Genomic DNA, 262500 nt, shown 5'->3' on the forward strand with positions numbered 1-262500 from the left:
AAGGAAGAAAAGAGAAGAAAAGAAAAAAGAAAAGAAAAGAAGAAAAGGAGGTTTTGGGGAGCACCTCAGATGGAGCCATTGTGCCCTCTCTGCTCACTCCAGATGAAACCCCAGTGGCCAGGAGCTTACAGAAGAAAAACCAGGTACACAGGTTTAGGGACTAAGACTCCAGGCCACATGGCAGCAGCGGAGACAGGCCATCTCTTCCCATCTACCTGTCCACTTGGGGTCCTGGCTGTCACGCCCACAGTCTGCCTCCGGGCTCCATCTCAGCAAATCAACCACCTTGAACTAGAGAATCATAAATGAATCTCAAAATGGATTAGCTCCCTACAGAGATGTCTCTGGACTCCAACCATTTACAATTTTAGAATTCCAGGAGGACCTCTCATGATATTCATAGTAAGCAACAGAAAATCAATTATCTAGCATCTTCCCCTGGCAGGCAAACTGGAATGGTGTTGGAAAATTCGAAATAATGGTGGTGGGAAGATGTAATGGTGTGGGGTTGGTTTTGAAATATTGAGATGTAATCAATTCATGTGAGCAACCTATGAAAACAAAATTTTAAAAAAATAAAGAAAAGAAAAGGTGGGGTGATGTGTGGGTGTTTAAAAGGTGGGAGACTCTCTTTTCATACAATCACTAGTAACTTGGGAAACAGGAGAAACTGTGGAGGTCTTCTGCATCAAACAAGGAAGCCTGGGATAAAAGATCTTCCTGTCCCCTCTGCTTCAACTTTCTGTGTTGCTTATCTGTCACCCATGCTACAGTGAACAGGAGAGCCATCATCAGATCAAAACCAACTCAGAATTTCTGAAGCTCCTGGGATGGGGGCCTGCACCCAGTAGGGCCTCATTAGTGCTTTGCTCATAAATGAATTCATCATCTTGCCTTTTTTATATGCTTCCCTCCCATTCCTTCTGAATCTAACCAGAATCACATGCTGCCACTGATGGCTCAGCATTCCATTAAAATTTCCCTATTTTATGTTTTCATTTTCTGCTGTAGACACAGAGATCTTGACTCCTTCCCAGAGCTAATGATTTATTTGAGGCAGCTTAGTTCATTGGTTCATTCAGTATTTGCAAAACACCTAATATTACTTCTACACGATGCTGATCGGGACACCAGAACCTTTATCATATTACTGATGAAAAAAAAGACACACAAGTTCATATAAAATCACGCCTATGTGATTAAGGGCAAGCAGAAGGAGCTGTAAGACATAGGATTAGCTCATCTGGTCTGAAGTCTTCAGGGAATGCTTCCCCCGAAGAAATAATAAGCTTACAGTTTAATAGGTGCCTACAAGGTAGAAATGGGAAGGAAGGCAGACAGCTTGACTGCAGTGAGATCTACAGGTGCTGAGTTGGTGTTTATTTAAAGAGCAATGAATTGCCCTGAGAAGAGTTGGAACAGAGAAGTAATAAGATTGTCCTTTGGTTTTGTTTTGGGGGAGGGCAAAACCCAGTGGTGCTCAGAGTTTACTCCTGACTCTGCACTCAGGCATCACTCTCAGCAGGGCTCAGGGGACTATATGGAGTACGGAGATCAAATCCAGGTTGGCCGTGTGCAAGGCAAGCGCCCTCCCCTCTGTACTATCTCTCCAGCCCCTAAACTGTGTTTCTCTCTGGTTGCAGTTAGAAAATTGAAAACGGATGAGACCAGAGACTAGAAGATGTACTGCGAGACTTTGGAGCAGCAGTGAAGTAGAGAGAAGCAGCAACATGAAGAGAATTGAATGGGTTCTGGGAAAGCCAGAGATAAGTACAAGAGTGAGTGTAGGCGGGTGATGAAGCAATGAAGTCAAGGCACATGATTGCTTGGAGAAAGTGAGAAGGTGGTTGTGTCATTTAGAGATAAAACGCTTCCTAAGGCCAAGGAAGGTGTGATCTAGTGGAAGAAGAAATGCTTTGCAAGTGTAGGGCCCTGGGTTCTAGTCCCCTGCCACAAATGCTGCCCCTCAGCACCACTGTTGTGGAAGGAAGGAAGGAAGGAAGGAAGGAAGGAAGGAAGGAAGGAAGGAAGGAAGGAAGGAAGGAAGGAAGGAAGGGAGGGAGGGAGGGAGGGAGGGAGGGAGGGAGGGAGGGAGGGAGGGAGGGAGGGGGGGAGGGAGGGAGGGAGGGGGGGAGGGAGGGAGGGAGGGAGGGAGGGAGGGAGGGAGGGAGGGAGGGAGGGGAGGAGGGAGGGTAAGTGAAGAAAGGCAAAGGGAAAAGAGGGCAAAAGAAAGTAGAAGTGAGGTGGGAGGGGAGGAGGAAAGAAGACCTTTTCAGAGAACCATATTTTGAAAGGGGAGGGACTCAGATATGCTCCACTGGGCAGTCAAGGTATAGTAAGATGAGATACCCAATAGTCAGTTGATTATATGAATCTATATCTCAGAAGATAATTTGGGGTTGAAATTACAGACTATATCATTAGTCTGGGCTGGAGTGATAGCACAGCGGGGAGGGCATTTGCCTTGCACACAGCCAACCCTGGTTTGATTCCTCCGTCCCTCTTGGAGAGACCAGCAAGCTACCAAGAGTATCCCACCCACACGGCAGAGCCTGGTAAGCTCCCCGTGGCATATTCGATATGCCAAAAAACATAACAATGAGTATCACAATGGAGATGTTACTGGTGCCCACTCGAACAAATCGATGAACAATGGGATGACAGTGCTACAGTGCTACAATCTATTCATAAATATAAAGATAGAAACTGAAATTGTTAAAATAAGTGTCCTAGAAATGAGAAGAGGCTGAAGAATGCTTGTAAAATGCCTGTTTTTAAGAGTGATTTGGTGCTTCATTGATTATGTCACCTTCAGTCTTCATTGCTGAGAGCCAGATTCACTCTAGGTCCTAACGGGTCTGACAAAGTGCTTTTCACTGTGATGTTAGACCAGCAAAGGGTGAAGGACAAAGCCAGGCCAAAGACGTTCACATAAACTGCCAGTCACTGGAGTGTAAGAATTTGCAAATATTGTTGGTCAAATGGCTGTGGAGTATAGGAAACACTCTGGAGGATAGAAAAGCCTGTAGGAGTTAAGGTATGTTTCTAAGCTTAACGTAAGAATGCGAGGCCAGGGGCTGGAGTGGTAGCACAGCAGATAGGGCATTTGCCTTGCACACGGCCAACTCGAGTTTGATTCCCAGCATCCCATATGGTCCCCCGAGCACCGCCAAGGAGTAATTTCTGAGTGAGCTAGGAGCAACCCCTGTGCATCGCCGGGTGTGACCTAAAAAGGAAAAAAAGAAAGAATTCGAGGCCAGAGAGATAGTACAGTGAGTAAGGCCTTTGCCTTGCATGTAGCCAATCTGGGTTCATCCCTGGCATTCCTATGGTTCCCTGAGCACCACTAGGAGTGATTCCTAAGTGCAGAGCCAGGATTAAACACTGAGCATGGCCAGATATGACCCCCTCCCCCAAAAAACCACCAAAATGTTTTTTTATAGAACCTAGGAAGATGACTTCAAATGCTGTATGTGTGGGGGGGGGAGGGGGTTAGTGGGAGGGGGTTACAAGGGGTGCATGCTTTACATATGGGAGTCCCAGGCTCAATCCTGGATCCACATGGCCCCCTAAAAACTATCTGGAGTGACCCCTGGGAGTTGCCCCTGAGCACTGCCAAGTGTGGCCCAAAAGTAGAACCAAATCAAACACAAAGAATATTTTTCTACTTTATATGACAGATGGTGGAAGATTATAAAAGTTGATACAGACTAAAGCCTGTTTATGTTTGTTACTAAACTGTTGGGTGACAGCGAGGTGGACAGCAGAGGGAGAAGGGCCAAGACAGCTCGATTCTAGGTTTCACCAGCTTCTCAAATCTTAGACTCAATTTAAGAGCAGAGAGAGAAGATGGTAGCCGTGATGGTCAGCAGGAGTAGTGGCTGAGCAGAACTAACCAAAAGGGCATTTAGTTCCCAGATGAACTGAAGTCAAGAGCTTCCAGATAATACTTGAGTCATCCATGTATGATGTCTCAGCAGTTATAAATGCTGCTGTCAGAAGTATTTCTGGAAACAGGGTTAAGCAGAAATCCATAACTGAGCAAATAATAGAGCCTGTTATAATTATACAAAACCCTGGGAAGATTGTAGACATCTTCTATTTTGGCTTATTTTGTGTCACATAATCTAAAGTATCCCATCTGTTGAAAACTCCCAAGCTTTTTGTCTCCCTAGAATAAATATTTTGATTTACTGAGGGGTTTAGATCAGATAAAAAAGGTTCTGGAGGATGTAGAATGCTCCAAAAATTGTTATCTTAAGAGATTTTGTTATTTTCTCCATCATGCATCTGTTATAAACGTCATGTTTGTAAAAGCTAACTTTCTGCTGGCATTTCAGTTCTGAGGAGATAATGAATCCCTAAGATTAGATACCTCGGTAAAAATAGACATGTGTATTAGAAGCAGATAACAGAGTACCCAAAATAGAATCATATATCCTGTTTTAAATTTTCTCAAAGGTTTGAATTATTTGAGCTTTGGCAGGAATCTGGATAGTATAGATTAGTCAAAGATAGCTTTATAAATAAAAATCCATCACTTTTAACTTCCATTGCCTGGGAGTGTTCTAAAACAAGGCTCTCTATTTCTTTATTGAAAAGTGAGTGTATTTTGACCACACTACATTTACCAGTTCCTGCTACTCCCAAAACAACCCTAAAAGCAGACACATTGTGGGTAGAACATTAGTACGGTGGGTAGGGTATTGGTATAGGGTATTTGCAGGAAGGCTATTTGCAGGGAGACTTTTTGCCTTGCACGCAGCTGATCCTAGTTTGATCCCCGGCACCCCATATGGTCTCAGAGCACTTCCAGGAATGATCCCTGAGTGCAGAGCCAGGAGTAAGCCCTGACCATCACTGGGGTGCTCATCCACACCCTCTCCCTGCAAAACAACAAACAAAATAAACAGAAACTTACCAACCCTGGTTTCCAGATGAAGATTAGAAAGAGCTAGGCCCATAACTTTAAAAAAATATTTATTATTATTGAATCACCGTGAGATACAGTTACAAAGCTTTCATTTTTGAGTTTCAATCATACAACGATTGAACACCCATCCCTCCACCAGTGCACATTTTCCACCACCAATGTTCCCAGTGTAGCCCTCCCCCTCCGTCCCAAACCTCCCCCTACCTCCATGGCAGATAATTTCCCCCATACTCTCTCTCTACTTTTGGACATGATGGTTTTCAATATAGATACTGAGAGGCTACCACGTTCGATCCTTTCTTTACTTTAAGTACACACCGCTTATCCCAGACGATCCCTCCAACCATCATCGTCCTAGTGATCCCTTCTCTATTCCAGCTACCTTCTCCCCCAGCTCATAAGGCAGGCTACCAACCATGGAGCAATATTACTAGTCCTTGTGTATTGTACTTGTAGACCCATCAACTTAAAAGAAATGGTATTCAGAATCTGCCGCCAGCTTCCACATGCTAAGTAATTACTATCCTCTAGACAAAAATTCTCCAGGATGGGCCACAGGCCAAAGCATCAATAGCATTTGAGAGCGTATTCAAAGTCTCTGTGCCTGGAGAAAACTGTTCTTCATGTTCCATCTCCCATGCAGATCTCTCTCCCCTTCATCTTCTGCAGCCTATGGAGGTCATGTGCAATTCTGTCTCAAACTGATGAGTTATCAGAACTGTATTTAAAGCTGATTTTTAAATGCAAGCACAACTCAAGAGACAAAGGGAGGCTAAGGTGCAAGGAAGGGACTGTGAGATAATGGTGGAGGGATTGCTGGAGCAATGCTGCAACTATAAAGCAGGACTTCAATACTTTGGTTGCAGAGCCATGTCCCTAGACTGTGAACTAAGCCGTAGCCCCACGCCAGCCGAGGAGGGGAAATATCCTTCTTCCTTGGTTTTATTCCCCTTTTCGGGGAGGCGGCGTGGCATCCGCCATAGTATGAGGACTACTAAACTACTAAGCAGGTATGAACTTAGTGGCACGGGAAAAAGGAAAAAAAGATGTGTTATGAACTTGAAACAGCGGGACACTTGGGCAGTCTCAGGCCAGGATCAATACCGGCTCGAGCTCCGCCAAGATTCGACCTGGGTGGCAGCACTTTTGTGCAGCCGCTTTGCTGCTGATCAACCAAGATCCGGAGGCCAGCTAGACTACTTTTGGTCCCAGCAAGTGTTTGCAGCCATGTCTCTAGACTGTGAACTAAGCCATTGCCCCATGCTGCCCCAGGAAGTGAAATGATGCAATTTCTAACATAAATCTCCCTAGACTTAATTACTAAAATATTAAAATACAGAAATCCTAAACTGCATGGCCTCGGTAGCGCGGTAATGACCGCACGACTGCATATCTCTTCATTCTCAGCAATGGAAAACTAATTATCAAATGCTTCCTTCTCAGTAGGGCTGTTTTTTGGGGGGAAACTCCAACAACAATAGTGAGTTTTGTGTTAAAATATGGAATGTAATCAAGGTAAAGAGAAAATGAAGTGAAATTTATCAGTTACGCAGGCGGGGGTGGGGAGTGGGAGGTATACTGGGGTTTTTGGTGGTGGAATATGGGCACTGGTGAAGTGACGGGTATTTGAGCATTGTATAACTAAAACATAAGCCTGAGAACTTTGTAACTTTCCACATGGTGATTCAATAAAATAAAAAATTAAAAAAAAATACTTTGGTTGCAAAATCTTATTTTTAAAAGGTTACCTAAAATTGGGGCTGGAGTGATAGTACAGCGGATAGGGCATTTGCCTTGCACGTGGCCGACCTGGGTTGGATTCCCAGCATTCCTTATGGTTCCCCAAGCACTGCCAGGAATGATTCCTGAGTGCAGAGCCAGGAGTCAGCCTTGAGCATCACCGATGTGACTCAAAAAGAAAAAAAAAAAAAGTTACCTAAAGTCAATGGAACTGAATCTATTTCACAAAGTCAAGAAATAAAGAACTATCTAGGTAGTAATGGAGTAGCTAATGTAACTGGTTTTGGAATAATATCAGAAAAGTAAAATATAGATACTGAATATGAATTTTTTATACTTTGATAGTTAGAATATTGGAAAGAGTCTAAATTTCCCCCAGTCCTTGTTTTGTTTTTTCTTTTGTCAGTTACTTGTTTTTTTGTCCAATTCAGGTGTGTTCAGGGATTACTCATGGCAGGGCTTGAGAAATCATATAGGGTTCCAGGGATCCAACCTGTAGTATTGGCTGTGTGAAAACAAGTACCTTACCTGCTCTATTATCTCTCCAGCCACAAGTTGTTCCCATTTTTCACACAAGTTGTTTTGAGATATAGGGGGTAGGGGTAGAGATACTGTCATACTGTCATCCCGTTGTTCATCAATTTGTTCGAGCGGGCACCAGTAACGTCTCTCATTGAGAGACTTATTGTTACTGTTTTTGGCATATCCAATACGCACAGGGAGCTTGCCAGGCTCTGCTGCGCGGGCTCGATACTCTCTGTAGCTTGCCAGGCTCTCCGAGAGGTGCGGAGGAATCAAACTCAGGTCGGCAGCGTGAAAGGCGAATGCCCAACCGCTATGCTATCTCTCCAGCCCGGGGGGGCGGGGGTGGGAGGGTAGAGATAATATAGTAAAAATCTAGTCTAGATGATGGAATATAATATCTAAATTACCCTTAATCCTTCTTTCACAGCCTATGGATGGAAAATGGTATTATTAGTTTTGGGTTTGGCTTACCAGATTTCCTTTGAAAAATATTGCAAATTGCAAATACATCTGTATTAAATAATATTTTAGACAATTTCAAAATGCCTTCATAGGTCGACAAATATAGGAAAATATGCTCACTGTCACTGCTCATTAGATAAATGGATGCTGGAACCACACTCAGATATGACCTCATGTCTGTTAGAATGAAAGTTATCAAAAAGACAAGAGATGACAATGTGTTGGCAGGGTTCTAGAGAGAAGGCAAACTCTGGGGATCCAGATTGGTATCACCACTATGAAACCAGGAGAAAAGATCCTCAAAAAGTAAAACACAGGAGGCTGGAGTGGGTAGGGCATTTGCCTTGCACGCGGCCAACCCGGGTTCAAATCCTAGCATCCCATATGGTACCCCCAGCACCACCAGCAGTAATTTCTGAGTAATTTCTGGCATCGTCGGAGTAACTTCTTTCAGAATTTTCTTGTTCTTTTTTTATTTTTTCTTTTCCCTTTGGGTTTTTGGGCCACACCTAGTGGTGCTTGCGAGATCTTATTTGCAAGACTGAAGGTGGGCTGGCTGCATGCAAAGCAAGTGAGTGTCTTGTAACCCCTGTGCATCGTCGGGTGTGACCCAAAAAGAAAAAAAAAAGTAAAACATAAACTTCCATGCTCAACACCCCTTTATCAACAGGCCCGGCTCCACATCTCCTGTACCCCTGCCATATCTCTCAGGTGAGATTACTCTTCCAGCTGACGTCCAGGAGGCCTTTTTGTTTGTTTTATTGAATCACCGTGACATACACAGTCACAAGCTGTTCATGGTTGGGTTTCAGTCTGACAAGGCTCCAACTCTCATTCCTTCACCAGTGTGCATTTCCCACCACCAATGTCCCCAGTTTCCCTCCTTTTAGCCTCCTCAACCCCTGTCTTTACAGCAGACACCTCTCTCACCTCTCCCTCTGTCTCTGTCTGTCTGTCTCTGTCTGTCTGTCTCTGTCTGTCTGTCTGTCTCTGTCTCTGTCTGTCTCTGTCTCTGTCTCTGTCTCTCTGTCTCAGTCTCTCTGTCTCTGTCTGTCTCTGTCTCTGTCTCTGTCTCTGTCTCTGTCTCTGTCTCTGTCTCTCTCTCTCTCTCTCTCTCTCTCTCTCTCTCTCTCTCTCTCTCTCTCTCTCTCTCTCTCTCCCCTCTTCAGCATCTCTCCTTTTCAGAACCTTATGTTTCACAGAACAGGTATGGGAAGATAATCATGTTGGTCTTTGGTCTTGTCCCTTTACCTCCTTTCAGCACTCAATTCTCGTCCAGATTATCATTTTCAACTATCATTTTCACAGTGGTCCCTTCTCTGTCCTAACTGCCTTCCCCATCCCTACTTTTGGCAAGCTTCCAACCATGGACCGGTCCTCCTGGTTGTTGTTTCTACTGTCTTTGGGTATTAGGGTTCTTATGAGACCCTTTTGGAATGGAAGTAGAATCCTCCCTCCCGCTAGGCCCTCCCTCACCCTGCTCACAGTTATATCTCCTGTCACTGGGTTAAAGACAGACAGGGAATGAAAAGAGCAACCCCAGCCTAATCCCACAGAGACTCCCAGGCATCTGCTCCCCATGAAGACTCCCTGCAAAGATGCCCCCTCCACACAGCAAGCACACCAGTAGCCTACCAGGTTCAATGAGTGAAAACAGTAACACAAAAGGTTCAACCAACAACAACAGCTCTATGAATATTCAGAGAGTATCTTTAGTGACACCAAGTTGTGGATGTTTAATGAGCTCCAGAAAATGATGGACAGTTATAATCAGCAGAGCACCAAAAAGTATGAAAGCCAAAATGAGAAAATTGCAATCAGAAATGACAGGGGGCAGAGCAAGAGTACAGTGGGTAGGGCGTTTGCCTTGCATGAGGCTAACCCGACTTCGATTCCTGGCATCCTATATAGCCCCCAACCATGGCTAGGTGTAATTCCTGTGTGCAGAGCCAGAAGTAACCCCTGAGAATCGCCAGGTATGACCCAAAAAGCAAAAAGAAAAAGGAAAAGAAAAAAAGGAATTTTAAAAAAAGAGTATGGCTGACCTCGGTTCAATCCATGACATCCCATATGGACCCCCAAGCAGGACCAGGAGTAATTCCTGAGTGCAGAGTAACCTCTGAACATCACTGGGTGTGGCTCAAAATTAAAAACCAAACCAAAAAAGAAATGCCAAAAATCAAAACAAAACAAAGAAACCTGAAGATGTCTGAGTAGTAGAATAATAGCAGCTAAGGAAAAGATCAAGGAGCTCCAGATGAGATGCAGGAAATCTCTAGAAAACAAGAGAAGATAGAAAAAAAAGTCTAAAAACAAATTAAATTCCGTGACCTGCAAGGCATACGTCGTTGAGCAGAGTTAAGCGCCTTCCCATGTCCCTCTAGTTCTTTAAGAAAGTAAACACGCACCGTATTGTATCTTCTTTGTAACTTATATACTACTTTCTCATCAATTACATTTTTTAAAAAAGTTAATTGCCATAGGACACATTGATTCCATTTACTAATATTTATCCAACTGTTAACAAAAATACTTACTCGCTAGGTCCAGAGAGAGAGTGGAGGACGTAAGACACTCACTTGCTTTGCATGCAGCCGGCCCAGCTTCAATCTTGCAAATCAGATCTCACAAGCACCTCTAGGCGTAGTCCAAAAACCCAAGGGGGTGAAAAAAAAAGAAAAATAAGAACAAGAAAATTCTGAAAGAAGGGTAATTCTGGGCATCTCAGTTTTTTCCCTTTTCTTTCTTTCTCTCCCTGTTCCTTTCCCTCTCCCTCTCTCTTTCTCTCTCTCCCTTTACCCTTCCCTCTTTCCCTTTCTCTTTCTCCCTTTTCTTTCTGTTTTTCTCCCTTCATTTCTTTTTTTAACTTTTCCCCTTCTTCCTTCCTTCCACCCTTCCTTCCTTATATTTGTCCATCCTTCCATCCTTATATCTGTCCATTGTTCCTTCCTCAGAGAATCTGGGGCCTCTCCCACTGATATTTAACCAACTGAGGGCCACCAGGGTGACACAGGCAATCTAGCAGTGCTGGGGTAAGGGGATGTGTGTTGCAGAAGACGAAACTCAGGTCCTTGAACATGCAAGGTAGGCACCCCTAATCAAAGACTCTCAAATTTAGTCAAGTGGGGATATTGAAAGCTCAGTGGCAAAGCACATACTTGCTCTGTGCATGAGACCTGAGTTCAAGAAACAGCACTGCAAAAATAAAAGGTTTTCCAAGCATTGTCATTGGTTTCAGTGTGACTAATTCTTTCTGATATTATATACCTTCCATGAACCTAAATGAGGGGATCATTAGTTAAGAAAATGAAAATCAGGACAGGGAAGTGTACGAAAAACGACAAAATTGCCTTGTGTAGTAACACGAACAATTAGCAAAAGTTGGGAGGGAAAGCTGTAAGAAGAGAGATAAGTGTGATTGTGTGTGTGTGTGTGTGTGTGTGTGTGTGTGTGTGTGTGTGTGTGTGTGTGTGTGTGTGTGTGTGTATAAGAATCTATCTTTGGCGCATGTCTTAGTTCACTTCCTGGAAGGAAGGTGGGTCTGAATGTGATTTTTCCCAAATTAACCACAAGGTGGCAGCATCCACCCAAGCTAGCCCTGCTCTTCTACAGAAGGAAAGGACCCATAGACTGCAGATTTTTCCTGTAAAAAATAAATAAATAAAAGAAAGAAAATTAGACTTCATTTTCTGCAAGTAGATTGGAGCAATAGCACAGCGGGTAGGGCTTTTGCCTTGCACACGGCCGACCCAGGTTCGATTCCTCCGTCCCTCCTGGAGAGCCCAGCAAGCTATGGAGAGTATCCCGCCCACATGGGCAGAGCCTGGCAAGCTACAGGTGGCGTATTTGATAAGCCAAAACCAGTAACAACAAGTCTCACAATGGAGACGTTACTGGTGTCTACTCGAGCAAATTGATGAACAATGGGACGACAGTGCTACAGATTTAGATTCACAACAAAATCAAGTGGAACCTAGAGAAAATTTTCATATGTTTTCTACCTCCCATACAGGCAGCGCTGCCCCATTACCAGCACACACTACAAGAGCAGTACATTCATTAAACGTGTCAATCTTGGGGCCAGGAAGATGGTTCAAAAGACCAGTGCCCACGCTTTACATACGGGAACCGTAGGTTTGATCCCTAGTACTTCCGGGTCTCCCCTGAGCACAGCCAGGGATGACCCAAAACAAAAGCAAAAGCAAAATGGCACCTTCTTGATGTTCATCTTCTAATTGATAAAACTAAACCACCTTCCTTAACTCTCCATGAGGTTTCACCCTACTGAACACACATCGAAGTTGAGGTGTCCATCAGCGGGCACCAAACAGGGCAGCTGATTGCCCTAGAGAGTCTCCGTGCCCCGCCTCTACATCCTTTCTTCCTCTCCAAGCCATGACAACCCTTTTTTTGTTTTGGTTTGTTTTGGTTGTCCCCTTCTCTTCGCTCTGCTATGGTGATAGTGGTGGTTTCCAGGAGTCCCACACTGGGCTGCAGTGCTCACACACACACCTTTTTTGTGGTACCAGGGACTGCACACAGTAACATGAAAAGACCAGGACCAAACTTAACGGACTCATGCACACAGGGCTGGTGTTTTACCACCGAGTCACAGCCCAGCCCTTATCATTTTATCGTCTCCCAAGTTTTGCCTTTTCCAAATGCAGAGAGTTGCAATGTTCAGAGTATGTGGCCTTTTCTTCATGTCTTTGTTCACTTATAAATATGCACTTTAGTGTACGGAGAAAATAAAGTTAAAATTTTCTTTAAAAAAGAAAAGAAATATGAACTTTGCCTTCCTGGCTATTCTGTCATACATACAATATACTTGATCAAGTCTTCATCTCTACAGGGTAGCACAGGTGAGTCTGTGAAAAAGGAAAGCTCCTAGGGGTGGAGTGATAGTCCAGAAGGTGAAGGCACCTGCCTTGCATGTGGCTGACCCAGGTTCAATCCCTGTAACTATAGGATACCCTAAGCACCAGCAGGAGTGATCCTTGAAAAAAGCCAGGATTCTGCAATATCACTTCTGGGAATATATCTTGAATGTGCAAAAAGTCACAGTAAAAATGACATCTGTACCTATAAGTTCATTGCAGCACTGTTCACAATAGCCAGAATCTGGGAACAACCCGAGTGTTCGAGAACAGATGACTGGTTAAAGAAACTTTGGTACATCTACATAATGGAATACTATGCAGCTGTTAGGAGAGATGAAGTCATGAAATTTGCTTAGAAGTGGATGGACATGGAGAGTATCATGCTAAGTGAAATGAGTCAGAAACAGGAGGGACAGACAAAGAAGGACTGCATTCATTTGTGGAATATAAAATAACATAATATAAGACAGACACCCAAGGACAGTAGAGACAAGGGGCAGGAATAGTGCCCATAATTGGAAGCCTGTCTCATGAGCTGGAGGATAAGGCAGCTGGAATAAAGAAGAGATCATTAAGTCAATGATGGCTGGAGGATTTGTTTGGAGTGGGAGATGTGTACTGAAAATAGATAAAGGACCAGACATGATAATCTCTCAGTATCTGTATTGCAAACCATAATGCCCAAAAGTAGAGAGAAAGTATGGGGGAAAAAAAGTATGGGGGAAATTGTCTGCAATGGAGGCAGAGAGAGGAGTGGAAAGGGGGGTGTTGTACTGGGGACATTGGTGGTGGAGAATGTGTATTGGTGGAGGGATGGGTGTTTGATCATTGCATGATTGAAACTCAAACATGAAAGGTTGTAACTGTATCTCACAGTGATTCAATAATAAAAAAGAAAAAAAAAGGCCAGGATTACTAAGCACCACTGGGATGGCCAAAAAACTAATACAGAAATAAAAATAAACCATATAATAAATGAAAACATATATAAATTAAAGTCAGAAGCTGAATCAATTTTCCTCTCACTAAATCTTTCAGTTGGAGAATTTCCTGACGTTAAATGGATTTACTGACCAGAGAGACGGTACAAGGGTACCAGCGCTGCCTTGCACACACAGAGCTGATCTGTTAAGTCCCCAGCACTACATTGTCCAAGAGCACAGAGCCAGGAATATGCCCTAAACACTGCCATGTATGATCCTAAAACCAAGAAAATAAAAAAGTGAAAAAAAGTGCGTTTGTTTCCCGAAATGAGAAGTGGTAAATCATGAGGCCTTTAAGCCATACAACCTATTTAAACTGCAATTTCACTTATCTGCACTTCAGAACTTATCTCATTTTAAACAGTTTGGATGGGCAAGAGGATTTTTTTAAATTTATTTAAGTGAGTTTTATTGATTGAGATTCTCTAATTTTAATTCCACCTTACTAAGCCAAGAGAGTATCTTCTCGCCCTCTCTCTCCCCTAGGTAGCGGGGACTAAGCCAAGAGAGTATCTTCTCGCCCTCTCTCTCCCCTAGGTAGCGGGGACTAAGCCAAGAGAGTATCTTCTCGCCCTCTCTCTCCCCTAGGTAGCGGGGACTAAGCCAAGAGAGTATCTTCTCGCCCTCTCTCTCCCCTAGGTAGCGGGGACGTTTTCAGCTGGAAGTCATGTTGCAAGGATAAGAGGGTTGCTTTGATCTTCTTCTTTTTATTTATTTTTTTTTTTTTTGCTTTTTGGGTCCCACCCGGCGATGCTCAGGGGTTACTCCTGGCTCTGCACTCAGGAATCACTCCTGGCGGTGCTCAGGGGACCATATGGGATGCTGGGAATCGAACCCGGGTTGGCTGCATGCAAGGCAAACGCCCTACCCGCTGTGTTATCACTCCAGCCCCCACTTTGATCTTCTTATCCCATAAGGCCATGGCTGACACTAACAAGGGCTTTTCCATGAAGATCATGGCCCTTCCAGTGTCCTGTACATCCAAAAATGTTTGTAAACTCCTTAAAGACATATTACCCTTTTTAAGGTTTCCAAGGAGGTTTTTTTGTCACATTAGTTTTGGTTAAATTGTTACTTATAACAAGAAGCAGAAAGGGGGGAAGGAAGGTGAACCACTGATGAACAGGTGGCCAGTTCCAAACAATCCTACAGTCATCTCACTAACAGTTGCCCCTGGCATTCATCGAAGTGCCAATGAACTCAGCTTTGAACCTGCCCCTCTAGTCCACGGTGTAGCAAGCAAGCTTTGTCTGAGAGCAGTGCCCAGCTTCTGTTATTCAAGAGCTTCACGCACCATCCTTGCCTTCCTTTTTCCCACCTCCATGTTATATTTACAGTTCCAGAACCAGAGGGATGGCCCAGCAGACTGAGTACATGCAAAGAAGCAGCCGACCCCACTTTGATATCCAGAATGTCATGGTCCCTTGAACACCACTGGGAACAACCCTCAAACTTCAGAGTAACTCCTCCAAACACTACCAGGAATGACTAAAACAAAACAAAACAGAACAGAACAGTAGGGCTGGAACAATAGCGCAGTGGTAGGGCATTTGCCTTGCACGAGGCACCCGTGTTTGATTCCCAGCATTCCATATGGTCCCCTGAACACTGCCAGGAGTAATTCCTGAGTTCAGAGCCAGGAGTAACTCCTGTGCATCGCCAGGTGTGACCCAAAAAGAAAAAAAAATCACCAAAGATAATACAGAGGGTAGGGTGCTTGCCTTGCATGCTGTGGACTTGGGTTTGATTCCTGTCACTTCATATGGTATCCAGAGCTCCACTATGAGTGAATTCCTGAGCACAAAGTCAGGAGTAAGCCCTGAGCACTGAGCACTTCCAGGTGTGGCCTCAAAACCACACATACACACAAAAATAATAATAAATCTCTTCAAATCACATGTCATCCATTTGATTTTCTTTAGTTTAAAAAAAATCATGTATACATCAAGTCAGATGTTGTCAGTGCCCTGAGAATCTGTCCAGCTGCCGGCATTAGGATCCCTTTGCCTGAGGACTTTATCCAGCCAAGTGAACCCTGCTACCCACCCCACCCCACCCCCTGACCCAGGGGATTAACTCCTCCAGGGAGAAGCACATGGTGCTTTCCGGAAAACTGGCACATGGTGCTAGAGCAGAAGGATGCTTGCCAAGCATGTGGTCCACCCTGGCTCAATTCTCAGTACCCGATATAATCCCCAAACACTGGCAGGAGTGATTCAGGAGCATAGAGCTAGGAGTAAACCCTGAGCATAGCTGGGTGTGGCCCCCAAACAAAACATCAACAACAGAAAAAGGGCCCATGGCAACTAATAGAGCAATATTCTATTTCCTTCACTTTACCAGAAAGTTAGCACTGAGGTTTAGGATCTACTGGGTCCCAGATAGATTAAATTTCTGTTGTTCGTGGTGGTAACTGATTTCATAACACAGAATTAAGGATATGTCACTTGTATCACTTGTCATCCCATTGATCTTTGATTTGCTCAAGCGGGCGCCAGGAACACCTCCATTTGTCCCTGTTGCATGCTAGTGTAGCCCAATGATATCTGCTAGCTCCAGGAACAGGAAGAGCCTCAAATCATTCATCCAGAGTCTTGACGAAAAAGTCTGACCATCTCGTTAGTGGGCGGCCACTCGGTCTTTTGACATCTCGTGGAATCCAGTCAGTAACAGCTCTAGTACAGCGGTCATCTCTGAATCGAATTATGTGTCCGGCCCATCCGATTTTTGACGCCTTGGCAAGTGAGACAACGTACCTGATTCTTGACTGTCGACAGAGGTCGGAACTCAGGATTCCTTTCCTCACTTGAGTGAAAGGTGATACTCCTAGCATGGCTCTTTCGATTCATCTTTGGGATATCCGAATAGTGTTCTCATCCTGTTTTCATAGGGCCCAGGTCTCGGAGGCATATGTTAGTGCAGGAAGAACGGTGGAGTCCAAAAGATGTGCCCGGAGCCCGAGGTTCTTCGTCCTCATAACCACTTTTTCGACGCTCTTGAAGGTGTTCCACGCTGCTCTCTTCCTCCTGCACAGTTCTGACGCCAAGTCGTTCCTCATGTTGAGTTCTTGACCCAGGTACACATCGCTGCTGCATTTGGAGACTTTCATTCCATTGAGAGCAAATGGAGCGTCAGAGACTAGTTCGTTTTTCATGAACATAACAATATATAAAGAGGTAACTAGAGAGAGAGCACTACAGGTCTTAAGACACTTACCTTGCATTTCTACCCTTGACTATTATGTATAATGCCATAAAAGGATATCACTTAGATATCCTATTTGTGCTCTTGATGTATACATCAAGTCAGATGTTGTCAGTGCCCTGAAAATCTGTCCAGCTGCCAGCACTAGGATCCCTTTGCCTAAGGACTTTATCAGGCCAAGTGAACCCTGCTACCCCCTGACCCAGGGGATTAACTCCTACAGGGAGAAGCACATGGTGCTTTCTAATTTTCTTTAGTTCTTTAACGCGTCCCTTTGTGGATGCTGGGGGACAAGGATAAAGGCGATTGACATTTGGGGGTAGACACAGCAAACTGGAATTGCTGATAATTCTATGCTTAATGTTTTGAGAAACTATAATATTCTTTTCCACATTGATGTCACCATTTTATATTCCCACTAGCTATGCACAGGATTCTGATTTTTCCTCCTCCCTGCCAACACTCTTGCACATTTCTAATAACCATTCCAGTGGGTGTGATAGTTTAATATAGATTTGAGAGTTGTGTATCTTTAATGATTAGTGATTTTGAGCATTTTTTCAAGTGCCTATTAAAATATTTGTATATTGGGACCAGAGAGATAGTATAGCAGGGAAGGCACTTGCCTGCTTGTGGCCCTGGTTCAATCCCCAGCATCACATCTGGTTCCCTGACACTGCTGGAAGTCAATTCTAAGCACAGAGCCATAAATAGCCCCTGAGTATCTCCCAGTGTGCCCCCCAAACCCCAAAATTGTAGAGGAAAGAGGGATATTTATATATCTTCTTTGGAGAAATTTCAATTCAAGCCCTTTGTCCACTTTTTTTAACCAGGTAATTTGTCTTGCTGTGGTTGTTGAGTTATAGGTATGAATTTCTTATCCTGGGTCTGAGATGTTGATTAGATATATGGATTATAAAGTTCTCTCTCTCTCTCTCTCTCTTTTTAGGGTTGCCTTCTTATTATCCTAGTAAAGCTCTATCACGCACAAAAAATGTTTGTTTTCATAAAGTTTAGGTTCAGAGAGGAGGGATTAAGGTGCTTGCCTTGCATGCAACTGATCCTAAATTAATCTCTGACACTGCATATGGTCCCCAGAGCACTGTCAGAAGTGACTCGAGTAAAGGGCCAAGAGCAAACTTGGAGCACTGCCAAGTATGGAGCCAATAAATAAAGTTCAATTTATTTTTTCTTTTGTTGTTGATACTTTTGGTATCATACCCAAGAAATCAACTCCAATGCCTTGACACTTCCTTCCTCTATTTTCTTCTCAGAGTTTTACAGTGCAGGGTCTTAGTTTAGTTCTTTAATGCAAATTGAGGTTATATTTTGTATATGGGGTCTGGAGAAATAGCTCAGCAGGTAGAGCACTGGCCTTGAACATGGCAGAAGCTACTTCAGTCTCCAGTACCCAAGATGGTTCACTGAGCCATATGCCAGGATGCCAGGAGTGACCCCTAAATACAAAGCTAGGAGAAAGCCCTGGGCATTACCAGGTGTGGGGAAAAAAAAAATCTCCCCCCATGGATGTCTCGTGGAATCCAGTCGGTAATAGCTCTAGTCCAGCGGTTGCCTCTGAATTGCATTACGTGTCTGGCCCATCTGATTTTTGATGCCTTGGCAAATGAAACAGCGTCCCTGATTCTTGACCATCGACAGAGGTTGAAAATCCAAATTTCTTCTCTCACTTGAGTGAAAACGTGATACGCCAAGCATAGCTCTTTCAATTCCTCTTTGGGATATCCAAATAGCGTTCTCATCCTGTTTGCGTAGGGCCCAGGTCTCTGAGGCATATATGTTAGTGCAGGAAGAACGGTGGAGTCCAAAAGATGTGCCTGGAGCCCGAGGTTCTTCATCCTCTTAACCACTTCTTCGACGCTCTTGAAGACGTTCCACGCTGCTCTCTTCCTCCTGTGCAGTTCTGGTGCCAAGTCGTTCCTCATGTTGAGTTCTCGACCCAGGTACACATAGCTGCTGCATTCGGAGATGTTCGTTCTGTTGAGAGCAAAATGTCAGGGACTAGTTAATTTTTCATGAAAATTGTTTAGGGAATGTTGTTCCACGGGATGTCAAAAGACCGCATGGCCGCCAACCTACGAGATGGTCAGACTTCTTCATCAAAACCCTGAATGAACGGTTTGAGTCTCTTCCTGTTCCTGGAGCGAGCAGATACCATTGGGCTACACTAGCACTCGACAGACACGAATGGAGACGTTACTGGCACCAGCTTGAGCAAATCGAAGATCAACGGGATGACAAGTGACAAGTGACAACCTCTCCGCCAAAATTTTTGGATATAAAGTAAGGATCCATTCTTATTCTTACAGCAAGTAATGTAATAATAAGTTTTTGTTTTGTGGGTCCTGCTTCCTGTGGTACTCAGGGGATCATGCAGTGTTAGGAACTGAACTCAGGCCCTGGGCTCTGGTTGGCTGAGCTATTTCCCAGCCAACGAAGAAAACTATAAATAAATAAAATATCTATTGTTATTGTACAAATAGTTTGGTAACAGCAATAGGGAATAGCTTAGCACTAATGATTCTCTCAAATTCTTATTTCCATTGTAGATTTTGGTCAATTACTCAAGTCATTATTTAAAAGTAAATTCAGTGGCAGGTAAAAAAAAGGGGTATTTCTAAAATCTGTGTCAACTGAAAAACATGGTTTGACTAGTACCTAAATGAGTGCTCTTAATATCAGCACCTCCTTGCTGGCTTCGGATGGGAAAATTATATTTCAGAGATAAGAATATCCATCATTCACTTAAGATAGAGAAGGATCCACTATGACAACACTAGTTAGAAATGTTCGCTCTGGACAAAAACCAATTCTGGAAAGCAGGTAAAAGAATATACATGATAACCTTTCAACATTTGTATCACAAACCAGAATGCCAAATGAGAAAGAGAAAGAGAAAGAGAGAGAGAGAGAGAGAGTGTGTGTGTGTGTGTGTGAGAGAGAGAGAGAGAGAGAGAGAGAGGGAGAGAGAGAGAGAGAGAGAGAGGGAGGGAGGAAGGGAGGGAGAGGAGAGAGAGACAGAGAGAGAGAGAGAGGGAGAGAGGAGAGGTGCCTGCCATAGAGGCAGGCAAGGGTGGGGGATGGCTTGAAGGGGTGGGAGGTAAACAGGGGGTTACTGGTGCTGGGAAATTACACTGGTGGGGTGATGGGTATTGGAACATTGTATGACTAAAATGTAATCATGAAAAAAATTGTAATGCTCTATCTCACAGTGATTCAATAAAAAAATTTAATAAAGAATATTCATCATGATGCGTGCTGAAAGTAGACTACAGACCAATCGATGGCCACTCAATACCTCTGATGCAAACAACAACACCCATAAGGAGAGAGAGAGCAAAAGGGAATGCCCTGCCACAGAGGTGGGGTGGGGGTGGTGGGAGGAATACCGGGATCATTGGTGGTGGAGAATGGGCACTGGTGGAGGGATGGGTACTGGATCATTGTATGACTGAAATGTAAGTATGAAAGTTTGTAAGTCTGTAACTGTACCCCATGGTGATTCATTAAAAAATAAATAATTAATTATTTTTTAAAAAATATACCATGAAAGGATATAATGAAGAAGCTACAAATTAGATGACATTCATTCTCAGTTGCAAGTGACTTTAACAGAGGCTGAAGATCAATTTTTAAGTAAAATAAAAATCTATAGACAGAATGTGTTTTGTCCCATCACATGCAAAAATGTACCAAATACATTCCCCAAGAACTCTAGCTACTACCAAGTCATTTTCAAATACCCAAGTATCTACACCAAATAAGCAAGAAAAAAACAAAAAAGATGTTGGCGTCAGAGCAGCAGCACAGCTGGGATGGGCCCTTGCCTTGCACCCAGCTGGCTATCTGGATTCAGGGTTCAGTAAGTCAGCATTCCATACGGTCCACCGAGCACCACCAGGAGGAATTTCTAAGCACAGGGCCAGGAGTAACCCCTGAGTATTTTGTCTCTCTGCCTCCACCAATGTCCCCAGTTCCCTCCCATCCCCCTACCTGCCTCCATGGCAGGCACAAAAATATCTTTCATACTGTTACTCCAACAAAACATAAAGGAATTTGGGGCCAGAGTGACAGCACAGCAAAATCAGCATTTGTCTTTCCCGTGGCTGACCCAGGTTCAATTCCTGGCTTCCCCTACAGTCCCCTGAGAACCACCAGAAAGTATTCCTGAGCTCAGAGCCAGGAGTAACCCTGAGCCATGCCAGATAAAACCAAAACCTGAAAACAAACAAACAAACAAGCTTAAAGGAATTCGAACCATCTTCTTTTTAAACTTCAAGTCATTCCTCGGCTTGGGGAGAGGGTATTGACTTCCAAAGGGACCAGAGAGCTAGTACAGAGATTTAGTACCGCCTAGACTCTGGGGCATTATTAGGTGTGTGCGTGTTCAGGCATGACCCCAGAGCTCTTGAGCACCACTGGTACTGGCCAAAGAACCCCAGGCAGTTCCTTGACTGCAAGCCCTGAGCATCCCCTCAGTCTCGGGCTCTGCAGGCCCTGTGTGAAACCATCGGCGTGCAGAGGTGAGAATATTTCTGGGGGACCCCCAAGTCCCCTGAACACTGCTTGGGAGACCTCCAAAATTAAGATAGAACAAAACCTAAAAAATGCATTTAATGTTTTCTATTCAGAGAAAGACTTTTATTTTTATTTATTTATTTCTTGATTGCTTTGTTTGTGTTTTTGCTTTTTGGGTCATAGCCGGTGATGCACAGGGGTTACTCATGGCTTTGCACTCAGGAATTACTCTTGGCGGTGCTCAGGGGACCATATGGGATGCTGGGAATTGAACCCAGTTTGGCCGAGTGCAAAGCAAACGCCCTACCCGCTGTGCTATCGCTCTAGCTCCAATTGCTTTATTTTTAGGCCATACCTGGCAATCTCAGAGGTTACTCCTGGCTCTGCACTCAGGAATAACTATGGGCAGCCCACAGGGGACCATACGGGACACCAGGGATCGAACCTAGATCAGCTGCATGCAAGGCAAGCACCTTCCCCACTATACCATCTCTCTGGCCTGGAAAAGGAGTTTTCAAAAATTAATTAAAGTTGGGGTGGTGGGAGGGAAACTGGGGACATTGGGGGTGGGGAATGTACACTGGTGGAGGGATGGGTGTTGGAACATTGTATGACTGAAACCCAATCACGAACAGCTTTGTCGTGTTCTATCTTACAGTGATTCCATTTTTTAAAATAGTTGCTTAAAGTTTTAAAATCTGAGAGACAAAAACAAAGAATTGAGAAAATTGACTTTCAGCTTTAATCAGAAATACTAGAATATATTTTTGTTTTATTCTGTTTTGTTTTTCTTTTTCTTTTTTTTCAGTGAATCACCGTGAGGTACAGTTACAGACTTACAAACTTTCGTGCTTGCCTTTCAGACATACAATGATCGAGTACCCATTCCTCCACCAGTGCCCATTCTCCACCACCAATGATCCCAGTATCCCTCCCACCACCCCCACCCCACCTCTGTGGCAGGGCATTCCCTTTTGCTCTCTCTTTCCTTTTGGGTGTTGTAGTTTGCACTAGAAGCATTGAGTGTCCATTGTGTTCTATCTATAGTCTATGTTCGGCTTGCATCTCTCAACCCGAGTTGGTCCTCCAAATACCCTTTACTTGGTGTTCCCTTCTCTATCTGAGCTGCCTTTTCCCCCAGCATTTGAGGCAGGCTTCCAAGCCATGGAGTACACCTCCTGGTCCTTATCTCTACTATAGAATTATGTTTTTAAGCCTGAGGTTGCCTTACAAAGAATTAGTCATACAATGAGTCATTAAAAGAGAGATAACATGCTAGAATGGAACCCAGGGCCTCATGTAGATGAGCCCACACTCGCCAGATATCAGTTCTAGGACTGGGAGGCGGAGGAGCCCCAAGTGCTGCTGAGGTCCCCAGAGGTGGGCTGAAGGAAGAACCACGTGGTAGTAGGTGTGAGCTGCAGACTTTTGTGTACCAACTCTGCAGGCCCGTTCTCTGGGCCATCTCTTCCTGCCCAGTTGTTTTGGTTTAGTTTGGGGTCCACACTTGGCTGTGCCCAGGAATCTGATACTAATGACCAGAACTTGGGCTTCTGGCAGGCGAAGCAGCGCCTAGGCAATTGATGTTCCCTCTAGACCCCAACTTTTTTTTTTTAATAACAATCAGATACTGAGAGTATCTCGCCCGCACGTGAGAGCCTGACAAGCTACTGGTGGCACATTTGATATGCTAAAAACAGTAACAAGAAGTCTCACAATGGAGACGGCACTGGTGCCCGCTTGAGCAAATCGATGAACAATGGGACGGGACGACAGTGCTACAAAGCAGCACTGTACATCCAGTAAAGAAGAGGAATTTGCCCCAGTCATCAGGCTTCTTGGCTGTGGTTCTAACTGCTTCTCATCTGGCAATGCTTCAGGTCTAAATTAGCTTGGCAAACCCTTTCTTCCCTCCCCTACCCCACACCATGGATAATCATTGACCAGCATGGCAAATCCCAGACACTTAGAGTTAACTTCCTTCACAGAACAAAAGCAAGAGGCAGCCAAAGCAGGAGACAAGTTAAAAGCAAACAATTTCCTTTTGATGTCAGTGGGCCCCATGGGTTACTTATGTGAAGCAGGACCCAAGGTTACTGGGTTCTTGTCTCACCTCACAGAAAGGAATTTCAGGAGTAGACAAGCAGTGAAGTAAATAGATTTTATTTGGAGGTTTTTTTTACGGAGAGAGAGAGAGAGTGACACACTCAAGAGAGACACCAGCTTCTCCAAGGGCGGCGAGAGCCCCTACACACATCCCAGCACTAGACACGAAAGCATGAAAGTCCACATCTCAAGAGGGGAGATGGGGGGGGGCGGGGGGCACATGTGCTCAGGCGCCACGTGTGCTCGGCCACATGGGCGCAAGCAGCACATGAGCTCTGGCAGCATATACGTGCCCTTCCTTTGTTCAAGGTGGCTTTTACAGGCTCTTCGTGGGTTGTCTTGATCCAGATGTTCTGGAGTCTTTTCGGGCTGGATCACATTTTAATCAGATTAAGGGAGAGGTCCGAGGGTTTAAGGAGCTTCATAGGGAGGGTCCAACCTTCTCAGGGTCGGCTGAAGGTCTTATCAGGTGTGTTTTCAGTATCCACAGGGTGAATCAGTCTTAGGATTTTCCTCCCAGAAGTTGTTGACCTTCTGGGAGGTTGACCTTCTGAGAAGTTTCGTTGTTGCCGAGGGCCTTTCCCTATCTACCTGCCTACACCACTTTGATTTTCTAAAACTGGATTTTAACTTTCCTTCCAATACCCCACTCCAACAAACAACCCAAACAATATACAATGATGTGGCACATTATTAATTTACTACATGATTTTTAAACAATATTAGTTGTAAGTCTTGGTCCCAAATTAATAGTTAATTGATTAAAATAGGATAAAAAAAAAAGCAAAAGTTAGCCAAGACATATTTATTAGATACATTGCCTGTGGCGGGAGAGTTAGGACAGGACAAAAGGCATTAATTTGCCTTGCATGTGGCCACAATGCGGCCGAGCCAGGTTCAATTCCTCTGCCCCTCTCAGAGAGCCTAGCAAGCTACTAAGAATATCTCGCCTGCACTGCAGAGCCTGGCAAGCTACCTGTGGTATATTCAATATGCCAAAAACAGTACAACGAGTCTCACAATGGATATGTTACTGGTGCCTGCTCGAGCAAATTGATGAGCAACGGGATTACAGTGACAGTGACAGTGGCCACATCTCACTGACCCTGGTTGGAATCCTTGGTAACATATGGTACCCTGAATCCCATCAGAAGCGAGCCACGAGTAAGCCCTGAGAACCACTGGGTGTGCCCCCAAACAAAAATAAACCAAAAAATAGTTGCAGTGCCTAGTAGCTGCCTAGTAATGATGTCTCAGTTTATACTGCCTCAGCTGAACTTGGCTCAAAGTCCCTCCAATAGAACTACACCTCTGTGTCTCCAGCTTACGATGCTGGTAACTACTTTGTCAACACACTAGAAAATAAACAGCATCTTCTGCCCCCGGTTCTGGTCTTTCTCATTGGCATGGTGCAGGGTCATCCTCTGAGTAGGTCAGTAAGATTCTTTTGCGAGGAACGGAGGCAGGCCACGCCTGGCAATACCCAGGGGCTCTGGGATTTGAACCAGCATTGTAGCAGCCTTAGGGCAAGTGCTTTAACCTTTGTACTCTTTCTCCAACCCTGGGGAGGTAAGTTTATTGCTGCTTCCTTTCCTGTGCCACAGTCCAGAGCAGACGCCCAATTAATCCTGGCATTGGGATTAAAATCCGGAGGTTTGCCCTGAAAACAGCTGTGGGTGGCTGGAGAACTAACTTTCACGATTCTGAGTCATCTCCCTGGAATGGAATATAGAGTAAATAAGTTCACACCCACCCAATTTATCTAGATCTCTGGAAATTACCTTGAACAAAGTAGGCATTTTGCAGCATTGGCCCTCAGGCTTGACTTCCTGGAAACGAACCTCTCTCTGGCAAAAAGAATGAGGTTTATTTACTAAACTCTCTGAACTGCTAGGGAATTTGCTTCTCAGATTCTCAGGTCTCTGGTTCTATAGCCCACCAATTTCCTTAGACAGAAAGCAGAGCTAGCTCTAATGTCACTTTTCTTCACTTCACTTGACTGGCAGTCTGGTTAAATGCAAGAATTGTTTGCTAGTAAGCAATCTGTTATTTCTGTTTGGGGGCTGCACCAATTGATGCTGGAGTGCTCCCAGCTAGGTGCTAAGAGTCATTTCCTCTGCAGTTTCAGGACCTATGAGGTGCCAGGAGCTGAACCCATCTCTAGCATGCGGAAGCATGCCCTCAACTCTTTGATCTAGCTCCTCAGCTCTTAGTAAGACTACTCCATTAAATTCTTAGTGGGTTTATTCTGTTGGAGGGTGGTAGGGAGAACACCTGGTGATACTGAGGGGTTGCTCCTGGCTCTGTGCTCAGGAATCACTACTGATGGTACTCAGGAGACCAGAGAGGTTGCCGAGGATCGAACCCAGGTCTGCCACATGCAAGGCAGGCAACTTATGTACTGGACTATCACTCTGTCCCCTGCAGGGAACTTTAGAACTGGAGCCAACATGATAATTAAAATTCCACTGTAGGGCGAGAAAGACAGGCCAGAGTGTGCAGGGCATTTGCCTTGCATGCAGCAGACCTGGATTTGATCTTTAGCATCATATGATCCCCTGAGCCTGCCAGGAATGATCCCTGAGTGCACTGTAGCACTGTCGATTTGCTTGAGCTGGCACCAGTAAGATCTCCATTGTGAGACTTATTGTTACTGTTTTTGGCATATCAAATATGCCACAGGTAGCTTGCCAAGCTCTGCCCATGTGGGCGGGATATTCTTGGTTGCTTGCCAGGCTCTCCGAGAGGAATGGAGGAATCAAACCTGGGTCGGCTGTGTGCAAGGCAAATGCCCTACCTGCTGTGCTATCACTCCATCCCCAAGAGATTTTTTTTTTTATTGAGTCACCGTGAGCTACATTTACAAAGCTTTCATGTTTGAGTTTCAGTCATACAATGATCTAACACCCATCCCTCCACCAGTGCACATTTTCCACCACCAATGTCCACAGTATTCATACCTCCCTCCTGTCACACCCCTCCCCCTGTCTCTATGGCAGACAATTTACCTGTAGAGTTTTTTTAAAACAGTATTTGCTCCCAATGAGATTTCTCTTTCAGAAGAATTTATTTCCCATGTTCTAATCTCACCAAGTATAGATGTATTACACACACACACACACACACACACACACACACACACACACATATAATGGGATAGATAATTTCTTGTGAAATAAAACAGGAACCCAGACCAAGACATCAATGTCTTTGGAAGGGGGGTTCTGAAATAGTCTAGGTTCCTTTTTCATTTACGATAAGGTTCTAAATTCAATATTAAATGTTATATTTTCATAACATCTAATACACAGAACAGATGATGATTCTTTCTGAATTTAGTGACTTGAGATGCAGGGCTGGCTGTTATTTTTATTTCTTGTAAAATGAAAATGCAGGAATTACATGCCAGCATGAGTCAGTTCATAATGTTTACTGAGTGAAAAATAGCGACAGTTTTCAAAAGCAGGAGTAGGAGGAAATAGAATTAAAATAAAGGACACATTCCTTCTGGGCAGTTTTCAGTCTCATAGGAAAAAATAGATATAAATACTTCTTTCTGCTGGATCTAAACAGAAATTCACAGAGGAAACAAGAAAGTCACTAAGCCTCACCACTATACAAAATTTAAATTATGTAGTTGTGCATGGTTAGACAAGTAACTGAGATCCACTGGGGAGAGAAAAATATTTTTGATCAGGGTAAGTTTTAAAGTGAGGGGTGAGTGGCTGGAGAGGTAAGGTGTTTGCCTCGCACATAGCTTAATGAGGTGCAACCCCTAGAACTGCTGAGAGTGACCCCTAAGCACAGAGCAAGGAGGAAGCCCTGAACACCTGTAAGTGTGGCCCCTGAACAAGTAGAGTGAGAGGTGAACTGGAGAGGTAGGGCAGGAGGTGAGGTACTTGCCTCGCACAGCCAACCCATGTCCACATCTTCGACACCATCTATGGTCCCAGGAGTACTCCCAGGAGTAACTCCTGAGCACAGAGCCAGAATAAGTCCTGAACACCATTAGGTGTGCCGAGATAGATAGATAGATGTTAGACTTGGAGGAAGATGGGAGTGTGCATAGTTAATTCCTCCATTGAGAAGAAAGTAAACTGTTTTCACTGTTTGACGTTTTATTGACTCATTATTTATACGGTAAGTGCTGAGGGCCCACTTGTGACATTTACCATGCCACATATTCACTGTCACTGTCATCCTGTTGTTCATCAATTTGCTGGAGCGGGCACCAGTAATGTCTCCATCGTGAGACTTCTTACTGTTTTTGGCATATCGAATATGCCACGGGGAGCTTGCCAGGCTCTGCCGTGCGGGCATGGTACTCTCAGTAGCTTGCCGGGCTCTCCGAGAGGGGTGGAGGAATCAAACCCGGGTCTGCCCCATGCAAGGCAAATGCCCTACTGCTGTGCTATCGCTCCAGGCCATGCCACATATATTGAAGTCACTGAAGTCACTGTCATCCCGTTGCTCATCAATTTGTTCGAGCGGGCACCAGTAATGTCTCTCATTGTGAGACTTATTGTTACTCTTTTTGGCATATCCAATACGCCACGGGTAGCTTGCCAGGCTCTGCCATGCGGGCGCGATACTCTCGGTAGCTTGCCGGGCTCTCCGAAAGGGGCGGAGGAATCGAACTCGGGTCGGCCAAGTGAAAGGCGAATGCCCTACCACTGTGCTATCACTCCAGCCTGCCACATATATTATTATAAATATTACTATGGTGATGAATTACAAATAATTCTGCCCCTTTGCAACTTCAGTCTAGTCAACTCTTTCCCACACAAAGATAGACTTTGGTTACTGGGGAAGTAAGTCTTCCTTAAATTCAGTTCGCCCTGCTGTGATCTACACTGAATCCCAGAGAAAGACCAACTAGCACTTAAGATCTGTGACTACTGAAGTACACTCCAAATTGATCTTTTTGCCTCCGCTTCTCACGCTTCAACCCAACAAGCAGATCAATACACTTAGATAGCTTCCTGAAACATTACAGACAAGTCCCCCATCCACCTATAAAAAATGATCAACTTATGTGAAATCATTTATATAAAATAACATACATTAAACACTTTATTTCATTTTATTTTATTTTTATTATTATTTTTTAATTGAATCACCATGTGGAAAATTGCAAAGTTTTCAGACTTAAGTCTCAGTTATACAATGCTCAAACAACCATCCCTTCACCAGTGCACATATAGCACCACCAAATAAACCCCAGTATACCTCCCACCCCCCACCCCCCGCCCCCGCCTGTGTAACTGATAAATTTCACTTTACTTTCTCTTTACTTTGGTTACATTCAATATTTCAACAAAAAACTCACTATTATTGTTTGGAGTTTCCCCCCTAGAATCAGACCTGCTGAAAAGGAAGCATTTGATAATTTGTTTTCTATTGCTGAGAATGAAGTGATATGAGGTCGCGGTTTTGGATTTCTGCATTTTAGTAACTAAGTCCAGGGAAATTCCTGCCAGAAATTGAATCATTGCAAGCTTGTACCTCTCATTTGTAGTCCTCATAAGATGGTGGTCGCCACACCCTTCTGCCCCCTTCCCGCAGTAAGGAAAAGGCGAGAGAAAAACCTTTCCCCTCCTGGGCAGGCATGGGGCTGCGGCTTAGTTCACAATCTAGAGACATTTCTGCAAGAAGCTGCCAATACCAAAAGTAGTTTAGCTGGCCTCTGGAATTATGCTCGTGCAGCTGCGGAGAGGCCGCACACAAGTGGCCACCGGGATTACATCTCGCCATACCACTTTATTTTATTTTAAACCTGAAAAACCATTTAAAAAAAAATTATCTGCTAGACGTTTTTTGTTGATGGGCCACACCCAGCAGTGGTCAGGGCTTCCTCCTGGCTCTCTTTTCAGGGATCACTCCTGGAAGGCTCAGGGGATTATACGGGGTATAGGGGATCTAACCTTGGTCTCCTGTGAGCAAGGCAAGTACTCTACCCTCTGTACTATCTCTTCAGATTCTCATATGCTAGACTTTTATTATTAAACACTCAAGTCCTTTTAATCGAAAGAAAAAAGAAACCCTAATAATGGGGGGATTTTGAACTGTCTTTCTAGTCTAATATCCCCATGATGGACCGTCTGTAGCTTCTGAGATAGGCTCATTATAAAGCACTGTATACAGTTTTTTTTTTAATTTTATTTTATTATACTGAATCACCGTGAAAAAAAAAATACAACGCTTTCAGGTATAAGTCTCAGTCATATAATGATTGAAACCCCATCCCTTCACCAGTGCACATGTTCCAGCACCAAGAACCCCAATATACCCCCCTCCCACCCAGCCCCCACCTAAGTAGCTAATTATCTTTATTTTAATCTCTATACTTTGAATACATTCAATATTTCAATAGAGAACTCACTATTATTGTTTGGAATTTTCCCCGAACAATCAGGCCTACTGAAAAGGCATCATTTAATAACTTTTTTTCATTGCTGAGAATGAAGATTCTATGAGCTCATATGGTTTTGGATTTCTGATATTTTAGTTCAGTTCACAGTCTAGATGCATTTCTGTAAGAAGCCACTCTGGGTGCCAAAATGGGTTAGGAGACCTCTTGGATCATAGTCTTTAGGAGCAGAGGATTTGTTTCTCAAGCAGCAGCTCCGGATCTTATCTGGGCTGAGGGCATGCTGGTACCGCCCCTTCCCATGATCGCCTATGGGCCACAACATTGCAAAGTTCCTACCTCTGGGTGGAAGTCTTAGGGGGTGGCTTTCGGCCCGTGGATGATGCCGCCGCTGCCATTTTCCGTGCAGAAAAACAGGGTGGGGAGGGAAAATCCCTCCCCGGGCGGCACATAGTCATAGTACAGCTCACAGTCTAGATGCATTTGGGTAAGAAGCTGCTCTGGGTGCCAAAATGGGTTAGAAGACCTCTTGGATCATAGTCTTTAGGAGAAGAGGCTCACGAGCAGTGTATACAGTTGAGGAGCTGGAGAGACATCTCAATGAACTGAGATATTTTTTCTGGCACAGATGGTCCTGTGAATGCCAACTGAATTCCAAAAACTAGTTTAGGAAAATACACACATATGGAGCAATAGCACATTGGGTAGGGCATTTGCCTTGCACGTGGCCGACATGGGTTTGATTCCTCTGTCCCTCTCAGAGAGCCCGGCAAGCTACTGAGACTATCTCGCCCACATGGGCAGAGCCTGGCAAGCTACCCCTGGCGTATTCAATATGCCAAAACCAGTAACAAGTCTCACAATGGAGACATTATTGGTGCCCGCTCGAGCAAATCGATGAACAATGGGAGGACAGTGCTACAGTGCTACATACATATGTGTGCGTGTGAGACACAAGTGCAATATCCACCTAGATTTTAGTAATTTCCCCATAATCTTTTATTGTTGTTTGCACATTTGATAAGACATTTATTAACTACCTCTGGTTCTTCCCAGTCCAGGAAACTAGAAAGTACGGAGATGGAAACTAAGAGAGAAGAGCCAAGGGAATTATCCCAAAAAGCCATTATTAATCCCATACCCACTCGCAAAACAGCACACACATTGATTGAAAAAAACTGGTATTATGCAAATGATCCAAATAGCACTGCAAGGACTTTGAAAATTGAACTCATGTTAGAACTAAACCAGTGAAGAAAGGGGAGCAGAGAGATTGTACAGAGGGTTAGGTCTTTGCCATGCCATGCTCCTGAGCCAAGTTCGATACCCAGCATCTCCTATGGTCCTCTGAGCCCTGCCAGGAGTGACCCCCTGAGCACAGAACAAGAGTAAGCCCTGAGTACAACCAGGGATGGCCCCCAAACAAACAAAAAATTATAGTGAATTGGAAATGGTGATCTGGACCTAAACATGTTTCCTACCAGCTACAGCAAAAATGGAAATACTTTCCATTGGACTTAAACAGAACCTAGAGCGAATGCTGCTCAGGAAACCCCCTCCCGTGTGCCAGGTGTCCTGACCTTTGCCCTTCCCTTCTTAGTTTTAAATTTTTTAATAAAATATTTTCTAAATTTGGAAAAAAATAAACAAACAAAGCCCAGAGACTCATGATATGATATTGAAAATGTTCAGGATGGGAGATAAAGAGAGAGTGCAACAGGCTTAGGTCATGCCTGGTATATGGGAGGTATTGCATCGTTCCCCAGAACTGCTAGCAGTGACCAGTGAGTAGAGAACCACTTTTATTTTGTCACAACAAAAACCAAAAGAAAGTCTGGGGAAAAAGTGTCTAGGACACAGTTCAAAATTGTTTAGTACCAAAGAACCAGGAAAAAGCTCCAATTTTAATAGGAAAAGATAACTAATAGATGACATAGATGAGATAATATAGATGATATAGATAACATAGATGTTAGAGTGAACTCATTTATTTATATATGATTTAGATTTGAGGGCCACACCCAGTGGTTCTCATGGGTTACTCCCACTAGTATCAGACAGGGGAATGCCTTTGAGTTATCTCCTTGTCTGCCTGATAGACCTTTTAGTAGCTATTATGTCATATTCCAATAAGCCATTTCAATTGGAACCAAATAGAAAATTAGGAAATCTTTGCAAAGAAAAAAAAAGAAGCAATGCACATTTTCAATCTAAATATATATGACATTATAAATTTACATAGTGGTATTATGTATATCACTGTCACTGTCACTGTCATCCCATTGCTCATCGATTTGTTCGAGCAGGCACCAGTAACATCTCCATCGTGAGACTTGTTGTTACTGTTTTTGGCATATCGAATACACCACGGGTAGCTTGCCAGGCTCTGCCGTGTGGGTGCGATACTCTCAGTAACTTGCTGAGCTCTCTGAGAGGGGTGGAGGAATTGAACGGGTCAGCCGAGTGAAAGGCGAACGCCTTATCACTGTGCTATCGCTCCACTTATATAATTATATAATCAATATATTTTAATATATTGTATAATATTGTGGTGTATAATATGTAATATTTATATAATTTATATATTAGTTATATTATTAATTACATTTTAATTATATGTTAATATATAATATACTGTAAAATATATAAATAAAACAGAAGTGAATAAACTCACGCGAATCAATGTACAATGACATCATTGAGCAAAGAATCAATAAATTTGAAAAAGGATCATTAGAAATGATCCAATTTGAACATTGGAATGGGGAAAAAGATAAACTGATCCTTGAACCTCTGTGTCATAATAACAAAAACTTTAATCTTTAACTCATTGGAATCCCAGAAAGGACATTGTGTGGTGCTAAATACATATTTCAGGAAATAATGGTTGGCACTGAGCCAAAATGAAAGAACAGATACAGAATGATGCTTCTCAAATCTGGGACTTAAAGATACACAGATACACAACAAGGTAGCAACAAGGTTCCAAAGACAACATAATGGGGGAACTGATCCACACAATTGATTTTAGAGGCAGTGAGAGGGATGGGGGGAGGTGGGAAGGTAAGGGTTCTGCGGGGAAGAGACAGGTACACCAGTGATGGATGTGGTGTTGTAGTTATGCCCATTTTGTTTACATTATTGTAAACAAAAATTTGCAATTTAATATAAAGAACAAAAATATCCATAGATGGCAAATAAATGCATGAATATTCTATGTCTTTAGCCCTTAATAAAAGGTAGTGAAACCATACAGGATAACATCTCAAATACACTAAAATATTTTTTAAAAGAAAAACAACAGGACCAATTGCTAATAAGAACACATTACAACTGTAATTCTCAAATATTTCTGATGGGAATAGAAAATAGGTCACTTCAAAAAATAATTGGACAGTTTCTATAAGCAACACATCTGTGACAGAAAAATTCGGATGTATTCACTCTTTTGGGGGGGGGAGTTTACTTGTTATGTTTTTGTTTGGAGGCCACAATCAACAATACTCGGGGGTTGCTCCTGGCCCTGTGCTCAGGAATTACTCCTGGTGGTGCTCAGGAGACCTTATGGGATGCCAGAGATCAAACCGAGGCTGACTATATGCAAGGCAAATGCCCTACCCCAGGTACTATTTCCCCAATACTGATGTATTAATTCTTGAAAACCAGAAGTTATGGATACATCAAAATCTATCCATGGGGGACCAGAGAGATAGTACAGAGAATTTAGGCGTTTACTTGCTCTACATATACATGGCCAGCCCTGAGTCAAATCCCCAGCACTACATATGGTCCCCCCAGGATAGCCAGGAGTAATTCCTCATCATAGAGCCAGTTTTTGGCCACTGAGTGTGGCCCCAAAACAAAACAAACAAAAACAAATGAACAAATTTTTAAAATCTGTCCAGGATGTTTATAATCACTCAGTTCATTATAGTCACAAACTAGAAAAAGCCAAGCTGTCTTCAGTGGGTAAATGGCTAAACAAGCTGCGGCACATCTACACAATAAAGTCGAGGCAGCAGTAGTTTATAAAGGCATAAATTCCTGAAACATGCAACCATTTGGCTGAATCTCAACAACATTATGGTAAATAGAAGAGGTCAGTTTCAAAGTTTATATACTATATAAGTTTATAGAAGTCAGCCATAGGAGACAAAAGATAGGGCTTTTTCTATAGTTTGAGGGGCCAGAGAGAGAGAGAATGATAGGTCAGGCACCAGCCTTGCTTGCATGCAGCTGATCTGGGTCTGATCCTTACTTAGCATAGCGTATGATTCACTGAGCGTGCCGGAATGATTTCTGAGCACAGAGCTAGGCGCAAGCCCTGAACACTTCCAAGTATGACCCATTCCCATTCCCCATCCCACCCAGAGAAAAATCCTGTTGGGACTAGAGCGATAGCCCAGTGGGTAGAGCATTTTTCTTGCACCCAGTTGACCAAGGTTCAACCCCTTATACCCCATGTGTTCTTCTGTCAGAAACAATCGCTGAGCACAGAATCAGGAGTAAACCTAAGCTCTGCCAGATGTGACTCCAAAATAAAACAAAAGCAAAAAAAAAAAGGGGGATACTCTGTCTACATGTTCTAATATGAATTTAAAATTCAGACCATCAGGGGCCCGAGCGATAGCACAGCGGGTAGGGCGTTTGCCTTGCACTCGGGTGACCCGGGTTCGATCCCCGGCACCCCATACGGTCCCCCAAGCACCGCCAGGAGTAATTCCTGAGTGCAAAGCCAGGAGTAACCCCTGAGCATCGCTGGGTGTGACCCAAAAAAGCAAAAAAAAAAAATTCAGACCATCAGGGCTGGAGCGATAGCACAGTGGGTAGGGCGTTTGCCTTCCACGCAGCCGACCCGGGTTCGAATCCCAGCATCCCATATGGTCCCCTGAGCGCTACCAGGAGTAATTCCTGAGTGCAGAGCCAGGAGTAATCTCTGTGCACTGCCGAGTGTGACCCAAAAAGCAAAAAAAAAAAAAAAAATTCAGACCATCAATTGCAAATTGACAGGTAATTTAATCACTTTAAGACTCTCAATTTCATATATAGCATGATAATGCCAATAGCATATTGGTTGTTACATGGGATAATTAAAGTAAGGTACACAAAATATTTAATATACTATTAGAATGCAGTAAACCCTTTATAAATAGTTTCCATTATCGTAATTATTTTGTAAGCAACATAGTTAGATTCAGAGCCATAGTTTCTTTCAGTAATCTTTCCTAAATTTGCTCCTTATTTTAGAATAAATGTTTACCATTAGATTAAAATCAAAACAGAATGTCTGGAATTTAATTACGAGTGGTATTTTGCCTAATATGGCTTTAATTACATTTCCCTTTGATTCCTTTTGTTGATATATTTTTCTAAATATGTCACTGTTATTTTTCTCTTTGGCTGCTAAATGATGTTCTGTAAATGTACCTTTCACTATCTGACACACAGTCCAATTAGATGGTAAACCAATATGTGTAGATGCAATAACTTTAGGCTTATGCAATTTGAGTTCTATAATGTTACAAAACAAACTGTATTCCTTGAATATATTTCATATATGTGTGTATGTATCTATATATATATATACATATATATGAGATACATATTCTAGCTATTAGCATCACAGCTGGATATTTATCTGTTTATGTGCAAGGGATCCAACCCCAGGTCTCCTAGGTGAGGCATGTGCCCTCTCACTGAGCTATATGCCCAGCCACCCTGGTAATTACCTACGCTAATATCACATTGGGCTGGAGCGAAAGCACAGCGGTAGGGCGTTCGCTGCCTTTCATGCAGACAACCTGTGTTCGATTCCTCCGCCCCTCTCGGAGAGTCCTGCAAGCTACCAGGAGTATCGCGCCCACCCGGCAGAGCCTGGCAAGCTACCCGTTGCGTATTGGATATGCCAAAAACAGTAACAATAAGTCTCACAATGAGAGATGCTACTGGTGCCCGCTCAAGCAAATCGATGAGCAACGGGATGACAGTGACAGTAACAATATCACATCATCTCTTCTCATGTAGAATCCAATTTTAGTCCATCACTCTACAACGATTCTGTTCTAATTTCTGCCTCTTTGTTACTTTTCCCAAACCTATCTAAGCATTCTTCCTTAGGAAAGGTAGTATTTCCAAGTGCCATAAATATGCTCAAGAAGAATGGGAAGAGATGGGACATCCAACATGCTTGGGACCACCCAGAATGTTTTAGCACTCTCCCCATGTTTGGGGAAATAGCCCATAGCACACTTAGCCTGTTTAAGTCAAGGTTTGGGAGATTCAGCCGAGACTCTGGGGAAATAGTTCAAAGGGCTGCAGTGCATGCCTTGCTTGCTCAGGGGCCTAAGTTCAACCCTCAGCCCTGAATGCCTGGTGCCTTCCAGCACTGAACCATCCAGCCCAGTGGATTCACCAAAAGAGACTCCCAGTCCCTCTAAGGACTGTTGGGGTGCACACCCCACCCCTCCCCTCAAAAAAGAACTAATACAATTTTGGAGCCTACTTTAAGGGGCAAAAAGCACATTATGAACTCTAAGTTAGGTTGAAACGTTTTTTTTTCCCAAATGAAACAATAATCAAAATAACTTTAAGAAAAGATCAAATTATAAAACCTGACCACAAACCACAAGAATACCACAAACAACACAAAATGAAGAGGACAATAAATATTTTAAATTAATTCACTAATGAGCTTTCATTTTATTTTTTTTAATGTTTTAATTTTTTAAATTTATTTTTATTGAAATACTGTGAGAGCAGTTACAAAGTTTTCGATTTAAGTCTCAGTCATACAATGTTGAAACACCCGACCTTTCACCAGTGCACATTTTACACCACCAAAAATCCAGTCTCCCCCACATCCCACACCCTCCCCTTACTTGTGTGGCAGACAATTTCCACATTACTCTCTCTCTACTTAGATTACAACTAATGAGCTTTTAAAGGTGTTGCTGTTTTATTTATATGTTTATTTGTTTTTTTGTTTTTTGGGGGGGGACATATCTGACTGGACTCAGGGCTTATTCTGGGCTCTGTGCTCAGGGATTCCTCCTTAGTGGGGCTTGAGGGACCGTAAGTGGTGCTGGGGGTTAAACCTGGGTTAGTCACATTCAAGGCAAGTGCCTTACCTGCTATACACTCTCTCCTGTTCAACATTTTGTTATTTTAAATATTTTGATTTTTTTCAACTCAGTACTTTCTTAACATGATAATAATTCTGTAATAATATTTCATAAAAATAATAGAAAAATGCTTCAGCTCTGTTTTTTAGCAAGATTGGCCAATGTCTATTACTATTTCCTTATTACGGCAGAGCCTGGCAAACTAACTACCTATGGTGTATTCAATATGCCAAAAACAGTTACAAGTCCCACAATGGAGATGTTACTGGTGCCTGCTCGAGCAAATCGATGAACAACGGAATGGCAGTGCTACAATGCTACTTGGGAAAGTTGCTTTGGGAGGATGCAAAATATAATATAACAGGGATAGGGCACTTGCCTTGTAGGCGGCCATCTGAATCTCAATCCCTGGCACTGCATTTGCTCCCGAGTTTCACTAGGGGATGATCTCTTAACAGAGAGTCATGAGTAACTCCTGAACACTTTCCAGCTGGAGATAGTCCAGAAAGCAGAGAAAAGAAAAAAAGAATAGTTCTTTAGGTTTCACATTTCTAGGTTGAATAATTGTGACTGATTGAGTACAAATATAACAGGAAGGAAGGTTAAGCTGTAATTAATATCCTTCTAATGCAAATTTCCTCCAAACTAAAGGACTCTCCCAGGGCATAGGGAGTATTCTGTGCAAATGAGGGGCTGGAAGCCTTAATTTTCTGAGTCCCCTGGTTTGTACACATTTAGACTCCCCCCCACCACACATAATCATAAATATTCCACGTCAGCGGCCAGAGAGATAGTTCAGCAGATAGGGCACTTGCCTTGCATGTGGCTGGCCGCAGTTCCATCCCCAGTACTGCATATGGCCCTCCCTAAGCACCACCAGGAGTGACCCCTGACCTGGAGTGACCTGGGATTAAGACCCGAGCACTGCTGAGTGTGGCCCTGAAACAAAACCGAAAGCCAAAATTCTACTCAAGAGTGAACCAGGAAGCAGGAGCCCTTTCAATCTCCCGTTTCACAAGAACGTTGTCACAGAAGAGCAGAGGCTCTCTCTCCAGGGCATCTTCCATGGGACTTCTGCCGGGTGGCCCAGCACTGGCACCGCCAAGGGGCTTGTGCCCAGCACCAATGTCACGCCACTCAAGCTGCTCTCATAGCACCATGTGGGCACAGATTCTGCCTGCAGCACCGCTGAGCTGAGCTTCCAGCCTGCTCGGGGTTTCGATCCCTTTTTTCTCTTTTTTTTAGTGTATTACAGTAATATTGGTTTACAGTTAAGTGTTATGTTTCAGGGTGATAGTGCAGCAGATAGAGCGCTAAGCAATAGTACAACAAATAGGGTGTTTGCCTTGCACACAGCTGACTGGGTTTGATTCCTTCTATATAGTCCCCTGAGCCTTCCAGGAGTGATTCATGAGTGCAGAACTGGGGAGAAAACCCCGAGTACAGCCTGGTGTGGCCCCCAAACAAACAGAAAGTGTCAAGAGTACAGTATCACTCAGTATTTCATGCTCTTTTTTTATATGTTTGTTGTTTGGGGCCACATCTGGCAATACCACATCCGGCAATGCAGGGCCACATCCTGGCTTTACCCTCAGAGAAATCACTCCTGGTAGGCTTGCGGGACCATATGAGGTGCCAGGGATCAAACCCCAGTCAACTTTCTGCATGGCAAATGCCCTACCTGCTGGACTATTGCCTGGGCCTCTCGTGCTCTTTTGAAAACCAAATTAGTTTCCATCCATTACCACCCCCAACTGTTGATTCCCTTAATCTGATTTGCCCACTTTCTATTTTAGCAAAATCCTTTCTTAACCCCAAATGATTTTTTTTTTTTTTTTTTTTTTTTGCGTAAGCTAGCTAAATTGATTTCTGCTTGCTTGCAGTGGCGAATGCTGACGGAGACACATAGGAATCTTCTACAGGACTAATGTCAGTGTTCAGATACCATGAAACATCCTTTGTGATGGATAATGCAAGAAAAGAAAAGAAAATCAAAGCAGAGTGCCCAGGAGGATACTAGAGTCCAAATATCAAAAAAGGATGAACATTAAATGCACGGGATCAGAAAAATAGCTCAATGGGCCAAGTGAATGTTTTATATTTGGGAGACCCTGGTTAGATCCCTAATACCACATGGTCTTCCAAGCACTGTTGGGAGCAACTAATAAGCAGAGAGCAAGCAGAAACCTCTGAGCTTGTTTAAAAACTGTCACTGTCACTGTCATCCCATTGTTCATTGATTTACTCGAGCGGGCACCAGTAACGTATCCATTGTGAGAATTGTTGTTACTGTTTTTGGCATATCAAATATGCCACGGGGAGCTTGCCAGGCTCTGCTGTGCGGGTGAGATACTCTTAGTAGCTTTCCAGGCTCTCCAAGAGGGACGGAGGAATCAAACCCGGGTCGGCCATGTGTAAGGCAAATGCCCTACCTGCTGTGCTATCACAGTGGCCTTCAATGGAAAGTCTAAGTTAGGGTGCTAAAAACCTTAATTCGTAGAAAGAAGTTGAGAAAACGAGACTGAGCAAAGGCTGGTGTGTGTGATCTTCAGCTCCCGGCTGTGATCCCCAGAGTACCACGGTGATCCCTGTGAGCGCTGTGCAAGCAGTGGAATCTAAAGCATTTGCCATCCCAGGTGCATCTTGGTCGAGTGTATGGTAGCACCACCACCAGATATGCAACCTCTGGGAAGCACATCTCTAAAATGACCAAGGATCACAGTTGGGAGTGGCATTGGGTGCACCAATGGGTGCACAACCTTAGTGGGTGCACCACCTCAGCTCCATGGAGCACCATCTAAGACCACTGGGAGTGGTACAGCACCTGGGCAATCCAAACACACAATCATAGGGGGAAGAAGGAAAAGTAATAGAAGAAAGCTACTCAAGACAGTTGCCTAAACATTCAGGGGTGAATGCCTGTGGGATAAGACAGAGTTCCCATGTCATGAAAAATTCACATCATACATTATAGTAGGTTTTGGCCTCTATGATCCTGTATTTTCCCACTGGGGAATTCAACAAACTCAGTCACAGTTCTATGATTATGAACTCAGGAACTGAAAAAACTCCACTGAAAGCAGACCAGGGTAGTTCAAACCTGTGTTGCTCAAGGTCAATCAGCTAATTACTTAGGCTCTGGTTAGCTTGCACTTGGAACACACAGCCTTTCAATCTCTTCCCACCTTGTTTTCTGCTCTGCAGTCAGTTCTTTACAAGAAAAACCATTTAAGGCCAATGTCATTGCCCTCCTTTTTGCAAAAATCAATTTTTCCCATTGCCTAAGTAACATCAAAGAACTCTCGAGTCTGGTATTTCTGACCCTCCTTGTAAAGGTCAAGCCATCTCCCCAGCATACTCCCATTAGCCTTCTCATACTTTAGAATCACACAAGCTTGCTGGCCTTTCCTAGTTCTGCATTTCACTTCTCCACACATTCTGGCAACTGTGTCTTCTGAAAGTCCCACGTTTTCTGTGAGGCCACACTGTTGAGTAATTAAGGGAAAGAGAAGTAGAAAGATCTATACAGGCAGGACTATGCCTTTTTAAAAAATCTTAGCAGGTCTGCTTGTTGGGGAAAAATTCCAAATAATCATAACGAGTTTTCTGTTGAAATATTGAATGTAACCAGAGTAAAGTGAAAATCATCAGCCACACAGGCGGGGGGTGGGGGTAGGAAGGAAGGTATACTGGGGTTCTTAGTGGTGGAACATGTGCACTGGTGAAGGGATGGGTGTTTGATCATTGTATGACTGAGACTTAAACCTGAAAGTTTTGTAACTTTTCTCATGGTGATTCAATTTTAAAAAATTTTTTAAATAAAAAAATAAAATAAAAATCTAAGCTATATTTTTTGGGTGAGGGGTTTCTCCAAGTGGTTCAGGAGGTCCGATATCCACTCCCAGCTATTCTTGGCCAACTGATCCAGACAGTTCAATGCTAGAGTCTGAGTCTGAGAATAAGTTGACCACCTTGTCACTTTAGCAGTGCTGGGGCAGGGGGGAGGGGCAGGGGGGCTAGGGGAGCTTTAGGACTGCACCTGGCAATGATAGAAGACTGTGCAGTTCCAGGCATCAAACCAGGATCAGGCTTAAGAAGGCATGTACCTTCACCCATGCACTATTTCTCTGGCCTTCACTATTATTTTTATTGTAGTTCACATAACATGATTATAATTGTGTTCACATTTATTACTTTGATATAAAGTTACTGCACCTTTATCACCACAAAAGTGCCCAAGACCCTCCACCACTGCCCTAATTTTTTTAATTGATTAAGCATGATCAAAATCCCCCTTTTTTCATATTTGGTAGTTTATAGTTTTCTCTCAATCGGCTATTTTTGGTGTTGTCCCTGTTTTAATTATACAAACCTTCAGTTGTTTGGGGTTTTCTCTGCTTGTTACCTTAAAGGAAAGTTTAACCTCATGTATAAATGCATGATCATTTGACTATAATGATAACACTTTGTCATTTCCACCCTTCCTACACTGGAGATGGTCTGCCCAGTGCATCTTGGTACCTCCAAGCCTGTCTGCCAAACCCAGCCCAAACGCACATTTGTTTTCTCCAGCAGACATATTTCCTCCCCTGGAGAATATTTGTTGTATTTCTCATATTATATTTTCCCTTCCCATTTTGCATTATAGTGATATAAAGCACATATTTTTATATCCTCTTAAAAAAAGCCCATTTGAGGTAAAACTGTTGGCACAATGCCTCCTTTTTTATCGGTGCCCAAAAGATTATGGAACAGAGAGGGAAATGAAGCAATTCTGGAAATATTATGTTCTATAATACCAAAAGCAGAATCGTCCAGTGAAAAATGCAGACTTTGATGGGGGTCAAGGATGTGAAAGGCAATATGACTGAGACATCTGTCAGCTCATTGATCGTTGCTGTGGATCAGGCAAGATGAGTCATGCTCCTGCAGAGACTAAGAGTGTATCAGCTGATCATTTATTAACTACAAGGGGCCACTGGTCTTTGGAGGCAATAAGCACACAACTATTTTGAAACTTTAACTAGGTACTACAAAATCCAGAAGAGACGCTAACTGAATGTTATTATTTTTTCCCTTTTACTTTTCTTCAGCCTTTTCTTCAACCTTAACACATCTAATTCCCAGCCAGAGAGATAGCATAGAAGATAAAGTCCTTGCCTTGCTTGCAGTGACCCCCAGTTCAATTCCTGGCAAGGCATATATTGTCAAGCACCACATGTAGTAGACCTTCCCCCAATAAAACAAACAAACAAACAAACAAAAAACCTTGGGGCCAGAACCATAGTACAATGGGTGGACACTTGCCTCGCACGTGGCCAACCCGGGTTTGATCCCCAGCATCCATATGGTCTCCAGAGCACCACCAAGAGTTAATAATTCCTGGAGCCAGGAATAACCTTTGAGCATTGCCAGGTATGACCTGAAACACTCCCCTCCCCCCCCCCCCCCGCTGAAAAAAACCCCTTTAATTCCATACATTGTTTCTCACTAATGAGTTTCCTCTTGGGGAAGAATTGGTGAACTCCCAAGTGATGTTCAGGGACTTGGGAGTCATCCCAGGGATACTGAGTAAGGCAGGCCAAGTTTAATGCTCAAAACAGCAATGCTAGGGACCAGAGCAATAGCACTGCAAGTAGGGCACTTGCCTTGCATGCAGCCCACCAGGGTTCGTTACCCGGTGCCCCATAAATGATAACTCAAGACTGTCTTCTTACACTTACTTAATTGCAAAATAAACACCTCTCACGGTGATCTGCAATGCAGGTCAGCATTTGTGTATGTGTAGAGGAAAAATAGATGACTTTTGCACTTTACCTCTGCCAATTATTTCCACAGACTTCAAAAAGGTTAATAACAGGATTATATTGTCAGAGAATGTCTTAAAAAAATTTTTTTAAAGATGAAATCCTTTTAATTTCTCAAATAGAGTTTTCCTGGGCCAAAAAGATAGTATAAAGGTTAAGGAGTTTACCTTGCACACAGCTGACCCAGATTCCATCCTCAACATCACCTAAGGTCCCTGGAGCTCTGATGGGATTAAGCCCTGAGCACTTCTGGGTGGCCCCCAACAAATAAACAAATAAACAACAGCACCAAAAAGTTTGCAAAAGTTCTTCTGTTCCTTTAGTTGGACATTGCATGTAACTACTAATAGCACTATCTAAAAACATTATTTAGCAAGTAATTCTCTGGCTTATTGTTAAAATCTAAGAAATTTAAATTTCTCAGATTCTGTGCATATAAAATTGTTTTTCTTTGAGAACCTGTAAAAGAAAGTGGAAAATTTTATTGAGTTTCTTTTCAATAACTTCTACATAAATAAGTTCTAAGTGATGTTTTCCATATTAGAAATTTATGAGAAATATTCTTAGGAGCCTTCCTATTTCCCTTAACAATGAAAATTCTCTGTGTGTCAGAGAATTTTAAATAATAAATATTAAATAATAATGAGAGTTTCTTCAACACAAATTTATAGTTAAAATCCAATTAAAGAAAATTCTGATGAGAAAATACTTTTTAATCTTTACCCATACTTGAAGAAAGACTAAAGTCTAAACCAAAAGTATATTATTATTATTATAATTATAAGAAATTTATAAGAAGCTCTTAGTGACTTTTTTTTAGCAAAGCTTATCTAGGATAAGTAACATAGATCTTTTAAAGTAATTTTTTTTTTTTTGCTTTTTGGGTCACACCTGGTGGCGATGCACAGGGGTTACTCCTGGCTCTGCACTCAGGAATTACTCTTGGTAGTGCTCAGGGGACCATATGGGATGCTGGGAATCGAACCCGGGTCGGCCACGTGCAAGGCAAACGTCCTACCCGCTGTGCTATTGCTCCAGCTCCAGATCTTTAAAGTACTTTAAGAAAAAAATTTTAATCTGTGGTTCAAATAAAACAAGTGAACCATCTACATCTTTAATTTTCAGTACAAATAAAATTTAAAGATGGGGAAGGTGGAGGATAGAGTTAGGGAAGAAAATAATGTTTTTATTATTTATATGAAACCCAAGAAAATGATTTTTCCCATTTATAATTACAAACTTAGCAACTTCTTTTAAATAGAAAAAAATGAAACCTTTAAAATGTCATAATTTTTGTTAAATTGTTTGAATGCTTTTAGATATTATGTATTCTCCAGATATAGAAAACAAACCACATGAAATATAATTTCTGCTGGTCAAGATTATTATTATCATCATTTTATATTGGATCATAAGTGAAGTCTATGGGAACTATCAGGCTAACAGTGAATTTGTCTTCTGAGATATTCTTTCTTTCGAAAGTCCTTTGTATATATTTGGCATGAGAGGCTACTGAGAATTAACCCATTCAAAGTATGTACTCTATGACAGAGGTACATCAGTCCTTTATTTTTGCTGCTTTGTTTCAGAACACATATTTTTGAAGTCTAATGGGAAATATCTTTATTGGGTTAAAATACTAGATTGCTCACTTTTATTTATTTATTTATTTATTTTTGTTCTTGGGGTCACACCTGATTGCACTCAGGGTTTACTCCTGGGCTCTGTGTTCAAGGATCCCTTCTAGCAAGGCTCAGGGGACTATCTGTGGAGTCAGGGATAGAACCCAGGTGGCCACATGCAAGGCAAATACATAACACTGTACTCTCTATTTGGTGGAGTGGGGGCCACACTCAGCATTGTTCAGGAGCTACTCCCAGTTCTGTGCTCAGAGATCACTCCTGGCAGTGCTGGGTGTGGGAGTAGGACCATATGTGGTGGCAGGATTGGAACCAAAGTCAGTTGTATATAAATATGTGCCTTACCCCTGTCTTATTATCAGGGAGAAGCCTTAATCATGTTTAACTTAAAAACCACACACTTCTGGTTTGACCTAACTAAAGATTGAGTCTAAAGCAAAACGGAGGCTGGAATGATAGCATAGCAGGTAGGGCGTTTGCCTTGCACGTGGCCGACCCGGGTTCAATTCCCAGCATCCCATATGGTCCCCTGAGCACTGCCAGGGGTAATTCCTGAGTGCAGAGCCAAGGAGTGACCCCTGTGCATTGCCAGGTGTGACCCATAAAACAAACAAACAAACAAACAAAAAGATAGTGTGGCCTCTTTCTCTTCTTACAGACATACTCTAGAGCTGTTTTATTTTGCAGTTGCACTATTAAGAGATAGCAGAGTCAGACTGCTAGGAGAATGGTATCCCACCCTATTGGCTCCTCAGGCAATAATATATAAATACACAAATTTAATAAATATATATTCAATAAACATATTTATATTTATCCCCTCTTTCTGATTTACTACTATCAAAGGTCTAACTCTCAATCAGTGGGGACAGAATTCAGCCCATAAGACCCCTTCCAATGGCAAGGACCTGGCTGAGCAGATTGGCTTTGGCTGAAATTCAGAGCTGATGACATCATCCCCACTGATCATTCAAGCCCTTTGTCATGAAACTGTATTTGAAGATAGCAGTTTTATAGAAGTATTCAAGTTGAAATCAGGTCGTCAGGGTGGGCCCTACACAAATCTGTCTGATACTTATAGAAGGAAAATTTGGGGCCAGAGAGAGAAAATATAGGGTTAAGTCTCTTTTCTTTCAAATGGCCCAGTTCAATCCCTGGCACCACATACGGTTTCCCGAGCACTGTCAGTAGTGATCCTTGGGCACAGAGTCAGGAGTAAACTGAGCAATGCTGAATATGGCCCCCCCAAAAAGTAAGAAACCAAAGACCCAACTTAGGGGCTGGAGCGATATCACAGCGGGTAGGGCATTTGCCTTGCACGTGGCCGACCCAGGTTCGATTCCCAGCATCCCATATGGTCCCCTGAGCACCACCAGGAGTGATTCCTGAGTGCAGAGCCAGGAGTAACCCCTAAGGATCTGGGTGTGACCCAAAAAGCAAAAAACAAACAAACAAACCAAAGAGCCAACCTACTGACACCTTCACTCTCACCTCTGGCCTCCAACACTATAAGAAAATATATTTCTGAGTCCAGAGAGATGGTACAGCAGGTATGGCTTTTGCTTTCCACATGCCTGACCCCAGTTTAATTGGAAAACACCACCAGGAGGGATTCCGCACCCATAGAGGCAGAAGTAAGCAGTAACCACCGGTGGGTATGACGCAAGCACCCCCCTCTCCCCACCCCAGAAACAAAAAAGAAAATTTAGCACAGCAGGTAGGGCGTTTGCCTTGCATGCGGCCAACCGAGTTCGATTCATTCTTCCCTCTCGGACAGCCCAGCAAGCTACCGAGAGTATCTCGCCCGCACGGCAGAGCCTGGCAAGCTACCCGTGCCATATTCAACATGCCAAAAACAGTAACAACAAGTCTCACAATGGAGATGTTACTGGTGCCCGCTCGAGCAAGTCGATGAGCAATGGGATGACAGTAATGCAGTGATACATACAGTGATTATTTAAGCCACTCCACTTGTGACATTTTTCTATGGCTGACCTAGAAAACTGATATTTTGGACTGAAAGTATCTAAAAGTAAAAAATTGGGTTTTGCATGCAGAAAGGAGATCTGAATTGGATGCCTACCACTGCATGGTCCTCTGAGTACTGCTGGGAGCAATTCCCACCTCCCAGCTCAGAACAGGAAGTAGCTCCCAAGCACCTCTGGGTGTGTTCCCACCCCCAAAAAATACATAAATAGGGGCTAGAACAGTAATACAGATGCCCAGACACAGACATGAGTTCAATCCCTGGAATCCTATATGGTCCCCTGAGCATCCCAGGAGTAATTCCAGAGTGCAGAGCCAGGAGTAACCCCTGAGCATTGCTGGGTGTGGCCTCAACAGATAAATAAATAAATAAATAAATAGAGCCTGGCATTTGATCAGGCACAATTTGAGTCAACTAAGAGAGGAGTTTTGTGTTTTGATTTTCAAACTCTAGGGAAAGAGCATTCCTTCTTGAAAAATACTCTTTTTCCTCAACATCGTGTGACAGATGTGAAGCTTGTAAATCCTCTACCCTGTTTATCAAGAATGAGCCAATACTAAATGTTGAGCATAACCAGGAGAATTGCGAAAATAGGAGCTGGGTCACTTAATTAAACCAACCTCAAAGCCTGCTTAATCCCTGGGTTTCCAGTTATGTGAGCCTATAAATCCCCTCAGTTATTTCAGTACGGCCAGGTTTTAAGTCATTTTTTACAGCCTCTGCTGTATTTGATCTCTAACCCACTGCTTCATTTATAGAGGCTGAGGTTTTGCCAAATTTCAGTGACTTGGCAGAGAGATAGCATCAGGGTTAATGTGCTTGCTTAGCACACAGCTAATCTCCATTTGACCCCCAGCACCACTGCTAGATTGACTAAAGATGAGACTTACGGTCCTGCACACCTGGGTTCCTCTGCGGGTTCCTTCATGCTTGAGGCTCATCCGAACGTGTGGAGAGGGGCCTTGAGCATAGCTGTGGTTGGGTTACGGAGGTCTTTGGCTGTGGGGGCTCTGCTCAGGGCAGGGAGGGAAACTCAACCTACCCCCTCCGAGGGGCCCCAGTGAAGACAGCCAGGCGCGGGGGCAAGAGACTCTACCATTAACAGTTATATACAAATAAATAGGGCAGCATAGAAGAAATGGATGAAATTACTGAAACATAAAATCTGCACACACACCTCAATTTATATGACATATATATATATCATATACATCTCTATATATGTGGGGCTGGAGCTATAGTGCAGCAGGTAGGACATTTGCCTTGCATGTGGCTGACCCAGGTTCGATTCCTCTGCCCCTCTCAGAGAGCCCGGCAAGCTACCAAGAGTATCCCGCCCGCACGGCAGAGCCTGGCAAGCTACCTGTGGCATATTAGATATGCCAAAAAACAATAACAAGTCTCACAATGGAGATGTTACTGGTGCCCGCTCGAGCAAATCGATGAGCAACGGGATGACAGTGACAGCGACAGTTGTACAAGTTAAAAAAAAATGGACAGGGAGGCACACCCAGCATTGCTCATGGCTTACTCCAGGCTCTACCCTCAGAGATCACTCCTGGTGGGCCCTGGGGACCATATGGGATATCAGGGATCAAACTCAGGTCTGCTGCATACAAGGTAGGTGCCTTATCTGCTGTATCAGCACTCTGGCCCCTCAAGTTGAAAAATATTATTTAAAGAATACATCTTAGGTCAGTTAAAGATAAGTTTTTCTAAATTTGAAACCAATATGAATGATGGTAAATGACAAATACTATCAATCAGTGTGCGGAGCATGGAATGCTATCATTTGAGATTGCCAGGTGACAGAGTTGAACAGATATCAGGAGAAGCCTTTTGTAACTATGACAATCCAATACTGAAAGGGATTCTTTTCTTTTTTTTTTATTTTTTATTGTGGAAAGTTACAAAGTTACAAAGTTTTCAGGTTTAAATCTCAGTTATACAATGCTCGAATACCCATCCCTTCATCAGTGCTCATATTCCACCACCAAGAATCCCAGTATAGCTCCACCCCGCCCCCTCACACCCCAAACACCCCCACGCCCCTAGCCCCCCCACCCTAAGCCCCCCCCCCGCCTGTGTAACTAACAAATTTCACTTTACTTTCACTTTGATTGCATACAATATTTCAACAAAACTCACTATTATTGTTTGGAGAGTCTCTCCCCTAAAGTCAGACCTGCTGAAAAGGAAGCATTAGATAATTTGTTTTCCATTGCTGAGGATGAAGAAGTATGAGGTCGAGTGACCACACTTAGCGGCCTCTCAGTTTTGGGTTTCTGTAATTTAGTATTTTAGTAACTAAGTCCAGAGAGATATCTGCCAGAAGTTGCATCGTTGCCAACTTGTACTTCTCAGTTACATTATATTCCACATATGAGTGCAATCTTTCTATGTCTGTCTCTTTCTTTCTGACTCATTTCACTCAACATGATACTTTCCATGTTGATCCACTTGTATGTAAATTTCATGACTTCATGTTTCCTGACAGCTACATAGTATTCCATTGTGTAAATATACCAGAGTTTCTTTAGCCAATCATCTGTTTTCGGGCACTCTGGTTTTTTCCATATTGTGGCTATTGTGAACAGAGCGGCAATGAACATGGAAATGCAGATGTCATCTCTACTATACCTTTTTGCCTCTCCGGGATATATTCCCAGGAGTGGTATTGCTGGGTCAAATGGGAGCTCAATTTCTAACTTTTTGAGAATCGTCCATATTGTTTTCCAAAAGGGCTGAACCAGTCGGCATTCCCACCAGCAGTGAAGGAGAGTCCTTTTCTCCCCACATCCACGCCAACACCGGTTGCTTTTGTTTTTGGGGATGTGGGCCAGTCTCTGTGGTGTGAGATGATATCTCATTGTTGTTTTGATCTGCATCTCCCTGATGTTTAGTGATGTTGAACATTTTCTCATGTGCCTCTTAGCCATTCGGATTTCTTCTTTGGAAAAGTTTCTGTTCATTTCATCAGCCCATTTTTTGATCGGGTTGGCAGTTTTCTTCTTGTGGAGTTCAACCAGTGCATTGTATATCCTTGTTATCAACCCTTTATCGGATGGGTACTGAGTAAATATCCTTTCCCATTCTGTAGACTGTCTTTGTATTTTGGTCACTGTTTCTTTTGAGTTGCAGAAGCTTCTTAGTTTGAGATAGTCCCATTTATTTATCTTTGTTTTCACTAGCTTAGCCAGTGGCGTGTCAGCTTTGAAGATACCTTTGGCTTCAATGTCGTGGAGGGTTTTGCCGACCTTATCTTCAATGTACCTTAGGGATTCTGGTCTGATGTTGAGGTCTTTAATCCAGTTTGATCTGATTTTTGTACATGGTGATAGATGGAGGTCTAAGCCCATTTTTTTGCATGTAGCTGTCCAGTTTTGCCAGCACAATTTGTTAAACATGCTTTCCTTGCTCCACTTCACATTTCTTGCTCCCTTATCAAAGACTAGATGATCATATATTTGGGGGTGTATGTCAGAGTATTCAACCCTGTTCCATTGGTCTGCCGCTCTGCCTTTGTTCCAGTACCATGCTGTTTTGATGACTACCGCTTTGTAGTAGAGTTGGAGGTTGGGGAGGTTGATTCCTCCCATTTTCTTTTTCCCAAGGATTGCTTTAGCTATTCGTGGGGGCTTTTTGTTCCATATGAATTTCAGGAGCGCTTGCTCCATTTCTTTGAAGAATGTCAAGGGTATCCCTATAGGGATCGCATTGAATTTGTATAATGCTTTGGGGAGAATTGCCATTTTGACAATATTAATTCTTCCAATCCGTGAGCAGGGGATGTCTTTCCATTTCCTCGTGTCCTCTTTTATTTCCTGAAGTAGTGTTTTATAGTTTTCATTATACAAGTCCTTTACCTGCTTTGTTAAGCTGATTCCGAGGTATTTGATTTTTTGAGGCGCAATTGTGAATGGGATTGCTTTTCTCAGGTCACTTTCTTCTCTCTCATTATTTGCATATAGGAAAGCCATGGACTTTTGGGTATTGATTCTATAGCCTGCAACTTTACAGTACGAGTCTATTGTTTCTAGGAGTTTCTTGGTAGAGGTTTTAGGGTTCTCTAAGTATAGTATCATATCATCTGCGAATAGTGAGAGCTTGATTTCTTCCTTTCCTACCTGAATGCCCTTAATGTCTTTTTCTTGCCTAATCGCTATTGGAAGTACTTCCAGTACTATATTGAACAGAAGTGGAGAGAGTGGGCATCCTTGTCTTGTCCCTGTTCTCAGAGGGAAGGCTCTTAGTTTTTCCCCATTGAGGACAATGCTTGCCATAGGCTTGTGATAAATGGCTTTGACTATATTGAGGAAGGTCCCTTCTATACCCATTTTGGCAAGTGTTTTCATCATAAACGGATGCTGGATCTTGTCAAATGCTTTCTCTGCATCTATTGATATGATTATATGATTTTTATCTTTTCTTTTGTTGATATGGTGGATTATGTTGATTGATTTCCGGATGTTAAACCATCCTTGCATCCCCGGGATGAATCCCACTTGGTCGTGGTGTATGATCTTTTTGATGAGTTGTTGAATTCTATTTGCTAATAATTTGTTGAGAATTTTTGCATCTGTGTTCATCGGGGATATTGGCCTGTAGTTTTCTTTTTTTGTGGTGTCTTTGTTTGCTTTTGGTATTAGGGAGATATGCGCCTCATAGAAACTGTTAGGGAGGGTTTCTGTTTCTTCAATTTCCTGGAAGAGCTTGAGAAGGACTGGCAAAAGGTCCTCTTTAAATGTTTGGAAGAACTCACTAGTGAATCCGTCTGGACCTGGGCTTTTGTTTTTGGGGAGACTTTTGATTACCATTTCAATTTCCTTGATGTTAATTGGACTATTCAGGTACTCCAGGTCTTCTTGGTTCAGCCTTGGGAGATTATAGGAGTCGAGGAATTTATCCATTTCTTCTAGATTCTCTTGTTTCGTGGCATAGAGATTTTCAAAGTAGTCTCTGATGATCTTTTGAATTTCATTGGTTTCTGTTGTGATGTCCCCCTTTTCATTTCTGATTCAGCTTATAAGGGTTCTCTCTCTCTTTCTTTGTGAGTCTTGCTAGTGGTTTATCAATCTTGTTTATTTTCTCGAAGAACCAGCTCTTGGTTTCATTGATCTTCCGGATTGTCTTTTGGGTTTCCATGTCATTAATTTCTGCTCTAAGTTTTATTATCTCTTTCCTTCTGCTTGGTTTTGGCTCCTTTTGTTGGTCCTTTTCTAAGGTCTTGAGCTGTGAAGTCAAGTTATTTATGTGGGCCCTTTCTTCCTTCCTGAGATATGCTTGCAGAGCTATAAATTTTCCCCTTAAAACGGCTTTAGCTGCGTCCCACAGGTTCTGGTAGCTCGTGTCTTCATTCTCATTTGTTTCTAGGTACCTTTTGATTTCTTCCTTGATTTCCTTCCTGACCCACTCATTGTTCAATATCGAGCTATTCAATTTCCAGGTGTTTGATTTGGTTTTCTGCATCTGTCCACAGTTAAGTTTTATCTTCAGTGCATCATGGTCTGAAAAGATAGCTGGTACAATGTCTATCTTGTTGATTCTGTTGAGGTATGTTGTGTGGCCCAGCGCATGGTCTATTCTGGAAAATGTTCCATGTGCACTGGAAAAGAATGTGTATTCCTTTTCTTGGGGATATAAAGCCCTGTATAGATCTATTAGCCCTCTCTCTTCTATTTCTTCCTTCAAAGCCAGTATTTCATTGGTGAGTTTTAATCTTCTAGATCTGTCCAGAGGAGACAGTGCGGTGTTGAAGTCTCCAACTACTATTGTGTTGCTCGAGATGTCCTTCTCGAGGTCTCTTAGCAGCTGTTGTAGGTATTTAGCTGGTCCCTCATTGGGTGCATAGACATTTAGGAGTGTGATTTCTTCCTGATGTACACATCCCTTGATTAATAAAAAGTGGCCTTCACTATCCCTTCTAATCTTTTTCAACCTGAATTCTATGTTGTCCGATACTAGTAAAGCCACCCCGGCTTTCTTGAGGGAGTTGTTTGCTTGCAGGATTGTTTTCCATCCTTTGACTTTGAGTCTGTGTTTGTTCTGGCTATTCAGATGTGTTTCTTGCAGGCAACAGAATGTTGGGTTGAGTCTCTGAATCCATTTTGCCAGTCTGTGTCTCTTAATTGGGGAATTCAGACCATTGACATTAAGGGAGATTATTGTTATGGGATTTTGTGCCGTCTTTGTGCAAGGGTTTGTTGTGCTTGTAGGGGTTGTTCTTGTCTTACAATAGCCCCTTTAGTGCTTCTTTTAGGTTTGGTTTTGAGTCTATGAAGTTCCTGAGCTGTTGTTTATCCCCAAAGTAGTGTATGATTCCTTCTAGTTTGAATGAGAGTTTAGCCGGATAAAGTATTCTTGGTGAAGCGTTGATTTCATTGAGTTTTTTCACTATATCCCACCATTGCCTTCGAGCTTGGAGGGTTTCCTCTGATAGATCTGCTGTGAGCCTAAGGGGTGCTCCTTTGTATGCAATTTCCTTCTTGGACCTTGCTGTTTGGAGTATTGTGTCTCTCTGGAAGATGTCCATCATTGTAACTATGATATGTCTTGGGGTTTTTCTGTTAGGATCTCTTTTAGCTGGCACTCTTCGGGCGCCTTGAATCTGGATGCCTGCATTGTCTAGCTGTGGGAAGTTTTCCGCAATGATTTGTTTGACTGTGTCTTTTTCGTTGGGGTTGGTTCCCTGTGGTTCTGGTAGTCCAATGATTCTAATGTTGTTCCTCTTGAATTCATCCCCTAGGACTCTGATTCTGGCTAGAGCTATTTTGAGGTCTCTTGCCATGGTTTGATGTTACCTGTAGGCCTCTCGCAGCTCATCTTCAAGCATACTGATTCTGTCTTCGGCTGCAGTCATCCTATTGTTGAGGGAAGCCAGAGAGTTTTTGATTTCATGTGCGGAATCCTTCATTTCTTTTTGAAGGTTTTTTATTTCTGCTCTCATTTCTTCCCGTATTTTGTCGGCTGTCTGTTGTATTGTTTCCGCCAGGTCTTCCTTGAAGTTGTCCATCTTTGCATTGAGTTCATTGAACATGTTGAGGATTTCAAGTCTGAATTCTTTCTCAGAGAGGTCAAGTTTGTAGGAAGCACCCATTGAGGTTTCCGGACTCCTTTGATCGTCCTCTCGTTGCAATGGGGATTTTCGCTGTTTCTTCATGTTGTTTGTGGTGATATGAAAGAGGGCCCTTGATGATGAGTGTCCCTGTTTCCTTTTGTTGCGAAAAAGGATTGTGGATAGGCTCAGTTAATAGTGGTTGGCTTTTTACTTGCCGGTTGTAGAACCTGGTCTCCTACTGAGATGTTTCCTTCAGTTCTTATGTGAAGTCTTGTGTTTTATTGTCCTACTGCTTGCGAATAGCTAGGATGTTAGTCTTGGATAGGATGTGGAGGAAACTACTTGCCGCCGCGTGAGCTTTGGCCGCTGGCAATGAGGCCACGCCCACTTTTCTTAGGCCACGCCCCCTGGTGATTAGGCCACGCCCCTTTCCCACAACCCGACAACGGTCAACGTGCTGGGGGTGGCGTGCCGGCCACTCGGCCGGCAGTCCGGAGGGGAGGGAAGCCCGGGGTGCTCGGGATTCTTTTCTTCTGGAATCAGGAGAAACAATAAGTATTCCAGTTCATCAAAATTTCTATCTGGTCTTCCTTCATGTAGGCATCTCACTTTCTTGTCACCATTCTGTATGCTGTGGGTCAAATAATCCTCAAACCAATCTGTGTTGGCGTATCCCTACTTTGTCTTCTGAAGTTTCCAGAGTTTACTGTGGGAGATACTGTTGATTAGTAAAACAAAAGTTAAAAAACCTGCACAAGAGTGGGAGCTATAGCATAGCAGATAGGGTGCTGCCTTGCACGAGGCCAGTTGGGTTCAACCCCTGGCACCACATATGGTACCCTGACCCCTGCCAAAAGAGTGATCCTACATCTACACAATGGAATACTATGCAGCTGTTAGAAGAGATGAAATCATGAAATTCGCATATAAGTGGATGGACATGGAGAGTACCATGCTATGTGAAATTAGTCAGAAGGAGAAGGACAGACATAGAATAGACTGCACTCATTTGTGGAATATAAAGTAGCATAATATGAGACTAACAATTATGAACATTAGAGATAAGGGCCAGAAGGATCATTCCATGATTTAGAAGCCGGCCCCACGTGCTGAGGGAAAAGGCAGTTGGGACGGAGAAGGAACCACTAAGTAAGTGATGGGTGGAGGCATCACCCAGGTTGGGAGATGTGTGCTGAAAAGAGATCAAGAACCAAACACCATGACCTCTTAGTATCTGCATTGCAAATCATAATGCCCTAAATTAGAAAAAGTAAGAAGGACTGTACCTGCCACAGAGGCAGAGAGTTGGGTGGGGTGGGAGTGGCGGGTAGGACACGGGGAACAATGGTGGTAGAAAATGTGCACTGGTGGAGGGATGGGTGCTTGAGAGTTGTTTGACTGAAACATAATTATGCAAGTTTGTAACTGTATCTCATGGCGATCCAATATAACTTCTTAAAAATCAAAACAAAAGAGTGATCCCTGAGCACAGAGCTAGGAGTAACCCTTGAGTACTGCTGGGTATGGCCCCCTCACTCAAAAAAAAAAAAAAAGAAAATGAAAAAGAAAAACCTGTACAATTATGTGCTAGGAAAACCTAAGATGGGGTTGGAGTGATAGCACAGGAGGTAGGGTGTTTGCTTTGCACGCAGCTGGCCCGGGTTCGATTCCCAGCATCGCATATGGTCCCCTGAGCATCACCAGGAGCAATTCCTGAGTGCATGAGCCAGGAGTAACCCCTGTGCATCGCCAGGTGTGACACAAAAATCAAAATAATAAAAAGAAAAGAAAAAAAGAAAAACCTAAGAAAGTTTGTTTGCTTTTAAGTGAAACTAGAATAATCAAAATATTACTGGTTATTTTTATCTCAAGATTAGTTACTGTTGTTTTTGTTTTCATTGTTTATTTTTTCAGGCTTAAATTATTTTTGTTGTTTTTTTAAATTATATAAAACTGTTTGCAGTTTAATTTGCTTACTTTCTTAAAGGATAATTGGCATTGTATCTCAATGTTGTAATTCCTCATTATAGTCAGGAACTTGAAATGGGAAACTAATCATTTTGTTAGTGTGCCCACACTTTTCTAGGAATTGATGCCTAACAATTGGAATGAATATTTTAGAAAATGCACCAGAATTTCAGGGTTTATGTTTATTATGTTTATGTGGGGCCACCACACCCTGCCATGTTCGCTGCTTACTGCTTACTGCTGGCTCTGCACTCAGGGATCACTCCAGGCAGGCCCCAGGGACCATATGTGGTTCTGGGGATAGAACCCAGGTCAGTTGCTTGCAAGCAAGCGTCTTTCCTGTGACCCTGGAATTTCAGTAATGTTTAAAAGCAAACTATTTATTTAATAATTAGTGTGCCATTTGTGTGGGGTGAAGCTTCCCCACACAAAATGTGTTCTATTGAGAGTTTCATGCTGAGTGAAATGAGTTAAAGGGAGAAGAACAGACATAGAATGATTGCACTCATTTTCAGGACATGAAAAAACATAGTATGAGACTAATATCCAAAGACAGTAGAAAAAAGGACGAGGAGGATTGGTCCATGGTTGGCAGCTTGCCACAAGTGGGGGCAAGGAGGGGGGGCTGTTAGGACAGAGAAGGCACCACTATTACAATGATAGTTGGAAATGACCACTCTGGACAAGAACTGAATGCTGGAAGAAGGTAAAGGGTATATGCATGATACCCTTTGAGTAACTATATTGCAAACTTGCAAACCACAACACTGGAGAGAGAGAGAGAGAGAGAGAGAGAGAGAGAGAGAGAGAGAAAGAGAGAGAGAGAGAGAGAGAGAGAGAGAGAGAGAGGTGTCTGCCATAGAGGCAGGCTGGTGGTGGGGTGGCAGGTGGGAAACTGGAGACACTGATGGTGGGAAATGTGCAAAGGTAAAGGGATGGATGTTTGGAACATTGTATGTCTGAAACCCAATCACAAACCACGCTGTAGCTGTATCTCACAGTGACTCAGTAAAAAAAAAAAGGGGGGGGGATGCAAAGATGAGTCTATCACTAAGCTTACATCCTCAGCCCAAAGAATTTTTCATTTCTTCCCACCCGCCCCAACAGGACTACATAACATTATCATCAAAGAAATTTTTAATGATGTGATAGCACAGCGGATAGGGTGGTTGCCTTGCACGTGGCCGACCCGGGTTCAATTCCTCCGTCCCCTCAGAGAGCTTGACAAACTACTGACAATATCCTGCCCCCATGGCAGAGCCTGGCAAGCTACCCGTGTCATATTCTATATGCCAAAAACAGTAACAAGTCTCACAATGGAGACATTCCTGGTGCCCGCTTGAGCAAATCGATGAATGACTGGATGACAGTGCTACAGTGCTACCACTTAAATTGGAAAACCAAGTCATAAACAAAACATTAAAACCAAAATTCCAGGGTCTGGAGCACAGTGAGCAGGGCCTTTGCCTGCACGCGGCCAACCTGGGTTTGATTCCCAGCATCCCATATGGTCCCCTGAGCACTGCCAGGCATAATTCCTGAGTGCATGAGCCAGGAGTAACTCCTGTGCAATGCTGGGTGTGACCCCAAAAGCAAAATCAAACAAAACCAAAAAAAAAACATCAAAATTCCAACACAACATCTACCCTGAACCTAAAAATTACTGAAGGCAATTTTTTGGGCTTTTTTGTGGGGGTCACACACAGTGATGATCAGTGTTTACTACTGGCTCTGCACTCAGGAATTACTCCTGGCGGTGCTTGGGGGGTGAGGTTGGGGGAACAATATGGGATGCCAGGGATCTAACCTGGGTCAGCCACATCAAGGCAAACATCCAACCTGCTCTACTTCTTCTCCCATCCCTTGAAGGTTCTTTTTATGTTATGCAAACTGTCTTTGCAATGTCTTCTCAATATAAAATCCCAAATACCCAGAACCCTGACTGGGAAACTTGAAAAGAGTAGGTTGATTTTATATTTCAACATGTTTCATCTTCTCTGTCCTCATATCAGAAACAAAAGAATTTGTTTTAAAAGATGCTGACAACTTGATCAAAGACAAAAAGGGAACTTTATTTTGATCTCATTCAACAGGTTTCTCTGTCCCTGACTTAATTTTCTTTCCCTATTTTGTGTGTCAAACATCTTCACATAAATCATGCACAGATATTTAAAGACAAGGATGATTTTTAAACAATGTGTCTTGCTTTTCACATGTAGTTAGCTGGGACCAATGAGTGTGCCATTCAGCAGTTGATCTGTCATGTTTTCTTTCCCTCATACTTAGTGTTCACATAACAACGAGGCAAACTTATTCAGGAAGCCACATTTATTAATCACAAATATGAAGGGAGAAAACTACCTGAACTTTGCTGTACTAAGAATGATAGTCATTGGATCACTTCCGTATTTAATTACAAGATAAACCACGCTCAGTTTCAGGCTCTCAAGACTTTGACAGGGTGCCATGTCTGCATATTTCTATTTGTTTTGCAAGTCAAAGGTCAAAGGTTTCCTGTTCACCACTCTCTGTTCCAATCACTGAGAGCTAAGAAGTTCAAGATTAGAACAGTGTCAAACGGCAACTTGGCACCCAAATAGAGACCATTAAAATCCTTCAAAGTGCACATAAACTTTCCCATAGATCCTACAAAATTGTCCTCCAAGTGCAATTTCCATTCAGGTTTATTTAAAAGACAAAACCAAACAAAAGTTCTTCATCTTGGCTTCCCTGCAGGCTGCAGATCAGGGGGTGTGGTGACTGTCAGATGCAGTCTTCTGACTCACAGACCCATGACACTTCCTCCTGGTGCACAGACAGGTGGATACAAACGGGCTCTGTTCCCCGGCTAGAGCTTCCCACTCCTCGGAGGAAAATGACTATTTGCATTTTCTCCACCAAGGCTTGTTGATTTGGGGTTATTTTGAAAGAGAAAAGAGGGCAAACATTAAGATCAAATAATTTGTGTAGAGCTGGGAGTAACCTCGGAGCATAGCCAGGTGTGACTCAAAAAAAACCAACCAAACAAATAATAATAAATTAATTAATTTTTTTAAAAAGTTATGTGATATCAACTGCCAAGTGAATGAGATGCCTTTACCTGAGGTTTAGATCTGAGTTCTCACCCTCCCTGTAAGGATAGGTTCTGGAAATCCATCTCTAGAGGTTCTGCATCATTGATCCAACAATCCATTTTTAGTGGAATGTAGAAGTGATTTTATTTTTTTTTGTGGGGGGGTCACACCCAGCGATGCACAGGGGTTACTCCTGGCTCTGCACTCAGGAATTACTCCTGGTGGTGCTCAGAGGACCATATGAGATGCTGGGAATCGAACCGGGGTTAGCTGCATGCAAGGCAAACGCCCTAGCCACTGTGCTATCGCTCTAGCCCCTTACTTTTTGTTTTGTAACTTTATATACTGTTTGTGTATGTGTGTGTATGTGTGTGTGTGTGTGTGTGTGTGTGTATTTGGGGACTACATCATATAGTAATTGGGATCACTCCAGGGGCTATGTGATATTGAGGATGGAACCAGGGCCTCCTGCATGCAAAGCATGTGCTCAGCCCATTTAAATGTCTCTCTCTCTCTCTCTCTCTCTCTCTCTCTCTCTCTCTCTCTCCTCCCCGCCCCCCATTGTTTAATTTTCCCCCCATATGCATTGCTTTATTTAGGTTTTGTCTAGTCCTGGAGGTGCACAGGGATTGTTTCTGGTCTTGCACTCAGGGGTCATTCATGGCAAGGCTCAAGGGCCCATATGTGGTGTTGGGGAACAATCCAGCTCAGTCGCATGCAAGGCAAACACCACCTATTGCACTATAAAGCTCAGGCTCCATAGTGTCATTAATTTTCAAAATTAATTTTAAAATAATTTGTCTGAAGGACCAGACAGATACTACAGAGGTTAAGGCACGTGCCTTACAGCCCATTGACCCCATTTCAAATCCCTGACACCACAGATGGTCCATCACAGACACCACTGAGCACTGCCAGGGGCCACCCCTGAGCACAGATCCAGAAAGAGCCCCTAAGCACCACCAAGTGCCGAGTGAGGCTCAAAAACAAAAAAGAAAAAAGAAGGTTGGTCTTCATGTAGTGTTTCCTATACATAGCTGCTTGCTTGTGAGGATCATTTTTCTAGGTACCCAAAATATCCACCTAGGAGGGAAGTGGACACTGGTGAAGGGATTGGCACTGGAACATTGTATACCTGAAATTCAATTGTGAATACTTCATAATTCATGGTGATTCAATAAATTTTAAGAACAACAACCAAAAATAGTCCATTTAATATCAAACAGACATTTAGTTATCTTTTTCAATAATAGGACTGATATTCTAAACCCCCTGATTAAAAAATAATTTAAAAGTCTGGCTTTACTGTGGTACAAATTTAAGCAAGTCCTAAGCCTTTTCAAGCCTTGGGTTCATCAACCATGATGTCTTCAATACAATACTTATTTCTTGAGGTTAAGTGAAAACTAGATGATGTGATCTAAGTAAGCCATTTTTATATCCCCTGTGTTCAGTGATGGTTTGAAATTATTATCCACTCTAACTCTCATTCCCATCCTGAAATAGGGAATAATCTATGGTACATTGAATTCCTTTCTTTATGCCATCTGTTCATGTAAACACGAGGTTCTTTTATTCTACAAATGTAGAAATATTAATATAGTTCCTGAGCAGAATAATACACTTTATTTTTGTGTTGTTTATATTTTAGGGACATACCAGGCAGTGCTCAGGGGCTACTCCTGGCTCAGTGTTTGGGGATTGTACCTGGAGGTTCTTGAGTTGATGCTGGGGGTTGAATGCAGGCCTCCAGCAAGCACACTTAGCCCTTGAGTTATCTCTCAGTTCCCAGAATATTTCATTCTGTTCTTGTTTTGACTACTCCTGGCAGTGTGAGGGGCCAGGGGACATGCATTGCTGGAATAAAACCTGGGTGTTCTGCATTCGAGTCACATACTTTTAGCTTGTTAAGCTGTTTCTTTGGCCCCAAAACATCCCACTTTGACCAAAAGGCAAATAAGGAGTTTTAATACAGGTTTCTTTGTCGGCAGTGAACGTTCTCTGATTCTTTTATTTTGTTTTTACTCATCACCTACCATTTGAATACCCATCTTTCTACTTTGGCCTTTATTTATATATAACCACAACTTTCATGGTTTCACAAATCTCAAATAACTTTTCTGTGAGTGCTAATTTTAGACAGGACACAAATGAATTTGAGGTAAGCATGAGTGATGTTACTGACGGGAGTTTTTCATTCCTGCTGGCTACATAGACAATCTAGAGGCTGAAATGAAACAACAAAAAAACAGTTTATACCATCATCATATGAGGCTTGTGCTTAGGGTTCAATAGTTTTATGATATGCTTTACCTCATTGAACAAGGTTATTACAATTCTTTAGCATTTTCCTGTCAGTGCTAGAGAGTCTTAGCGTGTCTTGTTCGTGGACCAGAAACATTAGCACTGCCTGCAAACTTGTTAGAAATCTAAATTGTCAGTTTCTTCCTCCCCAACTGATAAATCTGAATTTGAATACCATCATCATGTGGTTTGAGTACACAGTACAGTTTGAGAATCTTTGACCTATGCAACATATAAGTATTTAACATGCCAGTTGACTATAGGATTACAGGATGTCTTTTAGTTTGTGATTAAAAGACCACAGCATTCAGACACTGTCTTTTTTATATGTATATAAAGACACTCATATATAGATATAATTTTAAAGTACCTATATATTGTTAATAATAGTAATATATATTGCAATCCAGGGCCTCACACATTCAAGGTATGCACTAGATTTACAGGAAAATAAGCAACAATTAAGTTTTTACTTCATCATACTTATTTCAAGATATTTTGAAGTCTTTATTCCTCTTTGAGCATCTTAATCATGTGCAAAAGCTATAAAATGTTCCCCAGATAGACAAGATATCAAGTTTTTAAAGGAAGTGAAGGGATCAACTTTGCTCCTACTTCTTAAAAGATGACAAAGAGAGTAGTTAATGGGATGCTCTTTGTCATTCTGTTTATCACTCATCTGAGACCTACAGGCAACTGTGAAATTTTTGCTCAATATATAAAGCTTCTTATCATTTTATTAAGATATTATTATATTTGTACCTATGATAGGGCTGGAGCGATAGCACAGTGGTATGGTGTTTGCCTTGCACGCAGCTGACCTGGGTTCGATTCCTCCGCCCCTCTCGCAGAGCCTGGCAAGCTACCGAGAGTATCTCCCCCACACGGCAGAGCCTGACAAGGTCCCCGTGGCGTATTCAATATGCCAAAAACAGTAACAAGTCTCACAATGACGACGTTACTGGTGCCCACTCAAAGCAAATCAATGAGCAACAGGATGACAGTGATAGTGACAGTACCTATGATGGACTGCTACTTAATAACTCATCACTGTATCACTGTATCACTGTCATCCCATTGTTCATTGATTTGCTCTAGCGGGCACCAGTAATGTCTCCATTGTGAGACTTGTTACTGTTTTTGGCATATCGAATATGCCACAGGTAGCTTGCCCGGCTCTGCCATGCGGGTGAGATACTCCTGGTAGCTTACCCGGCTCTCCAAGAGGGATGGAAGAATTGAACCCCGAGTCGGCCACTTGCAGGCAAACGCCCTACCTACTGTGCTATCACTTTGACAGTGCTACACCATTAAATACCATGACAAAATTTCTCAAATTTGTGTCTTTCATATTTCTTTCCTTTTTTTTTTTTTCGGTGTGGGGCAGGGCAGACTCAGTCTGTTCATGTGATCTCTGGCTGTACTCAAGGAACCTTGGATATGGTGCCAAGGATTGAACTGTGGTCTGCTTCATGCAAAGCAGGTGCCTTACCTGCTGTAGTACTTTTCCAACCTCATTTTTATTTCTTAAAGAGTCTACAGGGGGAGCTGGAGTGATAGCTCAGTGGGTAGGGTGTTTGCCTTGTGCACAGCCGACCAGGGTTCGATTCCCAGCAGCCTATGTGGTCCCCCAAGTACCGCCAGGACTAATTACTGAGTGCATGAGCCAGGAGTAACCCCTTAGCATTGCCAGGTGTGACCTAAAAGGAAAAAAAAAGTCTACAGGATTCAGACAGATTAGTTCATTATCCTTGTTCTGTTTGATTGACACCGGCTACCCTGACTGAAATTTTGTATTATATCACAAAATATATATATGTATATACATATTAAATTCTCAAGAGTTTAGGTTATCCTGTATTACAGTGAAAAGTAGTTAAGTGAAATTTGCTAGGGTATTTCTGATCCTTTTTTAGCTACTCCTACTTCTCAGATGCCCAGAGCTATCTCCATTTTACTCCCTCTGAAAATATGCTGTCAAAAAATTTGCTGATAAATTCACACTCCCACAAGGCTGACAAATTTTGTGGTATTAAATCATTGAATAATGCTCATTGAATAAGAGAAACAAATCTCAGACACTTTGGGCAGCCAAAGTATTGAGAGTAAATTAAGTTGCATTTTAATAGGCTGGGAAAACGATGCTACATTTCGAATTGCAAGTCTGATTCACCTACTCGTAAGTCCAGTCTAACTGCAAACGTTTCCAATATTTCTTAAGGTGACTAAGCATATCAACAGTGTCGATGTCAGCATGGAAGAAGATACTGGAAAACTGTACTCTCTTTGTCTTCAACTCTCCCGGAAACTTTATGTGGTGGTTTGTTTTGTTTTGTTTTGTTTTGCAGTGCTAAGGCTTGAACGCAGGGCCTGACACATGCAAGCCAGGTACTTTGCTGCTGAGTTCCACCCCTCTCCTGGAAACTTTTACATTAATGAAGAATTATTTCTCAGATTTCTAGGTGAAGTGAAACTAATTGACAATAGTAGGCTAGCTGACAATAAATTATAATCTAGGGGCTGGAGAGATAGCATAGAGATAAAACACAGGGTTTAAGGCACTTGCAAGGACTGGAACGATAGCACAGCAGGTAGGGCATTTGCTTTGCACGAGGCTGACCCGGGTTCGATTCCTCCGTCCCTCTCAGAAAGCCCCGAAAGTTACCAAGAGTATCTCGTCCGCACGGCAGAGCCTGGCAAGCTACCCATGGAGTATTTGATATGCCAAAAACAGTAACAACAAAGTCTCACAATGGAAACGTGCCTAGTACCCGTTTGAGCAAATCGATGAACAATGGGATGACAGTGCGACAGTGCTACAGTGCCCTTCATACTGGCCAATCACAGTTGGCCCCACACTGCATATGGTCCCCCAGCAACACCAAGAGTGACATCTGAGCATAGAGCCGTGAGTATAGCCAGGTGTTCCCCAAAACCTATATCTTTTCACAAAAACAAAGTTGAATTTAACTTTAAATAGGAACTCACACTAGAGACCCTGAGACCCTCTACATCACAGGAAAAAACCGGGGTGAGAAACAATTATCAGAGGTGGTTGTTCTTCTGGGGCTGGAAGGATAGTACAGTGGGTAGGGCACTGGCCTTGAGCATGGCCAACCTGGGTTCGATTCCCAGCACCCCATATGGTCCCTGATCATCACCATGAGTAATTCCTGAGTGAAGACCATGGCTGGGGGTGATTAAAACAAAACAAACAAACAAACATAAAACAGTGGTTATTCTTCAGAAAAGTAGAGATTGTTTCCACAGGTCAGAGCAACTGACATGTTTTAAAGGTTTCTCAGAAAATCTAGAATTGAGACTATCAATCAGGAGTGGGAAGGTTCATAAAACAAGAACTGAAAGAGGCATTTAGGTGTTATTAGAAAGGGGGAAAGGAGATTTCTTTTGACTTTTTTGCCATTGCTTGTGTGGGGGACTTTGTGCTCAAGGGCCATTCCATTATTTATTTATTTATTTATTTATTTGCTTTTTGCGTCACACCCAGCGATGCACCGGGGTTACTCCTGGCTCATGCACTCAGCAATTACTCCTGGTGGTGCTCAGGGAACCATATGGGACGCTGGGAATCGAGCCCAGGTCAGCTGTGTGCAAGGCAAATGCTCTACCCACTGTGCTATCACTCTAGCCCTGCCCTTCCATTTTTGGGTTGGGAGATGCCCTGGTGGTGCTGGGGTCCACCTTGGCCTCCCACTGCAAAGCACATCGGGCCATCTCTCTAGGTCTACCTTAAATATTCTCATTTGTTTGGTTTTGTTGTTGTTGTTGTGCCACACCAGGCAGAGCTCACAACTTACTCCTGGCTCTGAGCGGTCACTTTTGGCAGGACTGAGGGGACCATATATGGTGCTGTGAATCAAACTCAAGGCAGCTGCATGCAAGGCAAGTACCCGACCTGCTATACTAGCTGTCCGGCCTACTATCTTCACATTTTTAAAGAGACTAATGAGAAAGGAGGATTTGATTTATTCTATCAGATATGATGAGGGCAGAGTGCCACCTGGTAAGATAAGGAACTCTGTAAATTATGTACTTTCATTTTTATTTTTTAGGGGAAGGGGTCCACACCAAGTCGTGTTCAGGGATTGCTCCCAATTCAGGGCTCAGGGCATCATAGACAATGCTGGGGATTGAACTCAGGCCTCCTGCATTCAGAGAATGTACTCCAGCACCTCTCCATCCTGACTTCTATATTTCTATCATGGAATGATAAGAATGATGTACCTTAAATAAATCAAAGTAATTAGAACTTACAGAGACTGGAGCAATATACGGTGAAATAGGGCCTTTGCCTTGCACATGGCCATTCCAGGTTCAATCCCCCATATCCAATATGGTCCCCTGTTACACTGCCAGTAGTAATTAATGAATGCAGAGCCAGGAGTAATGCCCAAGCACCTCCAGGTGTGGCCCAATGACCAGAGGGAAAAAAAGTAATCAGATTTTATAGATTTGCATAGCATTCTCAAGTGGTAGGGTATTTGCCTTGCACACGGCCAATCCGGGTTCAATTCCTCCACCCTTCTTGGAGAGCCTGGCAAGCTACCAAGAGTATCTCGCCTGCATGGCAGAGCCTGGCAAGCTACCTGTGGAGTATTCAATATGCCAAAAACAGTATCAAGTCTCATGATAGAGTTCTTCCTGGTGCCTGTTCAAGCAAATAGATGAGCAAGGGGATGACAGTGACACTGACAGTGACAGCATTCTCAAGTGTCTCATCTGTTACATAATTTCCTTTTCTAGCATATCTGGATCAAATTTTTCTTCACATTGGCAAATTAAAAACACGTTTATTAATTCTTTCACTGGGATCATTTTGGTTACGAATTATTTGTTTTAATACTCCATATGCAAATTTTTGAAAAAATTTTCCTTAAAATTTCCTCGTACATGGGGCCAGGGAGGGGCCACAGGGTTGGAGATTATGTATGTGGGAGCCCTGGATGCAAGGTCCAGCACCATATGATCCCCCAGGCACTGCTGGGAGCAAGCACCAAACACCAGGTGAGAGTAGTCCCTGAGCATCACTGCATGTTATCCCAAAAGAAAAGCAAAGATTCTCATACATACATATGTGTGTGTATATATACATATGTATCACTGTATCACTGTCACCCCATTGTTAATCCATTTGCTAGAGCAGATGCCAGTAACATCTCCATTCATCCCTGTTGCATGCTAGCATAGTGTAGCCCGATGGCATATTGGGGGCTCTTTCAGGGTCAGGGAGATGAGGACCGTCATTTGTTACTTTTTTTTTGGCATATCGTATATGCCACGGATAGCTTGCCAGGCTCTGCTGTGCATGCAGTATACTGTCTGAGAGGGACATGGAAAATACTGTGTACATATGTATATGTGTATATATATAATACATATATGTATGTATATGTGTGTCTGTTTATATACTTTATAGTCATAGTCTTTTTGTCAGATGATTTTTATTTTTTTTACTTAGTATGGATGACAGTACAAACTAACTTTTATCACATTATCTGTGAGTAAAAGAAAATTACATGCTATTGCCATAACTGATTTAGTTATGTTTAACTGATTTAGTGTATATAACCTCTAAAATAGAGATACCTTCACTACTCTGGACACTGAATCAAATGGTGACTGTTCCCTTTTGTAGTCTTACTCTGTGTCAGGCAGTGTCCTACAACTCAAAGACTATCAATTCATTTGATCACCCCGATCACACTGTTGGATATGTAATGTCACAAATGAGGAAACTGAGCTATGTCCAAGATCACATGTAATAAGTAACTTAAGTATCACAGAGAGTGCCAATAAGTCTCTCCCCTGATTCCCTGTCTTTTGTCTCCTCTAACAAAGAGTAATGCCCAAACCCCTCCTGAATCACTTCATTATATCTACTCTATCTCATAATGCCACACACTTCTAAAATAATTCTATTGTTGTTTTTGACATGAGTGTCAAACCCAAGGCCTCACACATGCAAAACATATGCTTTACCTGTGGGTTACATTCCCAACTCCAACTCATTTCATTTTCCATCTATTTATTAAAGTTAACATTCTCCAATGCTATGTCCTGGAGCAATAGCACGGCGGGTAGGGCGTTTGCCTTGCATGCGGCCGACCCAGGTTCCATTCCTCTGTCCCTCCCGGAGAGCCCAGCAAGCTACTGAGAATATCCCGCCCACACGACAGAGCCTGGTAAGCTATCCATGGCATATTCAATAGGCCAAAACCAGTTATAACAAGTCTCACAATGGAGAAGTTACTGGTGCCCGCTCGAGCAAATCAATGAACAATGGGACGAAACTGCTACAGTGCTAACGTTCTCTGGTACATTTATTTAGACCAGTTATTTGGAAAAACAGAAATATGATTTAAACTAGTTCAGACCAAAGGGTATTAAATCAAGTATGAATTTTGGATTAATGTAGTCATTGTTTCATGAGCTTTCACATTTTAAGCAATATTTTGCTTTTGTTGTTCTTCTGCTTCTTGGGCCACACCTGGCAGTGCTCAGAGGCTACTCCCAGTTCAGTGCTTGGTAGGGTGGGGGGTGGGGTCACTTTCATAGGTGCTGTAGGTTTGGGCATGGTGGCACAAGCAGGTAGTGGGGATCGAACTTAGGTCTTCCACATGCAGAACTCATGCTCAGCCTGTCGAGGTATCTTTCTGGCCAGATTTTGCTATTTAAAAAACAAAACAGAACATTATTTTTAATCTAGGGAGCAAGATTTATAATACTGCTAATAAGAAAGTTTCAGGCATATTATACACCCCCCAGATAAAAGGCAGCTGAGATAGAGAAGGGAACACCAAGTAAAGTGTGGTGGGAGGACCCGCTTGAGATGGGAGAGGCGGGCTGAAAGGAGACTATAGATTGAACATGATGGCCACTCAGTACCTCTATTGCACACCACAACACCCAAAATGAGAGAGAGAGAGAACAAAAGGGAATGTCCTGCCACAGAGGCATGATGGGGTGGGGAGGGATGGGGAGGGGGGAGGGGCGGGGTGGGGAGGTGGGTGGGATACTGGGATCATCAATGGGGGAGAATGGGCACTGGTGGAGGGATGGGTTCTCGAGCATCGTATGACCGAAATACAGCATGAAAGTTTATGTCTGTAACTGTACCTCATGGTGATTCACTAATAAAAAATTTAAAAATACAAAGTAAAAACAAAAAAAAAATATGCCCCCCCCGCCCCCTGCAGTAGTAATGTCTCAATGTCCCCTTCCCTGGCAGACTCAGTCCTATAATTCAACTCTCAGGTTCTGTTACCACTGACCTACTGTGACTCCACTATGTTTCTTTATAGTGTGAAGGATTTTTGTTTTTTTTTTTTTTTTTTTTTTGCTTTTTGGGTCACACCCAGCGATGCTCAGGGGTTACTCCTGGCTCTGCACTCAGGAATTACTCCTGGCGGTACTCGGGGGACCATATGGGATGCCGGGGACCGAACCCGGGTCGGGCGCGTGCAAGGCAAACGCCCTACCCGCTGTGCTATCGCTCCGGCCCCAGTGTGAAGGATTTTTGATACTGAGATTTTTATATTGTGTGAGAGATTATTCATTTTATGTAGTCCATTTATTTTTTTGCAATTTTTTTCCCCTTGCCAATGGAGTTGAATCTCTAACCACATGGCTGATAATGAGGCACTGGAGCTTGTCACCGGTACATTCTTCTCTTTATGTTATAACTTCAGGTCTACTATAGATATATTTAATTCACTTTTGAGTTCATTTTTGTGCATAATGGTCAGTGATTCTCTCTCTCTCTCTTTCTCTCTCTCTGTTCAGTTTTCCAAACATCATTTCTTTTGTTTGTTTTTCTGCGTACCACCCTGCGGTGCTCAGGAGTTTCCAGGGCTTTCTCCCAACTCTACACTCAGGAATCACTTCTGGAGGGCTCAGAGGACCATATGGGATGCTGGGAATTGAACCCCGGTCAGCTGCATGCATGGCAAGCACTTTACCCGCTTTGCTATCACTCTGGCCCTCCCACCATTATATGTTGATGATTTTCACCATTTTCCCAACACCGTTTCCTCTATCCATGCTACAGTTCCTTGATTTCTTCCCTAGTTTTGGTTCCTTTGTTTAAACTAGATGTTCATATAAGTGTAGATTTATTTCTGGGCTCCCTTCTATTCCACTGCTCTCTGACTGTTTTTGTTCCAATACTAGATTGTCTTAATTGCTATTGATTTGTAATGTAGATTGAAGTCAGGGAACTTGATGCTCCATTTTTCTTCCTTTCTCCCAGAATTGCTTTGGTACTATAAATATTTTAGAATTGTTTGTTCAATTTCCTGGGGAAATGCCACTGGTAATTTGACAGGACTGGAGTTGACTCCATAGATTATTTTAGGTAAGATCGACATTTTAATATTTTTCTAATTCCTGAAAGCAGGAGGGCTTCCCACTGATTTGTCTTCTTCTATTTCTTTTAGTTTTCAGGTCCTTCACTTACTTTGCTGGGGGGATTCACAGGCTTTTTTGATTTTCAGTTGAAATTATAAGTGGACCGTTTTAATTCTCTCCATTTTTTAACATGGATTTTTGAATCTCTTCAGATGTGATAGGTCTCTGATTTTTGTTTTATGGGGGGAGGGAGCATCACCCTTGGTGGTACTTGGAAGTTACCCCCAGTTTGGTGCTCAGAGATCATTCCCAGTAGTGCTTGGGGGACCAGTGAGAAGAAGGCTCATTCCAGTGTCTCCTACACGTAGCCCTTAGATTGCTCCCTGGGCACTGTCCTGAAGTTTTGTATTCTTCTACTCATTGTTTCTAGTATTTGGGGGGGGGTCTTCAATGTATACTATTATTTTACCCCCAAATAATAACAAACGAATGAACGGTTTGAGGCTTTTCATGTTCCTGGAATGAGCAGACACCATTGGGCTACACTAGCAGCGACAGGGACAAATGGAGACATTACTGGCGCACCCTCGAGCAAATCGATGAACAACGCGGGATGACAAGTGATACAAATGATACCCCCAAATAGCATTAATTTTACTTCTCCCTTCTCCGACTTGGATTTCTTTAAAAAAATTTTTTTTTCTAGTCTACTTGCCCCATTTCTCTTCCAAAGTCTTTAAGCAGCAGGGGTGAGGGGGGACTTGCTTGCCTTATTTCCAGATCTTACTGAAAAAGCTTTGAGTTTCCTGTCATGGAATATGATGTTAACTTAAGTTTTGTTTGCCATGACCTTTATTATGTTGAAATATGTTCCTTCTAAGCTACGTTCCAACTCGTGAAATGCTCTGCTGAGGATTTTGCATCTATGTTCACCAGTGTCATCAGCCAGTAGTTTTTTTGGTGGGGGGGTGGGTTTGGTTCAATTTTTTTTTTTTTGTATAACTACTTCCTGGTTTAGGATGTAAGTGAGTTGGGTCCCACAGAATGTGCTTAAGACTGTACCATTCCAGGGGGTCAGAGCAGTGGATAGAGCACTTGTCTTGCCTGCGGTTGACTCAGCTTTGATCCTCCGCACCATATGAGGTCCCCTGAGCCAGGAATGGTTCCTGAGCACAGAGCCAGGAATAGGCCCGGAGCATCACTGGGGTGTGGCCCCAAAACAAACCAAAACAAAACTGCTCCATTCCTCAAACTTTGCTTTTTCTCTCTCTCTCTTTTATGGGGGGTGGTGGGGGAGAGATTGGGCCTAACATGACCTACTCCTGGCTCTGTAATCAGGGCTTTCCCCTGGTTCTCAGGAGACCCCTGAGAAGTTTGGTATCCTTCTACTCATTTTTATGTTATAGCTTCAGGTCTACTATAGATGTATTTAATCCACTTTTGAGCTAATGAGTTAATTTGAGTTAGAGTTAATTTTGTGCATAATGGTTAGTGATTCTCTCTCTCTCTCTCTCTCTCTCTCTCTGGGTGCAAATCTAAGGTGGCTGCATACAAGGCAAGCTCTTTACCTGCTGCACTCTCTCCAGTCCTTACCTTTAGTATTTTTAAGGGAGTAAGTCACAATTATAATTTTTTAGGTTTCAATTTTTGTTGTTGTTTTTTTTAGGTCACACGCCACAGTGCTCAGGGCTGACTCCTGGCACTTTTCTCAGGGATCACTCCTGGTGTAGTTAGGAAACCACATACAGTGCCAGGGATCGAACCCTAGTCAGCCGCACACAAGGCAAGAGGCTTACCCCCCCCCACACACACACCCTCACCCTCCCCCCCACCCGTGTTTAGTTTCCAACTGTTAAGAGGTTGGGGCTGGAGCAATAGCACAGAGGGTAGGGAGTTTGCATTGTACTTGGCCAACCCGAGTTCGATTCCCAGAATCCCATATGGTCCCCTAGCATGGCCAGGAGTAATTTCTGAGCACAAAGCTACAAGTAAGCCCTGTGCATCACCAGGTGTGACCCCAAAAAAGCAGGGAAAAAAAAAAGAGAGAGAGACAAAGTGTTAAGAGGTTTAGCTTTTCAGATTTCACCGGTAGGGACCTAATTAGCATCACAAAAGCTGTCATACTACAACAGGGTCAGATATAAAATTTAGTTTTGGAAAATAAGGGAGATCTCACAGTCTAAAATCAGAATAAATCAAACTATTGCTGGAATAAACTTTTTGTTTCATTTTGTTCTATTTTTTGGTGTTCAGGATGCCCTACTAGCTCTGCACGTAGGGATCACTCCTGGTAGGGCTCAGGGCACCTTATATGGTATTGGGGACTGAACCAGGTCGGGTACATGCAAGGTAAGCACCTACCTGCTCTACTATCTCTCCAGCCCTGAGCATGAATTTTCTAATTTATCTTCCCCTCCCCTGTCCACCCCTCACATTCATTTACTCCCCCACTCCCTGATAAGGACATCTGAGAGGCTCAAAGTACAAAGCTATATTCGATATTCATTATATTCTACATTCACTATATTCTATATTCACTCTTACATTCAAAAAACTTCAAAATCAGGTCGAGCAAGTAAATCTGAGGTGAGGCTTTGAGCTTCTCCTACAAATCACAACGCAGAGGTGAACCTCCCGGAAACATTATCATTCTATTTCATATTTGATGCCAACCACTACATTTTCCCGCAAAGTGGCCTCAAAAAAGACTTTACTGACAAAGCAAAACTTTTGCCTCGGGCATTTCAGGCACAGAAAAGCCACCAGGCACTGCCCCGCCCAGTCCCACAGAGGAGTCCCTCCCCCTGCCTTTAGAAGAGTCCCAAGGGGCCCTGATACAGCTCAAGTGGCAGGATACGTGCCTAGCATGTTCCAGGGCCTGGGTTCCAACCCCCACTTCGCACACCCCCTACTCCCTGGCATGGCCGGCCGCTGTCCTGGTGGTTCCTGAGCACCACATAGCTGAGTTGGAGCGCCACGCTGACAGATGAGCACTGCTGGGCTGAACGGTTCAGGGAGTGGCCTCAGGGTCCTCCTAAGCACAGCTTGGTGCAGTTCCTTATCATGAAATTTGCTTATATGTGGATGAACATGGAGAGTCTCATGCTGAGTAAAATGAGTCAGAGGGAAGAGGGACAGACACAGAATGATTGCACTCATTTGCAGGATCTGAAAAAACAGGCTGAGAGAAATACCCAGACTGTAGAAACGAGGGTCAGTGGGTAGAACGCTTGCCTTGCACACGGCCAACCAGGCTCTATTTCCAGCATCTCATATGGTCCCTGAGCACCGCCAGGAGTAATTCCTGAGTGCAAAGCCAGGAGTAAGCCCTGTGCTTTACCAGATGTGACCCCAAAAGGAAAAAAAAAAAGGCTGTAGAAATGAGGGCCAGAAGAACTGGTCTATGGTTGGAAGCTGCCACAAGTGGTGGTGGAGGTGGTGAGGGCAGTTAGACAGAGAAGGGACCACTATGACAGATCGTTGGAAATGGTCCCTCTGGACAAGAACTGAGTGCTGAAAGGAGGTAAGGGGACAAACATGGTAACCTTTTAGTACCTATATTGTGAACCATAATGCCCAAAAGGAGAGAGAGAAAGTGGGGGTAGGGTAAGGAGGGAGAGAAGTTTTGGCCAGAAGCAGGTTGGGAGGAGGGGACTGTGGCAAGAGGGAAACTGGGACACTGGTGGTGGGAAATCCACACTGGTGAAGGAATGGGTGTTGGAACATTGTATGGCTGAAATCCAGTCATGAACAATTTTGTAACACTGTCTCAGGGTGATTCAACTAAAAAAAATAGTAAATGGAAAAGAACTGAGTCATGTGGAGGCCTGGATTGCTCCCGTCCAGGTAGGCTCTATTCCTGCTTACGACTTCCCTCTAAACGGCGGAGATCACATCTGACTGAGTGTCTGTCCCTTGGTGAAGTCAGGTTTCTGGTCACGGGTCAGATCACTGCTTGTAGTCATACTTCCTCCACACACAGAGAATTTTCCAGGGCCTCCTGGGATCCCACAGATTTCTACAGGCACGTGACTGGGAGAAATCAGAGAGCTGAGAATTGTCTTCCGGGTGCTAGTCATTAATTAACTTTTGAAGGAAACTTTTACAGTGCGCGTGTGTGTGTGTGTGTGTGTGTGTGTGTGTGTGTGTGTGTATGTGTGTGTGTGTGACAGAGAGAGAGAGAGAGAGAGAGAGAGAGAGAGAGAGAGAGAGAACCTGTTTTAAGCTTTTCCACTCAAATTTTTGCACCCCTTTTCCTGATCAATGGCCCAGTTCCAGAGGGGAGTGACTATCAGTCAGTCACTACATGAACCTAGACAGCCTATCTGCTGTACAACAGGTGTCCGCAGTTAACTAAACATTGCTGAGAAGTCATATCTCGTGTTATCTTTAGATGAAAGGGTGGGGGGAGCAGTGGGCAGAAGGAAACCTTTAGACGTGATGGTATAATTTCTTATTTGAATTGTGGTGAAAGTAACACAAGTGCTCCTTATGTCCAGATGCGCCAAATTGGAAAAGGTCAGAAGGTTTCTTTCTTTTGTTTGCAAATTCTATCTCCACTGCTGCAGTAGGGTGAGAAGAGAAAAGCTTACTCAGAAATCTTTCCACAGCCACTGGATCAGCTTACCTGCTCCAGGGGGTCGCAGGGGCTGAATGAAGGGTCTCCAATGACTCCTTTAGCCTCTGGGAACCCTGAGGCCAGTTCAGTGACATAAGCCCAGAAAGAGTAACAACTCGACTGCTGAGGGTGCGGTATTCCACATTTCTCACAAAGCCTCATAAGGTCACCATTTCTGGTAAAATCATGAAGATTGATGCTCTTTATATCACTATGATTGACCTTCAGATCACTAGGTCATTGGTAGATGGTTTAAGCCGTCTCAGGGAGAGCAGGTTTAGGTGTGTTTGATGACTGTTAAGTGCAAGGTCCAGTTGACCCGTGCTCTCCGAAACTTCAGTTCCTCTAGTCAGAAATGTCACTCAAGTGGTAGAGCACTAGCCTAGTCAGCCTGAGCCCGAATTAAGGTCACAGTACAGGCTGGACACGCTCCTTCCCAACCCAGCACCACGACTCATGCCCTGGGGATCCTCTCCCCAGTACCTCTAGGCTTAAGAGCCAGGCCCCCACCGGGGCTCAGTGAACATCGCTGAGTGAACATCAGAATCACGAATCACTGAGGATAGCCACGATTAAAAAAAAAAAAATTTAGTTCCTCATTTCAGCAATTTGCTCAATCTCTACTATTTGAAAGATCTTCAACTATTTACTGAAATGTTGCATAAATTATCTCCTCGCCTTCTATAGCCAAAATACCACTTCCTTTGGTTTCCCCATTTCTGTCCCTTTTTCTTTAAATAACTCCTTTTTATATTGCCAGACTGGCTATGATGTTTAATTAACTTCTCGCACATCCCCCTTTTTCCCCAGTTCAGTGGATTTCATTTGTGCAAAACTATGCTGTGGACTATTTCCTTTTGGAAACACGTCTGTAGTTCTTGCAAGTGTCAACAGTGGATTTATGATTTTCTGTTTAGAGGGTGTGGTCTAAAAGACTAGTTTCACCCAAGTAACAAACAGAGATTTATTACAAAATTCAATCCTTGTGTTTTTATTAGCTAACAAGTCAAACTAAGAATGGACAGTATCAAATGAGAACAAAATATGAGGAAAAATAGATAGATCTATATCTATCAATCAATCAACTGATTGATCAATCTAAGGGCTGGAGCTACAGTAGGGCAGATATGGTACTTGCCTTACATGTGGCTAACCTGGGTTCCATCCTGGGCATCTCATATGGTCCCCCAAAACTGCCAGGAGTGATTCCTGAGTGCAGAGCAAGGAGTAACTTCTAAACATTGCTGGCTGTGGTAGCCCCATCAAAAAAAGTAAAAAAAATAAAGAAAAAGAAAAAAATAGGAGCGATAGCACATCGATCAGGTAGGGTGTTTGCCTTGCATGTGGCCAACCCAGGTTCGATTCCTCCATCCCTCTCGGAGAGTCCAGCAAGTACAGAGAGTTTCTCGTCCACACAGCAGAGCCTGGCAAGCTACCTGTGACGTATATACTATGCCAAAAACAGTAACAACAAGTCTCACGATGGAGACGTTACTGGTGCCCACTTGAGCAAATTGATGAGCAATGGGATGACAGTGATATATATGTATATGATATATATGTATACATATATATTGACTGGGGAGATAGTACAGTGGATGGGGTGTTTGCCTTAGATGTGGCCAAGCTAGGTTTGACCCCTGGCACCCCATTTGGTCCCTGATGACTAGCAGGAATGATCACTGAAACCAGAGCCGGGGCAGAAGTAATCCCTGAGCACCAGTGGACAAGGCTCAAAAATGAACAAACAAAAATATATACATGTAACAATAAAGATTGTTTTGCCCATAAGTGCTAATAAATAATACAAAGAATATGAAATTAAATTCAGGGGCATGGTGATGACTGAGTGGCTGAAAGTTCTAGCATGAAGCCATGAGCTGGCTCAGGAGTACTGCTCACACATGCCAAGAGCACTTCCTGAAGTCTCTGCTGTCTGGAACCCCCCACAACACAAGAATGTGTGACAGCCAGAACACAGGTAGGAATGTGCCAGCGTCAAAACGGAAGTGTGTGTGTCCCCTAGCAAGCAACACAACTAGATGATGCAGAGCACTCCAGCCGGAAGTGAGACCCTTCCCGTGCATATGCTCCCCGAAACACCCCGTGGTGAGCATCACAAGTGTTTGTGACCCTCAGGTTATGGCAACCGTAAAGGAAAGGGAAAGTAAATATTAAAATGATTGATACAGTGAAATATTGCAGTAAAATAATTAAATTCTACTAATTATCAATTACTTTACTTAACTGTATCTTGCCTCAACTGGATCAGAGAGAAAACCTTTACTTCATTAGGGATTAATTTACGGGTTAGCCTGGTCTGGGGGTCAGCTAGCTACTGTATTAGAATCACTGGAGATTTTTCTGATTTTCTTTTCATTTACTTAGCTTTGTCTTGCCCTATATGACTTTTAAAATTACTTAATTGTAAACAATGAACCCATATACAAAGTGCCCATTTTAGTAGTGACAAAAGATATCCAATGAAAATTGAGTCCCTTCCATTCACTTCCCCAACCACTCAATTCTCTTTCCCAGCTGCACCCATTACACAAATTTCTTGTGATTTCCTTTGAGAAATATTATGTATGTTTCTAGTAGATATCTTGGTTAATTGTTTATATCCATTCTCAAGCTCCTTCTAGTATTTTCTTATTCTCTGTGTTGCAGAAGCTAGAAGCTAAAAATATCTTCCAGTTTCTATTATAACCAAATTTCCTGATGTGTCTTAGGTTCCTCTATTCAGACACACTCGTATGACTCGTATGATTTTGAAAGTGAGCTAAGTGAGAAGAGAAGCATCTGTTTGCTGAAATAGGTCGTGGCAAATGCTTCTGAACAGTGTTGTGCTGAATTTCCAATTTAGCAGAGACAGCTTTCTCATTGTAGTAGATGTAAAGCGACTTCTGCAGACAATAGCGTTACCCAACACAGTCTAGATTCCATAGATATATACCTGATTATATCAGCATTGTTAGCTTTCTGGCCTGCATTGTTTTCTTTGAGGGTTTTTTTTTTTTTGCAGGAGGAAGGGGAGGTGGGATGTAGGTAACATTAATTTGTCCTTTCTGCCTTGCCACAGGGAGCTTAGGTTTATTGGGTTACTCCCATCACAGTGCTCCCATCACTCTGTGTTTATTTGTAACCTCTTTCTTTGTACTCTGTTAACTTGTAAGTATTGCTTTTCTCTTCTCCTTAAGGCCTTTGCATAGTTAATTCAGAGAAATGTCCTTTTTTGTATAGACACAGGAAGATAGCTAATGTTATGCTTTTGTACTTTGGGAGTTAATTGACTTCGAATGATATTCACTCCCAAGCTTCAGTTCTCTCAACTTAATCTTCAGTTGCCTTACTTCCTAGCACCCCAAAATCAAGGTCCCGATGAGGGATTGGATGGACCCAGGGCAAGCTGTGAGCTACCCTGGCATCGAAATGGGCCAGGCCAAAGTGTCATAATAGCACTGCTGTTGCACTGTTGTTCCATTCTTCATCAATTCGCTTGAGTGGGCACCAGTAAAGTCTTCATTGTGAGCCTTGTTGTTACTGTTTTTGGCATATTGAATACACCCCGAGTAGCTTGACAGGCTCTGCCATGCAGGCAGGATACTCTCAGTAGCTTGCCAGGCTCTCCGAGAGGTACGGAGGAATCGAACCTGGGTCGGCCATGTGCAAGGCAAATGCCCTACATGCTGTGCTATTGCTCCAGCCCAACATCACAAGGTGTTTCCCAAAAACATAAACAAAAAGAGTGTTATACACTCTTGTGTTTATCTCAGCATTTTTCACAATAGCCGAGCTAAGGCCTGGAAACAATGCCTGTCCACAGATGTGTGTGGATAAAGAAGTTGGGATATTTTTATATAAGAAAATACTATTCAGGTATTAAAAATTGGTAGCATACTGCCATTGGCAACAATATGAATGAACTCAAAGGATGTTATGCAAAGTGAAATAAGTCAGATAGAAAAATACAAATACCAATTAATTCCACTTATCTGTAGCACATAAAAAATGAATGGACTTAATTGTTTAGATTATAAAACAATATTAGTGGTAACCAGAAGGGGAGAGGGAAAAGGGTGGGTAAATCGGGTGAAAGATGTCAAATGTATAGTGAAGAATAAAGTTAGACTTTTAGTAAACATATTGTAATATATAAAGATTCCAATTTATAATGATGCACAAAATAAATCTGTTTATTGTAAACCAATATTATTTCATTCAAAATTTTTAAAGAATGTTTAATAATTCCATGCAGTCTCAAATTTATGGAGACATTAATTAGCCAATTCTGTAAAAGGAAAGAGGCTTGAATTTTTTTTAAATTTTTTATTAGAGAATTACTGTGATATACAGTTACAAACTTATGAACTTTTGTGTTTGCATTTCACTCATACAGTGATCATTTACCCATCCCTCCACCAGTACCCATTCACCTCCACCAATGATCCCAGTATCCCTCTCACCACCCCACCCCATGCCCCACCACCCCACCCTGCCTCTGTGGCACGGTATTCCCGTTTGTTCTCTCTCCTTTTGGGTGTTGTAGTTTGCAATAGAGGTATTGGGTGGCCATCATGTTCGGTCTATAGTCCACTTTCAGCACGCATCTTCCAACCTGGATGGGTCCTCCCAATTTCCTCTACTTGGTGTTCCCTTCTCTATCTGAGCTGAGGCTTGAAAATTTGATGGCAATATTACGACAGCATCCAATTTGGGCAAGGGCAGTGTAATACATTGTTGTCAACTCACTGACTACTGACAAATACATGATTTACCATCACTAAATAGGCATAAAATGAATGCATGAGAAATTATAACGCCAAACTTTAAATCAACTTAAGTTAATTCAGAAGAGTAGTCTTTAATAGAAAGTTCTGTTTTATTTGTTTATGCCAAAATTGCGATCTATAGTAGTGGTGTCCAGCTCTGATGATTAGTTCTGGCAAAGATTGATTTTAATACTCATACAACTGGAATTTAGTTAAAAATATGTGCTTTGTGTACTTTTAGTGTTCAGTGAGGCTTGGGAACCACCTAGTGAATATGTTACAGGTCCTGGCTAAACTGGCATTAGAAAGATAAATATCTACAAAGAGTTACACAAGAGAATTTATTAACTTTGTTACCTGGCCTAGAGCTTTTTTTTGATATTGACTCATTCTTTCTTGCAGGGGCAAGGCCTTTTTGTAATTCTAAACATTTAAAGCTATTTATATTCTGAGGGTGAGTAATTAGTGTGAAGGGAAGGAATTTAAAACATTATGAAATAGTGATCTACAAATAGGAATAAAAGATTAGAGGTTCAGAAATTGATCACGTGTATGCAGAATTAAGTATATTACAAAGCTACCATTTCAAAGTTGTAGAAGAAATATGGATTTCTTGTTCTCAAACTAGTTACTGAAGAAAAACCTCTTAAATTTCAGTCTAGTTTATCCATGCCAAATTCAGAAAAATGGAAAACAAACTTGAATTTCAGTATACCCCCTTTCCCCAAATTAAATTACCTTAAATGTAAAGAAGAAAAAAATTACAGCATGATAAAAGTTTGTGAAAATTAGCAGTCTATACACTTATGACTCTATACTTTTGTGATTATGTATGTAGGAATAAAAATTTATTTTATTTTATTTTTAGTTTTGGGGCCATACCTGGTAGTACTCAGGGCTTGCTCCTGGCTCAGGAATCACTTCTGTGGGTTTGGATCACTTCTGGGGTCTCAGGAATTGAACTCGGATCAGCTATATGCAAGGTAAGCACCCTACCCATTGCACTATTGTTTTGGCCCTGTATATAATTTTTTTGAATTAGGTAAAATTAAATATTGCTTTTTCTAACATAATTTTTGAGAAGAAAAGGACTTTCAACTGTAACATTAAACCTAAAAGTCACTACAGAAGAGATAGTTAAGTTAAACTTCATGCAACTTTAAGGCTTCTGGATGGCATCTCAAAAAACAAAGAAACAAACAAAAAAAGGGTGATGTAACTCAGTGGTAGAATACTTCCCTTGCATGTGTGGAAATAAGTTTGATCTCTAACATGAAAAAAAAGATAAATAAATAAATTAAGAATAAATAATTTTAAACAGTGAAAGATTGACATCAACTTGAAAAAATATGCTTGTAAAGCTTTAGAAAATATCTATCTCTCTAAATATCAGACAGAGGAGCTGGAGAGACAAGGTGTTTTCCTTGGGGCTGGAGAGATAGTACAATGGGTAGGGCACCGCCTTTCACGCAGCTGATCCCAGTTTAATCTCCAGCACCCTATGTGGTCCTCTGAGCCTGCCAGGAGTGATCCCTCAGCATAGAGCTAGAAGTAATTCTGAGCACCACTAGGTATGGCTCCAAAATATAAATAAATAAATAAATAAATAAATAAATAAATAAATAAATAAATAAATATGCTTGCCTTGAATCGATAAGCCAAAAACAGTAACAAGTCTCACAATGGTGCCCGCTCAAGTAAGTCAATGAACAACGGGACAACAGTGCTTGCCTTGAATGTAGCTGACTGGGATTTAATCACGGCATCATGTATGGTCCATTGAGCACCACCAGGAGTGATCCCCAAACACAGTCAGAAGTTAGTCAGTCCCTTAACCCAGCAGGATGTGGCCTCCTCCATCAAAAAATAAACAAACAACAAAACATAACAGATGGAGGAAGAATCTAACATAGAAATGGTTTCATTGGTGATGGAAATGAGAAAATAGAGACTGGTGAGAACTCCAGTCATTTATCAAAAGTAAGTGGCATCTTAGCTCCTAAACTGCCGGGGTGCAGGGTGGAGTTAGCTGGTGGATGTAGGGAATATGTAGAATTCCCTAAGTTCAGGATCAACTAGCTGAAATCAAAACCTGACAGGTTTTGATTGTAGTAGAGGCAGAAGCTAGAGGCAGGTGGTAGATACTGGAGATGCTGCTAGAGTGAGAGGATAAGGATGGGGTTGGGCATGTCCAACTTATCTCTTCCCTTTGTACTGGTTTCCAGTGCTGTTGTAATGAATTCCCTGGCTTAAAACTGTACAAATCTATAATTTTACCATTTGTTTGTTCAGAAGTCTGAATCAGGCCTCACTGGGAGAAGATGTCAGCAGGATCACATTTCTTTCTGGAGCTCTGGAAGAGAACTTGTTTTCCCCAGCCTCTACTAACTTCTGTGTCTCCTTACTTTACATTGCTTTACCATGTCTCCTTACTGCTTCAAAGTCAGCAATGTTGCTCATTTCTTCCCCAATGCAGCCTTTACTTCCCCAATATCTGACTCCTTCTCCTACTTTTATTCTTTTGTTTTTGGGAGCACTTCTGGCAGTGCTCAGGGAACAATTTCAGGTTATATGTTCAAAAGCCTGGCTAAGCCTGGCAAGTTACATTTGGCATACTCGATATGCCAAAAACAGTAACAACGATGGTCCTCATTTTTCTGACCCTGAAAGAGCCCCCAATACGCCATCGGGCTACACTAGCATACGACAGGGACAAATGGAGACGTTACTGGTGCCTGCTCGAGTAAATCGATGAACAACGGGATGACAGTGATACAGAGATACAGTGATGTTCAGAAGCCATATCTGGCGGTGACCTGGCCATACTTGGCACCAGGATTTAAACCATTGTCAAGGCCGCAGCTGTACATAAGGCCAGTTCCTGACATTGGTACTATTACTCCAGCACCTACCCCCACTTTTAATAACCCTTGTGGAGAGCTAGAGCAATAGAAAGACAACACATGCATTTACAAGGACAAATGTATCTGGAGAGAGAGGTGGGACTCTTGAAACCCAGCTTTTACCTGGCTGCTCAGATGTAGATTTTATTTTTCTTTTTGGGTCACACCCGGCGATGGCTCTGCATTCAGGAATTACTCCTGGTGGTGCTCAGGGGACCATATGGGATGCTGGGATTCAAACCCAGATTGGCCATGTGTGAGGCAAATGCTCTACCTGCTGTGCTATCACTCTAACCCCTCAGATGTAGATTTTTAAGTAGTTACAGCTGTTCCACGTTTCTCTCATACTATCAGCATTCCACCAGTTATCCCTTCTCACACCACAATTCACAGGAAAATCGATGCCCTTCTAATATATTTAAAAGTATTCTGAATAGTGCCATGTCATGAATAAGGACACTTGGTTACTGCCAGATTGCAAAATAAGCACAAAATATGACAATAGTCCCAATAGGCTCTACAATTATATGTCTCATTATATCTAGACATGTAGTACTACATCATCTAGGTTTGTGTAATTATAATGAATCTGTGATGTTCACACAATGACAAAATCACCTAATGCACTTCTCATTGCAAACACCTGTTATATCACTGTTCTGCCGGATTATTCTTACTATTTAAGATATTTCTCAGAAAAATTTGATATGCAAAAATTTAAAGTCATTACTCAGGGATTTAACAGGGATTGTCATAGCTAAGAAAGCAAAGGGACCACTTGGTCAGCATATATCCTAGGCAAACACATCTTGGCTAATCATCTCCAGGAAGAGTTTGCCATGAAGTGTGGTGAGTCACTCATTTATCAGACAGTGCTCATAAGAAGAATCTGAACTAATCCTTCATTTAGCAGACTGAAGACACAAAGAAATAATTGTGTAGTATCTTTGTACTGGTAAATTTAGTGCTTTATTATTGTGAACCTCCAACAGATTAATAGCTGCCAACTATGCAAAGGTAAATAAGACACAATCGAAGTCTTCACTGTCATTCACGCTCATAATGGGAAATAAAAGCTGTCTTCTATTAGCTATGCTACCAAAGAAAATATAACGAATGTCCAGGGAAAAGTTATACACATAGTACTTATGAGGAAGGAGGGCACCACGAAAGAGATGAGTCATGTTGGTGATGGCATGTGAAAAGTAGCACTGCAGCACTGTTGTCCCGTTGTTCATCGATTTGCTCTAGCAGGTACCAGTAATGTCTCCATTGTGAGATTTGTTACTGTTTTTGACATATCGAATACGCCAGAGGTATCTTGCCAGGCTCTGCCGTGCGGGCAGGATACTCTCAGTAGCTTGCTGGGCTTTCCAAGAGGGACGGAGGAATCGAACCCGGGTCGACTGTGTGCAAGGCAAACACCCTACCTGCTGTGCTATCGCTTCAGCCCATGTGAAAAGTAAGAGTGATAATTTATACTGTGTACTTGCAAAGTGTGACTTTGTCCTTTGTTCTATGAGGTTAGGAATTGCGTCTTCATCGCTTCTCTATACCCATCTGTACAGCTGTCTTGTACAGCACCTGGCACAAGAGTAGGTCTTCAGGAATACTTGAGGAATGGAAAGAAAATAGGATGAAGTACTCACTGTGTGCCAGGCCCTTTCCTAGTTGATCTGTATAACAAACTACTGAAAGAAGATGATTATAAAGCTCTGTTTCCTGGTTCCAGAACCATAGTACAGCAGGACATGACTATGCACATGACTAACTCAGTTTCAATCCCCGGCATTCCAATGATCTCCTGAGTCCCATCAGGAGTGATCCCTGAGCACAGAGTCAAAAGTAAGCAAACAGATGTGAACCAAAAATGCAATAAATAAATAAAGATATGTCCTCTCACCTCTCCTTTATTTCTATTTTGTTTGGCTTACAAATTGCTTTTTTCAAATTGAGGTATCAATTTTCTCTTTAGAAAAAAAAAAGAAATCATGTTTAAGGAGCAAAGTGACTTGAGGTATGTGGGACAATCAGCTATGGAGCTAGCTGAGTTCACACATGGGCTCTGCCACTTAGTTACATAATCCCTGGTGAGTTAATTATTGGTCTCAGTTTTCTGTTCTTTAAAACGGGAATGACAATATTATTACTCATAGCATTTTAATGAGTTTCAAATCAGATGAGTTCTAGGAAGTGTGCAGGTCAGTACCCGAACTTAAAGTGGTGAGATTCTGTTATGTACTGTTGATGTTTTCAAATAATATCAAACAGAAAATATTTCATATTATTTTAAGAAGTACATAGAAACTATGTGGTGTTTTGGAGGTGTGAGTGAGGTTTGGGTCACATCCAGCTGTGCTCAGTGGCTATTCCTGACTCAGTGCTCAGTTCCCCTGGAGGTGCTCTACACACTACATACAGTGCCAGGGACAGAACAAATTGGCAGCAAGTTAGGCCAGTGGCAAGCTAAGCAGCAACAGAAGTACCACATAGAGTTACTATTTCTCTAGTTCTTTGTGATACTTTTGCTGTTTGGGGGGCTACTCCCAGAGCTACTTGGGAGTTTCTCCCAGCTCTGTGTTCAGGGCTCACTCTATGGCATTTCTAGGGAAACGATGTAGTGCTGAGAACTGAACTCAAAGCTCCTGCATACAAAGCATGTGTTTCAGCCCATTGAGCTCTTTCCGGGTCCCCAACAGAAATACTAGGAATGTGTGAAAAACTTTATTATCTTAAAATAGTCCCAGGTCATTTCCTGAAAAAAAACTTTGGTAGAGAGGAAGTTTTGGAGATCACAGAAGCTCTATACATAGGATCTGGTAGATTTGCAAACTGGATTGAGAATCAGAGGAGAATAGTAAAAGTTAGGAGGGATAGAGTATAAGATAGAGAAAAAGGGTCGGGAAGAATGAAAAACATATGAAGGGTCTAGCTTGAGAAATAAAGGGTGAAGAAAAGAAAGTCCACATATAAAATGAGTCACATTCAGAGATACGATTTTTTAAAATTTTTATTTATTTGCAAGCACAATGTTACTCTGCCATTTACATTTCAACATATTATATGAAGTTTTAAAAATGGAAAAACTTGGGGAAAAAGTAAGGTGACATTTAAGACTGTCAATTAAAAATACTTTTGATCAAAAGAAAATCTTTAATCAATTTTCACAAGATTTTCATTTTATTTTAAAATGGAAAACCAAAAAGGTTAGAATAGACAGACAACATGTAGACTTTTAGTAAAGTTACTTTTTAAGGGTCTATCTCAGTAATTCAATAAAAAATTATATGTATAAAAATTACAAATACACACACACACACACACGCACTCACACACACGGAAGAGCCTGGCAAGCTCTCCGTGGTATATTCAACATGCTAAATACAGTAACAATAACAGGTCTCAGTCCCCTAAACCTGAAAAGAGCCTCCAGTCATTGGGAAAAACGAGTAAGGAGAGGCTACTAAAATCTCAGGGCTGGGATGAATGGAGACATTATTGGTGCCCACTCGAGTAAATCGATAAACAACGGGATGACAGTGACTGTGACAGTGACAGTGATGAAGAAAAATCAATGTGCACCACCTATTCATACTGAATATGCTATTTTGATTTTTTTAGAAAATAAATTGTTATCTTACCAAAATGGAGGAAGGTAGGATAAATTCCTGACACTTAAGAAGGGAAACATGGCAAACAGGATAGGAAACAAAATCTGGAAAGAAAAGTCAAGGATAGGAATGTCGAGGAAAAAGACTAAAACAAAAAATTATTTTACAAAGCAGGAAAAAGGAACAGTTATAGAGTGAATAATTACTATTTCAATATATTTAGCATATACCTATTGAAGTATACCTAAGCTTACAAAGATGTGCATCAAATTTTATTTTATTTTATTTTATTTATTTATTTTTTTTTTTGCTTTTTGGGTCACACCCAGCAATGCACAGGGGTCACTCCTGGCTCATGCACTCAGGAATCACCCCTGGCGGTGCTCAGGGGACCATATGGGATGCTGGGATTTGAACCCGGGTCGGCCGCGTGCAAGGCAAACGCTCTACCCGCTGTGCTATCACTCCAGCCCCGTGCATCAAATTTTAGATTCCCCTGTCTTTCAAGAAAGCTATGTAGTGAAATTAAAATGAGTTAAGACAAAACCGTTGTCACTACTCATGAATATCAAGCACCTTTTTTGATGTTTTGGTGCTACAATTTATTTTTTAATTTTAGCAGAGTAATAAATTTATCAACAAAACACTTAAAATTAAACTGTCTTAGGGCTGGAGCGATAGCACAGTGGGGAGGGCATTTGCCTTGCAACTGGCCGACCCGGGTTTGATTCCCAGCATCCCATATGGTTCCCCGAGCACTGCCAGGAGAAATTCTGAGTTCAGAGCCAGGAGAAACCCCTGTGCATCGCTGGGTGTGACCCAAAAAGCAAAAAAAAAAAAAAAAATTAAACTGTCTTGTAGATGAATTTTTTTTTTTTTTTTGCTTTTTGGGTCACACCCGGCAATGCACAGGGGTCACTCCTGGCTCTGCACTCATGAATCACCCCTGGCGGTGCTCAGGGGACCATATGGGATGGTGGGATTCGAACCCGGGTCGGCCGCGTGCAAGGCAAACGCCCTACCCGCTGTGCTATCGCTCCAGCCCCCTTGTAGATGAAATTTTTGGCTTCAACATGTAACAGTAATGATAATAACATAACCCTATTTCTATGTTATAAAATATATGGCTATTATGTGAACTGTAAATGGCAGAGTGTCATTGTGCTTGCAAGTGTTAAGTGATTATCATGCCTTTGATTCCATGTTATAGTATAAATCCATTGTTATTCCAGAAGTGTTTAAATATATCATGAGACCAAAATGTGCACTATTTCATTTTACTAACTCGATGGCTTAGATGGAGAACCTGAGAGAGTTTGAAAATAGTAAAATTATTTGCCTTGTGTTGTAATCCAAAACTAGACAGACAGAAGGCACTTTTATAAGAGCATGCCTCATCATTTTATAAAATTATACCTTAGCTTGCTTTCAGTTTATTTTGATCTCTTGCTATGTTTTTGTGTTTGCTTTTTTTTTTATTTTGCAAGTTGCTTAAATATGCATTTGAAAATAATCTCTCTAGGCCAATATGATTGAATTGTACTAATTAGAATTTTTGTAGGGGAGAGGAATGAGGTAGCACATACTCTGAGCAGTGTTTGACCCATCAGTTTACAGCATATATTTCAGCATCTTTGTTTTATTTATGTTTACAAACAAAATGAGATTTGTGTGTTTAAAATCAAGGTTTTTCATGTTATAGAACGAACATTAGAACCATCGTATTATTATGGTTTATCATATTTTATGAAAAAAATTTTTAAATGGGACTCAATGGAACTCGGAAGCAGAGATCCTCTGCTTGCTATCTGTGACCCAGGGATCACACTTATAAGCCAAATCCTGCCACACCCTGCCTCCTCATTGTCCGCCCTCCAGATCTCAATGGCTGCTCCTCCCGATGGGAGGGAGTATAAAATGAGGCCCCCATAGTCATGCCACCAGACTCTGAGCCAGGCTATTTTTACTCAGGGCACCCCAGAGGGGGACAGGTAAGAACCCTCCCCACCCCAAGGGACTCAGCCCCCGCAGCTGACCTCCACTACCCAACTCTACTCCACGGTCCAGGCTGCTTTCACATTATAAAGACACTTAATAGCCATTTTCCATAATTACCACACCATATTTGATGGAGTTAAGACAGTAGGCAACAAATCATAGACAGTAATATATATATATGTTACTGTTACCTCTCAGAAAGCCCAGCAAGCTACCAAGAGTATCCCGCCCACATGGGCAGAGCCTGGCAAGCTACATACCACACACATACCTCTCAGAGAGCCCAGCAAGCTACCAAGAGTATCCTGCCCACATGGGCAGAGCCTGGCAAGTTACCCGTGGCATATTCAATATGCCAAAAACAGTAACAATAGGTCTCATTCCCCTGACCCTGAAGAGCCTCCAATCGTTGGGAAAGATGAGTAAGGAGAGGCTGCTAAAATCTCAGGGCTGGGAGGAACAGAGACGTTTACTGGTGCCCGCTTGAGTAAACTGATGAACATCAAGATGACAGTGACAGTGATTTTCTTTATCTATCTATCTATCTATCTATCTATCTATCTATCTATCTATCTATCTATCTATCTATCTATCTATCTATCTATCTATCTATCTATCTGTCTGTCTGTCTGTCTGTCTGTCTGTCTATCTATCTATCTATCTGTCTGTCTGTCTGTCTGTCTGTCTATCTATCTATCTATCTATCTATCTATCTATCTATCTATCTATCTATCTATCTATCTATCTATTGTTTTCCGGTCACACACGGTGATGTTCAGGGGTTACTTCTGACTCTGCACACAGGAATTACTCCTGGCAGTGCTCAGGGGACTATATGGGATGCTGGGAATCGAACCCAGGTCAGCTGCGTGCAAGACAAATGCCCTACCTGCTGTGCTGTTGCTTTAGCCCCCAGCGATATGATTGTTGAAAGAGGAGAATGAAGTCTACACTGAACAATCAATTCTGCAAAAAATAATGCAGGTGATCGAAAATGACTCTGTCTCCCTAGTTTTATTTTTGTTTTTGCCGCACCCAGTGTGGCACAGGACTAAGTCCTGGCTCTGCACTCAGGGGACCTTATGCAGTGCTAGAGATCAAATCCAGGTCAGCCAAGTGCAAGGCAAATACCCTACCAACTATCCTGTCACTCTAGCCCCGTGGTTTCCCAGGTTTTAAACTAGAGGTATTATAACTCTCAGGAATAAGACCTTTGAAGTGACCTATTTTACTTGAGTTTACCTTTGGATATTTTCAAAGCTAAGAGAAAAGGCAACTGCTGGGTAGGAAAGGAAATACGGGCTATGAGATCATTTGTTTATGAGTCACACAGAACAGGGCTGTTGTGGGAGCGGTGAGATGTAGCCTGGAAACTTGGTAGAATGGAAAGTAAATTCTCAAGCATATATAGGAACGACTGTGAGCTGCTTTCACTTTTGCAGGTATTTAATTCTAGGCATCCAAGTATCTGAGCAGGTAGCAGCAAGAGGTCCATGTCAGGGTGGGATAGAACCCACATTGTGGTTAGTGCAGTGAAGCAGGGATCTTAAAAGAACATTTTTTTACTTGCTTCAGAAGCAATTTAGACTTCCTGATGAGAAGCGTAGGAAATAACTATTTGATGAGTGCCTTGTAATGCGTAGTCAGGCAGACGAAGGCACAGTAATGTTCACAGGAATATGATATAGATGAAACCCGTTGAGAATTAGGTCCTCGGGGATTAACTCTGATTCCTTTTGATTTTCCCCTCCAAAGGCTTTCAACTATATACCTGCCTGTCTTGTTAGCTGTCTGAATACTTGATGGGCAACTGCACTGTTCCAGCCCCCCCAATTCCTCTTAAATGCCTGTTTTTCTGTCTCTATAGCTGATAGGTGTCAATCTATAATTGGTAATCAGTGAATATTTGTGGAGTTGAGTGAATAGGCACTTTTGAGAGGAAATTCTTTATATAACACTGTGTATATAATTGGGTGGCAAAATACTTGAAAAAAGCAGATGCATTATTTGGGATTACTTGAAATGTGTTGATCCTTCAAAAAAGACTAGCTTTAACAGTTTGAAAACAGTGTTTCTTGAAAGAGACCTTTATTGGTTTGTATTTTGGAGCCACACCTGGCAGTACTCAGGACCTACTCCTGGCTCTGTGCTCAGGGATCACTCTTGGCAGTATTCAGGGGACCATGTGCAGGGGATTATATATGGTGCCAGGGATCAAAACCACAGATGTCAGTCACATGCAAGAAAAAAGTTCTTCCTGTAAGACTCAAGACTTTCTGAGGGCTTGAGACGTCCACATATCCAGTTCTTTAACACAACTATGTGAATAAAGTGAAAATAATACTGTTCAAAAGGATTTTTTCCCCTTATGGGCCACATTCGTGGTGTTCAGGGTTTACCCCTGGCCCTGTGCTCAGGCATCACTCCTGGTGGTGCAGGGATGGGCGTATATGGGGTGCAGGGATCTAACCCGGGTTTGCTGTGTGCAAGACAAGCACCCTACTCTCTGTATTCTATTACTTCTCCTGACCCAAAACAAGGTATTTTCTGTTTGCACAGTGGTGAGTCATTTGGACAGACTTGTCTTTTTTAAAACATTAAAATTGTAGGACTGGAGTGATAGTATAGCGGGTAGGGAGTTTGCCTTGCACACGGCTGAACCGGGTTTGATCCCAGCATCTCATATGATCCCCTGAGCACCTCCAGGGGTAATTCCTGAGTGCAGAGCCAGGAGTGACCACTGTGCATCACTGGGTGTGACCCAAAAAGCAAAATACAAAACAAAACAAAAAACCAACCCCCCCAAAACAAAACAAAAAAAAGATTCTAATGTGCAATAATGAAAAGTGTTTAGCGGGCACTATGTTTGAGCATCTCCCCCAAATTGTTAGCAGAACAGAAGGATTCTGCTATAAGTTACTGGGTCACCGATTTAAGCAGAAAGATTTTTCAGCTTCAATGACCTCATAGTATAGGCACTATGACTGAGATTATGATTTCCTGCAACTGTTTGGGAAAGAATGATTTTTAAGCTTCAGGTTATCTATTGATGTAATTTGTGCTTCAGAACAGATAGCCAAGTCAAAATAAGATAAGAAGAAAATTCAAAACAAGATAACAAGGAAAGTGGCAGGAAGTCTAGCATCATGGACTAAAAATAAAGAAACAAAAGGAAATTCATTGCTCAAAAGAAGTGAGCAACAGAAATGTTTTAAAAATAACATAATTTTCAATATTTTGTTTTTCTTAAGCAAAACTTAATTTTTTGATTATTATTTAGTTTTTTAAATTTATTATTATTCAGATTATTCTAATCTGAATTATTTCTAGTAATCCAGATTTTAAAAATTTCAATATTTAGTTTTTCTTAAGCAAAACTAAATTTTTTAATTATTATTCAGTTTTCTTAATTTATTATTATTCAGATTATTCTAATCTGGATTAGAAATAATTTTTACTAAAGAACTTAGTGATTTCAATATAGATATTTTCTGATGGACTGTTTAGCATGAATTGTATTGCTCTGAAAATGATGTATTTCTTTCAAAGATTGTCCCCTACTTTGAATTCAGCAAAAAAATGGGGGTCGGTGGTCAGAGTGTAATTAGACATTTTGTAGGGATTACAAAGAAATGTGAAGATAGATGGATAGAAAAGAAACTATATTAACAAAAGTATGAAAGGCAAAAAAGAATTTCTTCTTAACAGAAATTGAGTCTTTATCTAAATACACAATAAATAATAGGTTATCTTCTGTGTGTGTTTGGGTGGGGGAGACTGGGTATGTGGAAGTGGGGGTGTGATAGGGGTTTGGGCCAAACCCAGAGATGCTCAGGGTTTAACTCCTGGTTTGGCACTAGGAAATTATTCCTGGTGCTCTGGGGAATATATGAAATGTTGGGGATGGAATCTAGGTTGGCTGTGTGCAAAGCAAGTGCTCTACCCACTATACTATCTTTCTGACCCCTATCTTCTCTAAAAAATTATACTCCAACTAATATTTGTTCTTGAGGAATGCAATTTTTTAAAAAAAAATTTATTGAATCACCGTGAGATAGATACAAGCTTTCATGTTTGGGTTACAATCACACAATGATCAAACACCCATCCCTCCACCAGTGCACATTCCTCACCACCATTATCCCCGATATAGCCCCCCTTTGCCACTCTCCGCCTGCCTCCAATATTCCCCATACTCTCTCTCTACTTGTGGGCATTATGGCTTGAAACACAGACACTGAGAGGTGATCATGTTTGGTTCATTATCTACTTTCGGCATGCATCTCCCATCCCAACTCGTTCCTCTAGCCATCATTTTCTTAGTGATCCCGTCTCTATTCCATCTGCCTTCTCCCTTCCACCCATGAAGCAGTCTTCCAGCTATGGGGCAATCCTCCTGGCCCTTGTATATACTGTCCTTGGGTGTCAGCCTCAAGTGATGTTATTCTATACTCCACAAATGAGTGCAGTCCTCCTATATCTGTCCCTCACTTTCTGACTCATTTCACTTAGCATGATACTTTCCAGTCTATCCATTTATAAGCAAATTTCATGACTTTATCTCTCCGAACAGCTGCATAGTATTCCATTGTGTAGATGTACCAAAGTTTCCTTAACCGGTCATCTGTTCTAGGGCACTTGGGTTGTTTCCAGACTTTGGCTATTGTGAACAGTGCTACAATGAACATATAGGTATAGATGTCATTTCTACTGTGCTTTTTTTTGCATCCTCAGGATATATTCCCAGAAGTGGTATTGTGGGGTCATATGGAAAGTCAATTTCTAGTTTTTGGAGGACTGTCCATATTGTTTTCCACAAAGGCTGGACCAGTCGGAGGAATGTAATGTTTTGAACTAAGTGTCAGCAAAATATAGTTCCATATTTTGAAGATCTCTATACTTGAGGAGACTTATAAAACTGTTCCATGGAGAAATTTCATTTGCTTTAGTAATCAATCTGAAGCTCAAAACATAATTCTGTACACAATTTTCTAGGCTCAGAAACAGTTTCTAGATTTCATTGCATGGGACTTCCTTTGCAGTTGCCTTTGAAACGCAACATTAATTTTAGAATTGTGTTGGTTAGTTTTCTCAACTTTTCTTATGATTCTATTTCCTGATCCTTACATTTTCTTTTATAATTCAACATTATCTCAATGGCCTATTGTCCTCTAAACATGCAAAATAGTTTTGCTCATTTTAATTTTTCCCCCCCCCGCTCATTTTAATTTTTAAACTTCAGTAAGACATGGTCACTGTCATCCCGTTGCTCATCGATTGGTTTGAGCGGGTACCAGTAACGTCTCTCATTGTGAGACTTATTGTTACTGTTTCTGGCATATCCAATGCACCACGGGTAGCTTGCCAGGCTCTGCTGTGCGGGCACGATACTCTCGGTAGCTTGCCGGGCTCTCCGAGAGGGGCGGAGGAATTGAACTTGGGTCAGCCACGTGAAAGGCAAACGCCCTACCTCTGTGCTATCGCTCCAGCCCAAGGCATGGTGTATTATAGAAATAATATAACTCCTAGGACTTTAGGGTAGAACTGATTGCAAATATTTTATCTTGTTAGATAATGTGATTTAACTTTTTTTTTCTTGTTGGGTCACACATGGCGATGCACAGAGGTTCCTCCTGGCTTTGCACTCAGAAATTACTTCTGGTGGTGCTCAGGGGACCATATAGGATGCTTGGAATTGAGCTCGTGTCAGCCTCGTGCAAGGCAAACATCGTACCCGCTGTACTATCACTCCAGTCCCGTGATTTATCTTTTGGATTTAAAAACTACTTGTGGTTTCTACTTCCTTATTCATTTATCTATTGAAACCTTGACTTAACTTTTGTTACATATCTTTTAAATACCTTCTATATATATATATATATATATAATACTGAAACTACGCTCTCAATGGTAATCCAGGTATCTTTTTCCCATTCTCTTGTTTTCTTTAATGTCTCTTTACTTTTAATCTAAAGAGAGTGACCTTTCTTCCTTAAATGTCTAGGGTCCTAGAGACCTAGGACTGCATTCTCTTCCAACATATTGTACTTTCATCTTCTTCCCTGAATCCTTTTCTGCTTCCCATCAGCTTCATCATTCCAAATTTTAAATCTTTTTTTAGGGGCTGCAAGGACCACAGAGATTTCTTCAAGGCTCAGGGATGGTTAGTTTGAATAGATACCTTGACTTCTTGTACTCTCCCTGACTGCAATTATTGCTTTCCTTCACATTCGTTTAGTTTATACCTTCTCTCTGAAACTTGCCACACCCATAGTAAGTTATTTCTTTTAAAACAACTTACTTAAGCATTTGACCTTTACTGTCTTTAATAAACTGTATGTTCATGTCTCATTTTCCCATAGACAGCAAATATGAGAGGTCTCTACTTCAACTCTCTTCCCCACCCCCTTTTTTGTTCATAGGGCATAATTTTCAGTGTTTGCTGACTGAAAAAAAGAGCAATGCATTTGCAAAGCTTCAGTACAACATAACAGGTTCATCTTGTATAGACCCGCACATTAAAAGTTCTCTTTTTCTCTATTTTTAGCATGATTATGACCAACCACGACTTATGAAAGTACCAAGCCCAGCTTTTTAGAAGTAATAAAAGGACTAAAAGAGGACAAAAGAGGCCAATAGAGGGTCGCAGGAATGTATATTTAAGATTGCTATTATTGCCATATAGTGAGCTTTGCAAAGAAAGATTTCTTCCTTTTTTCAGTTTCTTCCTCAAAAAGTTGAAATTCAGCCAGATTAGTTTATCCAAAGCCCCACAGAAATTAAGTGGCTGTGCTGACGACTTTCACATATCCAGGTGGAACTAGATCCAAAGGGCAAGGCAGTTTTGGTGTTGGATAATTTGAGAATCAAATGACATAATTTTTCTAAAAAGCACAGACACAGTAGCTGTCATTCAACACGTATTATTTCTACACAATCCGTCCAGGAATTGGGTCTACAGGAGGAGAGTTAGCTGAATTAACTTGACTTGTTTTGAACTTGAAGAAGGGCTCACGTCCGATTCCGAAGCTATGCCTCACCCCCATTTGTTTTTCCAGATTGAGGCTAGAAAAATATCCCTGGTAATATTTCAAATAAGGATTATTTCTGAGTGAATTAAAGGGATTTATACGCCTATGATTTATAAAGTTTTTAGCCGACCGATTAAAGGAGCCAAATCGTGCATTACTGCAAAGTAAAATTTATTTTGTGTCCCCCCTCCACCCCCATAAAAGAAGAAATGCTTCTGATTCATAAGGAACTTTTGCAAGGAGCTGCGGGCTGAGATTCGCTCTCCCTCTCGTGTCCTTTTCTATCAGGCGCCCCCAGAGTTTGCAGTTTTGCAGAGATCAACCAGGCAGCACGGCCGCAGAAAGTAGGGCAACCGCAGCTCACACCGCCGCCAATCGCAAAAACCCTTTGTGTCCGTCGGAGGCCACCAAGCTGCCAACAAGGCCCAGCCCAGCTGTGCTGAACCGCGGCGGCGAGGACTAGCCGCATCCGTCCCCGGCACCTGGACTGGGGCAGGCTGGGTAACACCCCCCGGCTGTGACGTCACCGCACCTGGCACTATGGGGGGGATGGGGCGGCGGGTGTGTGTGTTGGGGGGGAGGTCGGGTAGCCGGAGGCGGGGACGGGGCGGGGCAAAAGAAGGGCTCTCGCGAGATTTGCCTCCAAACCCGACGCTGCTCCCCGCACCTTCCCAGCCCGCGTCCGAGTCTCCATCGCTGCCTGGGGCGTCGCGTTCTAGAAGGCGGGCGCCGGGGGAGAGACGAGGGGCGGGCTCCGGGGCTCGGCCGGCGCTCCCGATTGGAGCCAGCGCCCGCGACCTAAGCCGCAGGCCCCGCCCCTCTGCTGGGCTGACGGGGACTGAGACGAAGCCGCCGGGTGGGCGGGCGCGAGCAGCCGCCGCCGCCTCTTCTTCGGCGACCGCGCCGCCGGCACTGACCCGGGATCGCCGCGGGCGGATGGAGGCGCCCAGTCGCCCCGCCTGAGCTCAGGAGGGGCCGGAGCGGCAGCGCGAGGAGTAGCAGCTGCAGGAGCAGCAGCAGCGGCAGCGGCGGGACGAGGACGGGCGGCTGGTGTCGGGCTTCCCTCGCCGCGGGAGCCCCCAGCATGGGTGAGCGACTCGGGGGCGCTTCCCGCCGTCCGCGCCCACGCCGGGGAGGCGTTGCCTCTCGGCGGCCTTTCGCGCCGCGCCCCCTCGCCCTGCCGTTCCCCCTGGCGGCCTGCCGCGCGGAGGGGTGGGTGGGCTCCAGCCCGCGCCCTCCTACCTGCCGCGCCTGCCTGCCGGCGGGGCAGATGCGGGGTGGGGGTGGGGGCCCGGGATTTTCCCTCGATCCCCAGCCTACCCCCTCCCCCCCGCGGCGTGGGGACGCCAAACTCGCGCGAACTCAACAAAGTAGCGTTTTCCCAAACTTTTTTTTTTTTTTTTTAATCTGGCAGCGCGCTCTGCGGGGTTCGGAGCCCCCCGCGCCCCGCCGAAAGTGTGCCGGGAGCTCGGCGGTGGACTCGTGTGCACCGGGGCGGGCGGTGGGGAAGCTTTGGGCGAGGAAATCTCTCCCCGACGGCGGGGAACAGTTTCCTGTTTAGGGCTAGACTTCCTTACTCCGGGAGAACAGTCCCAGGCCTCTCCGTGCGTGTGTTGGGGACTGCGTGCCCCCGAGTTTTCGTGTGGGGCTCCGCGAGGCAGAATGAGTTCGCAGCCTGGCTTGAAAGGGAGTTTTGTTGAGTACTGCAACAGTTCTTCTGATAATCAAGTTCGGTGTGGTCTAGGCATTGTCGCCCTAAATCATCTTAAAATAAAAAAAAGTACTCGGAGAGAGTCCTGTCGCCAGAAAAAATTAGACAAGTGAAAAAAAAAGAGGTGGTTGGGGGTCGGAGGGGGGCTGGGGGGGCGGGCCACCGTTAGGCGTAAGCATGTTCTCTAGGGTAGTCGCAGTTTGGGCTTTGTAGAGTAAATCGGGAGGGAACTGATACTGCTTGATAGCAACATGCTACTAGCCGGACTTAATAATTTATGAAAACTAACATGATTTGGAAGCAGGACAAATACACAGCTCTGCTGATGTGGCACCGTCAGCCCACTTGCTGCATTGTGGGGAGTGTGCTTCAGCCGCCCTTGTGTATTTTCTTCAGTTTTCCTACTTTGATGTTTTCCCGATCTCCCATTTGCTTTCAAGTAACTTCTGTGCAACGTCTACGCACAACTCATAAGTAGGAAAGTGTTCTCTGGAACTCTAGAATGAGTTCATTTCTGATTGGTTAACTGGTAATCGAAGGCTTATAGCTTTAAGCACCAGGTTGCAAAACTGCCATGACTGCTTTGGATGAAAATCATAGTAAAACAAAACACCGTCTTTTTCCTGTTAGGTAGCATCAGAATTTGGACACCTGTGGTTTGGATCATCATGAGGTGTACACCTGTGTACACTTTCTGATGATCCATTGTCATTATTTCTAACCGTTTATCGCTCTAATGTCATGAACATCTGTTGGGTTGTATGTAAACCTGCTGTTGATCAGTTTCCTTTGTGTTTTGAAGTTGTCTAAATAAGTGCTTTCCCTCACGGCTTTGTCGTTGGTTGTGATTGTCTCTGTGTTCAGTGCCGCACTTTACCTTTCCTCTCCAAGAGGGTGGAAATCGTTTACATTTGTACATCTTAAGTGAGATCCGCTTGAGAAAAATAAGTATCAATCCTTGGGATGTGAGACTGTCTACTTGAATTCCCAGAGGCCTTGTACCTTGCTATGCTCAGACCAGGTGATTTGCCAGATTACTTTTGTGGAATGTTTTTTCACACTCAAGTTGAAATCACAGGGTTGAAGATCTGTTACTTGGGGGCAGATTGTAGTTGACTTTTGGAAAGTATTTGCCAGACACTTAAGCAGGAACGTATACTTTAAATTTATTGGTTAGGCGATAATTCAGGCCAGAGGTTTTGGATGGGAGTTTACTCCTTGTATACAACTCCTCCGCTTAGTTTTATTACTAGAAGTCTTAGATTTGTAACCACAACTTAAAATATTTACCTAATACTTCGTCTAGTTTGTGACCAAAAAAAAAGTGTCTTTATTTTTTTTCCTTTGAAATAACTTTGGATACCTAGTTAATAATGGTTTGGACATTTAGGTGGTACAGTTTAGAAGTTCAGATCCTGGATTTTCTCCCTATCAGCTATGTGACTAAGTTATTTAAGTTCTCTGTACTTTGTCTTTTTTCTTTGTAAATGGGATTTAAAGTCAACCCCAGTGATTGTTAGGATTGAAGAATAAGTTTATACTTGTAAAATGTTTAGAACAATGCCCAGCTGATTGCAGTTTTCCAATGGTTGTTTTCAAAAGATTTCCAAATTCTTGCACTAACTTGAGAACAATTCTCAATGTTTTGACTTTTGTTAAAAGCAGGATATTGTATTGAAGTGCAGTGGAATGAAGTAATTTTTTTTAACTAATGTAGAAATAAAATTTTATATATAATATTCTCACAAAAATTGTGTGGGAAGAAACTTTCATTGTTGGGTTTACTATGAGAGAGTCTAGCAATAGGATATTTATGTAGTTCAGGAAAAACTTTAAGAGGAATGAGTACTAGAGAGCTATTTAAATTTTATGGTAAAAACCTTTTTTTAGTTTCAACATTTGTTATATATGGAGGAATGCTTGTTACAGATTTGAGGTATTTTCTGTGAAAAGTGTGTGTGGAGAACTTTGAGAGAAAGGCAATGCATTTTTACAGTAGAAATTGAGCAAATGGCACAAAACCCTTACTCTAAGTGAATTTTTATTTTGAGAAAGTGAATTTTGAAGTGGTTTAAGTGGTGTTTAGGAGTCACTGGTAGTATTGGGGATCAAACCTGAGCCTTCTGAATGCCAACATGCAAAGCATGCACTCATCTTTTTGAGCCATATCTTTGGTCTAAAGTAAGTGAGTTTTAAGGACTAAATTCTCTTAACTGGAGATAAATTATAAAACTTTTACTCTGTATAAACACATACTGAGATGGTCTTAATGGACAGAAATATGCACTTGGTTTTGGTTTAGAGATAATGTGACTTCATTTAAGTGATTTTTAAAAGTTATTTTGTAGCTCAATTTATAGAAAAATCTGAATTTAGGTTGTAGGTGCAATAGAAATTTCCTCCTAATGGTTCACTTCTCAATCTCAGGAATTATTTCACTTGAACTAATCCAGAGCATGAAGAAATAATATAAAATTTTGTTTCAAAGTTGGATGACTAACATGTAATAACCACTTGTATTTCTTAACTATAAGTATTTACGACCAGATTTCTCTAAGCGTTTCAAACTTTGAAGAGTGATAATTCATAAAATCACATTACCAGTGAAATTTACACTCATTATTTCATATTTTCTTGTGGAAACCAGCTGTTTGCCATCTCTTTCTAAATGAGGGGCTTGCAATATAAGCGTCACAATAAAAATATCTAAATTTTATGGTGTTTAGAATAAAAATCTTGAAGTCCTTTTAGATTTATCTGTATTTTTTCTTTTTGGGTCACACCTGGCAATGCACAGGGGTTACCTCCTGGTTTTGCACTCAGGAATTACTCCTGGCAATGCTCAGGGGACCATATGGGATGCTGGGAATCGAACCTACGTCAGCCGCATGCAAGGCAAACACCCTACCCGTTGTGCTATTGCTCCAGCCCCTGTGTCTGTCTTTTTGGATGCTTTTCACCCACTATGAAATATCAGTAAATGTATTTTAAGTGTAGTAAGTGATGATTTTCTAATGAATGTAAATAAGTGGTATCTTGTCCTTGTCAAGCTCTCCAGGACAGGCAGAGATAAAGGTGCGATCATTCTTGATTTGGTTGAGGGTTGAACAGCTACAAATCTGCTTTCTAGGTAAACTGGTGATGCAGGTTGTGAAAGATCTGAACATTTGCAGTATGTGTTCAGGAAAAAAGATAAGTTTGAAACAATATATGATTGAAATTTAGACAAATGGGATAGTTATGACTGAACCATGACTTTTGTATGGTTGTAGAATTTGATAGCTAACTACTATGCAGATGTACCTCAACTAGCACAGGGGCTAGACTATGACACTCTTCTATAGAGGAAATTCGATTGGAGGCTCACTACTGTCAGCACGGGGCACCTGTGTACCAGAAATTTGTGTAGACTAATGGAGCAGAATGTCTTGGCTAAGGGAGGAAAGATGTTTGCTAAAGTTCAGACTGATACTTTTGGTGGATAGGGACGTAAATGGATCTGGTATGTATTGGAAAACCTGACCTTAGGGGAAAATCAGATAGGACTGATTTTTTACGAGATATTCAGGATAGGATTTGTTCTGAACAGAACTGAGCTTGGTTATTGGAATTATTTAGGATGAGGAAATAGCAATATTGACAGAATGTGGAATTTCTAAGCTATAACATTCATGTATTTTTTGCCTTGGAGATTCTATTAGTAGTCTACACTAGTAACTGGACATGTGTGATTAATACCAGTGGTCCTGGATAACTGGGGTAAAAGGAGATCCCCTACCTAAATGCTCCCTTGCCATATCCTAGGACCCTTTCACTTTATTTTGTTAGGGGGTTTGATGTGCTTTCTTTCACAGAAAATACTGAATATATTACAAAAGTTTCAGCATATTGTTGTTTCAGAAATCAGCACAGTCCCTATGAATGTTAAATACATAATTCTCTCTCTGTTACAGAGTGGTAGTGGGATATGTTCCAAAAGTCCTATGAACTGCATAGTACTGAATTGTAAATGTTCTGGGTATTTTTTCCTCTCTATACATTCATCCCTTTGTTGCAGTTTAATTTATAGTGGCTGTGATGTAGTTTATTGGTAGAGTACATGCCATGCATGTATGAAACTCTGGTTTGATCTCCAGCACCACACTAAAAAAAATTCATACTGAGACAGAATGAAAGATTGACAGTGAAACAGGACAATCATAATAATATGTAGCATTGCACTGCACTGTCATCCAGTTGTTCATCGATTTGCTCGAGTGGGCATCAGTAATGTCTCCGTTGTGAGACTTGTTACTGTTTTTGGAATATCAAATACGCCACAGGTAGCTTGCCAGGCTCTGCTGTTCGAGCAGTATAATCTTGGTAGCTTGCCGGGCTCTCCGAGAGGGACGGAGGAATCGAACCCAGGTTGGCCATGTGCAAGGCAAATGTCTACCTGGTCTCTTCAAATAAAGGGCCTGGTGGAACAGTGTAATGACTTAGAGCACCTGCCTTGCAAGTATATGGCTTGGTTTCAAAATCTTGTCCCTGGGCACTTAGGGTAATTCAGGAAGGTCTGCCGTTTCAGCCTGGCAGCTTTGTTGTCTGTGATCTCTGGTGCACCGTAGCCAGGTGTGTATAAGCACCTCCAAAAGGGATGTGACTGCTTGCAAGCACTGTGCAAAACTCAGGGTGAGGAAGTGTGACCTCTAACAAGCGTGACATGAGCATCACAGTGACTCCTGGCAAGCACTAGGAGCAGTAAAAATTAAGGGAAGAGGATGTTGCCGGAGTGGGGATAACAGAGAGCATGATTTCTTTAAAGAAAACATCTTAGGTACTGAAGCCATAGTACAGAAGGTAGGATGTTTGCTTTGCATGCTGCCAACCTAGGTCTGATTCCCCCACACCCCATATTACCTCCAAGCCTGCCAGGAGTGGTCCCTGAGTGCAGAGCCAGGAGTAAGCCCTCAGTGCAGCTGTGTGAAACACAAAACAAGAAGAAAACACTTCGATACTAATATTTTCAGGCTATGGCTAACCATAGATAATAATGACCTTCTATCACAGTTAAAACTGCCAGTATAAGAATAAAATGAGCTAATAAGGCACAAGAAAATGGAAAATATATGGAAACTTGGACAACTTTGCTTAGAAATTCACTTAGATGCACATTATTACAAACAGGGTTCTACATTTAGAGGTTATACCAGCCATGAATGCCATTTAGTTGAATCCTTGTACGTGCAATCCTTACACAGTGAGGACTTTGGATTAGAGTTGACTCCCCAACATAGGTCAGTGATCTGCTGTATTTGTTTCACTGAAATGGTGTTAGACTAGCTATTAGGAGAACTTTTTTTTTTTTGGACATTGTACCTGCCCCCAGTGTTTTTTTGGTTTATTAAATTAGATCGATGTTATCTGTACTTCTATACTTTTTTACTTATAACCTTGTTTCTATCCCCAGTTCAGATCTGCATTTTCCTGTAGGTTCTTAAATGTTTTCCTTGTTGGACTAGTTAAAAACATTGATTTATTATAGGCTTCTAATGGGGACTTAAGGGGGCTTAGTGTCATATCTCAGTGTGCATAATACAAAAGTACTATAATCACTACCAAAGTTTGGGTGCGGTCCTACTTACCAAAAAGAAAAAAAATAAGGAAAACCATTCCTTTTTTTTTTTTTGCTGGATCACACCCGGCGATGCTCAGGGGTTACTCCTGGCTCTGCACTCAGGAATCACCCCTGGCGGTGCTCAGGGGACCATATGGGATGCTGGGATTCGAACCCGGGTCGGCCGCGTGCAAGGCAAACACCCTACCTGCTGTGCTATTCCTCCAGCCCCAGGAAAACCATTCTTACTCCCTTTTTGTTCTGGTCAAAATCCTATTGACACTTAAGGACTAGTTTTGTTTTTTGATCTAATTTTTTTTAGTGGTAGAGTAGTATTCCATTGAATATATATACCACAGGATCTTTATCTGTCATTTATTGATGGGTGTTGGGGGTTGCGATTGATTCCTAGTTTTGACTTGTAAATAATACTGTTATGAACATACTGGTGCCAAGTATTCTTTCAAATTAAGTCTGTTCATGTCTTTTGAATATATGCTGGGAGTCATATTTGCAGAGTTATTTTGAGTTTACGTTTTGGAGGAGGTGGAGTTTGGCCCATATCTGAGAGTGCTCAGGAAGCTACTCCTAGCTTGATGTTTGGAGGTTGTTCCCAGTGGTGCTTTGGCAGACATTTTGAATTTGGGGATTGAAACAGGCTCTCCTGCATGCAAAGTATGTGCTACAGCCCAGTGAATTCTCTAGTCTTTCATCATTTTTTTGGTTTGTTGTTGGACCAGTAATGATGTTTAGTGCTTACTTCTAGTATTGTGTTCAGGATCACTTCTGTAGGTGATCAGGAGAACTTACGGGATTCCAGGCCAGGGACCTGGCCAGGTTGTATGTGTGCAGGGCAAATGCCCTACCTGCTATCTCCGTCTAATTTTCAAAAAGGAATGTCCATACTCTTTTCCATATACACTGAATAAATTAAAATTCCAGCATTGTATCAGAGTTTCTTTTCTCTACATTTTTTGCTAACAACTTGTTTCCAGTATTTTTTTGATAGTCATTCTCAGTAGTATGAGGTGGTCTTAGTGAGATTTTGATTTGTATTTTCATAATAATAATTGATGCTGAATTTTTTTTCATTTGTTTGTGGGCCATCTCTGTCTTTGTTGGAAAACTCTCTTTAGTGTTTTGCACCATTCTTCTTGTACTAACGTCTGCCTCAGAGACCTGGGCCCCATGAAAACAGGATGAGAATCTATTAGGGTCTCCCAAAGAGGAATGGAAAGAGCTGTGATTGGAGTATCATGTTTCACTCAAGTGAGAGAAGGAATCCTTCCATCCTCCATCTAGGATTGGTGCCTCCTTTGCCAAGACCTTGAAAATCAGGTGGGCTGGACACATAATGCAATTTGGAGACTACCGTTGGACTAGAGCCATTACCGAGTGGATTCTACGGGATGTCAAAAGAATGCCTGGCCGACCACCTACGAGATGGTCAGACTTCTGTCAAGACCCTGAACGAACGGCTTGAACGAACGGTTTGACGCTCTTTGTGTTCCTGGAGCGAGCAGACACCATTGGGCTACACTAGCACTCGACAGGGATGAATGGAGACGTTACTAGTGCCCGCTTGAGCAAATCGAGCAGTGGGATGACAAGTGATACAAGTGTTTGGATTGTTCTTTTTGTTGAATTGTGTGGGTATATAATTAATATATAATTTGGATATTAACTCCCTTTGCAGGTGTATGATGTACAGATAGCATATTTCTTCTAATTGCTGTGCTGCCATTTATTGGTGGTTTGGTAGTTACTTCTTTTACTGTGCAGAAATTTAAATCTCATGTAATTCTATTTGGTTGGGTGTGGTGGTGGTGGTGCTACACCACCCATTAGTGCTTAAGTCTCTATGCTTAAGGCTCATTGCTCTGTGCTCAGGATTGATGCCTGGTGGTGCTAGTGGACCATATATCTTGCCAGGGGTCAGCCCCATGTAAGACAAGTGCTGCAATCCTTGTTCCCCCGTTCTGTCTCTGTTCCCCCCTCTTCCTCCCTTCCCATCTTGTTTTGTTTCCGTTGCCACTGGAGTTGAGATGTCAAGTATATCCTCAGTGCCTTGAGGCTGAACTCTTTAGAGAACACTATTATAGCTTGAATTTCTTTCGCTGTGCAGAAACTTCCTTAATTTGAATAGTTGCATTTGTTTATTTTGTTTTTTCCCCCATTACTGTATTTCAATATATTTTGGTTTCAGGGCTAATTTCCAAGTCTTTATTTTTAACTTTTTTAATTGATTGAGATTATGTGATTTACAATACTGTTAATGATGGTTTAAAGTGTACACAAGTCCAGTACCCCACCCATCACCAGTGTTCCAGCCTCCTTTCTCCAAGGTCCCTAGTGCACTTCCTTCTCCCCCAGAAACAAAAAACCAAAACAAAAACCAAACAACTCTGAGTTATGGATCAGTTCTCTCATTGTGTTGTCTTTGGCCCTTTGTTGCTACTTGTGGGGTATTTAAGTCCCGCATATGAGAGTGGTCATTTTTTTACATAAATCTTTCTTTCTAACTGAGTTTGCTCAGCTTGAGATCCTTCAGGTTTATTCATGTTGTGACACATTGCTTCATTTTGTTCTTCCTTAGAGCTGCATAGTATTCTGTAATGTATATTTGGGTTATTTTCGTATCTTGGCTATTGATTGGCTGCAGTGATTATAGGTGTGCACATCTTTTGAATTCATGTTTTTGACTTTGGGGGGGTGTTGATGCCAAGAAGGGATTATAACGGAGGTCTCTTTGTACTATTCTTTTTGGGGGGGGGTGCCACACCAGGCGATGGTTAGGGTTAACTCCTCACTTTGCGCTCAGGAATTACTTCTGGTAGTGCTTTGGGGTACTGGAGATTGAACCTGGCTTGCTATGTGCAAAACAAGCATGCTACCCGCTATACTATCTCTTTATTCCTCTGTCCCTTCTTTGTTTGAGAGCTCCATATTGCTTGTCATAGAGGCTGAACCAGAAGACATTCCCACCAGCATTGCAGAAGGATGTCTTTCCACCACTACTCTGCCATTTACAGACTTTGATATTTGCCATTCTCAGTGATATGATGGGTTTCTCATTGTTTTGATTGGCATTTCCCTTATATGTGAGCACTGTTTTTTATGTTTATTGGTCAACCGTATGTTTTCTTTGGAAAAGTATTCATCTCCTCTCTCTGTTTTTGGATGGGGTCACTGGATTTTTTCCTTGTTCTTTTTAGTGAGTGCTTCATAGATATTGCCCTTTATCTGATGTGTTGTGTGCAGATAGTATCTCACATGCAGTAGGCTGTCTGTTATAGCTTGAATTTCTTTTTCTATGTAGAAACTTCTTAATTTGAATAATTCCATTTGTTTATTTTGTTTTTGTGGTCATTGCATATGTTGTCATATCCTTGAAGACACCTCTGGTCAGTTTATTGGAGAGATCTGATGTTTTCTGCAGGTTTATTCTATTGATCCTGGTCTAATCTTGAGGTCTTTAATGAATGAATCTTTGGATTCATTTTGAGTTTACTCTTGTGAATAGTGTAAAGTATGGTTCTAATTTTGTTTTCTTAACGTGTCTCTAGCTAGGTTTTCCAACACCTTTTGTTGACGAGATTTTCTTTGCTCCACTTCATATATTAGCTCCTTTGTTGTAGATTAACTGTTCATAAATTAAGCTTAATTCAAACTCAGTTCAGGTGCTGGAGCGTAGTACAATGGGTAGGGCACTTGCCTTGCATGTAGCTGCACCCCCATATGTTCCCTCAAGCCTGCCAGGACTGATTCCTGAGCACCGCTAGGTGTGGCTCCAAAACAAAATAAACAAAGTAAAAGATTCTCAATTATCATCCATTGTTCTGTAGATCTATATTTAGTCCAGTATCATGCAGTTTTCATTATTATAGCATTGTATAGTTTGAAGTTGGGAAATGCAGTGCCTCCCATCTTTATTTTTAGGAAAAAAAGGATTGCTCTGGCTAATCAGGAAGTTTCATAGTTCCATACACATTTTAGTAGAGTTTGTTCCAAGACTTTGAAAAACATCATTGGAATTTAAATGGATATTGCTTTGAATCAATATTTCACTTGTATAATATTTTGGGTAGAGTGGTCATTTTGACAATATTGATTCTTCATTTCATGAATAGCATCTTTTCATTTATTATTATTTATTTTTATTTTTTTATTTTTTTGCTTTTTGGGTCACACCCAGCGATGCTCAGGGATTACCCCTGGCTTTGCACTCAGGAATTACTCCTGGCGGTGCTTGGGGGACCATATGGGATGGCGAGGATCGAACCTGGGTCGGCCGCGTGCAAGGCAAACGCCCTACCTGCTGTGCTATCGCTCCGGCCCCCATTTATATTTTTTTACCCAGTGATTTATAGTTTTCACTGTATAAGTCTTTCACCTCTGTTAATTCCTAGTATTTGATGTTTTAGGGTATTATTTTGGAAGGGATAGTCTTTTATTTTTTCTAATTTGTTATTTACATGCAGAAATGCCATAGATTTTGTATTAATTTTGTAACCTACGTTACTATACTGGTTTATTATTTCTAAGAGTGTTTTGGTGGAGTCTAGGGTTTTCACAGTATAGTATCATGTCCTCTGCAAATAATGATAATTTAACTAATTTGTTTCCAGTTTGGATATCTTTGATATTAATTAATGCTCATAGTTTCAGTCCATTCTGACTTTTGTGTATTTAATGATCTAGGGTTTGTTTTTTTTAAATTTTTTTTTTTTTGGCATGTGTCAGTCCAGTGTCTCCATTATCACATTTTGAAGAGGTTTTTCTTTCTCCATATGATCTTGGAGTGTTTCTCCTAGGTATTTATTACTTCTAGCCTTCGCATTAGTCAGTGCACTTGTTTTTTGTTCTGTTACTCTGCCTTAATTACTTCTTATGATAACATTTAAAGTGGGGACATTTAAAGTCTTCTTTTTTTTTTATATATGTTTGGGATCTTGGCATCTTTGGACTAAATATGGCATTATTTCTCTTGGTTTTGTTCTGGAAATCTCAAATACCTGTGTTTTTTACAGTTACTGTTTTTTAGTCAACAAAGCATATTTTACTAATTGCACTTAAAAGTTTCTAAATGGAGAAGAAACTAATATATATATATATATATGTGTGTGTATTCTCCTTTTCCCATTTTTATACTTTTTACCTTAAAAACTCAAGGAGTACGGAAAAGGCTTAGGCATTTTTATTTGAGATTGAAAAATCACAATTGTGATTTGTAAATTTCAGGTAGAAAATCTAAAGTGTTTTCCCTCTCTTCCCTGGGAGACACAGGAGTGTAAAGGTTGGTGATTATCTGTGGGCCACACCCACCAGGTAAAAGCCAGGTTCTTTATGGGAAGAAAAGAGGAAGTTGGTTAGTGTTTGCAGCATTTCTGGATAACCTCAAACAATTGTTTGCCTGGTGTTTTTTTTTTTTTTTTTTTAAACAATTGGTTTTGTCCAGCTCAAAGACCTTTGGGCCAGTTTAAGCAGACAGGTAATTTCTCCATAATGGCTTTTAGAGTCAGTTTTTCTCATTATAAAGAGTGCAGATAAATAACTAAATACCTAGAACAGCTTCTGAGTGGGTCCTTAGCAATAACATGTATATATTCTTGAAGTTCTGGGGTAAGCCACCATTAGAGGCACGTGATTGTGTTGATAACATCCTAGCTACTCCACTCCTTCCAGTTAGGTATTTTTTTTTAATTTTAATTTTTTAACTTAATAGAATTATTAATCCTTGTGAAAACCTACACTCAACACAATATTGCCTTTGTGTTTACCCCTCACTTTTTATTTAATGTATTCCTTTTTAAATTTTCTTCAGTTTTTTTTTCTTTTTTTTCTTTTCACACAGTCTGTCTTGCCAGCCTTTGGTTGCATATTTCCTTGTAATCCAAGGAATTGTCCCATCATGGCAGTGCCATGCTCTTGCCACCATCAAAATGGATTCTGAATCTAAACACAAAGACGACATCTTTGATGGTCTTAAACATTTTGTCAAGATTTTCTCGAATTTCTGTCTTAGGTACTGCTGCCTTCTCCATGGTAAAGGACATTGGATACCATTTTTTCCCACTGAAGTAGTGGGTTGATCGTGAAGTACTTTTAATAGTGCAGTCAGGTTCTCAGCCAGATTGAAAGGAGATAACACAGAATGGCCAAATTCAGGCTTTATTTAAGAGAAGGGAAAAGGACGGAGGCAAAGGACAGGAGGCTTTCCTTGAAGGTGGGTGTGTGTTTCTCCAAAGTACGATTCTTTGATAAGAAATTGCTTTCAAAAACTTACTCTGCGTTGATAAGATTCTGATCTAGTGTTAGATTCTGTCCTAGATACCTTTTCCCCTAACGCCTTTTTAACTTTTTGGTTTCTTGGTTTTTGGACAACACCTGGGCTTACTCCTGCCTGTGTGCTAAGGGCTTCCTCCTGGCTCTATGTTCAAGGCTTTCTTCTGGCTCTGTGCTCAGAGCTTCCTCCTGCCTCTGTGCACAGGGATTATTGTTTCTGGTACTGCTCTGAGACCATGTTGTTTGGAATCCAACCTGGGTCAGCTATGTGCAAGGCAGGTTCCCTCCACAGCTGTACTATCTTTCTGGGTACTGTAACTGGAGGCATTGTAACAGAGTCCCACCAGGTATGAGCCTTGAGGGTAGAGCAGAGTAGCCCTGAGCACAGCTGGGTGTGGTCCCAAACCAACTAACAAAACAAAAATTCTAGAACTATGATTTACAAAGTTATTAATAGTTGAGTTTTAGACATATAATGTTTTAACACCAATTGATCAGTGTCACCTTTACCAGTTACCTCAGTTCCTGCTTTCCTCCCCTCCCCTACCCCTCCCTTTCTTTGACAGGCACATTACAAAGTTCAGTGGTTGCAATTTGAATCTCATGTTTTCAGTATTGCTGTGTCTGTGCTTTGGATTTATAGTTTACCACTTCCCTACATTATCAGCATATTATTAATATATGCCTTTATTGCTGTGAATTTCTTGCTCACTACAGCTTTTGCTGTGCCCCATAGGTTCTGGTAACTTGTATTTTCATTCTCGTGGTTTCAAAGAATCTTTTTATTTCATTCTTGAGCATTGTTTTGTTCCGTTTCCAGGTTTTAGAAATTTCCCCCTTCTTTTTGTGATTAACTTCTACTTTGATGGCTTTGTGGTTTGAGAGATACTTTGTATGATTTCTATATTTGTAAATGTACATTTGAGTTATATCTAGTAATATCTATCCTGAAGAGTGTTCCATGTCCATTAGAGATGAATGTGTATTCAGATTTTGGGGGATGGAGAGCTCTATAGTAAGCCCAATTCTTCTAGCTTCTTGTTAAGCACTCTTGTCTCTTCTCTTTACTGATACTCCATCTGGTTGATCTGTTTATTGGTGAAAGTGGAGTGCTGAAGTCTCCCACTACTTTTGTTTCCATCCATGTGTTTCTTTAGGTTTGTGAGCAGAGAAACTATGACCTTTGCTGACCCTTCATTTGGTGCATAAATGTTGATCATAGTGCTGCTTGACCTATTGTTTCCATAATCAATAGTGTCTACCACTGCATCTACTTTATTTCCTTGAATGTTATTTGGTGTGATATAAGGATGCCTTCCAACTATTTTTTTTTTGATCTGCCATTGGCGTGTATGATTGTTTTCTATTCGTTCACTTTGAATCTTTATCTTACTTGTAGGTGTGTTTCCTATAGGCAGCAGATAGATGAATTTTCTTCTTTGATCCCTCCAGTTACTCCAGACCTAACAGTTTAGTCCATTGACATCCAGAGAGATTATTGGTATAATGATCACAGTTGCTATTTTTGTGTTTATGCGTATGGAAAATGAATTTTCCCCCCTGATCCATCCATTTACTCTGTTTAGTTTCTGGACCACACTGTGGTGCTCACGTCTTTCTCCTGGCGCTGTGCTCAGGGGGTACTTCACTTCTAGAGGTCCTCAGGGACCATATGGGATGCTGGTTGATTGAACCTGAATCTGCTATGTGCAAGACATGCGTCTTACCCACTGTACACTCTCTCTAGCCTTTTAAAATTTTTATTTTTTAGTTTGAGTTTTGGATCACATCCACCGTGCCCAGGGCTTCTGTAATCCTGGCTCTACAGTCAGGGGTAAGTAAGTTCTGGCAGACGTGGGGGATCATCTGTGGTGCCAGGGATCAACTCTGTCTTGGCAAATGCCTACGTTCTCTACTATTGCTCCGGCCCCCTCTATGTCCTTTTTATTTAAATAATGTAGGAGTACTGCTTGTTTGTTCAGCCATTGATTAAGCTGGTTGAATTGGGCATGGAATCCACATTACTTTTTTTTTTTTAATTGTATCACTGTGAGATAGAGTTACAAAGCTTTCATGTTTGAGATTCAGCCATACAATGATGGAATACCCATCCTTCACCAGTGCACATTTTTCACCAACCACATCCCAGTCCTTACCTGCCTCTATGGCAGACAATTTTGCCCATACTCTCCAATTTTGGGCATTATGTTTTGCTCGCAGTTTCCCACCATCGTTCAAGCTGAACTGCCAGGGGCAGACGCTCAATAATTTATTTTCCATAGCTCATTTTGAGTATCATGAGAGCTTGCACAACCACAATTATAAATGTAAATTTCTAGGTTGTAAGTGATTGGGTTCCAGAGACATCTTTGTATGACACTAACACATTTTGGGATTCAATTGGGATTCCATCTGGAGTAGGTGGGGAGACTGCACCTGCTCCATCTGGGATGCCCCAGTGAAATTGTATGGTATGGGGCCCGGAGAGATCTCCGGTGCTATGGTGTCTTCTGGGACTTGCTGCTATGAATCTGGGCCAGAACTGTTGGTGTGTTAAGATGGTGCCCGGAGGCACATTGTGGGCATGACAGCCAGTCTGCTGGGTTGGCTGGGACCGGGGAAGGGATAGCCCGGGTCCTCTGCCGCCATGCGGCCTGGAGAGTCAATCCTAGAGCCCGCGTAACTGGGCCTTGCTTGTGGAAGCTCTTGGTCACCAGGATTCCATCTGGAGTATGCGGGAAGACTGCACCTGCTCCATCTGGGGTGCCCAGTGAAATTGGCTCGGTATGGCGCCCAGAGAGATCTGTGGCGCTGTGGTGTCTTCCAGGACTTGCTGTTGTGTCTCTGGGTCAGGGCTGTTGATGTGCTAAGATCCACATTACAAAATTTCTAGCAGATTATATCTTGGTGAGGTCCGTCCTGAGATGGTGCAGTCAGGCGGGGGATATGGTGGTGATTTGTGATTTTGGATTGTGGAAGCAAGCGGCTGCTCGGGGCTCGGCTTGGGCCGGCACAGGCCAACCCGCCCCCCCTCTGATTTACCCCAGTCTGTTCAGCTATGTGCGAGTCTGATATTAACTGTGGCTTTGGATCTCTTTAGAGATTTATCTATGGGTCTCTGAAATAAGGCCAATCAAATGAGCTTGTGTAGCTGAGCCAGAGGTGGTTTGTGGGTGTGGCTTCCACATACCTAACTTTTGTCCATTTAATTTCTTGGTAAACTTGGTCCCAAGTTGTTGGGGGTCTGACCATAGGCACAGCGGCAGTTTGTGCTGTGGCACCATCAGGCTGCTGATGCACTCGCCCCGCAGGTACAGGTTGACCTGCTGGCGGCACCATAATCCTCTCTGTTGTTTTATAGGAGAGTTTAGTCTATTGATATTCAGAGAGATTATTGATGTAAAGGACTTTGCTGCTATTTTTGTGCAGTACTGTAGCACTGTCATCCCTTTGTTCATCGATTTCCTCTGGCAGGCACCAGTAACGTCTCCATTGTGAGACTTGTTACTGTTTTTGGCATATCGAATACACCACTGGTAGCCTTTCAGGTTCTGCCATGCAGGCAGGATACTCTCAATAGCTTGCCGGTCTCTCCGAGAGGGGCAGAGGAATTAAACCTGGGCCCGCCGTGTGCAGAGCAAACACCGTACCCACTGTGCTTCAGACCATTTTTGTGTAAGTAGAATCAAATTATTTTTGCAAGTATATATTTGCTTTAGATAGGTGACCTTTCAGTAATTCTTGTAGACTTGGTTTAGTTGTTGTAAATACTGCCAGCTCTCTTTGTATTTTTATTTTTTTTTTTAGCTTCCCTTAAGACTAAGTGAAAGCTTTACAGGGTAGTGGGCTGGAGATTGGAAGTTTTTTTTAATTTGATACTTTGAATATGTTACTCCACTCTTTTCTTGCTTGTATATCATAAGGAAGGTCTCTTGTGATTTTTACGCTGTTTCCTTATATTTGAGGTTTTTCTTCTAATTGCTGTAAGTAGTCCGTTATACTCTTCTGTTTTTATCATTTTGATTACTTTGTGTCTTGGTGTTGTTTTGAGTCTATCTTGTTTGGTACTCTTTGGGCCTCTTGATTCTGCAGAAGCCTCTTTTTAGAGACCAGGAAAGTTCTCAGTTATTGTTTCTTCCACCAGTTGTTGTTCTTCTTTTCTCTCCCTTTTGGCATTTCTATAATTTGGAGATTATTTCTCTTGCTAATAATAAGAATTTCACATTCTCTCCTATTTATTTACTATTTTTTTCTTTTTCCACTTCATGTTGGCTATTATTTTGTCTTTAGTACCACTAGTACGGTTCTTTGCATACTGAATTCTATTGCTGTGGCTTGCTGTTGTATTCAACTCCTTCCATTCTATTTGAATGAACTCTTTGATACTTGAATCAGTTCATTCTTAAGCTGGTTGAATTTTTCTTCCAGAGATCGCTTTATATTCATTGCTGTTGCATGGAATGTTGCTTTTAGTTCCTCTTTGATAAGCTTTACACTTTTCAGGTTTTGATTTACTTGCACTTGTGCTAGAGAAGGTGAATTTCTTTGTTTCCACGTTCTTCTTTTTTTTTTTTTCCATTTTGGGTCACACTGGCGACACACAGGGATTACTCCTGGCTTTGCACTCAGGAATTACTCCTGATGGTGCTCAGGGGACACTATGGGATGCTGGGGATCAAATCTGGATTGGTCAAATCCCCTACCTGTACTAATGCTCCAGCCCCATTTCTGCGTTATTCTTTTTTTTTTTTTTTTTTGCTTTTTGGGTCACACCCGGCGATGCTCAGGGGTTACTCCTGGCTCTGCACTCAGGAATTGCTCCTGCCAGTGCTTGGGGGACCATATGGGATGCTGGGGATCGAACCCGGGTCGGCCGCGTGCAAGGCAAACGCCCTCCCCGCTGTGCTATCACTCCGGCCCCTGTTATTCTTAAAAGATTTGTGGGAGCTGTGATTTGAGCTTCAGATTGCTAATAATCTTAGACCTGGTCTGATTATTTTTCGGTAAGAGGTTACTACTTATAATCTATGATTCTACCAATTTTCTGGGTCCCTAACATGCTAATTTGGTCATCCTACAGGTGAGTATCCAGTTATTCCTATTTGTATACCAGGATTATTGAGGTATTCAAGGACAGATATCAGAACCTCTGAGCCCTTAGAGTTAGTGGGCTTGAAGGAGTCCAATGGCTTGGCTTTGCACAGTTTCTTGGTCCTCGAACTGGGGAAGAGGCACTTTTTCTAACTACCCGGCATGATTTTGTCATCTAGTTTACTAAAACAGCTGACTGACTAAATTTCAGTACCTATTCTAAATTTCAATACCTGTTCTATTAATTTTGGTCTTTGGGCCACACCCAGTAATGCTTAGGGCTTACTCCTGACTCTGCTCAGGGATCACTCCTGGTGGAACTTGGGGAACCATGTTGGAGGCCGGGGATTGGGTCCAGATCAGCCACATGCAGGGCAAGTCCCCTAGCTGCTGTTATGTCTCTACAGCCCCTCAGTACCTGTTTTAGTGCTGCTTAGCTTAGGTTTTATTCAATGGTTCATTGTCCAGGTAATTGCAAGAAGAGTGTGTGGCATGTAATCACTGGATGTTTCTAGCAGAAAATAGTTCAAAATTGACAAATTACAATTCACAACCAACATTAAGAAAACAGTTTGTCATAAGGCCACATCAAGGAAAGAAATTTCAGTTGAGAGATTAAGAAGTATTTTCCACAACAGGAGGAATGTTATTAATGCCATGCCAGGGACTAGGAATTCAAATAAATACAAGTTTTAGTGCTCCAGGTAGTTGGGCATACTATCAAAGTCATGTGGATTAAAGAACATTGTCATAATCTCATGAAATTTGAACGCTCCTGCTTCTCATGTCTCCCTCAAGTGGTTGATTGTTGTCATGAATGTGTTTGGATTGTGTATTGTTGTGGGAGGAATAAGATTAGATACAATAGTAATAAAAATTAACGTGAATTCAATAGAAATTCAAACAAGGGCTGGAGAAATAGTATGTACAAGTTTACATGCTTGCCTTTTATGTGACTGACCTGGTTCAATCCCTAGTAATGCATATGGTAAACCAGCACTATCAGGAGTGATCCCTGAGCACAGAACCAGTAGTACGTCCTGAGCAACTCTGGGTATGGCATCCCTCTCCCCCCTCTACCACCCTCTTCTCTAAATCCAAACACGAGAGGGAATATAGTACATTTAAGAATGTTCTGATGTTAGGAATGTGCAATGTAATAAAAGCAATAAATATTAGGATATAAATTAATTATTTAAAGGCATAAGGCAAATAGGATTGGAATTTTTTCTTAGTTTGACCTATGACACACCCCATTTTACTCCATAATAGTTGCAGATTTTATGCCATATATTTTCACAGTAGAGTGGGGTATAACCATTATGTGAAGATCAAAAATATTGTGCTGGCATTACTTAAAAAGTAGGTGCTACGATTAAATGATGGTGCATTTTTTTGTGTGTGTGTGTGAGATACTGTAGGGAGTTGTTCAGATATCCAGAATACCTTTTTTTTTTTTTAATTTGCTTTACTTTTGGCACCCTCTGCCCCTCTCAGAGAGCCCGGCAAGCTACCGAGAGTATCGAGACCGCACGGCAGAGCCTGGCAAGCTACCCGTGAGTATTGGATATGCCAAAAACAGTAACAATAAGTCTCTCAATGAGAGATGTTACTGGTGCCCGCTCGAACAAATTGATGAGCAGTGACAGTGACAGTGACTTTTGGCACCAGGGCTGGAGCGATAGCACAGCGGTAGGGTGTTCGCCTTTCACGTGGGTGACCTGTGTTCGATTCTTCCGCCCCTCTCGGAGAGCCCAGCAAGCTACCGAGAGTATCAAGCCTGCCCGGCAGAGCCTGGCAAGCTACTCGTGTGTATTGAATATACCAAAAACAGTAACAGTAGGTCTCACAATGAGAGACGTTACTGGTGCCCGCTCGAACAAATCGATGAGCAACGGGATGACAGTGACAGTGACAGTGACAGTGACTTTTGGCACCAAGTCGTTAGAGTGAAGACTTTATTTGAATTTACCTTTAAGTTTTATTTTGATTAATTTTTAATGTTTGGGGGAGGGGGTTGGGCCACTAGCAGTGGTGCTTAGAGGACATTGCGATGCTAGGGACTAAACCTGAAGTTCATGTATGCAAAGCACTGTGTATATGTCTGGCTCTCCCTTCAGTTTTTAATTTGAAATGTTCTGTCAGTGACTTAAATATTTTGGATATTAACCCCTATAGATGGATGTTGGATACATAATTTTCCCTTTCAGTGGGCTGTCTTTGTATCCTGGTCACCATTTCTTTGGAGGCGCATAAGCTTCTTAGTTAATTAGTACTGCTCTTTTGTTTCCTAAGGATTACTTTAGCTATTCATGGGGATTTATTACTCCATATGAATTTCAGGAGTGTTTGGTCTATTTGAAAAAGTCATGGGTGTCCGTATAGGAACTGCATGGAATCTGAATAATGCTTTGGGGAGTATTGCCATTTTGGTGATGTTAATCCTCCCAATCCATGAGCAGGCAGGGAGGGGATGTGTTCCCTTTCCTCCTGTCCTCTTATTTATTGAAGTAGTGTTTTGTAAGTTTCTTTGTATAGGTCTTTTACCTCTTTAGTTAAGCTGCTTTGAGGTCCTACATTTTTTTAAGGCATAATTGTGAATGGGAATTAAAAAAAATCTTCTCTTTTATAATTTGTATATAGGAAAACCATGGACGTGAATTTTGTAACTGGTCATTTTACTATACAAATTTATTGTTTCTGGAGCTTTTTGTAGTCTTTAGAATTTTCTAAAGATAGTACCATATTGTTAACCAAGTGGAGTGATAGCGCAGTGGGTAGGGCATTCGCCTTGCATGAGGCCGACCTGGGTTCGATTTCTCTGCCCCTCTCGGAGAGCCCGGCAAGCTACCGAGAATATCTCTCTTGCATGGCAGAGCCTGGCAAGCTACCTGTGGCATATTCGATATGCCAAAAACAGTAACAAGAAGCCTCAGGATAGAGACATTACTGGTGCTCGCTCTAGTAAATTGATGAGCAACGGGATGACAGAGACAGTGACAGTACTATGTCATCTTCAGATAATGAAAGATTGACTTCTTCCTTTCCTGCCTGGATGCCCTTGATACCCTTTTCTTGCCTAACTAGTAATTCTTGATTTGGACTAATTGAGGAGAATTTAAATATATTGAAACATATATTGAGCAAATTGCAAAATTGAACTGTTTCAGTTGATGAAAGAGAAATACTCCTTGGTCTTCTTTGCAGGGGTCATTGAGATTTCTACCACCTTTAGTAAGGAATAAATTTTGTTTTTTGGGTCATACCCTGGTGGTGCTTAGGAGTTACTGCTGACTCTTCTCTGGGAATGAAACTGTAGTCCCCCGCTGGCAAAACATGTGTTCAGCCCTGGCACAGCATTATTAATATCAATCTGGTATATTAAACATTAGGTGGGTCTGCCAGTTACCCACTTTTATGTATATTCCATTGATATCCCATGCATCTAGAAAAAGAAGAAATTTTGCACGAGACATTTGTATATGAGTCTCCAGTTTATCATATTAAGCAAGTTAAGTTATAAAGGCTTAATTTGTTTAAAAAGTTGCTTTAAAATACCTTGAATAGGGGTTGGAGAGATAGTACAGTGGGTAGGACACAGACTTTGCATATGGCTGCAGTGCATATGGTCCCCTTTGCACCATCAGGTGTCAGTTTTGAGTACAGACAGAACAAGAACTCTAGAACATTGTGACCCAGAGGGGCCTGACCTCCCTCCTTCCCATAGGGTTGATTGTACTATGAAAGTATACCATCTTAAATGTGAGTCCATTTATACATTTATTCTTCTGGGATACTAAGTTATAAATTACATCACTGTATCACTGTTATCCCATAGTTCCTTGATTTACTCAAGCGGGCACCAGTAACGTCTCTATTCCTCCCAGCCCTAAGATTTTAGCAGCCTCACCTTACTCGTCTTTCCTAACAATTGGAGGCTCTTTCAGGGTCAGGGGAATGAGACCTATCGTTACTGTTTTTGGCATATTGAATACGCCACGGGTAGCTTCCCAGGTTCTGCCTGTGCTGGTGAGATACTCTTGGTAGCTTGCCAGGCTCTCTGAGAGGGGTGTGTGTGTGTGTGTGTGTGTGTGTGTGTGTACACATAAATATATATGTGTGTGTGTGTGTACATACATATATATGTGTGTGTGTATATATATATATAAAACTATGATTTGTTGCCTACTGTCTGAACTCCATCAAATATGGTATATTAATTATGGGAAATGGGGTAGGAAGTGTCTTATAATGTGTCTGGAAGGCAGCCTGGAGTGTGGCAGCAGTTAGGTAGTGGGAGGTCGGCTGCTGGGGCTGGGTCTGTTGGGGCCGGGAGGGTTCTCACCCGACCCCCTCTGGGGCGCCTGGGTGAAAACAGCCTGGTGCAGAGTCCAGTTAATAAATTATATATGAAAAATTAAAATGTTTCTAGTGGCATGTTAAATAGTGAAATTAATTTTGATAGTTTGGCTATTTGGGGTTAGAGAAGATTCAACATCTGTTTAAAGAGTTTCAATATAAAAAGCTATTAATGAGATAATGTACACTTTTCCTAGTTTTGAAATTTGGTGTGTGGTGAAATCTGGCTTTTACATAGCATCTGTTTGGATTAACCACATTCCAAGTGCTCAGTAGACAATTGTAGCTAGTGGTTACTAGCTGGACAGTGTAGCTTTAGAATGTAAACCACACATTTTGAATCTAATAAAAGTACAAGTAGAAATATATTTAAAGTCTTAGGCATGTTAATTACATGGAAATTGTGCTGTTTTTAGATTTTTAAAAATTTTATTTATTTATTGAATCACTGTGAGATACAGTTACAAAGCTTTCATGATTGAGTTTTGGGCTTTAATCCTATAAGAGGTATATATAGTGATTTATTGCGGTTGACTTTTTTTTTCATTGAAAATAAAAATGCTTATCTTAAAGTGTTGCATGCAATAGGCCTAAAGAGTTTTTCATTCTTTTCTCTTTGGTTGCTTGAGTCCAACCCAGTGATGTTTAGGGGTTACTCCTGGCTCTGCATTAGGGATCAATCCTGGTGGGCTCAGACCATATGGGGTGGCAGAGATCCAACCCCGGGTTGGCCATGTGCAAGGCAGGCACTCCTGTTCCTATTTTGTTGTTTTCTAAAAAAATATGTCAGTGTGTTCTGGTGCTTGGCCTACTAATACATCAGAGAGTTTTAATCATTTGAATAGCACTTGAATAGTTACTTAGTCATTTAGCCTTAGTAATAAGTTTATGATGGTTGTTTAATTTCAGAGATAAGACTTGAATGATATTTATAAAGTAAATGAGTGCTGTGGGGCAAGACCTCAAAAGCAAAACAAAAGTAATTAGTGGTCATATAATATCTCAATAATGATTTGGGGAAAACACTTCAGAAGCTTTTTAGTCTTTAACATGTTAGCATTTTTGGTTTTGGGGTTACTCCAGGCGGTACTTGGGAAGCCCAGGACTCTGCCTCGCCAAGCATGCGTTCCGGCAATTTAAGTCATTACTCTGCTCCCTCAACATATGCTTGTACATGAATCTTTGTGATGAGTTGTTCTTGGTCTGTATCTTTTGAATATTTTCCAAGGTCTTTGATTTGGAAAAAGTTCTGAAGGACTGTTAAAATAATTACCCAGTGTCAGAGACAGGATGTATCAACATGCATTGGTTTAATTTCAAGGCATGTCTTAAAATATTTTGGGAAAGGAAGAGACTGTTGAATGAATAGCAAGCAATACGGATTGAAGTGACTGTCCTGCTTTTAATCTTGGAAATCAAAGGTAAATTTAAAGAAAAAGTGTTATTTCTACCATCTTACTGCCTGTTTTAATAGTTTCTTCTGACCTGATAGTAAGTTTTTAATAACTTTTGCATAGTTTTTTTGTTTTGGTATTTCATCCTTTGCTGTAGTAAAGAATACTTGATGAGCGATTGCACAGTGGGTAGGGCGTTTGCCTTGCACGCGGCTAACTCAGTTTCGATTCCTCACTCCTCTCAGAGAGCCTGGCAAGCTACCGAAAGTATCCCGCCTGCACGACAGAGCCTGGCAAGCTGCTACCTGTGGTGTATTCCATATGCCAAAAACAGTAACAAGTCTCACAGTGGGACGACAGGACAGGATAATATAAAGTAAGGTTAATTTGAGACAGTATTTTTTTTTATTAGTTTATTTTTAATTAGAGAGTCATCGTGAGGGTACAGTTACAGATCCATACATCTTTGTGCTCATGTTTCCCCCATACAAAGTTCGATAGCCCATCCCTTCACCAGTGCCCATTCTCCACCACCAGTAAACCCAACATCCCTCCCCCCCTCCCCAGTCCCGTCTCCCCCCACCCCACCCTGCCACTATGGCAGGGTATTCCCTTTTGTTCTCTCTCTCTGATTAGGTGTTGTGGTTTGCAATAAAGGTGTTGAGTGGCCATTGTGTTCAGTCTCTAGTCTGTATTCGGCCCGGCCCGCATCACCCTTCCCCCACATGACCTCCAACCACATTTTACTTGGTGTTCCCTTCTCTGAGTTGCCCAAAATGAGAGACCAGCCTCCAAGCCATGGAGACAATCTCCTGGTACTTATTTCTTCTATTCTTGGACATTAGTCTTATAGTCTATTATTCTATATTCCACAGGTGAGTGCAATCTTTCTATGTCTGTCTCTCTCTTTCTGACTCATTTCACTTAGCATGATACTTTCCATGTTGATCCACTTATATGCAAATGTCATGACCTCATTTTTTCTGACAGCTGCATAGTATTCCATTGTATAGATGTACCAGAGTTTCTTCAACCAGTCATCTGTTCTAGGGCACTCGGGTTTTTTCCAGATTCTGGCTATTGTAAACAGTGCTGCGGTGAACATATAAGTGCATATGTCACTTCGGCTATACTTTTTGGCTTTTCTGGGATATATTCCCAGCAGTGGTATTGCTGGGTCAAATGGGAGCTCAACCTCTAGTTTTTTGAGAATCGTCCATACTGTTTTCCAAAAGGGCTGAACTAGCCGGCATTCCCACCAGCAGTGTAGAAGGGTCCCTTTCAATTTGAGACAGTATTTAACTCAGTTTTTACTCAGCATTTAAGCTATCACATTTATATTGTGTTGACCAGAGCCAGATGGTTTCTAGTGAATGCCTTTATAACTTAAAACTTAATTAAAAAAAAAATACAGTTTTTTTTTTTTTAAGAGCTTAACAGTTTAAAATAGTGTCACCAGTGTTTTTCTGTGTAACTGTTTAAGTTGCTTCTGGATCACTGTATCACCTATCACTGTCCACTAGTAACGTCTACAAGTGAGACTTGTTGTTACTGTTTTTGGTATATCGAATACACCATAGGTAGCTTGCCAGGCTCTGTTGTGTGGGCGAGATACTCTCCGTAGCTTGCTGGGCTCTCTGAGAGGGACGGAGGAATCGAACCCGGGTCAGCTGCATGCAAGGCAAATGCCCTACCAGCTATGCTATGTATGCTTCTGATTAAAAAAAAACAAACCCTAAATGTTAAGTGACTTTCATGTATAGGTTTTAAATATATAGTTTTTAAATGATAATGAAAAAAAAACCCTAATAATTAGCATTTAGTAGATAAATTAAGAAGTAGATTGCATGTTGGGAGAGAGAAGGTAGTAAACTGCAATGTGTGTTCTGCTTTCAGAATGCTGGGGTCAGAGCCCTTGGCACTGCCTTGTCCCCTGGCATCAGAGGGGATGACATTCCCTGTCCCTTGCACTGACCCTATAGCTTGAGCACCCCTTTGTGTGTCCCCCCCACATAAAACAAAACAAAAACCAAAAATCAGAAAGATGACAAAAATCGAGATTTACTTTTATTTGTTTCAGTCTGTTTTTGTTTGTCTCGCTTTAACTTTAGAAATTTCTACTGTCTCAATTTTAATTTTTAAATTAATGAAGTTTTGTAGGCTTGTCTTGTGTTCAAGGGTAGTTTTGAATGAACCAGTCTGTAATATAAATCTATTTTGGGACTGTTTTTGAAACCATCTTTAGCCCACTTTCTGATTTTATTTCTGGGTTATGAACTTGTTTTCTTTTTCTGTTTTTGTTTTTGGGCCACACCCAGTGGTGCTCAGGGCTTACTCTTGGCTCCCTGCCCAAGGATCACTTTGGCCAGGCCTTGAGGGACCATGCCGTGGTGTGTTCGGCCCAAGTGCCTAAGCTCTTGTATTACCTCTTAAGCCCTAATCATTCCCCCCCCTAAAATAAATTCTCTTGAGCAGTTCCTTCTTTGAAGAATTAAAAATCTGGGGCCAGGGCTAGAACAATAGCACAGTGGGTAGGGTGTTTGCCTTGCACGTGGCCAACCCGGGTTCGAATCCCAGCATCCCATATGGTCCCCTGAGCACCGCCAGGAGTGATTCCTGAGTGCAAAGTCAGGAGTAACCCCTGTGCATTCCCAAGTGTGACCCAAAAAAGCAAAAAAAAAAAAAAAATCTGGGGCTAGAGAGATAGTACAGAGGTAAGACATTGCTTTGTAGGCAGCTGCAGTGGCTGTGACCCTGGAACCCACAAATGGTCGCTGAGCTCATCCAAAGGTCACTTGTGAGCATAGAGACAGGGTTAGTGCCTGAGAAGAGATGACATCAAACCTTAACATAAAACCACAAATAAAATACTTAAAGAAAATAGTATAGAAACTTCATTTCATTGGAATTTTAAGGTTTGAACTGTTTAGCACACACAACACCAGTTTAATACGTTTTCCCATAGCTTCAGCCTCTGAGCCTGCAGCATCTTATTTTAGTTTTGTTGAAGTGACTCTGTAATCTGTAATATTTTTAGGGTTCCAATTTATTTTTCATTGCTAGCCCTGATACATTTCTTTGAGGTATTCTGTCTTCTGCGATGCTTAAAAATAAAAGTGGGTTCTTTCATCCAGCTATTGGCTACTTGTACAAGGGCTGTAGATATTGGAGGTCAATTAGTGGAATGTAGTTAATGATTCATATTTGCTTATTAGGATGATGTTTATATGTTGGCAAAAATATTCCCAAGTTATTCAAGATAAATTTATTTAAATAAATTTATTTGGTTCAGTAGTTCTGATAAATGAGAAGTTTGTGTTTTTGGAATATATTTTCTTTTTTGTTTTTGTTCCACATCCTGAGTGGTGCTCAGGGGTCACTCCTGGCGGGGATAATATGGGGTGCCAGAGATTGAACCTGGGTTGGCCTCATGCAAGGCAAATGCCCTATTTGCTAAACTGTTGCTCAGGCCTCTGTAGTATATAATTATACTTAATATGAGGTCACCTTTAACACTGCACCACTTAATATGTAATACATCTAATATGTAATAACTGTAAAACAGCATATCTTAACTGGGAGCCATTTAGCTCTTGTGGGCTCCTAGAATATTCCAACAGGCCACAGTTAAGGATGAAAAGGGATCATAGGGTAAAAGTATAGGAAGCTCTGATAATAAAGGACACGGAATTACCCAACAATTCAGTCTAATGGGTAGGGGAATGACACAAGAACTAGGGAACCATCTGCTAGGACACGGTGGGAGGTGTCACAGAAAGTGAACAAGGTCTGAAGGAGCACAGTTGGAAAAATACTGAAAAAACACCTGCTTAGATCTTTTACACCTATGGACCAGCTCTAGTCTTAGTCTGGCAGTTAAAAACCATTGCCATTAAATACTCAGCATTCTTTGTCCTTTGTGACCTTGTTGTTACTTACCTGTGTGCTGTTTATGGAATGCATTGTTACTGTATTTTAAATGAGATTTGTTAGATTATTTACTTTAGAAAATGTTTTGGAACCACAGCTGGCAGTGCTCATGGGGTACTCCTGGCTCTATATAGTGACTGATCCCTTTCAGTGCTTGGGGAACTGTATTTGAACTAGGTCTGCTATATTGTGAAACAAGCACATTTGTCCTACTGTCACTTCTTGAAAATCTACCATTTTTTAAAAAATGTAGGAGTACTGCTATTTATTTAGACATTGATTAAGCTAATTGAATTTGGCATGAACTCCACATTACTTTTTTTTAAAGTTAAAAAAATTAATTGAATACCCATTAGATAGACCATTACAAAGCTGTTCATAATTGGGTTTCAGGTTATACAATGACCCAGCATCCTTCCCTCCACCAGTGGACATCTCCCACCACCAGCGTCCTGTTTCCGTACCACCATACCCCAACACCCCATCCCCCACTCCTAGCCTCCTTCTACAGGAGGCACTTACCATCTTGCTCTCTCTTTTCTTTAATCCTTCTGTGCATTATGGTTTGCAATACAGCTGCTAAGAAATCTTGGTGTTCAGGGTATTTAGTATTTTTATCGGAACGGTAAGACTTTTCAATTGGGTGGCCCCTTTGGGTGCAGATGTGACTGCCAAGGCTTTGAGGGAGATGGGGGGGAGGTAGAAAATCTACCATTTTTTAAGAAATGAGAAAGTGACCCTTGCTTGTATCTGGGGCTGTTACTGCCCCTCTAGAGCCACGGTGAGGAGAGCAGCATTACATCCATTTTGGGAAATAACCATAGAGAGTTGATGGTGAATTTTAATATTTTATCCAGCTGTTTTACTTTTTTTACTTGGGAGGATTGGTTTAAATGATCTAGTTTACCATCACTTTTTTTTTTTTTTTTTTTGCTTTTTGGGTCATACCCGGCGATGCACAGGGGTTACTCCTGACTTTGCACTTAGGAATTAACTCCTGGTAGTGCTCAGGGGACCATATGAGATGCTGGGAATTGAACCCGGGTCAGCTGCGTGCAAGGCAAATGCCCTATCCACTGTGTTACTGCTCCAGCCCCTACCATCGCTTCTATGTTCTTTGATACTATATTTTAAAATCTTGATCATTTCTTGCTGATCACATAATTGCCAGAAATTGACACCTCGTCAGTTTGAGTTGTTTTCTCCACAGTATATTAAAAATAATCTGATGTGATTTTTAAATCAGTAGCTAAACTGAGAGTTTTCTTTCTATAGAGTTTGATATAGTTTCTGTAGAGTTTGATTTCTATAGAAATCAGTAGCAAAACTAATTTAAATGAGTTTTCTTCAAAACTTTTCTTTAGAAATAATCCGACCTATTTGTAGTAATAGCTAAACTGATTAAACTTTTCCATTGGTATTCACAATTGAAAAATGAATAATCCACATTTAGTTTAATCTTAAATTGTTAGTTTTAAAAGAAGAGTAAGATGGAAGAAAGATTAGTAATAGAAGTTGTATTCCTTTGGTATTACTGGAATATTTTTCAGGATGTTCTTCAATTCCTCCTCAAGTATTTTGTCAACATTTTTCCTTCACTTGAAGCATACCCCTAATGTAAATCTTTAAAACACCATTGCTTTGAATGGTGGGACACACACTCTAGCTCTGTGCTCAGGAGTGACCCCTGGTGGTGCTTTGAAGACCGTGTGTAATTCAAACCAGAGTTGACTGCATGTAAACTAAGATCCTTTATCCCTACCTCTCTCTGTTGTTGCCTCAGCCATGCCAATTGTCAATGAGTTTGAATTGAGTTTCCAGACTTTGGTGTATACTGATTCTTAGAATGGGGGCTTGTAAAAATGTAAACCGTCTCAGATGTTAAGTATTGTCTGGTATCACTTTTTTAGTAACTTTTTTTTTAATAGAAAAGTGCTAAGGTGTGTCTGTCATCCTCTCCCATCAGACACCCTCTCCCTTCAGACATAAACTGCAGACCTAAGGGGATTCTTACAGTATTCTCATGTTTGATTATTTAGGGCTGTCCCAGCCTTTTACCCACTCCTAACCCTTTTTCACTGAGAAATTGTGCTGAGAATATGGTTGATTGACTGTTTGCCCTGTGATCAGTATTAGTGTCTTGAGGTAGAGCAGATACTTCCTGGCCAAAAGTTCCCACATAATTGCATAATTACATTGTTAAACAAAGATATCTGAGTTACTCTTGTAGTTTCCACATCAGTAAAAGACTCTTCTTGGACCCAGGTGGCCACACATTTGTGCAGCCGCTCTGCTACTGATCCGGAGGCCAGCTAGACTACTTTTGGTCCCAGCAAGTGCTTGCAGCCATGTCTCTGGACTGTGAACTAAGCCATTGCCCCATGCTGCCCCAGGAAGTGAAATGATGCAATTTCTAACATAAATCTCCCTGGACTTAATTACTAAAATACAGAAATCCTAAACTGCGCTGCTAGTTATTGCAGCCGTGCGACTTCATATCTCTTCATTCTCATCAATGGAAAACTAATTATCAAATGCTTCCTTCTCAGTAGGGCTGTTTTTTTTTGGGGGGGGGGAAACTCCAACAATAGTGAGTTTAGTGTTGAAATATGAAATGTGATCAAGGTAAAGAGAAAATGAAGTGAAATTTATCAGCTACGCAGGCGGGGTGAGGGGGTGGTGGGAAGGTGGGGTGGGAGGTATACTGGGGTTTTTGGTGGTGGAATATGGGCACTGGTGAAGGGACGGGTGTTCGAGCATTGTATAACTGAGACATAAGCCTGAGAATTTTGTAACTTTCCACATGCGATTCAATAAAATAAATAAATAAAAAAGACTCATAGCTGTCACCTCCCAGCAATGTAATAAATCCCAGAGTGCAAACAAACCCCCCTCTGACACACATACTGAAAAAAACAACAACAACCAAAACCCTGTTATTTAGAGTGCAATCTGTTTACTGTTCTTTTTCCTCCCACACCCAGCATTCAGGCATTATTCCTTGGGGTGTTTGGAGATTGAACCTGGGTTGGCTGTATGCAAGGCAAATTCCCTGCCCACTGTACTCTCTCTAGCCCTGTTCATATTTTTGAGGGGTATTTGGGCCACACCCAGCAGTGCAACACCCAGAAATGACCTCTGGTGGTACTCAGAGGATTATACGTCAATGTGAGGGTTTGAACTAGGGTTACTGCCCCTGCAACAAATGCTTTCTAGCCTAACTTTCATGGCTTTGATGAACAAGTTGTTCTGTCATCTTCATCACTAAAATGGTCAAGACTGAGCATCACTGGCTTTGTGTCACTTCTGCTCTGGCTCTTCCCTGCCCTCTGGTGCTCTTTGTGGTAGTCTCAGATTTGCAATTAAGATCAAGGATTTGTCCGCATTTGATACTGTCCTTTCTTTTTGATAGTTCCATTTGATAGTGTTTTGTTTCTCCATATACCACAGGCGAGTGAACTTGTCTGGTATTTATCCTTCTCCCTTTGCCTTATTTTGCCATTACGTGATCCCCATCCAAGTTGTAGCATATTGCAATATTTCATTTTCTTTTTTTTTTTTTTGTTATTGGGTCACACCCGGGGATGCTCAGGGGTTACTCCTGGCTCTGCACTCAGGAATTACCCCCTGGCAGTGCTCGGGGGACCATATGGGATGCTGGGAATCGAACCCGGGTCAGCCGCTTGCAAGGCAAATGCCCTACCTGCTGTGCGATCACTCCAGCCCCATATTTCATTTTCTTACAGCTCTGTAGCATTGTTTTATGTATGTGTGTGTGTATATATATATATATGTACATATATATATATATATATTTTTTAATCCCAGTTTCTTTATCCAGTCATCTGTCTTGGATATTTGGGTTGTTTCTATATTGTGGCTATTACATTTAGTGCTACAGTTAGCATAGGTATGCATACATCTTTTCAAATTAAAGTTTTTTGTGTTTTGGGGTAGGTAATGAAGAGTGAGATTATGCGTTATATAAGAAAGCTTTATTGTTATTTTTTAAATAAAGTGTTTATGCTATTTTCCACAGAAACTGAACCAGATGGTATCCCTGCCAACACCACAGTTTTCTTGAGTTAGTCAATCCTCACTAGTGTGATGAGATGTCTCGCTGTTTTTAATGTTCCTAATAATAGTAATAAGTATTAATGATGAGCATTATTTAGCATGTTTACTGGCTATTGGTATGTCCTTGTGTAGAACTTTTCAATCTCCTCTCTCCTTTTTTTTTTTTCCTTTAATTTTTGGGTTACACCCGGTGAAGGACAGGGGTTACTCCTGGTTCATGCACTCAGGAATTACTCCTGTCAGTGCGTGGAGGACCATATGGGATGCTGGGAATTGAACCGGGGTTGGCTGTGTGCAAGGCAAATGCCCTACCCGCTGTGCTGTCGCTCCAGCCCCACCTCTCTCCGTTTTTGATGGGGTGTTCCTTGAGTTGTTGAGCTTTGTGATGTGTGTGTGTGTGTGTGTGTGTGTGTGTGTGTGTGTATTATTCCTTTATATATTGTGTGCAAAGATTTTTTTCCCCCATTCAGTATGGTGTCACTTTGTTACAGCCTAAGTTTCTTTTGCCATGGTTTTAATTTATACGGTCCCATTTGTTATCTTTGTCAGTGGAGTAAAATAATTGAAGTACCTCTGAGAGCCACTGGAGATTTTGTAGTTCATGAAATTCCTTAATTCACTTTAAATTAACTTTTATGTATGGTGTGAGCTGTGTATTCAATTTTATTATTTTGCATGTGGCTATCCAGTTTTTCCAGCACCCATTTGTTGATCAGGTTTTTCTTGCTCCAAATCATGCGTCCAGCTTCTTTGTCATAGATTAGTTGTCCATAATCTGAGGGTTTGTCTCTTGGGCTCTGGATTTTAGTTCATTAGCTTGAGAGTCTTTCTTTATTCCAATATCACTGTTTCAGTTACTATAGCTTTCTAGTACTTTACATTTAATTTAAATTTAAATTAAAGCCAGGAATTGCAAATACCTCTTATATTTTCCTTTAGAATTGCTTTGACTATTTGGGGGAGTTTTATGATTTTATAAACAAATTTTAGTAGAGTTTGTTTTCAGTTCTTTAAAAAATCAATAGTATTTTGATGGGCATTATACTGAATGAATTTTACCAAATTTCCTGCTTATACTGAAGTTTTTCCAAAATATTGAAGAAACAGAAATGCTTCTAACCACTTCTCTGAAGTCAGTATTACCCTAACACCAAAAAATGATGATACCACATATTATTGAAGAGGAAAATGACAAATATTCCTGATAAACATGGGTATAAAAATTATCAGTAAAAATCTTAGCAAGGCAAAAAGAACAGTATATCAGGAAAACTGTACGCCATGGCCCAATGATCTAGAGGGATTCATTCCAAGAATGCAAGGGTGATTAAATATTTATTCCAAGAATGCAAGACACGGATGTCCACAACTATTGATAGAGTTTGGGAGCCCTTCCCACAGCAGTTACATTAGGAAAAAGGAAGGGGATCGAAATTGGAAAAGTTAAGTCTCTTGGTGGTTAATACAGTTTTAAATGTAGAAAATCTTATAGACTCCACTAAAACCACTTAGGAACAGCACCAGTAGAAAAAAGTAGCAGCCTATTAAATCAGTATACAAAAATCTGTTGCATTTCTGTATGCAAATGACAAACTAGAAGAGAAGGAAATAAAAAATGGTCCCATTTGAAATAAAGTTCCCAAACTTCAAATACCAAGGGGAGCAATTTAACTGAGAGGTTAAAGCCGCCTCAAAAACTCTTAATTCACTATTGAAAGAAATAGAAGAGGACACCAGGAAATGGGAAAATATTCCTTGTTTATGAATTTGAAGAATTAACTGACAAAATGACAGTTGAGTATCTATTGTTTTTGACAAATGACTTCAAACAGATTCCTGTTCACTCTCACATGCTGATACCTGTTGGCTTTAGGATTGTATTGCTTTTGAAGATTGGGATGGGGAAGGAAGCAGAGTTAATATTTTTAGTTTATCTTGCTCTTCCGTGATTGACAATTACTTGTTTATTTTCTTATCTGCTTATTCTTATGAAAACAAAAGTTCATTAGGAACTCTATATGCTTTTTTCTTTTTTGGGTCACACCAGGCGATGCACAGGGGTTACTCCTGGCTCTGCACTCAGGAATCACTCCTGGCGGTGCTCAGGAAACCATATGGGATGCTGGGAATCGAACCCGGGTCGGCCGTGTGCAAGGCAAACACCCTACCCGCTGTGCTATCACTCCAGCCCCCTCTATGTGCTTTTTAAAAAAATTTACTTCGACTTTCTGATTTATTTGGAGGGGGCATGCACCTAGAGGAGCCCAGGGGCTGTTGTTGCTTTGCTTGGAATTGCTTCCCAAATAATGGGATTTGAACTGCGCTTGGCAGTATGCAAGGCAAGTGCCCCAAATTCCAGTACTGTCTTCCCGGCTTTATTTTTAAGGATATATTAAGTCATTAGTTAGACTTTCAATATTTCAACACCAGTCCCACCGCTCTTGAACCTTCCCACCATTATTTCCAATTTTCCCACCCACTATTGAAACTGCTCCCCATAGTAAGTTCTCAGTAATTTAGTTTACATTGCTTATCAATAATTTGCTAAAAGGATGATCCAGAAATGATTCCTTAGAAGAAAGTTAGTGAAGATTTTTGTATCTCGCCATGGAGCCTTTAAGCCCCTGTGTAAGAGATTACTAAAATGTTGTTACAGGTTAAGCCTTCTGTGTTTACATTTTGTTAATCAAAATTGGTTGCCTTCTACATTACATTCCATCCAATTTAGTGTGCTACTCATGGTTAGTGTGCTACTCATGGTTTAGTGTGCTACTCATGGTTAGAGATTTTGTGATGTCCCATTGCTGAAATCGAGGCCTTGTACTCCAGGGTGTCCAAAATTTCAAATAGGATGATACAGCTGGAGTTAAAATCATAAGTGATTGGCAGCTTTGGAGCATGTTCTTGACTGCTGGACTACTGAAAGTACAAGGAGATGGGGGGAGGTAGCCTATCCCCAGTTCTGACCCCATGAAGGTGGAGATTTTGTTACAGAACCTGCATACCTGAATGTTTCAACAAATTGTTTTTGCATGAGGCTTATCAGGGAAGTGGTGTCTGGCTGGGAGCATGGTGGCTTTTGTGGAATTTGGAGGTTTTCAGCTTCAGGGACTCTGGACCAGCGCGGGGGTGGGGGGTGTTGCCAGGGTGGGGAGGGTGACTTCAAGCAGGATCCAGGAGAAATTCTGACACTTGTAGATCTCTTTCAAGATTTATTTCTGAGTCTCTGGATCATGGCTGGTGAAGGAGCTTTACATGGCACCTAAGTTGGTTTTACCTACTGGATTTTAGATTTAGCAGATTAAGACCTGCCTACGGTTTAGAGGCATTACATTCTGGAAATCACTAATCATTTATATTTTTAAGAACTCAGTCTTTGGAGATAGGGCACTTTTCTTGCAGGCAGGTGACCTGGGTTTGGTCTTTGCCATTCCATATGATCCACCCAAGCACTGCCAGGAGTGATTCCTGAATGCAGAGTCAGGAGTAGCCTCTGAGCAACGCTGGGTGTGGCTCCCCCCACCAAAACAACAACAACAACAACAAAACAACAACCAACAAACCCTCAGCATTCATTCACAGTACCTATTCCAGCTGTTCAGATTGTTTTTCTTTCTTTTGTCTTCCTGTGTCTGTCGTCTGGGTGTGTGTGTGTGTGTGTGTGTGTGTGTGTGTGTGTGTGTGTGTGTGTGTGTGTGTGTGTGTGTGTGTGTGTGTGTGTTCTTGTTTTTTGTTTTTGGGTCACATCCGGCAATGCACAGGGGTTACTCCTGGCTCTGCACTCAGGAATTATTCCTGGTGGTGTTCAGAGGGGACCATATGGGATGCTAGGAATCAAACCCAGGTTGACTGTGTGCAAGGCGAATGCCCTACCCACTGTGCTATCGCTCCAGCCCCGTGTTTGTTAGTTCTTTAGGTTTTTGCTATAGAAAAAAAATGCCTTCCTAGTTAGCATTTTTATTCATAAAGCTATTGTGATTGACACTAAGTTTTGGTAGTTTCATATAATTCACCTGTTTATAATCCAGCTCTATTTTCCTTTTTTCTGAATGTTCAGACTTTCTGGGGTTCTAGTTATTTTTAGTTACTTTAGTTATAGTGTCTATAATTTTATAATTTCTCTGGATTTTTTTTTTTTTAGAAAAAAAATTCCTATCAGTCTTAGACTGATAGGAATCTTTCATGGAGAAAGGGAAAAAAAAGGAGAAAGGAAAAAATTCTTGCTGACTCCCTTCTCAGTGGTTATGTTTTAGTCTCGTATATAAAACTCACCAAATGTTAACATTTCAAATAAAAATATACTATGTTTTGGACCTCTCCTGGGGTATACCAGAGTTATACCTGGTGGTCCGGGGACTATTCCAGTTTCTGGGGTCCAGCCTGGGGACCTTTGTGTGCCAAGCATGAACTTCAGTCCTTTCAGATATCTTCGTGGTGTGTGTGTGTGTGTGTGTGTGTGTGTGTGAGAGAGAGAGAGAGAGAGAGAGAGAGAGAGAGAGAGAGAGAGAGATAGTTGCAGGAGTTACATTTGGCAATGCTCTGTAGATTATGTGCTGCCAGGATTATCCAATTTACAGCCATTTGAGCTGTATATACTCAGCCTCAAATAGTATAATTTTGAGCTTGGCAAATTTAGCAGTTTGATGAATCTAGCAAAGAGCTAGATAATTTTCATTCCTTTTTATTTTAATTATACTGTTTGATCAAAATCTAGCCACCACATGTGTGTTTGTATTTTTTGTTTTTTGTTTTTTTTGACTCCCAGGTAGTGCTTAAAGGGCCCAGGGTCTGTTTGGGTGCCTCCAGGACTATACCTCGCAGTGCTGGGCCAGGGGCTGTGAAGCACAGGCATTGGATCTTGGGGCCAGAAATGCATGTACCTTAACCTCTGAGCCATCTCCCTGACATGTTTTAGTTTTCAAATAGTGTTGGGAATTTAACCCAGGTCCTCATACTTTTGATCCTTGCAATTTACCATCAGCTGTATCCCCAGCCATCACGTATGTACTTGATAATAATTTTTAGGGGGATGTTTTGTGTGTGTATATGTGGCAGGGACAGGTGGGGGGCTGGACTACAAGTGGCGGTGTTAAGGGGCTACTCCTGACTCTGCTCACGGATCCTTCTGGCAGTGCTGAGGGGACTATATGCTTTGCCTGGGATTGAACTGATTTTGATCAAATGCAGGCAAATGCCTTAATCCCCTGTATTCGCTCTCCTGCTTAATATTTGAAAACCAGTAAGTTTTTAAATGTATATGTGAGAAAGAATGGAACTGCTAGAAACTACCTTTTCTCTTTTATTAGCAGCATTGAGTATCTCTGGGACCCACTCAATCTGTGTCTAAATTTAAGTAGTATTCTTCAAGTCAAGATGACATTTTCTGCAGTTATCTTTGGTACATTACTGTTTGAGAAGTACTGGACTAGAGAAGATTTAACACGTAGGGACGAGAAAGAAGCCTAACTTGTTCGACCCCTGGGTATTAGTGTGGAGTGATTTGGTTTGTCAAACAACAGGATTACCCTTATTTCCTTTTTTAGGGGTGTTTGTTTATATTTGCACGTTATTTTTTCTTACATTTTTAAAGGAGAAAGAAAAGAGGGTTGTAGGCATAACTATTCTCAACTTGAGTAGGAAATGTTACTGTTAATCTTTTAATGAGCCCTAGAAAATTAATAATGGTATGTGTACATAAAATCCTATAGTCTAAAATTTTGTACTTAAAGACGAGCCTTATTTTTAACAACTTCATTACAGGGTGCATATTTCTTCTGTTGTTTGATGTTACCATACATTTAGCAATGTAAAATGACTTGATCAACATTTCTTATCTCCCCTTTTTGGGTTTATCTGTCAGATATGGCTCTGTGCTGTTGGCTAGGGCTAGGTTCTCACTAAGGAAGGAGCTTCAAAGCTCATATGAAATTACTCTCATTCAGGACCCTGTGGGCAGTTGAACGGAGGGCCTCGGACTTTTGCTGTTGTTTTGACACCTTCAACTGCTTCTGTGTGATTCTTTCAAAAGCCATCCCACAACACAGCAGCTTGCATCTTCAAAACTAGCAAATGAGACAGTTGCCATGTGCTTGTGATATCATGTGATTGTTACATTCTGTTCTATTTTACTATTCTCTTAGAAACCAGTCACAAATTATGTCCACACACAGAGAAATGGATATCAGGCATTCAGAGTTGAAGATAATGAAATCAGAGTTGAAGATAATGGGGTGGACGGGGGTTGGGGGGTGGGGGGGATTTCACCATAGTTTGTCAAAAGCCTGATAAACTTGGGATGTATGCCTTTCTTACCTTCAAAATTCAAAAGATGTTGTGAACTACACACATCAACACTGTATTAAAGCTTTTGTTTGTTTGGAGGGGTAATAACCTGGTGATACTCAGGCTTACTCTTGGCTCTGCACTCAGATTATTCCTGGCGGAGCCCAGGGAAGTGGGGAGGTGGGGGGTGGTCATATGGTCATATGAATATCATTTCAAAATAAATTTGAACGCCGAGGGTCAAATCTGGGTCTGCTGTGTGTAAGGCAAGCATTTTGCCTGCTGTACTGTCTCTCTGGCTCTTGAAGCTTTTACTTAAGACTTCTACTGTGCTTTCTAAGGTAATCAAACATTTTGCTGATGCAGCCAAATTCTTGAAATCACTGAGATAAGCTTTGTTGTCTTTGTAGTTTTACTGTTATTAAACAGATGTTTTCTGAGCAGGAGAAGGTGTCAGGGCAGATCTGACAGTGCCCCTGGTTGTTCCTGGCTGCTCAGGAGTGATGACCATATGTGGTGTCGGGAATTTGAATTGGGTTGTTGCATGCAAAGCAGTCCCTTACCCCTGAGCTCTGTGGCCCTATAAGCGGAGACCCGAAATTTAGTAACCAAATGTAAAATGTGCCTGTTAATGTGGCAGACTGGGTTTATGGTGGTGGGGGGTAGTGGGGAGGGGATAAGAGAGGAAAGCTGAGAACAACTGTGGGAGGGAAGTTGACACCTGTGGATCCGTGGTGGAACACCGCAGGTCAGAAACACAGTAAGACTTTAGTGCATTGATGTGGTTGATAGCATTGTATGAATGAAGTTTTAAATTTTTTTCTTTTTTTTTTAGTTGACTATATTGTGGAATATGACTATGATGCTGTACATGATGATGAATTAACTATTCGAGTTGGAGAAATCATCAGGAATGTGAAAAAACTACAGGAGGAAGGATGGCTAGAAGGAGAGCTAAATGGGAGAAGGGGAATGTTTCCTGATAATTTTGTTAAGGTACGTATTTTCGAGTTAAATTTTTGTTGCTTCAAAGGATTTAGTAACACATTTTTGTGTATTTAAAACCTTGGGTATTTGAGATGAATTTTTTTGCTGCAGAATTATGTGGAACACTATATTTGGAAATATGTTTTACTTTACTATTTCAGTACAACGATTACGTTAATGAGCTTTCTGCTGATCTAGGATGCAGTTTGAGAGAGTTGAGCAATAGAAAGAATCTTAATCTGGGATTAAAAATTAACCAAAGGGATCTGGGTTAGGAGTAGATTGTATTAGTATGAACTCATGTTTTGTTGAAAAAATGTACAGATAGATGCAGAAATAAATATGTGTTTTTGGTTGGGTTAGTATGCATAGATACATTTCTCACCCTTTCCTCTTGAAATGTTTCAGAAGCCAGTGATATGCTGGTGATGATAGCAGTGAATACACTTACTACCTCCATCTCTAGAAGTTCTGTAAGATAGATAAGTTAAGAAAATTAGAAGACTTGGGGCTAGAGTGGTAGCACAGTGGGTAGGGTGTTTGCCTTGCTTGCGGCCGATCTTGTTTCGATTCCCAGCATCCCATTCCCCTGAGCACCGCCAGGAGTGATTCCCGAGTGCAGAGCCAGGAGTGACTCCTGTGCATCGCTGGATGTGACCCAAAAAAGCAAAAATAATTAAATAAATAAATAAAACTTTTTTTAAAAAAGAAGAAAATTAGAAGACTTACTATATTAGTGAAAGTAGGCTGCAATGAGAATAGCACTTGCACTATAACGCTAACATAAAAATTTCTCTGTTGGCATTACATATGAAAGATGACATCCATTCATGAAAAGTTTGTTGTAGTCCAGCTAGCAGAGTCTTTCGACTGTTTGGTGTTTTTTTTTTTTGGTCACATCTCAGCCTTTATGATTGCTCAAACTTGTGGCAATTCGTTACTTTTTTGGTTGTTATGCCACATGTGGCCGTTTTCAGGGCTTACTCCTGGCTCTGTACTTAGGGACCACTCCTGGTCCTGGTGGGGCTTGGGGAGACTATATATGTGGTGCTGGGGATCAAGCCAGGGTATTCTGCTGTAAGGCAAGCACCCTGCTTGGTACACTATAGGTTCAGTTTATGGATTCTGTTTTCCGATCCACCCATCCACTCCTGTTGTGAGTTAGGGTGTTGACATGAACTGAAGCGATTGAGAGACTTTGTGTGCTGCTTTACCACTACAGGTGAAGCTTGCCTCTGGCTCACATCACTGGGCCTGATCTGACTGGAAGGTGGAATCTTTCCCTTCCAGTTAGCTCCCAGCAGCCTCTCCCCCCAATCTGTTCCATATAAATGGGCCCGCTCACCCAAATTGCACTCTGCTCACAGTTATTCTTTTTTATATTTGGTGAAGATGGCCAGAGAGGAAAGCGAACAACCTCAGCTTAATCCCTCAGCATCTTTCAAGGGCTCTGACTACAAAAACTCACCTCCTGCATGGCAAGAACACTGGCAAACCAATGGGGGAAAACATGTAAAAAAGCAGCACACTCAGTGAGTGAAAACAGTATCACCAAAGACATAAACATCATCAAGTCCTCAGACACTGTCTTTAGTGACACTATGATGAGAAAGTTCAACAAGTTCAGGAGAAATGATAACACAGGTAGTCAGCAAAAAGCACAAGGAAATATAAGGGTTGAAATGAAAAAATTACTAGCAGCAGAAATGAAGAACATGGTAAGTGATGTAAAATAGTCAATTGAAGTTTACAAACTGAGCAAAAAATCAGGAGGAAACAGCTAGGATATAGCAGAAAGTGGAAAACAGTCTGAAAAGAAATGAATAGCATACCATGAACTATGAAATGAGTTCAAGAAAGACAATATAAGAATCATTGGGAGTCCCAGAAGAAGAGGATGGCAAATGTGATGAAGAAATAATAGTTCAATCACTAAGAATGTCCAGTGAGGATTATAGGTACCGAGATCCAAGAGGTCTAAATGGTCCTAGCAAAAATAGAGACGACTAGGAAAACTGTAAGACACTTTGTACTCAAAATGCTCAAATCCAGAGATAGAGACAATACAGAAAGCAGCAAGTTGAAAAATGGAACTTACATATAAAGGAAAGCGTTTAAGATGTACAGCAAACTTACCAAATGAAACTCTTCTCTAATGAAGAATATAGTACAAAAACTCAATGAAATAAATACCTCATCAAGAATATTCTATCTAGCTAGATTAGCATTCAGCTTTGAAGGAACTGTACGGAGCTTCATGGGCAGTGTAGCTAGCAGCTTAGGAAGTTCATAGCCTTAAAACTAGTTTTGCAGGAAGCGTTAAAAGAGCTTCTCTAAAGGAAAGGAAAAACTTTGCAATATGTGGTACTGATTTTGGCACTCACTGACCATACATATGGTTGCCCTCTACCAGATTAAAAGAGGTATGTTTAACTCCTAGCTTGCTACAGGATTTTATGCATTTTCAATAAAAAATTAATGTCTCATTTATATTGGCTAAAATCATTTAGCAATCATTCATCGCAAATTGATTATTTTTTGCTAATTCCATGTGCCATTCCTTTACATTTCGTTGGAGCAAGTAATATGAAATAAATTTGTTATATTCCTGCCAAGGGGGTGCATGCTGGGGGTAGGGTGGAAGGGAACTGGGGGACATTAGTTAGGAGGGAGGGGGACACTGGTGGTGGGATTGATGGGACATTGTATGCTTTAAACAACTCTATTTGGAAAACTATGTAAATCTCTGAAAAGTAAAAGAAAAATTTAAAAAATAATTGAGATTAAGGAATTTGGTAGGTGTGATCTTTTGTGTGAGTTCTGAGTCTGTCTTTAGTATTTCTTTTCTTTTTCTTTTTGATTTTTTGGGCCACACCCAGCGGTATTCTGAATTGACTTCTGGCTCTGTGCTCAGGAGTCACTCCTGGTAAGGCTTGAGGTCCCATACGTGTCTTAGGGGATTGAATCTGGACAAGTGCCCTACCCATTGTACTGTCATTCTGGTCCTTACTCTTTATTTCTTCTGCTTTTTATGAGACTGCTTAGTGCATTGCTGGTTTAGTGACCAAGAACTTTTTTATCTGCTACTTGTCAGTGAAGCTTGGTACTGCACCATTGGATTTGAATGATAACCTAGCTGGAAGAAGAATTCTGATTTGGAAACCTATTTCATTCAGTGTGTTGTTATGTCATACCAGTCCCTTCTAGCTTACAAGGTTTCATTAGAAAGGTCTGCTATGATTTTCATTTGGGGGCCAAACCTGGTACTTCTGAGGAGCTGCTTCTGGCTCTGTGCCCTCGCGTCTTGAGGGGTCATGTGCAGTGCTCTGGGTGGTAGTGGAGTTGTCCACATACAAATCAAGCATCTAACTTTAGCCCCCGTACTTGCTCTCCTGCCTCGACTGTGAATTTTAGAGGGAGCTCTCTTACAGGTAATTTTTGGCTTTGCTCTTGCTGCTCTCATGATAATAGCTCTGTTTTTAAAATGGCTCTTGCCACTTTTAAGATTTCCACTTTATTTTTAGTTTTTAATTTTAGGCACTGAGATTTGCAATACTGCTAATGACAGGGTTCCATGCATGCTGTTTTCCAACACCACAACCTCCACCTGAGTGTCCCCTCATCTGGCCATTTTAATTATGCTGTGCCTGGGTGTTTTTCTGTTGGGGTTGATTCTTTTGGAACTGCCCAGCTTCCTGGATCTGGGTATGCAAATCTGCCAAGCTTTCAGCTTCCTTCCCATCAGAGGGTCCTCCCTGCTCTTTGTTTTCCTCTGGGGCTGCCTAGTTCATCTGTTGTTTCTCTTCAGGTGCTTCCATCAGGCCTCTTATGTTTCTTCATTGTTAAAAGTTTTTTTTCTTCTTTTGTTCTTTTTAGATGATGTCTTGTATATTGTATTTAGCATGCTGAATCCTTCTGCTTCTGTAATTTTGTTTTTTTTCCCAGAATTTCATTTAGTTTTCTTTACAAATTGAATATAATTGACATATAACAGTGTAAATTTAAGATGTATAGTATCTTTATCTGATAATGCAAAATAGAACCACCACAGAGTTATCTGAAACTATTATCTCACAAATTACCATTATTTTTGAACCATGGGTGAGAATATTTAAGAACTCTTCACAACTTTCAAGGACTATATCGCATAATAAAAATAAAGTTTTATGATAAGACTATATAATAGGAAGTTTATAATCTTTAACCAACATTTCCCAATCTCTCCCAACCCCATATAGCACCTGGTAACCATAATTCTAGTCTTGGTTTCTGAGTTTGGCTTATTTTGACTTCATATAAATGGTAAGCTGCAGAATTTGTTTTTCTGTGTCTGCCTTATTTCACTGAGCACATTGTGCCCCGAATTCATCCATGTTGTTTTCAATGATAGTTTCCCTCTTTCTCATGGTTGGATAGTATTCCATTAAGCATTTACTAGACCACATCTTTATCTATTCATCTATTTATGAGTATTTAGATTGTTTCCATACCCTCCTGTTGTGAGTAATGCAGCAGTGAACAAGGGAGCTTCTGTAATTCTGTTTATTCTGTTGTGTTTTAAAATTCTACCATGCTCTTTAGTTCGATTATTCCTGATCAAAGTGTTTTCATATTTTCTCTTTACTTGTTTTTATATTTTCTCTTCATCTCAGTTCAGCGAACAGCTTAATCATTGTTACTTTGAATTCTTCATCTGGGAGCTGTAGAGAGGTTTTGTGTGCTTGGGGTCCTTCCAAGATGTTTGTCCTTATTCATTAGTACACTTGACTTTCTCTGCTTCTTCATTATATCTGACCCAGGAAGCTTCAGTCCGGAGAGATGGAGGCTCTCTCCCCTCTTCTGTGACCCCTGTGCCAGTGGTGGTGCTGCTGGTTCTTTCCCCTCCATTGTGTATTGACATACAGCTCCCTGTCTGGGGTGTGGCTTACAGGAACTCCTTGTGATGAGTGACATGCAGGTGGCTTTTTTGGGTTGTTGGTCTTTCTGTCACCTGACTCCTTCCTGAAGTTGGAGGTTGCTAATTGGATGTCTGTGGTAGTGGGTGGCCTGCACGCAGCTCTGGGATGTCTCTCATTTATATTTCTTTAGTTGATATTTCTTAGCATATTTTGATGTAGAACATTTAAGAGAACTTTCTTTTAAGGAATAGCATGCATTTATGATTTGGGGATTTAGATTCTGCAGTTTTACAGACTCAGGTCTTCATGGGCAAATTAACATGTATCCCATCTGCTGAAAAAGAAGCATTAATTCTATTGCCTCACAATATTACGTGAAATGATGGTACATTTTGAAGTACATTGTTGTGTATTAAATAGTACCTGGCCTATAGTGAAGTGTTTATAGATTTAGTAGGTTGTGAACATTTTATGGTAAATAGGTGGATTGGAAGGTAGTTCATTAGAACTTTATAAAGTGGATAAGAAAGCATTGTTTGATAAAATGATTTGTATTAGGTATTTGTAGGGGGATCTTGTGTATTTTTGAGCGTTTCATATATACGTGTGATATATGTGTGTATACTGTTTTGGCTTTTCCTATTTTTTTTGAGCACCACCCTTGGCAGTGTTCAGGGTTTACTCCTGGTTCTGTGCTCAGGGATCATTCCTGGTGTTGTGAACTATGGTTGGTTGCATGTAAAGTAAGCACACTAAGTCTTCTAACTCTCTGGCCCCTGCACCAGGGTATTTATAAAACTTTCTATCCCAGCGTTTCGAGCAGCATGGAAGATGTCAGAGAAGACAGTGACTTCAGAAATGTATTTTTAAAAAACTGAAATTTGTATAGTTGTAAATATGCCCTTCTTTTAGAATTTTGAGTTTTGACAAAGGTATAAACATGTGTAACTGTTATGATGCTCAAGATTTTAGAAGCTGGCTTCAGTAAAATTTGTTTCCTTGTTTTTTCTCCCTCTTCTTTACCCTGTTACCATAATTATACCCATCATTGCAGTTGCATATCTGTTCTTTTTTGTCATTCTAAGTAAGTTTTGCTTTTTAAAGATTTTTATATGCATTAGTAACACATTGTGAGCTTTTTCATTGTTTGTTTTGCATTTTGTTTCTGAACTACACCTGGCAGTACTCAGAGCTTACTCCTGGCTTTACACTCAGGGATCACTTGTGGCACCTGCTCTGGGGACCATTTGGGTTGCTGGGGATTGAGCCCAGATCAGCCTCATGCAGGGCAAGAGCCCTGCTTGCTGTGCTATTTCTGGCTTCACATGTGGGTTTTTAATTCCCCCCCCCCCCCCCCTTAGGCTTTCTTTGCTCATTGTAATATCTTAAAGCTTTATTTCTGTATGATGCAATGTATCAATATGTAGCAGTTTTGTTTTTTTTTTACTGTTAAATATTGTTGACTGTAATTGCATATTTTTGAATGGCTATATTTTATAGATTAACACACTTTTTTCTTACCTGTACTTTGACCATTTTTTTTTCATGTTTTAATTTTATTATATTTTCAGTTTTTGGACACAGCTGATGGTGTTCACGGCATACTTTTGGCTCACTCATGATAGGCCTCACGGACCATGTGGAATGATGAGAGATCAAAGCTGGGCCTGCTATGTACAAGGCCCATGCCCCCCTGCAGTACTTTCTCTACAGCCCCATTCCCCTATCCTCCACCCCTCATATTTCGATGGGGAAAACATTGCCAGAAACATTTGCTTTCGCTTCCTCAATCAACATCTATATGTAAAATTTATCTATTTATTTATTTATTTATTTTTTGCTTTTTGGGTCACACCTGACGATGCACAGGGGTTACTCCTGGCTTTGCACTTAGGAATTACTCCTGGCGGTGCTCAGGGGACCATATGGGATGCTAGGAACCGAACCCAGGTCTGCCACGTGCAAGGTAAACGCCCTACCCGCTGTGCGGTTGCTCCAGTGCCTCGACACATTTTATTTCTAATAATTTTTGGAAGTAGAAATGTTGAGATGCATATTAACTTCAGAAAGTTGAAGTGATTATTTTATAGTCCCATCATCAAAAGCATATGAAAGTTCCTATACTATTTCTTATTCCCCCTTTTTGGGAAGTTTTATGCCCACTTAAACTTTTCTTCTTTTGATTAAAGACATTTGTATATGATATTGTCTGTATATAACGTATATGACATACACTTATATATTTAACTTTAAATTAAGAATTAGTTTGCAAATAAGATGGATGTCAGCAGTACCAAGTAAGTGATTTTCCTCAGTAAGTTTTCTCCTATTTCTCCTGTCATCTCCCTTGCCCGCCTTTTAAGTTTTCCTTTTGACTACTTCTGTGTGTGTTAGGGGACCATGCTGTGCCAAGATTGAACTTAGGACACTTGCATGAAAGGCACACCCTCCAGTGCCTTGAGCTATCTCTTTGAGAAGCCCTAGTAAGCTTTCTTTGAAGCATGACATTTGCATCAACATATGTGTTTTTTCTGATAGCAACTATAGCAGGGATTTATTTTTGTTTTAAATTTTAGAGCGCTCTTCCTTTTCTAGGCGGTAGACACGTTTTCTTACCCTGGAGTTTACTGATAAAAAGTCTTAATTAATGATTATCTACATTAGTATTGTAAATGTAAGTAAAAATTAATATATTCCGTAACACAAAAATAATTGGATAGGACAGAGGGATAGCTTAAATGGTAGAGCACATGTTCTGCATGTCGTAGTCCCTGAGTTAAATAATCTCAGGCATTTTATACCTGCCATCCCTCCCCCGCCCCCAGCATGGCTAGTAAGGCCCCCCTCTGGCAGTTCAGGGCCTGAGCACCATCATGTCTGGTTGTCCCCAAAAACAACCAAACAGCATAGTATTTTTAGTTCCCATTAGCCTGTGTCAGTTTTTCTTTAAAGCAGTGTTTAAATTTTTTTAAATAATGGATCACCTTATTTTTTCTGACAAATTATATTCCCCAGGTTTTCTATGTTAAGTGATTTAATTTTGGGGGGTAAGACCAGTAGCAGTGCTGTGATTATAACTTTCCATGTACGCTACGTTGCAGTATATTCTTTTCTGTTTGCCATTCATTTATCCATTTGTCCTGGTCTTTTTTTTTTTTTTTAAATAAATTTAGAGCACAAGGGTGAATAACAAAATAGATGAAGGTAATTATAGTCAAGAATGGCTTGAAGGGGGGCGGAGCAATAGTACAGTGGGTAGGGCATTTGCGCTGCACTTGAACAACCTGTGTTCGATCCCCAGCATCCCATATGGTCCCCCAAGCACTGCCAGGAGTGATTCCTGAGTGCAGAGCCAGGAGTAACCCCTGAGCATCACCGGATATGACCTAAAAAAAAAAAAAACCCAACAACAAAAAGAATGCCTTGAAGAAAGTGAATGAAGGTAGTAGGAAATGGCATTGATATATCTAGTTAGGTGTTCCTGGATACCATTTTTTCCCAAGGGTACTTAGCCAGTATTTCCCACCTTGTCCTGACCTTGTTCTTTTCTGTGGCTTCCCTGTTCTCCTGGGAGCCCACATGGGGGCCCTCTAGCCCCTAGCTGAGAAGCTCTGACTTGGTCAGTAAAATACAGAATGGTGCAGAGGAGACAAAGGAGTAAATCCTTGAGAAGGATCACTAAAAGTAGGAAAATAGGCTTATTGTGATGATTGTAGTTGCTGACTAGAGCTGTTTTAAGAAGAAATAGCTTGGCATTGTTAAAGGAATACCACATTGGAACTAAGATGTGTGCACTTCCTTTTGGCTTTTTAACTTGTCTTTCCCTAGTGTCCCCATAGCTACCCCTCCACCTTCCTAAAAATGCTTCACTTTAGAGCATAGGTTTGTTCCTAAATATACTTGGCTTACTTTTCAGGTGAAGAATTACTCGGCCCTTTACCCTCCACCCCACAGACACTTTCTTTAAGCAAACAAAATGTCCCCAATTGCACTTGAGTCTACAGTGCAGAGGTCCCCCCTCTGCCCTCTTCCCTCCCCCGCAATCATTTCAGCTCTCTTCATAGCACATAACACTTTTCACTGGCTATCATTTTTTCTCACAGTGTTATTTCCTTCAGAATTTTAATAAATCCTTCAAATACCGCAACTGTTTCATCAACTAAGTCAATATGAGAATTCAAATCTTTTGCTGTTTCTTCAGCCATGTTCATAGCATCTTCACTGGGAGTAGCGCCTATCTCAAAAAAGCATCTCTAACAAAAGTTTTTACCACGTGGGGTTAAGGTTTGATTATGATAACTGGCTGCAATCCAGTCATATCTCCTGGTTCCAGGTCTCATTCTAGTTCTCCGTTGTTTCTGTCATGTCTTCATTTATTTCCTCTATTGACGTCAGCATCTATGAGGGATGGCATCCTTAAAATCGTCCTTGAGGGATGCCATCAACTTCTTTCAAATATTCTTTCAAAATGTTTTCTGGAGAGTTGCCTCTGCCCACATCTCTCAGAGAAATCCCTATCCCTGTGACAGTTAAAGCCTTAGAAAACGTAAAATTTTTATTTATTTAATTTCAGTTTTTACTTAAGTAATATATTTTTGTTGAGTGGAATGTACTTAAGAGGTGGGAGGAGTGAAAGAGGAATATGTGTTCAAGAGAATACGGAAAAAAAAAAGAAAAAAGAAGAGGGAGGAGGGAATGGGAGGAGAGAGAAGAGGGAGGAAAGAAAAGGAGGGAGGAAGGGAGGAAGGGAAAGAAGACTGACAGGCTTGTCCAGTGGAAACAAGCAAAGAAACATCAAGACAAGCAAGCCCAAAAGTGGTGTTTTTTATTTTTTTTTTTTATTTTATTTTATTTTATTTTTTTTATTTTTTTTTTTGCTTTTTGGGTCACACCCAGCAATGCACAGGGGTTACTCCTGGCTCTGCACTCAGGAATTACCCCTGGCTGTGCTCAGGGGACCATATGGGATGCTGGGAATCGAACCCGGGTCGGCCGCGTGCAAGGCAAACGCCCTACCCGCTGTGCTATCTCTCCAGCCCCTTTTTGTTTTTTTTTTTTTTTTTTTTTGCAACTTGCTACTTTGTTTTGCATCTTTATGTTCTGAAGGTGTCTTTGCTCAAATGTGATGGACCTATCTATGAACTTATCATTTTCTAGTGTCCTTAATTCTCTTAGTCTTAGTAGAATTGAAGAATTAGAGCCTAACTCTGGATTATGTTATGAAATAAGGGAATGTTGTAGCTGTTTTGATCTTCTATCCACATCACAGGCCACCAAGTCTTTCTATCAATAATAAGGCTGTTTCATGCTTATTACTCACTTGTTCACTCGAGTAACAATGTTAAGAAGTTTTTCTTCATAATCACAGCTTAGTTTTGTATAAGAGGTCTAGTATTAGCTCTTGCTGTCTTTACCTTTGTTGCTCAGTTTAATCAATTTTCGCTTTATTTTTATCTTTAGTGATACTGGGACTTGAACCCAGGACCTCACACATGCAAGTTTTTGATTTAAAGTAAAAGAGATGCTACTTTTTCTTTTACTTGAAATTATACAGGATTCTTAAATTTGTTTTCTAATATAGGCATGGTTTATGGTAGTCTCCAAACAACTTAATAGTAACCTCAAAGATTACTGATTACAGATCACCTTAATAGATACAATGAAGAGGTTTAAAATACTCAGAGTATGCATTCCTTAGATCTTGAAGAACTCAAAAGAATTTTACCTTTTAGAAGAAACAGCATTTTTTCTTAAAATTGTTGGAAGATCAGTCAGTACTCAGAAAAATTAATTAAAAAAAACCCTGGTAACACAGAAATAGATTGATAAAAAGGTACAAATGGGCTCAAAGAGATAGCTCTTTAGTTAAGGTCCCGGCATGTCTCGTGCTGTCCCCCAACCCCAAGCACCTGAGCCCGGTTGGAGTGGCCGTACTGGTTCCTAGCTCTGAGCAGTTCTCCCACCCATGTGCCTGCTCCCCTGCTTTTGGGGGAACACATGGGGTGCTGGAGATGGGAGCCTTGTTAGCTGCATGCAAGGCAAGCACCCTACCTGCTCTACCATCTCTCCGCTCCATGGCCTGAGCAGTTCTGTATCTTCAGACCTTGGAAGTTTCCCCTGGTTGACCACGTATTGCTGCGAGTGGTCTCTGAGTTCCGTGAACAGTGCTGGAGAGGAGGCCCCTCAAAAAGGGCAGTTAGCATAGTTGGTACCCTGTACGTTGTATTTCTGAAGATTAAGGAACACGTGACAGCAGCTCTCTGAAGGTGTCTAGTTACAGACATTTACTAAATGTCAGCGGACTTTGTTCACAGTGAGTTTCAAATTAAGGTAGAGTGCAGTCATCATCTGAGTGAGTCAGAGGAGGGTTGGGGGAAGGAAGGGGTGGAGTGTTACTGGAGAAGGCACAGAATTTGCTGTACAAGTATTGAAACACTGGGAGTTCCGGAGAAATAAGGTACATGTTACAGTGAAATAAAGTTTCAAGAGAGGATATCAAATATTCTTATCATTACACTTACATTAGTATAATTTTTGAGTTTATATGAAGCCAGTGGAGTACTACAGATTATTTTAGTATCTCAGTGTTAATGATATTTTTACTTTGGTGCTTTAAAATAAATGGCTATGTTCTCAGATGTCTCAAGCACTGGTGAGTGTATTGCTTTACTTGCTTTTAAGTTAAAAATTATTTTTGATTTCTTTGGAAGAGTTCTTTGAGAACAATAAAGCGACATTTTTGGTATTATAATGAACAAGGAAGCAGGTTATTTGCAGAAGTATAGCAGGAAACTAACATGAATAAAATAATTTGCTGGTGTTTAAAATTTTTTTCTCTAACTTCATATCATATTCCCCTTTATTTTATAAAAGATCTTAAATGATTAACTGTTTTAAAAATAATTTAGACAGTTAAATAATTTATATTGCATTTAAGAGTTATTTTTCTAGATTGCATCAGTTAAATGCTTATTGCATAAGTTGAATGCCTAGACATTAGGTCTTTTAAATTTTGAAAATGACTTTTAAGGAAAAGTAGTAACAGTATGGGGAGTAAGATATCTGTTGTTCATAGTTACTTTGGACTAGAGGTTATGTGTTAAATATCCAGTTTATTTACTCTACTCTGATGCTTATTTTCATATATTTTGTGGTTCTGGGGATTGAACCCAAGGCCTGACATGTGCAAGATAAGTGCTCCGCCACTGAGCCATATCCCCAGCCTTGCTGATTTATTTTAAAGATTGTTGTTTTCCACTGGTCTCATAAAAAATAATTATTTGAATGAAGGAAACAACTATTTGGTTTCATAAGGGCTTTATTTTGAATCCCTTGCTTTTGGAAAACTCACCTGCTCAAATAAAAACCTTAGTTTATTTGATGTAGCTTTATATTAGGAGAATATTTCATGATTGATTACTTTCATTGGAAACTGATTAGAGGAAAAATAGCTTTGTAGGTAACAAAATACTAAATAGGTGACAACTTTTGGGAATTGCAATTAAAATAATTGGTGAAATGTCAGAGTTATATGTAATTATTTACAATATAGCACAGCACATTTCTGTTATATACCGTGATACATTAACTTATATTCTGCGTAATTATTTCTGTCACTTGAATTATTTCAAAAAAATCTGAACTTTATATAAATAGTATATACTTAGATAATTATGTACAGGTAGAAAACATAAGGATTTAGATTTAGTAATTTGTATTTAGGTCTCTTTTCTAAATTCACTAAAATTCAGTAATTTGTATTTGGGTCTTTTTCTAAGTTCCCTATGACAATTTGAGTTACATCTTTGTAAGTAATACTAAGTACTGTTGCAGATAGTAAGCACTTAATATTATTGTGATCATACTAAATTGTTTTACAGGTGGCTATTAAAAAGTAATACATGTAGAAATATAATTTAGACATAGAGGTGCCTACTTTGAAAAGTATATCTTCCCTTCTATAATCATCCCACAACATTCTTCAACCTTTGGGAACTTAGAATGTTTTGAACTGAGTGTTTGCACTCTTCTTTGCATATACTCTATATTATATCCCTGTATAATTTTATGTCAAGTAAAGCATTTATCTTTATATGTATTATCCCTTTTTTTTTGTCCTGTTCTGGACTGGAGTGATAGCACAGCATGTAGGGCATTTGCCTTGCATGTGGCCGACCCGGTTTGATTCCTCTGTCCCTCTCGGAGAGCCCGGCAAGCTACCTAGAGTATTCTGCACGCACGGCAGAGCCTGGCAAGCTACCTGTGGCATATTCAATATGCCAAAAACAGTAACAAGAAGTCTCACAATGGAGACATTACTGTGCCTGCTTGAACAAATTGATGAACAATGGGATGATAGTGCTATCCTGTTTTACCACAAAATGAAATTAAAGATAGTACATAAATTTTGTTAATTTTTATCTAGACTGACTTGCAAAGTTTATTTAAATTCTCATCTTCTCTCTTGAGGCTGTAGAGATAGTACAGTGGGTTGGGTGCTTGGATTGTACTTGGCTGACCCAAATTCAGTCCCTGATTGATCCCTGCTAGGAGTTATCTCTGAGAGTAGTGTCAGGAATAAGCCCTGAGCACCACTTGGTGTGGCCTCCAAAACAAATAACAAAAAAACCATTTGAACTCTTATTTTCCCCCTTTGAAACAAGAAGCTTTGGAGTTAAGGTATTTTGGTTTGTAGAAATACTTAGGAAGACTTGAGTGCTGGAACCTGAACTCATCAGCACTCAGCTGTGGCCTCAGGACTTGAGCAGCTTTTGAGAGAGTGTTTTCCATGTAGATCTCAGTAATTAACCCACATGAATAATCCTCATTTTTTGGCATTTTTTTTAATGTAGGAGTACTACTGTTTATTGAGCCATTGATTAAGCTAATTGAATTGGGCATGAACTCCACATTACTTTTTAAATTTTTTTTTTTAATTGAATCACCAGAGAACAGTTACAGGGCTTTCAGGATCAAGTCTCAGTCATACATAAAAATTTTTTTAAAATTTTATATCTGTGAGATAGACTACCATTACAAAGCTGCTTATAATTGGGTTTCAGTCACACAATGACCCAGCACCCATCCCTCCACCAGTGTACATCTCCCACCACCAATGTCCCCTGTTTCCCCAATCACCATCCCCCGACCCTCTATGGGAGGTACTTTCCTTCTTGCTCTCTCTCTCTCTCTCTCTCTCTCTCTCTCTCTCTCTCTCTCTCTCCCCTTTTCCTTTTGTGCATTATGGTTTGCAATACAGGTGCTAAGAGGTCATGGTGTTTGTTCAGGGCATTTGGTATTTTTATCTGGATGGTAAGGCTGGAGTAGCTTTTCAGTTAGGTGGCCACTTTGGGGTGTGGATGTGACTGCCAAGGCTTCCATACAGGGAGGTGTGGGGTTGGTGGCCCATCCCGCCCCCGAGAGAGCCTGGAGATTTCAGTTACAAAACCCGATTACCAGAATTCTTAGCAGATTATATCTTGGTGAGGTTTGTCCTGAGATGGTGGAGTTAGGCTGGGGGCTCTGTTTGGAAATGGGCCCCAGGCCAACCCACCCCCCTCCAATTTACCCGTCTGTTTAGCCATCTGTGGATTCAAGATTAACTGGCTTTTGATCTCTTTTGAGATGTATCTATGGGTCTCTGAAATAAGGCCAATAGATGAGATTATAGGTGGTTTGTGCGCAGGGCTCCCACATGCTCAACTTTTGGCCATTTAATTTCTTGGTAAATTTGGTCCCAAGTTGTTGGGTTCCAGTCAAAGGCACAGCGGCAGTTTTGGGGTATCAGGAAGCCTGAAGGCACCATCAGGCTGCTGATGCACTCGCCCTGCAGGTGCTGGTTGACCTGCTCGTGCATCCTAAGCTGAAGGCACAAAATAATGTTTTCAAATTGACGAATAAGTCAGTATGAAAAATTTGACCATTTAAAATGGTTACAACCAATGATTGTTGGTTTTTGTTGTTTGTATTTTGAGGGGGGCTGCATTTGCTTCTGAGGGTTTATTACTGGATTTGTGCTTAGATATCAGTCCTGGTGGGATTCTGGGGACCATATGTAGTGCCAGGAATCCAGCTGCAGTGGCTGTGTGCAGTGCAGGTGCCCTGCCTGCTTTACTTTTTCTCTATCCCCGGTGAGATTTTGTAAATCGAGTTCAATTAGCATGTTGTGATTTTTTTTTTCTAAAATTTAAAAGAAATTGAGGCATAATGACCTTGGACCTTCTCATGTTTTTTAAGTATGCTAACAGCTCTGCATTAAATGAGCTTTTTTTTTTTTTTAATTTGCTTTTTAGGTCACACCCAGTGATGCACAGGGATCACTCCTGGCTCTGCACTCAGGAATTACCCCTGGTGGTGCTCAGGGGACCATATGGGATGCTGGGACTCGAACCCGGGGTCAGCCACATGCAAGGCAAATGCCGTACCTGTTGTGCTATCGATCCAGCCCCTAAACGGGCCATTTTCACCATCAAAAAAGAAATTGAGGAATAGTGGTTTACAGTCGAATGAATAGTGTTTTATGTTTGAAACACTACTGTACTACTCCCACTACCCATAGTGTCAGAATTTCTCTGTCAAGTTCACTGTCCCCAGCCCTCCAGCCTTGGGTCTCAATTCTGCTTTTATGGTTCATTTCCTCTGGGCACTGGAAAGGCACATTCTTTATTGCTGAAAGAATATGGGCAAAAGAAGAGTTCTTTATTGTTTTCCCCACTTAACTTCATATGGCTTTTATTAACATTCTTGAGTTACAAAAAAGAAAGGAGTAGGATGATATTGACAATGTACATAATTCCCCCTTCTTTCCTACTTGTCCGTTTTTTAAATTGGGAAAGGGCATTTTAAATAGGAGGCCCTTTGTCTAAGTTGGATGGCAATTTTGTGTAGAAAAGCATATTTGGGGTGGGGGTAGGGGTGGAATAACTTCACTTTCAAAAAAAATAGTTCTGCTATATATAGTTACCATCTTTCCTAGATGAGTTTTAAAATGTTGATATTCAGAATATACATATGTCCGATTTCACATTAAGGAGATTTTCTGCTCATTACTCTATGTTGAACTTTATAACAAAGATTTTGAAATACCCAGTTTAGTCATAATGACTTGAAGCGGTTCTGTCCTTATATTCTGTACTTACATTCTTTTAAACCAAATTTTTGGACCGTATAAACCATGTTCTTAGATTGGCAACTTTTAAACATAAATGTAGGCTTAGTTAAAACTAAAATAGTGGGCATGCGGCATCTAACATTTAATTCTACTTATTTTCATTTTTACTTAGTAATACATCCATCCTTCTCGGAGAGCCCGGCAAGCTACCGAGAGTATCCCGCCCGCACGGCAGAGACTGGCAAGCTACCCATGGCGTATTCATATACCAAACCCAGTAACTGATGGGTCTCATTCTCTGACCCTGAGAGAGCCTCCAATGCAGCACTGTTGGGAAGGACGATTAAAGAGAGGCTTCTTGAGGCTGTAGTGATAGCACAGTGGGTAAGGTGTGCCGGTGGCCAACCCAGGTTCGAGTCCCAGCATCCCATATGGTTCCCCCAGCACTGCCAGGGGTAATTCCTGAGTGTAATGCCAGGAATAATCCCTGTGCATCTCCGGGTGTGACCCAAAAAGCAAAAAAAAAAAAAAAAAAAAAAGAGAGAGGCTTCTAAAATCTCAGGGTGAGGGCGAGGATGAATGGGGACATTACTGAGACTGCTTGAGAAAATTGACGATCAAAGGGATGATGATGATGATGATGTTATATAGTCCATGCATTGTAATTAGCACAAAGAATTATAGCTGCTGAAGAATTTGGTGATTTGAATGTTTTTCTTTGGAGAAGAACAAAGAAGCCTTGCCCTACACTGGTTTTTATAATTCGTTGTGACCTTTGATTTTATGATATAGAAGTTACTTGATTTCTAGTTTTAGATCATGACAGTGCCTTCACCCCGATTAGATACCTCAAATTATTACACGAAGGAGATTGATTTATGAATTTTGTTGATCTTTTAAACTTTTTAGTGCAATTAAGAGTTAATATTTTTGATTACTTTAATAGATGAAAAAATATTTTCCAACCTTTTTAGATTTCCTTCATTTGCTTATATTTCAGATCCTTCTTTTGCTACCTTCTATTTCTTAACCATATATGAACATTAATCCATTTTTCTTGACTGTTCTCTAATGATACTAGCTTTGCATATCTTCTGTAAGAACTGGGTTAATGAAAATGAGCCCAAATTTGTATTTTTTCTTTTTTTTTCCCTCTTTTTTTAAAATTTTTATTTTATCACCATGTGGAAAGTTACAAAGTTCTCAGGTTTATGTCTCAGTTATACAATATTCAAACACCATCCCTTCACCAGTGCCCATATTCCACCACCAAAATCCCCAGTATACCCCCCGCCCCCGCCCCCCACCCTCAACTGTATAACTGATGAATTTCACTTCATTTTCTCTTTACCTTGATTACGTTCCATATTTCAACACAAAACTCACTATTGTTGTGGGAGTTTCCCCCCAAAAAAGACAGCCCTACTATGGAAGCATTTGATAATTAGTTTTCCATTAAAAGATTGTGTGTTTTCAGTTTTTAGAAAAGGTCCGAGGCCACGCGGCTCGGATATGTCCCGCATCCCAGAGCCGTGTTAGTTGCTGCTCAGTGTCGCCAGGGCTCCATCTGGAGAAAGTGTGGTAGCTGCACCTCCTCCGTCCGGATCCCCAGTGTTGCTGGCCCCGATTCGGGTCCGGAGCATTGTCCGGCCGCGTTGCTCACCAGAATGCCTGGCTGCTTCTCTGTTGAATGTGATGAGCCCAAATTTGAACATCGCCAATTTTTGTTTTGTGTTTCTGAACATAACAAATGATAAGTAGGAATTATAACTAAGAATTATAGTCGGAAAAATCAGAGTCATAATTTATGATGTGAAAATATGTTGTTACTGTTAATAAGTAAAATTTTATGGGAACCAAATTTTATGTTAATACTAGTATGTGACTGCTTTTGCTCTACAAACAGCAGAATTCATTGTTGTAACATTGTCTATTTAAAATAAAATCTTAAAATATTTTACATGGCACCTTCTTTTTTTGAAAGCAGTAATTTTTATTCTAGCACTCAGCCAACTCATGCTAGTCAAGTCTAGGCATTTGTACTTTTAGTCATAGGCCATTTGCAGTTTGACTCTAAAAAATAAAACTAATGTCACTGTGTCTCACTTCTGTTTTTTTGTGGGGTATATTCCATCCCTTTTACTTGTGTATGCAGGGAAACCTCACACCCTCAGATTTTCTCTAACCTGTCACCACTCAGTTTTACTGTCTCTCAGTGACTGAGTCACAGAATCTTATCACATTACTTACCACCGGGGGCTGTTACTACTTTTTAAAATTATTTTAAATTTGCATAGAATTCCTTTTCTTGCTTGTGAAAATGTTTTCAGAGTTCCAGCAGAAAATAGAATCCTATTCGTAATACTAAGCCAAAGATACTCTAATTGAACTATTTTATTTTTATTTTGTGTTTTGTTTTTGATCATCACTATAAGACCAGACCTACATCAGTAGTAGAACTAGAACTAGGGACACGTATGTGGTCTTATTGTAGTGATTATTACCAAATCAGAACAGTGAGAAGATTTTCATTAAGTGAAAGAACTTTTAACAAAAACATATGCAGATAGAAAAAAAATCCAAGTCTCAGGCAAAGTGCTCTTTGACTGGAACAATAGCATAGCGGGTAGGGCGTTTGCTTTGCACGCTGCTGACTTGGGTTTGATCCCTCTGTCCCTCTCTGAGAGCCCGGCAAGTACCGAGAGTATCCCGCCCGCACGGCAGAGCCTGACAAACTACCCATGGCGTATTCGATATGCCAAAAACAGCAACAACAAGTCTTACAATGGAGATGTTACTGGTGCCCACTTGTGCAAATCAATGAACAATGGGAAGACAGTGCTACAGTGCTACAGTGCTGTTCTCTAAAAAATGTTTGCCCATCGACACAGAATTATCGTTTGTCTTATTGTTTGCCTATGTATCTTAGGTTTTCTTTATGTATCGAGGTGGAGATGGTGTTTCAGTGTCCTTTTATTTACTTTCATTTGTAGTTCTGGTAAGATTTAAACTCATGAATGACTGTTATAGTATATTGTACTCTTTAGATATGTATTGAGAGAAATTGGTTAAAACTATTGTTTTATAAAATAAGTGCTGTGTGTGTTTTCATTTTTATTTGATACTTGCACTGTAACTTAATTTGCCTGTTTTCTGAATTTCTTACTGATAGGAAATTAAGAAAGAGACAGAATCTAAGGATGACAATTTGCCCATCAAGCGGGAACGGCATGGGAATGTAGCGAGTCTTGTACAACGAATAAGCACCTACGGTCTTCCAGCTGGAGGAATTCAGCCACATCCACAAACCAAAAGCATTAAAAAGAGTATGTAGACTGTTTCTTAACTGTTGAGTTGAATTAAAATAGAATGTTTTGTAAGCATTTATAAATCACATTAAGAAAAATTAGCTATTCCCCTACTAATTTTTTTTTTTGAGTCACACCCAGCGATGCACAGGGGTTATTCCTGGCTCTGTACTCAGGAATTACCCCTGGCGGTGCTTAGGAGACCATATGGGATGCTGAGATTCGAACCTGGATTGGCCGAGTGCAAGGCAAACGTCCTACCCGTTGTGCTATCACTCCAGCCCCTCCCCTACTAATTTTTAAATTTAATTTGGGTTTAGTTTTTGTCATGGGTTATATTGGCTGTGCATGGGTTGAGGTGATGGTCTGTTCTGTACGGGGAGTTGCATGGAGGTTGCTCCCAGCAGAGCTTTGGGAATCATGCTGGGATCATGATGCATAGAATGCATACAATCATGCAGTGCATAGAATGGAATTCCCTCATGCAAAACATGTGGTCTGGTCCTTTGAGTCATCTCCCAGACCTACTTTTATTTTTATAATCCCTCTGCTCTCCCAGTTCCCATCGTTGTTTGTTGATAACATTTTTGTGATGACTAGGATTTGCACAGTGCCTGTTTGGTGCTTGTACATTTTTAGCTATGGCCCTCACTGGTTGCATATGAGCTTTGCATGCTTCCACACTCGGCTGCTGTGTTTACTGAGGCTTGCACTCCTTGAGCTGTGGTACCTGCACCTGTGACATGTTGTTCTCGTGGGGTCACGCTTTTAGTTGAAAGACACAAGTTCTGGCACTAGTTGTGGCATTAGCTCTTTTATTGTTGTAGATCTTGCCAAGGGTCACACACTTTTTTGATGCTCACACACCATCTGAGTGTGGTGTGGCTGGAAGTTGCTTGTGGTGCTGTGGGTTGTAGATAGCAGAGCTACGAGGATCAAAGAGCAGAGATTGGAACTCATGATTATTTGCTAGCAAGGCAGGTGCTCTAAGTCACTGCAATTTTTCTCCAAGCCCACATTTTAAAAAAATGTATTAGTTAATTTTTATTTTGGGGCCACACCTGGCTGTGTTCAGGCATGGCTCATGGTGGGCTTGAGGGACCATCTGAGGGTGCCAGAATTGAACCACAGGTCTTACCTATTGTACGCCTGTGGCCCCAGGTGATCTAAAGTCTTAAGTTTTGTTTTACTATTAGTGAGAAAGTGGTGAAAATCAAAAGGCCCTGTTTGTAGTTTTTTTGGTTTGGGTTTTTTTTTTTTTTTTTGAAGATTACCCCTGGTCAGGCTAGTGGTACTGGAGATAGAGACATAGTAGTGCTGGGTGTCAAAGTAGGGACCTTTGCAAACAAAGTATGTGTTCCAGCCCTTTGAACTATTTCCTCAGCCCCATAACTAACTGCTGCTGCTGTTGCTTCTCTTTTTTTAAAAATGAAATCACTTTAAAGTTACAAAGTTATTCATTATTGTTTCGGACATAAATGTTGCAATACCTCTCCCTTCCCCAGTGACCATTCACTCCACCAGTGTCCCCTGTTCCCTTCCTGCCTCGATGGCAGCTGCGTTTCTCCTCCACCGTTGTCCTGGTGTTCCCTTCCCCAACTTCTACCCCTTCAACTCCCTCACTCTAGTACCAGGCTTCCTGCTGAGGACCAGTTTTGCTCCTTGTTTCTGTTGCGTCTGGGGCTTTGTTATTTCCCTGTGAAGTTTCTTTATCCCACATATGAGAGAAATTATTCTGTCTACCCCTCCCTCTGGCTTACTCCACTCAGCATGATACACGCCATATCCATCTACATGGTAGCAAATTGCATGACTTCATTTTTACTTATGGCCTAGTAATATTCTCTGTACCAGAGTTTCTTTATCCAACTATCTGTTCTTTGGCACTAGGGTTGTTTCCAGATTTGGGCTATTGTGAATAGTGCTTCAGTGAACATAAAAGTGCAGATGTCTTTTCTGCATTGTGCTTTTGGGCCTTTGGAGTATATTCCAAGGAGTGGAATTGCTGGGTTGAATGGAAACTTAATTGCTAGTTTTTTGAGTAGTGACTGTACTGACTTCCAAAAAGGTTAGAGCAGTCAGAATTCCCACCAGCAGTGAGTAAGGGTCCCTTTCCCCCCACATCCTCGCCAACACTGGTTGTCGTTCTTTTTTAATGAGTGCCAGTATTGCTGGTATTAGGTAGTATTTCCTTGTTTTAATTTGAGTTTCCCTGTTGATTAATGATATAGAACACTTTTTCATACTATAGAAATGATCCCTGAAAGTATAGTCTTCACTTTTTCATATACCTTTGGCTATTTGTGTTTCTTTGAGGAAGTTTCTGTTCATCTTTTCTCCACATATTTTGGTAGGGTTGGATGTTATTTTTCATGTAGAGTTCTACCAGTGCTTTATATAGCTTTGATATTTACACTTTATCAGATGAGTGATTGGCAGATAATTTCCCCTTTGGGCTGTCTTTGCATTCTGGTCACTGTTTCCTTTGATTGCAGAAGCTGCTTAATGTTGTGTCATTTGTTTAACATTGCTTCTACTTGCTTAGTCAGTGACATTTCATCCTTAAAGATGCCTTCAGTGCCATGGAGAGTTCTGCCAATATTTCTACGTAGAAAAATTAAGGAAAGTTTTTATTGATTATGAAATTTCAAAGCAAGTCATTCTTCTCTGATTTGCATCACCAAACACTTTCAAGCTCAAACATAGGATCCTGGATGACTAGAAAGAGAGTACACTGGGTAGGGTGCTTGCCTTGAACGCAGGTGACCTGTGTAAGTCACCGAATAGGCATTATCTCAGTGCAGAGCCAGGAATGAGTCCTGAGCATTGCGAGCTATGGCCCCCAAACCAATAAACAACCTCCTTCTACCCCCGTACTTTTGGCCAAAAATTACAAGTGCTGAGGCTTAATTCCTGTGCTTTAGGCAGAGAGTGTATTGTCTCCTCCTTTAATTCACTTATTACTTACTGTTTTTTTTTTTGGTTGGTTGTTGTTTGTTTCTGGGCCACACTTGGTGGTGCTCAGGGCTTTTTCCTGGCTCTGGACTCAGGAATTGTTCCTTGTGGTGCTTGGTGGATTATGTGGAATGCCAGGGATCAAATCTGAGTCAGCCACATACGAGGCAAGCACCTTACCTGCTGTACTATCACTCTGGCCCCTTTATTGGTTTTTATTTTGGGGAGTGGGGGCTGGGGCAGAATTACACCGTACTTGGGGACTACTCTTGGCAGTGCTCAGGGGACCATATATGGTTCTGGGAATTGACCGTATATTGACCATAAGCTTCAATCACCTGTCTCTCTAGCCGTCATTTAAAATTAAGAAGATATTTAAGTAATTAAATATCACTAAATATCATGCTCATTTATCAAATATTGTGTATCAAATACCATTTTATTAAGTGCCATGCTCATTAAAAAGAAGCAAAATAGGTTTGTTTTGGTTTGTGCCTGCTCCTGGCTCTCTGCTTGGGGGTCACTGTGGTGGTTCTCTAGGGACTATGTGGAGTTGGTGACTGATCCATGTTCCCCCCATATGCAAAGCACATTGTCAGTATGTGACACTATGTATTTGGCAGATGCTAGTGTTTCCTTCCTTCCTTCCTTCCTTCCTTCCTTCCTTCCTTCCTTCCTTCCTTCCTTCCTTCCTTCCTTCCTTCCTTCCTTCCTTCCTTCCCTCCCTCCCTCCCTCCCTCCCTCCCTCCCTCCTTTTTTCCTTTCCTTCACTTTCAGAAAGTGTTCAAGTGTACTCTGAACGAAATAATATTTTTGTTTTCGTAGTGTAGATTGTTTTCTTCTGATCTATGAGCTGCTTACTATAAACTACTTAGGAATTCATTATTTATTTATTTATTTTTATTTTTTTGCTTTTTGGGTCATACCAGGCCATGCACAGGGGTTACTCCTGGCTCTGCATTCAGGAATTACTCCTGGCGGTGCTCAGGGGACCATACTGGATGCTGGGATTTGAACCTGGGTTGGCCGAGTGCAAGGCAAATGCCCTACCCGCTGTGCTATCGCTCTAGCCCCCGAATTCATTTTTTCGGGATTACATCAATAAATGTAAGAAATTTAGGTAGTACCACTTTGTACTATAAGTGATGAGAAGGTTTTTTGCCTTTTTGTATAAAGCTTTTATTTATTTATTTTTTGGGCATAGAACTTTTTCTTTTTTCTTTTGCTTTTTGGGTCACACCCAGCGATAGGACAGGGATTACTCCTGGCTGTATACTCAGGAACCATCCCTTGTGGTGCTCAGGGGACCATATGGGATGCTGGGATTCGAACCCGGGTCAGCCGCGTGCAAGGCAAACACCCTACCCGCTGTGCTATCACTCCAGTCCCTGCGCATAGAACTTTTTAAAGTTACTTGTTTTTGTTTTTGTTTTTGGGTCACATCCAGTGGTTCTCAGAGCTGACTCCTGGCTCTGCTCAGGAATCACTCCTGGCACACTCATGGACCATATGGGATACCAGGATCAAACCTGGGTCAGCTGCATGCAAGACAAGTACCCTGCCTGCTCTACTTATCTTTCTGGCCCCTGTTAAATTTTTTTCTAAAAAATGTTTTCTGAGAGCCTGGAGAGATTGTACTGTGTGAAAGGTGCTCACCTCACCTTGCATGCAGCTAACCTGGATTTGATCACCAGCACCACATACCACCCAGTCTTTAGGAGTAATCCCTGAGCACAGAGCCAGGAGTAAGATCTTACCAACACCAGGTGTGGCTCAAAAACAAAAATGAAAAAAATTCCCTGAGACTTAGTGAAAGGCAACATTAGAAAAATTTTGCTATAAACTCCATGTTAGTTCTTTAAAAATACACAGTCGGGGCTGGAGCGATAGTGCTACTGGTAGGATGTTGTTTGCCTTGCACATGGTTGATCTGGGTTCCATACCTGGCACCACATATCGTTGGTCCCCTATGCCCCTGTAGGAGTGACCTGTGAGGGCAGAGCTAGTAGTAAGCCCTGAGCACTGTTGGGTGTGACCCCAAAATAATAATGAAAACTAGTCAGTGCTTACTATCTTTCTTTTGCTATTGTTGTTTTAGGCTATACCTGGTGGTGTTCAGGGCTTACTTCTGCCTCTGCTTGACTCTATGTTCAGGGATCCCTCTTGGAGGGGCTTGGGGAACCACATGAGGTGCTGAGGATTGAACCTGGGTCAGCTGTGTGCAAGGCAAGCACCCTACCCACTGTACTCTTTCTCTGTACTATGTCTTTGCTGCCTTTACATAAAAAAAAATTTAAAAATCAGATAATTCCTTTGGGAAGATAGGAACTATTGCTGAGGTGTAGTTTTTAAATTTGGAGACTAAACCAATTGCACCTCCGTGTGTTTACACCTCCTTTATGATGCTGGTTGCACGTAATATGCATCATTAGTTTTTGAGTGTTTGTTTGGATATTGTCGCTGCAGTGTGAAGAACATATTTTAGTGAGAAGTAATTTTATTTTATTTATTTATTTTGCTTTTTGGGTCACACCTGGTGATGCTCAGGGTTACTCCTGGCTTTGCACTCAGGAATTACTCCTGGGGTATGAGGGGGTCCATATGGGATGCTGGGAATTGAACCAGGGTAGGCTTCGTGCAGGGCAAATGCCCTACCTGCTGCTATTGCTCCAGCCCCAGAAGTAGTTCTTTATACCTGGTCATTGCCTATAGCTGTTTTGTTTGGTTTAGGGGCAACACGTGTCTGCTTAGGACCTAACTTCTAACTCTGTCCTTGGGGATCATGCTTAGATGGTATTTGAGGACCTATATGTAGTGCTGGGTGGGGATGGAACCTGGGTTACCTGTGTGCAAGGCAAAGTTTCTTTTACACGTTGTACTGGTTTTTTTGGTCCCCTCCCAACTCTCCCTCCCTCATATATCTGGTCTTTTTGCAGGGGTGGGAGGGGTGCTTATTTACTTTCCTTTTCTCACCACTCCTGTAAATGTCAGTGGCTGCACACTTGGTCGTATCACATGCTCCCATGGTGCTGGGATGGATGCTCTGTGGCAGTGTGGCACAAGGCCTGGTACTTAACTGCATCTAGTCGCTCTACCATTGAGCCACATCAATGGGGCTCCAACTCTGGCTGTTTTGTTGGTTCACTTTTAAAGAGGAAAATGAGTCAGACTGGCTGGGTTCTCAGTTCTTAGAGTTTGAAAGAAGTTGAGAGCAGAGTCGTAAGATCAGATAGTTGTAAATGACCGTTACTTATCTAAACTTTAAAAAAAAAACTAAATTATTTTTACCTTCACCTATGAGTTTGATTTTTGTTTGTTAGGAAAAAGCAATTAAGGTGAGATAAAATTTATTTTAGATTTCTGCCTTTTGTTTCCTTTTAACAGCACACTCAACATTCTAAATATTTCTAGACTAACTTAATCAGGAAGCTAACTAAAAATCACTGGCTTGGAGGACCTGCTGGTGACAGATTTGTTTGCAGTGTTGTCTTTTATTGTCTGTGTTTCTAGTTTGAAGTTAGCAGTGCATGTTTTCTTTATGTGTAGTTAGTGGGATTAGACGGATAAATAGATTTTGTATCTTGGTGCTATATATCTTATTTGTAATTAGTTTACATTTTTTTGATGTGTGAGGGCAGGGTGGAAAGCCAACTGAACTCATGGTTTATACTTGATTAGAATGCTCATCTTTTGATGCATAATTTCTATGCAATAAACATGTAAAAATGTAAAAGTGCTGTCATTGTTTTACTGGTCTTTTTAATGTTTTTTTTTTTTTTAATTGTTACTTTCTTCAGAGACCAAGAAACGTCAGTGTAAGGTTCTATTTGAATACAGTCCACAAAATGAGGATGAACTGGAGTTGAAAGTGGGAGATATTATTGATATTAATGAAGAGGTAAGGAAAAATAAATGTATTACAGGTAAAGCAGCAATTGATTAGATGTTAGAAAATGCTTTATAATTTATGTTAACTTTTGTCAGTTTCATATTTTTTAATGAAAAAAGGTTGAGGTAAAGACTTTTAATACAGCTCTTTAATAATAATTTATGGTGACCTTATCTGGAGAACTAAAACTTGATGTTCCCTACCATACCTAATATGTATTTGTGCTGTATTTGCATGTGTTTTCTTTAGGGCAGAAACCTTTTTGATGTAAAGCTTGTCATCAAAGTAACTAAGAATGAAAATAACGCCTAAGTAAGACTTTTTAAAAGAAAAATATGAACTTCTTTTAGGCACAGTGTAAAATAGTAGCAAAAGGATACAGAATCTTTTAGAAAGTTTTAGTATTGTTTAAATATTCATTGTCACTGTCATCCCGTTGCTCATCGATTTGTTTGAGCGGGCACCAGTAACGTCTCTCACTGAGAGACTTATTGTTACTGTTTTTGGCATTTCCAACACGCACGGGTAGCTTGCCAGGCTCTGCCGCATGGGCTTGATATTCTCGGTAGCTTGCCGGGCTCTCCGAGAGGGGCGGAGGAATTGAACTTGGGTCGGCTGCGTGAAAGGTGAACACCCAACCACTGTGATCAAGCACAAAATATATTTTCTTTATATATTTATCAACATTTTCTTTGTTTTATTAATATTTATATATTTTTATTTTATTTTACTATTATTATTTGGGGATGTTCCAAAGCACTGTTCCGAGTACTCTGGAATTGCTTCTGGTCCTGCGCTCAGTGTGATCATTCCTGATGGTGCGTGGAGGACCATACAGGGTACCTGGGATAGTACTTGATTCGTCTGGGTGCAAGGCAAGCACCCAGTCTGTTACACTGTCACCCTGTCTCTCAATACAAAGAAATACATTTTATATTTGCATTAGGGGAATTTTATGACCTTATTGTCAGAGATCTCATTTTCACAGTGTATGTTTTAAAGTCATATATAGTCTCACGGATTGTCATAACATCATGTAATTTATCATTTAGATTTATGTTAACTTCCAGTGTGTTTATACAAAATTGAAATGTTTTATTATAATATCATGCAATTTACCACTTAAATTTATGTTAACTTACAGTGTTTATAAAAAAAATTCAAATTTGTTTTATTGCCACCCGGTGGCAATAATGAGTGTTAACACTTTTAAACATTATAATTGTTCCTCTTTTATTTTTGAAGTAATAAGTCTTTCGCATTATTTCCTTTAGATTTCTAAACATTGTCGTGTCTTTTTTTTCCCCCGTTTTGGGTCACACCCGGTGATACTCCTAGCTCTGCACTCAGGAATTACTCCTGGTGGTGCTCTGGGGACCATATGGGATGCCAGGGATTGAACCCAGGTTGGCCACGTGTAAGGCAAACACTCTACCCATGTGCTATTGCTCTGGCCCCAACATTGGGATTTTTATTTCCATTTTTTCCATACACAAAAATTGAATTACTGAGATAAGAGATTGTAGTTGTTGCATAATGTGTCCCAAACTCAGTGGCAAAGAACAGTTGTTTTGTTGTTTGTGCATTTTATAGCGAAGAATTCAAATAGGGCAGAGTGGGAATGTCTTATTGCTGTTCTGTCATGTCTGAGGGCCGTAGCTGGAAAAATTAAACTAATTGCTGGTGGAGTCATATGAAGGCTTCTTCGCTGCCACATTTACCCGAAAGACTGGACAGTAGGACTGCCTCTGGAGCCTTTATATAGCTTCTCTGATTGATTTGATTCTTACTGTCTAGGATCTCAGGGGTTTTAGAATTGTACTTAAGTGTCATGGCATTTCAGGGCCCTCAGTACAAAGATTTCAGTGAAAATGGTGACAGTTGCATTGGTTCATCATTTTCTGTTGGATACAGGTGGAATCATTAGCCCATTGAGGGAAGTGGTAATAAAGACAATTAATTACTTGATGGAAGGAATGACAAGATTAGGTATAAATGAGCAGTGAGATAGGAAATTATTTTGTAGTGGTCTTTGTCCCCAAACTTAAAATCCACCCATTTTGTTTTTGAGACAGTGTTCTTAAACTGTACTATTTCTTTCGACCATTGCTGACAACTTGGCATTCTAGATATAGATAATAGCATGTTGCTGTTTTCTCCCTTTTTGTGTCTAGTTTTAGTTTGGTCTATATTTCTATCGCATCTAGTTGAAGAGCTCTCTATCCTTTGGTGCTTCCTAAGTTTATTTAAAGTTAAGAACTTTAAATACTTACTGCCTTCCATTTTTTCTTCAGGTGGTTGATTATATTCTAGCCACCTTTGTATTCATCTGTGTTTAATAAAACATTTAGTATTTTATTATTCTTTTGCACTCTATTTTGCCTGGAAACCTTTCATTCAGCATTTTTTTTTTTTTTTTTTTTTTGCTTTTGGGTCACAACCAGCGATGCATAGGAGTTACTCCTGGTTCTACACTCAGGAATTACTCCTGGCGGTGCTCAGGGGACCATATGGGATGCTGGGATTCGAACCCGGGTCGGCTGAGTGCAAGGCAAATGCCCTACCCGCTGTGCTATCACTCCAGCCCCCTATTCAGTATTTTCTAATTCCTTTTTCATTTTCTCTTATGGGAATCCTCTGTCCTCCCACCTCCCCCTCCTTTTTTTTAAATGCCTTTGTTTCAGGCACTCTTACTGTAACTTTTGTTTGCTTATCTATCTATCTATCTATCTATCTATCTATCTATCTATCTATCTATCTATCTATCTATCTATCTATCTAGATGCACAGGGGTTACTCCTGGCTCTATCTATCTATCTATCTATCTATCTATCTATCTATCTATCTATCTATCTATCTAGATGCACAGGGGTTACTCCTGGCTCTGAACTCAGGAATCACCCCTGGCGTTGCTCAGGGGACCATATGGGATGCTGGGAATCGAACCCGGGTCAGCCGCATGCAAGGCAAATGCCCTACCCGCTGTGCTATTGCTCCAGCCCCTACTTATTATTTTTCTTCTTAAGAATTTCCTCTGGTGCAAATTAAAATTCTTTCACAATAGTTAATTTGATAGCTTATACCTAGGATAAATAACTTAGTAGAAATTGGTTTGTAATTATGAGGTGAAACACAAAATATTTTAAAGAAAAGTAAAAGCTCTTTCAAGCTTTTCCCAAGGTTATTCAGATGAATTAAATATATATAATAATTACAAACAGAGACTTAGTAGTAGAGTTTGAGTGACATTTTAGAAATCATCTATTTTGGGGCCAGAGAGATAGTATAGCAGGTAGGATGCTTGCCTTGCATGTGGCTGATCCGGGTTTGATTCCTGCATCCCTTGTGGTTCTCCAGGCCCCTCCAGGCGTGATCCCTGAGCACAGAGACAGGAGTGAGCCCTGAGCATAGCTGGGTATTCCCCAAAAGTTAAAAGAGGAAAAAATAAGTTATCTGCTTCTTTTTATAAGTATATCTTTTTAGATATAAATATATCTATTAATACTTGAGTTAACAGATGATTTATATCACAATTGATTACATGGTTTTGTTTGGAAATGTAGTAAAGTGCTTTCAATAATGGCTAATCCCTTATATGGCTTTTAATTTCTTTAGATTTATTTAAAATATTTTTTGCAGTATGTTTCTTACAGATTTAGATAGATTATTCATTCACTTTAATTAGGTACATTTTCAGATAGGTTATTATCACTTTATAGACATTTTTACTAATTTTTTAGTTGTGAACTCTTTCAGGTAGAAGAAGGCTGGTGGAATGGAACCCTGAACAACAAGGTGGGATTATTTCCCTCAAATTTTGTGAAGGAAATAGAGATAACAGACGATGGTGAAGCTCATGAAGCCCCGGAGGATTCAGGTAGATTATTTAAAAATACTTAAGTAAACTTCAGTGTTTATTTTGTATTTCCTAATTTTCTGTTCCTATTCTGAAGTGTGAGTTTCAGTTTATCTAGTTTTAAAAGCATTTTCTTTTCTGGAATGATATAGCAGGTAAGGTTCTCTTGTCTTGCAAGCGGGCAACCCTGATTCCAGCCCAGGCACCACATACGGTCCCCTGAGCCCGCCAGGAGTGATCCCTGAGTGCGGGGCATTGCTTGCTCTGGCCTCCCCAAAACTAAAAGGTAGCTTTTGATAGGACTTAAAAATAAGAAAATTGAATATTTTTCTTTCTCATGTCTATGTCAATCCTAAACTTTTAGAACTTTTAGATTTTTGAAATTAGAAATTTTATTTAGATATTTACTTACTCATATTTTGTTTTTTCCATGTAGCTAGAATCCCATTTAATTAATTCGTGATGTGTGTCACTTAGAGACTCAACAATAAATTCATCATTCAAAAACATGGATCAAATTTTATCACAATGTTTGATAACATATTTTGCTGTTTGTTTTGTGCTTTGTGACCATACCCAGTTGTGCTTAGAGCTTACTGCTGGCTGGCTTTGTGCTTGGAGATCACTCCTGGCAGAGTTGAGGGGCGATATATAGTGCCAGGAATCCAACCTTGGTTGGTTGTGTGCAAGTATCGCTTTACCCGGGGTACTAGCTCTTGTTCCTTAGATTCAGGTTAGTTTTTCTTTTATGAAATGTGGAGTTTCGAGTTACTTTAAAAAGGAATTAAATTCATAAGTAGTAATTTAAGGATAAGTATACCTCTTTATGGAAAAATTGAGGATATTCAGGGATTTATGCTTGGATTAGCTAGTATTATTTAATAATTTATAGTTATTAGATACAGACATTGAGGGAAATTGCATATTCAGAATTATTGGTTTCACCCTTTTTATTTTTCAGTGAAATGCTACATTCCATGTAGCTTATGAGCAAGTCATTTCTCACTTGTTTTGAACAACTAGTTATATTTGCTTCCTTTCAGCAATACTTGCATTACTTTGACATTAAGTAGGACTGCTGTATTAAGATAGTTAATGTGTAGACAGTGCGCTCATAGGCTTCAATATTGTTCATGGCAAGAAGGGAACTATGAAATAATTTCAGATTTAACAAGTAATAGTATTAAACCTAACTGATAGTGTCTAGACATTCTTGTTGAGATTATTCCCAAAGTTATGTGTAGTTTTTGTTCTACCTTTAAGATTAAGAATTTATTGAACTGGGGCTGGAGCGATAGCATAGCAGGTAGGGTATTTATTTACCTTGCACTCGGCCAACCCGGGTTCGAATTCCAGCATCCCAAATGGTCCCCTGAGCACCGCCAGGAGTAATTCCTGAGTGCAAAAGCCAGGAGTTACCCCTTTGCATCGCCGGTGTGACCCAAAAAGCAAAAACAAAGCAAAAAAAAAAAAGAATTTATTGAACTTACATCTTTTCATGATCATGACTTATTTGCATATGATTGATTTTTGTTGTCCATTTGTGTCTTTCCTCACTTCCATTTAATACTGATCTGGGAGAAGAAAGAACATGGGAAGGAGGTGGAGAAAAAGAGGGCATGACCAGAGAACAGACCCAGAATATCTTTGTGTGGGTTTAGGTAGAAAGTACCATAGACTGACCAGTCATTAGTTATTTTGTAGAATGTGTCCTACTTGGGTTTTTCTTTTGATTGGGTTCAGTTCATCTTGTTGTAACACAATTATAGGCTGATGATGTTTTATCACCTTGAATTAGGAGGCATAATTGTATAGTTTTCATATGGGCGGTATCTGTTGATCTCTTGGTTAAAGCTGTGGTGCCAGTGTAAGTTTACTTTTGTACTTATTATTGATGAATTTGTTCAAGGCTATGTTCCAGTAGAGAAGGAACCAGTGTGACAATGATAGTTGGAAATGACCATTCTTGGACAAGAATTGAGTGTTGAAAGTAGATTAAGGGATGTACATGATAACCTTTCAGTATCTGTATTGCAAACCATAATGTCCAAAGAGGTGGATGGGAAGTGGGGTGGGGGGTGAAGAGAAGAGGAGAGAAGAGAGGAGTGGAGGGGAAAGGAAAAGAAGGGTAGGGGAGAGATTGGTGGTGGGAAATGCACACTGGTGGAGGGACAGGACAGATGTTGGAACATTGTATGACTGAAACCCAATTATAAACAACTTTGTAACTATTCACTGTGAGTCAAAAAAAATTAAAGATTAGGAAAAAAGAAGGAAACAAGCTGAAAATATTCTATGCCCCGTCAAATTTTCACCCAGTTGTTCATACATCAATGGATAAAATTTGCTTGCGTCACTTAATTACTAAATGATAGTTACTAAATGATGTTTTTCTAACTCTGTTTCTCATCTCTTAATTATTTTGACTTTATTTTCTGAAGAACTTTTCTCTCATCACAGTTTCTTAGTTTGTGTGGACTCCTCAGTGGATTTTGTTTTACTTTGTTTTATTCACAGGTTTTACCTACTACTATCATTATTTTGATTCTGCCTTATTTGGCAGATGAGCTCCTTAAAAATAGTTCTTGTGACTTAAAGTCAACCTTATTGGAAATGTATTTGATTTCATAGTAAATGGTTTATAAAACATGATGAGTTTGACAGATGTATAAATCCATGTGTAACCCACCACCATAATAAGTAAATATTCCAGTAAATTTTTATCCCAAGTGTTCGACTACATTTCCATCACAAAAGAATAGTCTCCTAGGTGCTTTTGTTTATCTTTTTTTTTTTTTTTTGATTCTGGACAATCATAGTTGTGCTTTTTTTTTTTTGTCATTGTGACTCATTACTGTCTTTTTAAATATGTTCATTTTCGAGCCTTCCTATACTTGTGCTAAAGGAGTTTTTTTTTTTCACTCTAGCCCTCAAAGCGATCACTTACCTGAACAGTGTTGGTTCTTTTTAGAGAGGGATAGTACTTAGACTTTAAGATCTGAGTGTATATTGTTGCTTCTCAACCCTCTTAAGGATAGATATGAGAAATGTACATACTCAAAAACGCAGTCCTCCTTCATCCACTTTTGTATTTCTCTTTGCATATTTATCAACTTAACCTCCTTGATGACCTCTGATTCTTTTTTGCTGCCTGGAATGCTTTAATCTACTGTGATTTCATTTTAAAGCCCATCAGCCATAGTGGTAAATGAAATGACTAATTGAATATGCTTTAATTTGAAGGAAATTTAAGTTTTCTTACGGTTTAATTATCCATACATTATAGCCACATATTGTCTAATTGTTTTTATATTGGGCTGTTAAGGAATGAGTGCTTAAAATGTAATATCATCTTAGTATTATCAGCAGATTGTGATGGACATGGGGAAAGTGGCCTGAATTCAATTTTTAGAAAGTTGTAGAAAAGACTGGGATTTAAAGAAAAAAAAAAAGAAAGAAAAAGAAAAGACTAGGATTTTTAGCAAGTGACAGAAAAATATATTAGTTTACACAGTAATAAAATACTATTAATTTGTTGTGGGAAATTAGTACTAGGTTAACACCACATAATTAAACAGTATATAATAAACCCAGGAATATTGGATGAAATTTGATACCAATTAACCATAAATCACTAAATTTTCTGCTAAGAATTTTAGGAGTCAACTGTAATAACAATAAGAGAGTAAAGCTATTAATTAGGTTGGTATGAATAGTTCAAATTTCACCCAGATTTTTGGAATGCAATGTATAAACTAAGGAGGAAGTGGAAACCAGCTTAATTTGATGAATATTTTTGTTTGTTTATGAGTGACTGTATGCTATTTCTAGCTCTGTGCTTGGGTCCTCCTTTTGGTGGTACTTTGTGGGGGACTGTGTGGTACCCAGGCTTGAAGTCAGGCCACCTGCATGCTGACTATGTGCCCTTGAGCTCTCTCTGTCACTATCACTGTCACTGTTACTGTTGCTCATCGATTTGCTCGAGTGGGCACCAGTAACATCTCCATTGTGAGACTTGTTATTACTGTTTTTTTAACAGTAACAATGACGGTCCTCATTACCCTGACCCTGAAAGAGCCCCCAGTACACCATCGGGCTACACTAGCATGTGACAGGGGTGAATGGAGATGTTACTGGTGCCCGCTTGAGCCAATTGATGAACAATGGGATGACAGTGATACAGTGAATACATTCTCATGTTTCAAAAGCCAGTAGATAAAAAGATGTGCACCAGAACACTTGCTTCTGTTCTATGCTTTGCTCTGTTAAGGGAAAATACTTTATTTACATCATCATCATCATCGTCATCATCATCACCATCATCATCATCATCATCATCATTTTGCTACACTGGTGATTCTGAGGGCTTACTCCTGGCACTGTACTCAGGGATCACTCCAGATGGGAGTGTAAAGGCATGAATTTTACCACCAAGCCACAACCCCTGACCTCAAGTGTTAATTTTTCAAGTGTGCTCCCATTTTTAAGTGTTCTCTATATGTATATATATATTTTAAAAGATTATTGAACTTTTTAAGATTCTAAACATATCTAAGGTTCTACTGTAAACATGTAAACTAAGAAACCAAACAATCTAATCCATAAAAGTCACTGTTTTCTTTTGGACAGCTTCTATCTAATGCCACTTTTTAAAAAAAGTAAACAGTTTCATAAGAGATGTTCTACCATTGAGCTACATCCCCAGACCCTTCTAATATTTTCACGTTAAAATTTTGCATGAGTTAAATTTGAATTAAAATGATCTTTATGTTGGCATGTTAACTGAACCCTTACAGTATGTTAATGTTTTAAAGTCCACACAGAGCAAAAGCATCAAATTTTGTTATAAATGTTGCTTTTTAAAGCATATATATTTGAACTAGTTCATCTTTCAGAATTTTAGTAATTCTGCAAAATGATAATCTGTTAAAAATGTACTTCCTTGCTTACTTAACCTCTTTACAATAATAGTGCATTCTAAATGTGGAGCTTTGTGATTATGGGGTAAGATGGCTGTGGTTGAAATAGACTGTAATTTCTTTTTTTTTCCTTCCTAAACTAATTTTTAGGCAGAAAGTTTTATATATTGATTTGGATACCAGAAAGTAGGTGCTTTATAAGAATTTTACTGGTAAGAGTAGTTAAGTTTTAAGTTTGATCTACTTCTTACTATAGAAAGAATTTATTAGAACTTCAGTGGTAAAAGTTGTATCAAGCTTGATTTTATGCATTGTGACTTTAAAAAATATGTGTACATTCTGTATTTTAACAAAGTATAAAGTTATTTTGGTTAGCAAAATGTTTCTAATAGCTGTTAGAAGTATATAATTGATTGAATTATATTATTGTTTGCTTACAATATTGTATCACATACACATTTGATTATTTCATTTGACATGTTCTTATATTTTATTTGATTTAATAGCTATTCCCTTCTGCTCCTTTTCTGTAAATGAGATAAACGAGATGTTTTTGGTTTGACTAGTTAAACTGTAAATACTACTGCTGGGAAGATAATCTAAATCTAGACAATAATTAAACAATAGTCCCTGAGCTTTCTTGAGTAATATTTTTAGTTCCTTGGGGTTTATTGAGTCTCATAGTTGAGGAAATTCTACAGAAGCACTTTTTAAAACCAATTGAAATGTGGAAAATTGGTATTTTATCGGTATTTTGTATATAAGCTCTCCAGTCAGTTTTCAGTTTTATGAATATTGCTCTGCATAAAAAGTATTGTTTCTGTTTTTATAACTGAAAAATTAAAAAATTGTTTTTTGGTCACATATGTCTAGCTCTTAGAGTGTCTTTTTGTTCCTTTCAGATTCCACTTACTTGCTTAGTGGCGTTTGCTTTCCATTTTCTCTAAAAGCTAGTGTTCATATTGTCTTCTGTTGTAGGAATTTCTTTTCCTGTTTTAGATCTTATGGTATAAACTGATCATCTACCCTTTTCTATGCCCCAAATCTGTTCTAATGATAGTCAGCCTTCCTTATTTGAGTCAGCAGCTAGTCTTTTACCTAGACAAAAAGATTAGATTCATCTTTTACTCTTCTTTTTAATTTTACACCCTATACTTGATTCATTAATGGATTTTGCCACCTACTGAAAAAATGTACCAAGTCTATTTTCTTTTACCACCTCTAATAGCTGTTACCCTGGTGTAAATTACCTATTGTTGTGTAAGTGCAATAGCTTGTTATTTGCCATTTTCTCATTATTGAATGTTATATCTACCTTCCACTAGCATTTTACTTAGAATAAAACTGACATGTTTTGAAATCAGCCGCTAGTAGGCTGGAGAGGTAATGCTGGGTTTAAGGCACTTGCTACTTATGTGATTGACCCTGATTCTATCTCTTGTGTCATTCCCCCCGCCAAATACACCCAAAAATGAACTACTAAACTTTCTTTATTCTGGCACCTCCATATAACCAATGTCCTCATTCACCCATGACTTCATTTCCTACTTTCTTTTCTACTCACATTAGGTTGTTTTTTTTTTTGGATATTTTTTCTTCTTTGAAAGATGTCAAGAGCATTCCTGTATAAGTCTTTCTACTTCTCGTATACCTTTGCCTGACTTCTTGTTCTTAAGATACTCTCTAGTTTTGAGTCTGAGTTCAGATTGTGCATATGTCATCTTTTCAGGGAGGCCTTTCCTAGTAGCTGTGTATAAAGCAGCAGAAGAATCATCCCTTCTTTAATTTCCTTTGAAGCATTTGCCGTTATTCCTTATTTATGTCTGTGTCTGACTATGTATTCTCACTACAACCCAGTTAATAGAAAAGTGATATATTGATGTTCAGATGATAGTTTTTTGTGGTATCAGAGAAATTTTAAAGTACTTTCCCTAGTTAAGTTCTCATAACCCTTGATGGAGATTAGTGTCTTTCCCATTTTTAAGATGAATAAATGTAATGGATGATTTAACCATTAAGTGCTGAAATCATAATTGAAATTCAGTTATGATCTTTTAATTTTACTATGCTGTTTAAAATATACAGGTGTCACTATTAGGTAATTCTCAATGTTTCAGCTAGTTTTGCGGAAATAATGAAATATAGTATATTTCATTATACTATACGTCTCTCTTCCCATCTGCTTTAAGCCCTTGAGTGTTACAAGCATGATATGTGTGCAGGTTACATTTCCCATGGAATCAGTGCATTCCCAAATCTGAAATTTGAAAGTTAAAAGAGAAGTGAAGGGACTTTATGAACATGCTAATGTTTAGTTAATTCAGTATTAATATATTTACTCATTTTGTAATATTGAACTTTCATTTTTGAGCATATTTTGCGAAGTGTTAGGTGCAGTGATAAGCAGTAAGATTAATTACAGTTTGGCAGGAGAAATATTTGTGACAGGAAAGTTTGGGGTATTTGAGATGTACATAAGAGATCTCCTTGGCAGGATGTATGAAGGATTGCACCTCAGAGTAAGTTACATAATGAGGTCTCAGGTCAGAAAGGGCATCCCTAGACAAATTTGTAGTTTATTTTATTTTTGGGGGGAGGATTGGGGCCACACTGTCAGTGCTCAGAACATAGTCCTTTCTCAGGGTTCATTCTTGTAGGTAGGAGTTCAGGGGACTGTACTTGGTGTTGGGGATTGAGCAGGGGTCAGGTCTATTTAAGGTAAGTGCCTTAATCCCTCTACCCCTTAGCCCTTTAAACCCTCTTTCCCCCATATCCCCCCACCCTTAATCTCTGACCCAGAGCATAGCTACTTTTAGATCCTGAGAGAGATTCAGAGGCTTCATAGAATGTCTAGCTGGGTGTGGTGTGTTGAGAAATTGGACCAGATTTGACTCTATTACTGACCTGGCATATCGCCGAGCACAGGCACGCTGGTAGTGTCCAGCCAGCCCATCCACAAGGACAGCAGCAACAGACAATCTTCACACAGCTGCCAGGTAAATCACAGGGAAGCCTGTGAAGGGATTGAAATGAGCAGATTATGTTTAGATTGTTTGATTGCAGTGTGGATTTGAGAAGAGTGGGGTTCATTAGTAAGTCTAATTGAGAATGTTTTTATAATTCAGCTAAAGAGTATTAGCCTCAGCTAGAGGAATGATCACGGGAATGGAGAATCATCGGTGAGAATAAATTGGTGGGGGAAAGAATGGAGATAACAGGATTAGTTAGGGAAAAACAGTGTTGGTTGATAACCAGAATTGAAATTTGAAAATAGTTCAGATAGTATAAACCATGGATTTAAACCTGGAGAGATTTTTTAGAGTAAGAAACAGAGAAATGCGTAAGAATCCTGTGTCCAGCATCTCCAAATAAAGGTCAAGAAAGAGTGATGATAAGACCAGTAATGCACAGAGAGCCAGGAAGGAGGAAGGCCTTGTGTGAGTGGGTGCTTAAAACAAAGAGTTTTTCAGGGAGGGCACTGATAGTCTGATGTTAAGTGAGACGATTGTGTTAAATAAAATGTAATCCTGAATTTAGGTATAGGAATTTCATTAATTACATGGACAGTAGCAGTAGAGAGAGGTGTTGGGGCAGAGAGTGTATTGAAAAGATGTAAAACTAGTAGAGTAAGAATAAAACAATTGCAGCAATTGAGGACAATATACTCCAGGACTAATATATATATATTTTTTTCTTTTTGGGTCACACCCGGCGATGCACAGGGGTCACTCCTGGCTCTGCACCCAGGAATTACTCCTGGCAGTGCTGGGGGACCATATGGGATGCTGGAAATCGAACCCGGACCGGCCGTGTGCAAGGCAAATGCCCTTCCCACTGTGCTATCGCTTCAGCCCCTGGAGAGGGAGATATTGAAGATGTAAATTTGGAAGGATGGAGTTTGTCAGATAAGGACTTACTTGAGAGGAGAGAATTAAATTCATATTATGTAGGTATCTTGGTTAGTTTTGGTGGATTTGAGATGTATCAGTGCAGGATGCTGAGAAAGATAATGATTTATTTATTTATTTTTAAAGAAAAGGAGCTATACTCTAGATCAAAATACTGAATAGTCGCTGAAGTCTTCAATGGGCATTGTTAAGCATCTTGAGCTGTTTACTCCTTTAGATTTTCTCCTTTAGATTTTGTGTAGCTGTTGTAGGCATAGCACAGAATATATGAGATGCCTCAATAATTATTGTTCTTCAGGATTCTGATATCTTTTGGGAAGGTTTCTTGAGAGTTTATTCTCTTGAGAGTCAACTGATGTTTTTTTCATTGGCTTTTCAGACTGAAGAGTGCTCATTGATAGCATCACTCAGTGTTCTTGGGGAATAGTAATTGATGCAGGGTGTGCTGAATATGAAGAAATAGTGTGGTCTTTCACCTCCCCAGGATCTAAGGTGGTTCATTTCCTTTTGGGCCCTGTAAGCTAACATTACCATTCACCTGTACTCCTGTTGAGCTGCTATTCCAGGAACATTGCTCTGGGGCTCTGATAGCTTTACTGGTAATGTGTTTTGAATTACTGTAAATTACTGCAGTTGCCAATTGGTCTTTCTAGAGTCTTTCTTGGAACTAAGAAACACAGAGTTTTAAATTCATTTCATGTTTTCCTTCAAGTGCGAGCACACACATTTTCTTAGGAGGTTTGGGATTAAAATTCTTTGAATAATGATGGATCATCTTAAAGAGTTAAGAAGGGAAAAGTTATATCAGTGTAGTTGGTGGATTTTAATTCCTATTGGTTTACATGTTTTTTTTTTTTTTTTTTTAATGTAAGATACTCTGCATTAGTTCCTTATCCAAAGAAAGTGAATTCTGGCTGCTTTCATAAATGCTCTGTGTTTCGACAAGATTTTTACATTTTTCTTTCTTTAATTCATATAAGCATTCCTGTTTGTTTCATCAGCAAGTTGTTTTTGGGGATTTTTGTAGGTTTTAATGCACTTTATAGGGCGATACAAGCCAATGGTAAGCATTTGGTCTAGAGGATTTTTTAAAAAAAATTTTAATTGAATTCTTGTTTGTTTTATTCTAACCTTGGCCAGTCTTGCTCACTCTTCTCCCAGTGGTGCTTAGGGAACCATGCAGTGCCTGGATGAAATCTGTGCTTGCCTGTCTGCTTTGCCCACCAATCCTTTGAGCTGTCTCCCTGACCTGCTATAGAATTTTAATGAGAAAGGGGGAAAGGGAAAGTTTGAGGCTTAATAAAAACACTTGCTGTTGTATACCCGACAGTTCCATACATAAAGCGCAGATAATTTTTTTCTGCAAGCTTAGCAGTTTCTGAACAAGCATACAGACATACTGATATTATAAGTACTGCAACAACAGTAAGATAACTGTTCAATCTCATTGTGAGAAATATAGGTAAGATTGTTTGGCCTCGTTATGAGACCTTTTTACAACTTTCCCTCTTTCCCTCCTTCCTTCTAGTGGCTGACTTTTTCCCCTTTTATTTATTTTTTTCTTTTTATGTGATCATGCTCTTATTTCATGTTTTGTACTAACATCTTTAAAAAAATTTAATTTTATTGTGGTTTAGGTAACGTGCTTACAGTTTTGGATTTGCAAACATCTGTACCATCACCAAACGTGTCTCCAAGACTTGTAGTGTTTGGCAGAATACCAATCTGAATTTCTAAGCAAGACTGTCACTTGGAGTCCAGTTCTTCCCTCCCCCACCTCTTAGCCCCTCCAACTGGTAGTCCCAGTTCTTCATAAACCAGGAGCTTGCTACTATTTATTTGATGTTGTCTAGGTCTTTGCTTTGTTTCTCTTAAATTGCTTTAAAAATAAAAGATACTAAAAGATGCTGAGTCAGGTACTGTGTTAAATCCTTTACAGGAATCCTTTTAGTAGTTTTGTGGAGAATCAGAATTTTTTATTTTTTAAATCTGCTCATGTAATTCCCCCAGTTAATCTGGGGCTGACACAGACAGACTCAAAGTGGGCCAAAGCTTTTTTTTTTTTCTTTCTTTCTTGTCAAGTGTATCCTGTTGTATAGGTGAGGAAAATTGAGAGCAGATTGTGGAGAAAATGAGATACACCCAGGAGGATTTTCTTCTACGTTCATGTGATCTTCTAGTGTATTATGCTGTCTATAGCTAATAGAGATGGCCCCAAGTCATCTATATTAATGGTTTATCTTTTGATGACTTACAGAATTTCACTTGTATCACTTGTCACCCCGTTGCTCATCGATTTGCTTGAGCGGTTGCCAGTAGCGTCTCCATTTGGCCCTGTCGTGTGCTAGTGTAGCCTAATGGCGTCTGCTTGCGCCAGGAACAGGAAGAGGTCCCGTGGAATCCAGTCAGTAACGGCTCTAGTCCAGCGGTCATCTCCAAATCGAATTACGTGTACATCCCATCTGACTTTCGAGGTGTTAGCAAAGGAGGCAGTGTCTCTGATCCCTGATCCTCTATTGTAGAACAGAAGAGAGGGTGGACTCTGGATTCCTTCTCTCACTTGAGTGAAACGTGATACTCCGAGCATGGCTCTTTTGATTCCTCTTTGGGAGACCTCTCCCCCTCTCCCCCCAAACAGCGTTCTCATCCTGTTTTCCTAGGGCCCAGGTCTCGGAGGCATATGTTAGTGCAGGAAGAACGGTGGAGTCGAAAAGATGTGCCCAGAGCTGGAGGTTCTTCGTCACTAAATTTACAAAAAAGAAAAGATTTCATGGTTATAAATCATAATACTCAAACTGAAAGTTGCACTTAAGAATTTGCTGAAATTGCCCTCATCAGTCTTTAATTTATTAATACCATAGATTGTTTCATTTTAAACGAGCCCTAAAGTTAAGTATCTCGTATGCAAGTCTGTGCCTGAATATTTTGTCTGATAAGGTTGGTTACTAAAGCTTTGTTTTCAAATATCTAGACGCAGTGAGGCAATGCAGAGGCAAGGCAGTTTGGAATTACAAACTGGGTGATTAAGTAAAATACAGGATGTGTATTTTCAGACATTATTGTCTTGAACTTTTGCCAGGAGATAATTTCTGAATTATAGAGTAGGAAGAGGACACCTTAGTAGAAGATTACCTATTTTGTTGACTTGAAAATTGAGAGATCTGAGTTTAGGAAAGGCAAAACAGTTACGGACTGAAGCTGTATGCCTAAAGAGAGAGCTGTGTACCTAAGAGCTCCAGAAATGTGTCTAGGGGTTACCATGAGTGTTTGGCTGAATACCAATTCGAATTTGTTAAGTGAAACCTTGTGAGGATTAGACATGAACAGTTTATACACGGCACTCACTGGAGATTGACATGAATACTTCTCAGTGCTTACACAAGGTCAACAATCACTTGAGTTCTCTGTCCAGATTTAAGAGTTCATTGACTACCTGGACAAGTGAATAGAATGGTGATGTGGGCCTAAGTTAACCTGAGGAGGAGGCTATTTTACTTCTACCCGGGAGAAGCGTTGCACTAATAGGCATGTTGCTTATTGTTTGCTAGGGGAAAAAAATCTCAAGCAGAGTTTCTCAGCCTTGTCACTGATGACATTTGACACGAACAATTCTTTGTTTGAGGGGACATATAGAATATTTAGAATCTTTTAGAAATATCTGTGGGACCAGAGAAATAGTGTATCAGGTAAGATGCTTGCCTTTCATGGCTGACCCAAGTTTGTCACCAAATATGGTCCCCTGAGCACAGCCAGAAAGCTTACCACAGCTGCGTGAGGCCACTGACTTCTTCCTTTCTTTCTTTCTTTCTTTCTTTCTTTCTTTCTTTCTTTCTTTCTTTCTTTCTTTCTTTCTTTCTTTCTTTCTTTCTTCCTTCCTTCCTTCCTTCCTTCCTTCCTTCCTTCCTTCCTTCCTTCCTTCCTTCCTTCCTTCCTTCCTTCCTTCCTTTCTTCTTTCCTCTATTTCTGTCATTTTTTATTACTGAATCACCGTGAGGTACAGTTACAGCCTTTCAAACTTTCCGTGCTGCGTTGCAGTCATACAGTGGCCGAGTACCCGTGCCTCTACCGGTGCCCATTTTCCACCACCAATGGTCCCAGCATCCCTCCCACCATCCCCACCCCACCCCTCCTCTGTGGCAGGGCATTCCTTTTTTGCTCTCTCTCTCTCTCTCTTCTCTTGGGTGTTGTGGTTTGCCGTAGAGGTATTAAGGAGGCCACTGATTTCTACCGACTAAAACTCACTCTCATTTTTTAATTGTGGCACCCCAGAGAATTTTATACATAGCTGTATATCCCTTGCTCTACAAAGTCACTCTAGGTTGAGAATCACTAATTTTAAAAGACTACACCACAATCTAATTATCAGACAGCATTAAGTGAAAAGAATTACTAGATTAACTCGTAAAATGGATCCATGATAATCCAAAGGAAAATGTAGTTAGTGAAAGGAAACTCAGACTGTTGTAATTAGCAGCCAGGGTTATTAAAATTGCCGTAATAAATATGCCTCACATGCTCAAGAATGTAATAAAAATTATCACAACGAGGGAATAGGAAGTATAAGAGAAGAATTGGAGGCCAGGGAGGTAACTCAAAGGGTTGGGGCACATGCTTAGAGCTCTCATAGCCTGGGGTTTGACCCCCAGCACCACAGACCTTCTGAGTACTTCTGAGTGTAGCTCTCCTGCTGCCCAGCGCAGTTGGGATTCCCACTCCTGTCCCCCAGTAAGAGCCAGGTAGAATTACTAGAGATGAAAAACATTTTACCTGAAGTGATTGCATATGAAGCTTTAACAGGCAACAAGGAAAATTTTAACAGACCACAAAAGAAAAAGCATTGAACTTGAAAACATGGCAGTAGGATTCATCCAGAATAAATCACAAAGAATTTTAATGAAGGCAAAAAACTAAATTTGGAACATTTTAAATGCTCTAATATGTGAGTTTAACAATCCCTACATTCTGTTTAAAAGAGAGAAACAGTTACGCAGTAGGCCAGAAGTACATTTATTTAAACTCTAAAAAAAGTTTTTTGAGAGTTGGTGATAGGAATGGTTTATGTGCACATAAAGGCTATGTGCCCTATGGGGTCACAAAAGTACTCTATCTTGATTGATGTGGTTATATGGTACATATATTTGTCAAAAATTATTGAAATGTCCCATTTGGAATGGTTGTTTTATTAGTAAGGAAACGTTCTTATAAGGTGTACTTTAAAATTTAGGACCGGGGATTCAGGTGCTAGCCTAGCATTTGTGGTTCCTTGACTTACACCCAGCGTGGCATCTCCCTGTACTCCCCCAACTGTCTGTGGTGGCTTTGTGACCCCCACTCGTCCCAGCACCAGATCTCTAGACTGACATAGCCAGAAGTAGCCCTGCTGGCACTCTCCACTCGAAGTTTGGTGGAGATATTAAAAGACTAATATTAAAAGCGATGAGCACTGTACTTAACATACTTCCTAAAGCTCAAAAGGATTTAAGCATTTCTAAAATACTCTTGGGCTGGAGAGTTACGGCTCCACTTCGTGAGCACATGCTTTGTTCGTGGAGAGCATGGGTTTTATCCTGGAGCCACGTGGTTCCCTGAGCGTGGCCCCCAAACCCCCAAACCCAAAGCGAAACAAATTCCCACCTCAGATGTGTTTGTTATCAACTCCTTTTTAAGCCTGAGACTAAAATGTTCTAAGACTGGTTTCTGGCTAAGGATTTTGATCATTATATGACTGAGACTTATAAAATTCACTTATTAAGTCTACCTAAAACTTTTGTTGTTTTGAATGTTGGGAAAATATAAAGTGTACCTTACTCATTTGGATATTTTATACTTGGATTATTCAGCCTTTTCTGTAGTTTTTTTATTAGGGTATGTGGAGTGTAAACACTGGAAAGGGCATGTCAAAATTTTTATATTTTTAATTCCAAGTTTTTCTTTCAGAAACTGCGTTGACTGGGCCTACCTCACCCTCTCTGGGGAATGGAAGTGAAACTACACCTGGATCAGTTCCACAGCCAAAGAAAATTCGAGGAATTGGATTTGGTGATATTTTCAAAGAAGGCTCTGTGAAACTTAGGACACGAACATCCAGTAGTGAAATTGAAGAGAAAAAAGCAGAAAAGGTAGTAATAATAAATTTGCTTAGGATAAATTGATATAACTGGTTCTTATGTGTTTTAAAAATGTAAAAGTAGTTTGTAATTTAGTAATTCTTTATAAATGAGAAGACTCTAAAAATGTTTTTAAATTTACAGTGATAAATGTGTTTGAGTCTTAATAGTTTTTGAAATAAATTTAGTACATACTTGGTAGATACATTTAAAAACTTTAGTTACCATAGTGTAAAATTAGAAAAGACAAAGTTTTCTTCCCTTTTAAAAGATTTTTATTTTTATTTTTTTTTGCTTTTTGGATCACACCCGGCAATGCACAAGGGTGACTCCTGGCTCTGTGCTCAGGAATCACCCCTGGCGGTGCTCAGGGGACCATATGGGATGCTGGGAATTGAACCCGGGTCGGCCACGTGCAAGGCAAACGCCCTACCTGCTGTGCTATTGCTCCAGCCCCAAAGATAAATTTTTATATTTTGGTTTCTTAATCTTAAAAATTTTCAATTAAATACTTTATTCTGGATTTTCAGCTGTGCTGAAATTTACTAATCACTACTAATTAGTAAATTTACTAATTGTTTGAAGTATTTAAATTACTTTTAGCATTTTATTAGTATTGTTAGAACAAGCTGAATGTACTGTAGATTGTAAGATTAATAAGAGATTAGAATAAATCCATAAATTTTCTCTGGGGGAAAATAGTTGTAGTATACGTTAATCTTAAAATTGTGGGCCAGAGGTTAAGGCTCTTGGCTTGCGTGCGGCTGGCTCCAGTTGATCTGTACACCACTTATGGCCCCCTGGGCCCATCAGGAATGATCTTTGAGCACAGAACCAGGAGTAACTCCTGAGCACCTACCATCAGATGTGGCTCAGAACAAAAGCTATACTTGTTCATTCTGTTAGCACCGTGGATAGTCAGATAGAATTCTTAACTTCTGATGAAGCCTTTCTACTTATTTCTAGGCATTGTTTCCCTTTTGCTGTCCTTTGTATCTAATTTTTAAAAATTTTTAGCATTCAGGCTATTCCAGTATTTGTTTTTATAGCTTAGTTTCATTTTATCTATTTTTTGTTAGTGAAATACATTCTGAAGTTTTTTCAAGTTAATTTCAACATATTTTTCTTAAGTTATTTGCCATATTTTGGGATTTTGGGGTCACATATGGCAATGCCAAGGGATTATTCTTGAATGTATTCAGGAATTACTTCTGGTGGTGTCCTGGTGACTCTCTGGGATATTGGAGAATGAACTTGGTCCAGATGCAAGACAAGTGTCCTACCTGCTATACTGTCTCTTCAGTCCACAAGTTTGATGTTTTCTATGTAATAGTGATTTTTATTCAGGAAAAAGGGCTTCTGTCTGCCCTGCTTTCTTAGAGGCTCTGAGATAGTCAGTCACTGAGGTTATAGGATGTAATTGACTATTAGTTTTGGAGGTAAATAAAGATAAAGGCTTTTGGAATCATGCTATATCGCCATATGAGAGTTAAGAATGTTAGGGAATCAGATCTACATCACAGCGTTACTCTGATAATTTGTGACCCCTTTCAAAATCTAAGGCTTGTGATTATGCTGAGAAAAGTTTAATGGTTATGCCAATAATTTTTCAGTTTATATTTTTAGTGTCCACCACTCAGTTTTTAACTAGTTAAGAGCAGTCTTATCTTTAAACTCGCTTTTATAGATGTTTTGAAGTAGAAAAAAGTTATTTTACAAACCTAAAAATTATTTTAGTTACTGATTTATTTGATAAACTAGGAAATATGTTTGTTATGTTTGTTAGGAGACACTAAATTGGGGGATGGGATGATTAGTGAAATTAAAGTGAGTATCTTAAAATCGACAATTAAAAGTAAATGTTCTAATAGCAGTATGAGTGTTCTTATTTTTAATTACTGAATTCTAAGATCAAGTATATTATTTCTTGGGGAAAACTCAAATGAAATGCTAGTATAGATAGAGTCAGTTACAATGGCAAGGCGTGACTTTAGTTCTTTTTTTTTTTATTTTATTTTTTTATTGAATCAACTTGTGTGTGACTTTAGTTCTAAGGATTGTAACATAGCCAAATGCTTTTGTTCAGAGAGCAGCAATGAAGTATAAAGAGTTTTCTTTCCTGTTTCATTTAAAGATGGTAGAGCTTTTTAATGAGTCATTTCCATAAGAACTGTTTTATAAGATTATAAGAGTCATTTGTAGATTCAGATTTGAGCTCCAAAAATGGACGATTTCCTGTACCGCTTCTTAATCTATAAAAGAGATGAATGGTCGTGCATTCTTTATGCAGATTGCACTGAGAATTATGTATTAACTTATGTAAAGCTTAGCTCAGGAATTCATACATGGTAAAATTTAAGGTGTTTCCTTTTATCTTAGATCCCAAAGTTAACTCACATCGATATTTATAGACTTCCAGAGTAGAATTTTTATGCTTAATATAGTAAGTTTTAGAAATTGGAATTTCTTTGTTAATCATATCAATACTTAATGAGCTCTTTATCATTTTTTTAAAATTAGATTTTCAGCCTGATTACTCACCTGACTCTAAGTACTTTCCCCTAAGTATCATTAGGGAGGACTAAATTACTATAAACGGAAACTTTGATAATAGTAAACTTTATTCTAACTTAAAATGTTTGATGCTGTTTTTTCTGTTCTAGCCTTTGATCATGTCATCACTAGGTTCTAAAACCCAAAATGTGGAGATTACTAAAACAGACACTGAAAGTAAACTTAAAGGTAGGTTCTTAAAAAGATAAATGAGGTACTATAGTTTAACAATATCGTTGATGATTTTCCCTGTACACAATTCCAGCACAGCACCTATCACCATTGTCCCTCCCTCTCGCCTCCAAAGCTCCTCCCAAACTCAGTTGTGTGGATTGGTTCTCTCCTTGTCAGAGTTGCCTTTGCTTTGACTCTTTGTTGTTGCCTTGCTGTGTGTCTCTACGTCCCACATATGAGTGAACTCATTCTATTCCTTTCCTCCTGACTTCATTCACCATGATATCCTCAAGTTTCTTCCATGTTGTGGCAAAATTGCATGCTTTAAGTAAAGGTAGGTCGTTGAACAGAATTTTCATACTGGTAATGAAGAATGCCTAACTGTATTGTTACTGAAGTTATACTGTACAGTAGAATATTAAATCATGCTTGTTGTATCATCACTAATGTTAAAACTGTATGAAACTTTTAATAGCAGCTGTTTGTGGGCTGGAGTGATAATACAGTGGGTAGGTAGGGCATTTGCCTCGAATGTGGCCGAACCAGTTTCATCCATGGAGTGTCATCATGGTCCCCTCAGCACTGCCAGCAATAATTCCTGAGTGCAGAGCCAGGAGTAACTCCTGAGCATTGCTGGGTATGGCCTCCAAATAAACAAACAAAAATAATAGCAAGTATTTGAATACTAATACAATATATAATACTAGGTCAGAATTTAATTTCCAGATTTAAAGATGAACTACAGGAGTGGTAGTACAGCAGATAGGGCATTTACCTTACATGTGGCCTACCGGGTTCGATCCCTGGCATCTGATATGGTACGCTGATACGGTACCCTGAATACTGCCAGGAGTAATCCCTGAGTATTGCTGGGTGGGTGTGCCAAAAACCAAAACCAAAATAAGATTAATTAAAAACGTTATACTTACCGTGTGCCAGGATAGAATAGGCAACCTCAGTAGTATCTGAAGTGCAATTACTTAGCAAACTTGGTTTCCTTCGCATCAGTTAGTGATCGAATTTACAGTTTACTTTTAATAGCATCCAGTATATGTTTATTTACATAAAACAGAGACTTATGTAAATGTGTTGAATCAGTTTATGTAAGCTACATATTTACGTTTTTTAATTTTAGCTAAGGAATATTGTAAAACGTTATTTGCTTATGAAGGTACGAATGAAGATGAACTTACTTTTAAAGAGGGAGAAATAATCCATTTGATAAGTAAGGTAAGATATTTCTCACTTTTCCAGTGAATTACTTAATTTATTTCTAAAAATTATTTGTAAAATTCTTAAATTTGTCTTGGATTATACATTGTAGAAGAAAGAACTGGGGCTTTTTTAGTTTCTGTAGTCTGAGAATATAGATACTATTCTCATATACCATACATAGTACAGTATATGTATATACCATACGTAATACTCAGAAAGCTTGTTTTATTTATTAAATTTAATTTTAGGCACTGTGGTGGTTTGCAATACTTTTACTGATAGGGTTTCATGCATGACAAATTCTAGCACCACATCCTTCACCAGAGTGACCACTTTCCTCCACTGTTTCCCAGTTCCCTTCTCAGTCCTGTATACCCTTCCCCTCACCCTTTCTCACGGTCCTTGTTTTTAACCATCATTTCTTCTTTTCTTGAATAACTCCTGCCCCCTGCTTTTTTCTGTTTTCATTTGTTGCATTTCATGTTTTCTCATCTATCATTTATCTTATTTATTTTTAAAGCCATTTATCTTATTTATATATGAACCTGGAATGATGCATTCTGTGTTCTTACTTATTATATATCCAAATACATTTAGACATATATAAGAGAGAAGAGAAAAATGGAAACAACTTAAATTTCCACCAGTATGTAAGTAGTAATGAAATTTCATACTGTGGAAAGCAAAGCAGCAACTTCAGACAGTGAGCTGTTCTTTTGCAGTGAATCTGCTTCAACATTCCAGTAGTATTGGGCATGGGTTGAATGCTGGAATGTTAGTAATAAAGGAAAAGCATAAATTTTGTTTCTGTTTTTAGATAATTTGGTGCCTGTAACTGTTCATATTCATATGGCTTGGATTGATAATACCTAAATTCTCAGGGATTCATGGTATTTGGGGGAGATTGTAGATGTCTTGTTAATTTCTAAAGCAAATGAATGATTAATTTTTTGTGTAACAGTGTTGAGAAAAATGTTAGATAAGACAATCATGGTATTTGGAAGAGATTGTAGAATGTCTTGTTAATTTCTAAAGCAAATGAATGATTAATTTTTCATATAACAAAGTGTTGAGAAAAATGTTAGATAAGGTAGAGTTCGAAAATTCATATTATTTTCTCTTTTCCCACTTGTTCTCTTCCTTTTGAAATGTTTTATCTTATAGATTAAGTTAAAATTTTTCTGGCTTATTTAAAAATTAAAGCTATTTCTGTTAATGGTGCAAGTAACAGTATGTGGGGAATATTTTCTTTTAGGAGGACTTCATGATCTGTCTAGTTAGGTCTTTTTCTTTTCCTTTCTGAAGTCAAGGGGACTCAGGGCTGGAGGTGTAGATTGTTTGCTTTGCATAGGGCTGGCCCATGTTTGATTCCAGCATCCTACATGGTCTTCTGAGCACTGCCAGGAGTAATTCCTGAGTGCAGAGCCAGCAATAACCCTGAGTAACATTATGCCGGGTGTAACCCCAAAAACCAAAAAAAAAAAATATGAGAAGTCAATATTTTTCTGTCTTTTATAATCTTTGCTTTTTTAAAGCTAATTCTTATTATTATTTTGTATTTTAGGAGACTGGAGAAGCTGGCTGGTGGAAGGGTGAGCTTAACGGTAAAGAAGGAGTATTTCCAGACAATTTTGCTGTTCAGATAAGCGAATTGGATAAGGATTTTCCAGTAAGCTATATTTTATTTGAGAGAGAGAGAGAGAGGAGAGAGAGAAACTTCTCCCCTTTCTTTTTAATGCTGCCATTACAATGACTGAAAGTTGCACACGTGCTTGCCTTACATGCCATGCTCTTACGTTTTTGGCTGTTGTGCTCAATGGGGATTGCACATCGTGTTGCAGTGCTCACACCTCAGTTGCATTGCATACCAGGGTTTGAACTCTACATAGTGCTTGCACTCTTAGTTGAGGCACATAAATTATGGTTGTGGTATGCACCAGCAGTCGCTGCAGAACTGACTTGTATGCTCACCAGAGGTCACGCTTCCTGGCCATGGTGCATGCACATCTTTTTCAGTTGTGGTGCGTGTGGGGCACGGGGGGTTTGAACTTTCGAATGTAGGCTGTTAACAGAAGTACACTCAGCCCTGTGTAGTGTTTTGTTTTTTTAATTTTTCTGGTTTGTTTTTGCTTGGGGGCCACATAGTAGCTCAGGGGCTATTCCTGACTGTACAGAGTGACCCTGGTGGTGCTGGGGGGTCATGCACATCCTAGGCGAGTGTCTTACTTCCTATAATATCTTTGGCACTTTTACTGACTTTTTTTTTCCCTTTTTGGGTCACACCTGGCTATGCACAGAGGTTACTGCTGGCTCTGCACTCAGGAATCACCCCTGGTGGTGCTCAGAGGACCATATGGGATGCTGGGAATCGAACCTGAGTCGGCTGGGTGCAAGGCAAACACCCTACCCGCCGTGCTATTGCTCCAGCCCCAATTTTACTGACTTTGTTATGATCTGATCTTATATTTACAAATCTATGTAAAGCTTATTTTTTAATTAGGGTGAAGTGAAGCAATAGTTTAGTTCTGTGCTCTTTTTAAAAATTCTTGGTTTTATTTCTCTGGTGACTTTTTGAAAACCTTAGACTTCATCACCTTATTATCATTAGAAAAATACAATATGGCCATACTACTTAAGTGAATCAGTACTTTCTTGCTAGAAATATTTTTATCTCATTTTATTAAAAATCTTAAGGTACATTTGAGTTTCCCATTTTTCTCCTAAGACATTTTTGGAATGGTAAGAACAAGCCTTTGCCTTCTTGTAGGATTTGATATCTCTCTGGATATGTTGCACTTAATAAGACTAAGCTGAGTCATTCTTTGTTACTTAGATTTTTTTCAAGTTGATTCCAGTTTTTCTTATGGAGCAATGGATTTGAGTTTTTAAAGTAAAGGAAAGAGACTTATAGAACATACATAGCAAAACTGCTTTATATGATTTATGTTCATTCATAAATGAACGTAAATCACTCACCTTTGCAGTCTTCCGTTTAGATTTATAAGTACATTTCCAAGTTGCTGTATAGAGGTTTACTCTGCCTAAGACTCTTGATTTCATTCAGTAGTGACTCAGCCTATAGTCTGCTTTGTTTATATGTTTCTTTTTTGCTTTTTCTGCCACACCCAGTTTACTCCTGGCTCTGTGCTCAGGGATCACTACTGCTGGGGTCAGGGGACCAAATGGAGTTTCAGGAATTGAGCTTGTCGGCAGCATGCAAGACAGATTCCCTGTCTTATTCTCTCTTCAGCCTTTTTTTTGTTTCTTAATGTGTTAACACACAGGGGAGGGGGCACTTTCATTAGGTATTTGTGCAGTATTGATAATCAGCTGTTTTTCATTTGGAAAACTCAAATTCACCTATTTAGAAATGTCTCAAGATACTTAAGGTATTAAATTTTTCTGAATATCAGTGAATGCTTAATTAAACTTCAGGGAATTTATATAATTTTCCAAGGCCGGACAGTTGCTTTCAGTCCCTTGGATAGTTCTAAAGACTCCAGAGGGAACAACTAGGTAAATTTAGTTATGTGTATTTTAACAGAGGTTCTCTTTGCCCCTTACTGTCTCAAATACAGCTGTAAAATGGGGGTAGAATGGAATCTCTTCTCCCTACCCCACCAGTTTTTTGGCCACATCCAGTTTTTGGACCACTCAAAGCTTCTGGCTCTGTGCTCTAGGATCGCTACTGGCAGTGCTCAAGGGACTGTATTTGGTGTCAGGGATTGAAGCTGGGTTATCTGTGTGCAGGGCACTGTCTTTCCAGCATTGGATAGCAGTCTTAATGCTAGGACAAGCAGGGTGAAATGTATTTGCTTAACGTTAAAATTTTTTTAGGTTTATTCTGCTGAATGAAAATTTAAAATGCTTCTGTGTTGATCAAGGAAGCATTTTCTCCAGTAGAATACCTTTTTTTGTTAGTGACACTTTGCAAAGTTGTTACTTCCTTAGATTTTTAAATTTTTGGCAGGACTTGGATGACAAGATGTAGTTATATATTAGATAACTAATAATTATGAATGTTTAAAATTAATTTTATAAACATGTCAGTAATTATTTTTTATCATTAAATTCTAGAAACCAAAGAAACCACTGCCTCCTGCTAAAGGTCCAGGTATGTAAGAAATACATGATTCACATTGCTATTTTTCATAACCTTTACGTTCTGAAGAGGTGAAATTGGTCTAAACTAGTGAAATTAGATTTTATAAAGCAGTAATTTTTGTGAGCAAAACCAAATATGATATGCCACATGCACAGAGATTTTTAGAGATATAAAACTTGAGTGTTAATATGCTTCTTGTTTATCAGTAATATATTTTAAAAACAAGCCATAAAGTGGTCATGAAAATAATTTCAATAATTATGTGTCAGTTGAGTTAATAAGTATATATACCGTACCCGGTCTTCAGAAAGTGTGCTAAGCTAGAATGTATTTTTATATTGCTAGATAAATATGATATCCCTGGAAGAGTTTTTCAGAATTAAATGTTACATTTTAGCCCTTAATTTTTTTTTATACTTATAAGTGGGCTGGAGTGATAGCACAGTGGGTAGGGAATTTGCCTTGCATGCGGCTGATCTGGGTTTGATTCTTCCGCCCCTCTTGGAGAGCCCGGCAAGCTACCGAGAGTATCTCACTCGCACGGCAGAGCCTGGCAAGCTACCCATGGCATATTTGATATGCCAAAAACAGTAACAAGTTTTACAATGGAGACATTACTGGTGCCCACTTGAGCAAATTGATGAGCAACAGGATGACAGTGATAGTGATACAAGTGTAGTACAATGTTCTTATTGAAAGATTCATTCGTTTTTAGAATAATACTGATCCTTCTCATGGTTTCAGCTATGAAACTTCTAATTTAAACTTTCTATCAATTAGTTTTGAATATTTACTTTATCTTTATTTTATTTAAAAATTTTTTTATTTTAAAAAGTAGTTCATAATATTTGATTACATTTAATATTCAAACACCAATCCCACTACGAATACACCTTCCTGCCACTGTATTTTTGGGTGTTTCCATCCTGAAACCCAATCTCTGCCCCAAAGCAGAACCAGAATAATTTAATAATTAGTGATTATATTTTTAATAGTCACTAATCCTAATTTAGGACTCCTAAATTTACTTAAAGTTGAATATCTAAAAATTTATTTCTATTGCCTCAGTAACAGCATGTTAAGTCTTAGTAGTCAGTATCAGTAATGAAACAGTATTAAGTTTGGGGCCTTACCTTGCCATCTTGGGGCCTATTCCTGCCTCACCCTGGGGTTAACTTCCAGTGGTGGTTGGGTGACCAGGTGGTTCTGGCCATCCAGCTGAGGCACCAGCATGTAAAGTGTGTGATCAGGCTGTGGAACTGTCTCTCCAGCCCTAAAATAGATTTTTTTTTTTTTTAACCATCAAAGAAGGTCTTCACTGTGTAGACTGTGTGGTGTCCCATACAGAGAGTCAGAATACCTTTGTTGGACTGAGAAAGAAGTGAGACCAGTTCTTACTACTTATAGTAGTAGTGGCACACACAGATTCATAATTGACTGGGTGCCTTTTTTTCTTTTTTTTTTTTCCCCTCCAGTTAAGACCATGTTTTCATCTTGTTATTTTAACCAACTAATTTTTAATACTGTGATTAACTTTGCGCTGCAAAACTCTTTTTCTAAAAAGCACTATATTTCTTAAATCCTAAGCTCCAAAACCTGACCTGGTAGCTGCAGAAAAGAAAATATTTTACGTAAAGCCTGAAGAAAAAGGTGAGCCTAATCCTTCTAAGTTCAGAAAAAATAATTTTAACTTTCATTGTATGTTATAAAGAAAAACATATTTCCACACAGTCATTTGCACTAATTTTTAACAGGTTTCAAGATTTGCTTTTTAGTGCTTTAAGTTTTCTGGGCAGGAATAGTACTAAGATCAAAAAGAAATTAGAATTTAAAAAAATACATCACATAAGTGCTGATGTATTTAATCAAAAAATATTATTTCAAAGAATTTGTAAGGAAACTAAGCACTAAGGTATACATTTATTTTTATAGTTTAGTTCAAATAAATTTTAAAAATGTTTTCTTAGTGCTAGTCTCTGGTGCAAATGGGTGATTTGGTTGGCCACTGTGATGCCTCATATTTGATTTCTGACCATCTTGCTCCCTGATCTCTGCTAGTGGGGCCCTGGTACCTAAATCAACGATAACTAAGCATTGAACTGATAGGCCCACATCATTCATTCAAGGAGAAAGTAAGTCATTTTCTTCGCTGCCAGTTCTTTGGTTCCTGAGTAGACTACATGCCTTTGATTGCATGAGGTCCCAAGTTCAATTGCTGGCCTACTGTCCATTTTCTTTTCTTTTCTTTTTTTAAGCTAACAGTGAATTCCTGTTTAAAATATGGACATGATTATGTATTTACTTTCACTGCAAGTATTGTCAATTAAAAATTGTTGAACATGGGATCAGATATTACACAATGGTTAAGCTGCTTGTCTAGCAGGTGGGTGACCCTCGTTTGTTGCTAGTCTCTGGTGCAAATGGGTGATTTGGCAGCTCTAGTACTGACACTCAAGCACCTCTAGTACTGACACTCAAGCACCTCTAGGTATGACCCCCAGACAAAATAAATTTTGTTAAAATCATTGGTTACATTAATTTGGAGAAAATTCTTAAGCATTGGTTGTCTTTAATAGCTTATGTTCCTGCAAGAACGGGAATATTTCAAGATTGTTGTGTTTCTACTACCAGTATTATTTCTACCACCTGCCTTGTTTGTTACCAGAAGAACATTGTGTTATCAAGTAGTCTATCACTTCAGTCACAGTGTTGCCAGATTCATTTTTTAAATTCACTTTTTTAAAGTATAATTTTCATAGCAAAATTAAAAAAGAAGCATATGCAAACAGTAACACCCTTCACCGAATTTGTACGTTTATTAAAATCAGTATACCTAAAATAGTGTAACTTCTATTCATAAATCATAATAAACCAAAATGTATGGTTTATATTGTGGTTCACTCTTGGTATTGAACATGTTACAAGTGTGAACAAATGCTTAGTTTGACACGTATAATTGTATCATACAGAGTTATCTTGTTGCCTTAAAAATTCTCTTTGCTTTTCATTTTTATTTCTTTTCCCTTAACCCCAATAACATCTGATCTCTATTTTTTTCAATAGTGTTGCCTTTTTCAAAATGTAGTTCAGTTGCATGGTGTGTAGCATTTTTATAAAGACTTAATTTTGTGGTATTTATGTATGTAAGACTTTTCCATATCTTTTGGCTTTATACCATAGCTCATTTTCTTTAGGCGGTACTAATATTAGTATTTCAATGTTTAAAGGTACTATTGTTTATCTCTATCTACTGAAGAACATCTTGGTTATATTCAAGTTTTAACAGGGATACAACTTCTATAAATACCTTTATACATATTTTCATATAGATATACATTTTTAATTTTGGTAGCGACCAAGAAGTGTGATTATTATAGATCATGTGATGAGTATGTTTAGTTTTGTAAGATATCATTAAACTATCTTCCACCATTGTCTGCTCCATTTTGCATTCCCACTAATTATGAATGAGAACTCCTCTTGTTCCACATCTTGCTCAGCACTTGGTGGTATCAGCAACTGACTCCCAAATTATATTTCTGAGAGCATTTTCTACCTTTTTTGCTGACTAAATTTAGTCTATCACTTCAGTCACAGTGTTGCCAGATTCATTTTTTAAATTCACTTTTTTAAAGTATAATTTTCATAGCAAAATTAAAAAAGAAGCATATATAAATTTAGCATCTATTCTTGCACTGAAAAGGTTATGAGCACCTTTATCTTTTTGTTATGGTTTGTACTCACCATAGATTTCATATTTCTTTTTTTTAATATTGAGAAATTTTAAATTTGTTATACAAGAATGACACATGTTGAGTAAAATTGTTTCTTGACTCAGATTAGTCCTTTGGTGTTGCTGTATCAGGTCCAGATCTTAAGTCAGTTTTTTTTGGGGGGAGAAGGGGGCAGTCATACCTGGTGATGCACAGGGATTACTCCTGGCTCTGCACTCAGGAATTCTCCTGGTGGTACTCAGGGGACCATATGGGATGCTGGGAATCGAACTTGAACCCGGGTCAACTGCCTGCAAGGTAAAAACACTCTACCCGCTGTGCTATCACTCCAGCCCCTGATCTTAAGTCAGTTTATTCCATTACTTAGCTATATCTGTCCCATACAAAATATATTTTTGAGAACAACTAAATATGGTAAGTGTATTACCGTATTCATTGTCCACATTATGATTTATGAGAAGTTTAAAATTTAGTGATTCCCATGCCCTAATACCAGTCTGTTGATCTTATAAACAAAATGGAAGGGTGTGGTATAAACAAAGTGGAAGGATGTGATGTGTTTCTATTACCTCTATCAGAAATCCTAGTAATGATAAAGTAGTAGGGATTTGCCCTACTGAACTAGAAACTGTACAAAAGATAGGAATCAGCAAATTTTCAGACATTGAACAACAATTAGCATAGTACTGTTATCACTGAGAAAAGGGAAACTAATGAGGTAAGCACTAAAATTACTCTAGCTTATTGTCTGTAGACAATGGTTTATAGACATTGGGAAGGAGGAAGCTAATTGAAGTCTGTTTTTCCTGCAGAGTCAAAGAGGTAAGAGATAAAGAGTTCAGGGAAGCAAAGGCAGTTTCAGAATTTGTGGGGCAGACTGTCAGATTGGAGGGAGCTTCACACTAAGGAACTCAGGTCCTCATAGGATTTTCTGTAGAACCTTGGCTATTGTTGAACTATATACACATGGAAGGAAATTTACATTTCCTTCCCACATACAAGCTATATATATAAGGAAGACCTTATAAGACATAAAAGGATATATGGAGTAAAGACTTAGTCCTTAGACTAAAGACTAACCTACTTTGGAAATACAACAAACTAATTTCTGAACATAGTTCAGTGTAATTTAAAAGAATATAATAAAAACCTAGTACCCATGTGTTATGTGTTCACAGTGTCCTTTATAAAAATTTATCAGGTGTGGAAATAAGGGGAAAAGAGCAGCATGTAGCCAGAAAAAAAAAATCAACTTAAATAACCCTAGAAATTATAAAGGTAATAGAAATAGCAGGCAGGCAAAAAACATTAAAACAGCTATTACAAATATACCCCCTAGTTTCAAGATGGCAGAGGAAAAATCTGAACTTTTTTGGTGGAGAAATGCCAAAATATTAATAAATACCTGACTTGGACTTTTGGAGATAGGAGATACAGGATCTGAACTGGAAAACATTATGTGAACTTACTAGCAGATTAGAGGCTATCTAGAAGAAAATAATTATGATCTAGGTGACAAAGCAGTAGATACTTTGCACAGTATATCAGTTACTAAAAACTATTCAGTGCTTGCTTATCTGAATTATAGTCAATAAGGGGAATCTGAGAGGAATGGGGACTCCACAAAAGAGGAAAATAATGGTTGAGAAATTTTCAGATTTGATCGAAGCCCACACAACCCAGGAAGCTCAGTGAATGTCCAGCAGAAGAAACCTAGAGGAAATGATCTTAAATTATCTGAGAGCACTTTGTAAATATGATAAAGAGAATGTTTAGAGCCTGATAAAAATAACTTTCAACCTTGAGTTTTCTCTAGCCAAAATACCATGTAGTAAATGGAGATAAAATAAAAACTTTCAGAATCAGAGAAGCCCCATGCCCATTATACTTGTATTCAATATATAGTAAATGTTAAAGGAATTTTTACTAGTATGAGTGAGACCTAGTGGTGGAAATAGCAAAAGAGTCACTGCTTTCCTAGTAATTTTTGGACATATACACGGGACTAAGAGCCATGTCATTATGAATATTCAATATTGGTTTAAATTCAGGGTAATGACCAACAGAAGATCACACGTCCCACACGTGTTCCTGCTAGGTTCTTCAATCCTGGCATGACACCAAAAAGACTGTTGTAGATTATATAATTTTAAGTAAAAATGAACATTTTACCACATTACACGTCAGCAGGGAAATTGCAGATTGTGTCAGGAAATAGAGTAATTCTACCTGTATACATGCTCAAAACTTTTATATTTTATATTCTTAATTCTGCAGAATATATTCTTTGTAAAGCTCTGCAGTGTTGAAACACAAGCTACTAAAATCTAAAATTTACCACTCTAACTCGAAACTTAAGTCATTATTATTTCATGTTATACTTATCTCAGTCCTAAGCATGGAGCTTAAAGCCTCACTGACCATTTCCCACACCAAGTCATACGGATTCTCTTAAATCCGCTTTGCAATTTAATTGCCTCTTATTTCTTCTGTGTTACCTCCAGTCTCAGGCATACACTGCCTCAGGAGAGAAATAATAGTAAAATTTCATCCCAGGATATTTTCCCTGTGTTTTGGGAAATAATTTCCTCTGAGAGGTCTCTTCACTGTCAGTGAAGGTTTTCTTGTCACTCTGTGGCAGAGATTTTAGTATGGCATAAGAGAGCAACAAGTTACTACTATAGTCTTTTTTTGGCTTTTTGGGTCATACCCAGCAATGCTCAGGGGTTACTCCTGGCTCTGCACTCGAGAATCACTCCTGGTGGTGCTCGGGGGACTATATGGGATGCTGGGAATAGAACCCTGGTGGGCCGGATGCAAGGCAAACGCCCTACCGGCTGTGCTATCACTCCAGCCCCACTACGATAGTCTTATATTTGAAATTCACTGCTGATACATGAGACTACAAATTTTGATGTCTTGTTTACCAATTTCTGGGACTTTCAGACCCAGCAGTTGAATTTTTATCTAAATTTGACTCTTATTTTGTAAAGTCTTGACTGTGTAAGACTTTGTTTCTTATAGGCCAAGTGATTATTGCTGGTATCACTGAAATTACTGATGTATTTAGTAACATCAAGTACTCATTCACTCTTTCCCTGGACTAAAAATTAGTAAGGACTAGCAGAGCTGGATCTTCTGTGGCATTATTCTCCATTCTTTAGATGATGATGGGGTGGTGGTGTTGAGGGGGGTGGGGTGGGGTGTGTGTGTGTGTGTGTGTGATGTTTATATTATCTATCTCTAGATTCACAGCTTTGGGCTGGTATAATAGTACAGTGGGTAGGGCTTTTGCCTTGCATGCAGCTGACCCAGGTTTAATCTCCGGCATCCCATGTGGTCCCCCCAGCCTGCTAGCAGTGATCACTGAGTGCAGAGCCCGGAGTAAGTCCTGAGCGCCACCAGATATGGCCCCCAAATAGAACAAAATAAAGATTCACAGCTTTAGCCATCACCTTTATGCTGCTGATTCCATTTTATTTAGTTCAATTTATTCATACCGTGTCTGTCTTAATACTACCTTTGAATGTACTTCCTGCTTTCTGCTTAAAATATATGTCACTTTTTTGGTGGTGGGAATATCTGACAATATTTAGGGCTTACTCCTGTTTCTGTGCTCAGGGATCACTCATGGTGTGCTTGGGGGATCATAATGTGATGCAAGGAATTGAACTTGATCGAGTCATGTACAAAGCAAGCTCTCTCCCTACTGTACTATCAACCCAACCTCTAAAATAATTCTTTTAAGAATTTTCTTTAATGAATACCTTTAATGAAGTTATGACAAGGTTTTCCTTTAAATATTTTTTCTCTCGTTCTTAAACTGTATTTTGCCTTATTTTGTACTCTTTAAGTTGGCAGAACATCGTGCTGTGTATTGCATCGTACCTGAAATGGAAATCTTTAGGTACCTACCCACTTTTTGTCTGCTTGGGAATGTAGTCTTCTACGGCAATAGTAGGAATACTATGATTTATTATTATTATTATTATTATTATTATTATTATTATTATTTTGGATTTTGGGCCTCACCCAGTGATGTCCCGGGCTTACTTCAGACTCTGCTCAGAAATTACTTCTGGTGCTCAGGGAACCATATGGGATGCCGGTGATCAAACACGGGTTAGTAGTGTGCAAGGCATGTGCCCTACTTGTCATACTACTGCTCTGGTCCCAGAATGCTATAATATATTAGAAATAAAAAGTTCATGAATTTTCAGGCCAGGAGATAAATAGTACAGTGGTTCAGATACATGCCTAGCAAGTGCCCGAACTGAGTTTGATTTCTGGTGCCAGATTGTTCCCCAGGTATTCCTGGGTGCAGCTCTGGAGGCTCCTACCAGCACTTGGATTGCCGGGGTGTCCCCTGGGCACTGAGGGAACTGAACAGCATTTCTTCCTTGGGCCCTGGTGCGGAGCCTGTGGCCTGGATGCTCATGGATTGTCAGTGTGTCGCCTGAATAGCACTGTCCCTCCCCAAAGGGTCATTTTTCCAGTTCACATGCTGACCATGGATTTTTTAATTAATTTTGTTCAATTTTTTTACAATGTGTTTGGAAATCTTTGTTCAAAATACAAATCTATGTTCTGACTCTGATGTAATAAGTTTACTTCAGTGTGGAATTAAAATGAAGATTTATCTAAGGTTAACTACAAGGCCCTTGTTGGAATTACAGATCACTAATGTTTTCAGCTGTGGCATGATTTGTAGTACTTAGACTGTTGAGTTGAGAGCTCTGCAGAAATCTATTGTATTTTATATTTAGTGTGCTTACCAAAAAGGAAATGATACTTATTTATCGCTTATGTTTTATAAAGAACATTTTGATAATCTGTAATATATCAGTCTAGCTTGGACCTATAAATAATCTTGACTGCTACAAATTAGAAAACAATGTTCTTTGTTCATTATACTTAATCAAAATTGAAAGACTTTGAAGATATTAGACTTAACAATAGCTTAAAATCAACCATATATATGGCACTGGCTGCTTGTAGTTCCTAGGAAGATTTATATATTTTTTCTTTTTAATTCTTAAAATTGTATTCTGACAGTTGCTGGTTAGTAAGCATACTGCTATGCATACTGGTAATGAGCATAATAGTGAGGAGGTTGGGGTTATTAGAAAATTTAGAAAACGGGTGAAATGTATTGACCCGAAACTAAGTCTGGTCAGATATTTGTCAAAAAATACGAAAAGAATGAGAGAAAGTAAAGCATTTCCAGCAAAGGACTGTGGGCACCTTGGGAGGAGTCATCAGAAACTCATCCAGAAAGACAACTTGGATAACTTCTGGTGCTGTAGTGAAATGACGCTGGGTGTTTTTAAGACATAGGCGGATGTCTAGGATCCTCTTCAGAAATTCAATAGCCAGGTCTCTTCTGTTACTATTACTACTCCGATGACACTCCGATATCTGCTAAAACTACTGAGTCTGGAGGGGCCTCCCCAACAGTTTCCAGGGCTCTCACCCTGGCTGACAAGGCAGACTGCTCGGTGCAGGACCCTGAAGATGTCCTTGTACTTGGGCTCTGGGGAGCCAGGGACCACCAGTGCTATGCTGGTGGTGAGTAGGGGCCGGATGGCACCAGGGATTGATCTTGGTCCCACAAATGGCTCTCCCTGACCTGGCAGTACTATTTTAAAAGTTCTGCATGTTGTTTGAATCTGAGAACAAAACTAAAAGCTAAAACTGAAAAAAGCCTTTTAGTGCAATGGTGCAGTATGTATTTACCTACTTGTTGCCTTGCTCTAAGAAGAATTTACAGTAGTGTTGAAAGTGTTAAAGGTTAGTGGAAGTAAAGTGCGTATGTGTGTGTGTGTGCCGACGCTGCCTGAACCCCTTGCAGTCTCCCGAACCCGGCTCACCATCTCACCTTAGACAGTGTGCAGCTCAACACACCAGGCAGGGAGCTCTGCATGTGACCCCTGCTGGACATCACTGGCTGTTTTGTAAGATTCCAATGGAGTGGCCACCAAGTGACCTGGGTCTTGGCGTGGGTGTTCGACCTGGCACAGACTCTCTGCCACAGGGTCCTGCTCTGCCAGCTGCTCAACAACCCCCGGGCACACTCCATCAATCCCAAGGAGATCCACTTAAGGCCGCAGATGCCCAGGTGCTGCCCAGAGATGCAGTCAGTGCGTGTTTGTCAGGTGAGGATCGTTAGAACATACCAGCCGACCAAAAGCTTGCTTTCGGTAGACTGGGAACACCCGTAAGGACGATTAGAGGCCGCCCCAAAAGCCTCCGTCCCTCTCATAGAGCCTGGCAAGCTACCGAGGATATCCTACCCGCAGGGCAGGGCCTGGCAAGCTACCCATGACGTATTTGATATGCCAAAACCAGTAACAGTAACCACAGTAACGTGCTCTTCGTGTTCCTGGAGCAAGCAGACGCTGTTGGTCTGCTCTGGCACATGACAGGGACGAATGAAGACGTTATTGGTGCCCGCTCAAGCAATTGATGAACAGCGGGATCTATAGTGATTTGTAGTGATAGTGAAAGTGTGTATGTGTTTCATACAAGTATGTGTTTGCCATTTTGGGTAGTTTGAATGCTCTCTATTGCAGTTTGGGGATAATCCAGCTTACAGTATTTTATTCTCAAAACGAGACCTTTTTTTTTTCTTGGGTGGGGGGGCACACCTGGTGATTCACAGGGGTTACTCCTGGCTCTGCACTCAGGAATTACCCCTGGTGGTGCTTAGGTGACCATATGGGATGCTGGGAATTGAACCTGGAACTGCCGAGTGCAAAGCAAACACCCTACCCGCTGTGCTATTGCTCCAGCCTCCCTTTTTTTTTTTTTTTTTCTTTTAATATAACTGCATTAGCTTAGCCTACCAGGTTTCAAGAGATGTGTGTCTGTTGTAGACTTTCCTATATTTCACTTTATATTTATGTGTAGTACATTGTATAATGTTCACAGAACATCCATTTTGTGTTCTCATGCTTGTGTGGATATAGTTCACTTGTCTCTGGACTCCATCTTTCTATTGCATTCTTAGACTTTCTATTGCATCTTTTCATGGAAATTCCTTGTTATTTTTAAGTGCAGAGTATGCTGTTTCAACTTTGGGATTAATTTTTTTCTTAACATACCTAAAAGTAGACATTTCTTTCACATATTAGTTTCAGCATTTATTTGTTTGGGAGCCATCTGGGGGTGTGCATACATTTAAAATCTACAATTTTAATTTTAATATTTAAAATATGTTTAATCTAATATAGATAAAATGATCACGATACAGCTATTAAAGCAATCTATGACTCATCTTAAGTGATCAGTGTGCAGTCTATTAAATTACAGAACTGTTCTGAACTGTTGCAATTCACCATATCCTGAGGGAAGTAGCAGCAGCAGCTAGTTTTTAAATTAAATTACTTTAGTTTTATTATTTATTTTAATTTTCTAATTATAATATCAGTTTATTTTGTTAAAATTGTTTATGATTTGTGCGGTTTGTGATTAGCTATAAAGTTACTCACACTTCCAATATGGTTTTGTAAACATTTATCGTAAACCTTCTAACTTCATTTTGTGGGGGCAATGAGCCACTTCCAGAGGTGTTAAGGAGCTGCTCTTTCTGGGTTTCCGCTCAGGAATGGCCTGACTGGGGATCAAACTAGGGTGAACAGTCTATAAAGCAAGTGGCTGTACTACTTCACCAGCCTACTCTTACCTTCTAATGTTCATATTTATGATAGCAATTTTCATAATATTTTTATATAGTAACAAGAAATGTGGAACTGCTGTATAAAATGCATGCAGTAATATAGAAAATACAATTAATGATCATCATGTTTTATTAAATTGGACTGGAGCGATAGCACAGCGGGTAGGATGTTTGACTTGCATGTGCGGCCGACCCAGGTTCGGTTCCTCCGTCCCTCTCGTAGAGCCCAGCAAACTACTAAGAGTATCCCGCCCACCCGCACAGCAGAGCCTTCCAAACTACCCGTTGCATATTCGATATGCCAAAAACAGTAGCAATGAGTCTCACAATGGAGACGTTACTGGTGCCTGCTCGAGCCAATTGATGAACAGCGGGACGACAGTTCTACCTGGTGATGCATAGGGATCACTCCTGATAGTGCTTGCTGAGACCAAATGAAGTGCCAGGAAATTAACTGGGGTAAAGCATGCAAGACAAGCATCTTAATCCTTGTACTATCACTCCAGCCTTTACTCTGTCTTTAAATTGGTTCCTTTTTGGGTCATAAGATGGCAAACAAGGCTCCATAAATTCTCATGTTCTTGATAGGAAAAGGGGGAAATCTTTGAAATAATAGGATTTTTTTTTTTAAATCAAATTCTTGAACAGAATTTGTGTACATTGGAGCATTTTGAGGCCAGTAAATCTTTTGATGGGACTGGAGCAGTAGTAAGGTGGATAGTAGTCCAGTGGGTAGCAGTGGTACAGTGTGCAAGGCAAGCGCCCAACCCAGTTTGATCCCTGGCATTCAATATGGTTCTCTTGAACACTGCTAGTAATTCTGGAGTATAGAGTCAGAAGTAACCCTGAGCATTGCTAGGTATGCTCCCCCCACCACACACACACCACACCTGTAAATAAATCTTTTGTAAAGAATGCAGTTTATGCATTTATTGTCTTTATGAAGGTAGGATGAATTTGAACACATCCACTATATTATCTACTAAAGGTATTGTGACTAAACATTCCATTTAGCTTGGTTTCACTCAGTTTTAAAAAAGTATCACATTCTGCTAACTGGACCCATCTTGATAGGATTGAGAAAAAATTTAAAAGGTGAATAAAGATATATGGGGCAAGCAGCAGTCAAAATAAAGCAAATCTAAACTATTAGCTGACAAAACTAATGAAAGCAAGAGGCATTTTAAGAATGAGTTTTTTTTTTTTAAATTTTTTTATTGAGTCACCATGTGGAAAGTTACAAAGTTTTCAGGTTTAAGTCTTAGTTATACAATGCTCGGATACCTCTCCCTTCACCAGTGCACATATTCCACCACCAAGAATCCCATTATAGCTTCACCCCGCACCCCCACACCCCTAACCTCTCCACGCCCCTAGCCTCCCTGTCCTTAGCGCCCCCCCCCCCCGCCTGTGTAACTAATAAATTTCACTTTACTTTCACTTTGATTGCATTCAGTATTTCAACAAAACTTACTATTGTTTGGAGAGTCTCTCCCCTAAAGTCAGACCTGCTGAAAAGGAAGCATTAGATAATTTGTTTTCCATTGCTGAGGATGAAGAGGTATGAGGTCAAGTGACCACACTTAGCGGCCTCTCGGTTTTGGGTTTCTGTATTTTAGTATTTTAGTAACTAAGTCCAGAGAGATATCTGCCAGAAGTTGCATCATTACCAACTTGTACTTCTCAGTTACATTATATTCCACATATGAGTGCAATCTTTCTATGTCTTTCTCTTTCTCTCTGACTCATTTCACTCAACATGATACTTTCCATGTTGATCCATTTATATGCAAATTTCATGACTTCATGTTTTCTGATGGCTACATAGTATTCCATTGTGTAGATGTACCCGAGTTTCTTTAACCAGTCATCTGTTTTGGGGCACTCTGGTTTTTTCCAGATTCTGGCTAAGAATGAGTTTTAAAATGAGTGCATGAGTCACAAGTGAGAATGATTTATAGCAAAGTTGCCACTAGGGAAAATGATTCACTGATACCGTTAAGAAATATGTGGTTTTTAATCTCTGCATTGCATTGGTTGATTGATACTCTGCTTTTAACCAGAGTTTTACATGTAGTGCTGTTACAAAAGACAAAGACTTTTCAACAAATAATGCTAGGTGATCTTGTATATCTTACATTGTATATAAAAGTCAATTACTATATCACATTTTGTATAAAAGTCAATTTCATGTAGATAATAACTCTAAATTTTGTACAAGGTAATACAGACAAATCTTTTCGTGTTCTTGGATGGGAAGCTATTTATTTCTTCAATAAGATTTATAAGGCAATACTTTTGCAATTTTGGGTTAAATTAAAATTCAAAATGTTACAGTATTTAGGGGCTGGAGTGATAGCACAGCGGTAGGGCGTTCACCTTTCATGTGGCCAACCCGTGTTCGATTCTTCCGCCCCTCTCGGAGAGTCCGGCAAGCTACTGAGAGTATCTCGCCCACACGGCAGAGCCTGGCAAGCTACCCTTGTGTATTGGATATGCCAGAAACAGTAACAATAAGTCTCAAAATGAGAGACATTACTGGTGCCCGCTCGAACAAATCGATGAGCAGTGGGATGACAGTGACAGTATTTAGACAATGGAAAGTGATATTTCAGTAAAAAATTATATTTATAGCAGAAATTAGTATAACAATATGCATCAGTCCTCATATATTAAGGATTTTTTTAAAATGAGATCAAGTTTATATATTATGAAAAATTTAGGCTTTTCATCAAAGTACAAGCTTCAGCAGCTAAGGTATTTGCCTGCATGTGGCCAACCTGGGGATCCCAGGCCACCCAGTAGTGTAGGTGACTACAGGGCCTCAGTGGTGCTTGGAAGACTGTGGTGCCAGGGATGGAACCTGAGTTGGTGCATGCTGACTTGCTGTAACCACTGCACTCTCCTGACCCCTTAGGTGGTTCTCCTCCACCCCCCCCCCCCCCACAAGTTAATGTAGCATATAGTACTTTATTTTCCCTTTGGGCACTTGGATAGCTAACCATATTTTTGGCCAAGCCCTAGCTAAACTAAAACTACCGTATGCACAGTTGAATATTCACTCACAAAAGAATGAAGTTGACCACGCCATACACAAGATCTAATAAAAGGATATATAAGAGCTTTAAAACTAGAGCTATTGAAGGAAAACATTTGGATAGGTAAGTCTTCATGACTCTGGACATGGCAAGAGATATTTAGATATGACTCCTAAAGCACAGACAATAGTCACAAAGGTTTAATTGAATTTTATTTAGAAACATTTTTGCATTTAAAGGACATTATCTCTCTCCCTCTCTTCCTCTCCCTCTCTCCCTCTCCCTCTCTATTCCCCCCCCCCCCCCTGTCTCTATCCTGTTTTCACACTTAACCATCCTGATGTCTTTAAAAAAGTAGAAAATTTAGTTGTGGTTGTTAACATTGTATTGAATATATTTTTAACAAATAGATGAAAAGTCAATGCTGGAACCGAAACCTAAACCAGCTGCTCCTCAAGTTCCTCCCAAGAAACCCACTCCACCCACCAAAGCTAATAATTTAATGAGATCTCCTGCAATAATGTACCCAAAGCGACCTGAAAAACCTGTTCCCCCACCACCTCCTGTAGCCAAGTAAGTTTTATAAAATTTTGAATTAGCTCCTTGTTTTATATTTCTTTGCAGTGGCTCTTCTGCCTTTTTAAATCCAAAAGTCATTTTCCAAGTATTTGCTTCCCATATTTTTTCTAAAGATTAGAATAATTCTCCATTTAATATTAATACTTTACTGTAGGCAAATACATACTGTACTGTTTACATTTTTAGTGTTATATGATTATCCTTAGTATAAAAGTTTATGTTAAAGGAATAATTTGTAGTACAGAAAATTCACTCTTAGTGCTAAAACATCTTTAATGTCATATCACATGGTTAAAGAATCATCATGTTTAATAAGTGTTTTTTTGTTTTTCTCTTACGTTTGTTTTTTTTTTTTTTCTCGTTTCAGGGTTAATGGGGAAGTTTCTGCTGTTCCATCTAAATTTGAGAATGAGCTGGTATCAAAACCAAAACTAGATTCTGAACAGTTACCACTTAGACCAAAATCAGTAGACCTAGATTCATTTACACTTAGGAGCTCTAAAGAAACCGGTAAGTTCACATTTAGAAAGAGAGTACTTTAAAAAAAAATAATAAAATTGCCACTAGGACTCAGGGAGATAATACAGCAGGCAGGGTGATTGATTGTCTTGCACACAGATGACCTTGGATTGATCCCTGGCATCCCTTAATATCACTTGCGGACCGCCAGGAGTGAATCCTGAGTGCAGAGCTAGAAATAAGCCCTGTGCAGAAGTAAGCCCTGAACCCCATTGCCAGTGTCATTTCTCAAAATGATTTAACTAATGGGTCTCTGTGCAATCTGTGTGTATACAGCAGCAATGAATTGAAATTTATAGAGCAAAAATAAGAAAAAAAATAGGTAAAATATTTATGATTCATGCTCAGAGTACCAGGATAAGCATTAAAAAATCATTATTTAAATCTATCATGCTTTTCTTTTATAATGAAATGATCTTACTATCTAAGAAGGATTTGAGTACATTTTAATTTTAAATGTTTAAAGGTTGGTAATAGAATTCCAGTGCCAGCACAAGATTCTGCCAAGACGACACTTCTCAATTTTCCTTCATCTCCAACTTGATGTCAGGATATTTTCCCCTTCCCAGTTCGGGAAGATAGGCTTATTGTCTCATTTGGTTGTCTGCTCCCTCCTGTGCTGGCCTCATCGCCAGGTGCAAGGCATGCAGCTGCTCTACCACCAAGTTGCATCCTTAGTTAGCTTTTTTAGTTAGCTTTTTTAGCTACATGTTTTTTTCTTAAAGCTAAGGGCTCACTTTACCAACTCATTTATTTATCTTTGTTTCTTACTCTTAAAAATTTCTGTCATAAAACAGATAGCTTTTGAAACAGGTGCTTTGATTTGTGTTTCACAGTGGGGGAATCATTACAAATCATTACCTTCCTAGTAGTGGCTAGGACATTTTACCTTGCACCTGTTTTTGGTATTTTTTACATTTTAAAGCACTGGCTCATATATTTTCTAATTTTACCTTTTCAGTAACTCTTAAGAGGCAGATGTTATGTTTTTCTACTTTTGTTTCGTTTTTGAACCACACCTGATTATGCTCAGGGCTCACTCTTGGCACTGCTTGGAGTACCATAAGCAGTAGCGGGGTCAAGGAAATCTAACTATGTGAGGCAGGCACCTTAATTCCCGTACTGTCTCTTTGGTCTCTTTCCCCCCTACTTCGCATTAAATACAATAAGCTGCAGATACACTAACTATCCAAGAGAACTCTTGGATTCCCTTATAGTGGATAATGTTCTATAATTCTTTTATATAAAATTATTCGATGTTTTAAAATGTATTTTTCATTTTGGTCTCCCAAACAAGTACTGAGGTTGTTTTGGGGGTCCCTTCTAGAGATCTTAGCAATTAAGCCTTGTGCAGGAGGTTTAATGCCAACGCCCAAAAATGGGGTTCTGCTCGGTGCTGCTTGAGCCCTGCAGTGCCGGGTGTCACCCCACCCTCTCAGTGGTGGTCTGGGACTTCTAGGGCTGTCACTGATTCTTTGGGGATCATGTGCTTGGGAACAGACTGGGTTTACCATATATGCCAAGGCATCTGTACTATCTCTCCAACATGATAAATATTTATTTTTCACTTAGTATTATATTTAAGCTTCAAGGCAAGTTAAATTTAGAATTTTGTTGTCACTGCATTGTAAAATCTGCTTTTTTACTGCCTTTCAAATTTTTTTTAGGTGAATTTTGCTTGCCTCTCTTAGTTTGCTAAAACAGTCCTTCACTCCTAAGCATGACATCCCTTAATGCTTTGTACAAACTTAAAATTTGTATGTTTTTACAGGTATTCAAATACTCAAAATAATGTCTTACCTGGTAAAAGTGTTATTTACTTTGTTAAAACAAAGTCCTTATCTTATTTAACCCCCCACAAGTAGGGCCTCCACTAATAGTGCTAGGGGCCTTCAGGGTCATCCAGTAGTTGCTCAGGGCCACACGCCATACCTGGGCATGTGCTGCTGGGGGTGGAACTCTTTGGGGCCTCATGCACAAGCCAGTCCTCTGTGCCGCTGCTGGCTCTAGTGCTTGTGTTGGGAATCAGACCGGGTCTTATACAGGAAGCAGGCCCTTGACCACTAAGCTACATTTCTAGCCCTGCAACCCACCCCCCCCCACCTTTAAATCTTTTACTTATTTATTTTTTTTATTGAGGTTAGTGATAGAAAGATCAAATCTGTTGGCTGTTAATTTTAAAATAAAGCCTAAAATGTGTTTTCAGAAAGTAGAGAATAAAAATATTCATGCAAGCACTTTAATGCTGGAAACCCAGAACCCATTTGTGTTTCTGTTTCTGTTTTTTTCTTTTCTTTTTTTTTTAAAATTTCTACAGTTTCTGTAATTTTTATTGTGCATGTTTAAAGCTTGATGGATATCTTTGGGGAGCCAAAGAAGTGAATTTAAGCAAATTTTCACTTTTCAAGTCTTTCTCAGTAAAAGCAGCTTTGTTTCAGTTGTATGCTTCCAGTACAAATAATGCAAGTAACATCAGATTATTGGTAGTGGGTATTTTTGTACTTTGTTTTGGTTTCAATTCTTATCTTAAGTTCATAGCCATTTATAGACTTTTCACTGGAAAAACAAAAATCCCATTGTGAAGTGGAGTCTGAAAATTTCTATTTTCTGGCATGTTTCTTCAGATGAATAAGGGTGTAAGTTAGAGAGGTTGAGATTTAAGCAAGGTCATTTTTGGCTAACTTCCAAACTGTCTTTCTTTGTTTATTCTTTCTATTTTCAGCTTCCTCTAGAGTAGTGCACTTACACTGTACTTCACTCTGAACTTCGTGTACTGATCAGTTGTTCTTCTCAGTATTGTTTAGAAGCAAGAAGTATGCTAAGATAAGGTGTAACTGCTTACAGAAAGTTGTTGTCTCAACTCAGGCTTTATAATAACTTGTGTTTATTATAGTAGTTTATGTTCTTAGTTCTTGAGCTATAAAATGATTTTGATTTCTCAGGGATGGTGTGTTGGGTCACAGTGGAGCCCGGTAGTTACTCTCAGCTCACTTCTGGTGAGGTTTGGGAATCGTAAGCAGTGCTGGGGACCAGACCAGGTTAACTGCGAGCTAGGCAAGTGCCCTACTCACAGAACCCTTTTGGACCCCTTTCAATAAATTATTTCCTTTAAATTCTTTGAGATATTGACCCCTTTAAAAAATTCATGAGTTCTAAATGCTGTCTCAAATTTGACTAAAGTGTGAGGTACAATGTACTTTTTTTTATTCCAGTTTGAGATTTAAAAATATTTTAATGGCATATAACTTTCATTATATTTAAAAAAAGAAAATTTCATATTTATTATGTAAAATAATTGAAAGAGAGTGTAATAGTATATGCTGTTTGAATGTATATTTAAAAATTATGAGCTCACTGATAATTTTTTTTGACGTTTTCTCACTTAAAAGTGGAATGCAGGGGCTGGAGTGATAGCACAGCGGGTAGGGCGTTTGCCTTGCACGCGGCCGACCTGGGTTCGATTCCCAGCATCCCATATGGTCCCCTGAGCACCGCCAGGGTTAATTCCTGAGTGCAGAGCCAGGAGTGACCCCTGTGCATGGCCAGGTGTGACCCAAAAAGCAAAAAAAAAAAAAAAAAAAAGTGGAATGCAGGGGTTCAGGGATGGAGCTGCAGAAATAGTACAGTGAGTTGGTCACTTGCCTTCCACACTGCTGACCTGGGTTAGATCCCCAGCATTCCATGTGGTCCCCAGGAGTAATTCCTGAATGTATCAGCAAAGAGTAACCCCTGAGCTTTACGGGGTATAGCCCAAAAACCCAAACCACCCCTTACCTCCCCCCAAAAAAAGTGTAGTGAGTAGTCCATTGTAATTATACCTGTTTAAATACCTAACATGAAATTGTTATTTTCCTTCTAACCCTCTCCTTTATAATCTTATTTTATTTTTTATTTCTTTTCTCTATAAAAGATGTAAATAACTTTACTTTTTGATAGGATTTTCCTCTTTAAAATACATATATATAAAGTATACTATAGTCTTACACTGTAAGAAAAATATTTGTAAAATGCTTAAGTTTAAAAAAAAAATCTCCACACACATTCTTATATAACCTAATAAAATACACAAGATATTAAGCCACATTTTTCTCTTTTTAAACAATATCAGAAACTGAATTAGTATTTTAACATCACTACTGGTTATTAATAGTAATTTTTTTAAGAAGTGAAATTGTTTTATAGTTTTAAAATACAGTAAATATCACTTAACATTATTAATATCAGCTGCCACTTTCTTTTTCCTTTTCCTTTTTAAAAAAATTCTCTTCAGTTTGTTGTTTGGGGGCCCTACCTCACAGTGCTTAGAGCTAGCTCCTGGCTCTGCACAGGAATCTCTCCTGCTAGGCCCCAGGGACCCTAAGAGTGCCAGGGATCAAATTTGGCTCAGCTGTGTGCAAGGTAACTTCCAGAACTACTGTGCTGTCACTCCAGCCCTGAAAACTGCTGCTTAGTGAAATGATGTTGCTCCAACCCAGTGTGATGACAGGCTAATTGGTATAAACCAAAGTGAAATTCTTGTGGGATATTTCTGGTGCCAGACTTGTAGATTAAAAAAAAAAAAAACAAAGCCGTGCACACCCATCATGGCATGCCTGCACATACATTCATACACACATAGAGTAAATACAACCCCTACTTTCTACTCCCCTCAATCTAACTAATTCATACGTCTTGGTGAAAAAACATAGGCATTCGGTGAACGTAGCAATTCCACATACAAGGTGATGTGTATTGGGAACTTTTTTTTTCTTTCATTGAGGTTAATGTAGTAGTAATACTCTTAGAACTGTGAGAAAGCACAGGATGAAATATTTTTAAAGTATAGTATATTATCCTTCTTAGTATGGTATTTTTCCCTGAGAAATTCTAGGGTTTAAAAGAAAATTTTGCAGATGCATTACTTAATCTAAATGCGTGCATTGTTAATATTTTAGCTCTATTTGGTAACCACTTTTTGTTAGAATTGCTATTCTAATATTTTTTTTTGGAATTCATGATTAAAATTTTCTAATGAGGTTCTGACCCATTTAGTGGAAGACATAAAGAGTGAGCTAATAGTTTAAACTTTTTTTTTTTTTTTTTTGCTTTTTGGGTCACACCCAGCGATGCTCAGGGGTTACTCCTGGCTTTGCACTCAGGAATTACTCCTGGCGGTGCTTGGGGGACCATATGGGATGCCGGGGATCGAACCCGGGTCGGCTGCGTGCAAGGCAAACGCCCTACCCGCTGTGCTATCGCTCCGGCCCCTAATAGTTTAAACTTTGATTAAATAAACTATACCCAAAATGTTGGACTACTTGGGAAATATAGAAATTAAAATTTTTATTTCTTAATAATTTATTTGAAACTGGAATTATAGACAGTATGAAATTTTCAGTCATATTCAATTACATTTATATAGTGAGATATTTAAAAATAATAGTCATATATTTTATAACATAGAAATAAGGTTATGTTATTGTTATTACTGTTACACGTTGAAGCCAAAAATGTCATCTGTAAGACAGTTTAATTTTAAGTGTATTGTTGATAAGTTTATTACTCTGGCTCTCAAGTGAATTTTAGCACCAAAACATCAAAAAGGTTTTTAATATTCATGAGTAGTGACAAAGGTTTTATCTTAATTCATGTTAATTTCACTACTAATAGCTTTTTTGAAAGACAGGGGAATCTAAAATTTGATGCATATCTTTGTAAGTTTAGGTACACTTCAAAAGGTATATGCTAAATATATTGAAATGGTAATTATTCACTCTATAACTGTTCCTTTTTCCTGCTTTGTAAAATAATTTTTTGTTTTAGTCTTTTTCCTCGACATTCCTATCCTTGACTTTTCTTTCCAGATTTTGTTTCCTAGCCTGTTTGCCATGTTTCCCTTCTTACGTGTCAGGAATTTATCCTACCCTTCTCCATTTTGGTAAGATGACAACTTATTAAAAAAAAAATCAAAATAGCATATTCAGTATGAATAGGTGGTGCACATTGATTTTTCTTCATAACTTTACTAAAAGTCTACATGTTGTCTGTCTATTCTAACCTTTTTGGTTTTCCATTTTAAAATAAAATGAAAATCTTGTGAAAATTGATTAAAGATTTTCTTTTGATCAAAAGTATTTTTTAATTGACAGTCTCAACCATCACCTTACTTTTTCCCCAGTTTTTTTTTCTGTTTTTAAAACTCCATATAATATGTTGAAATGTAAATGGCAGAGTGGCATTGTGCTGTCAAGTGTTAAGTGATTATCATGCCTTTTATGCCATGTTATAGTATAAATACATTGTTATTCCAGAAGTGTTCAAACATACCATGAGACCAAAATGTGCACTATTTTATTTTACTAAATTAATGGCTTAAATGGAGAACCTGAGAGAGTTTGAAAATAGTAAAATTATTTGCCTTGTGTTATAATCCAAAATTAGACATACAGAAGGCACTTTTATAAGAGCATGCCTCTTCATTTTATAACGTTACACCTTAGCTTGCTTTCAGTTTATTTTGATCTCTTGCTATGTTTTTGTGTTTGTTTCCTTTTCGTTTTGCAAGTTGCTTAAATATGCATTTGAAAATAATCTCTCTAGGCCAATATGATTGAATTGTACTAATTAGAATTTTTGTGGGGGAGAGTAATGAGTTAGCACATACTCCGAGCAGTTTTTGACCCATCAGTTTATAGCATATATTTCAGCATCTTTGTTTTGTTTATGCTTACAAACAAAATGAGATTTGTGTGTTTAAAATCAAGGTTTTTCATGTTATAGAAGGAACATTAGAACCATCATATTATTATGGTTTATTTTATAGTGACAGTTACCAAGTGACTTAAGACAGGAATGAAACAAAACTCATTACATTAATAATTGTAATATGTTAATGTTTTTACTAGATCTAAATGAAAACATAGAAAGTAATTCTAGAATGTAAAGATAGGAATGAATGAATAGAGTTCTGTGAACACTTTGTTCTTATGAATGCACCGTAGGAAACAGTGATACTTTTTTCTGTCTTAATTTGTGGTTTTCATTTCTTAAAAAAATTATTTTTCTTAAATTATTTTGTATACGAAAATTGATTGATACCTTTTAGGGCCATTATGTTAGTTACTTTTTTAAATAACTAACTTTAAAAACATCAATAACTTGAAATAACATCACTTAAGTTGTAGTTTCTAAATAGTTGCCAGAAGGCATCATAAACATCCAGGTAAATGATAATGTGAGTATGGCTCTATTCCTAGAAGGGTATTTGCTGCCATTTAGGATATCTTGACTATGTGATGAATATCCCTAGTTTGATGTCTGGACTAGTGGAAGATTATATTAAGTCTCTGGAGTCACTCTTAGGTTTCTTGTATCAGGTATAAATACCTGATGGTCAGGTGTCAAGATCAGTTTCTTCAGTAAGGTTTTCTGTATCATTTGTAAAAAGTAAAGTTATATACTATTGTTTCAAGGGTAGAGATTGCCTATATTTATTCTTAGACACAAATTGTTGGTTAAAGGTTGGCTGGACTTTGATGTTGGAAAACAGGTGCCTGATCTAAATAGCATTTTCCTTTGGTGTTGAATTTGTTCTATAATTCCTAAATATGGTTATATTTAGGCAGATGTACAATTAACTATAAATGTTACAAGCACCAGCTACAGTTGACTATACACTCATATATAAAGACATACATATTTCATCATAATTTAATTCAGTTGTGGAAAGGTTGGAAAGCAGCAGCATCCCAAATAATTGAACCCTTAACATTTCAATATTGTAATAACACTTTGAAGTTTAAAACAAATTTTATGTGTCAGTTTTCTCATTGTAATTAGTTTAAATAGCTTATATAGTACAGTTTTAAGATGATGGTTATTTTATGCTCGGTAAGTTATGGCATGTATTTATATCTTTTAATAAGAACTGTTTGTTGAGATCTAAGTCTCACAAACATTAACTATACTGTTAATAAGGTCTTAGGCTACAAAATGTATCATGTAAAGGGTTTCCTTTGAAAGGTTGAGTGTTGTTTTCCAAATGCATATGAAAAGCACAGGTTAACTTGTGAGTTCTAGTGGTGTTTTAAATTTACAGTTTGTTCAAAAGTTGGAAGCATCCTTTCTTTTTTAATATTTTTTAAATTTGCAGCTATCAGATTGATTTAATTTTATTCTGTAGATCCTGTAAATTTTGATGACATAGCTTCTTCAGAAAACTTGCAACATCTCACTGCAAACAGACCGAAGATGCCTGGAAGAAGATTGCCTGGGCGCTTCAATGGTGGACATTCTGTAAGTACAGAAACATTCACAGATCCAAAGCCTTTTAGAATGCGGAGGATTTATAGGTCCTCCATTGAAAAATCAGTGTTTAGAAATAAGATTGAATCAGGGAGATGGCTGTGTTACTCAGGCAAATGGTTATATTTAAGAAAATAAAAGGAAAGAGTTGTGTTCATGTCAACTGGACTTAGAATGAAAGGTAATAGAATCAGAAATAAAATTTTGTTCTTAGACTGTAATCAAAGCACAGGGGCAAAAGGGATAGGGAACCTGTGTATTCTATCCATCCAACCGCAAGTTAGACATTTTATATTTGTGAGATATGTGTATATAATACATATCTCTTCCCATATACATATGGGAAAATATGTGTGTACACACACACACACACACACAAATGGAGAGAACAGATAAGTGGTAATGAAAAATGAGACTATCCCTCGTCTCCTATACTGAGTTTTGTTATATGTAATCCTACTGTCTAAGTAGGATATTGGCATTGCGTTAGTACTGGTCTAATAAGTATTCACTGTGGTACTTTAAAAGTTACCTAAGTAGGGAAAATTTTTGTTGCCACAGCAGAAACTTAAAAAAAACAAGTATGTGTCAGCCTGGTCATGAACAGCTTTGTAACTGTATCTCACGGTGACTCAATTAAAAAAAAGGTAAAAGTAAATAAAATAAAATTTAAAGATGAAAATAAAAAATTGGTGTGCTATTTAGCTTGAAATGATACAATGTCTGTTAACAGTGACACAAAATATTCTGAAACAGTAACTGCTGAAAATAGTATTAAACTAATTATCCAAAACTCAATACCTTTTCTTTCTTTGTTTTTTTCTGTATCTTGATATAAAAAAAAAAAAATTAAGCCAACTCAAAGCCCAGAAAAAATCCTGAAATTACCAAAAGAAGATAGTGCCAATCTGAAGCCATCGGAATTAAAAAAGGATTCAAGCTACTCTCCAAAGGTGAGGTAAATTTTTTTTGTCTTAAGATTTATATAGCATCATTTCTTCTGCTAAGAAAAGAGCATTTGCCAAAATTGGAGTTGTTGAATTTGTCCAACTATAGCACAGCGGTAGGGTCTTTGCCTTGCACGTGGCTGACCCAGGTTCGATTCTTCCGTCCCTCTCGGAGAGCCTGGCAAGCTACCGAGAGTATCCTGCCTGCACAGCAGAGCCTGGCAAGCTACCCGTGGTGTATTCGATATGCCAAAAACAATAACAAGTCTCACAATGAAGGCATTACTGGTGCCTGCTTGAGCAAATTGATGAGCAGCGGGATGATAGTGATGAGAGTGATTCTTTCACAGTTTTCTAAAGTTTTATTAAAAATATTTCTTTGTGATTGTTTTATAAATAATATAAATGTTAATTCATAGTTAACTATAATTTGATATTTTCCAGCAGGGTGGTGGGAGCTTTATGTTACATCTGTCAGTGTTCAGAGCTTATTCATGGCTCTGTGCTTAGGGGACTATACGTGGTGCTGGGTCAGGTGAACCCAGGTCAGTCACATGTAAGCAAGCACCTTGCCAGCTGTACTATCTGTCTGGCTCTAATAGTTTTGTCTTTCAAGGCATAATTATTTATAATATTTTCAATTTTCTATATTTTTGTTTTGTGGCCATCCCTAACTGTGCCTAGAAACTACTCTTGGTCTTATTCAGACCTTTGGGTGCCAGGCATTGCCCAGGAGACCTTTCGGGGACAGATCTCCAGCATGCTAAGTGCTTACTCAGCCCGTTAAGCTGTCTCTGGACTTTCAAAAAATTCAACTCCCCTTCTGCTCTCTTTCTTCTTGTTACTGTGTGACAAGGGATCACACACTTCTTTTTCGTGCAGTCATACAATGATCAAGTACCCATCCCTCCACCAGTGCCCATTTTCCACCACCCCCACCCTGCCTCTGTGGCAGGGCATTCCCTTTTGCTCTCTCTCCTTTTAGGTGTTGTGATTTGCAATATAGGTATTAAGTGGCCATCATGTTCGGTCTATAGTCTACTTTCAGCACGCATCTCACATCCCAAGCAGGCCCTCCTAGCTCCCTTTACTTGTTCGGTCCCTTCTCTGTCTGAGCTGCTTTTTCCCACAGCATGTGAGGCAGGCTTCTAAGCTGTGGAGTAATCCTCCTGGCACTTATCTCTACTATTCTTGGGTGTTAGTCTCCCATTCTGTTACTTTATATTCTGTGTCTGTCCCTCTCTTTCTGACTCATTTCACTTAACATGATAGTTAAGTGAACCATGTTGATCCACCTATATGCAAATTTCATGACTTCATCTTTTCTAACAGCTGCATAGTATTTCCTTGTGTAGATGTACCAAGGTTTCTTTAACCAGTCATCTGTTCTTGGGTAGTCGGGTATTTTCCAGATTTTGGCTATTGTAAACAGTGCTGCAAATGAACATACAAGGATCATGCACACTTCTGGCTAATGCTGCTTTCATACGTGCGCTCCCCTCCCCCCTACACACACTTTATTCAAATACCAAGGTTTAAAAAGTTGTTCATGATGATTTGTTATAGGCATATTCAGTATTCCAACACCAATCTCAGCATCACTGTCACCTGCCCTCCACCATTGTCCCCATTTTCCTAGTCACCCCTCAAGCCTGCCCTTATAAATATAAGTTACTTTATATTGCAGGTTAGTTGGCTTCTACATTACATTTCCATCCAATCCACTGTGCTCCTACTGGAATGTTAGTATTGTGGAGTTTGGAGAAAATCTAGAATATTTGACTTGGCAGTGAGCTTACATGGCAGTTGTGGTCGAACGTGGTGATGGCCTACTTGACTTTTGGAAGTACCGGGGTTGAGGGGTTCGCCAATTCTGAGAAAGCCAGGAGTTTTCAGCCAGAATTGCAGATGCAACCTCTCTCTGAGCTGTCGTGCTCACAGGGATGAGGGGCAGGGCTCACAGCAGACTGCAGTGCTTGCACACGCAGGTGTGGTGTGGTTTTGTAGTTTTTCAGTTTAGAACTTGTGTATGTGCATGGTGGGGAATATTGAGGTGTTCCCACATCTTTTTAATTGCTGTGCTTGCTGGGGGATGTCATAACTGTTTCACAAGATACTTGTACATATATGTGACTCTGGTACCACTGGAAATTGCTTATGTTGCTGGAAATCACTTGTGATTCAGACCGTATATTGCGGACAGTAGAGCTTCCTGTACTATATTCTGCACAGAAGGGGTTCTGGGGGTTTGAACCCATGACCACATATCTACCTGGAGGGTGGATGTTTGAAGTTTGTAGAACTGATGATCCTCTGAGCCGAAGATAAAGTTGTTGGGGTTTTTTTGAAGTGAAATTTTTTGTTGTTATTGCTACTGAGTTATCAGTGTGTGCAGTAATATTTCAGGCACACAGTGCTAGTGTACCATACCCATCATTCATCTCACCACTGTCCTTCAGTCCCTTTTTGTCTGTGTTCTCATTTCTCCCCCTGAAACTGTGGCAGACTCAGTTCTGAAGATAGAATCTCAGGGTTTGTTTTTGTTGGCCATTGTCTATTTCCTTTCTTTGTTTCTTTATATTCTACAAATGAGTGAGATCATGGTATTTGTCTTTTTTCTTTCTGACTCACTTCACACAGCATGTTACCTTTCAGTTCTAGTCAATTTGCAGCAGAATGCAAAATTTCACTTTTTCTTACAATCAAGTTCTATTCTCCTGTATATACCACAGTTTCTTAACACACACATCAGTGTAGTGCTGCATTAAATATAGGTATGCAGATACCTCTTTGAATTAATGTTTTATGTTCATAGTTTACAAGCCAAAGAGTAGAATTGCTGGTCCATTTGGTAATTCAATTTTAGTTTTTGAGAAATCTCCATCCTGTTATCCCTAGGAGGTTAAACTAGCTGACGGGCCCACCAGCATTGAATGAGGGTTTCGTTTTTACTTCATGTCCACTAGCACTGGTTGTTTCTACACGGAGTTTGTGTTTGAACCACTGGCAGTGCTCAGGAGGTACTGCCTTTGGTGCTCGGGAGATCGTGCATGCAGTGCTGGAGATTGAACCTGGAACACCTGCATGCAAAACATGGCCTCAGTCTTTAAACCCTCTGGAGCCTTATGTCTGAAAATAGCCATTCTTTGTGGTAGGAGGTGATAGCTCATGTCTTTTTAACTTGTAGTTCCCTAATAAATACTGACATTGAACGCGTTCATGTGCCTGTTGACTACCTCTGAGGAAATGTGTTCAGCAACTTACCTCTTTTTTGTTTATTTTTGTTTCGGGACCATACCCAGGGGTGCTCAGGGTTTACTCCTGGTGGGGCTTAAGGTACCATATGGAGTGATGAAGTTCAGACCAGGTAGACCACTTGCAAGACCAGCAGCCTACCCACTATATTACTATATTATCTCTCTGGCCCCAACTTACAATTTTTTTAAAGGTCTTTTTGGTTATTTGTTTTTGTTGAGTATTAGACTGCTTTATATATCTTGGATTTTTATCGCAAGTATGGTCAATGTGCCAGTTTTCTCTGTTTCAAAGGCTGTGTGTGTCCGAGTGTGTGTGTGCCCGAGTGTGTGTGCGCATGCTCTGAGGTATGTTTTTTGCCTATCGCTGAATCTAAGGTCTCATACATGTAAGCCTAGTGTTCTTTCACTAACCTACATCCCTAGACCTCATCTTTATATTTTACTTTAACATTTTTCCATTTTACTATGCTTTCCTTGTCTTTCCCAACGGCATTGAATCGTTGAAGATGACTCTGAAGTTGATATGGAGTCTGTCTTATGTTTCCTTTGACAGATTTTACAGATTTTTATTTAATCATCGAGGTCTTTGATCCATTTTAAATTAACTTTTGTGTATGGTATAAGATAGGATTCCAGATTATTTATTTGGCATGTGGCTGAACAGTTTTCTCAGCACTTTTTTTTTTTAAAACTGAAAATTGTTACTTTTTTTTTTAAAACTGAAAATTGAAAATTGTTACTTGTTACAAGTAATAATGTCCTTGTTCTACCACCTGCACCTAGCTTATTTATTGTATATCAACAATCTTTATATCTGAGGTTTTCAACTCTGGGTTCTTAGTCTGTTCCCTTTCTCTGAGATAAGGTATTTAATGCCAGGAAATGTACTTCCCCATCTTATTTTTTTTTCTCAGAATTGCTTTGATTGTTCATAAACTTTAATGCTTATATGCAAATTTTAATAATATCTTCCCAGATCCTTAAAGAATGCCATGGGAACTTTGAGATTGCAGTCAATCTATATAGTACTTTGAGGAGGAATGGGTCTTGTACTGTGTTAAATTCTTCAGATCTTAAGTGCAGAGCTAGTGAGCCTCGAGTCTGTGCTATAAGACTCCATTACTACTTTCATCCTTTACCAAAATTAATTTTTTTACAAAACAGTATCATTTACTAGCTTGGTGGTTGGCACCATATTACCTAAATATGAGAAAAAATGGTAAAACACATGAATTCCTCTTTCTAATACATGGTGTTATTTATTTCTTAAGCTCGAAACATTTAAACTTAGATAGAGTTACCGCAACTGACCGATATCATATATTTAAGAAGGTCATGTTTCCTTCTCAGTTTTGTTTTCAGCATTTGGGGGCTGTTCCAGTGTATGAGATTCTTGTTCTGCTTCTCTCAGCTGAATTGGATTTGCTTTTATTTCAGTTATGTAAAATGGTAGCAAGCCATGAACTGTTTTTAGTGCCTTTTTCGTAGACTTTCTCATTGCATTAGTTTTAAGAACAAAATCTTGGTTTTCAGTTGTTCCACACATTGGTGCTGGTCTGCAGGTGTGAAAATGACTGCAAACCACTGTTAGAATAACAATCAATAATTCTGGCGTATTCTTGCCTTTAGATATTTCGTTAAGCAAGCTATTCTCAAAACAAATCTACTGAAGTTTTCTTTTTGAGGGGAGATGTTCTGGGCTCACTCCTGGCTCACTGCACAGGACTCAGTCCTTGCCAGGCTCGGGACCAGTACCTGTGCTGGGGATTGAACATGGTTCAGTAGTGTGCATGGCCAGTGCCTTCCCCGCTGTCCTATCTCACCGCACTACCTTTTCCTTGTCTTTGCCAATAAAGCTCCTCACAAAACTTATGATTGCAAGTTTATTATTATTTCTTTTTAGTTCTGGTTGTGAAGTCCAAACTGTTCTTTGAATTTTTTTTTATTTTTGCTTTTCTCGACCACACCCTGGGGTTGTCAAGGTTTAATATTCACTCTGCACGAGGAGATCACTCTTTATAGGGCTTGGGAGACCACAAGGCATGTCAAGGATTGAACCGAGGTTGACTGCATACAAGCCACACACCTTTCCCCTATGCACTCTTGCTCTGACTTTTTTTTTTAATTTGTACTGAAAAATAATTTTGTTTTCTTTAGGAATCTTTTGGATTTTAATAATATTAAATATTAATATAAAATATCTGTGTAAATTCAGAAACCTTTTAATGTTTTTCAGCCATCTGCGTACCCATCAGCATCTTCAGTTACTTCTAAACCAAATGTGACTGCAACTATAAATCCATTAGACACCAAAGTTAAAGGAGAAACAGATGACAAGAATCTCATGCATTGGAACAGTCCCCAAATGGAGGAACTTAGAGCTCAGGTTATTGAATTACTGTGTATTGTAGAAGCACTGAAAAGGGACCATGGGTAAGTAGCTTTTTACTTTATTCTTTGAGTACTATATAATATATGAAAAATTCTTTTAAATTATCAAGTAAAGATGTATTCTGTCAAATAACTGTATGAGCAGGTATGTTTTTGCCTTAGAAACACACCTAGTTAGAAAACATAGTAGTTTAATTATAAAAAGGGTACATAGTTAATCTGTAATTTAAGGCTAGAAATCTGGTTAAGTGTAGGTTAATTAGCCTTAAAAATAGGACAGCCCCTTGTATTTTAGGTCTGGGGTGTTTCCTTCTTGGAATACTTTGACTCCCTTTTCTACTAGGGTTTACAGAAGAATCGGATGGTGTAAGTATCCCTGAGTTCTACCTGTTGATTGAATTTCAGGGAGAAAACTCAGAGGTCTGGGATGCATGTGTCATTTGCAGAGGCTTGAAGTCCAGTTCCTGGCATTGCCTAACTTCCTGAGTACTGCCATGTATTGGGCCACCAGAACTACCAGGCTTGCATACTGGGCAGGTATCACCCAGAGTGGCCACTGGACCCCTCAGCACTGCTGGGAACATGGAAACCTACTCTTGTCTGATACCCCATCACTTACCTACTGTTGGACACTCCTTTCTTTTAAATAACTCTATGACCATTTCATACTGCTGTGGTGGGGTACAAGGAGTAGTAGGCCAAGTAAGTTTGGAAACCTTGATTTTCAGTGAAGCAATGAAAGATTCACAGGTAAAATGATCTATTTAAGATTATATTCCCGGGGCTGGAGTGATAGCACAGCGGGTAGGGCGTTTGCCTTGCACGCGGCCGACCCGGGTTCGAATCCCAGCATCCCATATGGTCCCCTGAGCACAGCCAGGGGTGATTCCTGAGTGCAGAGCCAGGAGTAACCCCTGTGCATCGCTGGGTGTGACCCAAAAAGCAAAAAAAAAAAAAAAGATTATATTCCCTGTGGCTGGACAGATAGTACAGTGGGTAGGGTGTTTGTTATGTAAGCAGCTGACCTGGGTTCCGTCCCCAGTATCCCATATGGTCCTTTGAGGAGTGATCCTTGAGTGCAGAGCCAGGAGTAAGCCCTTAGCATCGCCAGGTGTGCTAGGTCCACCCCTACCTCCTTAAAAGATCACATTTCTTAAGGGCAGAGTTAAGCTCAAATTCAAATCTGCTCTTGGTTTAGAGATTTTTTTCTACCTCTTTCATGTTTGAACTTAAAACTTGTAAAATTATAAGCAAAATTCTGCAAATGCCCTAAAGATAAAGAAAATAAAAAGATCAACTGATTTTACTAACCTGTTGGTTTGGGGTCAGGTGCTATTCCCCTTTTATCACCTTCCCAAGTTGGAAATTTCTGAAAGGATTTCTGAGGGTTTTTTTAAGCCTACACGAGGATTTAATGAAATATGGAATTTGGTATACCACTTCCTATGACCTTGTTACCTCTGAATTTGATTCTGTCTGCCAATTTTCAGTTGATGTCAGATTCTGTGAGATAAACAATCTGAGGTAATTGGGGCTTTCAGAATACCATAACAAGCTTCTCTCAGATGGAAAAACATGTCTCTAATGACTACTTAATGGTACAGACGTGTGTGTGTGTGTGTGTGTGTGTGTGTGTGTGTAATTTGAGTAATTTGATAAGCTTTGGTCTTTCTGGAAGCCCTTAATTTTGTTCTATATCTGGCAGGTTTATTTTAAATAATCTGCAGTATATACATTATAAACCAAATATATTTATCTGTTAAGCATTGAGAACCATCCTCATAACTTGTTCGATTTTGACATTTTATTAGTAATTTTGTGTTTTTATTGAACTAATGTTATGTATACCAGTTGCCTTTGTGGGCTCTTGAATTAGCTGTAAGGTGAATTAAATATTCGTAACAGTTGCTCATGTGTATATTTGTGCAAATATAATTCTTATATTAGATTATTGCAACTTTTAAATAGAACATAAATGTTCTAAAAATAGATCTTAATTTAGACATAAATTAAGTATATACTAAACTTAGGATAATATAAATTTAAAAAGCATACTAAATTTAGAATAAGTGAAAAATGCAGCACTGTAGCACTGTCGTCCCATTGTTCATCGATTTGCTGGAGCGGGCACCAGTAATGTCTCCATTGTGAGACTTGTTGCTGTTTTTGATGTATCAAATCTGCCACAGGTAGCTTGCCAGACTCTGCTGTGCCAAGTGAAAAATACAAGTATTAATTTAGTGACAATATGACAGTAATATGAATGTGGTATTAGTTTTGAATCACATTTTTAAATTCCATCTGAATATATGCTGTAGGTATATTTAATTTGAAAAATTATGGTCACTAGAGAACTATACCTCTAGTATTAAGAAATTGTTACTATTGAAACCACAGAAGAAATTAGTTATGAATCAATTTAAAGCTTCCTTACATATTTCTTCTCTGAGTTTTCAGTTGTCTATCAAATAATTTATATAATGCTCTTTATGTTATAAAGCTGGTAATGCATAGATATTTTTTATTCTAAGGAATTTGATACACTCGCCCTGTTCGTGGCATTAGGTAAAATCTCTGTTCCTTTACCCTCTCCACAGCTTTTTCTCTGAAACCAGTTAACCAAGGAAAATAATCCATTTGAATATCAAACAGATTTCAGAAGTAATAAAAGTTTTGCAGCATAGGAATGTCTTGAAATACTTCTAGAAAGTTATAAATCAGCATGTATATACAGTTGTGGAGGAAAATGTCTATAAAAAGAAAGGAATAGATAAATGCAAAATAAGAATTGAGGAATTATTGACTTGGTTGTAGAATTTTAATACTTTTTAAAAAAATCTGTGCAGGGTGCAGGTTATGTGATTAAGTACACTGCATTAACTTGCTTTACACTATAACTCTTCGTTGCATTATTTTGTTTTGGAGTCACAAGTTACAGGTCTGGAGGGTGTGCCTGGCTCTGCTTTTGGGGGTCACTCCCACTGGTGCTCAGGGACAATGTACTAGGGATCAAGCCAGGGTCAATTGCACACAGACAAAACCCTCACCCCTGTACTGTCCTGGACACCACTGTCACTTATTTTGACTTGCATTTTACTAACTTATTTGGACTCCAGAATGTTCATCTGGGAAAAGCCTAATAGCTGAGTATAGAAAATTGCTTCAAAAGTCAGTGACTTATTTTTTAAAAAATTGCCCTGTATTCACTAAAAATTTCTTATTTCAGATTCTGGATGGTTTCGCTGAATTTTTTACTGTCATATTGAACTATGCAAATGAGAATTTGAAACTTTTGAATTAACATCACTTTTCCTTTAATAGTTTTCTCTCAATTCTGGGATGTCAGGTAATATTAATAAAATATATTGTTTTTAATTAAAAGACTTAACAGGAGCAAATGTTTTGTTTTTAGGAAAGAACTGGAAAAGTTACGGCAAGATTTGGAAGAAGAGAAAGCAATGAGAAGTAATCTAGAGGTAATAAATTTTCTCAGCACTAGATTTTAGTCAGCATAAACGAGATGTGTTTTTTCCCAGCCCAACAGGCTGATTGGGTGTCCCACAAAGTATGCTGTCTGCTTTGGTTGGGTACTCCCTGATGCTTGGAAGCCATTTAATTAATCTCTTGTTAACTCCCTGTCACATTCCATTCATTCATTAGGCCCATTCATTCATTAGCCAAAAATTTTTTGAGCACTCACTCTTTCAGGTAGTGCATGAGGTACAAAGAATTTATTCACGAGTAAAATAAACATGGTTTAGTGTCTGATTTTATGTCTTTTGTACTCACCTTTGCTTCTTCCTTGAGCTGTAACTTCTCTTTCTTCACTGTTTGTCTTTTTTTTTTTTTTTTTTTTTTCCTAGTGATTTTGCCTATTGCTGCTGTGCTGTTGGTGGCAGTAATGGACTGAATATAAATTTGGCTTTAATTTCTCACCAAAATGTCATCATCTTCACTCTGGACAGTCACATAATTTAATCTTCCTTAGCTTTTTCCCTGTCTTCACTAACTTCTCTCTTTACATAACCCTCCCCCCTCCCCCACTTATTGCAGAGAAATTGTGTGCTGACTTTTTAAAGAGGCTTTTCTGGTACTGTATTTAGTATTTCCCAGTTTGTTTTGTTTTGTTCTATTCTGGGCAGCACTTGACGGTGCTCAGGACTTACTCCTGGCTCTGCTCTCAGGGCTCGGGACCATGTAGGGTTCTCGGCATTGAACTCAGGTTGGTCGCATCCACGGTCAGCACCCCACTCACTGTGGTGTCACTCTGGCCCCATTCTCCATGATTTTACTTAGTCTCATTATTTCCCTGTTTCTTTTGTTGTCCTGGGAAGAGAGAATTAGGACATGGACTTAAACTTGAGCCCCGGCTGGGACTGTGATTTCGAGGTGGTGCACCTGCTTTGTTTGTGTTAGGTCCCTGGATCAGACCCCTCGAACCACAAAAACAAAAACCCTTGAGCTCCTCTTCTGACTTACTCTCTTAGCTTATAGTTCTAAGCTTCCTGTCACTTTGCCTTAACGCTTTGTATGTACATCGTTCAATTGCAAGCCCCAATTTAGGATTATTGTTTGTATGTTTAGGGAGAGGAAACTGGGGCCTGGAATGTTTAAGTTGATGGGGAAGAGGTGCTTCCCAAGCTGGAATCAGGGGCCTAGAGGCCCCAGCAGCAGTTACTGACCAACTGGACTGACGATTCAATGCCAGGACCCCAGAATGTCCTGCTGCTTAATCTCTGGTGCTGGGTGTGGGGTCATTGGGGAATCTCCAGACGGCACTAAGTGGTCTTGGGGGAGGGCACCATTGGGTGCCAGGGATCAAACACATTTGGTGCTGGCTAGGAATGTGGTTCTGGCTGCTATAATAGTTCTTGGTCCCTGTAGTTTAAGTATTTGACAGAAGTAGCACCAGTCTTTTGTGATCTTCCTCTCAGGGATGAAATTAGACTTCTTTGAACTTGTCAGGCCAGTTAACTTCCTTTAACTTCAATCGATCAGATGACATATGTGAAGGTATTTTGGTAAATTCAACATCTTTAGGAGGGCTGAGTCAAGATAGACTTTAAGATCTCAGGGAAAGGACGAAATGAGATGTTACTGAGCCTGCCCGAGAAATCGGTGATTAACCTGATACCGTGATCGTGATTTTGGTGAATTATCAAAACTTCGTTTTTTCCTTCATATCTGTTGAATCCTCTTTATCGGTATTTTCTTTTCTTTAAATGAAAAAGTTGTTTGTATTTTCACTCATAAAAAAGTATCTTTTCAGGTCCAGCAACCTCTTGATCTAGTTTTCTCTTTATTTGAGGTTCATCTGTTGCAAAACAACACTCTAAGGTCATTTATGACCTCTAGTTCATTGTGCATGGTTTGATTTGCAGCTTAATGTAGCTTTGTGGCTTGCCACTCCAGGCGTTCTCACTGTCCTTAGCACTTCACATATTTACCATTTTCATGTCTCTGTTGGTTTGACTTGGTTTATGTGAACTACTCTGTTCTTTAGTCTCCAGCTTCTGTCTCTTTCACCTTCCATATAATCTGAGAAATTCTTTTCACTGCAGTCCTTTGTCCTCCTTATATTTTATCTCTTTGCTTATCTGTGTTTTTGAATAATACGGCTTTCATGACTGCATCTTGCATGTCAAACTAATTCTTTTTATCTCAACTTCTATATTTTTAGTTTTCCTCTTCCTAGATGTTATTCCACATGTGCTGTGTTATATTTGTCATTTTCTTTTCCTATTCTTTTTTTATTTTCTTTCTGTTACTGATTTCTGTTCTCTTTTTGACTTGCAAACATGGTACTTCTGTTCTGTTTTCATTCTGTTTACTTTCAAGTTTCCTAACTTTACATCCTACATTTAACTCTTTATTCTCACAATTTGGGTCTTTTTCTAATGTTCTTTGTCTTTTCTTTAGATTGCATAAGTTTCTTTCATATTACAGGTATTTCTTAGTGTTTCTAAGTACTATTATTATTTACTGAATGAAATTCCAAACTTACTACTTGGCACATTAAGTCTTTTATATCCCGGTCTTAGTGTATTTTTCTTTCTTCACTTGCTGATCCTCGATTGCACTTTACAATTAATTTGTCTGAATTTCTATTTTGTACTTTCTGAAGTTGCCATTTTTGCCTCATTTTCTTACCTTCAAGTTCTCCAAATCTTCTTAAACAACTGCCAGTATTTCACTTAGTTGATGTCAGTTCTCGGACCAAAGGCAACATTTTCTTGTTCTAAAGTCTTTTAGTTTTGAAGGAGATGAATGACTTCGTTTTCTATCATTCCTCTCTTACATTACTGGTTATTTTGCCTCTCTTCTCGACCAGTATTTCCCAACCAGCAGCATAACCCCCTGGGGGATTTCAAGGTGATGTCAGATGAAAATTGCATAACCAGAAGGGAAAGAGGCAGGGGTTCATGACAGCATGAAACTAAGGGGCCAACTGGAGGACCAGGTTCAGGATTAATAGAAAGAAACGGGGTCAGAAGGGGGGCAGAGACTGAAGGCACAGTTGGCAGAAGGTTGAGGAAAAAATTTTAAATAAAGTCTTGGGTGGGTGGTTTTTATTATATCTGCTTCATCTTTGCTTATAATTTTTAATAGGTAATATACATTTGTTGACTTGATAAATGTTACACGATACATGCCTTAAATTCCTAGTATGTAGAAGAAATTAAGAAAAAATTTTAAATGTTTTTTAGGACTGGATATACAGTTCAGTCGTATAACTCATGTCTCTCATGATGCTTTGGGTATGGTATAATCCCTGATACCATAAAAAATAGAGCCGACATATCAACTCCTAACTCCTTCCTCTACTCACCATTTTAAATCCTTAAAAACTTTTTTAACCTTACATTTTATATATATTTCATATATGAGAATTAGTTAACCTATATAAAAGAAGAAGCAATGCAGTGTTAGATTTGTCACAAAGGGCCAGAGAGAAAGTTCCTGGGCAGAATGCACGTTTTGCATATAAGATGTTGGAGTTGAATCCCAGCACCTCAGGATTCTCTGAGCACAAAAATTGTCATGAAAAGTTTGAAGAATTTTATTTGAATTGAGTTTGTTTTTTTATTAGTTTGCTATTCTGGGGCTACACTAGGCTGTGTTCAGGACTTACTCTAGTTCTGCTTTTTTTTTTTTTTTTTTTTTCCTTTTTGGGTCACACCTGGTGATGCTCAGGGGTCACTCCTGGCTCTGCACTCAGGAATGACTCCTTGGGGTACTTGGGGGACCCTCTTAGTTCTGAACTCAAGGATCACTCCTTGTGAGCTCTGGGGCCATGTAGAGTGCCAGGGATCGAACCTGGGTCAGCAGCATGCAAGGCAAGCACCTTAACCACTGTACTGTCTCTCTAGCCCCTTGATTCTACTTTTTTGGTGGATGGGAGAGTGAGTGGTGGGGTTGGGCCGCACCTGGCATTACTCAGTGCATACTCTAGCCTCTGCATTCTTGGATCATTCCTGGTGGTGCTCAGAGGACTATTTGGGGTGCTGGAATCAAGCTCGGGTCAGCTGTGTATGAGGTAAATGCTGCACTATTGCTCCAGACCCTTGATGCAATTTTTATCAGCAAAATTAGCTATTCCTTAATCTTTTGCTGGCTTGTATTAACAATTAATTTCCCTAATGGGGAAAATTTGACTCCTATTAGAGTTTTAGATCACATATATATATAAAGTCCACATTATATTTCCCCTGCTCTTTTTTTGGTTGGTTTTTGTTTGGGGGCCACACCCAGCCATGCTCAGGGCTTACTTCTGACTCTGGGCTCAGGACCACTCCTGGTTCTGTGCTTGGGATCGTATGTGGTTATGGGGATCAAACCGAGGTTGACTGCACACTAGGCAAACACCTGCACTGTCTCTCTGGCCCCCAGCAAATTATATTTTCTCAAACATGAAAAGTGGTAATTTGAAATACTATAAGGTCCACATTATATGGTCTTAAATTACATTGAGGCAGAGATTTAGAGACCTAAACACTTGGAAATATAAATGTGTCAAAAGGGAAACTCCCCACATTGGAAAAGATCTTTAATGGAAATCTGGAAGCTTGAATGTATGATCATATTTAAATGACATAGGATAGAAAAATAAAAATTTATTTGTTGCTGAATTTAATTTTTATGTTTTAGGTGGAAATAGAGAAGCTGAAGAAAACAGTCCTTCCTTCTTGAAGTGATACAAGCCCAGTGTTCTGAATGTTCAAGGGACTCCCAGAGGAACACTGAACTTCAACTGACTTAATACTTAAAATAACAAATACTGATGTTATAATAAATATGAATATATGAACTATGATATCTATAGAAAAGTGGGCGAGGGTGGATTTTTTAAAAAATATATATATATATTTTGTTTTGCCAATATGAAAAACAGAGGCCTTACTTCTTATGTGCTGGGATTGCAAGTTTTTGTTTGTTTTAGTTTGCTTGGAAATACTACTGAGTGTATAAAAAGGAAAGTTCACAATATTTTTTTTTATTGAAACTTGTATTATTTTTAAAGAGATCTATGCTATAAATATGGTGATATCTTTACAAATAATCTGTAAAATATACTATTTGAGAGGGACAAAGATAGCTTTATAGTAAGTAGAGTCACTGCTTTCTCCCATAATACATACAGGATATAAACTTCGTGTGTATATATACACATATATATATACATACATACATATATATTTTTATTTTTAGCTTCTTACCCAGGATTACACTGTTGTGCCTGTTTGTTTGCAGTGCTGTTTATACTATGGGTGATGGAATAGGAGATTCCTAGCTATAAACCAGATTACACAGCCATGTATAGCTAATGAAATTAAAAATAATTTCAACTCTTAAAAGTATTTTATATTGCTTGCACTATAGGATTCGTAAAAGGAATTTACTTAAAATGGATTGTAAAGTACATTTGGGAAACTATGAGCTATATTTTAAATTCATCAGGTCCTAGAAACTAAAAATTTCAAATACGTAACCCTTAACTTGTGCCTAGAAGGTACAGCACATCAGATATGCAAACACCAGCCTTATTGCTGTACTTTCCTGCTTATCTTACAGGTTTTAAGTATTACTCATTTTATGATCTTATGAGTTCTTCATGCCCCTTCCACTGATTTTTGTTTTAGTAACATTTGGAAAGCTAAACTCAAATTTAAAAAACTTCATTTCGAGTTTTCATACTTTGATCAAAGTAAAGAACTCAGGTTTTACATTCTAGAGATCTTTGGACTGTCATTCAGGTACCACATTTATAAAATATTTATTTCAAGCTAAATATAGTAGACATATTAAAAATTATAAAATGGATAAACTAACAGGATTTTTTTTCTGTTATTTAGGAACAGATGTTTTTAAATGCCCTAGCTATAGATAACATGTCTAAAATGTGGATTCTATTAAATAGTGAAAAATTTTACTTCAATATGAAGGAAATTACAACTGAAGCTTTATCATAGCAGATGACTTTCACTTTTTGAATACCAACTCATTTCATTTTCATCACAGAATCAAAATTTTCCCTTTAAGTTTAAATCTTAGAGTACTGAATTCACCTGTTGATGAATTTTTCTCATGTTTCAAATAAAAGTATTGAAGTAGACGGTAATAGAATTCTAATAAAATTTGTATGTTCAATTTTCACACTTAAGCATTTTGTGGGAAACCTGGCTGTGCTTTTAGTATGTAAAGTGTGACTCTTCAAATTGTTTCCGTTCTTGGGCTGGAGACATACCTTAGAGTAGAGTGTCTGCCTTGCATTTGGAGAACCTTGGGTTCTGTCTTGGTTACTGAAAAAAAGACAAAAACAAAAACATACCTCCTTGAGCTCTTACAATAATTAGACCACGGCTGAACCAAATCTTTTCCTCCTGTTTCTTTCCTTCCTACTTCTTCATTTTTTTAAGGTGTTGTGGATTGTACCCAGTGCCTCACAGATGCTTGACAAAATTTCTCTGCCACAAAGCTATATCCCTGACACTCTAATGTTTGTAAAAGATTTTTTTAGAAATAGTTAAATTATATTTTCTTTTCTTTTAACGAAGCTCCTTAGGTAGAAATTAAACTGTATTTAAAAAATAAAAAAAGTCATCTTCTAGACCAGTTCTCTGGAGAGAGCCCTGCTAATATGGGGAGTGAGGGTTGGGGATGGCAGATTCCAGCAGATTTTAGGTTCTTCTGAACCTGAAAGTTCTGCCATATTTTCTCACGCATAAAACCAAAGATGGTCATGAGTGCCCAAACACATTTAGTGCATTTGTAAATCCCTTAAGCTAAAAAGGTAATTGGAGTACTGTATATTTTTTCCCTTTTACCAAATAGTAAAGAAAACTAAACTCATTGAAGGGGGAAAGTGATTGTTTAATCCAGCAGTTTAACAGTATTTGCTCTTGATATGGGAACTTAATTTCGGAGTCATAAAGTTGATATCAGAATGGTGTGTAATAACAGTAATATTCTTTATTTAGGTGTAAATCATTGATTCTTTTTTGTTAGTGAGCATAAGTGACAGACCAGCAGTGACAAGCAAGAAGTCTGCCATTGCCAAACTTAGTGAATGTATTCAAATTTGCCTGTTGTTTGAAACCAACATTCCTTACTTTTTCATTTTCAATATCTAGGAGTATTTGTCTGTGGGTTCATCTGTTCATCTCTCTGACCACTAAGACTAAAGCTGTTACCTCTTTATACAAGTTAAGTCAGGAAGAGAATAAGATTCTCTTTTTTTTTTTTATGCTTCTTACTGTGATCTCAGAAAGTGCTCTTTAGATTTGTTGATAAACAGTTATTTGCTTGCATTTGAACTTGAAATGTATGAACGGAATGACAATCAGTTAAAATCAGAAATGAGAAGTGTTAAAATGTAAAGGCCTTGTTTTGCTGTAGCAATAAAGTGACCAAGTGCAATGACTTGATTGAATAAAATCATCTTTCAAAAGTTGCTGCTATAAATATTTTTAGTCATAAAATTTTACCTGTTTTAGCCTGACTTGCCTTCGGTAACTATCATGTAATGTAGCTGGTGTTCCAACTTTCCATAGAATAATAATAATAATAGTGATAAAGAGATATGGGAAAACAAAATCTTACACATCACTGAGTTGTTTATAGGTGCCGTTAAAAAGCGTGCATTTCCCTCAACATTGATAATAAAGAATAGCATTTCCAGTAGTGTCACTTTTGGTTATTTTGGACATATTAAGTTCACTTGCTGCAGAGTTTGATGAAAATTACATTTCTTTGACTTTTTCAAATGAAAAACAACTGCAGTCATGTTTGAATCCTGGTACCGCATATGGTCCCCCAAGCACCACAAGGTATGGTTTCTGAGTACTACTAGGCATGTGCGCATACCCCCGCTCTCCCTGCCCTCCAAAAGAAAAAAATTCTTTAACCTAATGCATTATATGTGCTGAGAGCAAATTAAAACCTGGTCAAGAAAGGCTGGACGGGACATTTCCTGAGTGGGAGTGTGGGAGTGCAATGCATTTGGTTTGTGCATACCCACTACTTGGCTTTCACAAATCCGTTTGACTGTTTACTGGGGGAGGCAGGGGACACCCAAAAACCTTGTTTCACTTTAATGTTTACTGAAAAACAAACTTGTGAAGTCAGTATTATTGTGGAAGTAATTTTAACCTTGTGGATCATACTTGAAGAACGATTACCTAAAATAACCAGTATGGTCCCTTCCTTGGTTGGACAATGGTTGTTTAGTGGATCAATCAATAAAACACATGTCAAAAGTTTGATCTCTTTTTTCTTTACTCATTTTTATTTTCTGTCTTTTTAAGGATTTAAGTTGAAATATATTGATAGGACTAAATTCCATCATGACAGTTTGAATCATGTGTAAAAAAATGCTTTTTTCTTTTATTCATTTATGCGCAGATTTATGATACTAATAATAGCAATATTTTGTGTCAGAGTGCTAGTATCCATATTGTACTGAATGAAATGATTAAGGTGCTGTTTCTATTGGCTTTTTTTTTTTTGGCTTTTGGGTCACACTCGGTGATGCTCAGGTTACTCCTGCTCTGCACTCAGGAATTACTCCTGGCGGTGCTCAGGAGACCATATGGGATGCCGGGAATCAAACCCTAGTCTGCTGTGTGCAAGGCAAGCAAACTACCCACTGTCGCTCCAGCCCTCACTGTTCGCTTTTTAAAATTCCTTTACCATCTTCATTAATTTTCAAATTATATGAGAGGTAATTATCTGTCTCAGGCTGACTGACTTCACTCAGCATAGCCTCCAGTTCTTTCCATATAGCAGTTAATTGCAGGATTTTGTTTTTGTTTTTTTGGTCATAATGGAAGTGTTTACTCCTGGTTCTGTGCTCAAGTATTAATCCTGGGGAGCTCGGGACCACATGTGGTGCCAGGAGTCAGCCATGTCCAAGGCAGGCATCTTCTTTGCTGTTCTGTCTCTCCAGCCCTGGATTTCACTTGTTCTTCATAGCTAAATTCTTTGTCCACTATCTCTTGAAAACTTGGGTTGTTTCTACCTTGGCTATTGTGAAGAGTTCTGCAAATGTACAGAGGAACACAAATATTATTTCAAAGAATAGTTTTGAAGGGGAGTGTGTTTGGGTGGGAGGGGAGGGGGTATTTTTGCCACACCTGTTATTGCTTGAGCTATCCTGGGACACATGGTGATGGTGGAATCATGCCTTGAGCATTCATTACATGCAGACCATGTGCTCTAGTTCATTGAAACTGTGGTGATAATTTCGAGGAAACGGGAGGAGGAGTAAGAGGTCATTTGATAGTGGAGGTCAGTATAGGAACTTTGGTAGTGCAGTGGAATTATAGGTGGAGATAACCCTTGGAATTAAAGAATATTGTGATAAGCCAGTGAAAACAGTATTTAAGCTTCAAATTGGAAAGGATTTGTTACTGTCAGTTACTGGTACTATTTCAAGTAATCTAGTTAAGCTAGATGTATGTGTCTCAATTTGATGTGACAAATCTGTCATCTTTCACGTGAGAAAATAGGCTCCGAGAGGTTATGTAATTTGGCTAAGGCCACTCAGTTACCAGGGATGGAGCTGGACGAGACTCAAGGTGTTTTGAAGACCACGCGCCTTTGTTTCTTCTGTTGTTTTCAGAGCTGCTGCTGGGGGTGCTTTTGGCTTCCCTGGGGCTTCCTGGCAGTGCTGGAGCTCAAACCCGGGCTGCCTTCATGCAGAGCTTGTGCTCAGCTTTGGAGCTGTCTCTCCAGCCCAGAGCCTGTGCTCTTGACTCTTCACTTCTCCAACAGATTTGATTTGGGTTTTTTGTTTGGTTGGTTTTTGAGTCACACCTGGCGATGCACAGGGGTCACTCCTGGCTCATGCACTCAGGAATTATCCTGGCATTGCTCAGGGGACCATATGGGATGCTGGGAGTCGAACCCAGGTCGGCCGCGTGCAAGGCAAACGCCCTACCCACTGTGCTATCACTCCAGCCCCGTGCTCTTAACTCTTAAACTATATTTAACTATAATAGACAGATCATGAATAGAGAGTTCTTGTAAATCTTGATCCATCATCATTTTCTATTACCTCTCAGTGTCTGATTTTACATCCACAAGGGAGTTAGTCTAAATAGTAAAATTCATTTCCAGCAGCCCCAATGTGTTTATGTTTCTCTATGACATGGTCACATTAAGAATTTACTTAAGGTGTGTATATCTCTGTAAACGTTTTTAGTAGAGATGAAGAGGACAAACCCTACTTAGCTTTCTAAAAGATGTTCAATGACCACCAGATGGCAGTCGAAACTCAGTTTCTGGCACCTCGAATAAATTGTAGCAGCATGAAATTATTAGAGGGCGCCAATCCCTGATATCCCCCAGCACAGAAACAAACATTGTACTTCCCTAGTCAGGCTGCTGATTTGGTTTTAAAAACTCAGTAATTGTGAACTTAGCAAAACGCTCCTTGTCGATTATAAGATCAAAGAACTATGCCATCAGAGAGAAAGGGGACTCGGAGCTGAAAAAATGGTTTTCCTGCATTTCAACAACAAAACCATCTTGCACTCCCCTTTGATTGGGAGTTGACCCTTCCCCACACCTGGCCTTTGCCCTTGCGGTTTTTATCCCTTGCGGTTTTTATCCCTTGCGGTTTTTATCCGCTGCCCTCCTGCTTTTGGGCATTGGGCCTATTTCTATCAATTAGCCCTGTGAGAAGAAATCCCACTATATAGTTGGGAACAAGGTCACCTAGTATTGCAAACTTTTTCAAAAGATTCTGATAGGGAATCTCATTACGCCACTTGGATCTTCTCTCCAAGGATGCAGTGTGGTCCACAGAGTTGAAACCTGCGGTTACAGCTCAGCAGGGGAGTTCTTGGTATTCTCTCTGTGTACTAGGTTTTTATCTGACCAAGTCTGAAAAAGTACAATCATTTTCAGCTCAAATTCTTAAGAGGTTCACTTTTCTCTTCTAATGAGGTATAAAATGTCGCGTGATGGTGATGGAAGTATACACAGTCACAGGTACAGTGAATGGTTGTGCCCCAGAAGGTACATGACCATTGGGAGATTTCTCAAGCGCAATACTTCAGGATGATATACACCCAGCACAGCTCTCTCCAGTAACCAGTGAAACATCCAGTCACCTGCTGTGTACTCCATGGAAAAGCAAAGCCTTCTGTGGTTGTCAGTTGGTAAAAACTTGGCCTGGCTCTTCTGATCAACTGACAATCATGGAGATTATGTTTTCTTAGATTTATGAGCTATTTTCAAATAAGATCTCTCTGTCACAGTTGGCAACGGGAGAGGGTAGGGGGCTTACTCTCAGGGCTGCTCAGTAGACCAGGGAATTCTGGGGGTCAAACCTGGGGTTCCTGTATGTTCTAGCCCCCTAGGCCTTGTGATCATGACTCTTGGTGACACTAAGGGTTCTGGAAGAGTACAGCAGATAGGGCACTTGCCTTGCATGCAAGTGACCCAGGTTCGATGCCCAGCGTGTCATGTGATCCTCTGAGCACCCCAGGAGTAATTCTTGATTTCAGAGTCAGAAGTAACCCTTGAGCATCACTTCGTATTGCCCCCAAACCAAAAAGGTTTTGGAATATGAGGAAAATGGTAGATGCAGGAGAGTGTTCAGTACACAAAGGGGCAATTCCATAATCTCACCAAGATGGTCACCAGCCCCATGTTATGGCTTGTGTGTGTGGGGGGGGGGGGATGGAGAATAAATAATTCATTTTAGTTCATGGCTATGTCAATATAGTACATAAATGTTTTCTTTTTTTAAAAAAAAAAAGCATCACAGCCAGTAATGCTGCAACACTGGGCACCATTCCAAGCAATCATTTGGAGATGACAACGAGGGCCACAAGTGACAAACGCCCATGGTGTTTGGGAGAGATGTCATGCAGTGTTGGGGACCAAACTTGGGGCCTCACATGTGCTCTTGAGTTCATGATCTAAACCCCCTTCCTCCTGATGGTGCCAGAAACAAAAAAGAATTTTCATTCAAAGGCAACAATCTCATCTGGTTTACATATAAGAATTTTTTTTAAGTGCCATCAAAATAGTTTGCTCGGGCTGTTTCTTTTCCACTCAAAGGCTCTGTGCATTTGTTCTTAGGTGGTATCTTGGAAATAGACAGGGTATTGGATACTTCTTGGCACAGGTGAAGGTGAAATCCCTGGTCTGAGGGCTGTTCCTTGCCTTTACTGACCCCACCTCCACCCCCTCCTCCACAGTGCAGTACTTCTCATCTGCCCCAGGATTTCTGTCCAGTGTCCACTGAGGTGCTGCTTATCCTGCCAAATTCTTTATGGCATCATGCTGACTCCTAGTCCTGGTTCCCTTCCAAACATCCGCTAATGAGGCTTTGATCGTACACTTTCTTCATCCAAAGTATTTCTAACAGTTCTTGAGGGTTCCCTAATGAAAGCAATGGATTTTTGGATCCTGTTGTGTCCAGCTGATGGCAAAGACACTGACAACTGACACCTATTTGATAACTTTTTTTTGCTATTACAATTTATGGTCTTGGCTCCACATTGAAGTAACATGGTGTCTCTGCAGGAAGTTTGCTAACCTCCAAAAGCTATTTAACTAAGTTAAATCTAGGTAATTAACTCAAGTTTCTTTCTAGAGACTCTAGGAGAGAACTTGTTTCCTTTTCTCTCCCAGTTTCTAGAAGCAGGCCTGGTCCACTTTGTGCATCGTCAAAGCCCACCACAGAGGGTGGAGACTCCACATATTGCATCATCCATCTGCAATCATGTCTCTCTTGATTGTTTCTCCCTTTATTCTATTCTTGAGCATGATCGTGATTCCTTGGCAAAGGCAAGCTAATCTCCCCACCCATGGTCCTGACATCACTTTTTACGGAAGTCGCCTATTATGAGGGTTTGGGATTAGAACATGGAAATTGTGTGGGGAGGGAAGCATGATTCTGCTTACCAGGGGCTCTCGGCTCCCAATCAGGTGGAAATATTCCTCTCTCCTAGCCCCCTCTCGCTCTGCCACTGTCATATGCACTCTCCCCTTCTATCTGGTACTGTGTTGGAAACACTTTGAGAGAGTAAGTGAGAGAGAGATTGTTTTTGTTGTTGTTGTTTGTTTTTAATTTTGTTTTGTTTTCCCAGAGGTACTTAAGTTTGCAACAAACCATTCTCAGGATGAATAGTAGCTGATTTAGGAAGGCTCAGGTCAGAGTTGGGACTGTGCCAAGTATACAAATTCTTTGTAATCTCCATGACCCCCTGCATCAAAAACAAAAGAACAAAAACCCCTTACATTGAGTTTCATACACAGTAGGCAGCTGGACTGGTTGGAGGCTCCTTTTCAACTAAGATTCTGCTGCCCCAGATGGGAAGTTCCGAACATCTTAGTAAGTAGAAGCTTAAATAGTATCATCATTTTGGGAATTGTTTTTGCATTTTTTTGGTTTTCATGCTGTCTTGCATTTATTTTATATTTTTTCATTGCTTATGGTTTATATAGCACTGCTGCCCTGCTTTATGATCTTCACTGTCGTACAAGACGGGAAGCGCGTATTTTAGAATTCCAGTTTCCTAGAGGCTGAGGGAAGAACGAGGAAGCAGAGGAGGCCACTAACTTGCAGTCTCAGTGGCAGATGAATGAGGGGCCCACTGAACTGACTGCAGTTCTCAGGAAAGCCTCACACCCTGCCTTGGGATGCTGAGATGCTCTCTTGGGAATCACTAGTCTGAATGTGGTCCTTGGATTCCCTCTGACACAGTTTCTTTTGTAAGCGCTTCTCTCCTGTCCTTTGGGGCTTGCCGGAAGAAGCTTTGTGCTGACTAGGAACTGCAGTGAGCTTTTGGCAAAAAAATAAAATATTTTAGCTGTGAAAGTACAAAATTTTTCAATAAGCCCACTAAAAAGAGAATTTTTTTTTTCTTTTTGGTTCACACTCAGCGATGCCCAGGGGTTACCCCTGGCTCTGCACTCAGGAATTACTTCTGGCGGTATTTGGGGGGACCATATGGGATATGGGATGCTGGGGTTTGAAACTGGATTGGCTGCATGCAAAGCAAACTTCCTACCTGCTGTACTATCAGTCCGGTCCCCCCAAAAGAGAAAACTTCAATGCATGAATTTGTTTCTATTGTTTCATTTTTCTGTGTATAAATTCTTAAAATATTTTTGCAAATTTTAACATTTTGTTGAGTTTTTCCATGTTGTTGCATATTCCTCCAAAGATGAATGTGCATGTTATATAATCTTCTACCGCTTGTTATACTATAACATATTGTACTAACTAATTCTTGTTGAACATTTGTATAGGTTTGTTTTTATTATTGTAACTTGCCTTGAGATAAGTATCGTTTTACATGATTGCTTGGATACATCTCATTACTTAATATCCAGAAATGGTATATAAGTTGAGTTGAGGTAAAAACGCGAGCGTGTGTGTGTGTGTGTGTGTGTGTGTGTGTGTGTGTGTGTGTGTGTGTGGGTGTGTGTGTGTGGGTGTGGGTGTGTGGTGCAGGGATTAAACACAGAACCTCAGTATGCAAGGCAAATACTACTGAGTTATATCCCTGGCTGGTTTCAACATTTGCATGGGTTGGAGGATGTGAGCCATATCTGCTCAGGGTCTGTTTTTGGCCTACTGGTACTCAGGGGACCTTTTGAGGTACTGGGGTTGCAAAGCAAGTAACTTACCTCCTATAGTGTCTTATGAACATTTTTAATGCTACTTATCTGTGTGGCCAAAGTCCTAGAAACAAATTGTAGCAATTTACACTCCCCACATCTCTTCTAAGACTTCTGAGCCATTTAGATCTCCACCTATCACCATGTACAAAAGTCAGATCAAAATGGATTAAATACCATTATATCAGACCAGAATCCCTAAGATACATTGAAGACAAGGCCGGCAAAACCCTCCACGACATTGAAGCCAACGTTCTTCAATTCAAAGATGACACACCACTAGCCAAGCAAGTGAAAACAGAGATAAATAAATGGGACTATCTCAAACCAAGAAGCTTCTGTACCTCAAAAGAAACAGTGACCAAAATACAAAGACAATCTACAGAATAGGAAAGGATATTTACGCAGTACCCATCCGATAAAAGGTTGATATCAAGTATATACAATGCACTGGTTGAACTTCACAAGAAGAAAACTGCCAACCCAATCAAAAAATGGGGTGATGAAATGTACAGAAACTTTCCCAAAGAAGAAATCCGAATGGCTGAGAGGCACATGAGAAAATTTTCAACATCACTAATCATCAGGGAGATGCAGATCAAAACAACAATGAGATATCATCTCACACCACAGAGACTGGCCCACATCCCAAAACAAAAGCAACCGGTGTTGGCATGGATGTGGGGAGAAAGGGACTCTCCTTCACTGCTGGTGGGAATGCCAACTGGTTCAGCCCTTTTGGAAAACAATATGGATGATTCTCAAAAAATTAGAAATTGAGCTTCCATTTGACCCAGCAATACCACTCCTGGGAATATATCCCGGAGAGGCAAAAAGGTATAGTAGAAATGACATCTGCATTTCTATATTCATTACAGCACTGTTTACAATAGCCACAATCTGGAAAAAACCAGAGTGCCCCAAAACAGATGATTGGTTAAAGAAACTTTGGTACATCTATACAATGGAATACTATGCAGCTGTCAGAAAAGATGAAGTCATGAAATTTGCATATAAGTGAATCAACATGGAAAGTATCATGTTGAGTGAAATGAGTCAGAGAGAAAGAGACAGACATAGAAAGATTGCACTCATATGTGGAATATAAAGTAGCAGAGAGGTACAAGCTTGCAATGATGCAATTTCTGGCAGAAATTTCTCTGGAATTAGTTACTAAAATACTAAAATACAGAAATCCAAAACCGTGTGGCCGCTATTGCAGCCCCTCGACCTTGTATCTCTTCATTCTCAGCAATGGAAAACAAATTATCAAATGCTTCCTTTTCAGCAGATCCGACTTTGGGGGGGAGAAACTCTAAACAATAATAGTGAGTTTTTTTGTTGAAATATTGAATGTAATCAAAGTAAAGTGAAAGTAAAGTGAAATTTATTAGTTACACAGGCAGGGTGGGGGGCTGGGGAGGTGGGGGGGTGGGGGGAGGTATACTGTGATTCTTGGTGGTGGAATATGTGCACTGGTGAAGGGATGGGTGTTCGAGCATTATATAACTGAGACTTAAACCTGAAAGTTTTGTAACTTTCCACATGGTGATTCAATTAAAAAAATAAATTAAAAAATATACTTCTGAGCCATGCTGAAGTGCATGTACTGTGAGTATGCTGATCATATGTAACAGTTACTCAAGACAACTGTAGGTATGCAAAAGGAAACTTATCCTTGGGATTAATTCACATCAGGAATCATTCCAGAAATCTGACTTTTAAAGCTGGCTGGTTTTCTGAGTTTATAGTAGGTAAACAATGTAAAAGAATGATCATAAGATTCCCTGCTGATCAAAGCTAAGCCTAAAAGTCTATTTAGAGATTAGGATAGAAAAAAATGGGATTGTTGACTCCTTAAGCAATGAAGTCGAGGAAAAGGCAGGGAGTGAGCAAAGGAGAGGGAATGTAAGTGAAAATTGTGAGGGTGTTCTTGGACCTGGACAAATACGTTTTTCTGGCGACTGTGAATTCAAACCAATCTACTTTCCTGTTCTTCTCTCAAACAATACTGGGGTTGAGTATTTCTTCCTGCCGGATGTAAACTAATACCCACAATAAGCAAATGCAGTTCAGGTGCTTGGGCTCTGGGGAATATCTGCTCCTGGAAGATAAAAGTTGAACCTGTCAAGTGTCTTATTATCAAAAGTAGCAGTTTGTGGACCAGGATGTGTGGGCTCCTATGTGAAAGATCCTGGGTTCAATCCCTGCCAGCAGTAGCAGCCGAGGCAAGGGAAACTCCACACAAATAACAGTTTGCCCATCCAGACTGGTTAAATATGCTTGCTATTGAGTTCACCCTCCAGAACTCATGGCTGCTTCTCCCGGAAGGAGCATAAATTGAGGCTCCCATAACCATGCCACCGGACTCTGTGCCAGAGGCTGTTTCCACTTGGGGCACCCCAGAGTGGGGGTAGGTGAGAGTCAGCCAACCTCCACTACCCAACCGCCTCCATGCTCCAGGCAGCTTTCCACACACTCGGGCCGAGCCTTACGCATGAGTGAACATATTCCTGGACTGTGCAGCCATGACACATCATAAGACACTCCCTACACACTTTCCATAAAATCATAGGGGGAAATATATATATATATTTCCCTATATACATATACATACATACATATATATATGTATATATACTTCTCGGAGAGCCTGGCAAGCTACTGAGAGTATCCCGCTCGCACAGCAGAGCCTGGCAAGCTCCCCATGGCGTATTCAATATGCCAAAAGCAGTAACAATAACAGGTCTCATTCCCCTGACCCTGAAAGAGTCTCCAATCGTTGGGAAAGACGAGTAAGGAGAGGCTGCTAAAAGCTCAGGTCTGGGATGAATGGAGACCTTACGATGAACAGTGGGATGGCAGTGATACAGTGATTGAGTTCATCTACTTAAGTGATAATATCATAAAACCTTCCCAATTCCATCCAGGCCCTTTAATTTTTTTAAGGCCTCAGGGCATTGTAAATATCCTCCCCCTGATTTTCTCTTTGGAAATCTATTAACACTGAACTGCTGAACTGCACTCTTTCTGTCTCTGTCTCTCTTTCTCTTTCTCTCTCTTACATACACACATACACACACACACACACACACACACTCTCTCTCTCTCTCTCTCTCTCTTTCTCTCTCTCTCATTTTTGGACTATATCCGCTACATCTGGTGGTCCTCAGAGCTTCACTTCTGGCTCTGGCTGAGGGGTCAATCCTGGCAAGGCTTAAGAGAACATCTATGGTGCTGGGATCGAACCAGGTCAGCAGAGTACAAGGCAGATGACTCACCCACTGTGCTATCTCTCTGGTCCATGAACTGTACTCTTAAAAATGGTTGAGACAGTAAATTTTATGTTACAGATCATTTTGTCCTGTTTACCGTGGTTAAAAACAAATTCATCTTTTTTGTCATTGTTGTGATGACCAGGGGTTACAAATATTTGGTCGTGATGTGCTGGAGATCACTCCTTTGTGCTGTGCTGGGGCTCCCAAATGCAGCACCTCTGAGATAGATTTGACTTCGCATATTGGGGTGGTGTCAGGGTTCAAATCTTCAGTCACATACCTGCCAAGCAAGTGTTCTACCACTGAGTACAGACCTTTAATAATTTAATAATTAAATAAAATTATTTTAATTTAATAAATTAAATTAAGAACTCTTAATAATTTCTTAAAATTAAGACAAAAAGAAAGACAGGAAGGAAAGAAAGAAGGAAGGAAGGAAAGAAAGAAAGAAAGAAAGAAAAGAAAGAAAGAAAGAAAGAAAGAAAGAAAGAAAGAAAGAAAGAAAGAAAGAAAGAAAGAAAGAAAGAAAGAAAGGGGCTGGAGAGATAGCACAGCGGGTAGGGCATTTGCCTTGCATGTGGCTGACTTGGGTTCGATTCCCAGCATCCTATATGGTCCTCTGAGCACCGCCAAGGGTAATTCCTGAGCGCGGAGCCAGGAGTAACCCCGGTGCATCGCCAGGTGTCACCCCCCAATTAAAACCAGGAAGGAAGGAAGGAAGGAAGGAAGGAAGGAAGGAAGGAAGGAAGGAAGGAAGGAAGGAAGGAAGGAAGGAAGGAAGGAAGGAAGGAAGGAAGGAAGGAAGGAAGGAAGAAAAGGAGGGAGGGAGGGAGGGAGGGAGGGAGGGAGGTATTTTCCAAGTACGGGGGTAATTGCTCACTTCAGAATGCTGGCAGGATATTAAGCAAGGCATGAATGGAGTTGAAATGTAGTTTTATCAAGATGTAGATTATTTAGGACCTTGCACACTTGACTTCAATGGTGTGCAGGAGCAAACTGGATTAGAAGACAATTGGCAGGAAGCAGGTAGAGAGAGCTTGAGAGAAGCGTTCTCAGTAGCTTGTTAGCTAGGAAAGAAGACTTGGGATAGAGTCAATCAAGAATGAAAGGGGAAAAAAAAAGAATGAAAGGGGCCAGGGGCCAGGGGCCAGTGCGAGAGTACAGTGGGGAGAGAGGGCATTTGCATTTCACATGACTGTCCCAGGTTTAATCCCCAGCATCCACGTGGTCTCCAGAGAACTGCCAGGAGTAATTCCTGAGTGCAAAGCCAGAAGTAACCTCTGAGCATTGCCGAATGTGACCCAAAATGCCAGGGGTGCGGGAAATGGGGGCCAGAGAGATAAAAAGGTAAGGTGCTTAACTTGCAGGAAACCAACACCATTGAATCCCTGCATTGCTTGGTCCCCTCCAAACACTGCCCAGGAGTAACCCCTGATTATAGAGCCAGGAGTATCCTCTGAGAAGTTCTGGGTGTGGCCACCTCCCAAAAGAATGAGGGGCTAGAGGAGTATGTGTTTGTTTGTTTCTTGGGTCACACCTGACAATGCTCAGGGCTTACCCTTGGTTCTACACTAAAGATGTACCCCTGATGGAATTACTTCTGGTGGTGCTTGGGGAATCATTTGGGGTGCTGGGGATAGAACCCAGGTCAGTTGTGTGCAAGGTAAGTGGTCAATCAGCTGTACAGTATCTCCCTACCCTCTGAACTATCTCCCACCCCCTCTGTTATACCTAGTAATGAAAGAAGGCACCTGGGCTTATTTTAATTGGGATGATATAAGGTAAAGGGAGAGGCTGAGGGAGTAGTAAACAGGAGAGCTGAGCAGTCTGGGGAAATGGGATCTTTCTGCAAAGGGGGGCATGCTTTGGGTTTTGTTTTGTTAACATTTTATTGAGCTCAGGATGTATCTTACATGTTATTCACATAGGGGCCTTGAGTTCAATGCCTGACACCAACACCCCAAAAATTACTTAAGTCATACAGTATTATAACCATCTATATATTTCAGGTGTGCATTATTATAAGTTAGTCTCTCTCTAGAAATATTAATCAATCACTTATATCACTTGTCATCCCATTGTTCATCAATTTGTTCGAGCAGGCACCAGTAACATCTCCATTCATCCCTGTCACGTGCTGGTGTAGCCCAATGGCGTCTGCTTGCTCCAGGAACACAAAGAGCCTCAAACTGTTCATTCAGGGTTTTGACGAAGAAGTCTGACTGTCTCGTAGGTGGGTGGCTAGGTGTTCTTTTGATGTTCCATGGAATCCAGTCGGTAACAGCTCTAGTCCACCGGTGGTCTCTAAATCGCATTCCATGTCTGCCCCATCTGATTTTTGACGTCTTGCAATCGAGACAGCGTCCCTGATTCTTGATTGTTGACAGAGGTCGAACTCCGGATTCTTTTTCTAGAGAGATATTAACTTTATCACTAAAGGTCTGAGTCTATTATTCACCAAATTGTCAGTTCCTTTACCCATTACTCACTCACCCACCTTTTCCAAAAGAGGCTTTGGCAAGACTTCTTTTTCTTTTTCTTTTTCTTTTTTTCCTTTTTGGGTCACATCTGGTGATGCACAGGTGATGCACAGCTGTGAATCAATCTGGTTCATGCACTCAGAAATTACTCCTGGCAGTGCTCGGGGGACCATGTGGGATGCCGGGGATCAAACCTGAGTTCGCTGCATGCAAGGCAAACGCTGTGCTATCGCTCCAGCCCGCTTTGGTGAGACTTCTGTGAGAGAGGGGAGAGAAGGGAAACTCCCTGTTGGGGAAGGGCAGGGTGGGTTTGAAGATGAGAAAGGGATGGCATTCTCATCGGCTGGTTTCTATTTTCTCTGCAACGTGTGAGGTCATCAAATGCCAGGGCCTGGGAGAAGTTGTGTCATTGGTTTGAAGAGAGTGAATGTGTGTCATTAGTCATCCAAGATTGTGGAAAAATAAGGCTGGCCCATGAATCACAACTGGACGGGTCAATAGTCCAGGAAGGCTGTGGAATTCTGTGTTCATTATTTTGCTTTTAGTGATCTATTTTAGATTATGTAAATATTTTAAAAGTTTACTTTCATGAGGCAACATCCATTGCACAAGTGTCCATGTGTTTATGTTTTAGGGGTGCATTGTTACCCTAGCATATCCACAATTAGAGTAGCAACATCCTCCACCAGAGTCCACTGAATACAGTTGTTATTTTATTTTCCTTTCTTTTTTGTATTGCCAAAAATTAACCCCAGGACCTCACACAGATAAAGCAAATGCTTTACCACTGAGCCACTTTCCCAGCCATATGCATTATTTTAAGGCAAAACAATCATATATATTTTTATTTTATTTTTTTTTATTTAAATTTTATTGAATCACCATGTGGAGGGTTACATAGTTCTCAGGATTATGTCAGTTATACAATACTCAAACACCCTTCCCTTCACCCGTGCCCATATTCCATCACCAACCACCCCATTATTCCTCCCGCCCCCCCCCCAGTCCCCGCCCTTGTAAGTGATAAGTTTCACTTCGTTTACGCTTTATCTTGGTTACAGTCCATGTTTCAACACATAACTCACTATTGTTGCTAGGGTTTCCCCCCAAAAAAGAGAAGACAGTCCCACTGTCAAGGAAGCATTTGATGGCTCTCCATTGCTGAGAATGTAGAGATATTAAGTCCCGCTGTTTGTTACATAACTTTTCTATTTTTTTCCCCCCTCGTCCCGCGCCACCAAGATCACGCCTGTTTAGTAATCACCACGCTGCCTGACAAAGGGAAAACAAACCAAAAAAGAAGGTTATTTCCCGTCATCAGCCGGCGTGGGGCTCTGGCTTAGTTGATAGTCTGGTAGAATGTCTGCAAGCAGTTTCTGGAACCAAAGGTAATACGCTGGTATCGGCCCCGGCTCGAGATTCCACCAGTGTCCCGCTGTTCCAAGTACATAATAATTTATTCCCTTGTATCCCATTCCCACGCCACCGGGTCCGTGTCAGCTTAATGGACATCATACTATGGTTAACGCCACGCCGCGTTTCTTCCCGAGAAAGAAGGATATTTCTTCTCAACCGGCCTGGGGATATGGCTTAGTTCAGTCTATAGAGATGGCTACCACTTTGGTAGCCTTCAATATTTCAGCACAAGATTTACTATTCTTGTTAGGATTTCCCACCAAAGTCTGACCTGTTAAAAAGGAACCATTTCGACTGCGAACTGAACTACAACCTCGTGCAGCCCGGGGAGGGATTTTTTTTCCCTCTCCACCCCATTTTTCTGAGCGAAAATGGCGGCAGCGGCAGCAGCCACGCGGTGAGAGCCACCCTCTAAGACCCCTCCACCAGGAGGTAGGACTTTCTTTAGTGACGTAGCCTGTAGGTGGTCCTGGGAGGGGGGGCGTTCCCGGCGAGCCTTCCGCCCAGAGATGAACCAAGAGCCTCGGCACGAGAAGCAGAGCCTCCCGCCTACTGACTGTGATCCTGAGGTCTCCTAACCCATTTTGGCACCAGAGCAGATTCTTGCAGCCATGCACTTTGACTGCGAACTGAACTACAACCTCGTGCAGCCCGGGGAGGGATTTTTTTCCCTCTCCACCCCATTTTTCTGAGCGAAAATGGCGGCAGCGGCAGCAGCCACGCGGTGAGAGCCACCCTCTAAGACCCCTACACCAGGAGGTAGGACTTTCTTTAGTGACGTAGCCTGTAGGTGATCCTGGGAGGGGAGGCGTTCCCGGCTCGCCTTCCGCCCAGAGATGAACCAAGAGCCGCGGCACGAGAAGCAGAGCCTCCCGCCTACTGACTGTGATCCTGAGGTCTCCTAACCCATTTTGGCACCAGAGCAGATTCTTGCAGCCATCCATTTTGACTGCGAACTGAGCTAAAATATTAGAAACCCAAAAACGCGCGGCCGCTATCGCGGCCGCGCAGACTCAAAGTCTTCACCTTTACCAAGGAAGAGAATTTATTAGATGATGCTTATTCAGCAGGCCTGATGTTGGGGAAAATTTCCAATCAACAGTAGTGAGTTCTGTATGGAAATATGAAATGTACTCAATATATAGAGAGAATAATGGGAATATCATCAGCTACTTGGATGGGGGGTGGGGTGGAAGGGGGGTTTATTGGGGTTCTTGGTGGTGGAACGGGTGCACTGGTGAAGGGATGGTGGTTTAATCAGTATTTGACTGTGACTTAAACCTGAAAGCTTTGTATTTTTTTTGTTTTCACGGTGGTTCAATAAAATATTTCTTTAGAAAAAAAAAAAGGAACCATTTCATATTGGTGATGATTAAATGACAATAGGTTGCGCGGCCATGGCAACGGCCTCGCGACTTTGAATTTCTGTATAAAGTCCAGGGAAAGTACAGCCAGAAATTACACGTCGCTACAAACTTTAACCCTATTATGGTCCCCCCAAAGTCCAACCCATTACAAAGGAACCATTTCATATTGCTGATGATTAGATGACATTAGGCTGCCACGGCCGCGCAGTTTTGGGTTTCTATATAAAGTCCAGGGAAAAATTCTGCCTAAAATTCTACCGCTACAATCTTTTACCCTTCAACAAAAAACTCAGTACTATTGTTTGGAGTTTCCCCCCACGGTAAGCCCTGCCAAAAAGGAACATTTACACGTTGCTGACAATCAAGAGATATTAGGTCGCGCGGCTGCTATTGCAGCCGCGCGGTTTTGGATTTCTATATGAAGTCCAAGGAAAATACTTTTGGTAATTGCATCACTCGCTGGCAGCGCCTGGGCCAGAAGCTCCGAGCACACAGTTTGGAGGCATTTTGGGGGCGCCGCTCATGTCCAAAGTGGTTCAGTTGCCTCCGGGGTCGATCTCGCGCCGGGCCGGAAAGGCTCATATATATTTTTAATCAACAGAAAGATGCACCTTTGAAATTGGAATGTGTTCCGGTATTATTAAACAGCTTTAAAATACATGTGGGTGGCATTTACACACTTCGTTTTGGGTTTCTGGACCACACCTTCTTATGCTTAGGGCTTACTATTGGCTCTCTGTGCTCAAGGATGTCTGTGTGCAGGGATCATGCCTGGGTTGGTTGTATGCAAGACAAACACCTTACTCTCTGGACCATCTCTTGCAAACATCTTACTCTCTGGACCATCTCTCTCAAAGGGTATTTTATAACCAAGGCTTCTTAGAATCAGGGAAATATGGTAATCTAATTTCTGTTCAGTTCAGCTGCTCTGTGCAGACAAAAATCTTTTTTCCTGACTTGGGTTTCAAAGATAAGATGACCATTAGCCAAATCAATGGGAACAAAATTGAATAAATGGGATGACATCAAATTAAGAAGCTTCTCCACAAATGATGAGCAGAATAATAAGACATTTCACAGACTGGGAAAAAATATTTGCCCACCTGAGAAAAGCTTAATATCCAAGATGCATCAAGCACATATAAAACTTAACAAGAAAGAAAAATCGACCATATTAAAAAAAATGGAAAGAAAAGATAAACAGAAACTTTCCCAAAGAAGACATACAGAGGGCTAACAGGTCTAAGAAAAATGCTCTGCATCACTTATCATCAGAAAAATGCAAATCAAAACAACCGTGAGATACTATCTCATACCAGTGAGACTGGCACATATCACAAAGAACAAAAACAGCCAGTGTTGGCATCGATTGTGGAAAAAACGCTCATCTACTGCTGGTGGGAATGTTGATTGGTTCAAACTTTTTGGAAAATATTATGAACACTTCTAAACAACTGCGAATTGAGCATCCGTATGACCTAGCAATTCCATTTCTTCATCCACACCGAAGATCCCCAAAACTGTATTTCAAAAAGAAAGTTATTTTTCTATGTTAATGGTAACACTATTCAAAATAGTCAAAATATGAAAACAATCGGAATGGAGCAATAGCAAAGCACGTAAGGCATTTGCCTTACACGCGGCCCACCTGGGTTCGATTCCTCCGTCCCTCTTGGAGAGCCTGGCAAACTACCGACAGTATCCCACCCACACAGCAGAGCCTGGCAAGCTCCCCGTGGCGTATTCACTATGCCAAAAGCAGTAACAACAAGTCTCACAATGGAGATGTTACTGGTGCCTGCTCAAGCAAGTCGATGAACAATGGGATGACAGTACAGAACAGTACAGTGCATGAAAATAATGCAAGTGTCCAAAAACAGATTCCTGGATAAAAAACTATGGTTAATAATGGAATACTACTCAGCCATTAAACATACCAAAACATGCAATTTGCCATTACATGGATTAATCTGGAGAATATCATGCTGAATGAAACTAACCAGAGAGGGTCAGAGAATGATCACTCTTGTGTGGGAGATATAAAAGAGATGATAAGGGAATAACAAATGACTAAAGGTAACAACAACCTGAGAACTGGTCTCCAGAAGTGAGCTCATCACACTGGGGAGATGGGATGTGGATCAGTTTAGTTGACAAGAGGACTCTGAGATAGTGGTTGAAGGAAGCAGACTCTGGTGGAGGATGCGGAGTTGGAACAGTGCCTGAAATCCTATCACAATATTGTAAGTCACAGTGTGTCAAAACAAATAGCATTGGTTTTATGCTAAAAGAACAAAAGATGATTAGGCAGCATCTTGAAAATATTTGCCAATCACAGAGAGACCTATTCAGATCCACTCAGGAAATAATAAAATTGCAACATGATTGTAAGCATTGCCTCCTCGGGTGTGAGCTCTCTTATCACTGAAAAGACTTCCCTGGAAATCCTAGATGGACAATTTCTAAGCTCTTTTGCTGGGTGAAGACAATCTTAAAACTCTCATGTTAGTTTAACTCTCAAGAAACAAGAGTTAAAAATTCCTGTGCAGGGACCAGAGAGATAGTTCAGAGGGTCACTTACCTTCCACACAGCTGGGTTCGACCCTTTGCAGCCCATGTCATCCCCTGAGCACTGCCAGGAGTGATTACTGATTGAAAAGCAAGGAGAAACCCCTGAGCATTGGCAGGTGTGGCTCCAAAAGAAAAAAACTTCCTGTGCAGAGGTGTCTAATATTGAATGCCTCGGCATTCTACCCTAAACGTAAAGAAAGAAGTCTGTATCTCTAATTTATTTACCAGACATTTAGTAATTACCTAGTACATAACAAACAGTCTAATTTTCATTTTAAATGTTTAAGGAAAGAGACTAAAAATTAACAAATCTAAATATCTGATCTCACAACCTTCTATAAGTCACCAAAAGTATTCTTTCATACAATCAGCTGTGTAATATTTTTGGAGCTGCTATGAAGTACCAGACACTGTTCCAGGTGGTGGGGATATAGCAGTTATTAATTACCCCATAGTGGGGAAAAACAATTTACTAACTATATACAAATAGGCATAATAACTTGACTAGCAATATATATATGTATACATATATATGTGTGTATGTATATATAATATATTATATATGTATATGTGTATGTCCATTGATCCCACTACTTTAGATAGGGTGCTAGGAATATCAATTAAACTATTTTGGCTACAAGTAATAGTAACTCTAATAGTGGCTCTGTGAGAAAACCTAGGACTACTAATTACTTATATTTAAAGGCCCATAGATGATTGTTTATTAGGAGTAGGCTGATTCATTTCCTAGTGTCCTCGAGGACAAAGGTTGTTTCTATCTTTCTCTCCCCCCCTAGGATTGTTGTCTCATACTCGCAAGGTGGCTGCCATAGCTGTGGACATCGCATCCTCTTACGGTTTCCAAAACCATAGGGAGAAAGTTGTGGGAGCAGGGGGGAGATAACTCCATCCCCACCTGTCGCCAACATAAAGTCTCCTTTTCATCAAAAAAACAACCCTTCTTCAAAGCTTCCTCACTCCTTACCAGACTTCTCCCTAAAACTCAATGAACACAAATGTTCACCTGCCTACAGCTAATTCAGTGACCAGCATAAGAGATCTATGCTCTCATAACTGATATTAAATAATCATGAGTCATCAAGTGCAGATGTTTGGCAAGAAAGTAGGCAGCATGTCCATGGGAGGAGGTAAATCACACTATCAAAGGAGAAATGGTTCCCTAAAGAGATGGCCTTAGAGTTGAAACAACAACACTATGATGCCAGTCTTGCCCTACCATATACCAGGACAGTGCAAAGTGAGGAGTTGGGCCAGTTTGGTTTTTATGGGAAATCTGACGGTGGGGGAGATTGCTGAGGGCAAGAATGAGTTCACTAGGTGAAGAGATTGTTGGAAATGAGCAAGGCTGTTCAGGTGCTGCAGAGGTCAAGGAGAAGGAAGGTTTTAAGATAGTGCACGAGGAGTAAGTTGTGTCAGGTTGCAGACCTGCTGAAGATTTCAGAGGGCAAATTCACTTTCCACCATTGGAAAATGTCAACTGTCAGGTCAACCGCTATAGTCTCCCTTAATATTTAAAAATGACTTCCTCAGCCAAAAGACTTGTTGGGCTGAACTTAATTGAGGACAGGAGGAGAGTCCAAAGGATATCCTTAGAATTGGATACAGGGTGGGGGCTGGAGAGATAATACAATGAATAGGGTACTTGCCTTGCACGTGACTGAAGTGAAGTCAATCCCTTACACCCCATACTGTGTATCTAGTCAGTCAACAGTGAGCTTAAAGCTGGAGTAAGCCGTGAGATAGGTGTGGCCCCAATACAAAAACAAAACAAAAACAACAGTGGACGAACTGGACCGGAGAGGTAGTATAGGGATTAAGTCTTATGCAGCCCATCCAGTTTCCATCCCCAACATGGCATATGGTCCCTCCAGCACATTCAGGAGTGATCCCTGAGTTCAGAGCCAGGAGTCAACTCTGGGCACCCTGGAAATGTTTTAGTTGGTGCCTTCATCACAATCCTTTGTGGTGCCTCATTCTGTTTTCTTGGTGCTGTTTTTTGTTTTCTGAGCAACACCTAGAAGTGTTTGTTCACAAATTCTGAGTTGGTGGTGTTCAGGGTCATTCCCATGGGGGTCAGGGGTTCATGTAGTAGCAGGGGCTCAAGTTACAGCCTCCCACATGCAAATCTTGTACTCCAGCCTTTTGAGTCCTCTCCCTGGCCATGTACCCTATTCGATTTTTTAAAAAATAACTGTTTTTGGTCCCTGATTTCCAGTCTTTTTCAGCCCTTCCCTCCTTGGGATTTATTGTATCAGCCATCAGCTGAGAAAGACCTTGTGCATCTTCTACAGTCAGCATCCTCTTGTCTCAGTTGGACAATAAGCTTGGAGAGGACAGGGGTCATATTTTCAGTGAGTAAACAGAGCCACAAAAATATGGCACGTTGGGTCAGATTGTAGAAACACCATGAGAATACTACTTTTCCCTTTGACGGGATGGGTGAGAGACAATTTCAGCCACAAAAAGGGAATTCTCAAATTCCTAACCATCCTGAGAAATGCTCCCCCCAAAATATTGAAAAGAATTTTTAGAGTTAAAATTCGGAAAGGGATTTTGCTATCCATGTTGCTTGCCAAGTACTTTGGTCCCTGAATCAGAAGGAAAGGTTCTGAACAAGTGAAGGTAAAAATAACTCCCAAATTTCAATGATCAAGTAAAAGAAAAAAAAACAAACTTGAGAGAGCAAATGAACAGATACTTTCATGAAGAGGATATGTTGAAGACCATAAATACATAGCACATGAAAAAGTTTTCTCAAACAAAGAGGTATCATTTTTCACTAGTGTGATGGCTTATATAAAAAATATTGACAAAAATCAATGCTGGCAGAGATGTAGTGAAAAAGAACTCACATTCATTACTGGTGGGAACGTGCTGTATCAGTCCTGTAGAGAACAGTGTAGAGATTTATCACAAAACTAAGATTAGGTCTTCCCACCAAAATTCCGCTTCTTGGCATCTACCTCCCAAACACAAAAATACAAATCTGGAGAGATTTCTGCACACCTATATTTATTTCAGGACTAAGTAAAATAGCCAAGATATGAAAGCCACCCAAATGTCCAGCAATAGACAAATGACTACAGAAGTTGTGATGCATACATAACAAAATACTAGAACAAAATACAGCTGTACGAAAAAGATGAAATCACACCATTCACTGCAAGTTGAATGGAACTGGAGAGCATCATGCTGAGTGAAAAAAAGCCAGAGAGAGAGAGAGGACACAACACCAGATGATTCACTCATGGGTGGTGTGTAGGGAAACAAAACAAGGGTAGATACTATCACTTGATAACCAACTCTGGGTCCGGTGGACTGGAGGTGACACAGAGGCACGGGTGCGGTGTGGTGGGCCATGGCCCCTTTTGCTGGTGGTCAGGTGGACAGCAAGACTCTAGGTGTCAACACCATTATAAACACATAATCTCTAAGTAATATTTTTTTCTTTTTGGGTCACACCCGGCAATGCAGAGGGGTCACTCCTGGCCCATGCACTCAGAATTACTCATGGCCGTGGTCAGGAGACCATACTGGATGCTGGGAATCAAACCCGGGTTGGCCGTGTGCAAGGCAAATGCCCTACCCTGTGAGTAATTTTTTAAAAAAAGTTTAAGACAGTGAAAAGTTACTTCTTTGCTGGTGCCTCTCACTGAGCTGCAGGTGCCTCTACTTGCCATGTCTCTTAGGGGACCCAGGTTGAAGAAATAAGTCCCGTTTTGAATTTCTGGATAGCAGGACAGATCACTGTGTATGATGCCAACCGACCACAAGAAGGTTCAGAATAGCAAAGCTACCTTCTGCCTGGGCCTGGGGCAACCAGAACCCCCTGGATAACCTGCTCACTATCATCCTAGTGACCTGGAAGCCAGCCCCAGACAGCCCTAAGCAGATGGACTTCTGCTTCTCATCCCATTTTCAGGGCTGAGACAGATTCATGTGGTGGCGAACAACTTTGACCAAAATCCCTCAGCACCGGAGACAACTCCAGTCCCAGCTTCTTTGACAGAAGGGGAAGCCTTTGCCTCTTTGTGGGAGCCCACGTGTGTCACTCCAGGCATGACTCATCTGTCTTCCAGCAGGAGGCCCCTCCCAAAGCAGGAGTGACTCCCAGGCCAGACTCGTCTGTCAGGCTGCACAGCCCTGCATATTGGACTGACGGGCCGCCGTGCCAGGCTTGAGCCCAGCCCCACGGCCTCCCGCTGGGGAATCCATCATTTGGGGCTTGATTGACTGATCAGAGTCCTGGAGCTCAGCCTGCTGATTTGGGACGAGATATGACACAAGAGAGAAACTGACACCTGCAGTTGCCAGGGAGCGGGGCAGCTTTGCTGGTGACTTTGGCATTGATCAGCCACAGTGAGTAGTTGCATGTCCGCCTGCTCTTTCTCCTTCCCCTGACGCCCTTTGGAGAGGAACTTTAGAGATGAGTAGACGATTCAGAGTCTGTGGTTGTGAGGTTTTATGATTAGGCAGGGTTGAATGAACCCAAGCTCTACACCGATGAAGTATCACAAAGGAGCTTGGTAGACCTGAAGTCACTTGATGTCATTCTATAGGGGAGCTACTCTAGTATAAAAATAGCTTTGTTTCCATTGATTACTCTGCTCCTCTGATCCCATCCAAATATCAGAGTCTAGGAATATTTGAGGGCCATTATTTCCTTCTTCTGATGACCTAAATTCATAGTTGGAGACTGATGAACCTAGGTGATGATTTCCCCTTATGAAATTTCCTAATGGCTCATCACTAATTTTGAGGTATTATTAAGATGTCACCAGCTTTAAGGATTCTTTGAACCCAGAGGGATATTTTTAAACTTTACCAATAATCCTGCACTTCCAGGATTAAGCTGTATCATTAAGAATTCTGAATCTGTTTCCCTCAGATCTCGAAAGGGGTATAGGCATTGGGGAGATTTCTCTTGGTTCATAAGCTTGTTTACGTAAGGTTGTTCTTTTCATTGGAAAAAAAGAAACTGAAATGTTTATATTTCCAGTGGTTCTTGTGTCATTGCTAAAAATATAACTAGAATTGATACTTAACTAGGTTCTTCCTTTTTTTCTTAAAACATTTTTTTGCCAGTATTGTGAATTTTGAAAGTTTAACTTTGTTGAAAAACTTGCACTCTTTGAATTTTGGGCAAAATATGATTTCTCCTTCTGAAATAAATGTATAGATAAATGAGTGAGGTGTGAGCTGATCTTACATTAGTTTGGGTTTATTAACTCTCTCTTTTATTGTTTTGCCTTTGGGGCTGTACACAGTGGTACTCAGGGCTTACTCCTGGCTTTGGGCTCTAGGATCTCACTGGCGGTGCTTGGGACCATCTGGTGTGGGGAATGAGACCTGGTTGGCCATGTGCAAGGGAAAAGCCTTATTGCTGTACTATAGCTGAACCCCTTAAATCTTCTCTTTCAGTGTTCATTCATGTGCTTATAGCTGTGGGGGGGAAATTCCTTGAAACTCAGAAAAACTATTCCACATACATATCTGAACAAATGAGCTTAAGAGGCATATTTATATCTTTAAGGGTTTATATCTTTAAGGGTTGTTCTAAAATCATTTTCACCAAAACACCTTTCTGACAGCATTTGCATCATAAAGAGTGACAGAGTATTATCTTTTTTTTTTTTTCAAAATGACTCAAAACTTAAAGGCAGAAACTGAGATTCAATGACAGTGAATTTAGGGAATAGCTCTCTTCCCTGTAGATTTAGAAAAAGCTTTGAGAATCTTTGATCTTTCTAAAAATCAAACATCTGAGCAGGAAAACAGCGGTGGAAGAGATTTTGAGGTCCTGGTGATAATGGGGTATAGGGTCTATAGAGCAAAACATTAAGATATAAAACTAACATGAACAATACAGCCCACTAAATATCAGTTTGCCTTTTATTATCAGCATGTTGTGGCAATTCTAAACCACGGCAGTGATAAAACACTCCCCACTGGGGCAGGTCACACCAATTGCTCTCCACCTCTTGGAACAGTGCCTGGTCTGCACGACTGCAAGACTTGACTTGTCCTGTCAGTGGAGAAATTATCTTTTTAGAACACCAACTATTTCTACAAAATCATAGTTCTTCATGTAATTGAACTGTTAATCCCATTATCTTGGGAACACGTAGCTTCTAGGCTTTTAAACTGTATTCCTTTAAACGCAATCACATTCTCTCAGGCCAATAAACCCTCTTGTTTTATTTGTATTTATGGACGAACTGCAGAACTTTATTGCCCCTGCTACGACTGAATATTGTGATTTCAATGAATAAACTCCTAAGTCAATTCTCAGAACTGCCAAAGTTGATTGTATTATCTGACATTTGGGCTTCTCATTGAATAAATTTACAGCATGAAAGAGCAAGTTTCTAAGATCAAGGGACTCTCCTTCAGATCTTTTCCTTCTTGATGTATCTGCTATGTCCTGTGTTCTTTATGCATTGGGTTGTTCCTGGTTGTACATTATTACTCCCCAGGGCTTGGTTTCAGTTCTATATATTGCTGTAACGTGGGGAGTTTCAAAAACCCATTCATCCTAACAAAGAGTGCAATTTAGGGGAAGGAGTGAGCCCGTGTACTAGTACTATTCTTTTAACTTTCCAGCAGTAATAAAAATTTCAAAATAAAGAGTTTTATTGGACACCATTAGTATTCAAGTCTCACCTTCAAGAATCCTAATTAGAAGAATCTGAAATAAGAACAAGATATTGCATTGCGCTTTTCTTTTGCATTTGCTGGGGCTGGAACCCAAGACCTGATGCAGGTACTTAACTCTCAGCTATTTTACCAGCCAGCCCCCGGAGAGTGACTTTGAAAATAAAGTCCTCTAAGAATCTTAACATGCCATCAAAGTTGGAAATCCCTGCTGTGGGCTGCTGTCTTTCTCAGCCTCTCCAGAAGGGAGTGAGTCCCATTTCTTTCCTCCTGGTGGAGGTTGAAAATTCCTGTGGTGAGAATGGGTTGGTTCAGCTTGGGTAAGCTGAGGCCAGTCAGCTCTGGTCGGACAAAGTGTTCAAAAGGGTTGTGGGAATAGTACACAGAAAGGGTCAGCAATTTCTGGACAAGCATGGGTGGGGTGAAGGAACAGCAAGGCAAAGTAATAATATAATGATAGTTATTATGATACTAATGATAGTTGGTCAGTACCTTCCTTCAACAAAATGCAAACTGAGTCCTGAACAGCTGTACTTTAATACTTGAACACCTGACTGTTGAGAAACCAAAGCCATCATTATTCATTATAGATATGTTTTAAGTCATGGGTTTGTTTGAAAAGATTGGAATGTAGAGGATTATTTTTCCTGTTAGTTTGAAGGCTTAAACAACCAAATGCAAGCTAACTACACTTAAAAACAAAAAGGCCAAATGCCATCAGCTTGAAAGCAGACCCATCAAATTTATGGGCACTAAATAATACAGCACCATAGCACTGTCGTCCCCTTTGTTCATCGATTTGTTTGAGCGGGCACTAGTAACATCTCCATTGTGAGACTTGTTGTTACTGTTTTTGTCATATCAAATACGCCACAGGGAGCTTGCCAGGCTCTGCCATGCAGGTGGGATACTCTTGGTAGCTTGCTTGGCTCTCTGAGAGGGAACTTAATAATAAATTTAGAAAATACCATCAATGAAGGTCACTTTGAGGCATAATAGTCCAGTTACAACACATACAAAGTATATCCACTGATTTAAAAAAATCTCCCATTTCCAAGTTGGGGAGATGATTCAAAGGGCTGGAGTGCATGCATGCTTTGCACAAGAGAACCCCAGGCTTGGTCCCCTGGCACCCCATGGTCCCCTCCATCACTTCTGGGTGTGCCCTGCCCCTCACAATTTCTTATTTCCACAAAGTAATCCTGTGAAGAGAACCAGAAATCTGAGATCTTGGCTACACCTGGCAATTTCTGGACAAGCATGACTGGGATCTGGAAATTGGGCATGAGAACTTTGGTGATGGTCCGTCATGCTTTCAATCTCAAGTTTCTTATATTCTTTGCCACCTGAGTCACCCACAGGAAGTTCTGTTACTTCTCTGAGCACTGAATGTAAAAACTGGAGTATCTCTGTGTTTTGGAGAAACTGTTGGTAAAAGAAAGTGGCTACAAATGGCTGAATGGGGACATGTGTCTAGTCAGTTCCACAAAGAGCTGTGGCATGAACTGGACTTTAGAGAAGGAGATACTCTGATTTCTGAAGAAACCAGAGCAGGGAGAAAGGAGAGAGAGAAGAGGATGATTGAGAAACAATTTCACAAGCCTACCCGGAAATGACAGAGGCTGGACAATCACTGAGTCCTGACAAAGCAGAGTCAGTGGACCCTGTGACCCAGTGGTCAGAGAGAACTCTTGGCCACAGATGTTCAAGCAGGCCTGTGCTGAGCTCGAAGAGAAGCTAATAATTGCTCAGCAGGGCAGAAGGCTCCTCCTTGGATGCTTTTATGCCAGTGCCTGAATATCCTGCATGGGGAAGAAGGAAAAGGAAAAGAAGGAGGTTATGCTGGACTGATTAAAAGATACCTAATGTATGTAGAAATCCAAGGCATTTACCTTGTAGCACTGTAGCACTGTCATGGTAGCACTGTTATCCCGTTGTTCATCGATTTGCTCGAGCGGGCATCAGTCACGTCTCTATTGTGAGACTTGTTGTCACTGTTTTTGGCATATTGAATATGCCACAGGTAGCTTGCCAGGCTCTGTTGTGCAGGCAGGATACTCTCGGTAGCTTGCCGGGCTCTATGAGAGGGACGCGGGAATCGAACCTGGGTCGGCTGCTTGCAAGGCAAACGCCCTACCCACTGCGCTATCGCTCCAGCCCGCATTTACCTTACTTGGGCAAATTTTCTATCACTGGCTTACATATCACACACACACACACACACACACACACATGCACGCACGCACGCACGCACACACACACACACAGGTTATTCTGTACCACCTGGTGTGATGGCTGCAAAGTATGGACTTCTACAGTTATTACCACCGTTGTGTACTTGCTTTGTGTCAGTTTTGTTTTTGTTTTGTTATGGTTCTTTGGTGGTGGGGGAGAGGGAGTGTTGTACCTGTGCTTAGGGACTCCTTAGAGATCTCTTCTGGCAGTGCTCAGGGGAGCACACGTAGTACTGGGAGTCAAATCCAAGTTGACCACATGCAAGGCAACTAACTGCCTTACCTGCTGTCCTATTTCTTCATTCCTTCTTTAGTATTTGTCCTAAGTAGGGGCCTGACAGATTTCTTTTTCAGTCTACTTCCTCTAGAAGACCTTGCTTCCCTCCCAAATCTGGACTCTGGCCCTGAGGTTCTTGGCTCTTTCTCCAGAGACCCCATGTCTTAGTTCTTTCTCTTTTATGGGCAGCCTCATGTGATCTCCTACTGGAAAGTCTTTTCAAAACATACCTGATTCAGAAGTCTGTTTCTTCCTAAGGACCATATCACAGGCAAATCACCATTCGAAATGAAACAGTGATGCTTTGATTCTGTACTCACTCATGTAATCATCCAGAATGAATGTGCAAAACAAATATTTTATCAATATGAAGATGAAGTTGCCAAAGATCTTCATGAAAGATAGATGAAGAGATACATTTTAATCAGATGTAAACAGTGAAAAGGCACGTTATACAAAGAAGAATGTGAAATGGCAGTCATTCCCCAAAAAATAAATGACTTTTTTCAATATAGTACTCAGTGCAATTTATTTTTCAGGAAGAGAAAATAGGAGGTTCCTTGTTTATCCATTGCTTATTATTTTTCAAGACCTCTTGAGCACATGATTTTTGTCTATGATAGGAAAGAAGCACTCAAGATGCTTCCACATACCCAAGCTACGAATGAGATAAAGTTAAAGCTAACAGAGAAATAATGAAACTATTTAAAAAATAATATGAAATTTCACCTTGTGCTCTAATTTTAACATATCCATTGGAATAAATGTGGGTATTTTAGTATAATTATTGAGAAATGGAGTTGAGGGTCACATTTTTAAACCCTCCACTGCTGTGCTGAGCCAAGTAGGAATATTGCTTAAATTTTCTCACTTTAATATTTTAATTTTGTAAAACAATAAAAAAGAAAAATGTTGGTTCTCAATTAGCATACTTATGAGAATTTAGACTATATAAATATTGGGTAAAGAACTTAGATCTCCTTTTGTTTCTCTCTTTTTTGCGGGGGGGAGCTACACCTGTGGTGTTCAGGGCATACTCTTGGCTTGGGATTTGGGGATCACTCTTGGTGGGGCTGGGAAGACCATATGTGGTTCCACAGGATTAAACTCTAATTGTCTGAGAGCAAGGCAAGTGCCTGACCTGCTGTACTAACTCTGGACCAAGAACTTAGATCTTTGACTTACAGCTTGTTTCATATTCTTTGTAACACAAAGTAAAAATAAATTATATTTTTCCTGATTACATGGTAGAGCCTGGCAAGCTACATGTGGTGTATTCGATATGACAAAAACAGTAACAAGTCTCACAATGGAAATGTTACTGGTGCCCGCTCCAGCAAATCGATGAACAGTGGGATGACAGTGCAACAGTGCTGCTAAAGTAATCTTTTGTAGGAAGTAAAGACTATTACATAGAGAAGGAAAGCAATTTATTCTTCTCTTAGAGTCAATAATATGTTGGCATTTTCCCAATGTTTTGTGTTGCCTTTTTAAAAAAATAATATTTATAAATTAAGTAAATGTGAAAATAATAAATCATTCACATTTCCACCTTCAGAATTGTCTGCTATTAACAATTACTATATTTGGTTCCAGTCTATTTGTAGCATGTTCCCTCTTCTTAGGTCACCTCTATGCTTTGATAGAAATAATGCATGCTTATTCTTGAAGTCTGGAAATAGAGCAGAACAATTTATGCATGTGTGAAGGAGAGGAACTCCAGGGCTCAGGGGACCATAAGGTGCTAGGGTTTGAATCTGGTGCTCCTACATGCAGCATGAGACAATCACTTCGGTACTTTGAGCCATCTCCATGGTGAGAGCTGAAAATTTAAAGCATAAAACTAAGGGAACCATAGAAAATTCTGTTAAATAAATTACACATATTTAAACATTATATATAATTATTCCCAAATGTTATTATATATTGATACTTGACTTTTAATTTAATTTATATATGTGTATTGTATATTATATATACACACACACTGTAGGTATTTTTCTTCATTTAGGTGTTCACATAAAAATATGTGATAAATGGATGAAAGATATAAAAAATAACAGAAAACAATTATGAAGTGGTGACCATACTATATTTGCTTCTTTTGAGTAAAAGTAGCTAAATTTTGTGTAAATTAAATTAGAAAAAAAATACTTCAAGTCAATAATAAAAGACTTCTGAACATCTAAGAATTTTTTCTTCTCAAGAGGTATTATATTCTATAAGATATTTCTCATATTTAAAAAGATTGTGAAGAGGCCAAGGTATAGTACAGCAGCTAAGCTACTTGCCTTGCAAGCAGCTGATATGAGTTCAATCCCTGTTCTACATATGAACCCTCAAGCCCTATCAGAAGTGATTCCTGGGCACAGAGTCAGGAGTCATCCCTGAGCACCACTGGGTGTGACTCTCAAACAAAAATAATAATATGGGGGCTGGAATGATAGTGTAGTAGGTAAAGTTTTTGCCTTGCACACAGCTGACCCAGGTTCAGTCCCCAGAACCTTATACAGTCCCTTGAACCCCACCAAGAGTCATCCCTGAGTACTGAGCCAGAAATCATCCCTGAGCACTGCCAGGTGTGGCCCCCAAAGCTGTAATAATTAATTCAAAACAAATAAAAGGATTGTGAGATATATTAAAGTTGGAGGTAGCATTTGAAAAATATTCCTGTTAATCTAGTGTAGCACTGTGGGCTGGAGCAATAGCACAGCAGGTAGGGAGTTTGCCTTGCACACAGCCGACCCAGGTTTGATTCCTCCATCCCTCTCAGAGAGCCTGGCAAGCTACTGAGAGTATCCAACCCACATGGCAGAGCCTGGCAAGCTACCCGTGGCATATTCGATATGCCAAAAACAGTAACAAGTCTCTCAATGGAGAGGTTACTGGTGCCCACTTGAGCAAATCGATGAACAATGGGATGATAGTGCTACAATTTAGTGTGGATTAACTTTCTACTACAAATTTGAGGTCACCTTTACATTTTTTCCACTTTTTTGATGATTTTTTTTCTTCCCTGTAAACTTTGGGGAAATACTCTTACGGTATATACACTTTGGATTTTTTTTTTTTTTAAATCACACTTCATGGCCACTTTCTTTTAGGGACTACAATTATTCTTGTTTTGTATTATCTTTGCCTACTTCCTTTTCTTTCTTGAATTCTTTTTTCTTTGAGACATTGTGATTTACAAAATTATTTATGATTGAGTTTCAGGCAGACAGTGTTCTAACAATAGTCTCTTCAGCAGTGTCCACTTCTCTCCCCCTATGTCCCCAGTTTCTCTCCTACCCCAGACAGCCCTGTGACAGACACAGGTACTGTGACTTACACTACTGCCACTGAGAGGGTTTCATGAATAACACTTAACAACTTCCAGCACTTCATCCTACTCAGAGTGACCACTTCTTTTTCTTGTACCTTCTATTTTGTTCTCTCCTCTATCTGCCTTCTTTTCCATTTTTAATCAACATTTCTCCTAAATTATTCCAAAACATTCTAATATATTGATACTTATCTTTTCATTGGTACTTTTTTCTTGCTTAGAGTTCCACTTTCATTTCATAACATTATTTTGATCTTCGAGGCTAATGTTACTTTATCATCTTTTGGAGTTCACATATAATACAAAACATGTCATGTGAACATATTCTCTAGCTTCAGTCAGCTGCCTATGTGTGTGTGATTGTGAAGTGTGTGTGTGTGTGTGTGTGTGTGTGAGGTTAGCTTCTATGCTGGAATTTTTTTTTTTATAAACACTGCCTCTATTCTTTTCTTCAAGATATTTCTCTGTGATGTTCTCTTTTTTCTTAAGTTGTTCTGATATACAGTGGGTAGCTTGCCGGGTTCTCCTCAGTCCCTCTTGGAGAGCCCTGCAAGTTACCGAGAGTATCCCGCCTGCACGGTAGAGCCTGTTTCTGTCAGGGTCTCCTTTAAGTTGTCAATCTTTCCATTGAGTTCATCGAACATCTTGAGGATTTCAACTCTGAATTCTTTATCAGAGAGCTCAAGTTTGCAGGAAGTGCCTACTGAGGTTTCTGGACTCCTTTCATCGTCCTCTCCTTGTAATGGGGATTTGCGGTTTCTTCATGTTGTGGTGGTATGGAAGAGGGACCTTCAAGATCCGTATCCCTGTTCCCTCTTGTTGTGAAAAAGGATTGTGGATGGACTCGGTCAATGGTGCTTGCCTTTTTATTTTCCCCTTCTAGAACATGGCCTCCTACTCAGATGTTCCTCTAATCCTTATGTGAAGCATTGTGTTTTATTGTCCTGCTGTTTACGGATAGCTAGGATGGTACTCTTGGACATAACATAGGTAATGAGGGCTGAGATGAAACAATATATTGATGGGTTTTAGGGAAATATCTGCGGCTGCATTAGTGAGCGCCGGCCTGAAAAGAGGCCATGCCCATTTTGCTTAGGCCATGCCCCCTGAGGATTAGGCCACACCCCTTTCCCTACAATAGCACACACCTGTGCCAGAAGAGAAAACAGCTGCGGCGCTTGGGGGCGTTGTGCGGGCCACTAGCGAGGCAGTCCGGGGTGGGGGAGGGATGGTTGGGGTGCTCGGGGTCCAAGGCACAAGCTGGGACATGGGTAGCTGCACGGCAGAGCCTGGCAAGCTACCCATGGCATATTCGATATGCCAAAAACAGTAACAAGTCTCACAATGGAGACATTACTGGTGCCCTCTCGAGCAAATCGATGAACAATGGGATGACAGTGCTATAGTGCTTTGTTTGGGGGCCACATCCCACCTCACAGTGCTCTCAGGACTTACTCTTTGCTGTGTGCTCAGAGATCACTTCTGGCAAGCTCAGAGGACCACGTGGGCTTTTTGGGGGACTGAACCCAAGTTGGCTGCATGCAAAACAAGCCAACTTGCTTTATACGACCTCTCCTGCCCTTACCGTGGGTGACTTGATTTGCTTCTCTCCATATATAAACAACTTTTTATTTTACCATGGTTCTCTTTGAACTCTGGGCATTTTGTGCTCTATTTACTTCTCTTTGTTTTAAGGAAGTGGCTGGTTGAAATGTGACCATAGCCGTCAAGTTTGGTGTATCAGCTGAGCCCCCAGGTTAGAGACAGCATCCTAGAGGTGCTTTACCTTAGGCTGCAGTGAGTTTAATGAGGTCATTCCTTAGAGATGTGCAGGCAGGATCTCAGGAAACAAGGAACTACAGGAATAGCAGGAGCCTATTCCTGGACCCTAGAGAAAGAAGAGGGCTGGAGATAAAGTACAAAGGGTAAGACACTTGCTTTGCATGCAGCCAACCTGGATTTGACCACCAGCTCTGTCTATAGTTCCCTGAGTACCATCAGGAGTGATCCCCGGTAGAACTGATCCACATAACTGAGTTTGTTGTGGAGTGAGAAAGGAGAGGAGGATTGGGGGAGGATTGTCTTTGGGGCAGACAGATGGGTGCATGGTGATAAACATGGTGTTGGAATTACATATACAATCATTACAGAATACCACTGTATCACTGTATCACTGTCATCCCATTGCTCATCAATTTGCTTGAGCGGGCACTAGTAATGTTGTCATTGTGAAACTTGTTGTTACTGTTTTTGGAATATCAAATATGCCATGGGTAGCTTGCCAGGCTCTGCTGTGCGGGCAGGATACTCTCGGTAGCTTGTTGGGCTCTCCAAGAGGTATATATATATATATATATATATATATATATATATATATATCTTTTATTGTATTTAGGATATGAATATGCCATGGGGGAGCTTACAAGGCTTTCCCATGTGGGCAATAGACTGTTGGTAGCTTGTCAACTTCTCCAAGAGGGAGAACAAGGCTATTAGATGTTGGATTAGATTCTGGGAGCTTGGTCTTATAGTCTCTGGATGTTGACCATTGGTGGGATTACATGGCACTGGGGGCAGTTTGTGGGAGTGACTGCCAATCTACTGGATAATGGGGGGTCTGAGTAGAGAAGGCCCAGTCCCAATTTGAGCAGGCTTGAAGATCTCAGCCCTGGGTCCCACACACCTGGGTTCCTCTGCCGGTCCCTTCATGCGTGAGGCTTTCTTAGGTATCTGAGTATAAATCCGATTTCTGAAGATTTTTCCTACTCTAAAGTTTGGCTAGAAGAAGAGAAAAGGAAGATAAAATAATGAGTTGTATTCTATAAGTATAATCGATTCCACTTTTAAAAAGTTCTATTTTCTACAACTTTAAAAAAATTATTCCCTATGTTCTCACTCTCTAGATTTTTCTAATGTTGGCGAAGTAGTATATGATTCATTTGCAATCAAGCATTTTTTTGGTGGGGGGTACACACAGGTCGTGCTCAAGGCACTATTTCTGGTTCTGTGCTCAGGAGTGATCCCTAGGAGTGCTCAGGGACTCTGTGTGGTACCAGTGATTTGTTCTAGGGTTGACAGGATGTAAGGACAGTGTCTTAACCCCTATACTAGCTCTCTGCCCTTCAATCAAGCATTTTAACAGAAAATTTTTACCAGTATTTTACTATAGGTGTGAATCTTATACACAGAAACTTATACACAGAAACTTATTGGATTATTTTCCCTATAATTTTACAAGATAATTACATAAGATAGTAATTATCACACATGAATATATCTTCAAAATTCTCAACAATTATTTTTACTGTTTGTCTTCCTTCTTAAAATTTTTCATTTATGATATTTTGCTATTTACTGTGGATATACTATGGATATACATATCATTTCTTTTCTTTTCTTTTCCTTTCTTTTTTATTGTTTTGATTTTAGGGCTATACCTGGTGGTACTCAGGGCTCACTACTCACTCTGTGCTCAGGGATCACTTCTGGTGGGCTCAGGAGACTGTATGTGGTGCTAGGGATCCAACTTGGGTCAGTTGCCTACAAGGCCAGGGTCCTACCCACTGTTCTATACCTCTGGTCCTACATCCATACCATTTCCATA

The 262500-nt window shown here is 40.4% G+C and overlaps 1 protein-coding gene and 1 pseudogene across 1 annotated transcript; one reads left to right on the forward strand and one right to left on the reverse strand.

The window, feature by feature from the left end:
* The first annotated feature begins 94758 nt into the window (after positions 1–94758).
* On the forward strand, positions 94759–228049 carry CD2AP (CD2 associated protein). Its single transcript, XM_055137003.1, has 18 exons — positions 94759–95085; positions 133558–133718; positions 152890–153043; positions 159778–159878; positions 163626–163746; positions 178490–178671; positions 181323–181401; positions 182522–182616; positions 184166–184270; positions 186679–186715; positions 188294–188356; positions 201567–201729; positions 202103–202245; positions 210416–210528; positions 211392–211490; positions 216978–217174; positions 220545–220608; positions 225281–228049. The coding sequence occupies exons 1-18, from the start codon at positions 95082–95084 to the stop codon at positions 225320–225322; spliced, it is 1923 nt and encodes a 640-aa protein (XP_054992978.1). The 5' UTR covers positions 94759–95081; the 3' UTR covers positions 225323–228049.
* Positions 182315–182413, reverse strand: LOC129404645 (small nucleolar RNA SNORA66; annotated as a pseudogene).
* Positions 228050–262500: the final 34451 nt, after the last annotated feature.

Source organism: Sorex araneus, chromosome 4 (genome assembly GCF_027595985.1).
Source record: "Sorex araneus isolate mSorAra2 chromosome 4, mSorAra2.pri, whole genome shotgun sequence".
In the NCBI taxonomy this organism is placed as follows: Eukaryota; Metazoa; Chordata; class Mammalia; order Eulipotyphla; family Soricidae; genus Sorex; species Sorex araneus.

Coding starts and splice junctions, on each gene's coding strand:
- CD2AP (XM_055137003.1), top strand. Junction 159,879..163,625: donor TTATTGATATTAATGAAGAG/GTAAGGAAAAAT, acceptor GAACTCTTTCAG/GTAGAAGAAGGCTGGTGGAA. Junction 184,271..186,678: donor AATTGGATAAGGATTTTCCA/GTAAGCTATATT, acceptor ATTAAATTCTAG/AAACCAAAGAAACCACTGCC.